We start from the raw sequence: 246,049 nt of genomic DNA, 5'->3' as shown, positions 1-246,049 counted from the left end.
TAGATAAATGACAGATAAGCAGATCGATTAAAATTTATTAAAAAAGAATCACAGTATACATGCTACATTTTCATAAAAAGCATGAAATCTTAAAAAAAGAAAAAGAAACTGAAGTGCACTAAAATAATTGCTGAACTTTAGCTAAATGTTTTTATCACTGTAAAATATGTTCTTTCCTAAAATATCTCTCTAAGGTTTATGGAAAAAAGTCATAAAATGTAAACAGTTTAAATCATTAAATAATGATTAAACTTGAATGTTTAGTATAGACATTATCAATTGACTCCTTCCTAAGCAAGATAAGAAAATCAGCAAGCTTTCACTTCCTCCCACATCCTCATTTTGGTTGGCTATTTTTACGCTTTCTTTCATTTGCTTCATAGCCTTAATTCCCATGGTTGTTAAACCTTAGATCAATAGCTAAACTGATCCAATAATCACTGCTTGTTCTTTTACCATTCCTGAGTTCTATATTTTTATTTATTCTTTGATTATCAGTATTTCATCAAATAGTCCTTTTGTTTTTCACTGAGGCTTCACATGTGCTGTATTCACTGAGTTCTTGAGTGTTTAGTAATAACTTCCATTACCGTTACACATGAATGACAATTTGTCTGGGTATTACATTCTTGGGTTATATTTTCTTCCTATCATTGTCTTCTGACTGAATCTTACTATACATTAAAAATATAGACATATTCTGTATGTATATTCTATATTTCTATATGATATTTACGAATACATTTTACATGCTATTTGTTGGGTTTTCTACTTTAAGGGTTCCAATTATTCTACTGCTATAGCAGCTTTGTCTCTGTCTAATTGTTTCAATGTATTTTTCGTGTTGATTCTATTAAGCCTTTCCTCCGTGTGAATAACTCAGTTTTAAGCCATGTCTAATCTGTTCATTACCCTACCAGATGAATTAGTTCTATATGGTGTTGGTCCTCCTTTCTTAGCTCTGTGGCCTCCTTTTTCATTTCGTTCTGCTATTTAAGAACTTACTATACGTATTTCATATTCTTATTAAATCCTTCTGTGTACAAAACGCTCATGGAGAATTTTTTTCTGTTCCTTTTAATTATATGTTTTCTGGACTAGGTTCCTCCTCAGCCTTTGTTATCCTATATCTCTTACTCACTATTATTTAGTGATCTATTTCCTACGTTACGCTTGCGTAGTTGCCACATTGTCTCTTTTCATGTTAATTAACACCACAAGTTCTGTTCAGATCTTCTGTTTGTGTTAATGTGGGTGAATTCTCTTCAGTACACAAATATCTGTTACAAACCTCTGTTTTCCTCAAACTCCCAACTTCAAACCGCTTCTCATGTTCAGTAGATGACCACTTCTCCTACTTCATGAAGAAAATAAAATCCATTAGATTGGCAATCTTCTCAACTTCCCATCACAAAACTCAAAGCTTCAGAATTCTTCCCTCCTGTTCCTCCTGTGTAAGACTAACCCTTCCTCTGTGTTCTGGATCCCACTCCCTCCAGCCTTCTTAGGAACCTCAACCTTTCACCTATCTCCCATCACTCACGTATCTTCAAACCCTTCTCCCTTTCGTATCAAGAGGAGACCATCCTTTAAAAATAACTAACTTACTTCAGTATCACATTCCTTTTTCTCCTTCAAAGCCAAACTTCTTAAAGATCTGTCTACACACAATCTCCTTTTGCTCAACTCAGACCCACTCCTTAACCACTTCAATTTGTTTCTGACCCTACCAGTCCAGCAAAACTGCTATCAGCAGGTCACTAATGGCTTCTTTATTGCTAAATATGATCAACTTCAGTCTGACTTGTACTCTCAACAGCCTTTGTGGTGGGCATGCTTTCCCTGACTTCTATTAGGACACATCCTTCTGATTTTCCTTCTACCTCTCTGGTTACTTCCTCCCAATATCTTTTGTAGAGTTCTCTTCCTTTGCCTGTCCCTTAAATTTTCTGTTCTACAAAGATCATGCTCGGGCCTTTTCTCACTCCATATACTCCAGCGTATGAATCTATCTGCTCCCATGGCTTCTATTACATCTATAAGCTTCTAAATTTTAGCTCCATTGTCAAATGTCTTTCCTGTGTATCTAATTATTTATTGAACTTCTCAGTTTGGATTTTCTAAACCAACTCAAACTCATCAGGTCCAAAAGTAAACTCAGAGTCTTCCATTCCAAACCTGCTCCTCTTCTTTAGTTCTGAGCTCCACTAAATGTCACAAACATTTTTTTAAGTCAGATACTTGTGAATTGTCTTTAACTCTGTGTATTCCTTCTATCACAGTTACTCACCAGGCCCTGCCATTGCCTATTTCAAGTTACTATTTTCTGTTTCCACTGTTACTACAATAGTCTCCAATTTTCTTTCCAAAGCGGTTTTAGTAAAATTTCAAATCTGATCACACTGCATCCTGTTCTCTCTAAATCTTTCAACAAGCAGCCATTGCCTATGGGATAACCTCCGAATACCTTAACCTGGCATAAATGATCCTTCAGGACTGTGGTCTCTCCAGACTTCTCCAAACTCACTTTGTGCTCCTCACGTTATATACTCTGGTCAAGCTGAACCATTAATAGTTCACTAAAAATGGTCAGATTCCCTTTCAGCTTTGCATATGTTACTCCATCTCTTGTCCCTCCCCTTGGCCTGGCCAATTCTTAATGATCCTTCCACTCTCAATTTAGAAGTCCTTTCTTCCAAGAAACCTTCCTGAATTCCTAGTTTCAAGTTAGATGTCTTCCTCCTAAGTATTCTCACAGCACCCTGACCCTCCTTTAGTGCATTTCATGATAACAGAATCGCCTGTTTACTTCTCTAAGGCTACGCTAAATAAGGACCATAAGAGCAAGTGTGGAGTGTATCTTGTTCACAATTGTATTCTCAACTTCTAAAAAAACCTTTTTGAATGACTGAATATATTTGAATAACTAAACCAAGACCACCGGAGGAGAATTTGGCTTTACAGAGAAAAAAACCAAATAATCATACAAACTTAAAACTCCTCTTTACCTTAGAGAACAGAGGAAAGGATAAAAGAATATGAGTCCTGTTTTTGTTAGTTCTCGATAGAAAATATTTAGTTTAATCATATGGAATAGCCAATATCTAACCATTTTTTTACCTATAAAAACGATAATTTCATACAGTTCAAATTAACACATTCTAGTGGTTTAACATATGTTCACAAACTATCAATCCTGGAGAGACCAGTATCTTGATACTAAAGATCAAAAGCTGGACCCAGACCACTGATCTTCCACCTTCTTCTGTGGCCTTTAATCTGCTAATTTTGAGAAATGAATCAAGTACATATCTCCATGCATAAGATATGACTGAAACAATTGAAGCTGAACCACTTGTAGACAAGACACGCATGCCCGGGTACAGCCCCACCACGTCCTTTTGTCTCATAGATCTGCCCTGTTCATACATTTATGCTACCAGTCTAGCACCTTCAAAGCATTTGAGTTTGGGACTCTCAGTTAGGAACCATACCTGTTTTTTCCTGCCCCAGAAAAAAAAGTAGAGTGAGTTGGTCTAAACTCTAAGACAAGTGTTTCTGGTTTCCCTGTGCACGGCCAGACAGTAAGCCTGACAGTTTCCTCTAACAGTGATTGACAGTGACTGATTAACATACAAAATGTTCACAAAAACCTCATATGGCAATTGGTGTTTAATAATCACTTTCAAAGATATTCACAGTGACACAAATCAAAAGATTTAGTTCCCTTATATGAATAAACAAGTTCAGATTCTGTGGCGTCTTTGTTAAAGCCTGTTATTACCCTACTATATATATTAATAAATTCAAGAAATGAAGAGAGAATTAAGATATGCTTTACTTCATATTTTGCCTGTAAGAAAATCACTAAATTGGATGAGAACTAGAATTGTCATTTACTTCCTAGCAACCAAATAAATTTTATGAAGCTAGGTATTGATCCTAAATTCTCTTCATATCACTTTTAATGTTAACATGGTTGATCCCTTTTCATACAGGTGGGCCGTGTATATTACAAAATAAACTGGAATGCTAAGAAAAAACTAGTAAAATCAGGCAGTAACCAAACTGGATCATTTATGTTCCAAGTCTTCCTTTTCATCCACCAGTGGTTTTTCCACCTAAAATCTCCAGACATAACCTTCCACATAAATGAAGACTCACGCTAAGTTGACACAATCCCAACACTGCTGGTTGGTTTGGACAATTTAGTGGAGTAAAACCCAATTATTTGGGGTTGTTTAATGAAACAACTGATTGAACTGTTCACTTTTCACCTGGCTGTGTTGGTTCAATGTAAATACAACATTGTCGTATCATCGGGTGAAACCTAGGAAGAATTCCTTCCCTGTAAGGAGTAGCTAATTTTCACCCATCGGGAGAGATGATTGTTATAAAAACCTTTCCCCCTACAGTCTACTGACAGGCAATTTGAGCCACTGTGCTAAATTAACATCTCTATATTTTTTTCCTTCTTCTCCCCAAAGCCCCCCAGTACAGAGTTGTATATTTCTGTTGTGGGTCCTTCTAGTTGTGGCACATGGGATGCCACCTCAGCATGGCTCAACGAGCAGCACTAGATCTGCACCCAGGATCTGAACCAGTGAAACCCCAGGCCATGGAAGCAGAGCGCGTGAACTCAACCACTTGGCCAAGGGGCCAGCCCCAACATCTATATTAATATGTAATATTCAGCCCAGGATGGTATCTTGTGAAACAGAGCTCTTTTCTGTCTTGTTCACTATTATTCGTATAGTGCCCAGACTATAAGCATTCAGAAAATATTTGTTGAATGAGTGAATTAATGAGAAAATGATTGTCAGTTGCCTAGCCATCCAGACAAAACATTTTGTCTATAGAAAATCTGACCAGTCCACATTCGATGTCTCAAGATCTCCCAACATAAAGACTCCTAGGTAATTATGGAACCGAAAAAGTACTGTTGGTCACAGTACTGATTTGGGTTCAAGACAGTGGTTTCAAAGTAGCATATATCAGAATTACCTGGAGGACCGATTAACTGCAGGTTGCTGGGTCCCAGCCCTAGAGTCTCTGTTCAGTAGGTCTAAGTGCGGCCTGAGAATCTGCATGTCTAATGAGTATCTAAGTGAAGCTGATGCTGCTGGTCCAGAGACCACATTCTGAGAACCATGAATTAAGAGACTCAGACTACTTAGTAAGAATAGCCTTTTATTTAGTTGACTGATATATTTCCTGCCAAAATCATGTTTATAAATGGTAGATTTCTTACACATGTCACACAATCTTATCAGTTCTCTGGAATTCACATTGTCTCTATTATGCCATATGGTACCCAGCAGAAAAGCTTTCTACTTCAGCACATGCGTGTGGTGATGGATTGTAATTAGTCTTTGGGTGGTGAACATGATGTAATCTACACAGAAATCGAAATATATAACAATGTACACCTGATATTTATATAATGTTATAAACCAATGTTACCACAATAAAAAATAAATTTTAAAAAAATTTTTAAAAAAGCTTTCTACTTCAAATAGAACCTGTCAATTAGGTGACAAGAAGAAATTCTGCAAGCACATCATTCTTCTTGATGCTATAAGACTGTCCAAACATTCCCACTTTTAATTTGCTTTGCTAGGTAATATTTCTTAAACAGGGTTTAATTGCCCTCCACATGATAAGGTGCTATCTAGATAACTTTTGTCAGTAAAAGCATTAACAAACTACAGTTGCTCTTCATCAAACCGAGGTACGGCAGGCGCATTAATAGTAAATACCTGCAAATGGTAACAAGTCACATGGAAAAAAATTGGCACATTGGTAAAAACTACATGTATAGTAATATTGTTAAAGTTTCTAGCTTTATTCTTGGAGCCTAGCCAGTAGGACATACCTATCTTTATTAAGGATTTTGCAGATCCCTCATAAAGGCTAAATAATACTCATCTTTTCGCAAAAGCATAGCCTCTTGCAGGTTTTAGCAGCATGAACCTATGAATGCTTTTTTAACAAAAGAAATGTCAAATAGAGGTAGGATCCTTAGCTGCTCTAGTGGAAAGTGTAACAAGGAATTAAAGGATGATAGTCCAGTGGATTGACAAACCTGCACTTTTCTCTGAAAGATATCACTATCTTCAGAAGCTTTATATATCTCAACGGACAAGTAAAATAGAGCATAGAGCCTTTAATCTGGTTATTCAGCAGAACCTCCAAAATTGTTCATGGGATGGCAGAATGCCTGAAGGAAGGAAATCACTCTGTTTTTCTCCTCAAAATCTTACCCAGAAGGGCCACAGCTCTGTATCAGCTATGCCAGCACCTGCTCATGAGAGTCCTCCCTCCTACCCTGGGGAAGTGCCAAGCAAGAAATGATTTACTTCAAATGCTGCCAAAGCTGAGTTTCTAAAGACTGGTTTGAGTTGCACATCCAGCAAGGAAGCAGGTTTGGGGCAAGTGCAAGCATCTGTGGACAGCACAGGAAGGCTTTCTGACAACCCCTAGTTGGGGATTTTCTGAAAAACATTTGCAAGATGCCAAGTTAATCTTGAGGCTTCTTGCCTCACCTCCTTTTATGTCCCTCCCTGAGCGTTCTTGTATAAACTTGTCCTCAGGATGTCTTTCCGCCTCCCATAAACTCCTACCTCTGGGTAGCCTTGGCACCTCTGCCTTAGCCTGAGGCCCTTGAATTACTTGCCCATTTCCACATTTCTGTGCTTAAACACCTCCCTTGGAAGCAGGAAAGCAAGATACACCACACTCTCCTTTCAGGGTCAGGCAGAGTAAGCAGTCGTTTCCAGGCCAAGCAGCCTTTCAAGCAGGCTGTGTCCCCTTTGTCTCGGAAGACCTTCCTCTCCTCTGGAAATAAAAAAGTGAATTACCTTCACAATTATTTACCTAGCAAGGGCCAAGTGAGAGGCTCAATCTTTTGAAGAACAGTTCCCAGATCATTTTGATTCGGAGCAAAACCCTGAGCTGAATCCAGAGGGGAAAAAGTGACTAGCACGCCACACTGAACCTTGCACCTCTCGAGGAGCTACTGGCTCCCAAAATCTGCCCTAGTCTGCTGGGAATGCTGTACCAAAATACCATAGACCGGGTGGCTAAAGCAACATAAACTTATGTCTCATTTTTTGCAAAATGGATAGCTGAGAATTTTCTAAACCTTCAATTTTGATTCTGGAATTAACCATTCCTTCTTCAATTCATTTCTCTCCTCTCACATTTTACTATAAGCAGCCCCGAGGAACCAAGCCACTCTTTCAACACTTTGCTTAGAAATCTCCTCAGCTAAACATCTAGTTTCATTGCTTACAAGTCCTATCTTCCACAAAACGCTAGACCATGAACACAACTCAGCCAAGCGCCTGGTCACTTTACGACAAGGATAGCCTTTTCTCCAGTTTCCAATAACATGTCACTCATTTCCATGTGACGCATCACCAGAATGGTGTTTAATGTCCTTATTTCTACCAACATTATGTTATTCATGATTATTTATGCATTCTCTTAGAGCTTCTCTCTAGCTCTCCTCCTTGCTTTCTGAGCTCTCACCAGAATTTCCCTTAATGTCCATACTTCTCACATGCACCTCACAACTCTTCCAGTCTCTACCCATTGCCCAGTGCCAAAACTACTTCCACACGTTCAGGTATTTGGTACAGCAGCACTCCACTTCTCCCTCTAAGCACCACCTCTCACCTCCAGCACCACCTCTCCCTCCAAGCAGTCTCATCTGCCAGACTGGGATTTCACGCTTTTCTTTGCTCCTCTTTCCACCGCCCAGAATAACAAAGGTTTCTCATTTACTACATGAACTCACACCTGTCCTTTCCTTATCCAACCTAAATGCTCTTCTGCCCTTATCTTAACTCTTTAGCTTGAAATTTTCCTCATGTTGGCCTCATCGTTTCCCCCCTTTCTTTCTCTCTATTGATTCTTGATCTCCGTTTCAGGATCTTTTTTCTTGCTTGGCTCTTAAATATCTATATTCCCCAGGTGTCTTTCTTTGGCTCTTATGTGTTTTTACTCTGAAGATGAATGATTCTTCCCTTTGGGGAGTTAGGAATAAGAAAAAAGCTATGGAAGCCTCTTGAGAACACACATTTATTAAATATTTTTTAAGAGCCTATTATGTGCCAGGCACTGTTCTAGTTGCCTAGGATACAACAGAGAACAAAATAGACAAGATCCCTGTTCTCGTGTGGAAGACAGACAATAAACAAATAATTTTAAATATATATATGATTTCAAATAGTGATAATTGTCATGAAGAACAACAAAGTAGTTTAGGAGAGTCATGGAGAAGAAAGACCTCTCTGAAATGGATATTTGACCAGATGTTATTTAAAGCCATGACTCTGGGTGAGATCACCTAGGAAGGAAAGCAAATAGAGAAGAGAAAGCTGAGGACTCAGCTCTGGGGTATTTCACCCTTTCAATTTCAGTAAGAATAGAAAGACCCAGTGAAGGAGACTGAGAAGGAAGCAGCTGTGAGATAAGAAAACCAAGAAAATATGAGGTTCTGGAAGCCAACAACAGCAAAAAAGTGTTTGAAGAAAGAGGGAGTCATCAACTGTATCGCAGGCTACTGAGAGGATGAGTAAGATGAAGATTAAGAACTGTTTATTGAATTTGGCAAGAAAGAGATCTTTGCCAGGCATAAGATTGGTTTTAGTGGAATCAGAGGACAAGAGCCCGACTGGAGTGTGTTCCAGAGATAACGGGAGGTGAGAGTTTGATGACAGACAACTCTTCCCAAGAGTACTGCTATGAAGGAGAGCAGAGAAACGGGGGGTGGGGGTAGTGGGATGGGAATGTGGAGTCTCGAGAGAGCTTTTTCAGATGGGACGTATTACAGCATGCAGATGGGTGTGATGAGTAAAGAGGAGAAAACCAATGAAGCAAAAGAGAAAAGGGATGATTGCAGGAGCGAAGTCCTTGAGCAGAAGGGAGGGAAGGAGATCCAGTGCATACCTGGAGTTAGACAGGAGCTTGAGCAGTTTGCCTGTTGCAACAGGAATAAAAGCAGAGCATGTGGGTACAGACACAGAGTAACTGGGAGATTGGATGGTGAGAAGGCGAAGTAGTTCTTCTGTGATTGTTCCTGTTTCCTCAGTTAATTAAGTGCAAAGTCATCAGCTGAGTGTGAGGAGTGAAGAGGGTTGTTGGAGATTTGAGAAAGAAGATTGCTGTGCTGCCACGGAAGGCTCACTTAAATGTGTGGTCATAGATTTACAGTGGGACGAATCAGCACAGCTGGACATTTTCCTCCAGCCACGTGCAGCTGAACTTCGGATTAAGAACTTCTGCTCTACACCCTTTCTCTGATGGACTTCATCCAAATCCATCACTTAGCCAACACCTATGTATCATGATTCCCAGATCTGTATCTCCCACCCAAACCATTTTCTGGAACTCCAAACTCACTAAATTTCTCAACTTAAAATCTTCCACATATCCCTTAAATTCAACATATCCAAAACTAAAATAGAATTTTAAAAACTACTCCTATAGTCCTTAGCTCTGCTAATGACCCACCAACCATCTGATACCTAAAAGAAGTGAAAGTCCTGCTACCTTTCTTCCTTGCTCATTCCACACCTTGACCTCCAAACAGAGAATCCGATAGATCCTATCTTCTTTACATCTTGCATATCTTTTCCCTCCAATTTCAGTGACACATCTAAATTCAGTCCTTTGTCACTTTTCTCTTGGGTTTCTGCAAGACTCTCCTGTCTCTTTGATGCCGGTCTACCCCCACTTTAATCCATCTTCCATACTGCTTCCAGGCTTCTCTTTGGAAAATGCAAATCTCATCACTTTACTCCATTACTGAAAATATCTCAAAAGTTCTCTTTAGCTCAAAAAGTAAAATTCACTTCAAGGTACAATGCTGACTATCCTTTAGCTTAATATCCTACCAATCTGCCTCGTGGCCTTTCCTTTCAGCCATTCCAAATTACATACAGTTTGCCAAATCTCGTGTTGTACCACACTGGCATATCTTCAAACATACCCCTCATTTGAAAAATGTTCTCCTCATCTGCTATTACTGATGGCTCCTGGACATTCCTCTAAGCTCCATCCTTACATCTACTGCAGGTAAATTTTTATGTAGTCCCAAAGGACCCCGAGCACACTATACTTATACTCACATCACACTGACCTCGTTTGACCCCACATCCCTTCTAGCCACCTCCTCATTTCTCTGCTTTCCTTTGCAGCAAAGAGCCATCAAGAAATTGTCGATACTCACTGTCACTCATTCCTCTTCTCCCTTTATCTCTGGAATACATTTAAATTGGCCTTTTCATCTTGACTATTCTAGCAAAACAACTCTTGACAAAGTCACAAATGTCTTTGACATGGCATAAAAAATGGTGAATTCTTAGTCCTCATCTTACTGGTCTATCACAGTTGCAGCATTTGATACAATTAATCATTCCTTCCTTCTTGGAAGACTTTCTTCTCTTGGCTTCTAGGCAGCACTTTTTCTTGGTTCTCCTCCTATCTCACTGGCAGCTCTTATTCCATCCCCTTTGCTGCTTCTCCTGATCAGCCTGAGGCCTAAAACCTGGAGTGCTCTTTCCTAAGCTCTGTCTATTCACTTTCTAGGTGATATCATCACTTTCATAGCTTTAAATACCACCTATAGGGATAACCATGCCCAAATATGTATCCTAGCCCAAACCTCTACCCTGTCTAGACTAGAACACCCAACTACCAACTTAACACACGCACTTGAATGTCTAATAGGCAGCTTAGCAAACTCCTTTAGCAATTTTTCCCTTTTCAATAAATGGCAATTTTATTCTTCCAGTTGCTAAAGCCAAAAACCTTAGAATCATCCTTGACTCTTCTCTTTCTCTCTCACTTCACAATCAATCCATCAGTGAATCTTGTGAGCTCTGCCTTCAAAATACATCCACAATCCAGCCACTTCCTCCTCATCACACTGGGTCAGCCCCATTCTCTCACACCTGGATTATGTAACAGCCCCCCAACTGGTCTCCCAGCTTCCTTCCCTGTCTCTTTTCATGCAACAGACAGAGTGATTCTTTGAAAACAAGTTGTATCATGTCTCTTCTCTGCTCAGAATCCCCAAATTACTCCCATATCAGAGGCATTACAATGGTTTAGAAGACCCTACATAATCTAGACCCCTCTATCTCCTTAAACTCATTTGCAACACTCTCCCCAACACTCTGCTCCAACTACACTGGCCAAACATGGTCCTGCTTCAGGCACCTTATACCTGATGCTTCCTCTGCCTAGAATGTTTTTCCCTGGGGATATCCACACGGTCTCTCCCTCATTTCTTTCACATCTCTGCCACCCTCTCAGAGAGGTCTTGTCTGACTATTTTCAATTGTAGTTATCACTATCTCCTAAGTTGTTTGCTTATTGGTTTATCTTCTGTCTTATTCCACCATAATGTAAGCTCTATCAGGACAAATACTTTATTTTATTCACTACTGTATCCCCAGCACTAGAATAGTGCCAAGCATTTGATAATTGTTCAAGAATAAATCAAATGAATTTAAATACTGGTTTATTTATGTGTCTCCCCCACTAAAATCCATGCTCTTTTAAAATAAGGACCAACTTTAAATCCCCTTTATCTAGCCAATGCCTAGCATGTGTTCCATCTATTCATGAATAAATGAGTGAATGAGCATACAAATTAACTGCAAGCATGAGGATATCTACCAGCCCTCAGAAAGGATGGTTAACAAAAAGTTGACACTGTCAGTGAAATGAAAAGAAAAAGTGTATTCCTGAGAGGATCTGGGCTCCAGAGGTGGCAGGAGACTCAGGCCAACTAATTGGAGCTTCACATTCCCTCGGCCACAGGAATGGTTTCAGACATGGATCTCCACCATAACCATGGCTTCCAGGACAAAGACAAATGCTCTGTCTACTAGAACGCAGCTGAGAGGATGCAAGGTCTGGAGCTGCTGCCACCATCTTGCTACCCCATGAAATTTGAGACTAAAGAAAACACCACAGAAGACGAAACCAGGAAATAGAGACCAAATCCTGAAGACATCGTTTGAGCTCTGAATTCAGTACTGTCTGAATATCTACTCCCTAGACTTTTAAATTATATAAGTCAATACATTTCTTTTTTTCTTAAACTGGTTTGAATTCAGTTTTTTGTCACTTGCTACAGAAAAATTTGTGTTTGATTCAAGATCCTTAAAAAGTTAGATTTCTGTGCCCAAATGCCAGATATTCTGATTGATTGTGTCTAGGCCATGGAATTGTATTTTAACAAGATCCCCAAAAGTATCTGTCAGGCTTTGAGTTGTAAGCAGCAAACCAAAGTTTAGCAGAACCAAAGTGAAAAGAATCTATTAAAAGGACATTAGGCAGCTTACAATATAAATGTGAAGGGTGGAAAGCCAGGCTTGGAGCTAATAGCAAGGAACAAAGCCTAAAATCATGCTGCTAAACTCATCCAGTGAGGCAGTCACTAATGCTGCCAAAGAACACTGAACACTGTGGCTTGCACAACTGTCCCCAGGAACTCAATCTTGGGGCAACCACCATCACCTCTAGCGTTGCTACCACTGCTACCCTGTAAATTCAGTCTTGTTGCAACGACTTGCAAATGGTCCACTGTCACTGCCAAGCCAGAAACTTGATTTGGCTGCTACTGCTAATGCTACTAGAAAGTCAGAAAGATTTTTCTATGATCCCCTCTCCTTTGCATCACTAGCTCCTCTGCAACCCACTGGGATTTTCAAATTCTAGAGAAGAAAACAGGTTCTCCCTTACAATAATACTCATTAAATTGGGGAAGCCTCCATCATACATTCCATTCAACTCTGGTCTAAGAATAGAATTTAGAAACAACCCACCACAAAGTAGGATCAACCAAAAGAAGTCTGTTATTCTGCCAACGAGCAAGCCAGGAAAAGGTCCATTCTTTGCTTGGAGTCCAGAGTTTAATTTATGCAATTGGCATTGTTTCTCTCTTTCTCATATCAAAAGATATTGTAAATATTTCTGCTCAGACATACCAAGTATACCATTTTGATCAAACTGTTAGAATAATTCAGGCTTACAAATCATTTTACTAATTTTTTTCACCAAGTTCCTCAGGGAATTTATAGTCCGTACAACCTACTAATCCAATGCCCACATGCTAAAGATTAGAACCACCTGAAAGAAAATTATTTTAGTCACAAGTTCCAGGAATCTGACATAATATGTGACATAAATACCAAAAAGCTGGTAAGGAGAATTTTCTGTAATCCTGCAGTAGAATTAAACATCAAAAATCTTTCTCTATAACCCTGTCTATCTTTAGCATGAGATTGGGAGATTTTCCTCTTCATTCACATGGACTTTTGTCCTCAGCTGTTCAAATTATTCCAGCCAAACACTTGGTCCCATCTCTAAGGATGCATTGCTTTGCTCTGCTATCCATCTGTGTTCCCTCATGTTCTCTGACAGAACTCTGGGAAAATGTTTGACCTCTTCATTCAACTCAATATGAAGTGTGGCTGGCACGCTCCCTACTTCTTTCAACATGCATCCTACTACCCACTATCAGATTTAAGCCAGAAACATGGTGAAAATTTTCAGGTGATGGGTCAGATCAAGAATGAAGACTTTTCTGGCCCTCTTGCCACAACAAAATCTCTTTCTCACTGTGGCACCTGGACAGCTGACAAAGTGCCAGCAGAGGAGCTGTCTTTCCCCACCCGCTTCCAGGCATGCAGACCCACTTGCTGGCTAGTAACCTGCAGGTACTTCCTTGATCGTTGACAATACCTTTGACTAAGTCTTCTGCCTCCACCTATAGCTCATTTGTGTACTGCCACAGTGCCATTTGTGGAAGCTGTTGCAATCCACCTTTCCCCTTTGATAGTTTATTTCAGTGGCTCCCACACACAGTCAAGGCTCTGAGTCATTGTCTGTCTGTTTTTCCATTGCATAACCACAGGGAAGGGCTTTGCAAGTGTTTGATGATGGGCTTTTGCCCACACCTTGGTTGGGTCCCCTCGGAACACTGCTAGAAGGTATCTCTCCTGAGGACTGAGCCTGTGCCAGCCCTTTGTCTCTCTTCCCATCTTTGCTCTGACTCCTGGGCCTTCCCCCAGTAGCCTGTTTTGTTCTGTTTAGGTTATATTACCTCATCAGCAATTGATTTGTACAGTTCTTTTCTGGTAGCAAAAGCAGAGGGTAGATGCCTTTTATCCAAAGACCTGATCCTCCTTGAAAATCTATAGGAATCTCTGGATCATAAGCCTTGACTTTACTCTGCAATGAGCACATTTCATATTCTCCTTTAATCAAGCTGTAAGATACATTAGATTTATCAAATTTCAGAGATAGAGAAATCTAAGAGAATTGCTAGTTATTTTCCCTTGTAAGAAAACAAGAATTCAGAGAGGTAAATCATTTTTGAAAGTAAACAAACAGATCTTGGACTAGAACCCAAGTTCAGGATCCTTTCTTCTCCACTATTGTGCCTTTTGTTCTAAATTTTTTGTCCATGTGTAACCTTTCTGTTAGAGATAATCTTTGCATATAGTTGTTTACTGAATGATTTAAACAGAGGGAAGGAAGGAGGGAAACATACAACAATGCTTTATACAGTGGGGTGTAGGCTAAATAATAGTCCCCCAAAGACGTCCATATCCTAATCCATAGAACCTATGAATATGTTACCCTGCATTGTAAAGGGGACTTTACAGATGTGATTGAGTGAAGGATCTTGAGATGGTGTGATTATTCTGGATTACCTGAGTGGACCAAATATAATTACAAGAGTCCTTTTTATAGAAAATGATGGAGGCAAAAGAGTCAGAATCAGAGGAGATGTGATGACAGAAACAAGTTTGGAGTGATGTGATGTGAGAATTCAATCCACCATTGCTGGTTTGAAGATGAGAGGGGAACAGGAGTTAAGAAATGCGGGCAGCCTCTACAAGATAGAAAAGGCAAGGAAATGGGTTTGGGTTGTCCCCTAGAGCCTGCAGAGGGAATGCAATCCTATGATGAATGCAATCTTAACAACACATATATTTTAGCCCAGTGAAACCCATTTTGGACTTCTGACCTCCAGAACTGTAATATTATAAAAATGTGTTGTTTTAAGCCACTAAGTTTGTCACAACAATTTGTTACAGCAACAATGGGAAACTAGCATAAATTTTGTTACCATAACTACTCTAACAAATACCTAAAAATGTGGAAGTGGTTTTGGAACTGGGCAATGGCTAGAGGCCAGAATAATCTTGCAGCACATGATAGAAAATGTCTAGATTGCCTTGAACAGACTGTTAGTGGAAATACGGATGTTAAAGACTCTGCTAGTGAGGGCTCAAATAGAAATGATGCACATCTTATTGGAAACTGGAGGAAAGAGGATTCTTGCTATATAGCGGGAGAAAGCTTAGATGAACTTTGTCCTGCAGATATGTGGAAAGCTAAACTTATAAATTACAAACTTGAATATTTAGCTGAGGAGATTTCCAAGCAGAGTTTAGAAGGGGCAGCCTGATTTCTTCTTGCTGCTACAAATAAATTTCAGGGAACAGAGACAGATTGAGGGAAGAACTGTTAAATATAAAGGAACCAGGACTTGATGATTTGGGAAATTCTCAGTGTATCTGGATTGCAAAAGATGCTAAAATTAGGAGCTTCATTGTTGGGAAAGTCCTCTGGAGAGAAATCCCAGGGTGTGGCTGGACATCTTTTGGCTAGTGTCTTAGATGAATCAAAATATCAGAGAGTTCAGTCACATAGAGGGCACATTAAAGACACATTAAAGAGATTAGGCATGTGATTTATGAATCTCCTCAGTTGTCTTAGCAAAAGCCAGGAATAGAAATGGGGTTATCCAGAAAAAAATCTGGAGAGGAGCCTCGTGTATAATGGTGTAAATCCTATGACATATATGGGAAACCCACAACTTTCTTGAGAATGACATACCTACAGGAATGCTGCCAGCTTGGACTAAAAGGAAAGAGAGAATGTGAAATGAAAGAAGACTCTCATGCTGATAAAGTTAGCCAGCTGCAAATATGTGCTACCTTTCATGAAAAAAGAAGGATGGCTCCAAGGGCAGCAATGTCAGACCAGAGGACATAACCATGAGCCCAGAGGCAGAGTTGTGAACCACAGAGGATTATTCCTAGGCCTTAAAACCTGATATCTGCCTGACTGGACTTTGAAACTGTTTGGGACCTGTAACTCCCTTTTCCTTTCCATTTTCTCCCTTTTTTAAAGGGAATGTCTATATTCCTGAATATCAGTTATCTATGCCTGTCCCAATTTTGGAAGCAGATAAATTGTCTACTAGTTTCACACAAACACAAATGGAGAGAGATTTTTCCCCAGGATGGATCATACCCATCCATACCTGACTTAGCAGATTTAGATAATGAAATTTGGGACTTTAGAGGTGATGAGATTTTAGACTTGAGTTAAACCTATAAAGAGTTGACACCTTTAGGGACCTAGGGATTGGGTGAATGTATTTTACAAATTGGATAAACATGCGTCTTTAAAGACCACTAGTAAGACTATGGTAGGCAAAATCATGGCCCCCAAAGATGTTCACATTCTAATCCCCAGAACTATGATTATGCCATTTCCATGGCAAAAGGAACTTTGCAGATGTGATTAAGTTAAAAGTCTTGAGATGGGCAGAATATCTCGGATTATCTGTGTGGGCACAAAATAACAACAAGAGTCTTATATGTGAAGGAGGGGTGCAGGAAAGTCAGAGTCAGAGAAGGAGATGTGAAGAAAGAAATAATGTTGGGGAGATACAACATGCAGACTCAATCTCCCATTACTGGCTTTGAAGATGGAAGGCAGACATGAGGCAAGGAATGTGGGCAGACTTTGTAAACTGCAAAAGGCAAGGAAATGGATTGTCTCCTAGAGCATTCAGAAGAACACAATCCTGACCGTATCTTTATTTTAGCCCAGTGAAACCCGTTTCAGAGTTCTGACCCCCAGAACTGTAGGATAATAAATCTGTGTTGTTTTAAGCCATTAAATTTGCAGCAAATTGTCCCAGCAGCAAGAGAAAACTAATATAAATGGCTTTAGAATTAAATTTGACATAATACAACAATAATAATGTTTTGAGCATTTTATATGTGGCAATCATTGTACTAAGCTCATGATATCTATTACCAGATTAAATCTTTGGAACAATTCTGGGGTGAAGGATATTACTATTCCTATGTGACAACTGAGGAAAGTGAAGCTCAGAGTTTTCTCACTTGCCCAAAGTCACTTGCCTAGTAAGTAAGTCTGCCAGACTTCCAAGTACACACTCTTAACCATCATGCTATTACTTCTCCTTGTAAATATTATTTGACCGATCTTAGAGAGAAAAGAGTATCCAAGAGTCCAACAGTTGACTTTTACTTCAGGATATGATGAAGTAACTGAGATCAGACTTACCCTACCACAATCTAAACAAAATATATTAAATGAATGTTTTCAGTTATTAGACATCAGACAATGCAAGACTATGATCTGCAAGAAAAGGGAAACAAATAAGGACAGCCCTAAAATCATCTTGATTTCTATCTGGAAATAATTTGTGGTATGGAGAGTAAGACCCCAAGCAGAACATAGCAGTCTTTCTGAATTGAGACAGAATCAGAATTCAGGGAATCTGAGGGACAGAGTACCGGGAAGGAATCTGTGTACAGAAAGATCTGCAGAAATATGCATGGGAGGGCCCATGCGTGAGTATGTTTCTGAATACCAAGTCACATATGCCTAAAGTTTAATTCCATGAAGCAAGGCAAAGAGTAACCAGAGAACAATAAGGTAAAAAACTATCAGGACTCATAAATAGCTAGGAGAAATCTGTGTTCTGACCGTCAGATGGAAAGTCCTTGTTAAACACCTAAGGATTCAGTAGACGTGCCAGAAAGATCATGTACTGATGGCAGAACTAAACGAGGCTTAGAATAAAGCCTATTCTAAACTCACTCTAACAAAATTTATAAAAAATCCTCAAAAAGGATCCAAGTCCAAGTATGATACGCAAGTAACTTAAGGGTTGGCTGAACAAAGCCCAACAGTCTTTAAAGAACATAACAAAATACAGCACACCACAATGTAAAATTACAAGGTCCAACATCCACTCAAAAATTACTAGACCTGCCAAGAAGTAGGAAAATGTGACCCATAACCAGAAGAAAAGAAAACCAGATCAATTAAAATAGACTTAGAAATGATAGAATTAGCAGATAATGAATTTCAAATAGCTGTTGTAAATATGTGAAAATATTTAAAGGAAAGTAGAAACCTAATGAGGAGAGAAAATTAATAAATTAAAAACAAATGAAAACTTCTAAAGAATAAAAATACAGACTTTAAAATGAAAAACTCACTGGGTGAAATTTAGAGCAGAATAGACACCATAGAAGAAAAGATCAATAAGAAGAAAACTTAAAGATACAGCAATAGAAACTATCCAAACTGAAGTATAGAACAAAAAAGACTGGAAAAGATGAACAGAGCTTCATTGACCTTTGTGACAATATTGAATGATCTAACATATGTGTAATTGAAGTCCAGAAGGATAAATGTTCAAGGATATAGAAACAAATATTTAAAGAAATTATAACCAAAATTTGATTAAAACTCTAAGCTTACAGATTCAAGAGGTTCAATGAATACCAAACAAAATTAACACAAAGAAAACTACTCCAAGGCACATTGTAATCAAATTGCTAAAAATAAGTAATTTAGAGAAAATCTTAAAATCCTTCAGAGAAAAAAGAACACATTACATACAGATGAATAAAAATAAGAATGGAAGCAGATGTCTTGAAAGAAACTACGAAAATCTGAAGATAACAACATGAAATGCCACCTTTAAACTTTAAACTGATGAAAGAACAAAACTGTCAACCATACATTCTATTTCCAGCAAGAATGTCCATCAAAAATGCAAGCAAAACAAAGAGTTCTTCTGACAAACAAAAGCTGAGACAGTTTATGGTCAGAAGATCTAGACTATAAGAAACAGTAAAACTGAAGGAAAGCAATATTTGATGAAAGCTTGGATCTACACAAAATAATGAAAAATGTCAAAAATGGTAACTAAAAAAGGTATTTTCTCCTTTATTAATTTCTCTATAAGAGAACTGAACTAAAGCAAAAAGTGATAACCATGTATTTGTGGTATATAACATATGTAAAAATAAAATGTATAACAATAGCAAAATGAGATAAAACAGAATTTTTTTAAATATTCAATTAATTCAAAAGAAGGAAGGGGAAAAGAAGAACAAAGAACATATGGAACAAATAGAAAACAGATAGTAATACAGAGAAATACACAACTTCAGAAACCTTTGAGACACCATCAAGCCTGCCAACATATGCATAATGTGAGTTCGAGAAGGAAAGGAGAGTGAGAAAGGAGCAGAAAGAATATTTGAAGAAACAATGGCTGAAAACTTCCCAAATTTGATGAAAGATATGAATCTTCACATCTAAGAAGCTCAACAAACTCTAAGTATGATAAACTTCACATGTAGGATAAGATCTACATTGAGACACATAATCAAACTATTGAAAGCCAAAGACACGGAAAGAATCTTAACAGTAGCAAGAGAGAAGTAACTTCTTATATCCAAGGGATCCTTAAAAATATTAACAGCTAATTTCTCATGAGAAACCATGGAGGCCAGAAGGCATTGGGATGGCTTATTTAAAGGGCTGGGAAAAGAAAAAAAAACTGCCAACCAAGAATTCTATATCTGGCAAAACAATCTTTCAAAAATGAAGTAGAAATTAAGACATTCCCAGATAAACAAAAGCTGAAGGAGTTCATCACTAGCAGACCTGCCCTACAAAAAAAGTGCTAAAGGGACTCCTTCAGACTAAAATGAAAGCACACTAGACAGTAACTCAAAGCCATATGAAGAAATAACAAACTCCAGTAAAATTACCTACATAGGTAAATGTGAACAGCAGTATTATTTTATTTTTGGTTTGCAAATCCTCTTTTTGTTTCATATATTATTTAAAAACCAAATACATAAAAAATAATTATAATTCTACATTAATGGGTACACAATGTATAAAGATATAATTTGTGACAATAATATAAAGGAAAAGAAGCTGTATAGGAGACAGGTTTTTATACGGTATTGAAGCTAAGCTGATATCAATTCAAACTAGATTGATATAAATACAGGATAATTTATTATAATTCCCATGGTAACCACTATGAAAATAACTAAAAGTCTATACAGGAGAGGAAATGAAGAGAGAATCATATGATATGGTAGAAAAAAATCGAACACAAATGAAGGTAATATTAGAGAAATTGAGAAACAAAAAAGATATGACGTATAGAAAACAGAAAAATGGCAGAAGTAAGTTCTTTATCATTAGTCACTTTAAAGATAAATGGATTAAACTTGCCAATTAAAAGACAGAGACTGCCAGAATGGATTAAAAGAAAAGAAAAAATATATATATGCTGTATATGTATATATACAAGTATACGCTGCCTGTGAGACCATAACAGACTCACTTTAGATCCAAAGGTAAAGTTCTTGTTCTGAATCAGAAGCAAATAGTTGTCATTAATTAAAATGGGAAAGACCATACCTGGGCATGTGGAGCATGGAAAGGATAGAGATCAGGAGTTCAGTGTTGGAAACCTTAGGTATGAGATGTCTATTAGACACTCCAGCAAAGACATTGAGGAGGTTGGATATATGAAGTTTAGGGGAAAGGTCCAAGCTGGAGATAAATATTTATAGTTATTATCATAGATTTGTTATTTAAAGTTCTGAGAAGAAAGGAGATATACAGAGAGAGTGTGTGTAGATAACAGATCTAAAAATTGAGTTCTGGGTCTTTTCAACATTAATAGCTTGGGAAGAAGAGTAGGAATCAGTATAGGAAACAGAAATAGTGGTTGATGAGGCAGGAAAATTGGGAAAGCCAAGTGATGAACGTGGTTTTTTTTTTTTTTTTTTAAAGATTTTATTTTTTCCTTTTTCTTCCCAAAGCCCCCCGGTACATAGTTGTGTATTCTTCGTTGTGGGTTCTTCTAGTTGTGGCATGTGGGACGCTGCCTCAGCGTGGTCTGATGAGCAGTGCCATGTCCGCGCCCAGGATTCGAACTAACAAAACACTGCACCGCCTGCAGCAGAGCGCGCAAACTTAACCACTCGGCCACTGGGCCAGCCCGTGATGAACGTGTTTCAAAGAGAAAGCATCAACTTCGTCAAAGACTGTTCTGTCTTTTCTTCCCGGGTCTCGTTGAGGACATTCTCTCACCTCATCTCATAATTGATGTTTCTCCTCAGGAAGCAGTTTATTATTAAATCCAAAGGCTTGTCCATAAGAAGCAATCACATGGGTTACACATAGTTCTAATGCTCTGTGTGTGTGTGTGTGTGTGTGTGTGTGTGTGTGTGTGGCATTATAGTCTAATATTAAGAAGTAGAATGGGAAAATCATGGTCTTTGGAGCCAGTCCTAGCTCCACCACTTCCATACTAATTGTGTGGCCTTGTGCAAATTACCTAACTTCTCTCAGCCCCAGTTTCCTTGTGTGTGCAATAGGCTAATAGTAGTGCACCTATGTCACAATCTACTGTAAGAATTAAATGACTTTCTGCTTGTAATGACACTGTAAGAGCTCGAGAAAGGTTCGTTCCAAAAAAGCCCCTTCATGACATATGGGAGTATGCCCATGTCTCGATGTGCCTGCAGCTGCTGAAATTGAAAATCTTCTCCTGCTGACTGGCCTTCCTTCCTCTGGGTTAGAATGGTTTCATAAAGAAAAGCTTATTCCAAATGCTGACATTTAGAAGGTAATGATTTGACTTGATCTATGAGGCCTCCTTTAGGAAAAAGAAAATTTCCTTAAACAAAGTTGCTTTGATGATAAATGGGTGGGAGGGAGAAAAGGAAAGAGAAAAAGAAAAAGTTATAAATAGGTCCATCTGGAGCGATGGAAATCAAAATAACTCTCTGAATATCAAGCTAATGTCGCTACTAAATCAAAGCTCCTTCCCCAACAGCATCACGGCTCTTACCATCTTCTCTCAACTCCTGACTGAAAGACCTCTTTCCACATCTATCAGCCCTGTGAACACCTCTTCCCTTTTACACAAAAGATCTTACAAGTGCTCTTTCCATTCCAAAAGCATGAAGCCTCCACATGGAATTTATTTGCTTTTTATGTTATTGTGATTTGTTTTCTGGTTGTATTAAATCATATTTGGGGCAGGGAAGGGAGGAGCAGAAAGGAATTGTAGGACAGACCAGTTCATAAGATGAAACCATCCAAGAGCCAGAACCCTCCAGGAGGACTAAGATGGTTAAGGCCGTCTTCTCAACTTCTTTTTCACTTGGTTTCATCAGTATGCCTCCTTGCTTATGTCATTTGGGTTGAGTAATCAAGAAAAAGCAGTAATGAAGAAAGTGCATTAAAAATGTTTTATGATACACTGTCAGATCACAGAAAAGGCAGGAAAGTCTGTTATGTCACAAAAGATAAATAAGCTTCAAAAACTTCACATAGTCTATAGCCCTATCTATTACAGTTTGAGAACTGAAACTTAACGGTGCCTGTCAGCTTACCTGCTTTTCCCAGCTGCTGACTCTAGCACATATCTTCTGTTTTGACCCTAAGATCAAATAGATGTTTATTCATTTAGACTCAAGGCACTCCTACAGTCCTGAACAGGGGTCACTGAAGTTGTAATCTCTTTCTTATCTGACTTATCTCCATTATAAATGCAAGGTATCTTTGGACATGGATAGGTACCAAGTTATCTAACCTAGCTTGGTCATACAGCATCTGGGGAATTTCCCCTGATAATACAATAAGAACAAAGGAGTCCCACGAGTACAATGGACATGTGCAAGGGTATGCTCCACCATTTTTTTTAACCCAACATTTATCACTACTCCAAAAATACCAAAGGAGAGACAACACAGAGATACCAACAGAGGGAATGAACTTGGAGAGACATTAGAAACATAATGATTTATCAAGATAACAGAGAAAAAGCACTTACTCCAGCGGTATAAGAAGTTACGTACCAGAATGCTGGCTGAAGATACCCAACATGAGCTAAATGGCAAATAACATCCTTATTATCAATGTCATTGGTAACTATCAAATTTTTTCATTAGGTCTCTGGAATCTAATAATACCACCGAGGAAGATCAAGAGAGAAAGAAAACACAGGCAAGAGAAAAAACAGGGCAAGTATCTACTTAGAGGATAAAAATACTTATATGATTCAGGAGTCAGAAGCACTCTGCCTGAAGCAATTGCTCTGCACTACAGACAAGGGGGCAGGATCTTGCCTCTGATACTCCTCTCAGTAGGTTCAAAACTCCACAGTGATATTAGTAGTGTGACCATGTGGATGAACTGAAACGTTCCGATTTACCACAGCACCACCTGTCTGCAAAACGACACCACATACATCAGGTCCAACAAGCCACAGTGCAACCAGAAAGAATGGAAGTTTTTGGTCTGAATTACCTAACGTGGGCTACGTTTGTTACTCTACTTAACTATGATGTAAACTGTTTAGCTACATTTATTTAGTGTCCCTTCTTCTTTGAAGTTAAAAATGGAAAGTGGTCATCTGAATGATGTTAAAGTAACTAGCCCAGAAGTACCTACTTAGCCTATTTCCTCTCAGCTGTTTTCGACAGTAAAACACAAATATGTCTGAACCCAGTGAAGACTAGCAATCATTGGCAGCTGGGTTGCCCTGCATCAGTCATGAAAATGCTCCTCTTAGACCTCCTGTTGTAGGAGCATAATTGACTGACAGCTCAGATCCTGACCCTCTGGATCCACCATAGCATTAGACCCAAGGCCACACTTCCCATGGACTGCTCCCAGCCAATGACAGAGCATGGGAGAGATACTAAGGGAGGCCCATTCCAGCAACATGCAGGACTCCTCGGCGACTGTGATTCCAGAACTCCCCATTAACCTGGCCAAATCTTTCTTAGCACTGCACTCAATCTGAGACCTCACCCACTCAATCCTCCATCTTTCCCTCTTCCCTTCTACACTGACATTCTGAAGATTCTTCTCACCTCCTCCTGCTCCCTCCTCCAATAAATCTTTCATGTCTAATCCCACCTTGGCATTTGCCTTGGGCGGATTCATACTAACACAGATGGTACAGAGAGCGGTCTGAGAAAACAGGCAGGAAGATCAGGATTTGGGACTGGCTTACTCCTCCAACAGTAGATTAAGAGGGTGCCATCCTGTGTGGTAGGTATGGCACAGAGAGTCCCCGACACAAGGCGGGGGTCCAAATGCTAAAGATTTTACCAGCGATGACCTGGGGAAGTGTCCCAGTGGAAGGGAATATGGGTACAGGTCCAATCATTCAGTCATTTGAAAGACAACAAAGCGACTACAAAGACAACAAAGTTGACTGGGTTATTGCTCAGTTGTATCAATGCCCTGCCAGGGGTAATGAGAAACTGAGGGTTATTGACAAGCAATTAAAGGGGCCTCTTTTGTTACATTTACAAAGAGGCTCTTATCTCTTGCATTGGAAAAGAAGTGGGAGTAGCAGGCTACAGATCTGATAGTTAAAATTGAAATGCTCCAAGGAGGTCTGAATATCAGCCAAGGCAGGTCTGTTACGCTAGGGTGAGGGTACTCAGGGAAGACTGGGACCCAGAAAAATAAGATGGGAACATCTGGACAGGTGCTTCCTGAATATGTTGGCTGTGCAGATCCTCCTGAATCTTCTGAGCTTGCAGAGATGGCTTACCCACCCCTAGTCGGAGGAAGCACCTCCACTGGGCTGGAAAATGCTGCAGAGGCCTGTCCCCAACAAGGAGACAGATGCCCCACTCAGGAGCTGCCTCCTCCTCCATTCTTGGCTCCCCGGCTTAGGACCTGCTTGGCCTGGTCCTAAAAGAAAGAAGAAAGAGACTCTACAACAAAGAAGTTGCAAGAATTGGCTAGCACCCACGTACCAGCAGGAGCCAGGGAAGTAACCCGGGGATTGGATTTTAAGGGTGCTTGATGAAAGGGGCCAGAACATAAGACTGGGTTGGGTAAGCAAGAATTCATTGATTTGAAGGCATTTTTCTTAAGACACAGGATTTTAAACCTGGCAAGGACCCCAGAATATGGGGAAAATTCACTGCTATGATGGCTCTGAGAAGTGTGATAACCAACATTCAGCAAAGTGGAAATGCCTAAGTTGCTCTGACAGATGCTGGAGGAAAAACTAAAGAGGCTAAGGAAAGTGGACAAGACCAAGATGAGGGCGAGGCAAGAGAGGGGCATGAGGGCAAAATTTAAGGAGTCACTCATTCTCAGGGTCTCTTGCCTCACCCTGGTCCTGAACCTGGAAACGGGTATGCTGGAATGCACATATTATGTAAGGCCAGAAGACCTGTCGGAGGATTTGTTCCACAAGAGGGCCCAGAAGACACATGTTCCCCTACAGCCATCAGGAATGTGCTGAGAGGGGCAGAAGCGTCACTGAGAAATTTGATGGTGACTCCTCCATAGGCCAGGGAGGATGGTATGAGGAGCCATCACAGAGCTGGGTCTATTAATATTCATGAAGATGATAGAGTCCCCAAAGTATAGAGGCCAGGTGACAGTGCTTAACTGCCAGGGTGTCAGGAGGTTGCAATTACCGTAATGACCTGCAAGATCAGAGCAGCCAAGAGGTTTGACCCACAGGGAGTTGTGGAGATGGTTGATAGAGCATGGTTTCCCTAGGAACAAAATAGAAGGGCAGCCAGCAAGTGTGCTACTTAACTTCATTTTAAAAAAAAGATGGAGGGCCAGCCCCGTGGCGTAGCAGTTAAGTTGTACACTCTGCTTCAGCAGCCCAGGGTTCCCTGGTTCGGATCCCAGGCGTGGACCTATGGACTGCTTATCAAGCCATGCTGTGGCAGGCGTCCCACATATAAAATAGAGGAAGATGGGCACAGATGTTAGCTCAGGGCCAATCTTCCTCAGCAAAAAGAGGAGGATTGGCAGCGGACATTAGCTCTGGGCTAATCTTCCTCAAAAAAAATAATTAATTAATTAGCAATAAATAAATAAAAAGGGTGCGTTGGGGGTGCTAGCCCAGTGGCATAGTGATTAGGTTCACAAGCTCCACTTTGGCAGCCCAGGGTTTGCCAGTTTGGGTCCTGAGTGCAGACCTACACACCGCTCATCAAGCCATGCCGTAGTGGTGTCCCCCATATAAAGTAGAGGAAGATTGGTATTAGCTCAGGGACAATCTTCTTCGAGAGAAAAAAGATTGGCAACAGATGTTAGCTCAGGGGCAATCTTCCTCACCAAAAAAAAAAAAAGACAGGAATTGGAGAGCAAGAGGCTGGCAGGTACAGCTATAAAAAGTCATGCTCCTTTGCTCAGTTCTCAGATCTGATCAAATTTTTAGATCCAGAACCTTTTGACTGAATACCACAGAAAGTATATACTGTAATGATTCCTATGAGACCCACCGCAGCAACTCAGCAGTTGGAGTAACGCCCACATTGGGCCCTTGGCCTGTGGGGTAAGAGCTATCATAGTGGGGAAAGCCAAGTGGAACTCTCTGAAAGTGTCCTTTCTCACAGCCAACACAGTAAGTCAGAAACAATAATGCACCCTGGAGATAATGGAGAGATTAGTGCTGCCATTAAAGATCTAAAGGAGGCAAAGATGGTGGCTACCATCATATCGTCACTTAATTCACTAATCTAGCCCTTGCAAAAGCCATCTTGGAGAATGATTATTGACCAAGCTCAACCAAGTAGCACTCCGATCATGGCTATTGTGCCAGACATGGTACCACTACCCCTCCTCTAATTTCCCCTCAGAAAGAGGAGCCCAAGGTGAGTTGCTCCCCAGACCAACATGAAATAAATTTGTATAGCACAAGGGTTACACTGCAGCAATCACATCAATGCTCCTCTCAGAACTCTTGTTGTGGGCACATAATTGACTGACAGCTCAGATCCTGTCTCTCTGGATCCACCACTGGGTTTTCCCCGAGGCCACACTTCCCCTGGACTGCTCCCAGCCAGTGACGGGGCACAGCAGAGGGACAGGGCAGGCCGGCTCCGGCAACATGCAGAACTCCTCAGTGACTGATTCCAGGACTTCCCATCAACCTGGCCAAACCTTTCTCAGCACTGCACTCAATCTGAGATGCTTTCTGCCCAATCCTCTGTGCTTCCCTCTCTTCTTCACGATCTGAAGACCCTCCCCCACCTTCTCCTTCTTGCTCCCCAATACATCTATTTCTATTGTATTTATTTATTTATTTTTGAGGAAGATCAGCCCTGAGCTAACATCTGCTGCCAATCCTCCTCTTTTTTTGCTGAGGAAGACTGGCCCTGAGCTAACATCTGTGCCCATCTTCCTCTACTTTATATGTGGGACGCCTGCCACAGCATGACTTGCCAAGCGGTGCCATGTCCACACCCGGGATCCGAACTGGTGGACCCCAGGTTGCCGAAGCAGAACGTGCACATTTAACCGCTGCGCCACTGGGCCAGCCGCTAAATCTACTTCTTAGTGGACCTGAACTAACACATCTTTGAAAGCTTATAAGACTACAGGAGAAAGGATCTGCCTTTCCACAAGCAATCAGAATGTTTTAAAATTATACAAGGGGATCAGAGATTTACTTTATTTCTTTATGTTTACTACCGTGAAGGTAGCCTGTTAAAAGAAGCAAAGTTAAAGATAATTAAGAAAATAAACCTGGAACAAAAATGGCTTTGTATCTTAAAATTTGCATAAAACATAGCCAGAGCACAAAGGGGCAGATGAAGCCTCAGTGCCAAGGTAAAAGGGCACTGTACCGTTGGTGCCAGTCACAAATGGGATCTGCCCAGAGCTGGTCTTACTCGTATTCCTAACTTGTCTGAAAATGTTTAGAGATTGTCATTCCTGACAATCAGCACTTTCAGTTTGAGTCTTGGTGCCAACAACACCTTTAATTTTGTGGTTTCCATTCATCTGCTATTGGCTTGGCTGTTGATCCTTGCAATCTCACCCACAGAATAATAAATAGTTCCCAGTTCTGGTGGAGTAAACCTAGATTAGAAGCCATAGTTTTGTGGACTCCGCTCAGACGAGTCAGATTCTGCCAGGTTTGTGGTTGACTTAACCTAAAATAAAGTGCAATGATCTATTCACTTTCCAGATATGTCCAGGATTCTAGGAGTGGTCCAGAGTTAATCTGGATCCATGAAAGGTGTGGTTTTTTGGGAATCACCCGGAACTAAAGGATCCTATAGTTATTCTTATTTTTAGTGACTAATGAAGAAACCATTTAATGTCTCTGTGCCTTCATTTCCTAATGGGTGTAATAATCCTTCCTTTTGAGAAGGTTGCGATATTTTACATATCTGTATGGAATGCCTTGGAATTCTTAATTGGGATAAGGAAAAAAAGTTCTCATATGCACCTTTTTTAATCTAAGGACAAAGAATTTGATCAAACCTTGGGGATTAGTTCATTAAGCTTTCTCAACTTAATTGATCTTATCTATGCTGACGTCTCTTGAATAACCATTTTATTGGCACATTTTCTTTTATTTCTCAAGGGTGTGGACTGTACCTAGTATATCTTTGGCAGCAATACCTAGCACCATGATGGATAGCTAATAAATGCACATCAGCTTGTAGGAAGCAATGTCGGAAAGAGAGGAAGTCATTGACTGAGCATCATAAAACCAGGGTTTAAGTTCCAGCTCTACTTCTAATGCACTACAGAATCTTCCACGAATCACTTGGCTTTAATTTCCTATTCTGAGAATGAGAACATTGGTATTAATCATCCCTTAAGTAACATTCAGGTTTAAAAAAAAAAAAAGACTATCACAATTTGTTACTCTTTTATATTATTCTAACGATGAGCCACTTTTCAAAAAGAAGTATGGAGACATTTATAAATAAATATTTTTGTATTTTTATTTTTCTCAAAATCTGTACTGCTCTCTAAAAGACATTGTGGTGTAATTCAAAGAGTGCTAGACCTGTGTCCTAAAAATGGATTTGCTACTAACAGCTTGTGGGATTTGGGTAACATTTCACGTTGGTAGGACTCAGTTTTCTTATCTGTCAAATTAGGGTGTTAGATTAGTTCTAAAGATTATTCCTATTCAATTTAAGATCTATTCCAGTCCTGAATAGTCTATAATTCTTCCAGGTGGCATTTTTAAATATCTGCATTTTTTTTTCTGATTATAGTGGTAATACCTGTTCATTTAAAAATGTTCAAACAGTACAAAAATATACTAAGTAAAAATTTAAGAGTCCATCATAATGCTATTCCATAGAGATTAGTGTTAACAGGTTGATATATAATCTTTCAAATTTTCTCTGATATACTTATGTAGATGTATTATTACTATTTCTATTATTTACAAAAATTAGATGATGTCATACATACTTTTATGATTTTTTCATTTAATAATACATAATGAACATCTTTCAATTGCATATATATAGCTCTATCTCGTTCTTTTTCATGATTCTTTTCCAGTGAATGGATGTATCCAGCTTATTTATCTCTTATTGATGGACATTTAAATTGTTTTAAAATTTTTACAATAGACATTCTGGATGTCTATTGTTCATCTGTTTTTGTACAACTTTGGAAGTTCTTCTTTAAGGTAAATTTCTGAAAATGGAATTTCTGGATGAAGTGGTACAATTTCATATGTACAGCCAAACTGCTCTCCAAAGTGTTAACAATCTACATTCCCAAAACAACGTGTGAGATAAGAACACTAGATGATGCTAAGCATGCTAATTCAGGTGTGCCATGTGGCAAGAATTGGAGAGGCTTAGTATCTAGTTTGACCCTTGCCTCAAAATAAATCTAGACTAGTCCTAACACAAAGGATGCGCCCTTAATTCAGGTCTGGTTGGTCTGCCATCAGGCATATCACACGTGGTCCCAGAAAGCAGAACTAGTGCCAATGTATGGAAATAACAGTCAGGTAAGTTCTGGCTCAATAGAAGGACAAAACTTTCTAGCATCAGAACTTTCCCATAGAGGGCCGGCCCGGTGGCACAGCGGTTAAGTTGGCACATTCCACTTTGGCAGCCCGGGGTTCGCTGGTGTGGACATGGCACCACTTGGCAACCCATGCTGTGGTAGGCGTCCCATGTATAAAATAGAGGAAGATGGGCATGGATGTTAGCTCAGGGCCAGTTTTCCTCAGAAAAAAAAAAAAAAAGAGGAGGATTGGCAGTAGTTAGCTCAGGGCTAATCTTCCTCAAAAAAGAAAAAAAAGAATTTTCCTATTAAAAAAAGCATTGCTTCTTAACTAGTGAGTAGCCAGTCACTACATTATAAATGGTGATCCATCGAAAGTTGGATGACGATGACCTTTTGTCAAATAAGTAATTAGATCTCATAACCTCTAAAGTTTCCTTCAGATTCTAAGGCTCAAGGACACCCAGATTTGAAGGATAAGAATTGGGGTTAAATTCTCCCACAGGCACTTCACTCCCTAGACTTGATTTCATGTCAGAATAACAATTTCTATGTCTTCTCTATCCTCCATGATTGAATATTTCACTAGGTTAATTTTTAATTTTTGCAAGTTTAGATAACTTCCTCTTTCAGAGCTCAAGATTAATATTTCTATTTCCATTCAATTATTCAACGAATATTTATTGAGTCTTTACTACATGCCAGGCAGAGTACTAGATGGGGATCTGACAATGAACAAAACATACAATTCCTGCTCTCAAGAATTTACAGATTGTGCGTGTAAACATAGGCTATATTTGCAGGCAGCCATAAAACTTTTAAATTAATTAATTTAATTTAATTTAACTATAAAATTAATCGAATAGGCTGTCTGGTAAATCTGAATATGTTCATTAAGAAAATCAGAAACACGTGATTAATATTTTTAAACCATTTCTCGCTGTTGATATTTTTCAGTAGACATAAAGCAAAATAGAAAGCAGAAATAATTACCTGAACTTTTGGGGTAAAGGTATGAGCCAAAGTAATTATCTAGTGCAAAAGTAAAACAAACAAACATACATTTACTCTGATTGTCTAGAAAATTGCATCTGTGTTCCCTTTTCATCTGTGGGTCTTCACAGGCCCAAAATCTGAGATTGGAAATGTAGGAATCCTCTAAGAAGAGGATGTCTCTTCTGGCCCCAAGCCTAATGTCACATTTCCGCTGATAGAAAGGCTACAGAAACAAGAGCAAACAAGGAGAGAAAGCCCCACAGGATGGCTTGGGGTGAACTGTACATGTTTATAAAGAAAAGTGCCAACTAGACCACGTGTATCAAGGGGAAAAACACCATAAGGAGATTTCCCAAAGAAATCCCTGAGCCGAAACTCTTTCTTATGTAAAAATATCCTTATATCAGGGCACATTCCTCTCCTGTCATGCATGCATGAGCAGAATGCTTCCTGTTGAAAGCTCATTCTGAAAATGAAATGCAGTCCCATGGTAAGCCTCTCTTCGTGTGAAGGCAGGACAGACTAAACAAAATAATCCTCACTTTCAGTTACACTTCCTTATTTTAGGTAAGATCTAGAACATTCAGGGATAGGAGTCCTTTGAGAATTCTGGCCCTTTAAAATATAGCCACACGAGTTAAACTTGGCCAAATGTTTTTAAATCTCATTTTTTAAAAACTCAGCAAGGAAATTTTTATAGCTCAGGAGCTTAAAAAAAAATCAGTCAATTATTTCATTATAAGGCTCCCAGCCTAACATTCAGTGCAAAACATTACCTCTTACCCCATGATCTTAATGTGTCTTTAACTGGTAAAGCCTGAGAGGCAGACACAATTCCTCTCCCATAACTTGGAGGCTAACCCATTTGACGTTGCATTTTCACTTTAGTCATTAATTCCTTTCTTCTTATTACTCTCAAGAAGAGTTTAATATCCTGATATGGAATGTACACTTTGATTTTTTTTAGGTTACAAAAAATAAAATTGCCAATTCTGGACCACTTTTGACTTATTAAAACAGAAATTTCACGTGGTTCAACTCAAGCAAGGTTTCATCTTTCAGACTTCAGTCTCTTCATCTGTAACTTGAGGATGTTCAATAAGATGAGCTCAAAGATACCAGGTCTAACATTCTGTGATTCTAAGAGTTACAGGATCAAGTTCATACACGGGGCAACATATGCATAGGTGCCATTTACTATTGTAATTTTGCTCCAGAAGGAAAAATTAATTCATTTAATGGGTATTTATCGAACATCTATTTTGGCCAGGTCCTATTAGATGGGTACTTTTATGATAGGCAAATGCTACAGCTTATTGGGCTATCTATGGAAAGAGAATTCTAAAATATTTTGGGGGCTTGAATTCCTTGAGCTTTAAACCATATATAACTTTGAGTATGTCAAATGCTTCATCATGCTTAGGAATTCTAAGAGGAATGCTTAATAATTACAGTCATAATTTTCTTCCAATGCCCTCTGGAGCTCTGGGCTGAGTTTATGAATGAGAAGGAACAAACTGCACCACAAGAGTTGCACAACTTCTTTTGAGCACGCACTTCATTATAAAGGATAACTTATGAAATTATAAATGTGCCAGATTCTTCCAGGGTAGGTGCTCACTCTTATGAATAAACAATAAACTATGAAAAGTGCATTAACTGTTTTGGGCAATCAATCATTCATTCTGCAAACACTGCCTAGATGTTTATTATGTCAGGCACTGGGCTAAGATTTGAGATACAGAGATAAACGTCCCTCTCTTCAAGGAGCTCACATTCTATTGGACAAAACAGGTAAGTAAACAAGTTCTTGCACTACCTTGTGACAAGTACGTGCAAAGTACTATAATGACATAACATGGTAGGAGAGGGGCATTGGAGCACTTAATTCACAAAGAAGGTGACATCTGAATCAGAATTTGAAGATATAAAGAGTTCATCATACAGGAGGGGTGCGGGGGAGTGGGGTGGGTAATGGATACTACAGGCTAATTCAACAGAATGTGCAAAATATGAAGACCTGGAAGAAGGTTCTATATTCAGAGAAAGGTAGGAACACCTGTACGGTATGGAGTGTGAGGCAAAGATGCTAAAGGAAATAAGACTGGTAAGATAGATTGGGACTAGCTTTTGAAGTCCTAAAGGCCAGCTGGAGAATGTGAACTGTTTTGTATGTAATAGGAAACCACTGAGGGGTCCTTAAGCAGGAGACTAGCATGATCAAATTAGAAAAATTTGAAAGATTGTCAAATAACAGTTTGGATGATAGTTTGAAATGAAGTCATTAAGATCAGCTAAAAGGCCCTTCTAACAGTATGAAAAAGAGATGAGGAAGGACTAAATTTAAGTAAATTTAACTAAATTTAAGTAAAACACTCTAAACTACCACTGACTAGCACCCAGAAACTTAAAATCATTCATGTGTATCACTCAGTCCTGAGTTCCATCTATTCACAAATTGATCAATCTGAAACCAGATAATGCCAAAACAACTGGTTTAACTGATTTCTATTGTCAACTAGTTGGCCAGTTTTTATGGTACTGCATAGAAACAATTATGTGTTCATTAATTACCATAAAGTTATTCAGCCTGGAGAGATCAAAAGCAACTTTTTGGCTTCTGGAAGGGTTCTTATGACAAAGTGGATATCCAAAGAGTATTTGTTCTACATGAGAAAAAATTCAGACAATGTTATAGTTTTTGCTTTTGACTGTCAAATATATTTTAAAGAACTTAAAAGAAGAAAAACTATCTATTATATTTGTGCAGATATTTGCCATTTATATTTTTCTTCTTTCATTCTTGATGCTCCAAATATTCTTCTGTTATCATTACCTTTCTGCCTTAAGAACTTCAATTAGTAATTCTTTGAAAGTAGGTCTGTTGGTGATAAATTCTATTAGTTTTCCTCATCAGAGAATGTCTTTATTTCACCTTCATTCTGAAGGATATTTTGACTAAATATACAAATCTGGGTTGACCATTTTTTCTTTTAGCACTTTAGAAATATTCTATTTTCTTTTTGCCTTTACAGTTTCTAGTGGAAAAACTGGTCATTTGAATGACATCATTTCTCTCTTGCTGCTTTCAAAATACTTTCTTTGTCTTCAGTTTTCAGCAGTTTAGTTGTGATGTGTCTAGGCATAGATTCTTTGGGTTTGTCCTGGTTAAGATTCACTGAACTTTTTGAATCTGTAGGTTTCTGTCTTTCACCAAAATTTAGAAGTTTTTGGCCAATAGTTATTGAAATATGTTTCTTCCTTATGCTCCTTTCCTCTCCTTCTGAGACTCTAATTACATGAATGTTAGAGCTTTTAGTATTAACCCATAGATGTTGAGCTCTTTTCATTTTTTTTTTCATTTTTTTCTGTCTTTTTCAGATTGGCTAATTTGTATTGATCGATCTTCATATTCGCTGACACTTCCCTCTGTCATCTCCGTTCTGCTAATAAACTCATTCAGTAAATTTTTTAGTTTAGTTACTATATTCTTCAGTTCTAACTTTTCCATTTTATTCTTCTTTATATTATCTATTACTTTTTTAGGAATTTCTATGTTTCTTTGTTTATTGAGGTAAAAATTGTATATAAAATTATGTAAGTTTTAGGTGTACAACATCATAATTCAATATTTGTGCAGTACAAAGTGATCACCACCATAAGACTAGTTACCATTCATCACCATACAATGTAAATAGATTAAATTCTCCAATCAAAAGACACAGAGTGGCAGGATGGATTAAAGTACAAGACCCAACAATATGCTGCCTCCAAGAAACACATCTCAGCTCTAAAGACAAACATAGGCTCAGAGTGAAGGAATGGAAGACGATACTCCAAGCTAATGGCAAACAAAACAAAGTAGGTGTTGCCATACTTATATCACACAAAGTAGACTTCAAGATGAAATGGCAAAGAGACAAAGAGGGGCAGTATATAATAATGAAAGGGACACTCCACCAAGAGGACATAACACTTATAAATATACATGCACCTAACACAGGAGGACCAAAGTACCTAAAGCAACTATTAACAGACCTAAAAGGAGAAATTAACAGCAACACAATAATAGTAGGGGACCTCAACACCTCCCTTATATCAATGGATAGATGATCCAGACAGAAAGTCAACAAGGAAATAGTGGAATTAAATAAAAAACTAGACCAGATATCTCGTCAAGATGGTGGCATAAGCAGACTTTGAACTCATCTCCTTCTATGAACACAACCAGGTTACAACTATTTTTGGAAAAATTATGCTGGAGAGAAAACTGAAAACTGGATAAAAAGAACCCCCACAACAAGGGACAGTCCTGACTAAGGCAGAGGGGGCAGAAATTCCTGCTGGAGAGAAAAAAGTCACCTTTGGGAGCAGTGGAGTTTCTCAGCTGGCCAGGCAGGAGCCACCCTAAGATACACAGCCCTCCCTGGAGGATTGAGCTCCAGAGCAGGGGCCAAAACTGCTATAAGCATCCTTCAGACTGAGCCCAACTGAGATGAGAGTCTTACTATCTGGCTTTGCTGACTATTAAGTGCAGTGGGGAATACCCCTATAAAAGCTATCGGACGAAAGCCGAAAAGACCCAGGTCTTAAAGGGCTCATGCACAAACTCATCCATCTCAGCAACCTAAAATCACCAGAGAGAAGGCTCACAATACTTTGGTGAAAAGAGACTCACCTGGTGGGCTCTGGGGGCAACTCGGTGAGAGAAGGGACCTCTCCAGAAACAGACATTTGTGGGGGCCATTGTTGTGATGAGGTCCAGGCATGCTGACAGAGATCCCAGCAGACACCATTGAGGTTCTTCCCCTGGCCTGTTAGCCCAGGGGGCTGCCAAACCCACTAGAGTACAGATTTAATCCAGTTCAGCCAAGGCAGGCAGAAAGCCCTAGGGACCAGGTCCACCCAACAGCAAGCCCTCAGGCTACTTGTCAGCCTGCATTGACTGGGTGCCTTGATCCTCCGCAGGCAGGCAAGTGTGTCCGCTTCTGTGGGGCAGGGCCTGTGTGAGGACCAAGTGAACTGTGGGGGACATTGGTGGAGAGGTGGGGGCCTCTGCAGTGGGGCATTGGGGTTTACTCCAGGGGGTTGGGAAGTGTGCATGGACCAGGACTGTGTTGACAGCGTGAGTGGTCCTGTGGGGTGTGAGGCTTATCAGCAGCAGAAGACTTGTGCTTCACAAATAGCCATAAAAAGGATCAGCCCTACCTTCCAAAGCCTAAAATAATTGAGTGCTCCCTGCCTAGGACCAGCCCCACTCGGCTGCACTCCTAAGAGAACAGACAGCAGATTTGTAGGCCTGAGACTTATAGCAACTGTAAGCCCCTGAGCCTAGCAACCAGTTACACTGGGTACCTACCCAATTAAGAGGAAAACTGCAACAGGAGTGTGCTGTTAGACTTTGTAGCCAATGGTGCTGAGGCTTCCCAAACTGGATTTACAAACAGCTGGCCAGGGAAGGAAAGCCTAGACTCCCTGGGTACCTGCATGAAGAGCAAGCCTGCCACAGCAGAAGGACACAAGTAGCCCACAAAAGGCTCACTCCTGGATCTTTTGGACTGGTGATGAGAGGGAAGCACACTGCTGGGCCTCAAAAGGCATCTTTTACATAAGGCCACTACTCCAAGATCAGAGACATAGCTGACTCACCTAATACATAGAAATAAGCATGAGAAAGAGGCCTAATGAGGAGACAAAGGAATATATTCCAAGCAAGGGAAGAGGCCAAAACCCCAGAAAAAGGCCTAAGTGAAACAGAAATAAGCAATCCACCCGACAAAGCGTTCAAACAAAATCTCATAAGGATACTCACAGATATTAGGAGAAGACTAGATGAACACAGTGAGCTCATCAACAAAGAACTGGAAAATATAAAAAAGAACCAATCAGAAATGAAGACTACAATACTGGAAATGAAAAATTCTCTAGAGGGACTCAATAGCAGAGTAGAGGACACAGAAGAATGGATCAGTGAACTAGACAAAAGACTAGAGGAAATCACCAAAGCAGAACAGAAAAAAGAAAAAATAATTAGATAGAATGAGAATAGTCTAAGGGAACTCTGGGACAATATCAAGTGCAATAACAGTCATATTATAGGTGTCCCAGGAGAATAGAGAGACGAAGGGGCAGAAAATTTATTTGAAGAAATAATAGATGAAAATTTCCCTAATCTAAGGAAGGAAGCAGACATTCAAGTACAGGAAGTACAGAGAGCTCCAAACAAGATAAGCCCAAAGAGGCCCACACCAAGACATGTTATAATTAAAATTTACAAAATTAAAGATAAAGAGAGAATCCTAAAAGTGGCAAGAGAAAGGCCACAAGTGACATACAAAGGAAAGCCCATAAGGCTATCACCAGACTTCTCAGTCGAAACTCTACAGGCAAGAAGAGAATGGCATGATGTATGTAAAGTGCTAAAAGGAAAAAACCTACAGCCAAGAGTACTCTATCCATCAAGGTTGTCATTCAGAATGGAAGGAGAGATAAAGAACTTCCAGACAAGCAAAAATTAAAGGAGTTTATCACTAAGAAACCAGTTCTACAAGAAATGCTGAAGGGACTTATTTAAGTGGGAAAGCTATGACCACAAATAGGGATAAAAAGATTATCAACCCCCACCCCCCCAAAAAAACAAGGCAATAAAATCACTGGTAAAGGTGAAAATATAGTAAAGGCAGCAGATCAAACACCTGTGAAGATAAGATGAAGGTTAAAAGACAAAAGTACTATAGTTACCTATTTCAATGATAAGAGGGTAGACACATACAAAACAAGAGATTATATATGATTTCAAAAACATAAAATGTGGGAGGAGAGGAGTGAAAAAGTAGAGCTTTTAGAAGAAGTTAAGCTAAAGAGTCTATCAACTCAATATAGACTGTTATATACATAGAATAATGGTATGAAACTAGAAATCAACCACAAGAAAAAAGCTGGAAATGTGACAAATATTTGGAGACTAAACAACAAGCTACTGAATAACCAATGGATCAATGAAAAAATTAAAGGAGAAATCAAAAAATCTCTGAAGACAAATGGAAATGAAAAGCCAGCATACCAATTCATATGGGATGCAGCACAAGCAGTCCTAAGAAGGAAATTCATAGCAATACAGGCCCACGTCAACAAACAAGAAAAATCTCAAATAAGTAATCTTAAACTACACCTAGCAGAATTAGAAAAAGAGGAACAAATGAAGTCTAAAGGCAGCAGAAGGAGGTAAATAATAAAAATTAGAGCAGAAATAAATGAATCAGAAGCCAAAAAAGCAGTAGAAAGGATCAGTGAAGCTAAGAGCTGGTTCTTTGAGAAGATAAACAAAACTGACAAACCCTTACCAAACTCACTAGGGAAATAAAAGAGAAGTCTGAAATAAATAAAATTAGAAATGAAAGAGGAGAAATTACAGTGGATACCACAGAAATAAAAAGGAGTATAAGAGAATACTATGAAAAACTAACGCCACAACTAGAAGGACCCACAACAAAGAATATACAACTGTGTACTGGGGGGCTTTGGGAAGAAAAAGGAAAAAATAAAATCTTTAAAAAAAAAAAGAAAAACTATATGCCAATAAATCAGACAATCTAGAAGAAATGGATAAATTCTTACATTCATACAACCTCCCAAAACTGAATCAAGAAAAAATAGAGAATCTGAAAAGAATAATCACAAGTAAAGTGAATGAAATGATATTCAGAAACCTCCCAAAAAATAAAAGTCCAAGACCAGATGCCTTCTCTGGAGAATTCTACCCAAACATTCAAAGAAGATTTAATACCTATCCTTCTCAAACTATTGTAAAAGATTGAAGAAAACAGAATACTTCCTAACTCATCCTATGAGGCCAACATCATCCTGACGCCAAAGCCAGACAAGGACAACACAAAGAAGGAAAATTACGGGCCAATGTCACTGATGAACATAGATGCAAAAATCCTCAACAAAATATTGGCAACCCTAATACAGCAATACATTAAAAGGATCATACACCATGATCAAATGGGATTTATACCAGGGATGCAGGGATGGTTCAACATCTGCAAATCAATCAATATGATCCACCACATTAACAAAATGAGGAATAAAACCCACATGAGCATATCAATAGATGCAGAGAAAGCATTTGACAAGATCCAACATCAATTTATGATTAAAAACTCTCAATAAAATGGGTATAGAAGGAAAGTACCTCACATAACAAAGGCCATAAATGACAAACCCACAGCCAACATTGTACTCAACAGGGAAAAACTGAAAGCCATCCCTCTGAGAACTGGAACAAGACAAGGGTGCCCACTCTTGCCACTCTTATTCAACATAGTACTGGAGGTTTTGGCCAGAGAAATTAGGCAAGAAAAAGAAATAAATGGTATCCAAATTCACAAGGAAGTGAAACTCTCACTGTTTCCAGGTGACATGATTCTATATATAAAAAACCATAAAGAATTGGTTGGAAAACTATTAGAAATAATCAACAACTACAGGAAAATTGCAGAATACAAAATCAACTTACAAAAATCAGTGGCATTTCTATACTCTAAGAATGAAACAACAGAAACAGAACTCAAGAATACAATCCCATTTACAATCACAACAAAAAGAATAAAATATGTAGGAATAAATTTAACCAAGGAGGTCAAAGACATATACAATGAAAACAATAAGACATTATTGAAAGAAATTGATAATGACATAAAGAAATGGAATGATATTCCATGCATATGGATTGGGAGAATAAACATAGTTAAAATATCCTTCTACCTAAAGCAATCTATAGATTCAACACAATCCTGATCAGAATCCCAGTGACATTCTTCATGGAAATACAACAAAGAATCCTAAAATTCATATGGCGCAACAAAAGACACCAAATAACTAAAGCAATCCTGAGAAAAAAGAACAAAACTGGAGGCATCACAATCCCTGACTTCAAAATATACTACAAAGCTATAGTAATCAAAACAGCATGGTACTGTTACAAAAACAGACACACAGATCAATGGAACAGAATTGAAAGTCCAGAAATAAAACCACACATCTACGGACAGCTAATCTTCAGTAAAGGAGCCAAGGACATGCAATGGAGAAAGGAAAGTCTCTTCAAAAAATGGTTTTGGAAAAACTGGACAGCCACATTCAAAAGAATGAAAGTAGGGGCTGGCCCGGTGGCACAGTGGTTAAGTTCACACGTTCTGCTTCTCGATGGCCCGGGGTTCGCTGGTTTGGATCCTAGGTGCAGACACGGCACCGCTTGGCAAAAGCCATGCTGTGGTAGGGGTCCCACATATAAAACAGAGGAAGATGGGCACGGATGTTAGCTCAGGGCCAGTCTTCCTCAGCGAAAAGAGGAGGATTGGCAGTAGTTAGCTCAAGGCTAATCTTCCTCAAAAAAAAAAAAAAAGGATAAAAGTAGACCATTATCTTACACTATACACAAAAATTAACTCAAAATGGATTAAAGACTGGAAGGTAAGACATGAAATCATAAAAGTTCTAGAAGAAAATATAAGCAGTACAATTTTTTTTCAATTTTTTAAATTGAGGTCATAATAGTTTATAACAAGGTGAAATTTCAGTTGTACATTATTTATCAGTCACTATATAAGTGTGCCCCTTCATCCCTTGTGCCTACTCCCTAACCCCCTTTCCCCCTGGTAACCATTAATCTGTTCTCTTTGTCTGTGTGTTTGTTTATCTTCCACATATGAGTGAAGTCATATGGTGTTTGTCTTTCTCTGTCTGGCTTATTTCACTTAATGTAATATCCTCAAGGTCCATCCATGTGGTTGCGAATGGGACAATTTTGTCTTTTGCTATGGCTGAGTAGTATTCCATTGTATATATACACCACGTCTTCTTTATCCAGTCATCAGTCAATGGGCACTTGGGTTGCTTCCACATCTTGGCTATTGTCAACAATGCTGCAATTAACATAGGGGTGCATAAGTGTCTTTGAATTGTTGATTTCAAGTTCTTTGAATAAATACCCAGTAGTGGGATAGCGGGGTCTTATGGTGATTCTTTTTTAATTTTTTGAGAAATCTCCATACTGTTTTCCATAGTGGCTGCACCAGTTTGCATTCCCACCAGCAGTATATGAGGGTACCCTTTTCTCCACATCCTCTCCAACATTTGTTCTTTATTGTCTTGGTGATTATAGCCATTCTAACGGGTGTAAGGTGATATCTTAGTGTAGTCTTGACTTGTGTTTCCCTGATGATTAGTGATGTTGAACATCTTTTCATGCGCCTATTGGCCATCTGTATATCTTCCTTGGAAAAATGTCTGTTCAGATCCTCTGCCCATTTTTTGATTGGGTTGTTTGTGTTTCTCTTGTTGAGATGTATGAGTTCTTCATATATTTTGGAGATTAACCCCTTCTTGGATATATGATCTGCAAATATTTTCTCCCAGTTGGTGTCTTTTCGCTTTGTTCCTAGTTTCCTTTGCCTTTCAGAAACCCTTTAGTCTGAAGTCCCACTCGTTTATTTTTTCTTTTGATTCCCTTTCCCAAGTAGACGTGGTATTCAAAAAGATGCTTCTAAGACTGATGTCAAAGAGTGTACCGCTTCTAAGACTGATGTGAAAGAGTGTACTCGAATTGAAAGCAGGAATTCAAATGGATATTTGTACACCATGTTCATAGCAGCATTATTCACATTAGCCAAAAGGAGGAAGCAACCCAAGTGTCCAACAGATAAATGGATAAACTAAATGTGGTCCATCCATACAATGGATTGTTATTCAACCTTAAAAGGGAAGGAAATTCTGACATAGGCTACGACATGAGTGAATCTTGAGGACATTATGCTCAGTGAAAGCCAGTCATAAAAGGACAAATACCGTGTGATTCCACTCTTAGGAGGTCCCTAGAGGAATCACATCCACAGAGACAGAAAGTAGAACAGTGGGTGCCAAAGGTTAGGGGAAGGGGATGGAGAGATAGTGTTTAATGGAGACAGAGTTTCAGTTTGGTAAGATGAGAAAATTCTGGAGATAGATGGTGGGAATGGTTGCACAACAATGTGAATGTATTTAGTGCCACTAAACTGTACACTTAAAAATGGTTAAAATGGTCAATTTAAAAAATCTCAATGGCATTTTTTACAAAAATAGAAAAAATAATTCTGCAATTCCTATGGAACTTCAAAAGACCCTAAATAGCTGGAATCAATCCTGAAAAAGAAGAACAAAGCTAGAGACCTCAGACTTTCTGATTTTAAATATATTACAATGCTACAGTAATTGAAACAGTATGCTACTGGCATAAAGAAAGACATATAGACCAATGGAACACAATAGAGAGCCCAGAAATAAATCCACGCATATATGGTCAACCAATCTTTAACAAAGTTGCCAAGAATCCCCAATAGGGAAAGAATAGCCTGTTCAATAAATTGTGTTAGGAAAACCGGATATCCATATGCAAAAGAATGAAATTGATCCCTTATCTTATAGCATACACAAAAATCAACTCAAAATGGATTAGAGATTTTTTTTTTAAAGATTGGCACCTGAGCTAACATTTGTTGCCAATCTTCTTTTTTTTCTTCTTCTCCTCCCCAAAGCCCCCCAGTACATAGTTGTATATTCTAGTCGTGAATGCCTCTGGTTGTGCTATGTGGGATGCCACCTCAGCATGGCCTCACTCATGGTGCCACGTCCACGTCCAAGATCCAAACTGGTGAAACCCTGGGCCACTGAAGTGGAGTGCGCAAACTTCACCACTTGGCCATGGGGCTGGTCCCTGGATTAAAGATTTAAGTGGAAGACCTGAAACTATAAAACATCCTGGAAGAAGGGGAAAGCTTCATTACATTGGTATTGGCAATGATTTCATGGATATGACACCAAAAGCATAGGCAACAAAAACAAGTGGGACTGTTTCAAACTAAACAGCTTCTGCACAGCAAAGGAAACAACCAATAGAGTAAAAAGGCAAGCTACATCATGGGGGAAAATATTTGCAAACTATATATGTGCTAAGGAGTTAATGTCCAAAACACATAAGAAACTCCTACAACTCAATAGCAAAAAAAAAAAAAAACCCCTAATAACCCAATTTTAAAATAGGCTAAGGAATTGGATAGACATTTCTCCAAAGAAAACATTCAAATGGCCAACAGGTATACGAAAAAATGCTCACCATCACTAATCATCAGGGAAATGCAAATCAAAACCACAATGAGATATCACCTCAGATGGTCAAGATGGCTATTATCAAAAAAACAAGAAAACAAGTATTGGTGAGGATGCGGAGAAATTGGAACGCTTATACCCTGTTGGTAGGAATGCAAAATGGTGTAGCCACCATGAAAAACAGTATGGAGATTCCTTAAGAAATTAAACATAGAACTACTATATGATCCAGCAATCTCACTTCTGGGTATTTATCCCAAAAAAGTGAAATCAGGATCTCAAAGAGATGTTAGCCCTCCCATGTTTGTTGCTGCATTTTTTCACAATAGCCAAGTTGTGGAAAGAACCTAAATGTCTGTCGACACATGAATGGATAAAGAAAATGTAGTATACACACACAATGGAATACTATTCAATCTTTAAAGAGAAGGAAATTCTGCAACATGCAACAATATGGATGACCCTTGAGGACATTATGCTAAGCGAAATAAGCCAGTCATAGAAGTACAAATACTGCATGGTTCCACTCATTTGAATTCATAGAAATTCATAGTCAAATTCACAGAATCAAAGAAGGAGATGGCAGTTTCCAAGGACTAGGCACAGGGGAAATGGGGAGTTGCTAATCAATAGGCATAAAGAATCAGTTAAGCAAGATAAATAAGCTCCTGAAATCTGCTGTACAACATTGTACTTATAGTCAACAATAATGTATTGTACACTTTGAAAATTTCTTAAGAGGTTAGATCTCATGTTGTGTTCTTACCACTATAAAATAATTTTTTAAAAAAGGAGTTCATGCTCTTGCTTCTTTGAGCATATTTTGTCAGATAATTCCAGCAGCTGTGATACATTAGCATCTGTCAATTCTTACACAAGTTGAGATTTTCCTGGTGTTCAGTGCTGTTCCGTGTGTGTGCCACTCAGTGACCAGTCTGAGCCTTGGGCTGTGGTCTCCCCCTTTGTTCAGTTCTCAAAGCTTTGATATGCTGTTTAGGGTCAGCTCTATACACGCACAGCTCAAGGATGAGCCCAGGAGTTAATAGACAGCTCTGGGTTTTCTTCCTCCGCTCCCACTTTCTCTAGGGTCTCCCTGGTATTTCTGGTGTCCTGGGGCTCCCTTTTCAATTTTCTGATCAGGAAGCTGAACTTCTTTCCATGCTTCCTGAGACCCCTCTGTTGGTCCAAGCAGCAAGATAACAGAGAGAGAGAGAGAAAAGCAACAGGAATTCACCTCACCTTTTTGGAACAGCTCCTCCCATGGAGAAATACTCCCTCCAGTTTTAGGTGCTAAAGGTCCCAGCTGCTGCTGTTCTTGCCACCACTGCCACTACCGCAGCATAATTGCATAAGGACTGGGGCACAAGAGAGTGGAAAAGAGATTCAAAAGAGAAAGAGGAGGAAATGGAGGAGCAAGACTTCACCCTTTATCTCTGAGTGTTAACTCATCCCTTTCCTGTTCCTCCAGCCAGAAGCGGAGGTTTTCTCCTGGAGCTCTCTCTGTCCATGCCTATGCCTGCTTCTTGATTTGGGGCTACCTTAAGTTCAGGCAGGGGGTTACCAGAGGACAAGAAATGGTAAACTCATCCTATTTGGTGATATTTTGAATTATTTTCTTCTACTATTTGCCTACTACTATTTACTTTTCAGAGTCCTTAAATATCTGCTCTATGTATTCTGTCCAGGTTTTATAGCTGTAGTCAGTGAGAAAGACAAGGTGGAATGTGCTTTCCCAACCTTACCTGGAACCAGAAACTTAATAGACATTTGTAAAGATTGTGCCTGCACTTTCAAAGGATTAAAGTTGCAGTATTGCTTCCAGTAGGCTGAAATTTGTTTTCTCCATTTGCCTAACTATAATTAACCTAGTCCAACTATGTATGAAATTTGTTATCAATTGATCCACCAGAGGTACTGTTTTATTTTCAGAAATCAAAAGCATTCAGGGCCAGCCGGTGGCACAGCGGTTAAGTTCACACGTTCCACTTCTTGGCGGCCTGGGGTTCGCCGGTTCAGTTCCTTGGTGCAGACATGGCACCGCTTGGCAGCCCATGCTGTAGTAGGCGTCCCACATATAAAGTAGAGGAAGACGGACACGGATGTTAGCTCAGGGCCACGCTTCCTCAGCAAAAAGAGGAGGACTGGCAGTAGTTAGCTAAGGGCTAATCTTCCTCAAAAAAAAAGCATTCTTATTGATAATTTGCAAAAACATTTGGTCAATGTTGTCTCTGTTTCCTTCTACTGTTTTCTACCTTACTACGTTAAAAGACTACAATACTGTCAATTAGATGAAGACAAAATTTGTATTTAGGAGAAGAAAATAATAGAACATTGTGTTGCTTGACTTGATGGTAATTTGAATCCCTGCATGGCTGGACCATTTAATTATGCCATTTAAAGCAACTAACAACAACATTAAATCTCGACATACCAAAGACTGCCAATTGAATGGCGAGTGACACAAGGAACTATTTTTAAAAGAAGTTTGTGTTGCCACCTATCTTTTGAATCACTCCAAAATGCTGACTCATTTAAAGAGATTTTCCTCTTTATGTGCCTAGTTTTTCAATGCTACTTACACTTATTAAATCCTAAGACTTCCATGGTCTTTCATAAAACAAAAATTTCGTGAGAGAAGTATAGGCAGGAGCTGCTTATCCCAAAGGGCATATATCTTGAATACCCAAATAGAGTGATAACTCTTTGAGAGCAGAAATCACATATTTGTTGATATATTCTATAGGGCTAATATAATGCCTGGCAAATGGAACTGCCAAGGACAGAAAAGAATACAGATTACAAGCCTGGACATTATAGAAGACACATAAAAGAGAGACCATACACAAAGAGCTGATGGGAGTCGACTTTGCATATTTCAAGGCACAATGGAATCGGCTGGAAGTGGGGAGGAAGAGTTGAATGAAATTTACCTACTTTCTTAAGGATATGTGGTAGGAGGAGAGTGGCTACAAATGAATATAACTGGCTTTTCAGGTAATAAAGAAAACGCAATTTACGATTCTCTCTTAGCATATTAACCTGACGATAATAGTTCAATAAAACCTCTGTTCATAGACTTTTAGAAGTTAGAAATACAGCACATTTGTATTATGTAAAAAAATTCCTTATCCAATAAAACCTTGAGGGATAGCACAGATTTTTTAAAGAATTTGCACAAACTTTTTCCAAGGCTCCCTTTCACTCCACAGGTGAAAGATAAATATGGCTTGAAATGAAGACACCAATTATATACTATTTATCCCAGTAAATACTTACAGAACTATAATCTTAAAAAATGCTGAAGGGGGAAAGATGGGCTTCCAAACTTGAAGGTAGAAAAGTGATCACAGCAAGAATATATATATATCTATATCAAGAGTCCACAAATAACTATGAAGGTCGAGATCACAACTTACTAATTTAGGGTTTTCAGAATGAGCTAGTTACCTAATAAACAGATAGGAAGCTAAGGCTTAGTAAAGGGGCCATCTGTTGATAAACAGAGTCTTTCCCAGAAGAAAATACGCAAGATTCCTCTTTGCAAAGCTGATGAAGACATCTGCTCCCACACCAACCTAGTTATTAGAGTCCAACCATTTTATTTTTAGGATTTCCTCAGTACCTAGAATGGTGTTTCGCACATTGTAAATTCTCAATATAAAACAAATAAGTTCATTACTCTGTAGTCATATTATGTACAGGCGGCCCTCAGTATCTGCGGGTTCCGCATCTGGGAACTCAACCGAACAGAACCCCGGGATGTGGAGGGCCAACTAAGGCGCTTGCGCATCCGAGGATTTTGGCATCCTCTGGGGATCCTGGAACCAATGCCCCCCGGATACTGAGGGACTGTATATCTGTTGATTTGATTCAATTTACAGTACTCAGTGGATTTTCTCCATAATTCCCAAAGAACAGAAAATGAAGTTTATGATTTACAGTCAGTCCTAGATATATTATTCCACTTGCTTTGATCACCAACACAGTGTCTTTGAATATAGTTGGCATTCAATAATTGTCTGAAGGATAAAGATATAAATGAGGGACTTAGCCGGACTATAACCCCTGATGAAGAAAAGGAGTTGGCCCATTCTTTCTTGTGGCTCCCTGCACCAAACTTTCAAAGCCAGTACGCCCACAATGAAAGAACACCATCTGAATGAAGCTTCACAATTGCTCCCTCATTACCACTGGGCTTCTGGCATCCAGCACGTCTTAGAGTCCTAGTGTTAAGGAATGTACTCTGAGCCTCTGCCGGCACAGGCATGTCACAGAGATGCTTCTAAAACAAACCGGAGCTCAGATTTGTTTCAAGTCTTCACTTGCTTTTGATGGAAGGTGCCCTGGCAGCTGTTGTCATCATTTGCCTCGTGGCAATACTTTTTCCCTTAAGTGTCTTATGTCTCATATTAAAGCTTAAAGCTTGTTAAATAGGGAGGAACTTTGGAAGATGTGCCAATGTCAAACAGTAAAGTTTTTATTTTCTCCTGCTGTAACAGCTTTAAAGGTCTGAATCTCCAAATCTCAGTCCCTAACACCACTCAGGATTTTAAGTTATATAATTGGGAGAGACCAGGAGGATCTCAATTCTTTCTCCTTCTTTTATGCTCTTTACCAGAAAACTAATAAATGAAAGATTTAGAGGCTGCTAGGCATTTGGGTGTGGAATTCTATAATTTTGCCATTTATGGGATGAGTGAGCTGTCCATCCATGGTTCTGTAGCCTAGAGAGTCATCGAGATATCTGAATTTATATGAACAACTCAATAGAATCTTCAGTAGCGTTAACATTCTCTAAGAGCTGACCCAAGTGGCACCTTTAGAAATCCACAATTATTAATGTTCATTGAGCACTTACCATGTGCCAGGCAACATCTTAAGTGCTTTACATCATAAAACTTTCACAAAACACTCTGAGGTAGACATTTATCTCCATTTTGCAGATGAGAAAACCTTGAATTAAAGAGGTATAAAACTTCCTCAAGTTTTTATCCACCATAAGGAAGACTTTTTTTTTTTTGAGGAAGATTAGCCCTGAGCTAACATCTGCCACCAATCCTCCTCTTTTTGCTGAGGAAGACTGGTCCTGAGCTAACATCTGTGCCCATCTTCCTCTACTTTATGTGTGGGACGCCTGCCACAGCATGGCTTGCCAAGTGGTGCCATGTCCGTACCCGGAATCCGAACCAGCAAACCCCGGGCCACCGAAGCAGAAGGTGTGCACTTAACCAGTGCACCAGTGGGCCAGGCCCAGGAAGACTTTTTAAAAAGGGTAATTAGCACTGCCCAATATTGTGAAAACATTCACCCGTCTATACTGTATATTCCTTTAAGGCAAGAACTATTATCTGCTTCATCTTTGTATCCCCTACAATACCTAGAACAATGCCTCACACATACAAACTTCTTAATAAAATTTACTGAGCAAATGAAAGGCCCCATAGTTCTGGAATGACTGTATAGTTCTCTCTCTCTCTCTCTCCCTCCCTCCCTCTGGAAGTTTCCAATTTTTTCATATTAGAGGATAGTTTAAGTTCTAGAATCCTCAAAGGCATTCATACTCACATACACATATACTTGTTTACCAAGATTACCAAGATCCCTTCTTCTAATCCCAAAAGGCACAAGTCTCTGGGGCCAAAAGCAGCAGCTGCCTAATGGATGATCTTCAACACAAGCAACAGGTTGGGACAGGTAATTAAGGATACAGAATCCATTTGAAATTGCAGGGGAAATTTTGGGAAGTAGAATGTATTTATCAGAGTTGGAATTTGGCCAGGATTCTAAGGAAAACACCAATTACTCTTTGATAATATAAAGTAGCACATAAACACTGTTTAACTGAATTTCTGTCCAAGGTAAGAATTTCAGAGACCCACAGAAGGGACATGTCACCCTCAGACAAATTCTTCCAGTGAGAAGAGTTTTTCCTACTTTCGTAGTAACCTCTCTGTATAATAAAGAAAACCTCTTGTCAGATTAGTGGCCAAAGTGAATCCTGAAGTGATGGAAATCAAGGAAGTAAGAGGTCTTTCCAGTAGTTCATTTCATCGCGCACCTTAAGTTCACTGTGCTAGCTCCCTTCTGCAAAATATCTCCACAGCCTCAGATATCTCTATGTAGAAGAGACCCCAAGACAGTTGATTTCATCAGAATAGAATGTTCTCAGACAGCACCTCTCTGTCCAAGATAGTTTAGGTGTGATCTTTCCTGACAGGAAAGTGAGGGAGTGGATTAGGATTTCCAAGGTCTCTAACCACCTTCAAGATAGGAAGTCTATTAAAGGATCTAAACCAAAACATAAATAAAAAAGAGGAAGGGGTCTATAGATCTAAGAGCTATATCAATTAAGTACAATGTGTGGACCTTATTTGAAATGCAACTCAAACAAAGAAATGGTTTAAAAAAAAGAAATAAGTGGAGAAACTGAACATCAATTGAATATTTGATAATATTAAGGAATTTCTATTCATTTTTAAGTGTAATAATAAATATATTTCAGAGATACATACTATAGAATTTGGAAATGAAATGATATAATGCCTAGGACTGGCTTCAAAATAATGCAAGGTTGGGAGAAGTTGTCGAGGGTATAATGAAACAAGATTGTCTGAGTGTTAATAATTACTAACGCTCAGTGATGGGTACATGAGGGTTCATTATACTATTTTCCTCCACTTTTGCATATTTGAAATTTTCTATTATGAAAACCAATTTTTAAGTAAATCAATATGACTGTTCACTGTAGGTTTTAGCATAGGTAGGATGAGTTATAACTCAAGCGCAATTTCTGGTAACACAACAATTTTCTCTCCTTTAAAAAAAAAACCCATATAAGAATGTGAATAAATAACAGTGATATTTTTTAGCAATAATCTTGAACTTCCACTAATTCGTAAAATAAGCAAATTTTCTAGAACTTAAAACTTTTAAACATAAACTCTTATTGTTTATTTTGTATATGTTTAAATTTTTTCCAACAAAAAAAGTTTTTAAAAAGTGAATCCTAAATCAAACAAATCACATTATTTTTCTAAACTCCGACTGAGCTGAACCCAATATTCTAAGTTTTATCCACCAATAGACGAAGCCAAAGCTCTTTGAGTGGGATTTTTTTAGCACTCTTGTTTTTAAATGTACAATAAACTCATTCAGTGTATGTTTCTAAGTATTCAAACAAACTTTACTGAATTCCTACATGCTCTCATTAACAAGCTAAAAGATATTGTAAATACCGGTTAAGAAAGAAATGATATCTGCCTTTGAGAGCTTACAGTCAAATTTGAAAGATGAGATTTACATAGGAAGTAATAATTACAGCATAATAAAAGTCTGAATACTCAATAACTTAACATGACTGCTAATCAAATCAATTGCTTTCTTTTAAAAAATGATCTCTAAACAAAACTGAACCCCACAAATTTATCATTCAGTCCAACTTCCTGTATCTTTCTGTTTCCTTAATTATAATTATCTTTATTTATTACTGCTTCATTCTGTTCAAAGCGTCTGTTTGCTGCCTGAAGTCCTTTAGGCTGGTGTGCAGGCAGACTGTGAATTTTCTCCACATGATCCCCTCTCCTGGTGTTCATGCTTTTTCTAATCCCCCCTCCCCTTGAGTGTGGGTTTCTAACCCAGAGAATATGACAAAGATAATGGGATGTCCTGTCACACTTGTGATTACATTATGTTTATACCACTCTACTCTGCCTTGCTAGTAGACTCACTCTAGAGACGCTCCTTACTGGCTTTATGAATTGAACAGCTATGTTCAGAAAGCCCACATCACTAGGAGCTGTGGGAAGCTTTGAGGGCCTACAAGCAGCCACTAGGAGTTGAAAGTGGCCTCCAACTGACAACCTGCAGAAAGCTGGGGCCCTCAGTCCTACAGTCACAAAGAAACTAATCCAGCCAACAAACTGAGTGAGCTTAGAAGCAGATACTTCCCCAGGCAATCCTCAGATAAGAATGCAGCCCAGCCAACACTTTGATTACGACTTGGTGAGACCCTAAGCAGAGGACCCAGCTAAACCATGCCCAGACTCCTGACCACGGAAACTGTGAGATAATAAATGTGTGCTTTTTTAAGCCAATAGATTGGTGGTAACTTTTACAAAGTAATAGAAAACTAATAGCAGGAATTTAAAAATAGTAATATGTAAGAGTTCAATTGAATCCTGCTATGCCTTGTTTTGTTTTTTTAAAAAGAAAATCAAGAAGATTTGCCTGACTAAAGTCAGAATGTCTTTAGAAGGGACTTCTAATCTACCCTGAGAAAAACAATTTTTCAGATTTAGTTGGATTTTTAGAAGGACACAATGATTCCAGAGGAAATAACCTAGGAAAATTATTGTGTGCTACATCTGAGTTAAATAGGAAAATGGACAGTATATCCATGAATCTTCAAATTTTATTTGCACTTTGCACTCCTGGAATACTTGCTCACTTTTTATTATCCTTTTTATGTACTGTTGGATTCAATTTGCTAAAATTTTAAGAATTATTGAATCTATGTCTAAGAGGGATGCTGATTTTTAGTTTTCTTGTAATGTCTGTACGGGGTTTTGGTATCTGAATAATGCTTGTCTCGTAGAATAAATTGGAAAATATTCTCTCCGCTTCAATTTTCAAGTCTTGTATATCCTTACTGATTTTTTTCTACTTGCTCTATCACTATGGAGAGAGTGCTAAAATCTCTGGCTAAAATTATGGACTTGTCTATTTTTCCTTTCAGTTCTGGAAGTTTTTCCTTCACGTGTTTTGAAGTTTGTTCTTAGGCATATGAACATTTAGCATTGTTATGTTCCCTTGGTAACTGACCTCTTTATCATTATGAAATGACCTTCTTTATTCCTGGTAATATTCTTTTCTCTGAGATCTACTTTGATACCACTATAGCCATGATATCTTACTTTTGATTAGTGTTAGTGAGGTGTATCTTTTCCCTTTCTTTCATTTTTAACCTTTTTTGTGTCTTTCTGTCTAAAGTAGGCTTCTTGTAGACCCTTTACACTTAATGTGACTATTAATATGATTATGTTTAATTTTGCCATCTTGTCGTTTTATTTCTATTTGGCCCACCTGCTCTTTGTTCCCTTTTTCTTCTTTTTCTGCCTTTCAATTTTTGGATTGATTTTTACCACTTTATTTTATCTCCTTGATGTCATATTAGTTATAAGTCTGTTCCAATTTGTGTGTATGTGAATGTTTGTGTGTGTGTAGGAAGTTATTTTAGGATTTACTTATCACAGCCTACCGTCAAGTAATATTATACCGCTTCATACATAATATAAGACTGTGAAAACAGTATACTTCCATTTCTCCCCTCCTGGTCCTTGTGCTATTGTTTTCATACATTTTATTTCTGCCTATGTTATAAATCCCACAATATGTTGTTATTATGTTTGCTTTAACAGTTATCTTTTAAAGAGATTTTTTAAAATTGAAAAAAATATCTTCTATATTTACTCGCATACTATTTCTAGTGTTCTTCACTCCTTTCTGGAGATCCAAATTTCCATCTGGTATCATTTTCCTCTTTAACATTTCTTATAATGTGAGGCTATTAGTGATTAATTATTTCAGCTTTTGTGTTCCTGAACTGTATTTTGCCTTCATTTCTGAAAAACATTTTCACTTGGTATAGAATCATAAGTTGACATTTTTTTCCAGCACTGCAAATGCTGCTCCCCTATATTTAGGCTTGCATTTTTTCCAACCAGAAGTCTGTCATCATTTCAACAAGAAGTGTCATTGTCACAAAGATAAAATGTCATTGACATTCTTCATGTCAATAAAGAATACCTTTTTTCTTCTAGACATGTCTCTTTTTTTACTGGATGTTTTTGATATTTTTTCTCTATTACTGGTTTAATATTTTCTCCTTATCATTGTTTTTAAATATTTTCTCTTTATCTCTGTTTTATTATGGTGTGCACTCTTCATAATTTTTGCACCTGGAGTTTGTTGAGCTTCTTGGATCTCTAGGTTTACTGTTTTCAACTATTATTTCTTCAAAGAATTTTTTTAGTCCTCTTTCTTGCTCCTCTCCTTTGGAGAGCCCATGTACGTATATACTAGGCGACTTGAAGTTTCCCACCGTTCACTGATGCACTGTTGATTTTCTTTTTCAGAATTTTTTCTACCTGTGTGTATTAGTTTCCTAGGACTGCCATAAGAAATTACCACAAATTGGGGCTTAAAACAACAGAAATTTATTCTCTCACAGTTCAGGAGGGCAGAAGTCCAAAATCAAGGTGTTGGCATGGTTGGTTCCCTCTAGACACTCTAAGGGAGAAACTGTTCCATGCCTCTCTCCTAGCTTCTGACAGTTGCCAGCTATCCTTGGTGTTTCTTCACTTGTGGATGCATCACTCCAATCACTGCCTCCATCTCCATGTGTCCTTCTTCCCTTCTTAGGGCTTTCTGCATTTGTTTCCTTTCTGTCAGGGATCACTGTGCTTCACTACCTGATGTCCATTGTCTGAAAACTGTCTTTTCATATATTTTGTCATTGTCATTTTAGTTGTTTCAGCCAGGACATTAAAGACAGTCTCTGTTCTCGGGGCTGGCCCCGTGGCCGAGTGGTTAAGTTCGTGCACTCCGCTGCAGGTAGCCCAGTGTTTCGTTGGTTTGAATCCTGGGCATGGACATGGCACTGCTCATCAAACCACGCTGAGGCAGCGTCCCACATGCCACAACTAGAAGGACCCACAGCGAAGAATATACAACTATGTACCGGGGGGCTTTGGGGAGAAAAAGGGAAAAATAAAATCTTTAAAAAAAAAAAAAAAAAGACAGTCTCTGTTCTCTATTTTGTCCAGAGGCAGAAGTCTCCCATTAATCTTAAATAGTACACAATGGGTATAAATACTCTCTCCATACAGTACATCTCACGTAAAATTAAATCACTAAAGAAAAAGCCAGGGTCTTTTATTGCGACAAATAATTTGGACAGTTATAGACTTACTCCTCTTTTGAAGAACTGAATGTTCAAATCATTGAGTTGAACATATGAGAGTTGTTGGAATTCACACCAACAACTTTGTGCTGGGGAAGATATCTTTACCCAGTAAAATCTAATATATGTAACTTTTCAGGCCCTTGAAAAGAAGGAAGAAATTGAGTTCAAACTGTTAAGTGTTTTTTAATCTTTAAACTTTTCCATTTTGGAAAAAAATTCATTAGTAGTTTTGTTAAGTTTCTCAAAGGCCCTTGAGCCAGAACAACATGGAATTTGGATATTAATATAGTCTATAAAGTAGATAGGAATTTCTGCTAAGGCACATTGGTAGCTGCCTCCAGCAAGACCTTTTAAAATCTAGCAAATGTCAAGAAATCTTTTTACGGGATGACTTGAGCCCATTTCATCTCGGTCTCTATGTTCTCAAAGGGCATCACTCAAAGGGTTCACCTTAGTGATTTATGAGGAAGGAATGATATATCATTCATTTACTCTGTTTTTGTTTTCTTCAAAACACTTGGTGGGTCATTTACCCAATGAGAAAATAGATACTAAGTTTGAATGTTATAAATTTCCTGTAGTGGAGTCCAGTCAAGAAGAACAAGGAGAAAAGTTCTAGGTATAAGAAAGCACCAAAAGATAAATCTTTCAGCATTTAATTCTAGATGTTGTAACTGAGCACCAGCATGAGAGGCCTCACAACTCTACCCACACGTTGTAAGCCTCTAAAGTATCTGTCCCTGCAAGCCCAGACATTTCTGTAGCCTACAGCTGCTCTGGGTCTTGAGATTGCTTGACTTGCCATGGCAAGGTTCCGTGTGTTATGAGTATACAGTGGGGAAAATTATTTGAATGGATCCAATTGTACACTATGCCATGTCCCACTAGAACTGGTCAAAGTAAAGACAGTGAGAGAGTCTGCAGTGAAAACCATAACTGAATAGACTGTTTCTTCACCATGTTGGGAAAAGAGTGTCAATTGGCACATGTAGCCTTTTCTAAGATTTGTGCATTGGATGCCAAAAATTGAAATAGTGACATTCTGAGTCACTCTTATGTCAGGTATTAGATATTTATTCCTTCAGGAAATTACTTCTAATTTCATAGCCAAGTCTCAACCCTGTAGAAAAAGCTTCTCCTCAAACCCAAGATATTTCTATTTCCAGCAATAATTGTAGCTTATTCAGGGAAGATGGTCTCTGTCTTTTTGTTTAGATGATATTTACTTATTATTGGGCAACAAAGGATATCTCCTGTTCCTTATTTTGCTTTCAAAGAGAAACTTTCTAAAGAAAAACATTTTTCATTTGTGTCTCTGGCTTTGAGTCAGTCTTCATGATTTGTTTGCTTGATGAAATAGAGCACCACTTCCTGTTAGAGCCTAAAGCTAGCCTCTCAGTGTTTTCAATGTAATCTTGAAGCCTTCGTGTACCGGACCTCATTTGTTTCCTTATGTGTTGCATTAGATTAGAAATAGTGATACAAGTGATGCTATTTTCCAGTCTTTGAGAAGGACATATTTGTCTAATACTGTGAGAGCTGGAATTTAGCATCTTTCATCCAGAAACCAATATGAATAAAGCAATTACCAATGGGTATAATAATACTAACAATCAGACCCTATTTTTGGGGGATGAGGAAGATTAGCCCTGAGCTAACATTTGTGCCAGTCTTCCTCCATTTTGCACTTGGGACACCTCAACAGCATGGTTGATAAGTGGAGTAGGTCTGAACCTGGAATCCAAACCCGCGAACCTAGGCCGCCGAAGCAGAGTGCATGGAACTTTAACCACTCGGCCACAGCCTGGCCCCCAATCAGACCCTATTTTTGATAGTGCTCATACTTACTTGGATATCTCGATCAAATATGAATATGGCAGAGCAAGAACCAGCTTCATAATTTATCAAATCCAGTGCAAAATGAAAATAGGAGGCCATTGTTCAAAAATTCTTGAAAACCTTGCTGCAGAGCATTAAGCCAAGCACAAGGCCATTGGAGTGCAAGGCCCCCGTGACTGCACAGGTCACATAGATATTGTGACAAAAGTCACTGTTAAGATCTACTCATACTCTTGGTAAATTTTTTACCTATTTGGATGATCACACACATCATTTTATGTTGTCTTAATACCAATGCAAAGTTCACAATAACACCATTAAGGTAGAGGAAAAAGAGCTGTTCATGACAAGGAAATTAAAACATTTCTGCATGTTTTATAAGTTAGATAATAATTAAATATTGAGTTAATAGTATTTTGTGTCAGACTATTTAAATTGGGTTTTAATGTTTAACTAATCAGTAATCCCCAAACTGTTCAACTCTTTTTTATTCTGATCATTCCTCTGCTGGAAATCAGTTAATCAATATTGAAATCAACTTTAATACTGGGAAGCCAAGGGGCAGAGGTGGAACAGGTGAGAGAAGACAATGAAGCTGAGGACATTAACATTTTGATGTCTAATGACTATACACAGGAAAGACACTGGAATATTTTCTATCCTAGTCAGTTCGGGTTGCAGTAACAAAATACCACAGTGTGGGTAGCTTGTAAACAACAGAAACTTATTTCTCACAGTCTGGAAGCTGGGAAGTCCAAGATCAAGGTGCTGGCAGATTCAGTGTCTGGTAAGGACTCCCTCCCTGGTTCATAGACGGCTGCTATGTCCTCGCATGGTAGAAGAGTCAAGGGAGCTCTCTGGAGTCACTTTTATAAGGACACTAATCCCATCAGGAGGGCTCCACCATCATGACCTAATCACCTTCCAAAGGCCTCACCTCCAAAAACCCTCACATTGGGGATTAGGTTTCCATATATGGATTTTTCAGGGACACAACATTCAGTCTATAGCAGCCCTACAAATAATAACTACTATGTATTGAATGTCTTTGAGCCAGGCACTGTGATAAGCACATTAACTCATTTAGTCCTCCTAACTGCCCTGTGAAGTAAGGGAAGAGGGGGTATTCACCAAAGTAAACTGACACACTTAAATGAACATCCAAAAACATTGCCATTAGGAAATATATCAGTCACGGTCCAGGCACACTCAAACATTAAAACAGGGTAATTGCAAAGAGTTTATTAAAGGGGTTATTTTCAAAAGTGTGGGCAGATTTTAGAGAGGCTAACATGGGATAATATAGTACCCTGTGAGGCTAGCAACAGCAAGAGCCCCAAGGGGAGGAGAGGTCACTATGACCTGCAAAGGGTAAATGTGGACAGAGGCTTCCTGACAGGAGCTGTGGATTCCTTTAGAGGAACACAGGCAGCTGGTGGTGACCTCACAGGGAGGGAGCTGAGAAAATGTGTCCAGACCTCACTCTCCTTCTTCCCTCTGATTTCCTACTGGTGCTCCCACTGGCCAAATTCAACCAGTGGCCACAAGACAAGGGAGCTTAACATGTAGTCCAGTGGTTCTCAAACCTTAGCATGCATCAGACACACCTGGAGGACTGGCTTGTTAAAACAGATTGCTGGGCCCACCCCAGAGTTCTGATTCAGTAGGTCTGGGTGGAGCCTGAACATCTGCATTTCTACTAAGTCCCCAGGTGATGCCGATGCTGCTGGTCCTGGGGCCACACTTGGAAAACCAGCGATTTCATCTAAACAGGTCAACCTCTTTGGGCAGAAAGCAGGGTAGACGAGGGTGGAGTGTGCAGTTGGAAGACATCCAGCACAGGAACAAGGGAACTTGGTTTGAAGACAGCAGACTTGTTTATTATCAAGAAAACAGCTGCCTCTGATGGCAGTTATTTTTTTTTCTCCGTGAATGGTAAAAGGTTTATTTTCTTGCCTTGGTGCAAGCAAAGAGAAGCTTGAAGTATTTTCAACATACCTCCCAAAGAGCCCCTTTAAAGACCCCAAACTTCAGACAATGTCTAGACTAGACTGCCCCTCACCAACCAGAATTGCTGCCTGCAAGGAGGGCATTGACAGGCAGAGCACTAAAGAGCCTTGATTTTTCCTTATATCACTGTGTTCAAGAGCCTTGGGTGCTGTCTAGAAAGCAAAAATGTAGAAAATTGACAGCTTCATTGCTAAATCTATGACAGGTGCTTATGAATTTCCTGACTGTAAAAAAACATTATTAAGTTTTTGATGAGTGGGATCTTCAATCAAGACTTGTAGTAACTGCACAGAACTAGAACAAAAAAATCCTAAAATTTGTATACAACTACAGAAGAACCCAAATAGCCAAAGCTACCTCGAGGAAGAAAAATAAAGCTGGAGTTATCATACTCCCTGACTTCAAACTATACTACAAAGCTATAGTAATCAAAACAGTACGTTACTGGCACAAAAACAGACACATAGATCAATGGAATAGAATAGAGAGCCCAGAAATAAAGTCATGAATATATGGTCAATTAATCTATGATGAAGAAGGCAAGACAATAAAATGAGGAAAAGACAGTCTCTTCAATAAATTGTGTTGGGAAAATCAGACAGCCACATGCAAAAATGAAACTGAACCACTACCTCACATCGTACACAAAAATAAATTCAAAATGGAATAAAGTCTTGAATGTAAAACCTGAAACCATAAAACTTCTAGAAGAAAACATAGGCAGTCAACTCTTTGAAATCAGTCTTAGCAATATTTTTTTGGATGAGTCTCCTCAGGTAAGGGCAAGAAAAGCAAAAAACAAACAAATGAGATTACATCAAACTAAAATGCTTTTGCACAGTGAAGAAAACCATCAACAAAAATGAAAAGGCAACCTACTGAATGGGAGAAGATATTTGCAAATGATACATCTGATAAGGGGTTAATATCCAAAATATATAAAGAACTTATGCAACTTAATATCAAAAAACTCAATTAAAAAATGGGCAGAGGACTTGATTGACGTTTTTCCCAAGAAGACATACAGATGGCCAACAGGCACATGAAAAGATGCTCAACATCACTAATCATCAGGGAAATGCAAATCAAAACCACAATGAGATATCACCTCTCACCTGTTAGTATGGCTATTATCAAAAAGACAAAATATAACAAGTGTTGATGAGGGTGTAAGGAAAAGGAAATTCTTGTACACTGTTGGTGGGAATGTAGATTGGTACAGCCACTATGGAAGACAGTATGGAAGATCCTCCAAAAATTAAAAATACAACTACCATACAATCTAGCAATTCCACTTGTAGGTATTTAGCTGAAGAAAATGAAAACACTAATTCAAAGAGATTTATGCACCCCTATGTTCACTGCAGCATTATTTACAATAAACAAGATATGGAAGCAACCTAAATGTCCATTAATAGAAGAATAGATAAGAAGATGTGGTGTATACATACACACACAATGGAATATTACTCGGCCATAAAAAAGAATGAAATCTTGCCATTTGCACAATGTGGATGGACCTAGAGGGTATTATGCTAAGTGAAATAAGTCAGACAGAGAAAGATAAATACCATATTATTTCACTTATATTTGGAATCTTAAAAACAAAACAAATGAATAAACAAAACAAAACAGTAACAGACTCATAGATACAGGAAACAAACTGGTGGTTGAGGGGGCAAGTTGGGGGATGGTAGAAATAGGTGATGGGGCTTAAGAGGTACAAACTTTCAGTTATAAAATTAATGCCATGGGGATGTAATGTACAGCATAGGGTATATAGTCAATAATATTGTGATAACTTTACACAGCATCATATGGTAACTAGACTTATCGTGGTGATCATTTCAGGGGAATAAAAACTTCATAGTAAATGAAACATAAGGCTGCAGTGGATGGTCTATCAGTTATAACGCAGAGTTGGCTATTACTGCTTTTATTAAAAGTTAACAATGCAATTGGGCTAAAGACAATAGAATTCTTCCTAGCAAAAAAGAAGTAGAATGTAAAACTAAAAGGTAAAACTTTACCCTGTATTATGTGAACAAAGTAGAGCATGTCAGATTAATGAATGACCTACTTGGGAAAACTTGTAGACAAGGGTTTAATCTGTTTTTGATAGTGAAAAGCTTGTATCCATTTCCGACAGAGATCTCAGAACATCTAATTTATATGAAAAATGAAAAGCTCTCAAGAAACATGCCAAGCCATAATTATCTTATTTATCCCCTCAGGTGCTTAACATTACCTTTTAGTTGCCTACTCAATATACACAGTATTTTTGTAAATTTTTTTGTGGACTTTTTGTTAATTTAAAATTTGGAAGATGTGCACATTTTTTTCCTGCTTTATCAGGGGAAAAGCTGATAAGATGTCAGAAATTGACTAGGTTTAGATTAATTCTTTAAATCAGAATCCTAGTTGGTGCATTACTGGGGAGAAGGGAAGTGGTAATTGTTAACCTGCATATTCTCCATTTTTTTACTTATTTACAGGCAAATTTCTAAGGCTATAATCACCTTAGCATTTTAATTCGAAATACCAATTTAAGAAGCAAACCAAAGAATTATTCCACTCAGAAGGTCATTATGTTCTATCAGCCTTTTTAGTGTTCATAGTGTTCCTCTTTGAAATTGGGCTTAACGCGGTGTTCTTCAAAAGTTGGATTATGATCAAAATGATGCTGTATAAAATGGAAAACAAAATGGATGCACCAATATCCACTAAAGAACACGCCAAGTTGGATTATTTGCCCAAACAGAAACTGTCTGTCCAAAGATGCAGGATTGTAAGCCATTCTGCCACAATTTCATTTGCATATTCCTCTGAAAACAGCTTCTTTGCTCTAATTGCACCGAAATAGCAAAATTCTAGCTATTGTTTGGGCCACCATAACCCCTAGCCACAGGAACCTCCACAGTAGGAAGGAAGCCCAGAGAGAACTAAAGCTAAATGGATCCTGTGAATCTGGTCAACAGTCTACCTCACAGTGTCTGGGGTCAGGGGGCTAAGACTGGGGTGTTATCATTTTCGAAGAGAATAAGTAGTTGAGGCATGAAATGAGAGCAAAACATTTGGAGAAAAATGGCCACCTGTTGGTTGAATAGCAATATCCTTTTTTTTTTTCTTGCTGGGAAGATTCACTCTGAGCTAACATCTTTTGCTAATCTTCCTCTTTTTTTGTTTTTCCCCCTCAAAGCTCCAGTGCATGGTTGTATATTCAAGTTGTAAGTCCTTTTAGTTCTTCTACGTGAGCCACCACCACAGCAGGGCAACTGACAGGTGAGTGGTGTGGTTCCACAACCAGGAACCAAACCCAAGCTGTGCAAGTGTTGAAAGAGCCAAATTTTAACCACTAGGCCATCAGGGCTAGCTCTATCATTTTTAAAAATAAGGTAAAATTAATATTACTTGCCATAAAAATTTCAAACAGTAGTGAAGGGCATAAGGTGAAAAGTAAAAATACCCTTACCTCTGGTGATAGTTAAAATTATATATCAACTTAACTAGGTCACAAGATGCCCAGATATTTGGCTAAACATTACCGATATGTGTCTGAGTATGTTTCCATATGAGATTAGCGTCTGAATCAGAAGACTGAGTAAAGCAGATCAGCCTTCCCCACTGTAGATGGGCATCATTCAATCCATTGAGGGTCTAAATAGAACAGAAAGGTGGAGAAAGGGAGAAATTCCCCCTTGTGCCTGAGAACTTGAGCCGGGGTATCAATCTTCTGCCCTTGGACTGGGACTTACACTGTCAGCTCCCCAGGTTCTCAGGCCTTCAAACTCAGACTGAGTTACACCACTGGGCTTCCTGGATCTCGAGCTTGCAGACAGCATATTGTGGGACTTCTCAGCCTCCATAATCACCTGGGTGAATTCCTTATACCAAATACATATATGTGTATACACACACACACACATATATACACATTTCCTATTGGTTTTGTTTCTCTGGATAACCCTGACTAATATACCCCTCTTCAGCTCCTAATCACATTTCCCAGAATAGTTTTTCTTCTGCAAATTCAAAAACGTAAATATAAATATCCTTTGATTATATACAAATAAGATCATACTCTATACATTGCTCTGTAAATTGTTTTTTCATTTAATGTACCTTAGAGATTTTGCTATATGGTACATATAGACCTACCTCATAGAATGTATTGCCACATAGAACATAATTACCATAATTTAATTAAATAGTTCCCTATTGATGGATATTCAGTTGTTTCTAGCATTTTGCTATTAAAAACAATTTGCAACTGAAATACCGTTTCTCACCTATCACATTGACAACCCAAAAGTTTAAAAGCATACTCTATTGGTAAAACAGTGGGGAAATGCGCATTCTTATATACTGATGATAGGAATGCAAAACAATACAACCTCTGAAGAAGAATCTGGCAATATCTAGCAAAATTACACACATTTTCCCCTTAATCCAGCAATTCCATTTTAAGGAATTTATTCCAAAAATATACTTGCAATAATACTATGTGGATGCTATGGTAGATTACCCATATGCCCTCTTTATGACATACGCTATGGGTGACCCCCATCTTATGAGTGTGGCAACAGATGGCTCTCAGCTGAGATCCTCTCTAAGAATTGCCTTTTGCTGAAGAGAGCTGCCTCCCGATACACATGCAGTGACTGTTCTATTCAGGGGTATAAGGACCCTGCCCCCTTGCCTCAAGAAAGAACAACTTTAAAGAATCATCTAGCCCCAGAGCTCTCCATGCGATTAGCTGAGGCTTTTGGTGCAAATCCATTGCAGTTCAACTCTTCCCAGTGCCCCATCCTGCTTCTTTCACTCCTTCAAAGGTTTTGGTCCCCAAAGTAACCACCAATAACTTCCTGCATGTAAATCTCTGCTCAGAATCTATTTCCCAGGGAGCCCAATTCATTGGTGCCAGAGTGGTCCAAAGAAGCAGGGATTTTAGAACTGGCTCATCAGCCAGCTGCTGATGAGAACCACGCTGCTGGTAGGTGGAGCACCGATAGTGCCTGGCATGCTGTAGCAGTGCAATTATTAAAACTTTTACGCTGGTGAACTGCGATGGGACACAGTTCTAAGGGAATGTACTGACAGTTGCAATGCCTCAGGCTTTTGTGGAAGTACTAATTATAAGGACAATAGAGTACAATCACCGTTGCTGAGTGCCACTGATAAACTGGAAAAAGATAATCAAAGGCTAAAGATAATTATGAAAGGGAAATGCAAAACTCAGAACTTAGAGATCCTCCTTAGTAGCAGATAAAGAGATTCTTATCTCCTTTAGCCAGAGGACAGAAAAATCTGAGGATCAGGCTCCGGATTTAATTATGAGTAGCAGAGTTCCAGAGAAAGGTGAATTCTCAGTTCTGCAAGTCTTTTACGTCAAAGATGGTGCCCTGGTGGGGAAGGATGCTATGGTCAGAGGCCTGTTTGGGTCTGGGGATATCTACATATCTGTTTGGGGATTCCTCTACTTTATATGTGGGATGCCTACCACAGCATGGCTTGCCAAGCAGCGCTGTGTCCGCAACCAGGATCCAAACCAGTGAAACCCAGGCCACCGAAGCGGAACATGTGAACTTAACCGATGCGCCACTGGGCTGGCCCCTGTTATCAGTTTTTTAAGGTACGATCATAGCATTGTGGTTATGTATCTAATGTAGGCCATCTGTTGGAGATGCTTACTGAATTATTTATAGGTGAACTGATACCTGATATTTGCATTAAAATGCATTTAAAAAGGGGGCTGGCCCCGTGGCTGAGTGGTTAAGTTCGCGCGCTCTGCTGCAGGCGGCCCAGTGTTTCATTGGTTCGAATCCTGGGTGCGGACATGGCACTGCTCATCAGACCACGCTGAGGCGGCGTCCCACATGCCACAACTAGAAGGACCCACAATGAAGAAGATACAACTATGTACCGGGGGGCTTTGGGGAGAAAAAGGAAAAAATAAAATCTTTAAAAAAAATAAAAAATAAAAAATAAATTAAAAAAATGCATTTAAAAAGAATAAGGGAAATAAACAAGATAGGCAAAATACTAAAAATTATTGTGTTGACGTATGGTCACATGGGGTTCAGAATACTTTTTCCTCTATGATTTTTATATGTGAAAGGGTCTACATAAAAAGTTTTTTAAAAACCAAAGATAATTTAATAAAGTTTAAAAGAAAAGGAATGGAAACGAAGGAGGAGAAGCTAGGGCTTCAATGAACAATTCTTGTCCATACATCTTTGCAGAGCAGTGTGAATGTATGGTAGGAGGAATTCTTAGACACAGGATTGTATTTAAAATGTTTATAGTAACTGCTTTACACGTATACTAAGTTTGAACAATTAAGTGAACAGATGGTAGATGAGCCAGGCTTCTCACTGTCGGAGATGAAAGTTGCAGATAAACAAGAAGGGAAGGATAGGAGGAACCCTGTGTGCTGAATTAGAGTCAGAGACATCAGTATGAACTCATATCTAGTTTAATTTGCACGCAGATAGACAGATACAGATCAAGCACAGATGTATGTGCATACACAGGTTAGTATAGATATATATTTATATATACATATATTTACCTAGCTGTGTCCCCTGAGAGGGCCTGGAAGCAGTCACACCCCAGCAGCCAAGAGTAAACCCAGCACGCACATCCTGATTTCTAAATACCATTTTCCAATAAAAGAAATCAAGGATCCTTGGGAAAATGGTTGATTCTAGGGTTGGGGAAGAGAAAGAAAATAAAAATAATCCTGGAGTAACTTATAGTATCATAAAGTAAGGAAGTTCACAAAAAACAAAATGGTGGGGCATGTCAAAGGGACACAGGAGCCAACGTGGGAGAGCTCCCAGCGGCCAAAGCTGGGACAATTTGAGCACCAAAATAAATAGCATAGCACTGCATTATAATTCCAAATTAGAAAATACATATACATGCGTCCAGACTGACATCTATAAATGGTTGAACAAATAAAGTAAATGGGGAGAAGAGACAACTCACACTTATTGTACATAAAGTATTCCTCAAAGTTGAAAATGAAAAAATATTTGAATCAACTTACCAGTTGTGCTTATACCTTCAGTAAATTCTTTAAAATTTTGGATGGGGGCCAGCCTGGTGGCGTAGGGGTTAAGTTCGTGCCTTCCACTTTGGAGGCTCAGGGTTCACAGGTTTGGATCCTGGGCATGGACCTACGCACTGTTCATCAAGCCATGCTGTGGCAGCATCCCATATAGAAAACAGAGGAAGACTGGAACAGATGTTAGCTCAGGGACAATCTTCCTCAGGCAAAAAGTGGAAGATTGGCAACAAATGTTAGCTCAGGGCCAATCTTCCTGAGCTTAAAAAAAATAATAAAAAAATTTTGGACAAATTATGTCTGCAAATATTAACTCCAGGATGCTGGAAAAACAGAGTTTTTCCCTTTCTCCAACTCAAGGAGTTTCAGAGTGTTATTTCCCATATATCCAGGGGGTAGACCCTTTGTTAGCTGTCCCGAGGGGATGTGAATTAGGAGTTTTGAAGTCAGCTGGCTCAAGCATAAATAAGGGACCCATGCTCATGCATAACTATAAAAGGAGAAATTATGCTTGAATGTAGTTTCCACATTATGATTATGTTTTGCAAATTCACTTCAGCCATTGATAACAAAATCTCAAAACACTGAAACTTTTTTTTGAAGAAGAAGATTAGCCCTGAGCTAACATCTGCCAATCCTCCTCTTTTTGCTGAGGAAGACTGGCCCTGAGCTAACATCCGTGCCCATCTTCCTCTGCTTTATATGTGGGACACCTACCACAGCATGGCTTTTGCCAAGCAGTGCCATGTCCGCACCCAGGACCTGAACTGGCAAACCCTGGGCCCCGAGAAACAGAATTGCAAACTTAACCACTGCACCACCGGGCCGGCCCCTGAAACATCTTGATTAACACTTTCCTTAAGTCCAGAAGCGTGGCATCTCCTTGTAAGTAAAATCTCCTAATATCTTCACCTAATGCTGACTTCCAGCCGATGGTCCACATGAAGTGTAGCCCACAGTGTCACAGAGAACTGCAAGTATGTAACATGAATATCAAATTCTAGCCTCAAATCTTTTATAGAATTATCAATCCTGAAATAGAAAGTAAAACTGATTTTGAAATTGATCACTAATGCCTACAAAACAGGTTTTTAAAGCAACTGAAGAAATGTGCACTTGTTTTTAAAATGAATTTGCAATATTGTACAGGAACTCTACAGAAATCCAGAACAGAATAATGTTTCACAATTCAGTTCAGATTATTACATTTGGTAAATTGGACAAAAAAGCAATAATACACACTACGAGTGTGTTACATTCTTTTTAATCAACAAAGCATTAAACATAGTGTTAAGCAAATAGAAAAAGTAAAGAAGCTAGATTATTGTGAAGCTAGATAGTTATTATTCAATATCTTTATATAAACCTTCTAACATTTACAATGGAAGATGAATTTTTAAAACTCTTGGCTGTGAAAGCAACAGGGATAATGGAATCCTAAAATATGCACTATATTTTACTGAGGTACACTTCAGTAACAGTAAATTACAGAAAATAGGATTTATACCAAAAAATCTAGCGACATGAATAACAATAATAAATTGCTTGAAACTTCCAGTTCCACAGCTAGAAAACAGAAACTTTGATAAGTAATATCAATGACTATCTTTTACACAGGACAGAGGAAGTCTTTAAGTAATTCTGTTCCTCTTTTTCCTTCTCAGCTATAGCTTGCCCAGTGATCTGCGATTTATATCATCCTCATTTTCTAGGGAATAACATGAAAAGTGATTGTTTGAAAATAAAATGAAGGATTGAAACCTTACACTTCACAAGACAAAATAAGTTACCTGACATTTAATGCTAGTCCTCACTGTGTTAAGAATGTCAGTGTTTCCCATGCCCCACTCAAGAAAAGAGTTGTTTCAATACACGCTTCTGTGGCTTTATTCAGTTTGGTTACACCTGAGGGAGTTTAATTTCATGCAAAGGTTTCAGACAGTGCTTTCCAGTGACAGGAGCAAACCCATATCATAAGGCAGCAATTGGAAGTTCAGGGAAAATGAAAACCACCTGGATGCTGACGCTTGATCAGAGCTATGGCCATGCCCTACAGTGGGCCTTCAAGAACTAAGAAAGAAGCAGAGTGCTGGCCACTCCTGAGATAAAAAATGCAAACATAATGGAATGAAAGACGATCTGGTTGTTTTGGGGTCTTATATTATGGCCCTAAAGAGAAATGGCAATGAGAAGTGGATGTCAGAGCTTTACTAAACTGAACTGATTTCATGAAAGGCTTAAGGATCTGCCTGACTGGGAAAAGAGGTGAAACACCTGCGCTACTAGTCCACACACGAACAATGCATTTATTTTCAAACAAAGAGCAGATAATGCTTAAGCTTTGGAAGGGGAGATCTATTTTTCAGAGAAAGTATGGACACCTGAAAGAAACACAAGGGGCATTGTGTTTAGGAATGAAACATGTGATCTAGGGAAATGCCAGTTTATCCAAGCTTTGGCTGGGTTACTGCTTTGTTAAGAGAAGGGACATATTTTTGAAACGACTGTGATTAACTGAGGTATAATGTGCTTTCTTTTAATTACCTATAATTTTAAAAGATTACATTGTAGCATGTAAGCCTGGTTAAAGAACAAATCAGGTGATGTTTTTTTAAAAATACAGCATCACATGCGTTTTATTGTTTAGAATTTATCCCCAAATACAGAGGAACTCGAAGTTTTGTTATTTACTAAGAGTAATTTTGTTGATTCAATTTGGTTTCTCTCTCCACCTTTGGTGTTTTTAATGTGGTCATATTACCATCAGTTACTTAATATTTCTCGAAGTTTGTGTAATCATGCTAAGTGACTGAAAAATTCATTCTGCACAATTGGTATTTCAAGCATAAACTTTCCCAATTTATCTTTATTGGGCCTTCTTGCTCCGTGTTCTCCTTAATTCAAAGGATAACACCTGAGTGAATTTTTCTTATACATTCTCAAACTCATAGACACAAAAACTGTGTGAGTCACAAGTTAGCTCACAGAATAAACATAGATTGCTAGTATTGCTTTGTGAGTCTCATGCCATCTCTGAACAACGGGGCATTCTCCTGGCTCTAGTCTTTAGCTGCATGACTCCATTCAAGTTTGAAACCCAGCTTCTCCACCCTTCTTTTCTCCATCTGTAAAAATGAGGAGCCCTCTATCTCACAGAATGATTCTTAGCATTACATTTTATAGTTAGTGTTTATAAAGACTTACGAATACATTTCCCAGTCTCTTTGATCCACATTGCTCTTACGCCCCACTCCTTTCTTCTGCATTCCGTTTTCTTCTGACTGAAGTACACCACTTAGTATTCTTTCAGAAAAGATCTGTGAGTTTTGCTCTTGAATTATATTTCAGAGGGTTATTGACTTTTCAGTAAACAATTAATTTACCTCAGCTCTTCGAAGATACCACTTCATTGCAGTATTCTGTTGATGCTGCTGAGAAATATTCCATCAGACTGTCATTCATTTATAAGCAATCCATCTTTCTTCTCTCTAAGATTGGAGGGGGATAATGGAATTAAAGTAATTATCTTGTTTACCTGGAGGATAGATATTTATTAACTTTAGATTTATTAAGAAATTTATACCTTATAAGAAAACCACTGAAATTAAAGAATATACAGCTATCAAACCAGAGGGGGAGAGACTAAACAAAATTACTAAACTATTTGATGGAAAGTGAGGAAGGAAAAAGCAGGAAAAAAAAACCCAGAGTAAATGGAATCACAAAAATAAGATGATAAAAATAATTGTAAATAAGTCAATAATCACTAAGTGGGGTAACTCACAAAATACAAACCAGAGACTCCAAAACTGGCACTTTCTTTCTTTTTTTTTTTTTAAAGATTTTATTCTTTTCCTTTTTCTCCCCAAAGCCCCCCCGTACATAGTTGTATATTCTTCGTTGTGGGTCCTTCTAGTTGTAGCATGTGGGACACTGCCCCACCGTGGCTTGATGAGCAGTGCCATGTCCATGCCCAGGACTCGAACCAATGAAACACTGGGCCGCCTGCAGTGGAGCGCGTGAACCCAACCACTCGGCCATGGGGCCAGCCCATGGCACTTTCTTAAATCCAGCTATATGCTGTTAACAAAAGCCATTTAAAACCTGAAAGAGAAAGCTTGGACATAATATTATAAAAAAAGATATACCTCGGGGCCAGCCCAGTGGTGCAGTGGTTAAGTTCACACGTTCCGCTTCAGCGGCCCAGGGTTCACCGGCTCGGATCCTGGCTGCAGACATGGCACCACTTGGCAAGCCATGCTATGGCAGGCATCCCACATATAAAGTAGAGGAAGATGGACATGGATGTTAGCTCAGGGCCAGTCTTCCTCAGCAAAAAGAGGAGGATTGGCAGTAGTTAGCTCAGGGCTAATCTTCCCCCCAACATAACAAAGATATGCCAGACAAATTTTGGAAGATGGTGGAGTAGGAAGCACCAGGAATCTGGACACCTAGACTCCCCACCTAGACAACAATTGCACTGGCAGAATCTGTCTGATATAGCTATTTGGGAATTGTAGAGTCTGAAGGCTTACAACTTCCAGGGAAATATTTGGATGGCAAATTCCAATTAATTTTGGTCAATCGCAGCTCCTAGCACAGTAGAAGCTACCTATCACCCACCCCTAGTCATGTGGCAGACAGCTGTGCCCATGTTCTTGGAGCAGCTTGCACATAGCTTGTGGGAGCCAGAGTTGGAAAAAAGGACCCTGTCTTCCACATATCAAGGATCTGTGCTCTAGTCATTGATTGCTGCTTCTGAGCAGAGGTGCATACAAACAGCTGGTCAGCAATTCTAGTTGCACCTGCCTTCATTGATGCAAACCTCTTCTCTTCTGGCTGAAGTGACTTCCAGGGGATTTAAAGTTCTGGTGCCCTTCTTCATCCTTTCATTTTTCTCTCTTTCCCCTTTTGGGAGTCAGACATTAAAGACTAGGACATTCAAAAACAACAGCAAACCCAGGGAAGGGGAAGAATCTGATTTCCAGAGTTACTATATTATTACACTCAAATGTCCAGTATTCAACCAAAAAATCATGTCATACAAAGAAAAGGAAAGTATAGCCTATTCAAAGGAAAAATATAAGTCAACAGAAACTGTCCCTGTAAGAGACCTGATGTCAGATATACCAGACAAAACTTAAAAACAATTGTCTTAAAGATGCTCAAAAAACTAGAGGGAGATGTTGTGAAAGTCAAGAAAAAGACTTATGAAAAAAATGGGAATGGCAATAGATAGAAAACCTATAAAAACAAATAAACAAAAGAAATTCTGGAGCTGAAAAGTACAATAACCAAAATGAAAAATTCACTAGAGGAATTCAAAGGCAGATTTGATCAGGCAGAAGAAAGAATCAGAGAACTTGAAGGTAGGAAATGGAAATTATCAAGTCTGCGGAACAGAAACAAAAAAATTGAAGAAAAGTGAGCAGAGCCCAGGGGACCCTATCCCTTGGAACACTATCAAGCAGACCAGCATACACATTTTGGGAATCCCAAAAGGAGAAGAAAGAGAGAACAGGACAGAGAGAATATTATTAAAGACATGAATATAAACATCCAAGAAGTTCAACAAGCTCCAAGTAAGATGAACTCAAAGAGATCCACACTGAGACACATTACAGTCAAACTTTCAAAAGACAAAGACAAAGAGAGAATCATGAAAGCAGCAAGAGAGAAGCAAATCATTACATACAAGGCATCCTTGATCAGACAATCTTCATCAGAAGATTATCAGTGGATTTCTCATCAGAAACTTTAGAGGCCAAGAAACAGTGGGTTAATATATTCAAAGTGCTAAAAGAAAAAAACTCAACCAAGAATTCACTATCTAGCAAAACTGTCCTGCAAAAGTGAGGAAGAAATTAAGAAATTTCTAGATAAACAAAAGATGAAGGAGTCATTACCACTAGACCTGCTCTGCAAGAAATGCTCAAGGGAGTCCTGCAAGGTGAACTGAAAGGACAATAGACTGTAACTCAAAGCCAAATGCAGAAATAAAGATTTCAATAAAGAGAAATATATGGGAAATTATAAAAGCTAGTATTATTGTAACAATGGTCTGTAACTGCACTTTTTGTTTCCTACGTGATTTAAGAGACTGATACATATAAAGGAAAAAAAAAAGGAAGAATTAGCCTAAAATCAGTGTTATTGTAAATTTGATTTGTAGCTCCAAATCTTATTTTCTTCAATTTAAGAGACTAATGCATGTAAAACAATTATTAGTTTATGTTTTGTGGTACACAATGTAAAAAGATGTGATTTTGTAATATCAACAACCTGGAAGGGGTGGGGACAGAGCTGTAACAGAGCAGAGTTTTTGTAAGTTATTGAAGTTAAGCTGGTATAAATTCAATCTACAGTGTTATAACTTAAGGATGTTAAATGTAGTTCCCGTGGTAACCACAAAGAAGATAGCTATAGAATCTACACAAGAGCAAATGAGAAAAGAACTTCAACATTTCACTACAAAAAGTCAACTAAACACAAAAGAATACAGAATTCAGGAAACAGGGGACAGAAAAGCTAGAAGGCACATAGAAAACAAATAGCAAAATGATGGATATAAGTCCCTCCTTGTCAGCAATTACTTTAAATGTAAATGTATTCAACTCTCTAGTCAAAAGACAGAGATTGGCATAAGGGATAAAAGCACGTGATCCAACCATATGCTGTCTACAGGAGACTCACTTGAGACCCAAAGACACAAACAAATTGAAAGTAAAAGGATAGAAAATGATATGCAAATAGTAACCAAAATAAAGCAGGAGTGCCTATACTAGCATCAGGCAAAATAGACTTTAAATCAAAAAAGTTTACAGGAAACCAAATAAGAACATTATATATTAATAAAATGTTCAATATAGCAAGAAGATGTAACAATTATAAACATTTATTCAGCTAATAACAGACCATCAAAATATATGAAGCAAAAACTGACAGAATTAAAGAAAAAATGTATAGTTGTACAATAATAGTTGGAGACTTCAATCTTCTACTCACAGTAATGGCTAGAACAACCAAACAGAAATAAGTGAGGAAATAGAGGACTTAAACAACACAATAAACTAACTAGATCTAATAGACATGTACAGAACACTCTACCCAACACCAAAATACATATTCTTTTTAAGCGTGCATGCAATATTTCCCAGGATAGACTATATGTTAGGCCAAAAATTGTCTCAATAGACTTACAAGGGTAGATATCATAAAGTATCTTCTGTGACCACAATGGGATGAAATTAGAAATCAATAGCAGAAGGAAAACCAGAAAATTCACAAAATTGTGGAAATTAAACACTTTTAAATAACCAATGGATCAAAAAAGAAATCACAAGAGAAATTAGAAAATACTTAGAGACAAATAAAAATGAAAACGCAACATAACAACACTTATGGGATGCAGCAAAGGCAGTGCTGAGGGGGAAATTTACAGCTATAAATGCTTCAACTGAAGAAGTGAAAGATCTGTACACTGAAAATTATAAGACATTAACAAAAGAAATTGAAGAAGACACAAATAAATGAAAAGATATTCTATGCTCATGGATTTGAAGAATTAATATTGTTAAAATGTTCATATTACCCAAAGACATCTACAGATACAATACAATCCCTATTAAAATTCCAATGTCATTTTTCACAGAAAAAGAACAAAGCATCCTAAAATATGTATGGTACCACAAAAGACCCTGAATAGCCAAAGCAATCTTGAGAAAGAAGAAAACTGGAGGCATCAAACTCCCTGCCTTCAAACTATATTACAAAGCTATAGTAATCAAAAACAGTATGATATTGGCATAGAGAGAGACACATAGACCAACAGATCAGAATAGAGAGCCCAGAAATAAACCCACACATATAGGGTCAATTAATTTTTTACATAGGAGCCAAAAAAATACTATAGGTAAAGGACAGTGTCTTCAATAAATAATGCTGGGAAAACCGGACAGCCACATGCAAAAGAATTAAATTGGACCACTATCTTACCCCATACACAAAAATTAACTCAAAATGTATTAAAAACTTGAAGCCATAAAACTCCTAGTTTTATGAAAAACCTGAAACCATACAACTCCTAGAAAAAACATAGCTGGTAAGCTCCTTGACATTGGTCTTGGCAGTGATTTTTTTGGATCTGACACCAAAATCAAAGGTAATAAAAGCAAAAATAAACAAGTGGGACTACATCAAACCAAAAAGCTTCTGCACAGCAAAGGAAACCATCAACAAAATGAAAAGGCAACCTGCTGAGAGAAAATATTTGCAAACCATATATATGATAAGGGGTTAATATCTAAAATACATAAACAACTCGTACAACTCAATAGTTGTTCTTGTTTGTTAAGATATGTCAGTATTGTGATGAATTTTCCTCTTAATACAGGTTGTGCTGTATCCCATATGAGTTGATATGGCATGTTATCATTTTCATTTGTCTCCAGGTATTTTTTTATTTCTTCTTTAATTTCTTCAATGATCCATTGCTTGTTCAATAGCATATTGTCTAGTCTCCACATCCTTGTGCCTTTCTTAGCTTTTTTCTTGTAATTAACTTCTAGCTTTATAGCGTTATGATCAGAGAAGATACTTCTTATTATTTCGATTTTTTTAAATTTGTAGAGGCTTGCCTTGTTTCCCAACATATGGTCTATCCTTGAGAATGTTCCCTGCACACTTGAGAAGAATGTGTATTTTGCTGTTTTGGGATGTAGTGTTCTATATGTGTCTATTAAGTCCAATTGTTTTAGTTTTTTGTTTAGCTCCACTGTTTCCTTGTTGATTTTCTGTCTGGATGATCTGTCTCTTGATGTGAGTGGGGTGTTGAGGTCCCCTACTATTATTGTGTTATTTTTGATATCTTCTTTTAGGTTTGTTAACAGTTGCTTTATGAACTTTGGTGCTCCTGTTTGGGTGCATAGATATTTATAAGCGTTATTTCTTCTTGATGAAGTTTCCCTTTGATCATTATATATTGGCCCTCTATGTCTCTCTTTACCTGCCTTATTTTGAAATCTGTTTTGTCTGATATAAGTATTGCGACACCTGCTTTCTTTTGTTTGCTATTAGCTTGGAGTATTGTCTTCCACCTCTTCACTCTGAGTCTGTGTTTGTCCTTGTGGCTGAGGTGTGTTTCCTGGAGGCAACAAACTGTTGGATCTTGTTCTTTAATCCATTTTACCACTCTGTGTCTCTTTATCGGAGAATTCAATCCATTTACATTGAGGGTGAGTATTGATGCATGAGGGCTTAATGCTGTCATTCTGTCACTCGTGATCCAGTTTTCCTGTGTTTCCTTTGTTTCTCATCCTGTGTGTTTTAGCCTACCCATTGACTTCTGCAATTTCTTAAGCTGGGTTTCTTAGATTTTCCCTTATTTATGTTTTGTGTCTATGTTCTGTTTTTTAGTTTAGTGGCTACCCTGAAGTTTGTATTCAGAATCTTGTGCATAATGTAGTCCATTTTCTGATGGTCTCTTACTTCCTCAGCCTAGACTGATTTAGTCCCTTTCCTCTTCCCCTCCTAGATTATTATTTTCATCTCTTATTCCAACTCATGTTGTGAGTTTGTGGTTAGACTGATAAGATCGTCTTTGCTTTGGTGGTTTCTTTCCCTTTATCCTAATGCTATAGTTGAATATTTGCTATCCTGTTCTGATTCTATTTGTCTCCCTACTCTGTGTTTTGTGACCCCTTTCTCCCTTTTTTTCTTTTTTCAGGTATGAGAGCCCTTTTGAGGATTTCTTGTAGTGGAGGTCTTTTGGCTACAAAGTCCCTTAGCTGTTGTTTGTCTGGAAAAGATTTAATTTCTCCCTCCTATCTGAAGGATATTTTTGCCAGATAGAGTATTCTTGGCTGAAGATTTTTATCCTTTAAAGTTTTGAATACGTCATTCCATTCTCTCCTAGCTTGTAAGGTTTCTGTAGAGAAATCTGCTAAAGTCTGATAGGAGTTCCTTTGTAGGTTACTTTCTTCTGCCTTACTGCCCTAGGTATTCTTTGTCATTCATTTTTGCCATTTTTACTACTATATGCTTTGGCGTAGGTCTTTTTACATTGACAGATCTAGGAGATCTGAAAGCTTCCTCCACACACATTTCTCCCTCGATCCCTAGATTTGGGAAATTTTCTTCTACTATTTCTTTGAGCACACTTTCTGTTCCATTTTCCTTTTGCACGCCCTCAGGGATTCCGATAATTCTTAAATTGGGTTTCCTCATTGAGTCTGCTATTTCTCAGAGATTTTCTTCATTTTTTTTAATTCTTAGTTCTCTTTCTTCCTCTGTGTGGAGCCATTCCACCTGTCTATCTTCGATTATGGTAATTTGCTCCTCTATGGTGTCTACATGGGCATTCAAGGAATCTGTATTCTGTTTTATCTGATCCATTGTATTTTTCATCTCTAGTATGTCTGATCGATTCTTCTTTATAGTTTCAGTCTCTTTTGTGAAGTAACTCCAGAACTCGTTGACTTGTTTCTCTATATTTCCCTTTACCTCATTGAGTTTTTTGATGATAGCTACTCTGAACTCACTTTCTCTTAGTTTACCTATTTCCAACTCCTCAGGCCATAATTCTGTGTTTTTATTGTTTTCCTTCTGGTCTGGAGCTTTTATAAAATGCTGGATGGTAGAAGGGCAGTTTTTGTGCATGATGGTATTATTTGGTTGCAGTTACAGCCTGTTGCCACCAGATGGGGGTTGAAAGCAACAAGTTCTGAGTCCTCCACCTTCAGCCACGATGGCCACGCACAGTGCAGGTTGGGAGAGGAGGGGCACTTTCTCTAGTGCGCAGGCCTGGATTCTGATCAGCTCTCGCTCTCTGGTTTTCCGGGGCCCTGGCTTGATGGGGTCCCCCCATGTGGAAGCTTTCCCCCATTAGAGGGTTTCTGCTGCAGGGGCGGTGGGAGTCCTGGACGATCCCTTGGATGCATGGCCCCTCCCCTGCTGCTTCCCTCACCTGCGGGAGGAATCCCAGTCTGTAGGGGAGGGAGCGAAGTTCTCTCTTACCCCATTCCATCTCCTCTGAGTGCGGCTCCAGCCTCTCTGCCCTCCATCGTCTGGCTGCTGTGGGTCTCTGACAATCTCTGCATTACTAGAATTTTTGGTTGAAATTCAGTTGTTCCTTTGGTTGTAGTTTGGAGGGGAGAGAGTCCTGGGTGAGCTCACTATGCCATGTCGCTGACATCACCTCCCTTCTAAGTTATTTTTGTCATATCTTATTCCATCTTGTGTTGTGAGTTTGTGGTTAAAATAAAGAGATTATTTTTATTTTGTTGTTTTCCTTTTCTTTATCCTTGATGTAAATGTTAACTGTTTACCAACCTGATCTGACAGAGAGGTCCCATTTTCTGATTATTGTCTACATATTCATCTCCTTGCTCAAGGTTTTGTAGCCCCTTCCCTATTTCCTTTTTCTTTTCAGGTATGAGGACCTTCTTGAGCATTTCTCGTGGGGGCAGGTGGGTCTTGCAGTGATGAACTCCCTTAGCTTTTGTTTATCTTGGAAAGTTTTTATTTCTCCATCATATCTGAAGGAGATTTTCACTAGATAGAGTATTCTTGGATGAAAGTTTTTGTCTTTCAGGATTTTGAATATTATCATTCCACTCTCTCCTAGCCTGTCAGGTTTCTGCTGAGAAATCTGCTGAAAGTCTGGTAGGGGTTCCTTTGTAAGTTATTTTCTTCTGCCTTGCTGCCCTTAATAGTTTGTCTTTGTCACTGACTTCTGCCGGCTTTACTACTATATGCCTGGCAGTAGGTCTTTTTACATTGACATAGTTAGGAGATCTGGTAGCTTCTTTCAAGTGGATTTCCATCTCCTTTCCCAAGTTTGGGAAATTCTCCATTATTATTTCTTTGAACAAGCTTTCCACTCTATTCTCCTTTTCTTCCCCCTCTTGAATACCCATAATCCTTATGTTGCATTTCCTAATTGAGTCAGATATTTCTCTGAGAGCTTCCTCATTTTTTTTTAGTCTTAGTTCTCTCTTCTCCTTCCTCTCCTCCCAGTAATATAGAAGCATTTCTGTAGTACTGACCTCTAAATTGCTAATTTGGTCCTCCATATTGTTAGTTCTGTTGTTTAGGGAGTCCAGATTTTTCTTTATCTTGTCCATTGTGTTTTTCATCTCCAAAAATTCTGATTGGTTCTTCTTTATAGTTTCAATCTCTTTTGTGAAGAAGCTCCTGAATTTGTTGATTTGTCTTTCTGTGTTTTCTTGTAGCTCATTGAGTTCTTTTATGAAAGCTCTCTTGAATTCTTTGTCATTTAGGTTATGGATTTCTGTGTCTTTAGGGTTGGTTTTTGGGAACTTGTCATTTTCCTTCTGATCTGGAGATTTAACATACATTCTTATGCCACTTGATGGTGTGGATTTTTGCCTCCACACAGTGTTATCTGGTCACAGCTGCCATAGGCCACCACTGGGCGGGGATCAGGCGCTGTGTATTCTGGGCCCAGCACGATCAGGGGCTCCTCAGCTCTGATCACTGACTGCTTTTCTCTCTGTGCAATGCTCTGACTGATGACAGGTCTGTAATGCCAGGCAGGGGGACAGGTGTTTTCTTTCATCTGAGCTTCCCCGAGCCTCTGCATCTCTCTCTGTGCCAAGCTTTGGGCGATGACAGGATTGGAGTGCCAGGCAGGGGAAGGGGCACTTTTTTACATCTGCGTGCTTCCTCCAATTGCTGTCTCTCTCTCTCCATTGTGCTCTGCACCCTTATGGAGCTCCACCAGCTGCCACCTCTCTCTCTGTACTGGGATCCAGGCAATTATGGGGCTGGGGTGCCAGGCAGGGACAGGGCGCCTCTCTTCACCTGTGCACTTCCCCCAGCTGCTGCTGCCTTGATCGCCACACCATGCTCCAGTCAATCGTGGAGCTGGAGTGCCAGGCAAGGATGGGGCACCTCTTCTCACCTGCACGTTTCCCCAGCTGCAGCCCCTCTCTCTCCACACCATGCTCTGGGAGATTGTGGGGCTAGATTGCTGGTGGGGAAAGGGTGTCTCTCTTCACCTGTGCAACTCCCCCAGCCATGGCCCCTCTCTCTGTGCTCCATGCTCTGGGCGATCGTGGGGCTGGAGTGCCTGGAGAGGACAGGGCCCCTCTCCTCACCTGCGCACCTCCCCCAGCCATGGCCCCTCTCTCTCTGCTCTGTGCTCTGGGAAATTGTGGAGCTGGTGTGCCAGGTGGGGATGCAGCCTCTCTCCTCACCTGTGCACTTCCCCCAGCCCTGGCCCCTCTCTCTCTGCAGAGCTCCTGCTGATCAGCTTCCACTTCCCCTGGAGGATCCAGCCCCACCACCACCTGCAGGCATTGTGTGTGTGTTGTATGTATGTCCTCTGTTGGTGCTTGAATGTCATTTCGACTGTATTTTAGAGGGGAGAGTCCAAGGGAAGAGCTCACTCCACCATGATGCTGACATCACCATCAATTGCCCATATCTTTTTAACTTCCACTCTTTCAGCTCTTCTTCTTTGCAGCCCTACACATCACATCACCTGTCTCTCTTCTTTATTATAAGAAGCCAAGTGTTACTTCCTTAACTTCTGCCAATCTCTTTCAACATCAGTTCAGAAAAAGAAAAGGATTATACTGTGACTGTTCATCCTTTGAATGTTAGGGAAGGATGTAAGTTCTATATAAAATGTGAGGTAACCTGAGGGAGGAGCAAGAGTTTTACAAATCAAAAGAGATCAAAAAAGGGTACCCTAATTTTTCATGGATTTCAATATATAGCAATGCATTTCTGTCTATGTGTGCCCAATTAAGTGCATTTACAGATTACTAACCTAATTCTCACATGATGGCTTTAAAAGGCAAAGTGAAAATAACACTAAGAAAGCAAGCACAACACCAAACAACAAGAAAGCAGCCCAATCTCTTCTTTATCAGCCTATCTTCATTTAAAAACAGTAACAGTACAATCAAATCTGGCAAGAAGCCAGCCAGAATAATTTTAAATTACTTCCTAAATATTTAAAATAATTGCAATTATCATTAACAATAAACTTTATTATGCACTGAGATGTTACTAGTAATAGAGGTACGTGTATATAAATCATAAATACATAAATACAGATCAACAGTCAGAAAGGTTTAGAGATCCCTGGGCTAACGCTTTATAGTGCTCTTCTCTCCACCTCTCTTAGCCTTCCCTACCACCAGGTTAGACTGCTTCTGTGAAGGTCAGGCTGCTGGTTTGAGCTCCTACCCAGATCTCTTGAGTTCCTAAGGTGCCTGGAGGAAGTCAGGCCTTGGGTACCAATTGAATTACTTGAGCCTCTTTTTCTTTGTCTCAATTCTGGATAGATTTCCTGAATTTGCATCTCGCATTCTAGTCCCTCCTCTCAAGCTCCAAAGCTGGGACCAGAGCCAATCTTCTAGGTTGAATATGCTTCACCATTTGGATCTTGATGCCCACCTGGCTGTCCTTTCTTTAGTACCTAGGAAAGAGCCTGGCAGCCTGTGTGGCTAGGACAGAACTAAGAACAGGGCAGAGAAATGCCAACACCTACAGTTCTAATGAGTCACTTACAATAACTTGCTCTGAGAATAAAGTTCTTAAAATCCAAAGTTAAGAATAAACTTTAGGTATTTTAAAAAATAATAATAATGTAGTGCTTAATGGAAATAAGAACCAACTGTCAAGTACCAAGTTCCTTCCCAATATAAAGATACATTTACAGTAATACTTTTTGAGTTTCATACTCTGTTGGTCTATGAATTCCTACAAGACAAGGACTACACCTCATGCATCTTTATTTCCCCAGGCCTAGCACTGAAAATAATTAGCATTGTTTTTAACTATTGCTACTACTTTTTAAACATTTGCTATGTGCCAGGCTATTGCTAAGCACATTGTAAATATTATCCCATTTAATCTTTGTAATAATTTTATTATTCCCCTTTATGGATGAAGAAGCTAAGCTCAGAAGCCCAGTAACTTACCCAAGAACTTATAACTAGTACATGGTTGGACTGGTATTTGAACCTAGGTGTATCTCCTTTTGAAACCCAGACTCCTAACAACTATACTGTAATGCCAAAGAGGAAAGAAAGTGAGGGGTAGGAAGAGGAAAGCTTGCCACTGCCTTCCAGGCCAGAAATAAAGGCATGTTGCTACTTATAAAATGTGACCTAAAGCCATGTTTCTGCTAATTACAACTTCTTTGGCATTAAAGACACTGGTCATGACACTCTCAGACATAGGAAATCTCTTTCTAATGTGTCACAGGAAAAAATAAGTTATAGTGACACGGGTATAAAGAGAAAGAAAGAAATAGGCAATATGAACTTTTGTAAAGGTAGCTGAGGTTGCTTTTCCTTGGTGAGTCTAGTTATTATTGCTGGCATGTAAAACAAAGCTATTTGCAAACTCATATCTCTTAATTTGGCACAAGGTAGCAATTTAAAGGAAAAACTATGGGTGGAAAAGAAAATCACTGCTTACAGCAGCACTCAGAACCAAAGAGTGATGCAATTTTCATTGCATGTCTCCTCAAGTTGGAGAGTTCATTAGCACCTATACAGTACTTAGGTAATTTCAGACAAAGTAAGTTGCAATATTTAACCATAAGTTCATTTTGCTTTGTAGTCCTATGACTTCATATTAGAAGTTTAAGTACACCAATTACTTCAACATTAAATATAGATACAAAATACTTAAGTTCTTTCTTTAAGTCTTGATCAATCATAAGATTTTCTAAGTAATAAATTTCTCAAGAGTCTATTCTGCTATTGAAGTTAGTTTTAGCCATAAAATTGGAAAAGATACCATATTGCTCTTTTCTATTCAATTCTAAATAAATTTTAATTTACACTGGTTTTTTTAGAGGTAGGTAATGCTTAAGGTGATGGACCAGCTCCTAACTGTTCTCACTTCACTGGCAACTGTCTCTGGTCAACAGGGATGGCCTCATCAGCCTGATATGTACCACATAACCTGACTCTGGCCAAAGCTGAGCGAGCAGGGGTAGATACATAATCTAACCTCTGTCATATGGTTTTTCCCTCCTGGGGATTTGGAATTGGAACCCAGTTCTGATCAGCTAAATCTGCTTGCTTACGCTGAGTTGCTGCAGGGAGGATTTTCTTCTGTCTCATAAACACTAAGAAGCAAAAGTAATAAAGGTAAAAATTATATTATCTTAGTGACAAATACCAGTGCTATGGGTTGAATTATGTCCCACCCCCCAAATTAATATGTTGAAATCCTAACTCCTAGTATCCCAGAATGTAAATGTATTTCAAGATATGGTCTTTAAAGAAGTACCTAAATTAAAATGAAGTCATTAGGGTGGGCCCTAACCAATACGACTGGTGTCCTTACAAGACCAGGAAATTTGGATACAGATACATACAGAGGAAAGACACAGGGAGAAGACACCCATCTGTAAGCCAAGGAGAGAGGCCTGGAACAGATTCTTCCCTCCTGGCTATCAGAAGAAACCAACCCTACTAATGCCTTGATTTCAGACTTCTGGCCTGCAGACTGTGAGAAGATAAATTTCTGTTTTTTAAGCCACCTAGTCTGTGGTACTTTGTTAAGGCAGCCCTAGCAAACTAACACAACCACAAAGGGGTGTGTCTTTCTTTGAGTTGCTTAGGTTAGAATATAAAGCCCTAAGGGCATAAGTGTCAGAAGTGACAGAAGCAAAGGAGATGGTAAAACTACTCTGCAAAACACCAGAAAAATTTGTTCCTCTCCTGAGGAGAGAAGAAGAAAGAATTCAGCAGGAAATTTTGAAGTGGAAGGGCTTGTGTGGGTAAAGAACCAAAGGAAATTTCTCAGGAGTGGCTGAAGGTGTCCCCAGTGATCACTGCTGGTTAGATGGCTGTGATATAAATTCCAAACCTTCAACAAAGTCTACTATCCATGGAAACAGAGCACCAGAGCCAGAGGTGAGCAGGAGAACATTAGCCTTGCATTCCCCTTGCCCCTTATCTCACTGACCTTCACTCAGAAATCTGGAGAAATCTCACAGGAGCCTTCAGGGTCCCAATGGGTGTGGAACATAGTTCATGCTGACATTATCTAAATCTAAAGTCCTGGGATATTTTAGCTGACATTTGGATCTTCAAAGAAAGAAAATAGATGCAAAAATGAAAGACCATGTGCCCCAAAGAGAGAAAGAATGAGAATAATGGGTCTTCGTTTTCCTGGTTCTACTTCCTCATTTGGCCAGACTGACTCCCTGCTTTTGAAATACCTACATCCCTATATTCCTCTTAGGTTACTTTTACAGCCTCAAAATAAATCTCTGCCTTTGTTGCCTTAAAGTAGCTCAAGTTAGTTTCATTTGTGACCAAAAGAATTTTAGCTAAGATTTGTATGATATACATACAAAGGAGCATGAAAAATAAGCAGCAAAACTATGTAGGTAATTATGGGAAGTTTTAATCACATCTGCTGCCAGTCCAGGGAGGACATTAGATGCTGCAACAATACAGGGAGTAACGGTGCTGTCTTATTTTGCCAAACTAGTGTCCTACAGAATACTTCACATAGTATTAGGTAGGAGGTTAAGAAGTATGCTCGTATGCTATCAAAAAAAGAATGCTATATTTGAGAAATGCTAACATGGAACAAATGGCTTCTGAGCAGCAGGAGAGAGTTTTTTTTAGAAGGGGTCAAATATAAAACCCCTCCTTCCCACTGAGTGGCAGAAAATAGAAGGCGTGTTATTGAAAGGAACTTTAGAAGAGTTATCTCCTTAACAATAACAGATAAAAATAAAAGTAGCTAAAAATTAGAAACAATATCAATTTGAGGATCAAAATCTAGTTCATCTCTAAGGTAGTACAATGTAATGATTACACACAAGTTCTAGAGCTAGGCTGCCAACATCTCTGTAACTATTTCCTCATCTCTAAATAATACCTACCTTACAATGTTTTGTGAGAGTTAAATGAGTTACTACATAAAAAGCGCTTAGAAGTGGCAAGCACCCTAAAATATTGGTTGTTACTATGATGAAGCTATAGTCCCAACACAATATTGAAGGAGAACAAAGCTGGGGGACTGATCCTACCTGACTTTAAGACTTATTATAAAGCTGCAGTAATCAGGACAGCGTGGTATCGGCCAAAGAATAAACAAATAGATTAATAGAACAGAATAGACCCCAGAAATAGACCCACATAAATACAGTCAAATGATCTTTGACAAAGGAGCAAAGGCAATATAGTGGAGCAAAGACAGTCTCTTCAACAAATAGTGCTGGAACAACTCGGTGTGCAAAAACACGAACCTAGACACAGACCTTACAGCCTTCACAGAAATTAACTCAAAATGGTAGCAGACCTAAATGTAAAATGCAAAACTACAAAACCCCTAGAGGCTAACATAGGAAAACCTAGATGACCTTGGATATCAGTGACTCTTTTTTTCAGCTATATCAAGGCATAACTGGCAGATAAAATTGCAATATATTTAAAGCATACAATGTGATGACTTGCTATATATACAGTGAAAGGATTCCCACTATCAAGTTAATTAACTCATCTATCACCTCATATATTTACCTCTTGGAGGAGGTGGTGAGAACACTTAAATTCTACTTTCTTAGCAAATTTCAATTATACAATACGGTATTATCAACTATAGTCACTATGTTACACCTTATACTCTCAGATTTTATTCATCTTATAACTGAAAGTTTGTACCCTTTTATCAGCCTCTCCTATTTCCCCAATCTTCCAGTCCCTGGCGACTAACATTCTACTCTCTGTGTGTTCGACATTTGTTTAAGAGTCCACATATAAGTGATACTATGCAGTATTTGTCTTTGTCTGGCTTATTTCCCTTAACATACTGCCCTCCAGGTTTACCCATGTTGTCACAAATGGCAGAATTGCCTTCTTTCTCATGGCTGAATAATATTCCATTATATGTATATATACATATATATATTTCAGTATATTTATAATATATATAATATTCCATATACACAAACACATATACGTACATACCTACATATATACGTACAATGGAATATATATACACATACACATTTTCTTTATCCATTCATCCACTGATGGACACTTAGGTTGTTGCCATGTCTTGGCTATTGTGAACATGCTCCATTGAACATGGGAGTACAGATATCTCTTTGAGATATGATTTCTTTTCTTTTGGATGTATACTCAGAAGTGGGATTGCTGGATCGTATAGCAGTTCTAATTCTAGGCTTTTTGGTTTTTGTTTTCTGGTTTTTTTTAAGATTTTATTTTTCCTTTTTCTCCAGAAGCCCCCCAGTACATAGTCATGTATTTTTCAGTTGTGAGTCCTTCCAGTTGTGGCATGTGGGATGCCGCCTCAGCATGGCCTGACCAGCGGTGCCATGTCCACGCCCAGGACTTGAACCAGCGAAACCCTGGGCCGCCACAGCGGAGCACGCAAACTTAACCACTCGGCCACGGGGCCGGCCCCTAATTCTAAGTTTTGAGGAACCTCCATGCTGTTTTCTATTGCAGCTGAAGCAGTTTATATTTCCACCAACAGTGTAAAAGGGTTTTCTTTTCTTCACATCCTCACCAGCTTTTGTTATCTCTTGTCTTTTTGATACTAGCCATCCAACAGTTGTGAGATAATATCTCATTGTGCTTTTGATTTTCATTTCCCTGATGATTAGCGATGTTGAGCACCTTTTCATGTACCTGTTGGCCATTTGTATGTCTTTGGGAAAATGTCTATTCATGTCCTTTGCCCATTTTTTATTTGGGTTGTTTTTTTTTCTATGAGTTGTCTAATTTCTTTGTATATTTTGAATATTAATCACTCAACACATATGTGGTTTGCAAATATTTTCTCCCATTCTGTAGACTTCCTTTTCATTTTGTTGATGGTTTCCTTTGCTGTGCAGAAGCTTTTTAGTTTAGTGTAGTCCCACTTGTTTATTTTTACTTTTGTTGCCTTTGCTTTTGACGTCAAATCCAAAAAACCATTGCCAAGACCAATGTTGGAGCTTGCCCCTTGTGTTTTCTTCTAGTTTTACAGTTTCAGACTTTACATTTAAGTCCTTCATACATTTTGAGTTGATTTTTGTATATGGTGTAGAATAGTGGGCCAGTTTCATTTTTTTGCATGTGGCTGTCCAATTTTCCCAACACCATTTATTGAAAAGACTACCCTTTCCCCATTGTGTATTCTTGCTTCTTGTCAAAAATTAATTGACCATATATGCGTAGGTTTATTTCTGGGCTCCCTGTTCTGTTCCTTTGATCCATGTGCCTGTTTTTATGCCAATACCGTACTGTTTTGATTACTGTCCCTTTGTAATATAGTTTCAAATCGGGAAGCATGATCCCTCTAATTTTGTTCTTCTTTCTCAAGATTGCTTTGGCTGCCTGGGGTAATTTGTGGTTCCATAAAAATTTTAGGATTCTTTGTTCTACTTTGTGAAAAAGGCCGTTGGAATTTTGATAGGGATTGTATCGAATCTGTAGATTGCTTTGAGTGGTATGAACATTTTAACAATATTTATTCTTCCAATCCATGAACGCAGGATATCTTTCCACTTATTTGTGCCTTCTTCAATTTCTTTCATCAATGTTTTACAGTTTTCAGTGTACAGATGTTTAACCTCTTTGGGTAAATTTATTCCTGAATATTTTATCCTTTTTGATGAAATTGTAAATGGAATTGTTTTCTTAATTTTTCTTTCTGTTAGTTTGTTGTTAGTGTATAGAAGTGCAACTTATTTTTGTATATTGATTTTGTATCCTGAAACTTCACTGAATTCATTTATTAGTTCTAACAGTTTTTTGGTGGAGTCTTTAGGATTTTCTATATATAAGATCATGTCATCTGCAAACATATAATTTTACTTCTTCCTTTCTGATTTTGATAACTTTTTTTCCTTTTCTTGCCTAATTTCTCTGGCTAGGACTTCCAGGAATATGTTGAATTAAAGTGGCAAGAGTGGGCATCCTTGTCTTGTTCCTTATCTTAGAAGACATTCTTCCAGCTTTTCATCATTGAGTATGATATCAGCTGTGGGCTTGTCATATACGGCCTTTATATTGTATTGAGGTAAGTTCCTTGTATACCCAATTCAATGAGTGATTTTATCATGAAAGGATGTTGAATTTTGTCAGATATTTTTTCTGCATCTATTGAGATAATCATATGAGTTCTATCCTTCATTTTGTTACTGTGGTGTATCACATTTATTGATTTACATATGTCGAACCATCCTTGCATCCCAGGAATAAATCCCATATGACCATGGTATATGATTCTTTTAATGTACTGTTACATTTGGTTTGTTAATATTTTGTTGAAGACTTTTGAATCTATGTTCATCAGGGGTATTGGCCTGTAATTTTCTTTTCCATAGTGTCTTTTCTGGCATTGGTATCAGGCCATAACGCTGACCTCATAAAATGAATTTGGAAGTATCTCTCCTCTTCAATTTCTAGTAGAGTTGGAGAAGGATTGGCATTAATTCTTTTTTCAATGTAGAATTCACCAGTGAAGCCATCTGGTCCTGGGTTTTTCTTTTTTTTTTTAAGGTTGGCACCTGATTTAACATCTGTTGCCAATCATCTTTTTTTTCCTTCCTCTTCTCCCCAAAGTCCTCCAGTACATAGTTGTATATTTTAGTTGTGAGTGCCTCTGGTTGTGCTCTGTGGGACACTGCCTAAGCATGGCATGATGAGCTGTGCCATGTCCGCACCCAGGATCCAAACCAGCGAAACCTTTGGCCACCAAAGCAGAGCACGTGAACTTAACCACTCGGCCATGGGGCTGGCCCTCCTGGGCTTTTCTTTGTTGACAGGTTTTTCATTACTGATTCAATTTCCTTACTAATAATTGATTTGTCCAGATTTTCTATTTCTTCATGATTCAGTATCAATTGGTTCTATGTTTCCAGGAATTTATCCCTTTCTTCTAGGTTATCTGCTTTGTTGGTATATAAGTGTTCATAGTAGTTCCTTAAGACCTTTAGTATTTCTATATTATCAGTTTTAATGTCTCATCTTTCATTTCTGATTGTATTTATTTGAGTCTTCTCTCTTTTTTTCTTAATCTAGCTAAAGGTTTATCAATTTTTTTAATCTTTTCAGAAAACCAGCTCTTACTTTCATTGATCTTTTCTTTTGTCTTTTTAGTTTCTATTTCATTTATTTCTGATCCAATCCTTGTTATTTTGGACCTAGTTTGTTCTTTTTCTAGCTCCTTGAGATATAAAGTTAGGTTGTTTATTTGAGATCTTTGTTTTTCTTAGTGTAGGCATTTACCATTATAAACTTCCCCCCTAGAACTCCTTTTGCTGCATCCCATAAGTTTTGGTATGCTATGTTTCCATTTTCATTTGTTTCATTTCATTCATTTTTTAATTTCCTTTTAGATTTCTTCTTTGAACAAGTGATTGGTTGTTCAAGAGTGTTATTAAATTTTCACACATTTGTGAATTTTCTAATTTTCCTCCTGTTATTGATATCTAGTTTCAAAACACTGTGGTCAGAAAAGATACTTGGTATGATTTCAATCTTCTTACATTTGCTAAGGTTTGTTTTGTAACCTACATATGATCTATCCTGGAGAATGTTCCATGTGCACTTGAGAAGAATGTGTATTCTGCTTCTGGATGGAATGTCTGTGTATGTCCGTTAGATCTTTCTGGTCTAATGTGGATGGGAATGTTCTGTATATGTCTGTTAGGTCCATCTGGTCAAATGAGTAGTTTAAGTCCAATATTTCCTTTCTGATTTTCTGTGCAGATGACCTATCCATTGTTGAAAGTGGGGTATTGAAGTCCACTAATATATTTTATTTCGTCAGTGAGGAACATTGCTGGGAGTGGGATTCAGGTTTAAGTAAAGTAAACCATAAAATGTCAGACTGAAAAGAACTTTGGAGAGTATCTAGCCCATAGCCCTTATTTTACAGATAGGGAATTTGATGCTTAGAGAAAAGAATAAATTTGCTCAGGTCACGAAGTCAAATAGAGTTTGGTTCAATTCATGCAACATACATTCATTGAATGCTGACTCTATGCCAGGTAGACCCTGTGCTAGGTTCTGGAGGTACAGTAGAGAACAAGCAGATGAGGCCCTCACCTCATTGAGGTTGTTGTTTACTTGAGATATAATTGACAAGATATAACATTTTATTAGTTTCAAGTGTATAACATAATGATTCAATATAAGTATATATTACAAAATGCTCATCACAATAAGTCTAGTTAACATCCATTACCACAAATACTTACAAATTTTTTTGTGATGAGAACTTTTAAGATCTACTCTCTTAGCAACGTTCAAATATACAGTACAGTATATGGCTTTTTAATTTGATATAGTCCCATTTGTTTATTTTTGCTTTTGTTGCCTTTGCGTTTGATGTCAAATCCAAAAGATCATCACCAAGACTGATGACAAGCTATTTACTGCCTATGATTTCTTCAAGGAGTTTCATGGTTCCAGGTCTTACATTTAAATCTTTGATCATCTTGAATTGATTTTTGTAAGCAGTCTAAGACAGTGGTCCAGTTTCATTCATTTGCATGTGGCTGTCCAGTTTTCCCAATATCATTTACTGAAGAGACTGTCCTTTCCTCATTGTATATTCCTGGCTCCTTTGCTGTAAGGTAACTGACCATTTATACCTGAAGTCCCCTATTATTATAGTATTGCTTTCTATTTCTCCCTTCAGATCTGTTAATATTTGCTTTATGTATTTAGGTGCTCCAATGTTGGGTGCATAAATATTTACAGTTGTTATATCCTCTTGATGAATTGACCCCTTTATCATTACATAGTGAAATTCTTTGTCTCTTTTTTTAACTTTGAACTTTTCTTTTTATTGAGTTCATAATAGTTTACATCATTGTGAAATTTCAATTGTACATTAGTTCTTATCTGTCACCACAGAAGTACTCCCTTTCACCCACTGTGCCCACCTCCTACTCCCTTTCCCCTAGTAACCACTGAACTATTTTCTTTGTCAGTATGTTTATTTATATTCCACATATGAGTAAAATCATATGGTGTTTGTCTTTTTCTGTCTGGCTTATTTTGCTTAGCATAATTCCTTCCAGGTCCATCTGTGTTGTTTCAAATGGAATGATTTTGTCTTTTTTTATGGATGAGTAGTATTCCATTGTATATATATACCACGTCTTCCTTATCCAGTTGTTGGTCAATGGGCACTTGGATTGTTTCTATGTCTTGGCTATTGTGAACAGTGCTGCAATGAACATAAGGGTCCATATGTTACTTTGGATTGCTGATTTCAAGTTGTTTGGGTAGATACTGAGTAGAGGGATAGCTGGGTCATATGGTATTTCTATTTTTAGTTTTTTGAGGAATCTCCATACTGTTTTCCATAGTGGCTGCACCAGTTTGCATTCCCACCAGCAGTGTATGAGGGTTTCCTTTTCTCCACAACCTCTCCAACATTTGTCTTTGTGATTATAGCCATTTTAACAGGTGTAAGGTGATATCTTAGGAGGTTTTGATTTGCATTTCCCTGGTGCTTAGTGATGTTGAACTCTTTTCATTTGTTTATTGGCCATCTGTATATCTTCTTTGGAAAAATATCTCTTCATATCCTCTCTCCATTTTTTGATCAGGATTTTTGTTTTTTTGTTGTTCAGTTATGTGAGTTCCTTATATATTATGGAGATTAAGCCCTTGTAGGATATATGATTTGCAAATATTTTCTCCTAGTTGGTGGGTTGTCTTTTTGTTTTGATCCTAATTTCATTTGTCTTGCAGCAGCTCTTTAGTCTGATGAACTCCCACTTGTTTATTTTTTCTTTTGTTTCCATTGTCTGAGAAGACATGGTATTCGAAAAGATCCTTTTAAGTTTGAGGTCAAAGAGAATACTACCTATATTATCTTCCAGGAGTTTTATGGTTTCAGGACTTATCTTCAAGTCTTTGATTCATTTTTAGTTTATTTTTGTGTACGGCATGAGATAATGTTCTACTTTCATTCTTTTGCATGTGGCTGTCCAGTTTTCCCAACACCATTTATTGAAGAGACTGTCTTTTCTTCATTGTACATTCTTGGCACCTTTGTCAAAGATTAGCTGTCCATAGATGTGTGGTTTTATTTCTGGGCTTTCAGTTCTGTTCCACTGATCTGTGTGTCTGTTTCTGTACCAGTACCATGCTGTTTTGATTACTTTAGCTTTGTAGTACATTTTGAAGTCAGGGATTGTGATACCTCCAGCTTTGTTCATTTTTCTCAGTATTGCTCTAGCAATTCTTTGGGTCTTTGGTTGCCCATATTAATTTTACGATTCTTTGTTGTATTTCCTTGAAGAATGTCATTGGGATTCTGATTGGGATTGCATTGCATCTGTAGATTGCTCTGGGTAGACATTTCAACTATGTTTATTCTTCCAATCCATGTGCATGGAATCTCTTTCCATCTCTTTATGTCATCACCTATTTCTTTCAATAATGTCTTATAGTTTTCATTGTATAAGTGCTTCACCACCATGGTTAAATTTACTCATAGATACTTTATTCTTTTTGTTGCAATTGTAAATGGAATTGTATTCTTTTTTTTTTTTTTTGAGGAAGATTAGCCCTGAGCTAAGTGCTGTCAATCCTCCTCTTTTTGCTGAGGAAGACCGGCCCTGAGCTAACATCCATGCCCATCTTCCTCTACTTTATATGTGGGACGCCTACCACAGCCTGGCTTGCCAAGCGGTGCCATGTCCACAACCGGGATCTGAACCGGAGAATCCCGGGCCACTGAAGCAGAACATGTGCACTTAACCGCTGCGCCACCGGGACAGCCCCAACATTTTGGTTTTGATGTCACAATTTACATCATTTTACCTTGTGTATCCATTAACAAATTATTATAGTTACAGTTATCCTTAATACTTTTGTCTTTTAACCTTCTTATTAAATTTATAAGTGATTTACCCGTCACTATTACAACATTAGAGTATTCTGAATTTAACTACATATTCACCTCACAAATTTTAATATGTTGTGTTTTCATTATCATTTATCTCAAAATACTTCCTAATTTCCCTTTATTTCATCATTGATCCATGAGTTATTTAGGACTGTGCTATTTAGTTTACAAATATTTGGGATTTTCCACACATCATTCTTTTATTAACTTCTAATTTAATTCTATTGTGGTCAGAAAACATACTTTGTATGACTTGAATCTGTTTAAATTTGAGACTTGTTTTAGGATCCAGAATATGATCTAACGTGGTAAATGTTCCACGTACACTTGAAGAGAAGGTGCATTCAGTTTTTTTTCAGGCTGAGTGATCTCCAAATGTCAATTACATCAAGTAGGTTGATAGTGTTGTCTTCTATGCTCTTAGTGATTTCCTGTTTACTTATTCTACCAATTATTGAGGAAAGGTTGTTGAAATCTCCAGATACAATTGTTAAATATAACTATAGATTTGTTCTGTTCCCTTTTCAGTTCTATCAGCTTTTGCTTCACGTATTTTTTATTTATATGTTTAGATGCATAAATGTGTAGAATTACTAGGTTTCCTTGATGAATTAAACTCTTTATCATTTTGAAATGACCTTTTTTATCTTTAGTAATATTCTCTGATCTTGACCTACTTTGTGTGATATTAATATAGCCACTCCAGATGTCTTTTGATTAGTGTTAGCATGGTATAGCTTTTTCCATCCTTTTACTTTTAACTTATCTGGGTCTTTATATCTAAAGTGTGTTCACTGGGGGCAGCATATCATTGAGTTTTGCATTTTTACCCAATCTGACAATCTCTGTGAGACTACTCAACTCTACCTGTCTTGTCCCTCTTTTCACCATGGCCTGGAAACTCTCTCCATGCAGTAGGCTGGAGTGACTATAGGGGTCACCTTGTTTATTTACTCTTTCTTAGAGATAACCGTACTTTGTTGACTGATGTACAATGTCTTAAAAAAATTGTTTTATACATTTTGCCCTTGTTATTGTTTTGTCACGTGGCAGGGTAAATCTGATTCCTGTAACTCCATCTTGGCTAGAAGTAGATGGTTACAGCTTCACTCTTAACGTTATAGCACCTGCAACCTTCTTCAAAGGAATTCTCTTCAGTTACTAGAGCCACTTCTCATGGAGAGCTGAAGATGTCTGAAGTTTACAAATCCTTGGAGTAGCCAGTAGCCAGCCACTGGTTCAGGAGTATGAAAGTCTAATTCCTTTGCCTCCAGGTGGGATAAACTCTTTCTTTGTAATTTATGCTCTGGAGCTCCCCTGGACCAGGCTGATGTTGAAATCATACCCTTGCTTTTCTTACTCTCCTTTCTGATCCTGCTTCCCTGCCTCCCTTACTGGTTTCATAGTGGAGCACATTTCTAATAAATCACTTGCACCTGAATCCACATCTCAATGTCAGCTTTTAGAGAACACAACCTAAAATCAGCTCACATTTTAAAACTGCTCTTCTGTAAAATGTCTCCTTGATTGGTTTATTTTGCTTTTCTCCCACATTTTTTTTTAATTGTTCACATGCTCAAAGGAACTTTAGAATAAAAGTGTTGAGCTGAATAGATATTTAGAATATATCCAACCAAACTCCCTCATTTAATAAATGAAGCAACTGAGGCTCAGGATGTTAAATAAATAAATAACCCATGTTTACATACCCTATGAGTAACAGAGGTAAGCTCAAATTCAGGTTTCCTGATTTGGGCTTATTCAGGTAAAACATGCTCTTAATTTCATAGTGATCAGGTTTTACTAGCTATTAGAAAGTATGTTGCAAACCCTTACTTATGAATATTGGCAGATATAAATGTTTGTGCAAACTTTTTCTGCAGGTGCAAGTTTGTACTTGTACCAGTTTGATTGCCTTCCTCATTTTATGATCTTTGAACATTAATCCTTGTTGAAGGGTGAAGTGAACACCTGCATTTAAAAAAATCTTTTAAATTTAAATCTAATATCAAAACCCAATCATATTCACATCTTCTCCTTCTCTTCTCTTCTCTATCTCTCTTTCCTTCCCTCAGTCATAGGCAATGTGAATTTGAAGCAAAAATCAGAGAGTCTTCAATGACTTACTGGTATATGGTCACCCTAAATTGTGCTGTGATCTTGAGACCAGTGGCCATGTTGAACTTTAAGCAAAAAGAAGTGGGATTCTGAATTACATGTTTTCATCTTTCTTAATTTACTCTTATTTTGTAGCACATACTTCAGTAGTTTCTTAATTTTATTTTCTGTGGAACTTTATCTTCCAATTCCTGTTGACTTTATTTCTGATACCATGTTTTTACTTTCTTTTTCTTTTTTTTTTAAAGATTTTATTTTTTTCCTTTTTCTCCCCAAAGCCCCCCCGTACATAGTTGTATATTCTTCGTTGTGGGTCCTTCTAGTTGTGGCATGTGGGATGCTGCCTCAGCGTGGTTTGGTGAGCAGTGCCATGTCCGCACCCAGGATTCGAACCAATGAAACACTGGGCCACCTGCAGCGGAGTGCGCGAACTTAACCACTCGGCCACGGGGCCAGCCCCTCTAATATCTTTTTCATTCTCCAAAAGTTCCATTTTTAGATAGCCTTCTGTTCTTGTTTTATGCAATTAGTATCTTTTCTTATTTCTTTGAAGATATTAATATAATGGGGTTTTTTAAATTATTATTCTGCTCCCTATATTGACTATTTTCTGTAAGTTCTTTTTATCTTTTGGTTTCTTTTTTGTCTCTTTCATGTTAGATCTCTCTATACCTTAGAATAAGACATAAAAATGCTGATATGCAACTCTGCCTTCCTAGGAGGAATTTGTTTATTTATATTAGGATGATGTTGACTGGTATGCTTAACATTAGAGTAGGGTTTCCCATCTTTGGCACTATTGACGTTTAAGATAGGATAATTATTTTGGGGGGCAGGGAGGGGAGTAGGATATGCTGTCCTATGCATTGTAGAATGATCAGTAGCATCCCTGGCCTCTAGCTACTAGAGGCCAGTAGCACACCCTTCCCCTACCTCTCTCAGTTGTTTACAATCGAAAATTTCTCCAGACATTGTCAAATGGTCCCTAGGGCCAAAATCATCCCTGTTACTAACCACTGCACTAGGATGATGAGAGTTTTGAGAGTTTCTTGCAGAGAAACTCTCCAGTTTCCTGCTTTCTGAGTGAAGAGTATGAACCTGGTTACCAGCATTCAGAAGCGAAGCAGAGGAATGGACCTGGGCATCTCTCCATTCAATATAGAGATTTTGTCTTAACCTCTGTGGAATAATGGTCTCTCAAAGATGTCCACATCCTAATCCCAGAAGTCTTCGAATACGTTATGTTACATGGCAGAGGAGAATTAAGGTGGCAGAGGGGAATAAAGTTTGAGATGGAATTAAGGTTGATAATCGGCTGACTTTAAATGGGGAGATTATCCTGGATTGTATAGTTGGATTTAAATATGGAGGAGGAAGGCAGCAGACTCAGTGTCAAAATGATGCAACATGAGAAAGACTTAACTGGCCATTACTGGCTTTGAAGATGGAAAGGGGCCATGAGCCAAGAAATGCAGGCAGCCTCTAGAAGCCGGAAAAGACAAGAAAACAGATTCTCGTCTAGAACCTCCAGAAGGAGTTCAACCCTGCTGAGACCCTGACTTTAACCCAGTGAGGCCCATTTTGGACTACTGATCTCCAGAACTGTAAGATAATAAATTTGTGTCCTTTTAAACCACTAAGTTTGTGGTAATTTGTTACAGCAGCCATAGGAAACTAATATAATCTCATTGCTTTCAGTGTGGAACTTGACCGTTCACCCTCAGTCCTGCCTGGTATTCTCAAGTCCAGAACATCCTGGGACAATCTCTCCCAGCACGAATCAACAAGTCCTGCCTATTGTCTGCCAACATTGCAGAAGGGGCCCGTCTCCAGGTCTCCGGGTTGCGGAATGGATCTAGTGAGCAAACTGCTTTTTAAGCAGATTTTCAACCAATCCTCCCATTTCAAGACTCCCTCCCAACTCCTCAAGTCTATATAGAGGCACCTTGTGCCTTCAATTCCTGAAGTTTTATAGGATTCCGCAGCAGAGATAGACTTGCTTTGATTATTGCAAGTACATTTCCTCTTTCCATGCTCTGCTAAATCAGACACCTCTCATCCTCGTTCCTTCTTCCAAAATTTACAGACATCTCTTGTCTGCTTCCTCTCATTCTTTTTGAGCCTTAAGATTTCATGCTGTTTTGGTTCTTTATTGTCATTTTAGTGGGACTTTAAGAAATAATGGAAATAAATACTCATGTTCAACTACCATGTTTAAATGTTTTATTTTTTAGCTGACATTTTATTGGGCCCTTATTGCGTACTAGATTTTTGGATAAAGCCTCACATGAATTATATTATTTGAATCTTACACTGACTCTAAGGGGTAGGAACTATTACTTTCATCCACATTTTATAAATAAAACAAATGCTTGACTCAGGTGACAAAGCTAATATGGAACAGAAATGGGAAGGAACCCAAGTCTTTCTGACTCCCAAGACTGGTTTCCTAAACAGTTATGCAATTTTGTTAATTTTCACAAGTTTCACTCTAGAGCAGGGGTCAGCAAACTACGGCCCACTGGTTGAATCCAGCCTGTCACCTGTTTTATAAGATTTTATTGGAACATAGCCACACCCATTTATTGACTATTGTTTATATCTGCTTTTGTGCTACGCGTTAGAGTTGAATAGTTGAAACAGAGACAATCTGGCCCATAGACCCTAAAATATTTACTCTCTGAACTTTTGTGGAAAAATTTGTTGACCTCTGCTCTAGGAAACAGCCTTATTACTAAGATTTGATGTTAGAGTACCCTCGGTACTTAAAACTTTCATTACTGTATCAAATCAAAGGCATTCTTTGTATTGTTCCCTCAACCTTTTGTTATCCTGCAGATAGTAATCTTTGGTCATGGCTGAAAAAGAAAAGTCACTAAACTAATCTTCTTTGTGAAGTCTTTCCCACACTCAGTCATATTTGCTCCTTTTTCTGTGCTCTTACCTAAATTATTATAATTACAGTATTTAATGCAGTTTGATTCACATAATAGTTACTAGTTGTGATTTTTGTGATTTCACTAGGATCTAGCAAGTGCTGGAGCTGAGTAGATATTTACTTAATAAGCATTGATTAAATACTTTCTAAGTGTCAGTGTCCTATACATTGGAGATACAAAAGTGAATATGGCAACTTTGGATTAATATGTATTCTATTTAATTACTTACAAAAATAGAAAAGTAGCTGAGCATGGAGGCTGGGCCTAGGCTCCCTGCAACAATTGTAGCAGAATCACCAGAAGCACTTGAGTAACATCCCAGACCTACTGAATCAGAATCTCTGGAGGGGAGGACCAGCAATCTGTGGGGTTTTTTGGTTTTTATGAGGAAGATTGGCCCTGAGCTAACATCTGTGCCCATCTTCCTCTATTTTGTATGTGGAATGCCACCACAGCACGGCTTGATGAGTAGTGCATAAGTCTGTACCTGGAATCTGGGCCTGCAAACCCCAGGGAGTGCGCGAACTTAACCACTATGCCAGCAGGCCAGCCCCCAGTAATCTGTGTTCTTAATCAGCACTTCAGACGATACTTCAGCAGGAACGTTTGAGAATCACTGCATTAGGAGATAGGAAAGACTGTTTCTAAATGTGCAAGTATTATGAGAGAGTAAGAACAAATCTCACATGGTCTCCCTTAATACAAACCAATTTCTGTCAAAATGTGATCTTGTGTCGCTCACTTCTTCCTTCCAAAAGATGACTAGATATGCGTAACTGGGAACTTGGACATGGCTCCCATCTCTTACTAAACTTGTCTTTTTCACCGTTGTAACCCTGTACTTGGCATAGTTGCTGGCACACAGTAGATATCAATAATTTGTGTTCAACAGTTGAATATCCAAAGCAAAACCTCTCCTAGCTGTCCTAGTATATAGAAATAGGAGTTTTTCCAATTTTTGGCTGGAATGGTACGAGGATCATTTGAGTACAAGGAAGGTAACACACACAGGCAAATGTCTGATCAACTTATACCTTGTTTTCCTCCCTCTAGAAATGCTTCCTTCTAGCTCTCAGGGCCACTACCCTTGTGGGGAATATCAAGCTCCTCCACAAGGCTAAGCTAGGCCAAGCAGAGACAAGTGGACTAGGGGAAAAGGGCAGGCATATGGATTCTTCTTTATTGTAGATACTCTCTTTCTAGAGGCTTTAGTCTGCAGAGAGCCTTGGAGTACCTTTTAAAAAGGATTACCTACCTCTGAGGATGATAGATCCTCAAATATATACAATGAGAGGTTTATAACAATGGACTCTTGCTATACCTGACACAGCTCTACCCCTCCCACTAGAACTCTGAATTATTTTGCTGGAGGCTACAACATTCTGAGCAGTTTGTTGGGAGTTGACAGAGGTGGGGATAACTCACCCGGTACAAGCTTAGCAGAGCTGAGCCGCTGCAGCTTGTTGGGCTAGCCTTTGATGCAGACTGGTTGGACGGGTTCTGGATCCACAGAAGAACCGGTTTGACTGGCCTGTTATGCCAACATATTCTGGTTTGATTCCATGTTCCACAGACGGTAGAAACCTGCCCAGCCAGTTAAATGAAAGGCATATTAGGTTATCCATTGCACACTGTATATAGCTCAGATGCCACAGAACTCTTCCACACAGCAGTAGCGTCTAGCAAACTAGCATTGTCCAGAGTGGTGGCTTCCTCTGATTTACCGTTTAAGCGTATAGCTTCAGGGAGTGTCAGCAGTGAAACACTTCTGCTTTTGACCAACAGCAGAGGTTTTCTAAATAAATTGAAGGGTAAGTTAATACATTTTTTTGTATTTCGCAATTTTTTATGCACTTTTGGAAGGTTCAATTAAGAAATGATGTTTAAGAAGTTATCTATTTTTAACATGACATATATTTACATTATGCCTTTTATGTAAAGCTGGTTAGATATTGTTTTATAATACTTGCATATATGTTCATTGATTTGTTTCGATAAAGGTTATTTGGTATATAGTACACTTTTGCTATATTTTATTGTAAGGTGGGCCTGGTTATAGTCATTAAGAAGCTGGGTTGAATAGTTTTGCTAAATATATTTCACCTATTAATGATTCATCTTAAACCATCTACTTTGATAATATACTATCATGTTTTACAGGCTGTTGTTATATAGCAAAAATTTTATATGGTAAATCTAATTGTGGATAAAATAATAATGGCCTTTTTAAGGCATAAAGAAAAGTAGTCTTGGCCTGCTTGGTGATCCTAAGTACATTAGGGGAACAATTCACAGCAAGAATTGAGGAGTGTGAAAAACAAAGATTGTGGAATCTGGTAACTGATTAACTATTGGAGCTCAAAAGTACTTGCTGAGCTGAATAGAAAGGAATGAAGACAGGTTTTGTCATGCCTATTAGGTCTGAAAAACTTTTTAGGTTAAAGAATATTTGGATTTTCTTTTCATTTATATTATATTTTAAAATAATTCTTTTTCTTCTCTCTTTCTTTGATCTAATTAATTTATTTTAGTAGCTTGTGTCATTTAAAATGAAAGTTACCAATCCCTGTAGATTTATTTTGGCATACCAAACTACCCCCTTAGTTATTAACATTAGACTGAAGTAAATGCACACATCTTCTGGGCATTCAGTTTAGCATAACAGCTGATATATGAATTTCCCTAGGAATTAAAATACCTTTTTAAATAGATTTATACTGAATGTTTTCCTGCCCAGAACTACCTGTAGGCCATCTTACTATGACTGCTTTGAACAGCAAGATTGATGCATCCTTTTCCTTGTCCCTAGAGTCCATGCTCAGACCCAAAGTCTATAAGTCTCTTTAGGATGTTGATGAAAAAAAAAATGTTCAGACGAGATTTCATTTTTTGCAGGGAAACCCTTTGGATACCTTTTAGTCCCACTCCAAGGCAATTCTGCATAAAACTTCTGATAATTTAGCTAAATTTCTAAAAAGCTGTGTAATGTTGAATCTGCAAAAGAAATGTGCTGATTCAGCAAATCAAAATTAATTTTATTCAGCATAAACTGTATTCTGACAATTTTGGGGGAATATGGATTGAAATTTTTAGTTGTTTGAATTTTTCTCTTTTCAATTAGTTTTCAGGCAAGATATAGACATGTCAATAGCATATACTTTAGTGTTTCTGATAAATATACTATATACAGTAATCTAGAAAATTTAAACCATACTGTTTAAAATACAGGGCTTACTGTTTAAAGATAAACTTAATTTGGGATTCTAATTTATTTATTGAGCATTTTTTATGTTTATGGTTTTGAGGAAAGCTGTTTAGGAACTAGATACATATTTCATATAAAATCTATGGGTAAAATTTCAAGCCTAACTACATTTTGGAGAGAGATTCTAGAGTTTTCATTTAGTAGGATTTTCAGTTTCAAATATATAGAAGTCTTATTAAATATGACCTTTATGCATTTTCCATAAATTGATTCCTTTATAATATTGATACCTTGTGATGTTTAGATTAAAATTAAGGATATATGAATTTCAATCAAATTAGGAGTCAAGTGTGTTTGTACATGTGAATCTGTGTGTGTGCATATACAGCCCTATATTATCTCAGAGGCCAGGTAAAAAGGTGTTTTCTCATTTAATAATCTTTTTATTCTTTAAGTCTAGTGGGGGATGCATTCCTCTGTCTTTATTCCTAGCCACAGTTTCACACAATGACTCTTTTTGTCAACAATGCTAGCTTTCTTAACAACTGTAACCTCTTTCCTTCCTGAATATCTTCATGTATTTCCTACCAAAAGCACTTAGAATCGTGATATTTAACTAGAATGATTCTTGAATAAAAACTTATGAATCCAACTCCTCATGTTTGAGTTGAATGAAAAGCCCAAAAATGTAGTTATATCACTACTTTACAATCCAATGGTAGAGCTGGAACCAGAACATCCCAGTTGCCTGAATACAAACTCAGGCTAATATTTTTTCAGTACCCTACATCAACTCTCCTGAATACTACATGAAATCTATGTTTTCTAAAGGATTTGTAAAAAGATAAAATTGTGTCGTATAGTTATGTTAAGTTTTTACTGAACTAAGAAATTATTTGCTTTTATATTTTAATCTATACCATTATTGCCCCCAAACTTTTTTGGCAGAGTGGCTGAATTTATGGGTTGCCATTGGTAATGAAGGTGACTACCCCCTCAAACTCTAATCTCATAATGCCATCATGAAATTTTGTATCAAACTGATAAGAGTACTTTGCATTCCTTCATATTTTCCCAGATTTTCTGTGGACTCTGCTGTCATTTTCTGATGTAATATTGCTTTAAACTCACAACTGTTCATTTTCTTAGTATGTATGTATGTATGTATTTTTGTATTGTTTTAGTCACTCATATGGATATAGTTTAAGATTTGCCAGAGAAGTTAGTACTTCTAAAATTTGGTTAGAACTGACAGGAAAATTTCAATAAGGTTATGGAGAACAGAATTTCAGGATTTAAAACCCATCTTAAAGGTGACAGAACCTGTTATTTAAGTGGTGAGCTCTTAATACAATGCTTTGCACACAAGTGTTCAAAAAATGCTTTAAATGTTTTTACCTTCAGGAATTCCAAGGAAGTGGCACTACAGAAAGCTTCAGAACCAAAAGCTTGACTATTTAAATTCAGATTCCTGGAACTAAATGTTAATTCTCCTAATCCCCTTATCTTTTCACAGGTAAAAGCCTACCTGAGGGATGCTTCTAAATTTGGTAAATTTAGTTAAGTCCATGTGGACTCTGGAAAATAATTACTTTCTTATCTTTACAATCAAGAGAAAAGGTAGTATATTGAAAAACATATGGGCTTTTGAGCCAAACTGAGATGGGTTTGAATACTGACTCTGCTACAAACTAGTTTACTTTGGGAATTACTTAATTCTCTGAGTTCTCTTTTCTCCATCTGTAAGTTAAGGAAACTAATATCATTCTCCAAGGGCTGTTGGAAGGATTAAATGACATATTGTGTGTAAAACACCTAGCACAGTTCCTAGAACACAGTAGGTGCAGCAAATGTCAATATACTTCCCACTCCTTTAGAATGTGTAATAAATTTCAACAAATAGCTTGAGTAAGAGAAGTCAAAGCTTAACTTAGAATATACATTTTATTTTTGTCAGAGAGATAAAAATTAAATCAGTAACTTGGAAAGCATTAAGATTTAATATTGGATAATATTTTAACCTTATTAAATTAAAAAGATTAGAAACCCATATAATCAAGTTCAATTAAAGAATCACTTCAAAGGAGGCTTTGTTAAATGTATTTTGAGAGCAATATACCAAGGTGATTAAAATGTTTAAACAGTTTAAAAAAATTCAAATTTCAATCATCTATACCAAAGGAAGGAACTGCGACATAGATAGGCCAAGTTATACCTTACTGTGCCTGATATCTGAGTTTTCAAAGGCATTTTATATCTATTATTTCATATGACATCAGATTAGTTGGCCAATGCTCTAAGGATTGTGCTCTTTCTACTACCAATTGAATTACTTCTTCAGGGCTCTAGAATGTGTTTTTTCCTACAAAATATTCTCTTCCAAATTAAATTTATTGTAGGTCAATATTAAATTATATTGCACTCTCTTGATAGTAAATAATGACAAGGAGAGTAAGTCCAAAATGTGTTGAATGTAAGAAGTAAGATTGAATAGGATTTAGCATTTTCTAAAAATAATATTGAATTAGCTCAGACTGATAAATTGATTAGGAGACAGAGGCAATGAGCAAAGTTCACAAGTGAGATATTTATGAAATGTATGCCATTGGTCAGGAGGTAGTTCAGAATAATGTGACAAAACATTCTAAGAGCTTGCCTAACTAAAGTTGGGTCAGTTGACACATCTTCCAATGTGTGAATTAAGAACAGGAAATAGTTTATAACCTGATATTAGAACCAAAAAATAGATCCACTTATAACACAAACTGATCTTACTGAGCTCTTGCAATCAACTTTAACTTCCTAAAAGATGTTTAACTGCTATCTATACAAATAAGCTTTATGCTGATACTGTAATTTGAAATGTATATTCACAGTAAACGAATTTTGTTTTTCTCAAAGTGAAAAGCTTGTATGTAAATGGCATACCTAAAGACAAAATACCACTTCACCAATTTAGCCTATTAATTATTCTTATTAAAACTATTTTATTAGATACTTAAGCAATTTAGCTTTATGTGACTAGTCATTAAATTAGTATTTAATTTGCATTTATTTTCATACATTTAGAGTAGATATTACAATAAACAACTGAAAAGAAGGCAGAGAGTAACATAAATTTAAAATATATTTTTAAAACATTTCTATATAAATAGATAATTTGGATAATTCAGGACCAACAACCAAACTTGCTATGCTTCAAAAACTAACCGGGAAATAGAAAATGTTATAGCTCATCGTGTTAAAGACATATAACCTTGAAAGTAATCAGAACACTATTATCTTAGAAGTTACATATTACCGACAAAGTGAAAATGTAACTTGCATAACAAATTTTTAGTTTCAAAGTTCTATTTTAAGTTTATTCCCTTAAAGGTTCTTTTTTTTTTTGAGGAAGATTAGCCCTGAGCTAACTACTGCCAATCCTCCTCTTTTTGCTGAGGAAGACTTGCCCTGAGCTAACATCCATGCTCATATTCCTCTACTTTATATGTGGGATGCCTACCGCAGCATGGCTTTTCCCAAGTGGTGCCATGTCCGCACTTGAGGTCTGAACCAGCGAACCCGGGGCTGCCAAGAAGCGGAACGTGGGCACTTAACTGCTGCGCCACCGGGCCAGCCCCTCCCTTAAAGGTTCTTTGCCTATCATTTTTGCAATGATTTGGATTAGGAACGAGAAACACTTCCTTCCAAGAGGAAAATGTTTTATTTATTTATTTTTATTTTGGTGAGGAAGATTGGCCCTGAGCTAACGTCTGTTGCCAATCTTCTTCTTTGTGCTTGAGGAAGACTGTTGCTGAGCTAACATCTGTGCCTTTCTCTATTTTATGTGGATGCTGCCACAGCATGGCTTGACAAGCAGTGCTAGGTCTGCGCCCGGGATGTGAACCTGTGAACCCCAGGGCATGCGCAAACTTAACCACTATGCCACTTGGGCTGGCCCCTAAAACATTTTAAATCTAATGAATTTCTGAATTTATCTTGAAACATTAAGAAATACAGATTGATAACTTTACATAGCTTGCAGTACAATATTTACGGACGTGGAGAAATACTATAGAATTCTGTGTTGAGGTCTTCTATAAAAAAATTACACAACGTATACAGGTCTAAATTTGGAGGGCAGGGGTCTACTAACTGAAAGTAGATGAAATACAGTCTGAGATGGAAGGATCATTCACATTTCTGAAAATATTAATATTGTAATCAATATTCAATAATATAATAAGAACTGAATGGTAAATACCATCTACATAGCATTTTAGTGAGCTGTTAAATGCCACTCTAGTCACTTTCCAAGCTATTGTACAACAAAATTTAAAACAAATACATGTTGCTCAGGAACAAGCATACTGTTTTTTAACTATAATATAGAACTAACCACTGGAACGTGGCTACAGGCCACTGGAACTGGGTTACACTGGAGCCTGGCTATACGCCATTCAGCAAGAAAAGTTGTTCAGTCCATTCCAGCATGACAATACCAGTCTTTTTTCCCACAGTTTTACTTGTTAAGATGTGTTTACTTCTTTGAGATGAATGACATGTTGTTCTAGTTCTACCAGTAAGTATAAATTAAACATGTCTAGCATAAATTAAATTCTTAGCAGTTCCTTGTTACCATTAACAAACCACATGTTAATACTAATGTTAAAGCCAAGTAAGCACTATCAAATCAAATTTCTAGAAAAGAAGAGCACGGTGATGCTGAAATTAAAATTGGGATATCTTTTTAATCTGAATTCCCTGGCTGTGGTTTGTTCACTTAGTTTATTAGAACATGTGATTAATGGTGCCATGATACTAATTCAGTTCCTGTGGAGTCAGTTAGCTTTAATTTATTTTGTAGTCACGGGTTATACCCAGCAGTATTACCACTGTAATAAAGCAGCAATGTTTCTCGAAGTGTGGTCTGTGGACCATCTCATTCACCTGGGGTATGCCTACCAAAAATGCATATTGCTGACCTCCATTCTAGACATACCACGTTAGAATCTCTAGTGGGTAGATACTATGAATCTACATATTTATATATTTTCTAGATTATTCTAATGTCTAATAAAGTTTGAGAAGCAGCAAGAAAAGCTTCTCTTGCTTATAAGAGAACCATTATCACTATCAAAAAATAGCCTCAAATGCACATGGTTCAACCAATCTTGGGTCAGCATTAACATCCTTACAAATTACTGCATACAATTAATTTGACTGTCCCATCCATGAATGCCAACCTTCAAAAGTTAAATTTTCCATTAATAACTTTAAAATAGTGAAATGAAAATCTTACGTTTAACCTTTATCTCTTAAGTTGGGTTCTCTGTGGAAAGTAGAGCCTGTGTCCTCCAGATTATGCGTAAGTTCTTTATTTGGGAATTCATCCTAGGAACAGGAGTGGGGAATTAGGAGAAGAAAATGGAAAGGGAGGGAAAGCCAATACAAGAGTGCATCCTGGAGCTCATCCCCCACTATGGGCAAAGTCGGCTCAATCCCAGTATCTTCTTAGGAGTCAGCAAGCTCCTTCAGAATTGCCTGCGAGATGTGAGAGGAGCACTCATTCACCAGTTCTGCCTTTCGTCATTTACGGGTTGCCTCATAGGTTGTGAATTTCCTCACACTTTCAGGTTGTGCTCCTGTTTCCAAAGGTTGTAGAGAAGCTCCCAGGTCAGAAAGTCAAGTGAGGGGCTGTCAGGTTTCACCTGCATGAATCTGGCTGTCACTGCAAAGGCTGGAGCAAGCGGGGCCCAAGAGGTATCCAGTAGATCACTATTAGAGGACAAACATGGTGAAACTGCTTTTTCCTTAGTTTACCAACATAATTTTAAGTAATATATTATACAACTAAAATGGATTTTCTGAGAAATGAGTACAGCAATTTCAAACAGAAAGTGAGGAACTTTAGCCTATTTTTGTCTGATGTATTTGATCCATTCCCACAAAACCTGAGAGGCACTGACACTTGATCTTCTGTGAGAAAGGTATTTTCTAATAAACTACATTTCATTTCCTGAATTTGGTTGCCAATTTTTAAAGGGCCAAACAGCAGCAAAATGAACAGTTAGTGTGTATTCTGTAAATACTTTTATTTACAGCACTGATCCAAAGACTTTATTGTTCAAGTTTACATTGGTAAAATTATAGTAAAAAGAGACTGAATACTTTGAACCCTCAAGTAACACTTCTCACTATAGTGAAACACAGAATTTTGAATAGTACAAGTTTGTCTTGGACTGTGTCCAAGGGGGTCTAGTTACAAGAACTAATTCATTATAACATATAATGTGATCCTGGAGCAGCTCTGAAGAATATGTTAGATGGAGGCTCTAGTCAAGTAGATTAAAAATAGAATAGCCACTTCTGTGCTTTAATTAAGTAAATATCATATTTGTTTGCATAATGATAGAAACTTAGTTTAGAGAAAACAAGGAAAAAATAGGTACAAATTACAAAATCTGATTAAAAATATATCATCTTTTCATTTAACTTGAATTATATTAGAATAATTATCTGAGTTTAAAAAGCAACTCTTAGAAGGAGGTTAAATTAGCTAATGAATTGATAAGGATGAAATAGGGAAATTGGATTAAAGAGGGCTTAAAAATAAAAAAAAGTGGGGACACACACTGCTGAACAAAGCCCAATAATAATAGATCCTATTTTCAAAAGGAGTTATCAAATATACTCAGATCTTCACTAAACTAGTGCAGATCACAATCAACTTGATACCAACACTCCCTTTCTTGGACTTGAAGCTGAGTAGATCATAAATCTCTGTTAAATAAATTTCTTACAACCACCAATTTCTAAAATAAATGAAAAAATAAGTTTGTTCTTTCTATACAATTCTGTAGTTGGGCTAGAGGATTTGTAAAGCCCCTTGGAATGTTACAGAAATAACAACAATATAATGCTATTACCTGACATTTTAAATTTATGTCAATCAAATAAGATACGTAAAAGAACTTAACAAATTGTAATTTAATCCCTTCTATAATTATAAATCTCAATTCAACAATTAGCAATTCAACAATTTCATTACAATTATTAACTTTAGCAATTGAAGAGATCTCTCTGATTAGCTGTAGCTCTTAAATCTATTTACTATTAACAAGTTTCTTATACTATTTGAATATATATCTAATCATTCAGTCCTATCAACAATCGTGTGAAATACCCAAGGTATATATTATTATCTTCATATCACTGATAAACAACTGAGGCACAAAGAAGTTGAATTACTTACTCAACAGGATTATAATTAAAAATTAGAATTCATTTAACAAATTAGGTAGAGCTGCTACTGATTTCCCACTATCAACCTATACAGATACATTACTATATACCTACGGTGTCCAGAATTCACAGTGATTCCCCCCAGCAGAACCTTTGCACATGCCTGGAAAGGCTTCTACTTTTTTGCTCCCAATAGGCAAGCTGCTTCAAACTTCTATGAAGTCTTCTTCAAAAAATTTCACATATATTATTTCATTCTGACAGCAACCCTGGGCACAGTAAGTATGAGTATTCTCATTTTTCAGTTGGGAAAATAAGACTTGTCTAGGAATCATGCAGATAATCAGAGACAGGGCCAGAGCTTAAACCCTGGCCCTGGCTCCCAGTTTAAGACCTGCGTAGTACCACAGGCTGGGAATATGGCTATATGCCATCAATGATTATATAAGATGGCCACAATCTTTTGGAGCACTACCTTCTCTGGTCCTTTCTGAGATTACAATATAATGCAAGGCCCTTCAATATATTTAGTTTTAAACTTACATTAAGAATCTACCATTCTGAGAAAACAAGTATAACACTTTTGCTAGCTCCATTAGAAGTTAATTTATATTCATCTCTCAAATGTCTACACCTATTGTAAGGCAAGTAAAAGAGCATATGTGCCATAATAACTAAGAAATACAATTATTAATGCAAAAAGGTTGAAAAAATGAACTGAGACTGGTCCATATAATAGGCACTTCACTCCAACGCTGACAGAGGGAGCCCAGTTTATTTTCCTCTTCTCAATTGTGAGACTTAAATCGCTGCCAAATTTAAAAGTCCTTTTAGTAACCTCATATAATGTAAAGCTTTCTGAAGTAAATAGGAAAATGTACTGGGACTACAAATTCGCCTTTAGGTAATAACTTTTTATCAAAATTCAGAAACTTTGGTTATTTTATCAAAAACATTTTTTAAATTAAAAATAAAGCATAGAATAAGTTTTATATAGTCTATTATTCAAAAATAGCATGTTATAAAATAGCATGGTGTACTGAAAAGAGCATAGATATAGGATTTATAACCAGGAGACCAAGTTTGGAGTCTTCGGTCAACTTACCTACTAGTTTGTACATATAATGCGAGTCAGACCACCTAATTTCTTACCCTCTGTGAAAAGATGAAAAGTGTACCTGTTATACCTTCATGACAGTTACTTCTACGTTGAAATAGAGAATACTTACATCCAAAGAAGGAAAAGTACTTTGTATCTTACCATTGCTAATTGTTCTTGAATCCATTTTCTATTAATATTAAATCAGTTCTCGACTCATAGGAATTTTAGAGAACAATTTACCAAAAAATGCAGTTCTTTTATGACTTATCTATACCACAATATTCTTTAAAAATAGTTTAGATAGGGCTGTACATAGCTGAGGAGGAAATATTCCTGAGTACAAAAGGTCATTGAAATCTTCCCTTTTTGGAGCTGGCCCTGTGGCCTAGTGGTTAAGTTTGGCATTCGGCATGTTCCACTTTGGTGGCCCAGGTTTGGTTCCAGGGTGCGGACCTACACCACATCCTTTCTTATTAGTTTACATTTCAAATTCCTTAAAGCCTCTGACTATATGATTTTATCATCCAAATCAGGACATTTTTGAGAGGAAATAGGAGCACTATTAATAATTAAGCCAGAATAATAGATGTTAACCAGAACTGTTGCTGGTAGGCCAGGGCATAGGGTCACTTTATACAAGAAGTGTACTAGATTTGAGAAGAGGAAGTCTATCTGTGTCAGTTTTAGTATCCTAAATAGTTCACAAAAACAAATTGTCACCAATGCTTCAGTTAATAGAATCCAAGCGTCAGTGACTTGTTCCTACAATTAACCCTTCATAATATTTTCCATTTACATTACTGTAAATAAATATTGTTCCCACAGCTTCCATCATGGTGGCACTATACATACGTACATAGGACAATGAAGTATATACTATATTTACTGGATAAAAAGGTAAAGATTAGTTTTTCAAGACTCCCAAAACAAAATCCACTTTTCTACTCTACAGTCTTAGTGATCACTCTTAAATTCTTTTATCATCTCTACAGCAGTTAAGCTGAGAGGTTCTTATAAACGCCAGTAAAAGACAAGGCATAAGGCCCTAACTATCTAGCAAAATTCCTTCATAAACCTATGTGCATAGGTAAGAAATACTGCCTAAGCAGCCAATGTACTATAAATGATTGACCTGGAAGAAAAAGATGCCCCTTTCCATCAATAATAAATCATTTTGCAATAACAGATTATTAACATTCTTGATCAGCCCACCATCATTTAAACCTAGTCAACTAGGCAAGTATATGGTAACTAGATAGGAATCTTTATCAAGCATAAACAGAGAGTTCCTAAATTGGGCAAATTATATATCTAATAAAACTTTGCCCATTACTGACGTGAAATGAAGTAGCTAAGTGAATGATATTTAAACACACAAACAAAAAACTACTTTAATAGTTTATAAAGGGAAATGAAGAAGGTATATGCAGCCATAGTAAAAATTAAAATAAAGCTTCTTTATCTAAATTGGAAGTTGGCCAGACTATACGAGGCTAATTTTTCTAATTGAAAAACAATGCATAATCTTTAATGTCTGTTATAAGCACTTTAATGACCACCTAAGACTGTCAAAATAAAAACTGATATGACACCCTCCATGAATATTAAATATATCTTTTAAAGCAATTATAAAACTGCTCAACATAACTGGAATCTTGGCATCATCAACTCATACCATAAACAAAACATTTTGGCACTTGGGGCAAGATCACTAACTGATGTATATTCCTGCCCCCAAACAACACTTACTAATTACTGTAAACAACTTAAAAAATTAAATCAAGTGTTCAAGTTGACATAAATGTTGACAGTTGACACAATTTTCTTTTGTGTTAAAGTTTCTCCTCCCTCTTATCTCTCAAACAGCCTTTTGTCTTATTCTTAAAATAGTTCTGACTGTAAGTATACAGCTCATGCCAGTTTACTAGTATTGTGTGTTAATATTAGAGGTGCCGGATAATACTGTGTAAATAATCATAATGAGCCTAATCATTTACTTTTAAATTTTTGCCTGGGGATAGAGGCCCTCAGTCTGGTGGGGAGGGCAATGGGTTGATGTGGGGAGTGGGAGAGAGGTGGGAAATGCACAGCACAAAGCAGAAATAGCCTTAGATGAGGAATCAGATTTCCGTGTCCTAGTCCCAGCTCCATCCTGGTTCTTCAGGTAAATCATGTAACCTCATTTGTTCATTCAACACTCATTGTTCATTATATATGCTAGGCCTGTGCTGTCCAATACAGTAGCCACTAGCCACATGTGGCTTTGAGCACCTAAAATGGAGTTAATCCAAATTTTGAGATATGCTGTAAAGGTAAAATACACATCAGATTTTGAAGACTCAGTATGAAGAAAAAGAACAGTAAGAAGTCTCATTAGTAAATTTTTATATTGATTACATGTTGAAATGATAATATTTTATATAAATTGGGTTAAATAAAATGTATTAAATTTATTTCACCTGTTTCTTTTTACTTTTTTTTTTTTAAGATTTTATTTTATTTCCTTTTTTCTCCCCAAAGCCACCAGTACATAGTTGTATATTCTTTGTTGTGGGTCCTTCTAGTTGTGGTATGTGGGACGCTGCCTCAGCGTGGTCTGATGAGCAGTGCCATGTCCGCGCCCAGGATTCGAACCAACGAAACACTGGGTCGCCTGCAGCGGAGCGCGCGAACTTAACCACTCGGCCACGGGGCCAGCCCCTCTTTTTACTTTTTTAATGTGGCTACTAGAAAATTTTAAATTATATATGTGGCTTTATTGGATACTGCTGTGCTAAGACTCTGTAGTAAGAACTTGAAATACTGGGAAGAATAAAGACAGCACAATCTCTGCTTTCAAGGAAGCCCCCACAGCCTAGTTCAGGAAGATAAAAGATATAAAAATAATTACAATATAATGGTGTTAAATGCAGTGATAAAGATACATATAAACGGGTATGGGAGAATGGGGAGTGCTATTTGCGGAAGAGGGTAGGAAGGAGGGGTGAAGAGAGACTGTTAGGTCAGTCTCCTGGAAGCAGCACTACCTCAGCTGAGTCTTAAAGGATAAGCAAAAAGGTGAAATATAAAGGATCTGGGTGGAGGTAATTCCAAGAGAAGAGAACTGAATGAGCCAATACAAAGAAATAGCAAAGGGGAGGAGGGAGGAACAAAATCCTGTTTTAGAGGGAAAGGGTGAGGTGGAGGGTTGAGAGTGTGCAAGGCTAAGAAGGGCTTCAGTGACACTTTAAAGGGACTGAATTTTAACCTTCAGGCAATGGAGAGCCACAGAAGAGTTTTAAGCAAGGGTGTGTCAGGATCAGAAGTAATGGTTTAGAACTCTGGCAGCTGTGCGGCAACTGTATTACAGTGAGCAAGACAGGAAGCAAGGAGGCTGGAGTCTAGGTAAGAAATATCAGGGCTTAAACTAGGGCAATAAGAGGGAGGATGGAAAGAAAAGCTCTGATTCAAAACCTAGCTTAGGAAGTAACATCAGTAGAATACAGTGGCTGACTTGTCCTGACTCCAAGGAAAGGAGTTTGATTTTATTCTATTAGGTGATGGGAAGACCCTGGAACGTTTTGAGCAGGGGAACATCATGTTCTGATTTAGGTTTTAAAGGATCACTTTGGCTGCTTTTGGAGAATACACTGTAAGGGGAAAAGAGCAGAAGTAGAAAGATTATTTTTTAAAAAAACAAAAACGGAGGCTATTGCTGCAGAAGAGATTTGAGATGACGATGGCTTGGCCCAGTATGGATGCACAAGAGGTGGTAAGAAGCAACTGGAGTCGGGTTGCCTTTTTACCTGCAAAATGGTATTGCCTCATTCACAGGGTTGAGAAAGGAAAAGGGAAGTTCAGGAAGATCACACCTGTTGAGCCCAATTGTCTTGTTTAACCAGGAGGCTGGGGTGTCTGCTGAGAGTAAGAATACTATATGGAAGCTTGAGGAAAACAGTGAAGGTTTAGAAGACAGCAAAGGAAACAGAAGGAGCTGAGCAAAGGCTATTTTAAGGATTAATCAATGCCCTACATGAGGTGTGAACTCATGTAATTTTAGTAGTATCAGTCTAACCTGTTATGTGATTATTCTCTTCACAACCCTCAGCTATCTGGCTGTAGAAGTTAAGCAGACTGCAGAATCAACAAAGAGTTTCAGTTGCAAAATGACTTGAGTTAGATGATTTTAAAATCTACATAGTTCCAAAATTCTACAGTTCTAAGAATCATAGAGTTTTTACGGCTACCTCACAATTTTCTTACTGTGGTTAGAAGTCCATAATGTAAAATTTACCACTTTAACCATTTCACCACACAATTTTTAAATTGAGCATCCTAACCAGGGGCCTCCAGCGGGTTATAGGTATGCTGCAACATCCAAATTCCAGCCCTCAAGGTGGCAGCGCTGGGCATGGGGTGGTTGGAGTCAACTTCTGTTGCCTCTGGATGGAAGCAGCCTCATCTTTTTATCACAATATGTAATATGAGTATTCATTTTCTAAGTATTGAACTTTGGGAAGCATTGTTCTAAGCCATAAAATAGGAGAAACCGAGTATTATGAAGAGTTCAAAATAGCTGCTTCTCTTTTCTCACCAATCTTTGGGACACCATAATTCATTCCACCACAAGGGGTTTAAAGCTCCTTAATGTGGGCAAATATCTATGAGTATGCCCATTATTAACACTGTGAAAGTGACCATGATAAAATCTCATAAATAGAATCTAAGAATTTGGAATGGATTCAAAGATTTTCTCCACTTACATAAAAAATAGGAATTCCTCAAGGGATGCCCAATTCATTCATTTATCCACAGAGTACTGACTCTATGGCAGGCACTGGGTTAATTTCTGGAGATAAAAAGTTAAACAAAACATGATTTTGACCTCAAAAAACACAGTCTACTGGGAAGACCAAATTAATTAAATAAATAATCAAAACTGTAATAGTGTAAGACGGGAAGGCATACAGTGCTATAAGAGGATCTGATAGAAGAGTATTAAAACAAGATAAAAAGATCAGTAAACAGCTAGGCAAATAGTGGGGCGTAAGTTTGGTTGAGAGCGCCAGAGGCAACAGCATCTAAAGGCCAAGGAGACACTGATATGCCAGTGAGGCCAGAGGGCAGAAGACCTTTGGAAAGGAACCTGGAAAGGTAGCAGAGGTCGTTCAAAGGGGCTTTCTTCAAACAGTCGGTAAGCCGCTGAAGGGGTTTAAGCGGCATAGCTGTGGGGTGGCTGCATATGGAAAGCAGACCAGGTGAGACAACGGTATCTTGCAATATGGTGGTAGCGATGGGAGAAGGGGATGGATTTGGGAGATATTTGGCAAGTAAAACTGACAGGACTTGGCGATAGACTGGCTGTGGGGGCCAAGGCGGAAGAAGGTGCCAAAGCTGATTCTTTGGATTCTGACTTGCATAAAGGGATCGGACAGCCCAGCCGTTGGCGGAGGCAGAGGAACAGGTTAGGTCATTCTGTTCTGCTAGTTTTCCTTTGCACCGCAGGCACGCTGTTCTTTCAATTTTCTGTTAAATGACAAACTGATTACAGGTTCTTGCCATTTATAACGAAACTCTCCATTTCTATTCTAAACATTTATACAAGCAACTATGCCTCATACGTCGTATTAAAAACGGCATAGTCAATTTTTCACCCATTTTCTTTGAAAAGGTTATGAATTAAATCTCCTCAAATTTGGAAGTGAACGACAGTAGCTACCCCAGGGTAATGGGTCCCGCAGCCCTCTTCTTTCAGGCACCGACGTCCCCGCGGCATGGCCAGAACCCACAGAAACAGCCCGTTCCGTCCAATCACAGGGTAAGCGGCCACTCAGCCCTCAGGATCGGAAACGAGGGGGAAATTACCTTTACATTTTGTATTTACGATTTTCTGAACACTACTTAACTGTTCAAAGTTCATAATCTCATCGTCTGCCTTCCTCTCAGGTCTCATTAGTGTTACAGAAAAGTACTGAACCATGGAACCCACTGCATATATTCTGATTCTAGCCTATTCAGTTTCTTTTCTTCAACTTCATTTGTAGAATTTATAATGCTAAAACGCTTCCTTTGGAAATCAAGATAAACAAGAAAACGTACTAACACTCTGAATGTTAGAAAGAAACAGCCACAGAAAAGGCTGACTTAAAAAATATCACCTAACAGCGTGTTATTGCAACCAGTAATGCTGGCGCTTCTGATCGCTTCTCATTGCAGGTTCGCCAGAAACCTGCCCTTTAACCCCAGCCAAGAGCGCGCCGCCGGGCGTGCGGCCGCCCCTCCCCGCGCCCTCAGGCCGCCGCCTCAGCCGCAGGGAACAGCTCCGAGGCCGGACACCACGTCAGGCCGCCGACGGCCGGCCCCTCAGCGCGTTCGCACTGTCCGCGCGCGGCCGTCCAGGCGCACCGCCCGCCGCCCAGCTGCGGAGTCACACGCGGGGACCTCCCCCCGGCGCCCCGCCCCCGAAGCTCGCACACAGCACCCCCGGCCGCTCTCCGGGGCAGCTCCACAGCCCCGCGCCGGCCGCCCTGCCCGGTGACCACCCCGCGCGGGGGGAAGCCTCGTCCGCCCCGTTCCTCCGCCAGGTCACAGGGGCGCCGTCCGCCCCCGGCGGGAGGAAGGGGCGTGACGTCGCCAGAACTCCCGAGTGACGTCACGCGGGCGCGGGCGGGGCGGGCCGGTAGCCTCCGAGCCCGGCCGGCAGCCCTCGGCCCTGCCCCGCCCGCGGAAAGCGCGGGCTGCCCCGAGGGGCCGGCGTTCCCGCCGGGGGTTTGCAGGCTGCGAGGGCAAGAGGAGGAAAGCGAGCGGCCGTTTCTGCGCAGCCCCAGAGCGCGCCGCCTCTCCCCGGGGCTCTTGGGAATCTCGAGGCAATCCTGGAAGGCGTGAGTAAGGACTCTTCTTCCCCCGACCCTGAGCGCCCGGTCGTGACGGCAGCTTCCGGTCTGGAGCTGCGCGCTGACCGGCAGCGTCGGGCCCCCGGGTGGTGTGGCGTGCGGTTCTGGGGCTGAGTCTGAGGAGGTAGGCTGGGGCCGGGCCAGACGCGGCTGCAGGCGGACGGCAGGGAGGGCGAGCGCGCGCTCCGGGCCGCGCGCTGCTCCTCGTCTCCCGCGCGGGCTGAGGACCTGCCTCCCGCGCCGCGCCCCCCGCGCATGCGCCGCCGTGCTGCTCGCCTTGGGAGCGTGCGGGAGAGTGCGGCCGCCGAGCCCGCGGGTGGCCGAAGGTCCTGAGAGGGGTCTCTGGCCTGCTGCCTTGCTCGTAGCGGGCCTGCTCTAATTCCCTGCACAGTTTAGGGCCCCTGAGTGACTCGAGGCGCGGCTCTTGCCTTCCCTGTATGACAAGGCGCGTGATGTGACAGGAGAGAAGGCTTTTGCGAGCACCTTCAGTGTGATGTTTGCACTGCTACCGGAGGCGCAGAAATGCGTGACACTACTGCAGCACTTTGAGCCCAGAATGCCACCTGGCAGGCAAGGTGCACGCTGAGAAATTAAAGCTCAGTGTCGTGCAGCGAATAACGGTTCTCTGCCAAGACACAAGCCAACAGAAAGTGCCGGGCGTGCAGATAGGTTGGACAGGGATTTATAAGACAGAATTTGCAAGTTTAATGTTAATAAACTGTTTCATGTGGGAAAACACAACTTTTTATGCAATCTCCGAATATAGATACATTTCTTGACGCTTATTTTACACTGTTGGTTTTAAACTGTTTAATACTATGCAATTTTACATTATTTTTTCAAGTAATTAAAAGTTTATTTTAAAGTATTTACTTAATAGAAATAGCTAATTTTGGGGGGAGCTACTTAAAAGTTTTTGTAGTTAGTTGGCATTGCAACTTGAGTTCCAGCAGTGACATAGCCGGTCCTAGCAGTGTTAATCTCTTCAGCCTGTTTCTCCAACTCTAAAATGAAATTAATAATAGTAGCTGTTTTATAGAGTTTTTCTGAAGATTAAGAAAATGATTACAAAAAGCTGATCCCTGGTAGGTAGAGCACACTTAATAAATGGTGGTTTTATTGACAATAATGTAGGCCTGTTGATTAATCTCTTAAAGTTAAATAGTAGGATACAAGCCTCTTTGGAAATAAAGCTGTAGTGATGCAATGTACCTAATCCCACTTTTGAAAATTTTATTAAGGAAATAATAAACATACACAAGAGAGAGACACTAGAATTATGAACTGCTTCATATACCCATCCGTTACCCAGCTTCAATAGTTGTCAAAGTTCAGCCCTTTTTGTTTCATCTCCCCACCCCACATCCATTTTTTGTTTCAGCTGGAGTATTTTAAAGCACATCCCAGAGAACATGTCGGTTTTCCTGTAAACACCTCAATATATATCTCTTTAATAGATAAGGGCCTTTTTTTTTTAAACGTGACCACATCATTATTATACCCAAGAAAATTAAAAATAATTACCTAATATTATCGAAAACCCAGTGCATGTTCAGGTTTCTCTGATTGTTTCAAAAAAAGTGTAATCACAATTTTTGAAAAAGTTAATAAAAATATATTTTTATTTTTGTGGTGCTTTACAGTTTACCAAGTGGCTTCACGTATAATCTTGATTCCTTTAAAAAAGGCGTTGCTATCTTCATCAGAGACCCCAAGAAATGGTTAGCAAGAAACACTGAAATCAGTTCGCACACTTGTTAGCAGCGATAAGGCATTGGCTAAGAGAGAGATGTGAGGTTTAGTAGACTTGTTAATCATTTTACTTTCTTAGTGGTAGCTAGTTAATAATTTCTGTTTAGGAACACGTGCTAAAATACTTATTAATCCACTTGAACTTCTTAGTAGCCTGTTGCTTCCTTCAAGGGCTGCACAAATAATAAACTTACTCACCTTTACTCTGAGAGAGGCACAAGATAGCTTTCCCCTAGTTGCCTTGTTATTAGATATTTCTGTATTCAGAGATCTTTGCTGTGTCTGTAGTTTGCTCACTGATTTCTCCTGTTGTGAGAAAGCTGTTCAGATACTTATGTGTGTTAATATGTCATTCATCTTTCTTTCTCTTTTATAACATGTCTTTGGATGTATATAGATGTGTGTCGATATATGAATGCTTATTAAGTCAAGAATATTTCAGAATGTTATCCAGTTTTTGGTTCAGTGTATTGTTGCACTCCATATCAACTCAAAAGTTAAAAAAGCAATAAATTCTTTTAGAATAGTGAATCAATACTGACTATGAATGATTAGAAACCTCTCTGTATCAGAATCCTTTCAATTTAATGTAATTTAGGTAATTCCCTCTAGGAGGAATAGGAGAAAATTTGCCTGCAAATTTAGCTTAACTGAAGGCCAGATAACTGAAATCAGGACTTTTCTCACCATAATCTTCTTTCCTCAATTCTCACTCCCCCGCCGAATTATCAAAGTGATTGATTATAGGTAAATAAGGAAACTTGAGAACAGCTGGCTGGGCTTGAGGTCATTCTGACTTCAAATTGCATAAAGATAAATGCAGAATTCATTTATGTTGCAATCTGTCGTTTCAGGTATTTCAACTGTCCAAAGACAACTTCATACCTATATAATGTAACAGAAAAGGTCAGAAGATATTAGGCAATTAGAAGTGTGGAGTGTATTAAGCAAGATGAGCGTCTCTGGCAGCAGTTCTGGAAGCCCTAGTTCTGCAGATGTATCTAATGACTTTAAGGATCTTTGGACAAAATTAAAGGAGTATCATGATAAAGAAGTACAAGGTAACATCTTTTCTTAAGTTCTTACAGCAGTGTTCTGCTGAGACTATAATAGTCAAAACTAATTTTGCGTAAAGTTCCCAGAGCTCATCTTTAGGGACTCTTACTATTGTAATTTTTTGTGATTCATTTTTATGGTTGAGTTGTTGCTTTTTAACCACAGACAACTACTACAGGATGCAGTTCTTGCGCAATTTGCGGTTGCTTACTTGTGATAATATGTGTGGTATGGTGGAAGGGGCATAGAAATTGTTCACTGAAGACCTAGATTTGTATTCTTTGTTTTGTGAGGAAGATCAGCCCTGAGCTAACATCTGCTGCCAATCCTCCTCTTTTGGCAGAGGAAGACTGGCCCTCATCTAACATCCATGCCCATCTTCCTCTACTTTATATGTGGGACGCCTGCCACAGCATGGCTTGCCAAGCGGTGCCACATCTGCACCCAGGATCTGAACCAGTGAACCCTGGGCCACTGAGAAGCGGAACGTGCGCACTTAACCACTGCGCCACTGGGCTGGCCCTGCCAATCTTCCTCTTTTTGCTCGAGGAAGGTTGTTGCTGAGCTAACTTCTGTGCCCATCTTCCTCCATTTTATGTGGGATACCGCCACAGTGTGGCTTCACGAGCAGTGCTAGGTCCATTCCCGGGACCCAAACCTGTGAACCCCAGGCCGCCGAGGCAGAAGGTGGATTTGTATTATGATTTCATTTATCTACTTGCTCGGTGATCTCAGCCAAGTTACATAACCTCTAAACTTAATTTTCTTCTGTAAAGTTATTTGCAGGATTGTTTGTAGACATAAAAATAGTACCTCAGTCATTCAACAAACCTTTGGGAATCTGCTACCAAGAGATACAAAAGTGAATGGCAGTTTGCCTTCAAACAGCCTGCAGTCTAAGAGTCATGTAAACAGATAATTATAATATAATGAAACGAGCTAAAAGGTTCATATGAAGTGCACTGAGTATACAGAGGCTTGAGCAGTTGTGGTTGAGATGAGTATATAAATATTATTTGTGATTGTGTTAAAATGTACTCTGTGTAAAGGAATTTTCTATTAAAGCTAACCTCGAGATTTGATATTAAGCTGTTATATACTTATCTAATTCTGTGACTTTAATCTTATACATTTTCCCCACGTGTGGGAAATGCTTCATGTTACATTTGTTTCTTGATTACCAATTGCAGCCATAGGTTTAATACTGCAGTGCTTAATAGTTGTCACATTACACTGAAGTGCCATTAAAACATGATCCACCTGAATCTAAGGTATAGTCTGTAGGTCTGTGTTGGAACTTTCCTATGGTAAATTTAGTTTCTGGCAGAACCTCATGATAATGGACTCCTCATTAATTAATGGATTCTGAAATAAGAACCCCAGAAATATCGTTTCAAACCTCTGTGTACTTGGAGACACTTGTTCAAGAAATATTTTGGGGGGCACTTAACTATGTGCCAGACTTTGTGAATAAGAATGAATCAAATATAGTCCTGGGTTTAAGGGATTTTGTAGTGTACCATGTTATCTGGGAATATAAAAGGGAGTCGGGTGAGAGGGGGTTTCTGTCAGACCAGGCTTTACAATTAAGTCTAGGCAGAGAAGATGGTGGGAGGAGGGAGGGACTATTCTGAGTAAAAAGAATAGCATATGCAAAGTTTGGAGATAACTTGATTTTATTCAAGGAACTGTAGACAGTTGAGTATAACTGTAAGAGAGAATGGGTTGGGACATGGGAGGGATTTTTTTTGCCTTTTCTCCTCAAATCCCCCCAGTACATAGTTGTATATTTTAGTCATGGGTTCTTCTAGTTGTGGCTTGTGGGATGCCGCCTCAACATGGCTTGATGAGTGGTGCCATGTCCGTGCCCAGGATTCGACATGGCGAAGCCCTGGGCTGCCGAAGCGGAACACGAGAACTTAACCACTTGGCCACAGGACTGCCCCGTGCGAGATAGGAGTTTAATGGCAAGGTGGAAAGGAGATGATGTTAGAAAGGTAGATATGTCCAGATTATGTAAAACAGTATGTAGTATGCTGAAAGCATGATTATCATCATGCCTTGTCTTTAGGATTAAGTCTAAAGCTTTCATCTTGAGTGCCTACTTCCATTGATTGAAAGTAGGTGGCAGTAGTGCTGTGCTGAGAAAGAGGCCATGTGATAGAGTGGTTAAGTCCAGGAATTCTGAATCTAGGCTGCCAATATTCAAAAGCCATATCCACCACTTGAATAGAGGTGGTGACCTTTGCAAGTTAACTTTATAGTGCCTCAAATTCTGTGTCTATAAAAAAGATACTGATAATAACTACCTCATTTTGTATTAAATAGCTTAATATATGTAAAGCATTTGGAAGAGTGTCTGGCACATAATGAACAATATATGTTTTAGCTGTTGCTATCATTCTGAAGGAGCAACCATTATGTACTATCAATGCCTGCTATGGACCATCCCAGCTAGAGACAATGGGACACTCAAAAAAGTAGTTAACAGAGGTTTCACATACTGATTACTTTTTAATTATCTCCTTTATGACTTTTGAAACTACTGATTTCTAAGAGGAAGCAGAAAGAGAATGACCAAAATAATAAACATGAGAAAGTTTAAATGGTTAGGAAATCTTAGAAAATTCTTACTTTTCATCTCTTTTTGGCAAGGGGGAGGAACGGGGATACTTACTTTTTATAAAAAATTTCATGAAATATACATAACATAAAATTTATCATCTTAACTTTTTTTTTGGTCGGGAAGACTTGCCCTGAGCAAACATCTGTTGCCGATCTTCTTTTTGCTGGGGGAAGATTGTTGCTGAGCTAACGTCTGTGGCAATCCTCCTCTATTTTGCATGTGGGATGCTGCCACAGCATGGCTTGATGCGCAGTGTGTGGGTCCACGCCTGGGATCCGAACCCACAAACACCAGGCTGCTGAACTGGAGTGCGCGAACTTAACCACTAGGCCACTGGGCTGGCACCATCTTAACTATTTTTAAGTGTACAGTTCAGTGGTATTACATCCATTCATAATATTGTGCAACCATCATCACTGTCCCATCTCCATAACTCTTTTCATCTTGTAAAACTGAGATTTTATACTCATTAACAATAACTCCCCATTCACTCCTCCCTCCCCCTGGCAACCACTATTTTACTTTCTGTCTCTCTGCTTCTGACTACTCCAAGTACCTCATATAAGTGGAATCGTACAGTATTTGTCTTTTTGTGACTGGCTCATTTTACTTAGCACAATGTCCTCAAGGTTCTTCCATATTGTAGTATATTGCAGAATTTCCTTCGTTTTTAAGGCTGAATAATAGTTCATTGTATGTATATACCACATTTTGCTTATTCATTCATCTGTTGATGGACTTTTGGGTTGCTTCCCTCTTTTGGCTATTGTGAATAGTGTTGCTGTGAACATGGGTACACAAATATCTCTTCAAGACCCTACTTTCAGTTTTTTTGGGTATATACCAAGAAATGGAATTGATGAATCATATGGTAATTCTATTTTTAATTTTTTGAGGAACAACATACTGTTTTCTAAAAGGCTGCGCCTTTTACATTCCCACCAACAATGCACAAGGTTCCAATTTCTCTACATTCTCACCAAAACTTATTTTTGGCTTTCTTTTCTTTCTTTCTTTCTTTCTTTTTTTTTTTTTTTTTGAGGAAGATCAGCTCTGAGCTAACTACTGCCAATCCTCCTCTTTTTGCTGAGGAAGACTGGCCCTGAGCTAACATCCATGCCCATCTTCCTCTACATTATATGTGGGATGCCTACCACAGCATGGCTTTTGCCAAGCAGTGCCATGTCCACACCCGGAATCCGAACCAGTGAACCCCGGGCCACTGAGAAGTGGAATGTGCGAACTTAACCACTGCACCACCACACCAGCCCCTCTTTTTTTTTCTTAAATAGCGGTAGCCATCCTAGTGGATGTGAGGTAATATCTCATTGTGGTCTTGATTTGCATTTCCCTAATGATTAGTGATGTTGAGCATCTTTTTCTGTGCTTATTAGCCATTTGTGTATCTTTGGAGAAATGTCTATTCAAGTCCTTTGCCTATTTTCGTACCAGGTTTTTGTTGTTGTAGGAGTTCTTTGTATGTTCTAGATATTAACCTCTTATATGTGATTTGCAAATATTTTCTCCCATTCCGTGGATTGCTTTTTCATTCTGTTAATTGTTTCCTTTGATGCATTTAAGTTTTTAATTTTGATATAGTCAAGTTTATCTATTTTGTTGTTGTTGCCTATACTTTTGGTGGTGTATCCAAGAACTCATTGCTAAATCCAATGTCATTAAGCTTTTGCCTTATGTTTCTTCTAAGAGTTTTATAGTTTTAGCTCTTATGTTTAGGTCTTTGATCCATTTTGAGTTAAATTTTGTATATAGTGTAAGGTAAGGATCCAACTTCATTCTTTTGCACGTGAATATTCAGTACTCCCAGCACCATTTATTGAAAAGACTGTCCTTTCCCCATTGACTGGCACCCTTCTCAAAAACCATTTGCTCGTATATGTGACAGTTTATTTCTGGACTCTATTCTATTCCATTGGTCTGTATATCTGTCTGTATTCCAGTACCACACTGTTTTGATTACTGTAATTTTTTATTAAGTTTTGAAATCTGGAAGTATGTGACCTCCAACTTGTTCTTTTTGAAGATTGTTTTGGCTATTCAGAGTCTCTTGAGATTCCATATGGATTTTAGGACAGATTTTTCTCTTTCTGCACAAAACATCACTGGGATTTTGATAGAGATCGTCTCAGATCTTACATCACTTTGAGTAGTATTGACAGCTTAACAATATTAAGTCTTCCAATCTGTGAACATGAGATGTCTTTCCATTTATTTATGTTTTTAATTTCTTTTAGCAACATCTTGCAGTTTCCATTGTACAAGTCTTTCATCTCTTTGCTTAAGCTTATTCCTAAGTATTTTATTCTTTTGGATGCTATTGTAAATGGAATTGTTTCCTTAATTTCCTTTTTAGATTGTTGATTATTAGTATATAGAAACACCACTGATTTATGTGTGTTGACTTTATATCCTGCAACTTTGCTGAAAGTCTCCACTTCTTAATTGTAGTTTTTGAATTCCTAGGTGAGATAAGCATTAGAAACTTCCTAATTTTTTTTATTGTGAAAGTGGGATTTACTTCTCCTACTTCACCTATATCCTTTACTGCTCTATTATGCTCATTCTTTGATAGATTATTCTGATCCTTGTTTCCATTAAAGCTCTCTTTCAGCATATAGGATTGTTGATGCAATCAGAATGCATTAGTGTTCATTTAGAAATCCAGGTATTGGGGCCAGCCCCACGGCAGAGTTAAGTTCGCATGCTCTGCTTGTGGCCCAGGGTTTACCAGTTTGGATCCTGGGTGTGGATCTACGCACCGCTCATCAAGCCATGCTGTGGAGGTGTCCCACATAGAAGAACTGGAATGGCTTACAACTGTGTACTCTGTACTGGGGCTTTGGCAAGAATAAAAAAAAGAGGAAGATTGACAACAGATGTTAGCTCAGGGCCAATCTTCCTCACCCAAAAAAACAAAATAAAACAAAGCACCAAAAAACCAAAAACAGAAACTGCTGCCCAAATGGGTGGCCTCCCTGACAGAGCTAATCCGGATCTTCTGGCTCTCCATCCAGTCTGCTGGTCACCATGCCTGCTGCCCTTGATAAAGGTGCTGCTTCTGTTAAAAAAAAAAAAGAAAGAAATCCAGGTATCGTTGGAGTTATTACTGTTTTGTCTTTTGGGTTTTTTTTGTTTTTTGTTTTTGTTTTTGTGGGTTTTTTTAAAGATTTTTTTTTTTCCTTTTTCTCCCCAAAGCCCCCCAGTACATAGTTGTATATACTTCATTGTGGGTCCTTCTAGTTGTGGCATGTGGGATGCTGCCTCAGCGTGGTTTGATGAGCGGTGCCATGTCCGCACCCAGGGTTCGAACCAATGAAACGCTGGGCCGTCTGTAGCGGAGCGTGCGAACTTAACCACTCGGCCACGGGGCCAGCCCCTTGTCTTTTGTTTTTAACTTAAGCTTTTCTCTAGAAATATCGAAACACAAAGTAACAGTGAAAAGTTCTCTCTCTCCCCCACTACACAAACAAATAACCATTTTTATTATCTTTTGTGAGTGTGTTCTTTTATGTTCTTTTCTAATTTAAAGTTTAAGATTTTTTAATTAGGAAATACTACATAAATACAAAAGTAAAAAAAAATTGTAAAATGAACTCCTGTTTATATATCACGCAGCTTCAACCATTATTAGAACATGGCCAATCCTATTTTACGTATATTCCATGTACTTCTCTGTCCCTCTTCTACTCACTTATTTTGAAGTCTGAAATAATTTCATCTATAAATATTTCAGTATATTCCAGTAGTCTTTTTTAACAAAATAATGCCATTGTCACACTAACAAAACAAATTCTTTAATATCATCTAATACCTATTAGATGATAGAATTCAAATTTCCTCAGTTATCTAAAGTGTCTTTTTATAGTTGGTTTGTTCAAATCCTGTATCTAAGGGACATCTTCATGTTGTGTTTGATTAACATGTCTATTGAGTTTTTTCAGTGTATTAATTTATATTATGAATAAGATTAAGCGCCTTTGCTTATGTGTAAGGGCAAAGATTTGTATTTCTTTTTAATAAACTGTTTATATACTTTATTGACTATTTTCTCGGGTTGTTGACCTTTTTCTTACCAATTTCTAGGAGCTGTTTATATTCAAGGCACATTAGTTACTCCAAATATTAAAAAATTTAGAAATTCAAATTTGTTCTTAGTGGTTAAGGTCTAATTTTATTTTATTTATTTATTTATTTTTTTGAGGAAGATTAGCCCTCAGCTAACTACTGCCAGTACTCCTCTTTTTGCTGAGGAAGCCTGGCCCTGAGCTAACATCCGTGCCCATCTTCCTCTACTTTATATGTGGGATGCCTACCACAGCATGGCGTGCCAAGCGGTGCCATGTCCGCATCCAGGATCCGAACCAGTGAAACCCGGGCCGCCAAGAAGTGGAACATGTGAACTTAACCACTGCACCACTGGGCCGGCCCCCTAAGATTTTATTTTTCCTTTGTCTCCCCAAAGTCCCCTGGTACATAGTTGCATATTTTTAGTTGTGAGTCCTTCTAGTTGTGGCATGTGGGGTGCCACCTCAGCATTGCCTGATGAGCGGTGCCACGTCTGCGCCCAGGATCCGAACCGGTGAAACCCTGGGCTGCCGAAGCAGAGTCGGCGAACTTAACCACTCGGCCAGGGGGCTGGCCCCAAGGTCTAATTTTAAAGTGGCCTATGCTTGTGGTCATATGTTCAGGGACAAATATGAATATTTTACGTTAATTCTGCTCTTCCCTTGACTGCACTGTTTTCTCCCAGAAAATCTGGTGTGAACAGTTGAGGAAGGTTTCTGAGTTTTAGTACTGACTGGGCACTCATTCAATGAGTAATTATTGAATTATATGCCAGGAATGGTAGCAGTTCCCGAGGATGCAGCAGTAAAGAAGACCCATGGGTTTTTTGGACATTGTATTCATTTTCTTTAGAAAAATATTTAGATAATGTAATTATATAATGAAATGATAGCAAAAAAAAAGCCAGACACAAGGCAATCTGTCTTGGTAACGCTCATAGGAGCAGTGTAATCAGCTACATGCACTTCTTTTAAAATTGGGAAGGAATAAACAGTGTCTCCCAACTTCTGTTGAAGAGCAGCAACATCTTCCTTTTGGTTTATTACTGTAACCGCAGCATTAGGTTTACAAATAAGAATAGCTTCAAGTTTAAACTCTTATGGGAGCTACATATTATAAAAAAGCTTACTCTTTGTGACCTGGAAGTGAAGCAAATACGGTATTTTGAAATAATTTAAATAGGACCAGATGTACTTGAGTTTTTAGTAAACATTTGATAAAGGAGAATTAGCATTCTGCCATCTTCAAGCATAAGATTAAATACTTTATCCTTCAAATAATTACTTTCTGTTTTATAACTGGTTTTAAAAAGATCGTTAAATTTTTATTATGCCAAATCCCTGTCTTACTCATCTTTACATCTCTGTAGGTAAAAGTGCTTGACACATAGTAAAAAATTAGTAAATAAATAGTATCTAAATGGATTGCACAGTTTATGGCTGGATTGATGGAACATTTTCTTTTCTTTTTTTTTTTTTTTTTGAGGAAGATTAGCCCTGAGCGGACTGCTGCCAATCCTCCTATTTTTGCTGAGGAAGACTGGCCCTGAGCTAACATCCGTGCCCATCTTCCTCTGCTTTTATATGTGGGACGCCTACCACAGCATGGCATCCCAAGCGGTGCCATGTCTGCACCCGGGATCCAAACCAGCGAATTCCGGGTGGCCAAGAAGTGGAACATGTACACTTAACCGCTGCACCGCCAGGCCGGCCCCGGAACATTTTCTTGAATGTCAGTTTTTAAATCCCTTAATTTATGAAAATATCAAAATTTTATATCTGCCTAAAACCCTGAAATATTTTACTACCCATTTAAACTTTCTATTTTTAGATAATAGAAAGTTAGAATAGATAGTAGAAAGCTGAGAAAGGAAAAATAAATCACCATTCTATAAGAATGACATTTGTTTATTCTTTCCTAGTTTTAAAAGAAGTGTGAGTAGGTTATTGTATTGTTGTGATCAGAGTACATACTGTTTTACATCTGGCTTATTTTTACTCTTATTTCATTATCTAAACTGTGCTTGTTTTTCATGTTGCTCATGTAATTTTAGAATTTTTGTACATACCCACTTAAAACTGGGCCAGTTTTATTTTTAGCCTCTTACTTTAACAGGGATGAAATATTTGGCAGATTTCTTCCTCATGTTTCTTAGTGTTTCAGGGTCTTCAGGAGATCTATTTTACAATGAAAAAGAAAATAAATAATATACTGTTTGATAAGAACAATATTCCATGTTCATCAGATATGGAACATACAAAACTCAGAAATGTTGCTGTTACATGCCATCGAGTCGGCTCCAACTCCTAGCAACCCTGTGCATGAGTGGTGTCCACAGCGTCCTGTCCTTAGCCCTGCTCAGCCTCTGTGGACTCATGCCTGTGGCTTCCTTTGTGGAGTCAAACCATCTCAGATTTGATCTTCCTCTTTCCCGCTGCCTTCTACTTTCCCTGTGATGATTGTCTTTTCCAAAGAACCCTGCCCACTCGTGAAGTGCCCAAGGTAGGACAGCCTCAGTTTTGTCATTTTTGCCTCCAGCGATAGTTCGGGCTTAATTTGCTCCAGGACCCGCTTGTTCATCTTTCCGACGGTCCAGGGAATGTAGAGCTCTCCTCCACCGTGTTTCAAATGAATCAGTTTTCCTGTCAGCCTTCTTCACTTCACAAATATTGCATAATGCATAATTTTTTTAAATTGTATATTCCTTGTGGCCATACTTTAATAGTCATCATACTCCCAGGAGAGTTAGTTTATATACATTGAAAAACTTGAAGGAAGCAATACAGTAGTTGTTGGTGTATTTGGTTAATATCCGTGTGCTTTATGAATGGTAGGTATTGGATATATATTTGAGCTGATGAGAGAAGATAACCTCTGGTACTTTGTAATATATAGATCAGGCTACATTTTCTAATTTCAGAATCACTTATGGATTCTTAAAGGTATTAAATGAATGAGCACTATTTTAAAAAAAATTAGTATGTTATTTAAAAACATTTTGGTCGGGGCTAGGCAAATTTGCTGAAAGCAGAACTTTTTTAACAGAATTCTTTGTCATTGTGTTCCACATAGTTCCATATAAAATTAGATCCTCAGACTGTGTGATAACATCAAAGAAGTGCCTGAGGGGTACTTAATTTTTTTAAGGTGGGGGATCCACTTGGAGAAACTGGTATAAGAGGCTATTTGAAAGACATCAAACATGGACTTGTCTGGACTTTGCAGGTTTTGAAGTATATATAGGAATCAAAACTGACTCATTACTTTAAACCTTCGTGTCAGTTAAAAAAAAAGAATAGAAAAGAAATGTTGTGAATGGTAGGACTTGAGATACATAATTTTTACTTATATGTCCAAGAAAGTCTACCCATAGAAACTTAGGTCCATCTGAATACCCTGTTATAAGTATCTAGAGCTTTTTTTGCCTCATTTTTGCCTCATAGTATGTTTTTTGACCAAAACATAATAAAGTGATAGCAAAAACATATGTACAAGGCAATACGTACACTGAGCATGAGAATTTAAAAAGCTACATGGGTTTCTTTTAAAACTAGGAAATAAACAAAGTCTCTGAACTTCTGTTGAAGAACAGCAATTTGCAAACCAGAGCATTTTTGTTAAAAAATTCTAGAGATATGTGTGACTGAGCTTTTATATCTTTTATCATTAGGATAATTGTATCCTTTCATGATTGTTATTCTAGTGTCTTATGTTCCTTTTGTGATAAATGCTGCTAAGTGTCAGGGTTAAACACAAATTGTTACTGATGATATACAGTCTTTATGCTTTGAATTCACAATTAACATTTTAATAGAATTTAATAGAAATTTCAGAATTCTTTAAGTTTAAAAGTTTTAATAAAGTGTTCATTTAGGTACAGTTTTTTTCTTTTTGGCTTTTTAAATCTCTTTCAGTATCAGGTTTACTTTTTAAAAGCACAGGTAATAAAATAGAATTTAGAATATTTGTTTTTCAGAATGTCACCATTTTAATGAGTGGTTTCTTGTCCATGCCAGGTTCTGCCAGCAATATCTTGTCTAATAATATTTTCTGTATCTGGTAATTATGGTAATGAGTTTCATAGAAAACCAGGCAGATATTTTGAGACAAAATTGGAACCCCTTTGAAGAAATGGGAAAGTGTGGAGGCTCTAATATGATAGAATAAATATTTCTTGATTTAGTTTTGAATTGCTCCCTTAATTTTCTCAAGTGTTCATCAAAAATTCCAAAAAGATAACATTCGTATTAAGACTACACAAATTAACAATGAAAAGAATTGCATGTAATTTTGGTCTATAACATCAGTGTCCTACTCATTATTAATAATACTGTCAGTAACTCTCACATCTGTTATTTTTCTATTTGCATTAACATCCATAAATTCAATAAAATCCACAAAAATTAATTAAACCATTTTGAGATAATTAAATCTTAAGAGGAAACTAAGCTCACCTTAAGAATGGCTGCATCTCATAAAGACAAGAGTTTTCACTTTGCAGTTGAAATTTATTAGGCAATTATGGAAGTATTAGTAATAGTATTTTTGGTAGAATTTAGATTACTTGAGCTATACATAAAGCCACTATTTGTCAAGAAAGGTGTTATCAGGCTTAGAATTTCTAATTCAAAACCATAAAAAACATGTTTTAAAGTGACAGTGCATTATATATGGTTTGTTCTGGGTAGAGAACTAAAATAAGTAAAAATTAACAGCAGTGATTTTTATTTGGTTTATAATGAATTGAACTCTTGCCTCATTTCTGAGTTCTTAAATTTGTTTCATGTGTTATGACTGCATATCTGGGCCCTTATTTCATTTCCTCTATAATTCGTAGATGGGTGGGTGTAGGGTTAATCGTAGAGTGCTTGGTCTTTTGAGCGCTGTTTCCTCAATAGGTGTCTCAGGTTGCCAGTGTTACAATCCCACATACTTTGTTGAACAGACTACCTGTTCATACAGGAGCTGCATTGTTGTATAGCCTCATTCCTTCCGATGGGTGTGGAGCAGGATTAAAGCACGCTTTATAGGGGTTCTAATTGTAGATGCCTAATTGACTTGATGAATGGCAAATGCTAAAATTTAAACAGATACACATACACACATAAACCTGTTTCAGGGCTGATCTGCGTGACAGAACAAATGCCTCACAGGTGTTGAATGCTTACAAGATAAAAGAGTAGTCTTTCCATATTTCCCAAGAATTTTCTTTTGAAGTTTATATGGATTTTCTATTTCATTGTTTCTTTTCTTAAAGTGGTTCATGGCAAGAATCCATTTCATCTTTGGGTGCACCTTTCACTTCTAAAGGCAGACCCAAGTTTTAGAAGTTGGCCAAAATTAAAAACAAGAAAATCTGTCAACAAGTAAATTTTCACACATTTTGGGAAGGGAAGAAGAGAGTGAAAAACTGCTGACTGTAGTCTTTGGCTTAGAAGGGTCACAAGTTTTTTTCTTAATTCTTCAAGAATGATTTGATGCTTGACTAAGTACTTTCAGGGTCTCATGAGGTTGCCTTCATTACCTGAAAAAGAAGGAAGCTTCTCAGGCAAGGAACTTGACAGATGGAAAAGATTTTTTAAAAATCAAAAGATCACACTGGTTTTTATTCTTAACATTCTTTAAAAATGTTTTCCCTTTATTATTATGTTTAACATTTTAACAGTTTTCCAATTCTCTTAGGGCAAATATTTTTCCATAAATATTTTTTAGCTTTTTATTTTGAGCTTGTTGTAGGTTCACATGTAGTTGTAACAAACAATACAAAGAGGTCTCATATCTTTTACCCCATTTTCCCCAATGGTAGCATCTTGTACAACTATAGTGTAATATCATAACCAAGAAATTGACATTGACACAATCTACCAACCTTACTCGGATTCTGCCAATTTGGCATCCACTCACTTGTGTGTGTGTAACATGCACTTGTGTGTGTCTGTGTGTGAGTGTATTTAGTTCTATGCAACTTAATCACATGTAGATTCCTGTGACTGCCACCAAGGATCCCTCATGCCACTCTTTTAAGTCCCCAACCACCTTCCTCCCACCCCAACCCCTCCAACTTCTGGCCACCCAAAATCTGTTCTTCATCCGTAATTTTGTCATTTCAAGAATGTTATGTGAATGGAATCATATAGCGTGTGCCCTTTGAAATTATCTTCTTTTTTTACTCAGCATAATTCCCTTGCAATTCATCCAAGTTGTTACATGTCAATACTTCATTCCTTTTTATTGCTGAGTAGTGCATATAGTATAAGGATGCACCACAGTTTTTTGTTTGTTTTTTAATAATTCACTCATGGAAGGACATTTGGGTTGTTTCTAGTGTTTGACTGTTATGAATAAAGCCGCTGTGAACATTTGATTAAAGGTATATTCATAACATTCTTTCACTGTTTTATTCATATCATTTTATTTGTCCAAATTATAGGCTGTAAAAATGAAGGTTAAAAAATATCGTATCAGTTGGATATTTCCTAGAAGTGAAATTTGAAATACAGGGCAAAAGTATAACACAAAGAAATTTTCTAGGGCCTTTATTTTTCCATAATATCTGGATTTCCTGGCATTAAATCATTACCACTTGGGGCAATAAGAAGAGGTGACTTCAGCATCAGTACATGTATGACTTTCAACTTCATCCCTAGTCGGCACCATGAAGGGGGAAATGGTGGGAAATATATGTTTGCTTTTAAAATTCTTATTTGTCTATAAGTTATGCTGTTCAAAAGATTGTCCTAAATTAAACAGATAATGAAAAATCCTATTCTTAGAAGTGACAAAAGTTATTAATGTTTCTATAAACATTTTATGGAAAGCTTTCCTAATGTATAATTTATTAGAATCCACAGATAAACTACCAAAGACAAATAGTAAATCTTTGTTTTTTCAGAAGTCAGTCAACCAATAACTATTTATTAGGGACTCACTGCCCCAAATAAAATAAATTCTTAGTAGATACAGAATTTTTAAACTTTCTAGGCATTATTTTAAAAAGCAAATAAAATATCCACACCTGGGAAAATTGTAGTTTAGCAAAAGGATTGATTTAGAAATCAGAAGAATTAAACACAGAAGCTTTTCCCCCCTTTTGATAATCACATTGCAGAAAATAGAGATCATGGGGAAAATAGAGAGAAAACCAGTTTAGTGTTGTTAAATAGACAGTTTTTTTACTTAATGATTTTAATAGCTGTATATTATTCCATCAAGTAGTTATCTTATATTTTACTTGAACATGTCTCTTTTCAAGCGTTTTTATATTGCTATAAATTGTTCAATATTCTTTTTGACTGAGTTTCTATACAGTTTGGATTATATTCTTAGGTTAGAATTCCAAGAAATGAAATACTAATGAAAAAGAGTCCTGTTACATATTGCTAAATTGCTTTCCAAAAGAATTGTACCAATTTATAACATCTCCAGCAAAGCATGAGAATATAGTTTTACAACAGTTTTGTCACACTGGATATTATAACTTTTGTAATTTTCTCAAGTAATTTTTTTAATTTGAATTTATGTTTAGTAGCTGTTGATGGTGGATATATTTTCATGTTTATTTAATGGCTGTTTTTCTCCTTTTAATTATTGTTTCTGAAAATTAGAAATGTCACTCTGTCATGTCCATATTCTTCCCTTGGAGTTTCAGTGCCCATCAGCCTGCTTCCTTCGTGGTTACTACCCAAATTCCATAAGCAGTGATCTTCTCTTAGGTTTTGTGTCAGAGTCAATTAAAATTAAAGATAGATATAGCAGATATCTTGAGATAAAAACACAAGTGCCCTTTGTTAAGTACTTTTCTGTAAGCAATTTTGCTCCTGGTCCAGGACTTCCTGCTACAGTCTGTTTTAATCCCGGAAGATTTGAGCCTCCGTAAGCACTATTGCCATTAGCAAATGCATAGGCTGTGTCAGAACATAGACCTTTATTTATGGTGAACTTCTAATTATATGCTTGTCCCTGCTATTAGATAGGAAGTAACTCACTTCAGATGGAGAACATTTTATTGTACTTCACTGTCATTTAACAGACTAAAAGCAATAATGTTGCAGATAGACTTTTGTGACCTCAGGGTATAAGTAAGGGAAATACGCTGTCTTCAAACTAATGGGACCTGGCTCATTATCAGAGGCCAGACTCAAATGACTTAATAGTGTAGCTTTAGATTTATAAAGAAAATTAGATTAACTGCTTTAGAAGTGATAAAATGTATTAACTAAAATACTATGGGGTTTTTTTCTTTTTCTTTTTCAGGTTTACAAGTAAAAGTAACCAAATTGAAAAAGGAACGAATTTTGTAAGTATCAGTATATAACACTGTCATCTTATTTATAAAGTAATTGATTCTTATGTCCTGTTTGACCTCAGTGTCTTATTTATGAGGAAATTAGCTTTACTTAGTGTGGACCTTGGATAGTTGACAGCACGTTTTTCAAAATTCTGAAGTGAAAAGAATAACTTAGTAATTTTGAGTATAGCGTTAGTTAATATTTGCATATATTTATATTTTAATATAATTTTTATATGTAATCTTTTTCCATAAAGTATTAAGACAGGAACTCATCTGTAAATTCATTCTAATCTGTCAACAGCATTCTTTAGTCAACTGTGATTAACTCCTGGAATTTGACATACTACAAGAGGGCGAGCAGAATAATTCTGGGATTTCTAAACTCGTATAAGAGATGAGAACTAAATGGATATTCTGAGAACTCTTTTAACTAGTTTGAAATTACCAGTGATTCCCCTGAATTGTTTTGCTTATTAAGCCCAGAATCAGATCTGATTTTCTAAGTCAGGAGCAGATTTTTTTTTTTGAGGAAGATTAGCCCTGAGCTAACTGCTGCCAATCCTCCTCTTTTCGCTGAGGAAGCCTGGCCCTGAGCTCACATCCATGCCCATCTTCCTCTACTTTGTATGTGGGACGCCTACCACAATATGGCTTGCCAGGCGGTGCCATGTCCCCATCCGGGATCCAAACCGGCGAACCCGGGACTGCGGAGAAGCAGAACGTGCACACTTAACCGCTCCGCCACCGGGCTGGCCCCAGGAGCAGATTTCACTCATGGTCCTTTAGAGCTTCTACATTCAGGAATCTGAACCAGATGATATAGTAGAATGTTATTACTCATAGCAAAAATTAATACTATTGTGACTATTGCATTTGTGTTATGGTGTATACCACTGGGTCTCAGTTACATCATATTCTTAAAGCTTCCAAGTCTGTAACCAAAAGCTAGAGTTACCAACCACCCATCAAAACCATTATACTCTGAAAATGAAACTTGTGAAGTTCTTCTTGACACCTGGAAAGTCATGTTTGGAAGATGACTTAGATTCAGAAATATAAAGTAATCAATTTTTTTTTTCCCTTTTTCTCCCCAAAGCCTCCCGGTACATAGTTGTATATTCTTAGTTGTGGGTCCTTGTAGTTGTGGCATGTGGGATGCTGCCTCAGCATGGTTTGATGAGCAGTGCCATGTCCGCGCCCAGGATTCGAACCAACGAAACACTGGGCCGCCTGCAGTGGAGCACGCGAACTTAACCACTCGGCCACGGGGCCAGCTCCTAAAGTCATCAATTTTTAAAACAATTTTTTTTGAAGAATAATTTTATGATTCTTGTTAATTAGCAATAGTTTTAAATGCTTTGCATTATTGAAAGTGTAATTGTTCCTCCCTTCATTATGTCATTTTAAACTCCTCGCCCATAGGGTAATCCATTTCTCTTTCTGTGGTAGAGCTGTATTTAGTTCCCACAGTTCAGAGATGTTTCTTTACTTATATAGCAACTTAAGCCTTTTCTGAATAGTAAATTTAGCGTACGTGTCTTAGTAGGTTATTTTCTTACTGTGTGGAAAAAAACACCAGAAGTGACTTTTACAGTAAGGAAAATGTATTCTTTCACATAGAAGGCCCAAAGTAAAGAGATTATAGGACTGGTTATTTAGTAACTCAACAATATCGAAGACTCAAGTTATTTCTATTATTCTGCTCTGCAATCTTTAGTGTTCTGGCTTGCCCTCTTAGTCTCGACTCACTGCAAAATGGCACGATGGCCATCATCATTCTCGTTATCACTTGTAGAACATCCTTGTATCCCTTTTTACTAATTATAAAAGTTTGCCAGAAGCAGCCTCCAGCACACTTCCTCTAACTCATGGATGATAACTATGTGCTTTTTCCTAAACAATAACTGTCAAAGGGAATTGAATTGACAAGATTGTCTGAGACTAATAAAGATTCTGACATTACTTTATGTATATTCTAGGATTGAGCAAATAATTACGTATGTTATTGATAATGAGAGCCTGGTTCCTCACTGTCAGGAGAAGAGAGTTACAAATAAGAAAAAGGAGAAAGCTAGGATGAACCCTATGGTGCTGGGTAGGAATTGGAGTTATCAGTATGAATTCATGGTTTTTAATATATAGATGAATAGATATAGAAATAGATATAGATAAGTATTTATGTGTGTGAGGACATAAATATATTTCCTAGGCTTGGTCCATTGAGAGGGCCTAGAAACAATGATTGCTGGTAGTCATGAGCGTACCTGAAACCCAGATGCTGATTTCTAAAGATTCTTCAGTAAAAGGAATCAGGGTTCTTTGGAGAACTGGCTGATTCCAGGGCTTGAGAGTATGCAAACTACAAGATGTGCTGGAACATCTTGTGGTGCCACAAAATAAGGAAATCCTCAAAAAGTAATAGGGGCATTTAAAAAAATTCCTAATGGCAAAATCTGGGACAACCTGAACATGAAATAATGGTAGTAATGAATTATTCTACCTGCAGAATAAATGGACAGCTCTTCCTTAGGATTTCAGTTACTAAACATAGAAAGAATGTTAGAAATAGAAAATCGCCATTTGGCAAACATCATAGCAATAATGGTTGAAGACAGGAATCATCAGTGTGGGCTAAAATTAGTGAAAGTACAATGAAAAACAACAATTGCAAATTTTGCAAATTACTCAACGTATCTCCCCGTAAGATGCGTATTAATTACAAAGGGAAAAATTACAGTATTACAGCAGAGGAACTAGGCAGACTTCTCTATCAAACGATCAAAGTTAACATCACTAGTAATCAGATATGCCAACCTCGTGTATACTTCCATAGTGGTATGATGCACTAAGAAGAGCACAGTATTACTTCTGTCATTTTCTTACCAAGAATGTACAGCCCAAGTTTTATCATGGGGAACCCTCAGACAAACCCAAGTTGAAGAACAGTTAAAATAACTGGCCAGTGCTTTTCAAAGGTGTCAGGCTAGTCAAAGACCAAGAAAGATGAAGAGACTGTCTCAGATTGGAGGAGACATGACATTAAATGCAACGTAGGATCCTGGACCAGAAAAATTATATTAGAGGGACCACTGGTGAAATCTGAATAAGGTCTGGAGATTAGTTAATAGTATTGTATCAGTATTAATTTCTTGACTTTGATAATTGTATTATGGTTATACAAGATACATTTTGAGAAGCTGGACGATAGGTACGCAGGTACTCTTTGTTCTTTGTTTATAACTTATTTGTAAGTCTAAAATTACTTTTAAGATGAAAAAGTTTAAAAATGAAAAAAATATTTTAAGATTCATCCCGACTTGAGAGAAGATCAACTTCTCTCCAAACAGCTGCTGAATATTGTAGAAAATCAGTATTCTTTTTAACAAGGAATAAGAAGGAAATGGCTGTTGGACAGGCAACCTAAAATGTTGTCACAGTTCAACTAATCCTACTCCTCTGGCTCAGAAGATGGGGCCAATGCACCTCTTGAGGCCTGATTTCCTTTTATGACACATATTTTCTTTTGTTTCTGTGGGCAATAGGGATTTCAAAAACTTTTCAGCCCTTTAATACACTTTAATTAATATTGATGGTATTACCGTATTTATGTGTATTAGAATTATCTGAATAATTACAGAAAACTCTTTATATAAGAATTCTTCCTATAATAAAAATTATTCCAAAAATAAATATAGTGAAATTGTATCATTTGGATGAGGAAATAGGATCATTTTCTTGGTTAATAAGTAAAATTTCTCTTTTTCTCTCCATTTGGAATCAAAAAGGGAAAATATCTTTCTTTTACTCAGGAATAAATAGGCTTTTCTTCAGTGGTGAAAATGTTTGAGAGGTTTGAGATTTAAAATTCTCTTATTCTCTTAGTCTTATTTTCTTATTTTCTTGTTCTCTTGTTTTCATCTTCATTTTGTTCATAGTTCAGCTAGTGATGGATACTACAAGCACTGTTAATCAGGAGATGAGCACTGTCAGTGACTTGGTCTGGTAATTTAATACATACCAAACTAAACAGCTAATTACTGTTTGTTGGAGTTACTCTACGAGTCTCCCCTTTTGTGAATAGTAACTCTGTATAGGAATTCTTGTTCTCTCTGACCTTTTCTAATACCAGAAGCGTAGAGTTTCAGGGTTGATTAGTAGCTAGACAGTGAGCTCTTTACACTATACCTTGGTTCAGTGTTGAAATTAACAATCTTGTAAATGCTGGATTAACCACCATTGATTAGAATGACATCATTTGGAGTCAAAATGTTCGTCACTTTCAAGAAGCAATTCTGAAACCCAGAAAGCATTGTTTGCTATTTGATTATACATTTTAAGCTGTGTTCACTAAATATTTTTGAAGGAATTTAGTTTTATGAAAATGGATCCTTTATGCAGGCCTAGTAGTTTTATTTTCTAAAATATTACTATTTTAAATGATAGATTTATAGATATAAGATAGTATTTCTTCTTAGAATTATTTCCCTGCAGATTGACTGATGAGATATAATTTAAAATGATCTACATTTGCTTCTGACAGATGCACTTTTTATAACTGAGTCTTTTTATATAAAATTTGAGTCTTTCTCCACACCTCAAACCAAACAGCCACAATGAAAAATCTTAAATTTGTAAATGACTGTTGAGTATTGCTTTCTCAAAAATTACCTATAATGTTTCTGAATTTTAAGGAATGGAAACACAGCTGGTTATTCAGTAGCTGATAATAATGCCCTACTTTACCATATAGTTCACAGAGTCATTTGATCCTCTTAGCAGCCTTTTAATATCAATTGTAATTACTCTGTAGCTGTGTACTTCAGGTAGCTTGGGGTTATACATTTTGAAGCACAGGTAAGTAACTAAATTCCCTGAGTAATCAGAGAATTAAAGGGGTGCTCTATTTTTTTAGTGAATTAGGTCTTTGCGTTGTGGGGCTCGGAACTTGGGCTTGCCTATATTGCCCTAAGCCCTCTTTCCCACTGTATTTTACAATAGACAGTCAGGGTGCAGTAACAGTTAGGATGTCTTGTCTCCATATTGTTAGAATAGCTGTATCTGTAAGATATCACAGTCCTTAGGGCTTTCCACCTGGAAGCAGCAGTTAGGAAAGTAATCAGAAACTATGCTGTATTTGTCCCTTACTGAATTGTTTCAGACCTGTGTTTTGATGATAGTTGTTTCTGCACATGGCTAACACTTCTCTTTTACACAAATTCATTTACGAAATTAAATATGTAGAAATGTTGACTGTTAAATATTTGTTGAATGTTCCAAAAAGAGGATCATTGAAAACCTGTTTCTGCTTCCGAACTAAATATATTTTCCAAAAGTATTAGAAAATCTTTTTTTAATGAATGAGAAAGAGCCAAATTAACGAGATTCAACTATCTATTACTGTTTATCATTTCCAAAATTTCTGATGTCTACATATGCTACCAGAACTATATTTGTTGTATAGTAGGAAGCTCTCACTCCTGGAGGTATTGGCTTTTCATTCAATATCAACTATTCAACCAATATTTAAGAAATACCCTCTATCTTGGGTGTCTGACATTTTGGCTTAGTTGTTTTACTCATCTGGTTTGCTGCCAGTAGTATTACATTCTATGTTTTAGCCATTTTGACACAAGCTACTTTTTTGGGTAGTCTTGTTTGTCACCCTTATTTGATTTAATATTTTAGACCCTTGAGGGGGCTGGGGGAAGATGTGTTTGAACCACAGTATTCTATATTTTCAGCTTCAAGATGACACAGAAAATCTCAATTACATTTCTCATGGGTTTTCTTAGAATTAAAATATATGCATACTTTATACAATAATGTGATTTTTAAAAAACATAATGATGAAGGGTAAAATATGACACAACCTTGGAAAGCAACCAGGTGATCTACTAGAAGGAAATTTTAGTTGTCTTTGTTTTTTCCTGACTGTAAAATCCTAATGGTAAGCACTTTAATAGAACTTGCTATGTGCCAGCACTGTTCTGCATATTGTATATACATTAGTACTTATACATTAGTACTTAGTCCTTGCGAATGCTTTATGAGGTATATACTCATGTATCCGCATTTTCTGAGGCACAGAGAGCGTAGGTTATTTGCACCAGGTCGCACAGCTGGTACATCGCAGAGCTGCGATTCAAACCTAGACATTAGAATCTAGGGTTCATGTACTTCCACTCCACCGTAAGTTCACACTTGGAAGTAGTACCAGGTAAAGATTTAAGCAACACAGAAATTAATAAAATAGAAAGTATAAATATCATATAACAGGAATAGAGATAATATGAGTAGAGAGGTCAGTTATTTACATTAACAAATATAGACAAAATAATAAAAAACAGTAAATATACATTTTAATAGCAATTTTTGACAACGTTGAGTCGCTAGTGGCGTCAGAGTCCACTCCTTCATCTGTGTTCCAGCATTGTGTGATGAATAACTGGTACTTAGGATAATACTTCTACACTACGTAAAAATACCATAGAGCAAATTCTACTATAATTTGAACTGTGATTAACAAAATATTCACACCTCACTATTTTAAGTTGTATGTTTTGATAGAACAAATTCATGATATCGTCTAAGTAGTGAGACCATACTTAGGAGTTCTTATGACAGAATTATCCTATTAGAGTAACTTTTCCCTAAAAAAAACACCTTATTTCTTGACTTTTAGAGATGCACAAAGGCTAGAAGAATTCTTCACCAAAAATCAACAGCTGAGAGAGCAACAGAAAGTCCTTCATGAAACCATTAAAGTTTTAGAAGATCGGTGAGTCTGGTTCTTGGGTCTTCTTGAGAAAGAGGTGATTTTCCCTTTAACAGAAAGTGTGCATTGATTTTAATTTGTAATCAGTTCTGAGACTAAAAGTGATCTTTTTCCCAACCTTATGTCGACTTTGGATAAATACTTTACGAAATTAAAGGTATGCTCTTACAGGTTTGTTTTTTCCTTAATTACAGCTATCACATCACTTTACCCTTAAAATGATGTTTCTTTACCTGGTGTTTAATGTAGGATGAGCGTGAGAGTAGCAATGTTCCATTTCATTTGATGCTTTAGTTCCATTTTTACTTCTAAGTAGGTGGAAGCTGCCTCACAATCTATGCCTGTCTTATTCCTGCCGCTCTCTTTTCTTCCCTGCGTATTCTCTACTTCCAGGCAGTCTAGGGATTCTTCTTTCTGAATATTCCCAAGATAATGCCTATCACTTACTTCATCTCCACAGTCAGACTTCTTTCTTTCCCACTCCTGTGAGGTTAACACCCTCCATTAAAAAAATCTTCCAGATTTTGCTATATTCCCTTGTCTGAATCTGCTATTTAGGACCTATAATAAACAATGTTTATTATGTAATAATAATAAACAATGTTTCTTGCTTTTTAGTTAATGTTTTTCCTTTATTATTATTTTTATACATGTTACAGAAGGGCTGATGGTTTGAGTTTGCCACTGTGCCTTTGTGGTAAGATAATCTACTATTCTGCACATATGCAAATTGAAATTGAGTACTCTTTTTCTTCTACAACTTCTCTCAGTGGATGCACATTTATTGTAATAGGCAGCGTATTGTGGAATAAAGCTCCATGTGCTTTGGAATCATAGGTGTGAATTTGAATTTCAACTTCACACTGTATCCTTAATTCAGATTCAACAGTAAATAATTAAGTCCTTAACTGTGTTCTCCGTATTACTCTGGGGACTGGGGATAATACCATCCCTAGTATGTCATGGAGCTGACATTTAATTTTCAAAAGTTGGGAGTGAGTCATACGTTGGGAGTGAGTCATACAAGTAAGAGGATTTCAGATTTTAAATGCTATGAAAAAGATAAAGTTGAATGATGTAATTGAATGACCACAAGCATTGGGAAATGAAGGGATACTGATGGGCATCAGGGATGGCCTTTCTGAGGAGGTGCCATTTGAGCTGAGACCTGAATGATAGAAAAAATAGCCAGTCACTTGAAGAACTGTAGGTAAGAAGAGAACAGACAAATGCAAAAGCCTAAGGTGGAAATAAGCTTTGGAATATTAGAGGAATAGAAGGTCTACTTAGTTCTAATTTAATGAGTAGAGGATGAATGATAGGAGATAAGAGTGGAAAGGTGGGAAATAATTAGATTATGTAGGGACGTAGGTGAAAAGTTTGGATTTTAATTACAGTGGGAAGCCGTTGGAGGGTTTAAGCAGGGGAATGACAAAGGGATATGAGTAGGTACTGATAGCATCTGCTATCTCCAAATGGAGATGTCAAGGAGATTGTTGCGTATATGAGTGTGGAACTAACTGGAGAGATCAGAGCTAGAGAAACAAATTTGAAAGCCCTCATCCACATATAAATGTCATTTAAAAACCTTCGGACTGGATAAGATCTCCTAAGGACATCTTAAAGAGTATAGGAAGAGAATAGAAGAGATCTCAGGGCTGAATCCTTGGGCTTACTAATTAAGGGTTAATGAAGAATAAAGACCCAGCCAGCAAAAAAGATGGAGAAAGAGAAATAATCAGAGTAGGAGAAAAGCCAGGAATATGTGGCATGACATGAATGACACCTTCTTCACAGGGCTATTTTGAAGATAAAGTGCGATAATGCAAGTAAAAGTGCATAACAGCAGTTTAAAAAGGCTTAGAACATCCCTCCTGATTGGTGAATAAGATGCCAACCTCTAGCACTCTAGTCTGTGCTTTACACTGCAGCTAGATGTACTCTCTCTTCAGCTGAGATATCAGGAAGCTAGAACGCCGTCCATCCCTCTCACCCTTCTGCAGCCCAGGATCAAAAAGGAAATCATCACTTCCTCGTCTGTTAGTGTGGTGAGGCCTTTCCTTCTGTTTTCTCCGGATGTGTAGTAGAGGATTTGGGAGGAAAGATGGAGAGCCTGTCTTTCTCAGCCTTTAACTCTCCAAATGTTGAAGTCCTTCCTTCTCTTATTTCATTATACTTTCTCTCTCATCTCTACCACTCCACCACTTTCCACAAGCGACGAGGCTCTTCCTTCTCTATGATAATGGTAATAATGGCGAGAGATTAGGAACTTTTTCTGTTCAGTGATTCCTACATAAAGAAAATTTTGAGGTTGACATTAACTAGATATGTTAGTCTGAATTCTCTGAGAAGCAAACATCAAGATGATATTAGACATTCAAGAAATTTATTGGATGAAACACCTGTAAGGAAAATGAGGAGGGAGCTGGAGGAGGCTGGGAGAGTTATGAGATCTCCATGCATCTAACTCTTGAAAAAGAGAGGAAACAGGAAGGGCTTAGACTGCATGGCAGTTTTAAGAAAGCTTTAGCAAGGCCACTGGGGAGTCCTGGAGCCATAGTGTCCCTGCTCTACTCATTCAGTGATTGAAGGTGAAGGATTTCAGAGCACAACAGCTGGAGCCAGTGACTTTACTTCCCACAGTAGGAGATGCATTTTCGTGCCTGCCACACCCGAGGACTGATTGTACAGTCATGCTCTGCATAATGATGTTTCAGTCAATGATGGACCACACATGTGACACTGGTCCCATTAGATTAGTACCATATAGCCTAGGTGTGTAGTAGGCTATACCATCTAGGTTTGCGTAAGTACACTCCGTGATGTTCACACAACGAAATCTCCTAATGATGCATTTCTCAGAACATATCCCCATCTTTAAGCAGTGCATGACTGTATTTATTTCCAGCACTCTTCCTGTCTAGTTGGTCATTAGCAAGTTGTTTAGGGCCCAAAGTTAATACATTGAAAAAAATCACAAGATAAAGTTTTCATTGTTTTCCTTGAATTGTGTTTAATACAATCAGCTCTCCATTTCATCCCCAAGATACAGTGTTCTTGATCTTAGCCCTCGAAAATACTCCTTTCTAATGTCTTCAGAACATTTCTTCACTTTATGATTTAAAGTTTGAGCTTCCAGTTCTGTTACTCTTGGCATCTTGTGCTTCCCTTCTTAAGTGAGTTTTTCTTTTCCAGGCGCATTCTGAGAAGATATGTCAGTGAATGAGTCACCAACCCTTCCCATTGAAGTATTTTCTAAATTACTCTCTTTTATTCAGTTAATATATTTATTTAAATTAAAATTGTCTTTTTTATTCTACAGTTTCATAAAACTAAATTCTTTTCTGTGTATGATCTGTGGTTGCTAATTTCATGTGGATGTCATGCTTCTCTGATGTTTCTTATCTTCAATGTTCTCTTGCCTTTCGTTCCATTCACCTTTACCTCCTTAGGTAGGTGGGCCGAAAATTCATTACACGGTATTAATTTGGTCGTGGGGAGTGGGGAGTGGGGATGGGGCAAGGAGTGTAGCCTGTTTCGTTGTACACACACTTTTTCTCTTCAAATCTAAAATGTCCTTCTGGGCATACTTTTTTATTCTTGATTTCATGGAGCCTCATTTAATTAAACCAAGAATGACCTAGATCTGAGCTTTTTTTTTTTTTTTAACATAGGAAGTGTATGTGTCGAGAGCTCACTTTGTACCCAGGCGGCTGGCACTTAATCTTCACGTTAACGCTAGAAGGTAGATGATAAATCCATTTTACATATGAGGAAACTGAGCTGGCAAAGAGTTAAGAAACCTTCCCAAGATCACATAGTTAATGGCTAATTAGTATAATTTGACCCTCCACATTCCCTAGCTTCTGCTGTTTCACGATGCCTTGTCTGTATGTTGTCTTACTTTTATAAATGTTGTGTAAATGAATTACACCTCAACTGATTATCTCAAAGTATTTGTGCTTGACCTAAAATTATCAGAACAGATACTCTGAGATGTTAAGTCTTTACTGTTGCCTATTATCTAGTCTGTTTCCTTGGAAGTTTTTTTTGTTTTTTGTTATTTTTTTTTAAATTACTACTAACTAAATACTAGCTTTAAATGTCTAACTAGGTAACATTTGGTAAAGTTCTGCCTTATTTAAAATTTCATTGTAGTTTTAGGTCATTTGTAAGAATGATGTCTAGGGCAAACTTTAAAAATCTCTAGGAAGTTTTCCTGAGACCTTTAAAAAGCAATACGTATTTTGTTAAAATTTCTAAATAGTAATTCTAGAACTGGTTTCCTACTCTTCATAAGGTGAAGTGATTCTTGTTTCTTATGCTAATGTTGTGACAACGTGAGAGGTTTAAATAAAAGGAATTACCCAATAAAAGTAAATTAAATAATAAAAAGTTCTAATTTTATGTGGCTCATTTATGTTTTACTACTATTATTATTACATTTACAAACTTTCCTTCAGTGAACAAAGTATTTCGCTAAATCTAAGAAGCAGTGACTGCTGGAGAAGTAGATAGAATGCATTTAAAAAAAAATTTGATCAAAACAGTTAAACCATAGTTGTCTAGTAGATTTTAATATTTTTAAGAGCATTTTTGGTGGGCATAGGAAACTCATCTTACATTTCACGTGTTGTTAAAAGGGAAAATTGGTACTCATAATCAGAGGATTTGTGGTTCTGCAAGTACTTTTCAAATAGTAGACCAAATGTCCTCTTTTTTTCTTGCTAACTCTTAGGGATTTAAATTTAAACATCATATTCTTCAGGAGACCTTCTATGACTTCCTAAGCTAGGTTAGGTTCTGCTGTGTGCCTTCATATTTCATAGTGCCCTGTATTTCTGTTGACGTCGTATGATTCCTACTTTGTTGTAGTTACTTTTTTATTGTCTTTGTCTAGTAGACGGTAAACTCTGTAAAAGCAGTGACAGTAAATATCCTGGCCAGTTTTGTATTTATAGACCTACACCTGTAATACTCACTGTAGGTGTTCAGTAAAACTTTTTTGAATGAAAATGAATAAATGTGAGGAAATCTTTTTGGAGTATAGCAAGCAACTGTGCCTACTTGTTAATCTGGTAGGTTGTAATTGCAGAATGAAAGCTTTTATTTCTTCGTTTCTATGAACAAACTGGAATAAAATTCAGAACATATATTACTGTCTGCTCTTAAAAGTGGAGTTCCTCTTCTTTTCCTTTTACCTGTGTATAGCTACTGAAACTGCATTCTCCTGTGAAGGGGAGCTCTTCTGTCTTTCTCTGACAGCAGCAGTGGAAGAGAGGCCAGGAGAAAGCAGTGGAACCCTGCTGATGGAAATAGGAGCTGGCATATTTCCTCACAGCCGTTTAAATTTAAACTAGGATCAGTGAGCAATCAGGAGTTCACTCACAGATACTGTCATCAAGAGGGGCAGTTGACTGGAGAAAACTGGAAGTAATAAACCAGCTAGGGAATATTGCTGCATTTCATAACTGTCTGTACCAGTAGCATTTTTACACTTGGGAGCTGAGGATTCTAAGGGATTGTTTTCCATGATACTGTATAACATTTTGATATATCGGGTTTGACTTCTTAGAAACAATAATGTGTTTGGTTTTTAATGACAAATAAACGGAGCAGTGGAATAAAGTTTAAATAATTCATTAAGGTTGTTTAATGCCATTTAACTCCTTCAGTGTTTTTCAGACTTTTCAGTGCATGTGCTCTTAAGCCTCGATAGCTTCATAGTTCTGTGTATAAATTATTTACTACAATCAGGTCAACTATTTGATTGAATATTGCATGGACTCTAAGCTGTTAATTTGAACAAATCATAAAAGGGAAATGTAAATATGAAATTTCAAGTATTTTAAACAAATAGTTAAAATTGAGTTTCTTCTTGTAACCAGTTTAACAATGTCTTGATTTTGGAATAGTTTAGAAGGACTATTCTTATTGCCTTTGGAATTTTAAAGGCATAAATAGACTTTACTATTAGTTTTAGAAATGCTTTAAATCCTGAAAACAGTATTATAGTAGAAAGATGAGCTGTGTATGTCCTTTTTAGTACCTCAATTCTCAAAAAGATTTCATGCAAAGTTTACTAGAACATAATACTATTAAATTAAAATGCTATAACAAAAAGGAGTAATGCACTATTTGGCTTATTTATTTATTTATTTTTAAGATTGGCACCTGAGCTAACGACTGTTGCCAATCTTCTTTTTTTTCCTGCTTTTTTCTCCCCAAATCCCCCCAGCACATAGTTGTGCATTTTTAGTTGTGGGTCCTTCCAGCTGGGGCATGTGGGACGCCGCCTCAACTTGGCCTGACGAGCAGTGCCATGTCCGCGTCAGGATCCAAACCGCCGAAACCCTGGGCCGCCGAAGCAGAGCGCGCGAACTTAACCACTCCACCACAGGACTGGCCCCTATTTGGCTTATTTTATTGCTTTTTCCCCTCCCTTTTGAATTTTTATTTGAGTAATACATGTACGTTATAAAGTTGTACAGTTATAATGAAAACAGTGGTTCCGTGTTCACTCTTTCACCCCTCTGTGTTCCAATTTTTAGTTCTCCAAAGTTCTAAATGATGTATTTTCACTATAATACTTGATTTTTCAACTTGAGACGCTATTTGTTTACTTCTTGCTGTGAAGATGAGGATGCTATTTTTCCCTCCCTCACCTATTTTTGAAGAGTTATTATTTTAGTTGTTTTTCCTTTTAACTTTAATACATATACTTATGCAAACATATGTATCTCCATAAATACATTTTGGAGAGAGACGTCTCCACAGTCTCCCTGACCTCCCCTCTCTGTTTCAGCAGGTCGCGATGCTTACCCTCCCCTGCGTCCCTCTCCCTCTCTTTTTGCCTCCTGCCTTTGTCAGCGGAACCTTTACGTATAAATATTGACAAAGTTAATAATAATTACCTTCTTTTCTGTTACCACATTTCATTCTTTCGTATTTTGTTTATAAATGGATTGTAGAAATTGGAAAATAGTAAACCGTGTTTATTTGTTGACTATGTGAATATTCACTGCAGAGTTAGGATGACATTTCCTTCCTTACAGCTCTGATGTCATGACTTCTGTGCCGCTCAAGGAGAGTGTTTCTAATGTCCGGGTCAAATTTTCGACCCAAATCAGTTGCTCAAATCAGCTCATAATTATATTATGACAAGGACATGTTTATATAAGTTTGCTTTGTTTCTCCTAGAATTTCTAGCTACCTTTTTTCTTATTGAGACAAGAAACATCTTTTCCTCACCATGTCATTAATATTATTTAATGCCTTAGTTATTTTACTTATTGATTATAATCTCTTTTTGTTGTTGTTCTTTTTCTTGAAGACATACTTGGACAAAAAACTTGCTGTCCTAATTTGGACCATTTACTTTCTAGGTTATTCTATAACTGCCATTCTGGGATTTCCCTTCACTGGATCCCAACATTAATTCCATTATTTCTTTCAACTCATGTTAGTCGGCAAATATCTATGGAGCACCTACCTTTAGTGTAGGCACTATTTTAGACTTTGAAGATATACCAGTGAACATGGTTGATAAAATGTGGGCCTCTTTTTCCTTTTTATTGGTTTTTCATGCTCATTTTGTTTTAGCTTATCCTCAAATAACTATTGAAAAGTACACAGGAAGTAAATGAGTCCTTGTGTGTTTGAAAATGTTTTTATTTAATTGTTGCATTTAGATGATATTTTGAATGGATGTAAAATTCTACATTCAAGATAGTTTTCTCTCGAAACTTTGAAGACTTTTTTTTCATTTTCTGTTAGCATCCAATGCTGATAAGAAGACTGGTGTCATTCTAATGTTCATTTCTTTGTAGATAGTAGGATTTTTTCCTGTCTAGATTTTAAGATCTTCTTATGCTTGTTTTGAAACTTCATGATGAAGGGTGTGTCTGTGTGTTTCCTTTATTGTACTGGACACTCATCCTGCTAACCTGAAGACTGGTATCTCTTAAGTTCTGGAAGTTTTTTTCCTATGATTTCCTCTCCATTTTTGTATGTTCTCTCTTTCTGGAGCATTTCTTGGTCATAAACTGATCCCTTATAATTTTTTTTCTTATTTATGTTCTTTGGTTTTTTTCCATGTTCTGGAAGATTTATTTTATTCTCCACCTCTACTACTGAAGTATTTTGATAATCACATTTAGTAACCAAGAACTGGTTTTATTGATCATTGCTTCATATGTGTGTGTGTCTGTTTTTTGTTTTATGGCTATATCACTTCTCATTTTTCTGGGGATACTAGACAGCTCCCTTCCCCCCGCCCCCCCACCAAAAATTATTTTGTGTCCTCTGAATTGGTACTTTCCTCCAGGATCAGTTGTTCTATTTATTTTACTTTCTCTCTTTCATGTTACTGGTTTGCTTCATACGTTAGTGATCTTTGGTTGTCTGTATTTAAGCATGTGAGACTGGGTTGAATTTTCTGCATAGTTGGCATTATGTCCTCTGCTTTTGTGTATTGTTTTTACCCCAGCCCTTCCCCTTTCTCCCTTTCCCGGGAGTTTTCCTATGAATAGGAAGTGGACTGGGGGCTCTCTGTATGGCATGGGAGCTTTACTTTTCATTAAGAAAATGGGGAGCTATCCATCCTTTGGCCTGGAGGGCCCCCCAATGGGGGTAGGATTTTACACTGGGGCACTGGCACTCAGCTATGGGCCTATATTTATAATTACCCTTGTGATTTCTTCTTTAAGTCATTGTTTATTTAGGAGTGCGTTGTTTAAGATTCACATGTTTGTGGATTTTTCATATTTCCTTGTTGTTGATTTCTCATTTAATTCCACTGTGGTGAGAGAACACACTTTGTATAATTTCAGCGCTTTTAAAATTATTGAGACTTGTTTTGTGACCTAGAAAATGGTCTTCCCTGAAGAATGTTTGAAGTGTGCTTGAGAAGAATGCACTCTGCAGTGTTGGCTGGAGTGTTCTGTAGGTGTCGTTGGGTCTGGTGGTTGTTAGTGTGTTCAAGTCTGCTATATCCATGCTGATTTTCTTTCCATTATTGGTAGTGCAAGTCTACACCTATTGTTGAATTTCTGTTTCTTCCTTCAATTCTGTCAATTTTTGCTCTGTGTATTTTGGGGCTCTAGTGTTAGATGCCTATGTGTTGATAATTGTTATATTTTTCTAGTGAACTGTCCCTTTTATTATAAAATTCACTGTCTCTAGTAACACTTTTTTATCTTAAAGTCTTTTTTGTCTGATATTAATTGGCATGGATGCTCCAGCTCTCTTTTGGTTTTTGTTTGTGTGGTATATGTTTTGCCATCCTTTTGCTTTCAGCCTATTTGTTTCTTCAAATCTGAAATGCGTCTATAGTAGACAGCACATAGTTGCATCTTATTTTTTTGTCTGATAATTTCTGCCTTTTGATTGGAGTATTTAATCAGTTCATGTTTAATGTTATTATTGATATGGTTGGATTTATGCAGTCATTTTGCTTTCTATATGTCTTATGTCTTTTGTTCCTCTGTTTCTCCTTTTCTGCCTCCCTCCCCACTGCTCCACGCTTCTGAACTCCTATTACTGAAATGACGGACCTTCTTGGATAATCTTCTAGTTTTCTTAGCTTTTCTCTTTGCATTTTTACACTGCTTTTTGGGGAAATTTTTCTCAACTTTATTTTCTCACCCTCTATTGAGTTTGTTTTTTTTTTTTATGCTGTTATATTTTTAATTTCTAAGATCTTTTTTTGTTCTCAGACTATATATCCTTTTATGGCAATCCTGTTTTCATTTCATAGATTGGTAGTTTTTCTTTCTCTGAGAGTATTCTTTATAGTTTGGTGGTGTTGGTGTTTTATCTTTTTCTTCTCCCTACGTAGCCTATATTTCTTTTCTTTCTTTCTTTCTTTTTTTTTTTTTTTTGAGGAAGATTAGCCCTGAGCTAGAATCTGCTGCCAATCTTCCTCTTTTTGCTAAGGAAGACTGGCCCTGAGCTAACATCCTTGCCCATCTTCCTCTACTTTATATGTGGGACGCCTGCCACAGCGTGGCTTGCCAAGCGGTGCCATGTCCTCACCCGGGATCCTAACTGGCCAACCCCGGGCTGCTGAAGCAGAACGTACACACTTAACCGCTGTGCTCCCGGGCCAGCCCCTTTTTTCTTTTAATATCCTGTTTGCTTTAGTCTCCTTCACTTTATAAGCTTTTCTCAGATGTCTGTTGGTACTTCGTTATCTGTTTATATTTAAGAGAGGGGGATAAAAGTTGATTAGAAGCTCCCAGTGGAGAGAGAGCTTCACTCTGAGCTTCACTGTACTGTCATCTGGTCTGTTTCACTGATGATTCCCTAATGTCAGTTATCTTTAGGTCTTTCCTCTTAGGCTGGTCAGAGTTCCTACAGAAGTGTCCTTACATCTGCTTCCTAGAATGTATATTAGGGCTGGCTACCAACCTTCTGGACGCCAAGTAGACGACGAGGGCCTAGGCTCGGGCTGAGAATTTGGTGTGCATATGCACTCATTTCATTGTTGTACTCCTACCCTCAGCTGTACCTGCTGTCTCCCAGATCAGACACTCTCTGTTTTAGACTCTCTAGAGATGAAGTCACTCCAGTCTTCTGCTGGGAATGGGGTAATCACTTGACTGCTCAGAATATAGGCGAGAATATGTCACTATGATAATTTCTTGAAACATAGTTTAAGTCAGTTATTCCTGCTATCGGTTTTTGAACCTTCTGAGAATTCTAGTGTAAATTGAGTTGGTTCTAGCTCAGTGTTGTCTAATAGAATTTTCTGTGATAATGGAAATGTTTTGTATCTGTCCAGTATGTCCACTATGGTAGTGACTAGACACATATGGCTGTTGGGCACTTGAGTGTGACTTGAGGAGCTTGATTTTTATTTTATTTTCATTTATTTAAATTGAAATAGGCACATGTAGCTGTGGCTACCATATTGGACATCATGATTTTAGATTTTCCCCCACCATTAGCTTAGGAGTCAGCATTCTCAGGTCAGTTTCTGTTTGTCTACTAGCTACCTTGCTTTCTATTTTTTTTGTTTTCTCTCCTATTTTCCCTGTCCTCATGGGCTTTTGTCTTTAAAAATATACATATATCTTTACTGCAGTTTTGTGGGATTTGGGGTGGGAGCAAAAATAGGTGCAAGTGTTCACCTTATCATCTTAGATGTTGTTCATCATACACTGCAGTTCAAAGAGCTTGATCATGCTAATTTCTGTCTTCAGAACGTACTCCAATTAAACCATATGCCCAATTCTTTATTCCTTCATTCTAGAAATTCTAATTCTATTAATGCAACCTATGATCTCTAATCTTTATTTTTTACATCCTTATCAACATGTCGAAATGCATTTTAGTTTCATGTAAAAATTTCTAGGTTCTTTTTGTTTGTTTTAGTTGTACAGTTTTCATGTTTTATCTCCTTAATTTATTTTGAAATTCACGGCATATTACTACCGTGCTGTGACTTCCATAGACACTTAAATACTTAGTATCTTATTGACTTAATTATTGAGTTGAAATTATCTTAGAACATGTATTTCCTAAATTCCTAGTGTAGGGTATGTGTCTCTCTTTTAACCATGTTTTTTCCTAGTTATTTGAAGAACAAAAGAGACATTTTTGAAAAATAATAGAAAAACACTAAGAAGAAAATCTCTTATAATACTGGTACCTAAAATATAACTATTACTAACATTCTGGAGCACACCTTTCTTTCCCTCTTCTCTTCAGCACTCACAAATAATTAGTAAAAGCTATTTTGTAATCTTTTTTTTATTTTTAACTTGGTAGTACAGTATGAATTTTTACTAACATTGGGGGTTTTTTAATGCTGAGAAGTGCAAAATATGAGGTGACTTTATTTTAAAACTTTGTATTCCTTGACCTTTCGTATTTATTCGACTAAAAAAGTTGTTCAATAATCATTTTGTGTTATAATGCTGTGCTGAGCATGCAGATGCAAGCTTGCTTAAGATATAATTCTGCTCCTTGATCTTGGACTAGGATTCGTATTTTGGCTATAATAAATTAAAACAAGGTCAGTTTCTTCAAAAAATAAATTCTCGGGGGCTGGCCCCGTGGCCGAGTGGTTAAGTTCGCGTGCTCCGCTGCAGGCGGCCCAGTGTTTCATTGGTTCGAATCCTGGGCGCGGACATGGCACTGCTCATCAGGCCATGCTGAGGCAGCGTCCCACATGCCACAACTAGAAGGACCCACAACGAATTATATACAACTATGTACCGGGGGGCTTTGGGGAGAAAGAGGAAAAAATAAAATCTAAAAAAATAAATAAATAAATAAAATAAATTCTCTTGGATAGAGTTTTAAATTGATAGATTTTCACAGAATTGCAGTCTGTAGGAAATGATGATGTAGCTTGATTTCAGCATGTTTGAGAATATGTTAAAGGTATAATACATCATTAAACCAGTGAACTTTCTCTATATTTACCAAATCACTTCTTTAGATCTTCATAAAGTATAAAAATATTGGAGTTCAAATATAAGTAAATATCTTTTAGTAGTTGAAAAATATTTTGATATTTTGTTTTTTTTAATCTCAGCCTTATTGAAATATACTTGAAAAAATTGTAAAATAAAGTGTACATCATAGTGATTTGATAGACGTGTGCATTGTGAAAGGATTCCCACCATCTGATTGATTAATACATCCATCACCTAACTTTGTGTCTTTCTTTCTGAGAACATTGAAGTTCTTCTCTAAAAATATTTTATTTTTGTTTTGTAGGTTAAGAGCAGGATTATGTGATCGCTGTGCAGTAACTGAAGAACATATGCGGAAAAAACAGCAGGAGTTTGAAAATATCCGGCAGCAGAATCTTAAACTTATCACAGAGCTTAGTGAGTTTCCTGTCTTCATTTATTAAGTATTCAAAGCATAATGTACTCTTGTTAAAACCTATTAGTAAATTGGTTGCAATCAAATGGATCGTTTACGTATTTTTTTCCTTATTTAGGCAAAAGTTCACGTCATTTTTCCCCCTTTGTATAGATTTAATCTTCTGCTTATTTTAGTAAGAAATAGGGTGCAAAAAGATTGTGCAAATACTGACCACGTTGGCCTTGAAGTCTCACCAGCTATAAGACAAGAAGCAAATTTCCTTTAGATATGGCCATATTAGCCTGTTTGGTTTTATCTTTATTTCATGTAATTTAACTGTTTAGTAAAGTTAAATACAAATCAGACAATTTAGGGTTCTACAAAGGTGTATACTTTTTGGTTTTCATGACATTCTATTTACAGTATACTGTTTTCAGTTGAGTATCCTTATCCATTTAATGTAGAGTTTTCTTAGATTCTTAGCCTTCTCTTAACTTTTTTCTCTTCTAACAACTTTCTTAACCTTCTCTTTTAACTAAATACTCTCTTAGTGACCTTTACCTGGATTTCCCATAAGCAGCTCACAATCAGCATGTCCAAAATCTAATTAATCTTCTTTTCCCAAGTAATTTTATCTTCTGACTGTATTTTTTTCTATTATACTGCTATCCTCTGATTACTCAAGCAAGAATATATGCTCATTATTTTAAAAAGAGATGGAAAGGACATAGTTTTATTTTACTCCCAGAGGTAACTACTATTAACAGTCTGATAAGTGTGTTTCCAAGTCCAGATTTGTCTATCTTTCTGTCTCTGTCCCTCCTTCTCTCTCTCCTCTTTTAAATTTTAATGGGATCATACCATACTTCTTGTTTGAATGTGTGTTATTTCATTTTAGATTATGTATTAAAAGTCTTTAGGGGCCGTCCCCATGGCCAAGTGGTTGAGTTCATGTGCTCTGCTTCGGCAGCCCAGGGTTTTGTGGGTTCGGATCCTGGGCGCAGACATGGCACCACGCATCAAGCCATGCTGCAGCAGTGTCCCACATGCCACAACTAGAAGGACCCACAATTAAAATATACAACTAGGTACTGGGGGGATTTGGGGAGAAAAAGCAGAAAAAAAAAGAAGTCTTTACATGTTAATGTATTTAGTTCTATAGAATTCTATGGTGTATATGTATGAATACATGCATGTGTTTATTTAGGAATTTAAGAATATTACCAATGAATAGAAAACTATTACATCTCAATAAATATAGTTGAATCCATAACTATCATTAGTACTAGAAATAATCTCCAGTAATGTCTACATATCTAATAGTCAGATTTCCATCAGCTTTGTCTGAAAAATAGCCAAAAACTCCAAACAAGCGCAAAACCCAGGTGTTAATGAATAAGGATAATTGTCTTTTTTGTGGCTGCATTGTATTCCATAGTGTAGGTGGTGTTTATTTAGCATTTTTAAGCATTTATTAAGGATTTTTTTCCTTAGTTTTTAATGTTATATAGTTTTAGTGCAATTTCGACTAAGTTTTTTTTTTTTTTTTGAGGTAGATCAGCCCTGAGCTAACATCTGCCAATCCTCCTCTTTTTGCTGAGGAAGACTGGCCCTGAGCTAACGTCTGTGCCCATCTTCCTCCACTTTATTTGTGGGACGCCTGCCACAGCATGGCTTGATGAGTGGTGCCATGTCCACACCCGGGATCCAAACCAGTGGACCCCAGGCCCCCAAAGTGGAACGTGCGCACTTAACCGCTGCGCCACTGGGCCGGCCCCCAACTAAGTTTTTCATATTGATGGATGCTCAATTTTTTGTTTGAGTGTTGAGAATGTCTATTTTCCTACATCCTCTTCAGCTTTGGGCAAAAATGTATTAAATGATACTATCCAATCTGGTAGGCAAAGAATGATACCTTTTTTTTGAGGAAGATTAGCCCTGAGCTAACTGCTGCCAATCCTCCTCTTTTTTTTTTTTTTTTCTTTCTGTGGAAGACTGGCCCTGAGCTAACATCCATGCCCATCTTCCTCTACTTTATATGTGGGACGCCTACCACAGCATGGCTTGCCAAGCGGTGCCATGTCTGCATCCGGGATCTGAACCAGCGGACTCTGGGCTGCCAAAGTGGAATGTGTGCACTTAACCGCTGTGCCACCAGGCTGGAATGATACCTTTTTAAAATTACCATTCTCTTTATTACTGTTCAGTTCAAGTATCTTTACACATGATCTTTAGTTTGCAGTTCTTCTTGGGTGAATGGCTTGATTATCCTTTGCCTAATTTTCAGATAGATAAAATATTTCAAGTTAATGTTGAAAATTCAAATTCAAGACTCAAGAGCTTTTACTAACCTCTTTTCTAGTAACATCTATATCTTCTTCCACACTGAGAGTGCTGGTTCTTGAGGACACAGGGATGATAGAATTAAAATATCCCCTAACTACTTATTTTTTAATCCCAGATTAAGCACAGTAGTCTCAGAATAACACCACTAATAATATCACCAATGTGATTACTGAAAAGTTCAGGAAAACTTGATTTTTCATTAAAATGAACAATAGAGGAATCATCGAAGTCAAATCCCAAACAACATTATTATAAGAATAAAAACACTAAGGACTTCATGGTTATGAATTTTTGGTGTTTGGTTTACGAATTTTTGTTTCTATCTTGTTGCTACTTTTTCCTGCTTGTCCTGCCTTTTTTTCCTTTTTGTTTATACTTTTCCCAGTTGTTGAATTTTGAGAATATTTATTTGTCTTATTTCATTTTTATTTGATCCTTTACAGTTTTTTAAAACTCTTTATTTCTGTTCTTTTTGATCAACCTTGAAATTTTACCATATATTCCTAAAACATAAAGTTAATATCCTAACCTTCTTCTGAATGATATGAGGACTTAAAATCCTTTAACTCTGATCACCTCCTTCTCCACTTACATGCAATTTATGCCTAGTCTAGACTACTTTTTTTGGCTCTATGAGTTAGAAAGTTTTTAAAAATTATTCAGACCATTTTTAAAAGACTTATATACATGTTTATCAGTTTCTTTGCTTTTTATTGCTTTTTTCATCTCACTTTCCTTTTGGGATTATTATCCTTTCTGAGATACATCCTTTAGAAGTTCCTCTAGAGGTTATTTGTGGTTTTACACTCTTATTATTATCCGAAAATGTTGTTATTTTACGTTTACTTTTTTAAGGCTATTTTGCAGGATAACAATTATTTTTCCCTGGCTACTGTTAGGATTTTTTTCCTTAGTTTTTAATGTTAAATAGTTTTAGTACAATTTCAACTAAGTTTTTAAAAATTTTGCTTAGTATACATTACAAAATCTGTGGAATCACATCTTTAATCATATCTGGAAAACCGTCAGCTACTAGTTCTTCAAATATTGTGCCTTTTCCTTTCTCTCTGTTTTGGGATTCTGATGAGACCTTGTCCTTCTATCCTTTGTCCCTCTTAACATCCCTTTCCTATATTTCATCCCCTTTTTTATCTCTGCTGCATTCTGAGTAATTTCTTCAGGTCTCTTGTTCAGTATACAAAGTACTTTAACAGTTCTGTTATGCTGAGTTATTTTATTTCAGTAACCAAATTTTTCGTTTCTATTAAAAGTCTGCTTAGTCATTTTTTTAAATGAAATTTAAAAAAACATACAGAAAGGTAGGGAGAATAGTAAAGAACCCTCATACACCCATCACGTAGATTTAATAGTTGCTCATATTTTGCTATATTTTTTCATTTTCTTCAAACTGAAATATTTTACTGTAAGTTATACACATCAGAACATTTCTTCTGTAAGTACTTAGATAATTCCTACCTAGGCACAATATCGTTACCTTACCTACCAAAGATTACCCATAATTTTCTAATATTCTCTAATAGCCACTTCATATTCATATTTCTACACTTTAAGGTCTTTTGCAGCAGTTTTGTTCAAACCTGCCAATCACAGACCACACATTGCATTTGTCAGCTTTTAATGTGGGATGGCTCCCTTTCCTATTTTTTCCTTTCATGACACTGACTTCTGAAAGAAATAGGGCCATTTTCCTAAAATTATGCCACCTTCTGGATTTCTCCCCAAAGCCCTCTGGTACATAGTTGTATTTTTTTAGTTGTGGGTCCTTCTAGTTGTGGCATGTGGGATGCCCGCCTCAGCATGGCTTGATGAAAGGTACCATGTCTGCACCCAGGATCCAAACCCGCGAAACCCTGGGGAGCCAAAGCGGAGTGCGCAAACTTAACCACTCGGCCACAGGGCTGGCCCCCAAATAGGGATTCTTTTTTTCTTTTTTCTTTCTGCTTTTTCTCCCCAAATCCCCCCTGGATTAAACATTTTTGACAGCAGTACTTCACAGGTAAAACTACTTCATATTGCATCATATCAGGAGACAGCTATTGTCAGGGTATTCCACTCTTGGGGGTTCTAAGATTGATCAGTGACTTAAGATGATGGCCAGATTTCTCCATGATAGAGTTATCTTATCCTCTTGTACCACCAAGTAATTTGAGTGGGAGGATGGATGTGTGATTCCATGAAATCCTGCAAAAATAAAACTCTCCTTCAATCTTTCTTTAATGATTTTAGCATCTATTGGTGATCTTTGCCTGAATCGATTATTTAATTAGAGATTACAAAATGATAACTTTCCATTTCTGTTGTTCTTTCTACCTTTATCAACTGATAGTTACATATCTGTAAACAAGAATTCTTCCCCATCAGTTGAGGCTATTGATTGGGGCGTGGAGTTCGATTCTGACTAGAAAGACATGATACATCTTAATTTTTTCTTTTTAATTACCAGTTTTCAGAGTAAGGTCTTGCATAGTAGTTGCCTACAGCAGTAACACATGAGGTTTTGTATATGTGTGCATTCTGTTTCATTTTGGTTTCGATGAGAGTGGGGCTTTCTCTTTTTTTTCTGGTGAGGAAGATTGTCACTGAGCTGACATCTGTGGCAATCTTACTCTATTTTGCACATGGGACACCACCACAGCGTGGCTTGATGAGTGGTGTGTAGATCTGAGCCCAGGATCTGAACCTGCAAACCCCTGCCACCAAAGCTGAGCATGTGAATTTAACCACTGTACCAGACTGGCCCTGGCTTTCTCTTTTTTGAGTATAATAGACGTATGGGATTTTATATATCCAATGTGTGCCAATCCATTGCCTTCATTATTATTGATGCTCAAATTATCTCAATTTTGCCTACCTTCTTTTTTGTAATAACTTATAATGTGTTTATTTTAGGCATTCCATTTTTAAACCTTTGAACATTTCATTACTATATAAGATAATTCTGTTATCTGAAATACTTGGTAATCCATATATGAGTTATTTTCTACTGACTCTTGTGGTAAGTTAATTAGGATCACTTTGGCTCAGTTTCAGGAATTTGGCTTAAACTGGCAATCTCAGGTTCAGTCCCTCCACCAGAGCTGGTAGCAACATCTGCTTACTTACACTGGTTGAGTTTTAGCTCACAGTTTTGTTTCGTTTTTGTTGATGATTATGGTGGTGGTATGGGAGTCCCTTGGATTTCTCTTCCTGTGAGCTCAGCAGTTTAGTAAAAATTATGTTTTTATGCAAGATCTACTTGTTTTGTGGTAAGACTTTGTTAGAACATCTAATCTACTCTACCACCCTCAACTGTTTGCTTAGCCTGAGGAGGTTTTTTCTGTTACTTCTTTGAGAATTTGTTCCTTTCCATTCTTTCTGTCTCTTCTTCCGGAACTCTTATTAGACAGATGCTGGGTCCCCATGCTGCCTAACTTTTCTTTTATACTGAATTCTGGGAGAATTACTTAGGTGGATATTAATTCTGTCTTCAATCACATTTATTCTACTTCCATCCCATTTATTATGTTTTTAATATTTATGACCTTTGTTTCTTTTTCATGGCAGCCTGTTGCTTTTTTTTAATGGATCCATCAGCCTTTGAAATCGTTCTGAAGATGTTAGATATCTTTTGTTTGCTTTATTAAAACTATTTATCCAGAAGTTAATTCTTATTTTGGACTGGTTTTTAGTTTTTTTTTAAAAATTTAAGTGTTTTAAATTTTATTTTTTAAGTATTTATTGACTCTTAATCATCTGTAGTTGTAGATGTCTCTAAATTGATGGTTTTGTTAAATGCAATCTTACTTCCTTAGCTCAAGGAAGAATACCTGCTTTGCTGATAGTGAACGCAGGTTCTGATTTACAGAAGCCCAACTCCAGTGGCTGAAAGTGGGAGAAGAAGACACTTGACTCTGGAGAGCTTTTCTGTAGGGTATATGGATAGTTTGTCTTCTGGGTATAGGGGTGCCTTCTCTAGTGGTTGCTAGAAGTTGCTTGGGAGCACTGTCTTGGTCTCTGTTTCAGTATTTATTAATGGACTCTCCTACATTAAAAGTTCCAGAGATCTAGCCTCAGGCCTTTAGCCTAGGGGCAACTATTAGCCACCCTTTATTTACCCATTCAGCATTTTCTGGACCTTGCTGCCTCTGATATTGGAATTACTATGAGGTTCTGCTAGAAAACCCACTTGGCTCTTTCTTTGATTTTACCATCAGTCTGAACTTAGCTATTTTTAAATCATTCAGGAATTTTTCATAGTTCTGATCTGCTAGTGGCACCCTTTCTGGTTTTTCAGTATTGCAGTTAACTTATTTTTAGAGGTTTTTTGTCATTTCATTGGGATTTGGAGAGGGAGAGTCAAGTAAAGCATCTTAATCGAAAGCTAAGGTCATCTTTGATTTCTTTCATCCTACAAAGGATGAGTTGCCAAATAACTACCGATTCTGCCTCTGTACCAGCTCTTCTGCCAGTCCTCACTTCTGTTTCTGCACCTCCACCTTAGTCCAGATACTGACTTCTGATTGCCTCGCTTGTCTTGTCAGTGCTTTCTTCTCACTTTGATGTATGCTATACATACTGACAAATCAATCTTCTCATCAGTCATCTTTGAAAAATGATGCCTGATAATCTTTTAAGATAATATTCAGATATCTTAGCCTGCTTTTGAAGGCTTTCTACCATTTATGATACCCAATCTTTCTAACTTTGTTTCATTAATTCTCTGTATAGAATGGTCACCTTACTAGCTCAGTTGTCCTCTCTTTGATGAATCCTTTCCTCATTTTCTCGAGGGCCCAAAGTAACCTTTTTCTCCTTGGAATTTCCTTTGGTACTTTATCTGTACCTCTCTAACGCCCTTGTCACTTTCAGTTGTATAAAACATATTTATGTAACATCTTGTCTGTTATTAGAGGGCACTTTCCTTTAGGTTATTGTCTTTATCTTAAGGTTTTTTAGATCCTCCACAGGAGGTAGTTTATCTCACATATTGTAAATAGTCAAAAAATTTTTGTTTCCTCAATATAAGAAATATGTTTAGATTTGTTAACCACTAAATTATTAACAAATTTTTGGAATATGATTAACTTTCTTTGGTAAAGGTTAATTGTATTTACTATGACTTGATTTCTTGGATATAGTCCTCCGAGTAAAACACATGCTTAACTACTGACATCATACTAAGGATTGATAAGAATTTTGAGCTGGCTGCAGCAGAAATAATAGCCCCAAATTGGTTTTCTGCTTTATAAGTAAAATAACAATGGATAGGAAAATTTAGTCAAGGTAGATTCAGACAAATTTATAGTACTTCAGTGGATATATTTACATTTTACTGAAAATATAATTATTCATGAAACATAGAGTATGACTAAGGAAGAAAATTTGTCTTAAGTAGTGTTTGTTATAAAAGTTACACTGATAGTGTTATGTTTCCTTTATGATCAGATTTATTTCAGGATAACTGACTCTCACTAAAAGGGTATTTGAAATTAGTAGGACTGAGTAACCAGATGGAATGCTTTCTTGTCCTCAATATGAATAATTAGACTATATTCCCCAGTATGTGAAGTACTCTTTTTTGCCCACAAGCATTACATAAAATTATCAGTTAATCAGTTACATGGAACTGGCACAACGTAAGATGTATTAATCAATTAATCGCTACCTAGTAACAAATTAGTTTTGCACAGTAGCATTAACCCTGACTAATATTATGACTTAGAATTAGAAATCCTAATTTCTTCATAATTGTGGAAATCATTGAAAAAGCCTGATATACTTCTTAATATAGCTGTAATATGTGCCTTCTTTTTCACATTATATTTAAGTGAATGAAAAGAATACTCTACAGGAAGAAAATAAAAAGCTTTCTGAACAGCTGCAGCAGAAAATTGAGTAAGTATTTTTCCTAAATTGTAGCAGAAAATTGAGTATTTTCCTCCATTTTTCTTTCTTCATCTTAATTAGCTAACAAACTGTAAAGATATGTTGAGTTACAGATTTCATTTTTAAAAATTATTATGTTCTGAAAAAAAGATACAAAGAAAATGGCTATGTTTTTGTGTTTTGGGAGGATATAAGAAGAGTGTATATGCATCTTTTAGGTTAGTGCGTGAATATATAAAGTATCAGAACATTTTAATTTAAAGCATTTTAATTTTTATAACCTATTATAAATAATAAATTATTAAAATACTTATATTTCAAATAAATATTTGGTTTTTGTCACCTCTCTTCCAGCCCTTTCCCAGAAGCTTCATAAAAGCAAACTGATTAAGTTTTCCTTCTCAGGCCTGGAGAACTTCTTTCTCCATCTGTTCCTCTCTCCTTTCCCCCCATTTCTCTTAAAGAATAAAAATAATAACTTTTATCCTGTGTACTAGTTACTCTTCTTTGTGTTTCATATTTATTATTAATCCTCACTATGATTCTTTTAAGGTAATTTTATTATCTCTACTTTATGGATGAGGAAACCAACGCGCACAAATGTCGAATAACTTGCCGTGGTCTCACAGCTAGTAGGTAGTAAGACATCACTCAGTCTGCTATCTTCTGACGCAGAGGCCTCTGTGCTTTCCATTACGCATCAGTGGAATCTAAAAAAGAATCTGTTTTTCTGGGTATGGCCTGACTGATGCAGAGCAGAGATATGGCCAGCTCTTAGTTCCCATTTATGTAAAGCTTGTGTAATATTTTTTGAGTTAGAATTCAGGATAGTCGTAATGGTTTTGTAGGGTTCTTAAAGATCTTTTGCATTTGAGGGACATGTACAAAAACTTTGGTAAACTAAGCAGGTGTAACATATTATTTTGGCTTAGAATAGTTATTGCCTTATGTATAAACACATCTCACAAGTGGAATTAACATCCTTACAGTATACTTTTAGGTAGTGAATGTCCAATAGGATTTTGATATTCCTCTCATGTGATCAGTCTACTGAATATTGGTAACCAAAGAGAATTTTCAGGGGGATAATAGTCAAATGAGGAAAGAAGTCTATGGGGTCAGACAGAGGTTGCAAAACGTTTATGAAAATGTCAACACTTTCTGATTTTACTCAAGCTCTGTAGTGAAGTGAGGCAAGACACAGATCCACAATCTCTTATATATGATTCAAAACCCAAAAGATTTTTTTGAAATGTTACAACCTAATCTCACCTCAACTGACAAGATGCTGTTTATAGTCCTTATTTGTCTCACTTCGTATGAGCATTGCTAAGTTTTGCTGTTGAAATATCAGCATGCTTGACTAAAGGATGATGCCTTCGGTTTTACTGGAAATAATTATGTAGTAACCTGTATACGCTCTGAATTATCCTTTATTTAAGAAAAAATTTAAATTCTGAATCACATCTGATTCTGAAGATTTCAGATAACTGTTGACATGCATTGAGCTACGTTACGTGAAGTGATTTAGCTTATGGTATTTTGAACATATCAACCTTGATATTTATGAATACCAAAGATAAATAAGATAACGAATGTGTAGAGGTTAATACAGAATTAGGTAGGTGAATGCCTCAAAAACCAAGATCTTTAAAGTGTATTGAAACTAGATAATGTCATTTGCTTGGCAAAAATATGAATTCCAATCAGAATTAGTTTATTTTTAGTATTCTCAAAGTCACAGATTTTTCCTGTTAAAGCTCACTGATATTTTAGAAAAGAAGTAAAAGCTGAAGTTTGAAATTACAATGAAGATTAATCATATAGATGAGCTCAGAACATGTATGTTTTATTTAGGACATGCCTTAGAACAGTGTAAGAGGTCATCTATTGTGTCTTTCGGTTCTCTTCTGAAATATGATAGTTGTTATTCCCATGAGCCAACTTCTTTTATAGTTTGTTCTCTTGAAACAAATTTTCTTTGCTTGGCAGTTAAAAAAAATAGCAAGTATTATCTTGTAAAGGCAACCAGTTTCCTCTGGATACCTATAGTACTGTAACATTATACTATTAGTGCCTGAAATTCCCCTCAACTTTAGAAAAAATATTTGCCTTATACTTCGGCTTGTTAAATGCAGTAATTCTAACTCATCTGAGTTGGATTTGATGTTACAGAAACCTTGTATGGTAGGACAGTTATTTACAGACACTATAGTAAGAAATTATTCAGTAAAAATTTGCCATTATAAAGTGTATATATAGGTTACTTATAACCCCATTTACAGAAAGCACATAATTAAATAAACTAGGTATTGAGGTTATAACCCTTTTTGTTTTGGGAAATGAATGTGTGTGAAAGTCAAAGGCGTGTATACACTTAAGGACTGTAGGATTCATTTCATTCAACATCCTCTTCTAAATTGAATTTCTTGTATAACTTCTTTAACAACCATTGTTTAGACACCTCTAGTACAAATTTGCTGTTTCCCAAGCCTATTTAATTTTAGTGAGATGGAATTATTAGAAAGTTCTAAATTTGTGTAGAAATCACTCTAGGTACAAGTTATATTTGTTGATTCTGATTTTGCCTTCTGTGACCATCTGGAACAAGTATACCCCTCTCATAATTGATGGCCCTTTGTTTACATGAAGACAACTATCAGGGCCCTCCTGAGTCTTATCTTTAGAGTAAATATCCTCTCTTAATTGACTGTTCCTCGTGTCATTACTTTAAGATTCTTCAAAGTACTATTTCTCTTTAATGTTTTAGTTTATCAGTATCTTAAGTAAGAACTCAGTATTCTAGTTATAGTCTGATCAATAGAGCAATACTGCCCGCTCCATTTTTCTGTATCTTTATTTATATTAATGTAGTCAAAAGATACATGTATTACTGGTGGTTCCTTATTGGGTTTGCTGCTAACTAGACCCTTTAAGTCAAAGTCTTCTCTATCCTCTACTTGTAGACTTGTTTTAGATAAAAGTACAGGACGTCAGAGTCATGACTTCATAGTAGGTTGTTTAAGAAACCTTATATCTTTTAGCCTACTCCTTCATTTTAAGATAATAGCACTATTGATTAAATACTATTTTCTGGGTGTTGGATTACATCTTTACATACGTTATCCTTTTCACAACTTCCCTACAAAAAGGAAGTAGGAAAGTACAGTACCATGCCTACTTTATAGGTGGTAACTGAGGTTCAGAAAGGTTAAATAACTCACCCAGTGTGACTAGAAAGTGTTGGACCCAGAATTCGAACCCAAGTTTGCCTGTCTTCGCAGTTTGTATACCCTTTCTTAATTTTATGCTGAAACAGCCTCAGAAGGTTACCTACGTGGTGCCAGAAGAGGATTCTTCCTCTTCTGACTCAGTAAGGCTTATATCTTGCATTTATCTTGTTCTATTTCATTTTGTTAGATTTTCCCATTATTCCAACCTTTGAGGGTCTTTTATGTGTTGTTTTTTTTCCTGCCATGAGTTAGGTTAGCTTTTATTCTCAGCTTTGTGTCTTCCACAAGTTTGACATTCTATCAGTGGCCTGCATCAAAATCGTAAGTAAAATGTTGACTAAAACCTGTCTGAGGATGGAACCCTGAGGCATACTACTACAGATTTCCTTCGTTAATGATAATTTTTTGTGTGATATATCATTCAGTGAGTTAGGAGTCTATCTTTCTCTATTAATACCGAGTTTGGTATTTCTTCTTTTTGTTTACAATAAGAAGATATCAAGAGAATCATTGTCAGATGCCTTCCTGAGAGCGAGGTATACAGTAAAGCAGTCCTCAGAACAACTGGCCTAATAGCCCTATTTTTAAAAATGTCTTATTTGAATTATTCATATAATAAACTTACACTGGTTCCAAGAGATTCAGGACATCAGACTCACTAGTTTGTATTTTAGGGAAACATCTCCTTCCCTTTTTTGAAAATCAGAATGGTTAGTGAACTTGATGGCTATAACTGCCTCATTAAGTTTGAATTGTATTTTAACTGGAAATATAGGTTCTTTCGATCTCTCCTTTAGCAGGAGAAAAGATGAATGTTGAAAACTTTTTCACAGACTCTTTATGTAGGGAAACCCTGGATCTTTATACAAAGTCTTTGGAAAAAAGAAGAACTGAAGTGGTTTTCACTGTAATTTAAGGGGAGGCCTACAAATAAAACAGACACCCAAAAAAAATTTACTCTCAAGCCATTAGAAAGAAAAGTGGAAGGAGATAGATGACTTAGTGTATATAATTAACCAATAGCCATGGTGTGAACTTTTTAAGCTTTTCTCAGAAAATCAGTGAGCCCTAATGCTTTAAAGAAGAAATTTGGTGAACACGTGGAAGTTGGTTTGGGTTATTTTCCCCCTTTTATGACAAAGGACAAAAGAGGACAAAGCTAGCACTTGTTTACGTAGTTTGGACAACTCTAGTTAGAGCTAGCTTCTGTTTTGTTTTGTTTTGGTTTTGTGTTGTTATCCCAGCTACTTCTAGATTAACTCTGGCAGGAAATCAGTTTCTTCTGTCACTCATTCATGCTTCAGGTTGAATTTTTATGACTAAGAGGTAGGTGGGCTGTGACGTGATTAGTTAAAGCTAGGTCAGGTAGATTTCACGCTTAATTAATTTATAAGGCTTTCTCATATGACCTTAGTTTACTTTATTTTTCCAGAATAAGACAGTAGAATTGTATGGAGAGGTTAAAAATTGGATATTAATTCTAAAGATTTTCCTCCGTATTGAATATAGGGTTATAGACCACAAATAATATTGATATTATCCAGGAAATTAAGATACAAATCTATGCTAGGAAAAATTAATCTTTATCTTCTAATTTTTTTTTTAAATCTGTTGGTCATAGTTTATAAAATTCTCATATTATTCTTTGTTTGGAAATAGTATTGAAAGTCGATATGAGTATAATAGAACACACTAGTTCTGTCATGTAAACCGTAAATGCCTGACAGACTGGTGAGAATTGGTTGGCAAATAGGTCAGTAATGATCTGACATGGAGAAGTCAACTGAGTTCATTAACTTTATTTTTGTCAACCGCAATTCAATCCAAATCCAATCTTTAGGTGCCATTAGTCCTGAATTGAGTTGGGCAAGAACGTATGCCCAGATCAGCACAAATCTATTTCTTTTAGTGGAATCTAGGAATCTCTCATATTCATTCATTCAGCAGCTGTTTATTGAGCACTTACCAAGTACCTACTATTGTAGACACTTGTGATGCCTCAGTGAACCAAAGATCCTTATCCTCTTAGAATTTACATTCTGGCAGGTGAGCAATTGACAGATCCCTTATATACTATGTTAGACAGCAGTAGGTGCAATGGATAAAGTAAACAGAGTAGAATAACAAGGAATAGGAGTACTAGCCTGTGGGAAGGGGGTTCAGTTGTAAATAGCATGTTCAAGGTAGGCACTGATGAGAAAAACTCCAGCAAAGACTTGAAGGAGATGAGAGAATTAGCCATGTGATATCCGGGGATAAGCATTTCAAGAAGATGGAAGGACTAGAACAAAGAAGCTAAGGCAGGAGTATGCCTGGTGTATTTGAGGAATCTCGAGGAAGCAAGTGTGGCTGGAGTAGAATATAGAAAGAACAGGGGCCAGAGAGGTGGGAGGGGAGGGGGATGATCAGATCGTGTAGGACCTTGTGAATCATTGAAAGGCCTTTGATTTGTGTTTTCAGTAAAACTGGGAAATGTGGCAGGTTTTAATCAGAGGGGTAACATAATAAGACTTAAGTTTTAATAGGACTGTTCTGGCTGACATGTTGAGAGTAGACTGGAACGGGGGCTGATAGAAGCAGTGGTGGAAAGTCAAAGTTTGAATCCTTGTAGTCAGTCGTTAGTCTCATGGTCTACACTAAGGATAACATGTTGAATGGTTAACAACATTGTCCCAGGAGTCTGGCTGCTGAGATTTAGATCCTGGTTCTGTTAGTTACTATTTTAGTAAGTGACTTAACTTCTGTGTCTTCATTTTCTCATTTGTAAAATGAGAGTAATAATAATACCTCATCAGTTGTGGTAATTAAACTGATAGGTGTAGCACTTTGAACACTGCCCGGCAGTGTAAAGCCACAACAGATGTTGGTAGTTATCAGTGTTAACATTATATATCACCCTATATTTGTTGTTTGCCGAGTTATGTTCATTCTTTTACCACAGTGTTTAGCATTGATCCCTTCCTTTTCATAACTATTTTCAGCATCCTAGTTCGCCCCACAGAAGCTCTTGCATCGACTGTTACACCCGTTGCCTAATTGACTTCCTTGCCTCCTTTCTGTCTGTCCTAGTCGGTCTGCTGCACACTGCGGCTAGATTATCGCATTACCTCCATGCTCTAAAACCTTAATTCCTTTCTTCTTGTTTTCTTATTTATGTGCACACTTAATCAAGGCTCTCCTTCTGTAGTCCTAGCTTGCCATTCTCTAAGACAAGTACACAGTACTGCCTGCCTTGACTCAAACTGTGTGGATCCTCTGCTGATTTTCTCTGCCATTTGAAATCCTTTTAATTTCACCTCAGGTGCCACTGACCACACCTTGTACTTTGCTACTCACAATAATATTCCCCACTTGGTACTCTAATCCTTATATTTAGATTGGAAGCATTAGATGCAAGGAATTCTCTCTCTACAGCTTCATACCTGTGTTCTGCTGTCGCTCCATACTATATGAAGATGTTTTAATAAATATTTGTTGAATTAGTTTTCTTTCAATTGTCATTATTTTCCTCTAGGAATGACCAGCAGCATCAAGTAACTGAGCTTGAATCTGAGGAAAATGCTATTCCAGATTCACCAATAACGGCCTTTTCCTTTTCTGGCATTAACCGGCTACGGAGAAAGGAGAACCTCCATGTCCGATACATAGAACAAACACATACTAAACTGGAACACTCTCTGTGTACAGATGGTAAGGGTTGGAGTTGTACTTCAGTTATCTGGTTTTGTAAAAAGAATGTATTTGTCTGTTGTTGGTTTGGGGGGAGGGTTTTTTTTTTGTTCTTTGGGTTTTTTTGTCAGGAAGATTGGGCCTCAGCTAAGATCTGTTGCCAATCCTCCTCTTTTTGCTTAAGGAAGATTGTCACTGAGCTAACATCTGTGCCAGTCTTCCTGTATTTTATGTGGGACACTGCCACAGCGTGGCTTGATGAGCAGTGCTAGATCTGTGCCTGGGATCTGAACCTGCAAACCCCAGGCCACCGAAGTGGAATGGGTTTAACCATTATGTCACCGGGCTGATCCCTATTGTTAGTTTTTATGTTATTCAAGCTAGTGGAAAGAAGATAGTCATTGTCAGGCTACTTATGTTACAACTGTGAGTTTAACTTCCGTTAGTGAAGTGACTGGGAAGGCATTTTCTGCCTGTGTTATGTATAGACACATATCGCTCATCTGAATATATAAATGCTCAGCATTTTATAATTACAGTGAATAGTCTTGTTTCTTTTCATTTTGAAAATATTCTTATGTGTATATATTGGAGTGGGATAGAAAGAAACAGGAAAGGAACTTAACATTAATTTTCACCTACTCTGCGCCAGGTATTATGCTGAGTGATTTGAGTACATTTTATTGTATTTTAATTTCCATGACAAGCTTGCAAGGTAGCTATTAGCACCTTTGTTTTATAGATGAGGAAAGATATGTTCTTTAGGGTTAAATAACTCACTCAGAGACATGTGTCAAGTAAGTAGATAAAATTCAGGTAAGTCAGTCAAAATTCAGATATGATCTTCTTGGCTCTGAACTTTTGTGCTTTCCAGGTCTTGCCTGCGGTTCCTCCCACCATTGGAGCTGTCTTTGACTGACTATTTTTTTGTTTTTTGATAATTTGTAGCAATTGGTGGTAATCAAGAAATGGCTTTATATTGTATCTGCTTGATGGCTTATCAGTGGCATATTTCTAATTCCAGGCCAATTTACCATTTCTGCTAAATGCTTTGGAACTACCTTTTCATGTAGCCCTGAAATGTATCATGTGACATGATACAATGATTATTCCTTTTAATGTTGATCTAAAGTAAATGGTAAAGACTTTAATTTTTAACCTAAACTGTTTGGGGAGAAGGGGTGTATAGTCCTAGAGACGTTTTTATAATGCAAATAAATTTGGCAGTAGCTATGCCTTTAAAAAAATAAATAGATCTTATTCTTTCCTGCTGGAAAATTGACACAATTTTCCCCCATTTTACATGAGCTTGCATCGCCATCTAGTGGAAAACAGAAGAACTGTTAAAAATCTTACACGTAATTAGGAGCTAAAGTACAATTAAGATCACGAATCTAGAATTGAACACTCATTGGCCTTTTAGTCTGCTGCAGACAGGACATGAATCACCACAGATGAGCAGCTGCATAATTTAGATCATGTTTAAATCCATGTGTAGGAATAGCCAGAAAAACAAATCACAGCAATTTATTAGGAAAGTCTTTTATATCCAGTATAAATGCTTCTGGTTTATTTTTTGATTGAGAATAATGTATAACTATTTAAAAACTTAATTTGTCTGCTTTAGTCTTGTTCTGATCCTTTTTACTTGAAATCTGAAATTTTGGTTTTAAAATATAAAGTAACTTTTGAGCCATGCAAATTATTTTAAAACTGATTTAATGACTATTAGTCCTTTTCTCTTTTCTAACCACCCTTGCTTGTTTATTTTCAAGTGTATAGCGCTTTTTAATACCATTTTCAAGTTATAATTGGTAAAAGTCTATTTCCCTTTGCTGTGTCTTTTGGCTTTCTTTGAATTAAATCCTTAAACACTTGAATGATTTATGATAAAGCATATTTCAGGATTTCCTTCCAGAAAATAGAAACTCTAAAACAAGGATTGTAGAGCTGTATGATGCAGTATTCATTTTAAATTAACCTACTGATGTGCAACAAATACACAAGGAAAAGAAGATACGTTAAAATATTACAATTCTAGGAGACTTAGGTCCGAAGAAACTTGTGTACAAATTCTAGTCCTCTCTCTCCCCTGTAATTTCCAGCTTTGTTTCTTTTTTCAATTTTGTATGTTTCCTTCTTCTCTCCAAAGCCCCCCAGTACATAGTTGTATATTTTAGTTGTGCGTCCTTCTAGTTGTGGCATGTGGGACACCGCCTCAGCATGGCTTGATGAGTGGTGCCAGGTCCACGCCCAGGATCCGAACCAGTGAAACCCTGTGCCAGCAAAGCAGAGCGCGCAAACTTAGCTCAGCCACGGGCCGCCCCCCCGCCCCCCAGCTTTGTTTCTTAATGAAACCAAAGAGATGAACTTTTTATTAGAATATTGAAATTTTATCAATAAAATGGCACTTCTCATGCAAAAAGACAGATTTGTATTAGCTTATCCAAATAATATTTTTCATGATTTTTTATATGTAATATCTCTTGTTTTTTCCCTTAGAATTGAGAAAAGTTCCAAAATCTTCAACTCATCTGCAACAAAAGCCTAATGAAAATGAAACTCTAGTGGCTGACACTTGTGATCAAAGTCAGTCTCCAATGGCTAGTAAGCAAGATATTGAGATTAATTTATAAGTTTAAAATTTGTGGTTATTGGTGGGTTAAGAGGGGCCAACATTCTGAATAAGACAATATGTTAAAATATTTTGCATATAATTTTGTTTGTATTACTAATTGTTTAGCAGTCTTTTTCATATTGGAAAGTAATGTTATACTATTATTAATTCATATTAATGCCCCTACCCATATATATAAATACAAATTGCTAATAATTTTGAGTAAACAAGGCTTTACTGTGCAGGGGAAGGGAGGAAGGAGGGGCAAGAAGAGGGAGAGGGAATGGGGAGAAAAAGAGAACACATTCTCACACTTTCTGTTCTCAGTCATTACATTAGAACTGCTCTGACAAAAGTCATCAGTGACCTCCTGATTGTTACATCTGATGACTGTTTCCCGCTCCTTATCCTACTTGACCTTTCTATGACACCTGACATTATGGAGCACTCTCTTTTTTGAAGTGGTGCCACTCTCCTGGTTCTCTTACTTCTTATTGTACTTTTTTCATCTTCCTTTATTGGCTATTCTTTCTCTTCTTTTAAATGTTATTGTCCCCAGTGTGTATGGTCCTGGGCCTTTTCTTGTCTCACTTTTTATCTCTTTCTGGAGGAAGCTCACCTAGAGTTAGTGTTCTGCTACAACCTATACGATAATAAATCCCAAATCTATATCTCTGTCCAAGACTTTTCTCCTGGATTCCAAACCAGTGGATTTGCCTGCTGTTGAACACGTCTACCTGGATATCCTCCAATTTCAGCATGTTTAAAATTGAAACTGTTGTGTCAAACCTACTTCTCATCCTTTTATTTATAACCTCAGTGAATAACACTACCTCTCTGAGTTACCTAAATTGAAAGACTTTGAGTCACCCCTAGACTCCTCCTTCCTCTCTCTCATATTGAGATAGTCTCCAAGTCTTATTGATTGCTTCTCCTACGTATCTGTCACGCGTATTCTTCTGCACCCCCATTTTCCTAGTTTCGGCCATCAGCGTCTCTCGTCAGACTGTGTTGGTCCTCTTAACTAGTCCTCTTGCCTATTAGTGACTGATTCTTGCTCCATCAGCCTATCATGGCTAGAATTATTTTTTTTAACCCAAATATTGCATCTGTCCTCTATTAAAAACCTTGGAATCTCTTCATTGCCTGCAGAATGAATTTTAACTCTTTAGGATAATCTGATCCCTCACCAACCTATCTGGGCTTCTGTCCTGCTGCTACTGTATCTTTTGCATTTGGTTTCCAGCAGTTGAACCACATGTAGTTCCCTGAACCTGCTGTCTTGTTTCACATGTGTGGACCCTTACACATGCCTAGAATCCTTCTCTGCCCCTAGTCCAGTTGACTGTCAAATTCCCCTTTCTCTTAGACATCACTTGGTCTGGCTTTCCTTGATTTCCCAAGGCAGATTAAGAGTCCTTTCTCTATTTTTAAATTACCCCTTTTTTATATACCTTTATATAATGTTTGTCACATTTTATTGCAATTTTCCTTTTTACCTTTCTGTTTCAACTATGGCCTATAAGCTCCTTGAGGACAAGTACCTTTTCTTTTCACCCAGTGCCTAGCATAATCCCTGGAACATAGTATGTGCTCCATAAATACTTGCTGAGTTATTGAAAGTCTGAATGCATAAAACTTTATAAGATACATGAACACAGGTGATTTCTGTATAATTATGTGTTAGCTTAAAACTTGGAAATTATGCAGTGCTGAAAATCTCTCCCACAAAGTATGTTTTCATGAAAGGTACTATAAATATGGTTTGATATTCATGCTATATATTAGGTCACAATAAACCCATTTATTTTTATGATTTTTTTTCACTAGCAATAAAAAATAATCTACCTCTTGCATTCAGTTCACTTAGAAGAAGTAGAAAACTTAGCTGAGAAAGTTTGGCAAGTGTAGACGCTAGATACCTACTACTTATTGCCATTTATAGTAAATATTTTGGGCTTTTTTGCAAAGAATTTAAAAAATTGTTTAGTGCCATCTTGTAAACTGGTTCTTTGAGCCTTTTATTCCTTTTTGTATTTTTTTATACATCTAGCTTCTACAATTGTGTGATTGTTTTTTTTCTTCTTACTTAGAAACACATGGGACAAGCAGTTATCCCACTGATAAGTCATCTTTTAATTTAGCTACAGTTGTTGCTGAAACACTTGGACTTAGTGTTCAAGAAGAATCTGTAAGTAATTGTTGAATTTGGTGTTAATGTGAAGTAATTGGTGTCCTTTTAGGTCGGTTTTTAGAGAATTGAGCAAGAGAAAAAGTATTTTTTTCCAAAGATCATTGGATAAAGGCCTAGAACAAAATTGACGTGGCCAGGAGGCCCATTTATATTGTCCATCCCAGGCAGTCCCAGAAATCTAGGGTCTTTAGAATTCTTGGGGTATAGGTTATGGGCTGCATCAAAATTTAGAGAACTGATGATGACTTAGATGATTTGGCCACCCTCTTCCCCACCCCCTCTCTCCTCCCTAGCCCTGTCCTGTTTCATCTAAGAGAAGAGTTAAACCTTTGGGTTGATTTCAGGATTTTTTTTCATGAAATGCACATAAAATTAACCATTTTAAAGTGTACTATTCAATGGCATTTAGTATATTCACAATATTATACAACAGCCCCTCCATCTAGTTCCAAAGCATTTTCATCACCCCAGAAGAAAACCCCATCCTTGTTAAACGTTCAGTCCTCATTCCCCCTACTCGCAGTCCCTGAACCACAGGTCTACTTTCTGTCCTATGGATTTACCTATTCTGGATAATTCATATAAATGGAATCATATGTTGTGTGGCTTTTGAGTCTGGCTTCTTTCACTTATCTTGTTTTTGAGGTTCATCTACTTTGTAGCATTTATCAGTATTTCATTCCTTTTTAAGGATGAATCATCTTCCATTGTATTTATGTACTTTATATATTACTGTTGAAGGAACCTCAAGGTCCCGTGAGCCCTCTTGATGATGAGCTCTACCACTGTCTGGAAGGAGATCACAAGAAACAACCTTTTGAGGAATCTGCAAGAAATAGTGAAGATAGTTTAAGGTAATTTGGGGCACTTTGGTAAAAACTTATAAACTGTTGGTGAGATCCCATTCAATTAGTTCCATATAATTAAACTATTTCTCCCACACAGCATATAGTTTGTTATTCTGGTTGTATTAATTTTTATTTTAAAAAATATTTTACCCAGTTTATGACCAATTGAGGGCTTTTTGCATTATTGCAAAGAGATGAATATTATTTTTATATTCTTTCTAGACTTGTATCAAGCAGTACTTAGGAGTTCCCGGCATTGTTACTCTGCCCCTTTAAAGACCCGCTCATCCCTTCTGGGTTTGTATTTCCCAAGACTGGATGTTACATAAAATGCATCTGTAAGCTTGGATGAGCTTCCAAGATTGTGTTGCATCTCATTTTTTACTAATTTCAGAACATCCATTAACTAATAATCCTATGTTTATGTAGCATTTTGCTTTTTAAAAGACCTTTGGTTTTGGATACATATATAACATTTAATTTGTCATCTTGGTAACTCTAATTAAAGTAGGTTTTATTACTTCCATTTTTTACAGTCAACAGAAATGCAGCTCGAATGAGGGTCAGTGTCTTGCTCACAGCCACATAGCTGTTAAGTTCTAGAGTAGGAGCTTGCCCATCCCCTGTCTCCAAACTTAAACCTGATGCTCTTCCACCACTGCAGCCGTCCCTCTGCCACAGGCAGGCTGGTCTTAATTTATGTTCAATCCTGTGATACAGGAATGTCGTTTCTTGGAGTTACTCACGCCAGATTTCGTAACAACAAAGAAAGTTGGGTCCTCATTGGAACTTAGTAAAATATGATTTTCTTATATAATGAAGTTATTTAAATTAAATATTTATGGATAGCAATTTTATGATATTGAGACTGATTTACTGTATCATTTTCCTCTGCTTTTTGTCAGCTAAATGAAGAGAAGCCAGCAACTATACCCTATCTTAAATGTTAATCATCTGCCTCTAATACATGGATAAAAACTTACTATTAATAATTCTGTATTAGCAAAAGCTTTCTCATTACACTTGTCTTTTAATTTTTACTCTATGTCTTTAGAAGGAAAAAAATTTTACCACTCTTTATTTTTTTAGATTTCCAGACTGTAATTCAAAGACTCCTCCTCAAGAAGAGTTGCCCACTCGGGTATCATCTCCTGTATTTGGAGCTACGTCTAATGTGAAAAGCAGTTTAGGTTTGAATACAAGTTTGTCCCCTTCTCTTTTAGAGACTGGGAAAAAAAAACATCTGAAAATGGCACCTTTCAGCAATACTTCTAACTCTAGATCAGAGAAAACTAGATCAAAATCTGAAGATAATGCCCTTTTCACACATCTTTATCTTGGGTCTGAGGTGAACAAGATCATTAGCCAATCATCTTCTAATAAGCAAATGCTTATAAATAAAAATATAAGTGAATCCACAAGTGAACAGGAGAATCTTGATCATATTAAAGATGCTATTACTGATAAAGATAAACATGTGATGTCCCTGAAATCATTGGGAGGCAGAACATCCAAAAGGAAGAAAATTGAGGAAGAAAGTGAAGATGAAGTAAGCTGCCCCCAAGCTTCTTTTGATAAAGAAAATGCTTTTCCTTTTCCACCCGATAGTCATTCTTCCTTGAACGGAGACTGTGTGATGGACAAACCTCTGGATCTGTCTGATCGATTTTCAGCTATTCAGCGTCAAGAGAAAAGCCAAGGAAGTGAGCCCTCTAAAATCAGATTTAGGCAGGCGACTCTCTCTGAGGCTTTGAAGCCCATCCCGAAGAGCTCTTCTTCAAGCCGCGAGGCCTTGAGTGGGAGCTGTACGTTAACCAGAGATTCCCCAGAGGAGCCCTGTTTACAGGATTGCGGCCTCCAGTCTTTGAGTAAATCCTCTCCAGATAATAAAACACCATTACAAATAAAGGAAGAAAATCCTGTCTTTAAAATCCCTCTATGTCCACGTGAAAGTTTGGAGACAGAGAGTCTTTTTGATGACATGAAGGTTTGTGTTCAATGGTCAAGGATTTTGATTAAAATGATTGTTTATGATTTTATCTAGGTGCTAATAATTCTTTCTGTTTTAGGGTGCTGGTTCTCATGAGCCAATAAAAAGAAAACCCAGGTCAATCCATGGAGCATGTGAACTTGCGTCTGTTCTTCAGTTAAATCCGTGTAGAATTTCTAAAGCAAAGTCTTCACAAGACAGCCAAGGTGTGGGCACTCTAAACAGTATTTCTACTCCTTCTTAGTGACTTTAAGTTGAGTATTGTAATATGTTATTTACATTCTTTGAATAGATGAAATTGTTTTGGGAAAAAATACCTTATTTCTTGCTGCCTGTTTCTGTGTTTATGGGATGATTCTCTCATTGGTTTCATTTTACATGTGATTTTCTTGCTCTTATGCATTTGAAAAAATGAATTGAGAGGGACCGTCCCAGTGGCATAGTGGTTAAGTTCGCGTGCTCTGCTTCAGCGGCCTGGGGTTTGAATCCTAGGCATGGACCTAGCACCACTCGTCAAGCCATACTATAAAATAGAGGAAGACTGGCACAGATGTTAGCTCAGCGGCAATCTTCCTCACAATAAAGAAATAAATAAATAAAAATGAGAGGAAAATAGTTCAAAAAAATTTAAACTAGTATTTAAACTAGTTTTTAAAGATTTTATTTTTCCTTTATCTCCCCAAAGCTTCCCGGTACGTAGTTCTGTATTTTTAGTTGTGAGTCCTTCTAGGGGAGGCATATGGGATGCCACCTCAGCATGGCCTGAGGAGCAGTGCCATGTCTGCACCCAGGATCTGAACTGGCGAAACCCTGAGCTGCTGAAGCAAAGCGCAGTAACTTAACCACCCGGCCAAGGGGCCAGCCCCTAAACTAGTTTTTAAAGTAGTATTTTCATCATCCAGACCTTGTTCCTCACCCCATAGGTAGCCTGTCCTTTTTCTTTGTATTTACATGTGTACATATCCATGTTTACATTTATATGGGTTTTTAAACTTCTTGTTTGAAAACATTGTTTGCTCTAATATGTGTCTTAATATTTTCATAATTTTTCTGTGTTTAAAAGGAGTCTTTTCATTTTTTAGCCACAAAATACAGAATATTTCTGCCCTTCATATGCACTGTTTTCCTTTTATCCATTGGAAAGTTGCTCCTTCATTCTGGGTTTATTTTCCTTAAGCACAGTCTTTAGTTTTTCTTCCAGCAAGAGTTTCAGTCTCTGTATGAAAACATGTTTTTCACTCTCATTCTTGACTTTATCTTTTTGTTTTGATTTCTTTTCTTGGTTGCTCTAGGGATTATGGTATACCTGCTTAAGCTTCCACAGTCTGCTTAGGTTTAATATTGTACTACTTGATGTTCTAGAACTGTACTTTATGTAATTATCATGTGTATCTACATACATTGAAAAACCCCTCCAAACAATGTTATAATTTTAACTTAAAAAAATTTTATTGAGGTAAAAATTACCCATTAAAGTGTACAACTCAATGGTTTTGGTAAACTCTGAGAGTTGTGCAACCCTGATTATAGTCTAAGTTTAGGAAAATTTTCTTCACCCCAAGAGGGACAGTGCCTGTTAGTAATCATTGTCCATTCCTCTTCCCTGTTCCCCAGTGCTAAGCAACCACTAATCTACTTTCTGTCTCTATAGATTTGCCTATTCTGGAGTTTTCATATAAATGATATCAAGCAACATATGATCTTTTGTGACTTTTTTCACTATTATGAGTAATGCTGCTATGAATACTTAATGTATAATTTTGTGGATGTATGTTTTTGTCTTTCTCGAGTTATATATAGGAGTAGAATTGCTTGGCCATAGGCTAATTAACTCTGTTTCAAGGAACTATCTAACTGTTTTCCAGAGTAGCTACATCATTTTACGTTCCCACAAGCAGCATATAATGGGTCCAATTTCTCCACATCCTCCCCAGCACTTACTATTATCTGTCATTTTGATTCTAGCCATCCTAATGGGTAGAAAGTGGCTTCTCATTTTGGTTTTGATTTGCCTTTCCCTGGTGGCTCATGATGTTGAACATCTTTTCATGAGCTTTTTGGCCATTTGTGTATCTCCTTTGAAGGACTGTCTATTCAGACCTTTGCTGATTTTTAGTTGGGATATTTGCCTTGTTGTTAATTTGTGAGGGTTCTTTGTATATCCTAGATACAAGTCCTTTACCAGATGTGTTATTTATAAAACTTTTCTCCCATTCTGTGGGTCCCATATGTTTTAAAGTGATGAGAATTTTTAAAATCCATTTTTAATTGGGTATTTTTTTCTCCTTATCTAAGATACGTCCTTTGAAAATACCCAGTGGAGTGTAGATCCAGGAGCAGACCTTTCTCAGTATAAAATGGATATTACTGTAATCAACACAAAGGTAAGTGAGAAAGTAAAACCAAAGCCCATGTGGTTATTCTAGTGAGTTTTAGTCCTTCTTCTCTTCTGACTCACTCTGTGACCTTGAGATGATCACATACCTCTTAAAACCTGCATTTATTTATTCAGAAAACTAAGAAATAAAAATGCTTATTCTTCCAACTTTACAGTATTTTTGAAAAGACGGTATTTTTGAAAAGATAGTGCTTTCTGACTTTAAAGCCCTTTACTGAAAAATGTTATAGTTTTAAAATAATGCAAAAAGTTAGTAACGTATTTTAAATGATTTTATTTTTTATCAAAGTACCCTGTGATATGCCTTGACTAACTTTTAAAATAATGTACCATTAAGAAAAAATTTTCATTTTCCCAGTTGGTTATTTTTTAAAATACTGTATTTTTTTAAAAAAATTAAAATTAGTAGGGGCCGGCCTGGTGGTGCAGCGGTTAAGTTCGCTCACATTCCACTTCAGCGGCCCAGGGTTCACTAGTTCAGATCCCGGATGCAGACATGGCACCGCTTGGCAAGCCATGCTGTGGCAGGCGTCCTACATATAAACTAGAGGAAGAGGGGCATGGATGTTAGCTCAGGGCCAGTCTTCCTCAGCAAAAAGGGGAGGATTGGCAGATGTTAGCTCAAGGCTAATCTTCCTCAAAAGAAAACAAAAAATTAAAATTAGTGGAAATAATTTTTTTGGCTTGTATTTAGGTTCTATATAGCTTGAGAAGTTCTTTTTCACTTGGTAGCATGTTAATCAAGTATTTAACAGTTGCTAGAGTCATATATATTTATCAAGAAATCAAATTTGATTTATGAAATTGTTCTTTGTGTACATCGATGTTCATTCCTGTGAGGTAGATTGGAGAAGAGAGGAAGGAGAAGCTCAAGGGAGTTCAGTGGTATATAACTCCCTTCCTTGTCACTAGTCCTTCTTTTCCTGGACTTGAAGGAAGATGTGTGAATAGTGAAGCTAAAATATTTTACAGGCTTATTGATAAAACCTAAATCTTTCTATACTCCTAAAGGGTAAAAGTAAATTTAACTTAATGCTACTGAAGTGTACATAGAAAAATGATAAAATTTGTGTTATAGTATATTTTACCAAATTTTTTTTAAGTAAATACAAGGCCATAAAGGGATAATTGTTAAAATTCTGAATTTTTAAATACTCAGGATAGCAGTCAGTCAAGATTAGCAGGAGGAGAGACAGTGGACATGGACTGTACATTGGTTAGTGAAACTGTGCTTTTAAAAATGAAGAAGCAAGAGCAGAAGAGAGAAAAAAGTCCAAGTAAGATTTGATTTATTTTTAATTTTAATAAAAATGTGGAGGGAAGTTTATAGTTGTACCATTGTACTGATGAGCATAAGTCACCTCTTCACCATAAACCAGTTTTTTTGCTGTTCTGATAATATTAGTTTGTTCTTAGTAAAGGTGAGTTTCAGTATTTCAGGAAAAAAATCCTTAACCAAAATAAATTTTATTTCAGAAAGAATTCATATTGTTTCCATGGGTCTGCAAATCACACTGGCTGCCAGTTTTGTAAATAAAGTTTTATTGGAACATAGCCTCACTCACTTGTTTATGTATTGCCTACGGCTGCTTGCACAATACAAAAGCAGAGTTGAGTAGTTGCTGCCGAGACCTTATTGGCCCCACAGGCCTAAAATATTAGTAAATATTTAGTAAATTAGTAAATATCCAACTCTTTAAAAAAAAGTTTGCTGATCCTTGGTTTTGAGAACTTTTTATAAAAGATATAAAAGGGAATCTTGAGAGTCCTGTTTTAGAAATAGGATTTTCCAAAGAAATTTTATTTAAAAAAGAGGGGGGATTCTACTGAGAAGTATTAGTATAGATTTGCAAATTAGCAGTAAACTAAGAATGATAGTGTATATACTGAATTACTTTGCTATATTCTGCTTCTACAGAAAAGGGGATTTGGCCAAATTAGGGATCTACAGCCCTTTGTAGTGAGAAACTGTTAGTTCTTCATCTAAAACCTTAATATTCAATGGAAGGATTTTGGTTGGCAACACCTTAGGAACATTCCTAACTACAGAGGCATATGACATCAGGTCAACTAGACTGTCATTTATCACCCTTACATAGGAAAGGGTTAGGAACTGCCACATGGGGATGCCTTGCTAGAAGCAGAGACATTTTCCAGTGATCATCTGTTAGAAACTAAAGACATTCAGATGTTTGTGCATTCCCCATCTTCTGCTGAATGTTCCTTAGCCTACCTGCTCCGGGCTGAATAATGAAACAGCCAGTCTTATCCTTATTTCTTTTGAAACACGTTACCTCTTGCTGCCCTAAATGTAGTAAGTGAGAAAAAAATTTAATACTTTACCTTAATTCTTTGTTCTTCAGTAATGAACAACTATCCATATGATCAAGTAGTTGGCTGCCAGGGTGGAGAAGACAGAACTTATTAAAAGAAAAACCTTAATGTTGTTATGTTGTCTTTTTATAATACATGGCTATTAACTTTCTTCTTAAGAAGATACTTTGCATTTTTTTAATTGAGGTCATAATAGTTTATAACATTGTGGAATTTCAGTTGTACGTTATTATTTGTCAGTCACCATATATGTGTGCCCCTTACCCCTTATGCCCACCTCCCAACCCCCTTCCCCTCTGGTAACCACTGAACTGTTCTCCTTGTCCATGTGTTAGTTTATCTTACGCATATGAGTGAAATCATACGGTGTTTGTCTTTCTCTGTCTGGCGTATTTCACTTAATGTAATACCCTTCAGGTCCATCCATGTTGTTGCAAATGGGACATTTTTGTCTTTTTTTATGGCTGAGTAGTATTCCATTGTATATAAATACACACTACATCTTCTTTATCCAGTCATCAGTCGTTGGGGATTTGGGTTGCTTCCACTTCTTGGCTATTGTGACTTATGCTACAATGAACATAGGGGTGCATAAGCCTCTGAATTGTTGATTTCAAGTTCTTTGGATAAATACCCAGTAGTGGGATAGCTGGGTCATGTGGTATTTCTATTTTCAATTTTTTGAGAAACCGCCATACTGTTTTCCGTAGTGGCTGCACCATTTTGCACTCCCACTAGCAGTGTATGAAGGTTCCCTTTTCTCCACATCCTCTCCAACATTTGTTATTTTTGTCTTGGTGATTATAGCCATTCTAACGGATGTAAGGTGATATCTAAGTGTAGTTTTGATTTGCATTTCCCTGATGATTAGTGATGTTGAACAACTTTTAATGTGCCTGTTAGCTGTCTGTATGTCTTCTTTGGAAAAATGCCTGTTCAGATCTTCTGCCCATTTTTTGATTGGGTTGTTTGTGTTTTTGTTCTTGAGTTGTATGAGTTCTTTATATATTTTGGAGATTAACCCGCTGTTGGATATGTGATTTGCAAATATTTTCTCTCAGTAGGTGGGTTGTCTTTTTGTTTTGTTCCTGGTTTCCTTTGCCTTGCAGAAGCTCTTTAGTCTGAGGAAGTCCCACTTGTTTAGTTTTCCTTTTGTTTACCTTGCCCAAGCAGACATGGTATTTGAAAAGATCCTTCTAAGACCAATGTCAACGAATGTACTGCCTGTATTTTCTTCTATGAGTTTTATGGTTTCAGGTCTTACCTTCAAGTCTTTGATCCATTTTGAGTTAATTTTTGTGTATGGCAAAAGATAATGGTCTGCTTTCGTTTTTTTGCATGTGGCTATCCAGTTTTCCCAATACCATTTATTGAAGAGACTTTCCTTTCTCCATTATATGTTCTTAGCTCCTTTGTCAAAGATTAGCTGTCCATAGATATGTGTGGATTTATTTGTTTTTTGGGAGGATTTTTTAGTGAGGAAGATTCACCCTGAGCTAATATCTGTTGCCAATCTTCTTCTTTTTTCCTTGAGGAAGATTAGCCCTGAACTAACATCTCTGCCAGTCTTCCTCTATTTTGTATGTGAGATGCCTCCACAGCATGGCTGATGTTTAGAGTAGATCTGTGCCTGGAATCCGAACCCACCAACTCAGACCACTGAAGCAGAGTGCACAGAACCGTAACGACTTGGTCATGGGGCTTGCCCCTCGTAGATGTGTCATTTTATTTCTGGGCTTTCAGTTCTCTTCCATTGATCTGTTTGTCTGTTTTTGTACCAGTACCATGCTGTTTCTATACTATAGCTTTGTATTATATTTTGAAGTCAGGGATTGTGATGCCTCCAGCTTTGTTCTTTTTTCTCAGGATTGCTTTAGCTATTTAGAATCTTTTGTTACCCCAGCTGAATTTTGTTGCCCCATGTGAATTTTAGGATTCCTTGTTCTATTTCCATGAAGAATGTCATTGAGATTCTGGTTGGGTTGCATTGAATCTGTAGATTGCTTTAGGTAGTATGGCTATTTTAAGCATGTTTATTCTTCCAGTCCATGTGCATGGAATATCTTTCCATTTCTTTATGTCATCATCAACTTCTTTCAATAATGTCTTATAGTTTTCATTATATAAATCTTTCACCTCCTTGGTTGAATTTATTCCTAGATATTTTATTCTTTTTGCTGTGATTGTATTCTTGAGTTATCTTTCTGTTAGCTCATTATTAGAATGTAGAAATGCAACAGATTTTTAAGTTGATTTTTGTACCCTGCAACTTTGCTGTAGTTGTTGATTATTTCTAATAGTTTTCTGATGGATTCTTTTTAAGATGTTCTATATGTAAAATCATGTTGTCTGCAAACAGCAAGAGTTTCACTTCTTCGTTGCCTATTTGGATTCCTTTTATTTCTTTTTCTTGCCTAATTACTTTGGCCAAAACCTCCAGTACTATGTTGAATAAGAGTGGCGAGAGTGGATACCCTTATCCTGTTCCTGTTCTCAGAGGGATGGCTTTCAGTTTTTCCCAATTGAGTTTGATGTCGGCTGTGGGTTTGTCATATGTGGTCTTTATTATGTTGAAGTACTTTCCTTCTGTGCCCATTTTATTGAGAGTTTTTATCGTAAATGGATACTGGATCTTGTCAAATACTTTCTCTGCATCTATGGAGATGATCCTGTGGTTTTTGTTCCTCATTTTGTTAATGTCGTGTATCATATTGATTTGTGGATGATAAACCATCCCTAAGTCCCTAGTATAAATTCCACTTGATCATGGTGTATGATCTTGTTAATGTATTGCTGTATTTAGTTTTCCAATATTTTGTTGAGGATTTTTCTATCTATGTTCATCAGTGATATTGGCCTGTAATTTTCCTTTTTTGTGTTGTCCTTGTCTGGCTTTGGCATCAGGGTGTTGTTGGCTCCGTAAAATGTGATAGGAAGTGTTCCATCTTCTTCAGCTTTTTGAAATAGCTTGAGAATGATAGGCATTAAATCTTCATTAAATGTTTGGTAGAATTCTCCAGAGAAGCCATCTGGTCCTGGACTTTTGTTTTTTGGGAGGTTTTTGATTATTGTTCCAATCTCTTTACTTATAATTGGTCTATTCAGATTCTCTATTTCTTCTTGATTCAGTTTTGGGAGGTTGTATCATCTAAGAATTTATCCATTTCTTCTATATTGTCCAGTTTGTTGGCATACAGTTTTTCATAGTATTCTCTTACAATGCTTTGTATTTCTATGGTATCCATCATTTCTCCTCTTTCATTTCTAATTTTATTTATTTGCGCCTTCTCTCTTTTTTCCTTAGTGAGTCTGGCTAAGGGTTTGTGAGTTTTGTATATCTTCTCAAAGAACCAGCTCTTGGTTTCATTGATCCTTTCTATTGTTTGTTTCAATTTCATTTATTTCTGCTCTGATTTTTACTATTTCCCTCCTTCTGCTGACTTTGGGCTTTGTTCTACTTTTTCTAGTTCTGTTAGATGTAATTTAAGGTTGCTTATTTGAGATTTTTCTTGTTTGTTAAGGTAGGCCTGTATTGCTATGAATTTCCTTCTTAGGACTACTTTTGCTGCATCCCATATGAGTTGGTGTGCTGTATGTTCATTTTCATTTGTCTCCAGATATTTTTTGATTTCTCCTTTAATTTCTTCATTCATCCATTTCAGTAGGACATTGTTTAGTCTCCATGTTTGTGACTTTCTCAGCTTTTTTGTTGTGGTTGATTTCTAGTTTCATAGCATTATGTTCGGAAATGATGCTTGATACGATTTCAGTCTTCTTAAATTTATTGAGGCTTGCCTTGTTTCCCAAGATATGGTCTATCCTTGAGAATGTTCCATGTGCACTTGAGAAGAATGTGTATTCTGCTGTTTTTGGATAGAGTGTTCTATATATGTGTGTGTTGTGTGTATTAAGTCCATCTGGTCTAGTTTTTCATTTAAATCCACTTTCCGTCTTGACTTTCTGTCTGAATGATCTATCCATTGATGTAAGTGGGGTGTTAAGATCCCCTACTATTATTGTGCTGTTCTTAATATCTCCTTTTAGGTTTGTTAATGCTTGCTTTATGTACTTTGGTGCTCCTCTGTTGGGTCCATGGATATCTATAAGTGTTATGTCTTCTTGGTGGAGTGTCCCTTTTATCATTATATACTGCCCCTCTTTGTTTCTCATAGCGTGTTTTATCTTGAAGTCTACTTTATCCGATATAAGTATGGCAACACCTGCTTTCCTTTGTTTGCCATTAGCTTAGAGTATTGTGTTCCATCCCTTCACTCTGAGCCTGTGACTGTTTTAGAGCTGAGATGTGCTTCCTGGAGGCAGCATATTGTTGAGTCTTGTTTTTTAATCTGTCTCACTACTCAGTGTCGTTTGATTGGAGAATTCAATCCATTTACATTTAGAGTGATTATTGATATATGAGGGCTTAATGCTGCCATTTTATCTCTCATTTTCTGGTTTTTGTGTGTTTCCCTTGTTTCCCATCCTGTGTTTTTGGACTACCAGTTCAGGTTGGTAGTTTTCTATGATGGTTTTCTCAATTTTCTCTGTATTTGTCATTTGTGTCTCTGTTCTGATTATTTGTTTAGTGGTTACCATGAGGTTTGTATTAAAAAACTCATGGGGGCTGGCTCCATGGCCAAGTGGTTAAGTTCATGCGCTCTGCTGCGGCGGCCCAGGATTCGGATCATGGACATGACACCGCTCATCAGGCCACGGTGAGGCAGCCCACATGCCACAACTAGAAGGACCTGCAACTAAGATATACAACTGTGTATGGGGGGGTTTGGGGAGATAACGCAGAAAAAAAAAAAATCATGGATGAGCTAGTCCATTTTCTGATAGCCTCTTATTTCCCTAGTCTAAGCCGTTTCCATCCCTTCCTTCTTCCCCATCTAAGTTATTATTGTCACAGCTTATTCCATCTTGTGTTGTGAGTTAGTGGTTAAAATGACAAGATTATATTTATTTTCGATGTTTTCCTTCCCTTTATCTTTGTTATAATTGTTTGCTAACCTGTCCTGATAGAGAGCTGCAATTTTCTGATTTTGTCTGCCTATTTATCTTCTTGCTCAAGGCTTTGTGAACCCTTTCTTTTTTTTTTTTTCCAGGTATGAGGGCCTTCTTGATCATTTCTTGTAGTGGGAGTCTTGTGGCAAAGAACTCTCTTAGCTTTTGTTTATCTGGGAAAGTTTTTATTTCTCCATCATATCTGAAGGATATTTTTGCTGGATAAAGTATTCTTGGCTGAAAGTTTTTGTCTTTCAGAGTTTTGAATATATCATTCCACTCTCTCCTAGACTGTAAGGTTCTGGTGAGAAAGCCACTGAAAGCCTGGTAGGGATTCCTTTGTGGGTTATTTTCTTCTGCCTTGCTGCCCTTAACATTTTTTCCTTGTGCTTGACTTTTGCCAGTTTTATTACTATATGCCTTGGAGAAGATGTTTTTACATTGATATAGTCCATAGTTCTATTAGCTCCTTCCCCAGGTTTGGGCAGTTCTCAGCTCTTGGTTCTTTGAACAAGCTTTCTGCTCCATTCTCCCTCGCTTATCTCTCTGGAGTACCTGTAATCCTTAGGATGCATTTCCTAATTGAGTTGGATATTTTTGGAGAATTGCTTCATTTCTTTTTAGTCTTAGTTCTCTCTCCTCCATCTGAAGCATTTCTGTATTTTCTTCCTTCCAGACTGCTAATTCTGTCCTCCATAATATCAGCTCTGTTATTCAGGGAGTCCAGATTTTTCTTTATCTCACCCATTGTGTTTTTCATCTCCAACATTTCTGATTTGTTTTTCTGTGGTTTCAGTCTCTTGTGAAGAATTCCTTCTCTTCATTAATTTTGTTCCTGATTTCATTGAACTGTCTATCCTATTGTCTTGGAACTCAAATTTCTTTATGCTAGTTATTTTGAATTCTCTGTTATTTAGATTATAAATTTCTCTGCCTTCTGGTGTGGAGTATTAATATATTTCTTCATATTGTTTGATGGTGTGGATTTTTGCCTTCACATAGTGATAGTATCTCATCTCAGATTCCATCTTCCACCACTGGGGGTCAGTCAGGAGCTCTGTATTCTGAGCCTGCCATGATCCCTGGCATCTGTGCCTGTCCTTAGAATCTATGCTGACAGGGCCCATCTGTGACTGCCAGTTGGCTGGTTCACCGCTGCTGCTTTTCTAACATACGTGCAGGTGCTCTGGCCAAGTGGCTTAGCTGGAGCACTGTTGGGGGGGGGGGGTGCGTTGCTTTCTTTCACATGCACGCTCCCAGGGGTATTCTTGCTCTGCTCTCACTATCTGCTTTCCTGGGGTGCTGGCTTGATTAAGACACCCCCACAATAGCTTAGCTAACTCTGTGTGGGGCTTTCCCAAAGTCTGTGGGGGATCTTGGAGAAAGAAAGCATTCCCATGGAGAGCTACCTCTCCTCCCTCTTTTCTCAGAGCTGCACGTGGGCCCACGCCCTGGGTTGCTGCCAGGGAGGGAGAGGAGCTCGCCTTTCCTCCTTCTACTTCCTCCTGAGGGGTCCAGCAGCTCCATCTTCAGACGTGTGGCTGGATGGGTCTCTCTGATGTCTTTTGTGTTGTGTGAATGTCCTCTTTTGATTTATGAATGTCCTTCTCATTATATCTTAGCAGAGAAAGTCTAAGGGAAAAGCTCACTCTGCCATGATTCTGATGTAACCTCTCAAGATACTTTGCTTTTAAGATTATTTTGTGCCTGGTATCAGCTCCTGATAATGTTTTCCTGATAAGGTTTTCCTTGTGTTTATAGAAAAGGAGAAAACTCAAGTATGACTACTTTGGCTTCAAATTTATCTAGTTGATTCAAAGAAGGTGATAGTTTCCCAAATATACTTAAAATATTTGCTTTTAAATAAAGAGAGATTAGAACTTGAATGAATGAATGGAAATAATTTTGGTTAAATGTGTTATTAGTACTATTGATGCATAATGAATCACTCCAGTAACTTAGAAGATTAAAATGACAACAATCATTTTCTTATCTTTCGTAGTTTCTATGGCTCAGGAATTCAGGAAGGACTTGGCTAGATGGTTCTGTGTCTGGGTCTCTCACGTAGTTGTAGATGGATGGTAGCTAGAGCTGGAATAGCAGAGGGCTAGACAGATGGGGGTGACTTGGCATCTCTGTCCTTGTTCAGTCTCAGGGCTTCTCCATATGGTCTTTGCACATGGGCTGGTTTGAGCTTCCTCATCACATGAAGACTAGGTTCTCAGAGTGAGCACCCCAAAAGAGCAAGGTAGAGGTGCATGGCATTTTTATGATCTGGCCTCAGAAGTTTCACAGTGTCACAAAGAGCTGCCCAGGTTCAAAGCAAGAGAACATAGCCTTCACCTCTCAGTGGGAGGAGTACCAAGATCATATTTTGAGAATAGCACATGAGATAGGAGATATTGTTGAGGCCTTCTTTGGAAAAAAACAGTCTGCCCATTTTACCCGTAACATAAACCTTTTTAATACTTAGAATTAGTTAAGAATGAAACATACCAATAAAAACTGAATTATTGCTAGTATTTTGATTCAAAAAATGTTTTTATATCCCTGCTCTGTGTTAGACTTACTAGATATTATGATAGAAAGATCAATGTGGACATAGTCTTTGTCCTCAAGTATTTCACAATCAGAAGTTAGACCAACAAAAAAATAAATCAATTATTTACAAATTTGACCCTCAACATGAAAAATGAACAAATGTTTAATCATTTAATAAATATCAAGCCACGGTTCTATACTAGGAAGTGTTCCAGGAACTAGAAATAATGAGTAAACAGAACAAAAGTACCTACTTCAACTTACATTCTCATAGTGGAGACACAAGCAGATGTTTGGTGTGATAGATGATGGTAAGTTCTGGAGAAAGATAATAGGATGAGGGTACTGGAGCACCATGGGTTCATGGGGAGGTAGTTTATACAGAGCCATCTCGGCAGGATCTGTCACGTTTGTTAGCCAACTGGGTCTGTTTCTGTTTTTTTTTGTAAACTCTGGTGTTTTTTAAAATGTGACTATGTAATGAAAAATGTAGCTGGTACTCTGAAGATGAATTTAGCACTTTGTATGTCAGATATGGAATTGAATTCATCATTTTGATCAACACTAAACTACCAAGTGTTAATGATAATGCAATAAAATACTTTTTTTGCTATCACTATAGAAAAATAAGTAGGTAAGCAAAATTCTATAGAGATTTTAATGTCAGCTATTTATACACATTTTATTTAAACTTAATATTTTTCATCGTTCATTATGATGTATATTCTATTCCTCACTATTTCTTTGGTGCAACTCCTTTTGGTTTAGTATGAATTATGCATGAACTGATATGGAGAAAAAGATTTTTAATGTTTGTAATGACAATAACAAAAACTAGCATTCTTTTCACACAAGTAAAGGACATTTAAAGCCATAACATAAAGCCTTTGTGAATGTACAGTAACTACCCAGACTTGGGGATTTATTCTTGTCTTGTGCACAAGTGAATTGTTTAGTGGCAGTTACCACAAGTTTCAAATTGGTCAAATAGAAATCAAAAAGCTTGTTTGTTGCCCTGAGCCAATGCTCTTTTATGTAGATGGAGAAAGAAAAATGAATGATAGCTTGGAAGATATGTTTGATCGGACAACACATGAAGAATATGAATCCTGTTTGGCAGATAGCTTCCCCCAAGTAGCAGATGAAGAGGAGGAATTGTCAGCTGCCACAAAGAAACCAAACAGTAAGCCTATTGTCTTTCTGATTATGGCTTCTCAGTTACCTGAGTTCAGTAAATTGTCATCCTGCTAATTAATGGAGGCTTGATGAGGTATATTAACAATGAAAGTTTCAAGTTTCTTGTATAAATTTCTTTTTCACAGATTTTTTTGAGATAATTTTAGACTAATAGAAGAGTTAGAAGAAATAGTTTAGAGGGTTCCCCTGTGCCTTTCACTCAGCTTTGCCCTTACATTGACATCTTATGTAACTATAAAATATTCATTAAAACTTAGACAGTAATCTTGATTCGATACGTTTTTCTATGACATATGCATAAAGTTTATAAAAGTTTTGAGAAACTTTTTTTAAAGTAATACGTTAATCATTGTAATAGAGTGAAAAGAGAAAGTTTTGCAGAAAACAGACCCATTTTCTGCTTGAATGCTTTACCTTCCAAGACAACATATCTAATGTAAATGTATATATGTCAGTCTTCTTAAGATCCGTTTCATTAGAAACAGTAATTTATAATGTAGGGTAGCAATTAAAAGAAGAATACTCTAAGTGAAACTCTTAGATAGTCTGAATTGAAAATTAGAATTTTTGCTAAATATCTCATTTTCTTACTGTAAGTAAAAAAGTCAGAGTTTTTTAATCTAGTGCAAAGGTCATTTTATGCTGATTTAAATGAGCACCCCTCCTGCTGTGGTACAGTCTACCTTGATTATGTTTTCCTCTGGCTTCCGTCAGGTTTTTTAAATGACAGGCCTTAGCTCAGGGTGAATGAACCCTAACCAAAGATACGGAACAGCATGCTTTCACTTGCTCAGTCCATGGCAAAAATTTGATCCAGCAAATTTTGTAATAAAAATTTACAAATGTTCGATTCACTTTTTACCCCAAGAAGAGCCTTTTACATATTGGTTTCACTTCAAAAAAGGATATTTTTTTATAAGACAAAATTATTAATTTCTATCTCTTTTTTTGGTTACATTTCACGCTGACCATCTCAAAATTTTCTCACTCTGCTTTTGTGGCGATGCAGCACTGTTGGTTTTGTTTGGGTTTTTTTTGGTGAGGAAGATCATCCCTGAGCTAACGTCTCTTGCCAGTCTCTGTTTTTGCTTGGGGAAGGTTGTCCCTGAGCTAGAATCTGGCTGCGCTATTCTTTTAATCTCTGACAACTTCTGTTTTCTAGCATATCCCCAAGACTCTTTTTCTCCCTCACATTCATTTTTTCTCATGCTTTTATTAACCACCTCTGAAAATGTGATTCCAAATCTGCAACTCTACTTTGACTTCTCTGATGGATCTCAGTCCTGCGTTTCTTAGTATCGCTACTTCTGTGTCTCTTCAACAGCTTAAACGTCACATTTCTAAGCCAAGTTCCATTTATTTCTTACCAAGTGAGCTTTCAGACATTTTTATTTTTCCCAGTCACCCAGGCATGTAATTTAAGACTTCTTGTCCATTTATTTCATTTTCTTGACCCTCATATCACAGAGTCTACCTAGTCTTCCCTCACAGGAAGGAGCAAGTTTCAGGGAGGACATCAAAAGCTCAGTTCTGGATGTATTAATACTTACTAGATTTTCAGATGGAGCTGTTGAGTAGACTGTTGATATGTGTCGAGTTTGGACAAGAAACTCAGAATAAAAAAATGATTTGGGGGGCAGGAGGTCAACAGCAAGGAGATGGTTATTAAAGACATGAAACTGAGTGAGATCACCAAAGTACTGAATATAAATAGAAAAAAGAAGCATTGCAAGTTCTGACTTCTGGTGTATGGCAACTTTAAAAGGTGGGAGAAACAAAGAACCAGCAAAGGAAATTGAAAAGGAGCTGCAGCCTGTGAAGTAGGAGGGAAACAAGCGTATATGCTGTTGTGGAAGCCAAGTGAAAAAGATGTTTCTGTATATTCATCACTCGCAGGCTCATCCTCTCTCTTCTGCACCTCACACTTGAGTCCAACTACCTATTTGACATATTATGAGCTCCTTGAACTTAATATATTCAAATTAGAAATATTTATTTTTCTACCCAAATTTGATCTTCCCCTGCCTTTCTGAGTGTCATTAAACCTCAGTAACTGTCCTCCCAGTTACTTAAGATAGAAACGTAGGAGTCATATGTGACTTCTTTCACCTCTCCTTTATGTCCAGTCTAATACCCTGGCAGTGCTATCTCCAGAAGATATGTCATAACACTTCACTTTTCTCCCTCTCTGTAGCTACTGCCCTAGTCTAAACCACTCTAACTCTACCTGTTTTGTTGTAGGCCTTCTAACTGGTCTTTTTATATCAGTCATTTCTCCTCTCTAGTCCAGTCTTTACAGAGACTCAAAAGTGATTTTTTTTTTAATTAGATTATATTATCTTCTTGTCTAAAACCCTTTAGGGGAAAGAAGATATTTGGGTGGCCAATAAGTATATGAAAATATGCTCAATATTATTGGATATCAGGGACAGAGATGCCACTTCACACCCACTAGAATGGTTAAGAAGACTGATAATATCTAGTATTAGCAAGGGTGAGAACTGGAATGTTCAAACAGTGCTAGTGGGAGTATGAAACTGTACTTTGGAAACAATTCAGCAGGGTTTTTAAAACAGCTTTATGGAGGTTGATCAGTTTTTTGTAAAGTTACACATACATCTATCCTCAGCAATTCCAGTGATCCAGCAGTTCCACTCCTAGGTATACACCCAAGAAAAATGAAAACATGTTCACAGAAAGATGTGTTCAAGAATTTTCGTAGCAGTGCTATTTGTAATGGCTCAGAACTGGAAACAACCCAAATGTCCATCAATAGGTGAAGAAATGTAAACTGTGGTGTGTTCATATAATGGAATATTACTTCTCAACAAAAAGGAGAGAACTACTAGACTCAACAGCGTGGATGAATCTCCAGAACTTGTTGAGCTAGAAAAATGCGAAAGATGAAAAAGAATATATACCATATACTCCCAGTAATCTGAAGTTCTAAAACAGGCATAACTAAGCTATGGTGATAATCAAATCAGTGATTGTAGGGGAAGGAAGGGACGTGAGAGAATATTTTTGTGCATGAGAAACAGCAGAATAGGAGAAAACTTCCAGGGGTGATGGAAATGTTCTCTGTCTTGATTTGGGTGGCAGTTATAGTGGAATATGCACGTGTCAAGATTCCTCATAGTACACTTAAAATCAGTGTATATTGTATGTAAATTATGCCTCAACAAAGTAAATTTGAGTCTTCAGTGGCTTCCTGTTGCACTTAGAATAAAATTCAAACTCCTTTCCTTTGGGCCTTCAAGGCCCATTGTGATCTGATACCTGCCCACCTCTCCCTCAACACTTTCTTCACTAAATCTCAACCCCTCTGGCCTGCTCTTAGTTCTTAGGGCATACCGCACGTTTTCCTCTCTCAAAACCTTTCCTGTTCTAACTCTTCTCACGGCTGACTTCTTTTTATTCATCAGTTACCACCTTACGTGTTCTTCCTCAGATAAGCCTTACGTGTCTGCTTGCTTAATGTCTGTTTCCCTCACTGCAATGTAAACCCCATGAGGAGAGGAGATCTGGTCTCTCACGTTCTACATTCTTTGTCCAGAACTTTGTACAAAGCTTAGTAAAGGTCCATTATTTGAATAGATGATGGCAATGGGCTGTTTGAGTCTAGACAACTTGGGATTGAGGTCCATGAGCTCTAGTTCTTATTTTGTCACCAGTTTTCTGATAAAATTCTTTAATCTCTTTATTTCCTAGTTATAACCCACCTTAAAGACACATTATAAAAAATCAACAAGACTAGTAAGTGAAACATTAAAAGCTATCTTGTTATTTGGTGCCAAATGATAACGAGTGTATGAGTAGTTCTTCTAAAGCTTAAAATACTTTCATTTATAGTCAATATGTGTGTACTTTTATATCTAGTTTTTAAGTCTAAAATACTTTTATAGATATGATTTTTATCTCTTTAGTAACTCTGAGGTAAGCAAGATAATCTGTGCTCTCCTCATTGTGAAGATGAAAAAGAAAGGAAAAACGAGTTGCCCAGGGACCTAGAGTGTGAAACCAAATAAAAATGGAAGTTTGGCACATGCCCTTTTTTATTTCAAAAAAAAAAGCTAATTGTTTCTCAGTAAGGTCTACATTCACTTTGTGGTATGCTTGTTTACAGCTCATGGTGATAAACAAGATAAAGTCAAACAGAAAGCATTTGTGGAGCCGTATTTTAAAGATAATGAAAGGTAAGTAGGTTTTGATTAATACCAGCAATGGGATTGGATGTACAACAGAGCTATCTTTGTCAGAGTATCTTTGAGCTGTTCACATTGCTACTTTGATTAAAATAGAATGCATATCGTTTACTTTATGACCATAACAAAGATAGAACTCAAGCATAAAAATGACAAATTTTTAAATTAAAAAAACTTCACCACCACTACCCTTTTTCTGACAGTGGTGATAGTTATTTTCTCTGCTTTATTACAACACTTTACTCCTAGTCTACTTTTTTGTGAACTTTATTTGGGAATTTTTTAAATTGTATACTGTAACTTTTATATAGTTTGAGACTTTAGGTGGCAAGCCTTAGATTATGCTTTAGAATTATTTTATGAGAATTTTTAAACCTTAAAAAAAAAACTTTAAACATGACTTTGAACTATAATGCTACTTTCTGCCTTTTATGCAAAGATTGCAAATTCTGTAATTTTTAGTCATATACTCTTGATTCCAGAAGTGAACTAAGGCACAGTAATTCATTCAAGAAAAATCTTTTGCTTTTTTTTCTTTAAGTTATGCTGTTGGCAAATTGAGTCACTTAGTAAGCAAAGTTATTCCTTCTATTTTTATATCTATCAAGAATTTAAAAAATCTGACAGGCCAAATTTTTATTGATGCCTATAAGACTAATGGATATGAGCTGTCATTTTATTGCTAAATGATTCTTTTCTTTTATTTACCAGTTTTTCAAAGAAATAGTACCCTAGCATCTCAAGTGTGACCAGAGAGTTTGTTGTTTAAGTATCATTATGAATTCATGGATTTAAGTATATTTGATATGTCTCAACTCATTGCAGTTATTAATCCTTATTGATACTCAAATTGTCCCATCTTTGCCCAGTAGAAGCCTCTTTGAATGGATACTACCTTAGTCGTCTTTCATACATTCGTTACTTCTTGTATAATAAGATGTTCTAGACTGTCTTGTACACTTTCTGCCATAGGCCTGGAATCTGCCATTTCTCCAGGACCCTCAGTTTCTTTTAGTGAGAAATGATATTTAGGCCACAGTCTGGCTGCTGGGGTTGCTCATTGCTGTGATTAGTCATTGTTTCTAGATCTTTTAGGTGGACAGAGTTAGAAATAAGGTTTTATTTCATTTTGTTTTATTCAGTTAAACTACACTTGTTCATACTCATAGCTCCAATTCAAGTTCAGGACTACAGGATTTTTACGTAACCCTCTGTCCCATCTCTACTTTCCTGCCTACTGAAAATCCCACTTCTCAGTGCCACCAGCATCGTTCCTGATTTAACTTTATTCCACAATACACAAAGAGAACAGTCTCAGAATAGTACAGACTACTATTTTATGATATTTTATGAAAATGGTTTCAGACTTTTTTGTATCTTTTTGTCCTTAAGATATATCCTGTCAGAAATGTACAGTCATATCACTATGTTGTAAAGTCACTTAGGATAATTATTTTCTGTGTAGTTATGCCACCAACCTAGTACCCAGGTTTGTTTTGTTTTGATTCTGATTTTTTAGGAGTTACTTTCTCTTTAATTCGTTTTTAAACTTAGGTAAATTGTATACATGGTACCAGAGGCTACAAAACAAGATGTATTCAGATAAGTCTAGCTTCTGTCCTTGTTCCCTTCACCCTGTTAGCTCTCCATCCCCATGGGTAACCATTTGAAATTTGTGGTTTTCCATTTATTTTAAAAAATAAAACCAAATTTCTCTCCACGTATATCTATATCAACATAGGTGCAGTTAGTCGCACTCTCTCCCCTTAGACAAATGGTAGAATGCCGTATACGCTTTTATCTACTTTGTTTTTTTCATTTAACTATATGTCCTGGAAATCACTCATAATAGTATATAGTCCTCCCTCATTTCTTTTTTTTGGTTTCATAGTACTTCATTGTTTGACTGTACCGTAGTTTATTGCCTAGCCGTGGGCACTTGGGTTGTTTACAGTTATGCTGGCATGCACAGTGCCACAGTGAATACCCTTGTGCATTCTCTTTTCAAATTTTTGCCTGTGCATCTTTGGGATAGATTCCTAGAAGTAAGATTGCAGAGTAAGGGCTGCCATTTCAAAAGGTTCATGTTAGAGGTTCACTAACTTTTAAAAAAAATAGATGAGTAGTTTTAGTTATTCTGAAACCGTTAGAAAGCTGGAGATGCAGGAGATGGATAAAGATGTAGGGGTGGTAAAAGTCTCAGAGTTAGGGTGGTTCCTTTCCCCATGGAGAATACGGCAAACCCTGGGAAGACGGGTCGTGTTGTGTCAGGGACAAGAAGCTGAGGAACCTTGGGTGGCGCTTTGAGGTCTACTCCAGATGCCAGTCTTCTAGTAGGTTCCCTGCTGCATTATGGTACACTACAGAGACAGAATAGATAGTATTCAGAGGAAAGGATGTGACCAAATTATATCCTACATAAGCTTAAGATTCATAAACTATTTGAAAGAAAATATAGTTATGGCAATATTTTTTATCTGTCCTTTCTTAGTCTCCCTTTTTTAATTTAAAGATTGCTCCAGAGTTGAGACTTCCTGAGTTTAAGCACAAAAAGGACCTGTAACCTCATATACTTTGAAATAGAGCAAGTAAAGCTCTCTGTTGAAGGAAAGTGCTTGCCACCTAGAGGGTCATGTGACCAAAATACATCAAAGGAGTAGATGTGTTACCAACAAGTCATTCTAAAAATCACTTTTTGTTAATCAGACTGTTTAAGCTTTTTGGGGATGTTTCTATTATTAAAAATATGCCATCATGTAATTCTACCTATCTTGTGAGTTTGGATTTTTCTATATTAGGCTTTTTAAAGCAGGATACAAATATATTAATTTAAAAAATGTCCTGTGTTTCCTGATGGATTTTCTTCCCAAGGTACTCCGTACCTCATTAACCCATGCCTCGGTGGCTTTGACCCTTCCTAGGCTTTCAGTGAACAGGAGCTGATCCATTTAAGGACAAGCAAAAATGATAATTGTGCCTAATATTTTGAAGAAGTCAGGGTAGATGGAAGCAGCAAAAGAAATTTTGAGAAAATAAGTGTGTTCTTTGGGGAATAGTAGGTTATCCCTGAAACATGGATTTGTAGTACTAGAAACTGAGTTAACAGAGGCAGTGTTCTCTTTCTTGGTTATGTTATGGAATACCAGTTCCTGAGTTTATTAATACACTATTCCCTCTTAATTAAAGGTTATTTTATACTGTGCCTCCTAACCTAATTATTATTTTCAGCCAGTCAGAGGCAAAAATAGGAAGTAATAGTTATCTTTCTTCAGTTGGAGAAAAATATCCGTAAAAATACTTCACATATAGTAGGCACAATAGATGTTTAATGAAAATGAATGAAGAAATACTTGTTTTCCTAACATACTGAATAAGCATTTCAAATAAAATGAATGAATGTTTTGGGGTTATTTCTCTTCTGGGCTCTCATCTTTGTTAATTTAAAGCCTAACCCAAAGATCTTTGTAGTAATAAATAGATTGATTTTAAATTTAATTCATTTTTCCCCTAGAGAGACTAGCTTACAAAATTTTCCTCATATTGAGGTGGTTCGGAAAAAAGAAGAGAGAAGAAAATTGCTTGGACACACATGTAAGGAATGTGAAATTGTAAGTACTAATATAAATACTGTCCAGTTTGGTTTTTTTTAAGTATGGCTTTATGGATCATAAATGCATGATTTAAAAATCATAGGTACAAACCATATTTGTGTCTAGAAACCTAGTTTGAGCCAGGAATAAGAGGATGCATAAGTAGAGCATACTGACTGGGACCTGAGAGATATAAATAGGTGAAAGTGAAAGCCCTCCATTTCTCTTAGATTTTCATTAAGTGAATCTGGAGCCTAAGCCCTGGTTTTTATTACCAGCCTAAGACATTTGTGCCATTTTTCTCTTCTATATTTATTTGTATTTCTTTTAATTTTTTCCCCTTGTGTTATATTACAGCAAAGGCTCATAGACAGATAGATAGATATACACTCTTTGGGAAAAATTTTCATATTTCAACAGGAAACGTTAATATAACATTTATTACTCATACCAGTACTCTTGGGAAATGATGTACTCATAAATATTTTTTCTAAATAACTGGTATAACCATAAACTCTTATTTTTTTCCCCATTTTCCTTCCCAGACAAAATGTGATGAATAGATTCTACTTCATTCTTAGAACACAACTGTGTTTTCCTTTTGTACATTGGCTGTCTTGGACTGTTGAAGTAGATGGTACTAATTGTCCTATTACTAAGTATTCCCAGGCAGGTTCTCTATTTTCTTGAAACTTGCTGTTTTTATTTCTTCTGTCGCTATCCATTAGCTATCAGATGCTTGCTTTTAGCAATTTGCTTCCCCTTTTAAATTTCCTATTTAACAACTATGGGCTAAAAAATCTGATAACCAAGCACATTAAGGTTATATGTGAATAGATTGCAGTGTAGGTAAGCATTTGGTGAGAAATATGCGCTCATACACTAACAGTGGAAGTCTAAATTAGGATCACTATTTTGGAAAGCAGTTTGGCAATACAAGTAAAACCTCCTGTATGATGAGTTTCATAGCACAATTTGAATATTTCATGATTTCTTAACTAAGGAACACAGTCCACACTAAGTAAACCTCCAGTCTTTAGTTACAATCTGGAATTAATATTACCAGTTAGAAAAAAGTTATTTTGCTAGAAACACTGTTAATTTGCTTTCCTTCTCTCAGGAATCATTTTCTGAGTTGTTATCCAATCTCTGAAAACCATTGTTTCATACATTTTATTCCATTTTTTTGGTTGTTTAAGGTACAAGGGTAAATCTGTTCTCTCTTAATTCCTCATAACCAGGAGTGAAAGTGCCAGTCCCATGTATTTAAATATTATCTGTATGCTTACAGTTCCTAAATGCATCCGTTTGCCTAATCCACATGTAGAGGATGTAATACACAGGTGGATGTATAATAGTCATCTCAAATTTTGCATGTCTAAAAGCAAACTTAGATTTTCTACTTCCAAATCCCAAACCTCACCTGTGAGTCTCTTGCATGTCCATTCTTCTAGTTGTTTAAACTAAAAGTCTTGTAGTTATCCTCTACTCTTTTCTTACATATTTCCGTTTCCAGCCGCTTATTATCTCCACCACTAACCCCTTGGACCGAGGCACCATTTCATCTTGTCTGGACTATTGAGATAGCTTCTAAGTTGCCCTCCTTGTGTGTATTCATTTGTTTTAGTAATAAACTATTTTTTAGAGCAGTTTTAGGTTCAGAGCAAAATTGAACAGAAAGTACAGAGAGTTCTCATATACTCCTGTCCCCATTCTTTTCTTTTCGTTCTTGTCTCTTCAAATGTATTTTCAAAGCAGCAATGAATAGTCTTTTTTTATAATGATTTTTTTAGAATAAAAGTTAAATCATGTCACTCCTCTACCAAAAACCCTTAAAAGTCTTCTCATCTCACTAAGAAATAGAATCCAAAGTCCTTATCAAAGACAACAAACTCTGACACCCCACTTCCTCTCTGGCGTTGTGTCCTACTGCTGTCCCACTTGCTTGCTGTGTTACAGCTACACTAACCTGCTGTTTTGTAAACATGTTGTAATGTGGTGGCATTGTTTCTCTAACATTGATTGATAACCATGATTCTCTAAGGCCATCCCATCCCAGTTCCTAGGCTAAGGTAACAAAGGCTTAGTATACTCATGGCAATGAGAATAATGAAAAAGATACCCCCAAAAAAGTTGTTTCAGAGATACTCTAAAGCCTTTAATTAATCTATGTAAAATAAAAATATATTAAAAACCTTTACTTCAGGGCCAGCTCAGTGGCGCAGCAGTTAAGTTCACATGTTCCACTTCACTGCCCGGGGTTCGCCGGGTCGGATCACGGGTGCAGACCTATGCACCACTTGGCAAGCCATGCTGTGGCAGGCGTCCCACATATTAAAAAAAAGTAGAGGAAGATGGGCACAGATGTTAGCTCAGGGCCAGTCTTCCTCAGCAAAAAGAGGAGGATTGGCAGCAGATGTTAGCTCAGGGCTAATCTTCCTCAAAAAAACCCCTTTACTTCAAGCTTAAATTCTACTCCTAAGTCTGCCACTTTCAATAGGTGATATCTTCGGTAAATTTTCGCTTTGATTTTCAATTTCTCAAGTGTAAAATGGAATTGTCTGCATTATGTGATGCTGTCGTCTGTGTTCTATTAAACTGTACACTACTGCTTTGTTTTCTTTAGATCTAGAGCTTGAAGACCTGCACAGGTTTTACATAGGTTTTATCCTTGTTTGCATGAAGTTCAGGTTCTTTATGACTACGGTTACAAAAAATGATAAGCCTTTGATCCTTATTGAAAAATACAGTTTAAGGGGGAAGTCATGAAGTCTAAACTTCAAAGCTAAACTTTTTTTAGAAATTGTAGAGATAGGAAAATAACTTCAAAACACACATTATATCCAAATAACAGTTGAGAAAAGTGCTCTTCACAGTGCAAGCCTCTGCATTTTTGTTACTGGTCTGACAAAGATGAGGAGTTTGCACCAATATATAAATCAACTATGTCCCTAAGCACACTGTCAAGTTTGACTGGCATTTATTTTCATTGTAAGAGTTTATTGATGGAGGAAGCAGGAAGCAGTATATTAATCTACATTGTGATACAAGCTCCTTTTCTCATTTGTGAAGCAAATATTTCACAGACCAGCACTAATTACTGTTAATAAGTAATTAATACTATCTATAAGTATTAATTATTAATATTATCAGGAAGTATTAAGTTTTCTTAGCATGCTTCATAGCTTTCTTAGCTTCTCGTTTATGATCAGTAAACATAGCACTCTATTTAGTATGCCTAAGTGAAAAACTTACCAGTTTTTATTATTAGTATTATGCAGATATTCCAGCAGAAGAAAGAGAAAAGAAGTTGGCTTCCTGCTCGAGACACCGATTCCGCTACATTCCACCCAACACACCAGAGCATTTCTGGGAAGTTGGTTTTCCTTCCACTCAGACTTGTATGGAAAGAGGTGAGAGTATAGATTATAACATTTTGGAATTAATTTATTTTTAATACTGTATATACCCAGGTCTAAACATTAAACTTTTTCTCCATGATTCTCTTTACCTTCTGCTGCAAACTAGGTGCTGGTTTTGTGACATAAAAACAAATTCCTAAAGATAAAACCCTACCTTCAACTTTTCAAGTAATTTCATCATAATCAGAGATTGTTTATAATCACTTTAGTGTGGTTGTGTGTGCATTATCCTGGTTCATCATTCAAATTTCAGAAGCAGTTTCTCTCATCCTGTCATCAAAATGAGTTTTAATAAAATAAGTAATTTTATAACAAATGGCAGCAAAATTATATTGTTAAAAAAGAGCATCTTTTTAGAATGACGACTGATTTTTAGATTTTAAAACCTCACTTATCCAGAATGCTGAGTGTTTATAAACTATAATATGAATTAAAAGGAGCTTTGTTTGTTTAGAAGATTGTTGACATGCACCTAGCTCCTCCAGATGTGGCACTTGTATTTAATATAATTGAGAATGTATGCAGCTTTAAAGCTCCTGATATTTAGTGGCAAGATAGTTTTTCCAAAAGATGCAAAGTGACAGCTGTTACCATCTTTGCCACCTGACCCATTAACAAGTCAGGTTAAGTCCTCTTTACATGATGTCTCTGCCTCATCATCAAACCGGAACAGACAATCTGGATAGAGCCTGTGTTTGCATCCCTAATGTGGCCTAGGGGTATGGCAGAGCAAGTCCTCCCCTGCAAACCAGGTGATTGGAGACACCTTAGGGGAAGTGAATAGTCTGAAGAGTATGGGGGCATATCATCTGATGAAAGGGCTACCACAAAGTCTTTTTTTTTCCTTTTTCTCCCCAAAACCCCTCAGTACATAGCTGTATATTTTTAGTTGTGGGTCCTTCTAGTTGTGGCATGTGGGACGCCGCCTCAGCATGGCTTGATGAGCAGTGCCGTATCCGTGGCCCGGATCCGAACCAGCGAAACCTGGGGCCGCCGAAGCAGAGCGCACAACGCTAACCACTCAGCTACGGGGCTGGCTGCACAAAAAGTCTTTTTGATAAGCACCTAGAATTTATCAAAATAGTAAAGAGTTTGTGTTCAGGCATTGTCCCCATTTGCAACCTGTGGGAAACAGAATAGGAGAGTGCTTGGGAGCTCTAGTTCTGGAGTTAGGTCCTGGGTAAGGTCCCAGCTCTTCTGCTTCCTAGCTTTGGGAACTCGAGCAAGCTACTTAGCTTACCTGGGTCTCTAGTACCTCATCTGTGAAATAGGTACAGTGGAAGCTACTTCAAAGGAATTTGAGCATTATCTGAGGTAATGTATACAACACATTTGATAAATGTTTGCTGCTGTTATTGTTAGTATAAATGAGAAGACTCATGCTAAGTGGTGAAATCATTCGTCAGCGTCACACGGCTAATAATCAGAAGAATCATGTCAACTTAGAAGGCATTAAACAAGACAGATGTTTACTGGATGTATACTGAAAGAAATGTATGTTGTAAATATAGTCTCCTAAATTTGTGATTTGTTTTTAAGGTTACATTAAGGAAGATCTTGATCCTTGTCCTCGTCCAAAAAGACGGCAGCCTTACAATGCAATGTTTTCACCAAAAGGCAAGGAGCAGAAGACATAGGTATTGAAGCAAAAACAGGATAGAGCACAGTTTTTCTTCTTGTTAGTTATTTATAGTTAAAGTTGGTATTAAACATTGATTTTTTTTTGATCTTCTGTAAACTGATTTATAAATCATTTTTCTATTGAAATATTTTTAAATGGCATTTAACCACCATACAAACAACTATTTAAAATGTGGATAAGTGTATGTTGTATGTAGTTGCTTTTGCACCTTTAAAACAATAAGGTGCTTTCATTTTGCACTCTAACTTAAGAGTTGTTTATTTACTGTATTTGGTAATACCTAATTACAATTTGGAAAATATGGTCCTTGTCTGTGATTTGTTGCCTTTCAGACCTCGTCTTTGTACTCCATCCTCCATTGGTGTTTACATGCAGCAGTGACTGCCTGTTAATCGTTACAAATTTTCATTCTCTTAATCAGTTCCTCTTCTGTAAGTCATTCCAATGTCTGACATTTAAATTGTAGGGGAAAAAATGTTATATTTTAAGAGTCCTTTTAACTTTCCAGCTTCTTTGTTTTGTTGACTTGAAATGAGGTACTACTCTGTAGTGAATTCCTTTCTAGCTGACCACAAATGTCAGCTTTTTTTCCTTTCTATGTACCATAAATTGTCATCCTCTGATCTGTTTCTAATATTACAACTCTTCACATGTTTTCATCATATTTTTTTTTTCCGGTGGAGTTTTCAAGCTTAATTTGTTGAGTTCTTCTCTACCCATGTGTTTGAGTTCAGCTGTATTGTTTTTCTGGATTGACTAATGTTTTGAACTTCTAATTTGGTAGATCTCTCTATTTTAAAATAGATTTCTCTATTTAACAACTTTCTATTCCTCTAGTATCTGGTGTCTGTTCATTAAGATGACTGACCACATCTGTGTCACCTTTTCTGGTGTCATTTTATCAGTCTTTTTTGTGTATTCCTTTAATTCGTATCTTGACAGTATTACATAAGCAGGAGTACATGAGACACTGAATGGAATGCCTCACTAAAATCTAAATAACCTTATAGTATAACCTTTACTTCTCAGAGTTCCTAAAAATCTCTTTGCTTAGTCTTGTCTTCCTCATTGATCAAAGTTCTCATGTGAATAAATGACATCAGTTTGTGTTCTCACAAATAGAATTGGAAAAGAAATTACATACATTGAATATCTACTATATGTCACATCCCCTGCGTACATTTTTTGGCTCTGAATGTGATTCTGAATTTTTTACTACCCTATCATAGCTTCTATTCAACAGTTTTCTTCCCTTCCCAAGTTGTTTATCCTATATTTGATTTTTGTTCTCTACTAGCAGTCAACTCATCTCTCCAAAATAATAGCAGCCATTCGTTGGTCACTAACTATATGCCAGGAACTGTGTTGTGCTCTTATAGACTTTTCTCTATTAATCCTCAAAAAATTTGTGAATTTATATATCGGTTTAACATTAGGCTGCAAAAAAAGATCCAAAACACAGATTAAACAACAAATGACTGATTTTATTTTTCTCACATTAAAAAATCTAGAGATGGGGCCGGCCCAGTGGCATAGTGGTTGGGTTCATGCGCTCCACTTCGGTCCCCCAGGGTTCACAGGTTCAGATCCCAGGCACAGAACTAGTACCACTCATCAAGCCACACTGTGGCATCAGCCCACATAAAGTAGGGGGAGATTGGCACAGATGTTAGCTCAGCGACTATCTTCCTCAAGCAAAAAGAGGAAGGTTGGCAACAGATGTTAGCTCAGGGCCAATCTTCCTTAGCCAAAAAAAAGGTCTAGAGGTCAGCAGTCCAAGGCTGGTAATGCAGCTCCATGATGCCTTCATGGACCAAGATTTCTTCTACCTTTCTGCCCTTTCTTGCTTTGTGTGTGGTCTTCATGTGTGTGATCTTCATCCTTGTGACTAAAAAATGGTTATGCCACCTCTGGCATCATGTCCATAGTCTAGACAGGAAGAAGGGAGAAGAAAAAAAGCACGTGTTACTTGTTTTTATCCCTGTTTAAAAAGTTTTCCAGCAGGCCCCACCCAATAACTTTCCATATTTCTCAATAGCCACAATTGTCACTTGGCTACCTCTAATAACTGAGAGGAAATTAGAGCCCAGGATTGCCTAATTCCAGAATCAGAGCTTGTATTTACTGTAGTATAGTGCTTCTGAAGGCCAGGAGTCTGAGAGACACCTAGATGGAACAGGGCACCACAGGATGTGCAGTTAGACCATATACCTCCAATGGATTTTACTTTTCAAAAGGCAGCCTAAGCAGAGACAGCAAAAGATTGTCTACCTGATAGTAGCTTGATAGCCATCCAACCCTTCTGTTCTGCCACAGACCCAGCTGGGTGATCAGTACAGGATAGATTGCCCAGAGACTGGAGAAAAGACCCGGAGATGGCGAATGAGACATATAGGTTTATTGGGGAATTACTTATGGGGAAGGTCCAGTGGCAGTCAGCTGGACAGGCAGTGTGCATCCGCAGCTGCCCCCTGAGAGAAGGTTGCTTAAGTAGACAGAGGAACAAAGGCTGCGTGCTTGCCAAGGGGGTTGTCCCTGTATGACCTACATTCCAAGGGCCAGAGCCCCCCTGGAGGGCCTCCATGTTCCCTCAGACTGCGGTGGTCTCTGTGCTAACTCTCCCACGAGAAAACAGCTGGGTTAAGCAAGCCCAGGACTGTCAGCATGAGGAGTGCTGGGGTGTAGCCCAGACAAGGAGCCTCCAGGACACATGGTTTTAAAGGGGGCATGCTGGCAAGTGCCCCTACACCTTTATAATTAGCATTCTTCATTTTATCCTCAGCCACCTGAGTGAGTAAACTGAGGTCTCTCTCCCTTTTTGTCTGCTATTGACCAGCTATGCCTTTAAATGAAGTGATGAAATAGACAAGCTAAGAGGTTTAAAAACACTTGAGTTAGAAGGATGTGTTTAAATGCAGAACTGCAGTGTATGACACATAGTGCACTCAAACTTAACTTTAGGAAGATGATGTATATAAAAGGGCTTTATTCATTTGTAAAACATTATGCATGTAAGACAATATTTTCATACAAATATATATCAATCACTGTCTATATGTAGTTATGTATAGTTCCAGGTTGCCTGTGAGCTTCTTAAAGTTGAAGACCTCTGATTTAAGCTTTGAGAGCATACAGAAACTGTACGTCCCCACTCAGCATTTGAGTAACGCCTTTCCTGCCTTCAACAAGCAGGCATTTTGCTTAAACTATTTGAAACCTAAGGTTGTCAAAGGCAAGCAGTTTGAATGAATCAATCATGGATACCCAAATGTGTGTAGAAGACATAGTGTGCTACCTTAGGAAAAGAACAAAATGAGGCTGAGGAATATCTCCTTATCCCTTTCCTGTTGTGAAAAATTTTCCCAAAGTCCAACTGGAAAGGCTGCTCTTGGTAGGCTCAGTGCGTCGGTAATTCAATTTAAACTGCGTCTGGCAGATGTATGTAAAAATTCATAGAGGACATTCCTAGGCCATCTGAAAGAAAGAACTGCAAAAGAGTGCAAAGATTCCTCCCCGGACTGAGTGAATTCATAATTCAGTTACAAAAAAGGAATAGTGTTACGTAAACTAAAAGATACTAATACATTTATTTAACAGACATTTATCAAGCTCTTTATCTTTACCAGGCACAATACTAAGTACAGTATCAAAGTCAGGCAAAATTTGACAAATTTTCTCCAAAAGAACCAGCTTTTAAAGAAACACATAGCTAAGACTTAGTCCATTATCCATGACATCTTAGGATAACAAACATGAATTTAATTTTGAAAAATGCCACTTCAGAAATAAACATTTGAGGGGCCAGCCCAGTGGCACAGCGGTTAAGTGTGCACGTTCCGCTTCGGTGGCCGGGGTTGGATCCTGGGTTTGGACATGGCACAGCTTGACAAGCCATGCTGTGGTAGGCGTCCCACATATAAAGTAGAGGAAGATGGGCACGGATGTTAGCTCAGGGCCAGTCTTCCTCAGCAAAAAGAGGAGGATTAGCAGCAGATGTTAACTCAGGGCTAATCTTCCTCAAAAAAAAAAGAAAAACATTTGAAATATATCTCAAATTTTACCATCAAGGTGTCTATTCTCAACAAGCCTAGCAGTTTGAGACATCTCAGAATCTTTCTTTTTGCTGAGTTGAGGCAGTTAGAATAGTTCCTTAGAAAACTGGAGTGTCCTTACACTTGAGTCCTTTAGCGTGCACGTAAGCAAAGAATTAATATCACGCCAGCAGAGGCCAGAAGAGAGCTATTTTTGGAGAATATTTTGGAGCTATCAGTGGAAATGAGGGACTGAATAGGACTATCATAAAAGAAAATTTCTAGGATTAATAGGATATGAGTTGGGAACCTTTGGTACAGTAATGAAAGCTCATTGGGCAAAAGTGAGCTTTCAACATAGCTATCGTTGGAATAAAACAAACAGCAGAGGCAATAATTCATGGTCCTGAGAAAAAAATAGACAAACATTGTGTACTTACCATAGGCCAGGCGATGAGGAATACAAAGAGATATGTGAGATCCTGTTATTACCCAGTGGGAGACCAGACACAAACATAGAAAGATGCCGAAGACGTCAAAGAAGCTTAGACTGAGTGCCGAAGAAATGTTAAGGATAATTAGAACTTGAACTGTGCCTCAGGATGAGTTAACCCAGAGGAGCAGAGAAGAAGAGACAGTGCAGTCTAAGCTGGGAAACTAAGCTGAATGTGGAAATGCTGAAATACTGAGTCAGAAGGAACCTTCGAGATAGTTTGGTTCTAGCCCCTCACTTTAGATGAGGAAACAGAAGCACAAAGTGATTTAGTGACTCACCGACATCCCAAAGAGCTGGGACTAGAATGTGGTCTGAGGCCTCAGCCTGGGGCTCTCTGCCCATCCTAGGTGCTAGGAAGCACACTTCCTAGATATTTATTAGAGCTAGAGAGGAGAGCTGTGGGCTGTTAGTAAGAGAGGCAGTAAACTTGTGTCTTAACAGCAAGACTAAAGAGTTTAGACTTGAGTCTGTAGGCCTGTGGTTTTCAAACCGTTAGTAGCAGATCCCTTTATTCGAATTAAATCTCACACAGAACTTCAACAAACACTGATATTTTAAGGGCATAAGTTTTGAGCATTCAAATTTATCACCTTTAGTTATAAATCTAATCAGTGAGACGAGATAAATACATAGTTGTGAAATGAGTTATGGATGGCAGGTTACCTCAGTCTCAGCATCCTGATATCCCGGTCAAATGCTTGCTGCACCTCAGACCAATTAAATCAGAATATCTGGGGTAAGGTCTGGGTATCAGCATTTTTTTAAAAGCTCCTCAGGTGATTCTAGTATAATGCAGCCAAGTTTGAGAACCGCTGCCCTAAGTCATTGTTACAGGCTAGTTCAGTGTTATTCAAACTTTAATGTGTACATCAAAATCACCTGGAAGGCTTATTAAGTCACAGATTGCTGGGTCCCACCCCAAAGTGGATAGGGGGCCCAATTTACATTTTTCACATGTTCCCAGGTGATCCTACTGCTGTTGGTACAAGGACCTATTCATAAAAGTCACCCAGATGCTTGATAAAGAGATTAGATTGCTCCCCTGGGGATTTTAATTCAGGTGTAGCCCGAGCATTTATATTTTTATCAAGTTCCCAATCGTTAGTATGAGGCAAATCTAGGAAGTATTGCTTAAGACAACAGGGAAAACTAAACAGCAAAATGTTAGGCTTCAATCATCTCCTGACTGAAAATATTTTGAGCTGGGTAGTAATGCATTTATTTAGATAGAATCATCAGGCATAAAGTGTTTTTGGTTTGTTCTTTTTTTGGCAGGGGGTAGTCAGGTATAGAGTCAGGTGTGCAAGAAAAAAAATTAGTAACCTGTTAAAATATTCCAAGCAAGAAGAGCACCTGGGCCAGGATGGTGCCAGTAGGGATGGGAAGGAAAGAATTCAAGCAACCACTTAATGATTGTCAGTTATGGTCAGATCTGTGGCCGCTGAGGGTGCAGAGATGAATGTGATATAGTTTCTCCTCAGTGAGCCTATAGCCAACTCAACGGTAATGAGAAACATTAGAAGTAAGAATCAATCAGACGAGGCTTCTCGTTGGAAATGGGGACAGACCCTTGATCTACATGTCATTTATAATTATAAAACTTACAAAAATAGGAATGGGTTCATCCATAATTCTAAAGCGAACTTTTTTGTTTTTTACATACTAAAGGATTCAGCAACAATTACTTAGTGGGTATTTGGCTGGCAAAAGCAATTTACTAAATCCTAGGCAAGATTGACTTATAGGCCAGCAGTAGTTGGCCTAGAGCATCCTTTCTAATGCATTTCCCTAACATATATTGCTCTCCACTCAAATTCAAGGGTGACCATTATCCAGTTGGAGATTTGTCCAAGAGATTTGCTTTTTTTTCTTTTCTGTTTATTCATTTACTCACTCAGATAATCTCTTCTTTCATGCTGACTGACTCTGGGACCTTTCAGTGTGCATTACCATTTCCACCAAAGGCTGCCGGGGCTAATAAAAGGTAAAACTCAGACCAGCCTTAGATTATTGGTCTGTTTTGATGAGATATTTAGGAGAAAAAGTGGACTCAGAATTTGAAGGATGATGGATTTCCTGTGAGCCAGGCATTGGCCTAACAACCTAAGTCAATAATTCTTGGGAAAATAGAGATACAGGCAAGTTAGGGGAAGCCTCTAAATTTAAATTAGAGAAGGGTATTCAGGTTTCTAGGTAGCATGAATTAGACAAAAAATCGTCTCTTTGAATGCACTAGAGAGCTGCTGAAACAACAATGGCTAGAGATACTAAAATCATAGAGCAAGGGGAAGCCTCCAAGAAGTGAACTAAATTCTGCTAATGGTGTTTCTCTGGGGCAGGAGGCTGGGAAGTCCAGGCTTCACCAACAAGAGGGGAAGCATACAGAGAGCCCAGCAGACCCGCTACAATCTCTCAAGGCTGGAGTGGCAAAATTAGAGACTTCAGGAGCCTCACTCACAATTTCCCTCAAGATGTTGGTCAAATGTTGAGGCTGTACAGCATGGGAGGCTAAAAAGTTATGCTAAAAACCTCTGTTTAAGAAAGTGAAAACAATCAATTTTGTGTGTATTTTACCACAGTTAAAAAAAATTTTTTTTGAACAGTTTTCAACAGAATCACTATGCTAACTGGGACAACAATAAAGTTCAGAAACTACCACAGGAAGGTGCCCTGGTGAACACCCGAGACTCTTAGTTGAAAGACCTGGAGGACTATGATGTAGGAATGGGCTAAACAGAGGCAGGCTTTGCCGTACCAGCTCTGCAACCCAGCCTCCACCTCAGCTCAGCCTCTGATTGGTTTGAGGTCATCCCTGCCTGGCAGAGGACGATATGTGTCCTCTCTGCAGGAATAAAATCTCATATGTGGAGCCTCACAATGTTCAGCATTCAGTGAAAAATTGCTGGGGCCAGTCTGGTTAAGTTTGCACACTCTGCTTTGGTGGCCTGGGGTTCGCAGGTTCAGATCCCCTGCACAGACCTATACACTGCTCATCAAGCCACACTGGTGGCATCCCACATACAAAATAGAGGAAGATTGGTACAGATATTAGCTCAGGGACAATCTTCCTCAAGCAAAAACGGGAAGATTGGCAATGGATGTTAGCTCAGGGACAATCTTCTTTACAAAAAACAAATTGCCAGACAAGCCAAAAGACTGGACCTTATGATCAAAAATCAAGGAGGGATAAACAGACCCACCAGTGATCCAGATACTGGAGTTAGTAGACAAGGACTTTAGTATGCTCAACAAGATAGAGGAAAATTTGAAAAAGTATGTAAAATGATGGAAGATTTCACCAGAAAATTTATATCTGTTTTAAAAACTAAAGGAAATTCTAGAACTGAAACATACAGTATCTGAAATTAAGAACTCAATTGATGACTTTAACTAGTGATTAGACGCAACAGAAGACAAAACGTATCCAAACTGAAAGCAGATTAAAAAACAAAGTTACAAAAAAGAACATAAGGGACATGTTGGAAAGTTCAAACATATGTGTAATTGGAGTCTCGGGAGAGAGAGAATGCATGGAAGCAATTCTGATAGCTCTGTTGAGACTTTTTCAAAACTAACAAAAGACCAACCTGTAAATTCAAGAAGCTCTTCAAAGCCCAAGAAGCAGAAATGGCAACGCAAACCATATCTAGACACATAATAGTAAGACGCTGAAAATCATGGGAAAATCTTAAAAGCAGGCAGAGGAGGGAAAAATATATTAACTTCAAATAAGTAACTAGATGGCTGATTTCTTAAACTGAAATCTAGGCAACAATGGAATGACATCTTCAAATTGCTGAAAGAAAGAAAATAATTGACAACCTGGAATTCTATACTCAAAGTATCTTTCAAAAGAGAAAGAAAAATAAGGACATTTTCAAAGAAAGGCTGAGAGAATTCATCACCAAACTTCCACTAAAATACTATCCCAAGTCCTTGAGCTCGAAGAAAAATGGGGAAGAGCTTTCCAAACAGCACGGTAAAGAAAGGCTTTGAGGTAGGAGTGTGTTAGCATGTTGAGTCTTCGTTATCTGGAGCAGAGCGAGTAGGGGAAGACGGTGGGAGATGTGGTCAGAGAGGCAAGGGCAAGATGACATGGTGCTGTGTGCCCAGAAGGGGCTGGGTTTGTCTCAGCGAGGTGAACATTGGTTCTACTGGACCTGTTTTAAAAGGCTATTCGAGCTGGTGTAGGAGAGGGTGAGATAATAGGGGGCAGAATGGGATCCGGGGATCTTAGATTATTGCAGCTGCCCTGTAAAAGACCGTGGTTTAAGAGGGTAGCAGTGGAGGAGGCTATTTAAAGGTTGAGCATCATTGAGAGCTGTCGTGGTTACTGTCAGTATTGCAGAGATGGTGGTGATGAATCAGAAAGAAAGCCTCTTGGAGAAGTCAGAATTTGAGCTGGGCCTTGACGACTAGGTAAGATTTAGAGATGCAGGGGGAGGAAGCGGGGAGAGGGGGTCTATAAAGAGAAAGCATCCTGTGAACAAAGGCCTGGAGGCAGTAGAACAGGAGGGGTGGTGCAGGCTGTGGAGGGGGCTGCAAGGAGAAGACAAAGCTGGGTAGGAGAGTCCGGTAGGGAAGTCAGCCCATAGGACACGTAGGTGCTTAAGTCAAGACCTCCTAAGTAAAATGGCACAAAGCGGGCTCCATGACACCAGTACTCTAAAAGCCCTGGATCCTACCTCCCTTCTAAATGTTCAGATTCAGAGGAGGGATACAGAGTCATTTCAAATGCTGTCATTTTTTTTTTAAAGATTTTTATTTTTTTCCTTTTTCTCCCCAAAGCCCCCCGGTACATAGTTGTATATTCTTAGTTGTGGGTCCTTCTAGTTGTGGCATGTGGGATGCTGCCTCAGCATGGCTCGATGAACGGTGCCATGTCCGCGCCCAGGATTCGAACCGACGAAACACTGGGCCCTGCAGCAGAGTGCGCGAACTTAACCACTCGGCCACGGGGCCAGCCCCTCAAATGCTGTCATTTTTGAAGAGTGAATTTAATTCCATAAATCTTAACTGACCACTCCTTATTTGCTCATAATGAAGTCAGCAGAGACTAGAGGTAGAAGTGAAAAGTCTTCCCAGCACCAGATGAAACCGAAAGACCAAACTAGCACTTTTAGAAGAACACAAGGGATTTTCCAAAACGTGCGCAACCTTGTTTCATAATTCAGAGCTTGAAAGAGAAGCCAGTGTGACTGCCTGCAGCTGGAGCCCGCAGAAGGCTGAGCTCAGCTGGTGGGTGTATTTCAGGCAGAAGGTGTCGGCTGGGCAGTGCTCCCCTCCCCCAGACTTACCTTCTGGGCACCCCATTCGTTCCACACAGGAGGGGTAGCCAGGTTACCCTGATACAGCTGCTGAATTATCCAAAGATGTCCCCTGCCACACCCCGCCCTCTCTCTCTGTCTAGAAAATGGGAGAAAGCCTCCTTAGTTGGGAAAACAGTACAGTGGGGAGGCAGGGGGAGGAGACTTGCCCCCCAAAATATTAAAACATGACCTACGTAAGTCATGCCCAAAGATCAAGGGGGAACAAGGTGGAAATGTTGGAAACGTGATCATCCGTGAAATCAGCTATGTAAACTGAGACCTCCATTGTGGTTCTGTTTGTCCTTTGACAATGAAAACGTGGCATATTTTTCATTCATTAGAAACTGAAATTAAAAATTATAGCCTTCATCTCACGAGGTGATAAACCCCTGCTGTGTGATTTTTGTCTCCCTCCTTGAAACATTTAATCATCTAATTCCTCTGACTTTGTCTCAGGTGAGTAGACCCTTGCTGTAACTTCAGGGGCTCCAGAACCGCCCCATTTGCCTGTGGACCTAACCTGAAATGCTCCTCATCAAGAATTGTTCCTTTATGTGAAGGCACTCTACAGAACTCCAGGAGTGTCCTGGTAGAGTGTGAACACGCCACTCACCACACTGAACACTGTCACGGTCATTCTTACCTGGGCAGTGATTCTGTCTCAGGTAAACAGCTGCCGTGTTGGGAAAGGAGAACAGGGTCTTGAGGAAGGGCTTTCTGGAAAGTGAAATGTTAAAGAAAGGAAAGAAGATTCCAAAGCACAGAGTACTCCCCGTGGAACAGAGAGACCAGGCTCTGCCCAGGAAAGGCAGCAGTGCGGAGTCTGTCGGGCTCCCCAGAGTTTGTTCCTTTGGGTTCCCAGAGTTTTATGTGCCATAGTGAGCACAGCAGTAATGGTGGCAGGCTTGCTCCTCTGCACCTGTTCTTTAAAGCTATGCTGCACAACACGGGCCTCTCTTGAGTGGCCCTGGGCAGCAGGAAGCACAGAGCACCTGGGATGCTGGGAAGAAGACACTGAAGAGAAGGTCCCTAGGAAGAGGCAGGATGGTGCCACAGTGGTGCCTGTCTGCTCCTGGTTTGGGTATTTCATCTGGGTGGAAATGGTGCTCATCTCTGGAGAGCTTGGTATAGACAGGCCCCGGCTGTCAGTGTTGCTGCACCAACCCTGGCAGGTTTGATGCTAAAAGACAAAATCTGAGTTTGCGTGGGATGATCCACAGCCCCAAGGGGGTCCCTTGACATCATTTTCATAATAATGCTAAGACGTCCTTTGCCTTTTCCTTTGTGTTGACAGTCTCACTGATAGCACAAAGCAACTGTAGGTAAAACTGGTGCCTTAACACAGTGAAGGCTGTGTTCGTCACTGTCACAGTGTCACAGTGTGACACTGACACTGTCACCGTCACATTGTATTCTTCACTGTCATGCCCTGGCAAGGAAAAAAGGCATTTACGGTAAAGAATGTCTTTGCTGAAGCAGTAACAAAAAATGTTAATTTTATTAAATTGCAACATCTTTTTCATATTCTGCATAGGGATGGTTGTCTTGAGAGAAAGCATTTGCACAATTGAGTTGCAGTCTGAACCACCCACTCTTTGCATGGAACGCGAAAGGAGGGTTAATGTAAATATTATCATTATTCAGACTTGATAATTTGGTGGACATTTTCTCAGAAATGAATGAAGTAAGCCTGTCACTTCAAGGAAACATTTGTCTGTATTTGTTGCCAATGATAAAATTTGAGTTTTCCAGTAAAAGTTAGAATTTTGGAAAACTTATATCTGCAACTTAAAGACTTTTCTGATAAAATTGCTGGTACTAATTAATGTGATTTTTTATCATATCCTGAAATGTGTCAACATCCAGGAGATCTGCATACCTCAGTTGAATCAATATTTTTCCTTTTTTTCTTTTTTTTTGCTGAGGAATGTTCACCCTGAGCTAACATCTGTGCCAATCTTCCTCTGTTTTTTAGTATGAGGGCTGCCAGCACAACATGGCTGCTAACAGAGCTGTGTGGGTCTGTACGTGGGGACCAAACCCAGGCTGCCGAAGCGGAGTGCGCTGTACTTAACCAGGGCTGGCACAATATTTTTCAAATGACCGATGATTTGTTACAAATCATGCATGGGTAAAAGATCCAAATTGCAAGATAGACCTATGGATTTTAATGCAACAGGGTACAAAAAAAGTTTGTTGATATGGTTTCATATTCTACATTGCAACTGACCTTTAAGAAACTGTAGAGCCGGCCCTGATGGCCTAGAGGTTAAAGTTCAGCACTCACTGCTTCGGCAGCCCAGGTTCACCTCCCGGTCGCAGAACCACACCACCCATCTATCAGTTGCCATGCTGTGGTGGTGGCTGACATAGAAGAACTAGAAGGGTTTACAACTAGAATATACAACTAGGTACTAGGGCTTTGAGGAGGAAAAAATAAAGAAGAAAGAAACTACCACTTACAGAGTACTGATAGAGCATAAAAGGCTAATAGCCAAAATTATCTGAAAGATCCATTAAAAGACAGCGTGAAGCCTGGTTTTCTTCCTATACCTCAACCAAAACAACATATCACAAACAAATTGTATACAAAAGCGACGTGAGAATCCAACTATCCTCTGTAAAGCCAGACATTAAAGAGATTTGAAACATCTCACTAAGTTTATTGTTTGGAGATATGTAGTTATTTTTTGTAAAAATGTTATAGTTTATGTCAAAATGTAATGGATTTATTTTTGTTATTTGTAGAGGAACTGAATGTTTAAAATGTCTCACTTTTAATTTCTAAATATGATTTAGAAATATGATTTCTAAATAATTATGATTTCTAAATAAAAATTTCTAAATATCAGTCAATATAATTCACATTAACCAAAGCTCTTTAAGTTCCTCAATAATTTTTTAATTGAAAGGGGTCCTGACACCAGAAAGTTTGAGGACTACACATATGGTGGAAAGACAATGCACTTTGGGTCAAATCAGCTCAGGCCCCATCCTGACTTCTGCTTATTAGGGGTGTGACCATGAGCAAGTGGCTGGTCCTTCATGTTTTAAATACTCAAGATAACAAAACCAATCTTCCCTCATAAGCTTGTTAAGAACATGAAACAAAGCAAAGTAATATGTCTGTGTCTGGCACATAGTAGGAACTAAAAAAAAAAGTAAGAGAATTTAGTCTCTTTGCTATAGAAAAGAAAGATTTTGTTTCGAGGATATGACTTTTCTATCAGTAGGTCTAAAGCCATAAGCTTTTCAATGCTATGCAGATCATCTGTTAGACAGTTTCACGTCCTCGTGAAAAGAAATTCCTTCATAGGAGATTTTAGGAGCTAGAGGGCAGTTAAGGGCTAATAAGGGTCACATAAGCCACAGATTAATTCATCAACTTGCAAAGTGCCTGATGTCTACTCTATAGATTACTATGAGGGGAAAAGAGGGAGGACTGAGAAGAAAAAAAATCTGTTTTAGGGAAAAAAATATGCAAGTGAGTATATCTGAGCAGATGTTTACGGAAGAGGGTGAGCTGAGTAACATGAAGTTCTGAGAAAGACATGTGGCATCCCATAATAGAACTGAAAGTTTTGCCTGGAGTTTTCCTGGACTGATGCTTTTTAAAGAAAATGTTGTGCTTATGATTCATGTTTTTTTAATGAAAATATTAATGAGATAATTGTAGATTCATGTGCAATTGTGAGAATACAGACATCTCATGGACCCTTCGCCCCATTTCCCCCAGTGGTAACATCTTGTCTAAGTAAAGCACAATATCACAATGAGGCCATTGCCTTTGATACCATCCACCCATCTTATTCAGATTTCCCCAGTTTTATTTCTACATATTTGTGTGTGTATGGAACTACATATTTAGTTCTATACAATTTTATCACATGTTCAGGTATCTACCACAGTCACCTGACAACCAATAAGCTGTTTTCCATTTCTAAAATTTTATTTCTGAAGTGTTAGATAAGTAGAATCATAAGTGTGTAACCTTTTGGGATTGACTTTTTTCTCTCAGCATGATTCATCCATATTGTTACATGTGTCAATACGTCGTTCCTTTTTATTGCTGACTGGTGTTGCATGGGTGGATGCAGCACAGTTGCTTTAACCTGTTTAAGGATGTATGGGCTGTTTCCAGCTTTGGGCTATTACAAGTAAAACTTCCATGAACATTCATGTACTGCTTTTTGTGTGAACACAAATTTTTGTTTCTCTGGGAAAAAGTCCAAGAGTGTCATTACTGGATTGTATGGTAATAATAGTGTGTTAAGTTTTATAAGAAACTGTCAATCTATTTTCCATAGTGGCTGTACCATTTTACATTCTCAGCAGCAATGTCTAAGTGATCCGTGTCTCTACATCCTTGCCAGCATTTGGTGTTGTCACTATTTTTTGTTGTAGCCACTCTGATAGGCATGTAGTGATATCTCACTGTGGTTTTAATTCACATTTCCCTGACGGCTAATGCTTCTGAACATCTTTTCATGTGCTTATTTGCCATCTGTATATCCTCTTCATTGCAATGTCTCTTCATATCTTTTGCCCATTTTCTAATTGGATTGTTTATATTTTTTTTAACAGTTGAAAATGGTTTATATTGAAGTGGAAATCTGCTTACTTTTGTCAGTAGGAGTCCCATTCTGCAAAATTTATTGAAGTGGAGTCAGCTTTACCCCATAGCAACTTCAGAGGTCCTAAGGGTTGTTTATGGCCATCTGGTGAGTGCTAGTTTTGAAGACAGGGTCAGAAGAAAATAAAGCAGGTTGACTCCCTACATCTTTAGGATTCCGCCGCTTCTGGGGCTAATGCTTCACACACAAGCACGCACACACACACACACACACACACACACACACACTACTCCCACAGCTCTGCTGATTTGTACATTTCTTTGCGCAAAAGGGTGTCAAGCCCAGGAGGAGCTCCCTCAGGTGAAGACGTGGACCGAAGTGGCTTGTGTCAGTCCAGAGCATCTGCCCCTGTTGCACAGTGATGGTCTTGAGGGTCACCTGGCCGCAACTAAGAGGGTTGCTCAGAGTTGATTACTGGTTCACCGTGTCGAAACTGGGCCCAGAACATGCAAAGCTTCCAGAGAGTCACACAGCCAGGAGTGTGGGCAAGAGTTCTGTAGAGGCCTGCAAATGCGTCTACACTAGGGGTTGTGGGGGTGGAGATTAGGGAGCAGAGTGTTGAGGAAGGTGGCCGCTGTGCAAGTGCTGTTCGAGCTGAGTCAGCGATCCCCACGTTTCAATCCTCTGCCCTAGCCGCCTGTCAAGGCTCTTGACATATCAGCGCAGGCCAGCACGCCACAGCTCCGAAGGCTTTCCTAAGCCTGAGAAAAGATTTTAAAAACACGTATCTGAAAGCACTCTCCATTTCAAGCTTTGATTCCACTGTCTGCACATCCTTTGATGTCACGCTGACCTCGCCCTACTGAGCACAGCTCTACCATTTGCTCAGAGGAACTGGAGATACCTGTTTTCTCCTTCAGAAAAAAAGAAAACTGTTCCTATTTCATTTTATTTTCAGTTCCTTTTAGAAGATAAGCTAACGTTGAAACACACTGATTGGTCATGTTATTTTTAAATGAATTTTTAATAGCCAATAATGTGTTCCATCTGGGGAAAGGCTGATGGCATTTTCAGCGGCCAGGCACAAACTAGGATGGATTATTTCCAGCATTTGAAAAAAAGCTTATTTGGATCCACATCATGCTGGTTGCTCAGTGTCAGTGGCATTTCCTGACCCTGAAGAAGGGCTAAGCCCTTGGCCGCTTCTCTCCTCCCTTGAGGCCACTCGCCTCTCGCAATATCAAGAAACTTTTGCCCACCACACCCCCACCGCTCCGTGGTGTCTGTCAGTCAGTGTCAGGGCAGGGAGGGGCGACTACTGTGGTTCACACTGAACATAACCCCAGCCATCGGCAAAGGAATCAGGTGGTCTCTACATCAGCAGCTGGACGTGGCTTCTCTGGGTGCTGTTTCCATAGCATGCAGCCTCATTTGAGACGAGGGAGCAGAAACAGGCTTGAGCATTTAGGGAGAGCAAGGGATGAGATAGTCCTAGGTCCCCATATGGATGCAGCCGGCTCTCGTATGCCCTCTGGGAGCTCCAGAATTAAAGGCATTCGTTAAAAAAAGAAGGAAAGAACAGGGGCCGGCCAGTGTGCTAGTGGTTAAGTTCACGGCAGACTGGGGTTCACAGGTTTGGATCCCAGGCACAGACCTATGCACTGCTCATCAAGCCCTGCTCTGGCAGCATCCCACATACAAAATATAGAAAGACTGACACATGTTAGCTCAGGGACAATCTTCCTCACAAAAAAAGAAGGAAAGAACAGATATTGGTACACCCATGTTCATAGCAGCATTATACACAATAGCCAAAAGGTGGAAACAACCCAAATGTCCATGGGTGATCGAATGGATAAACACAATGTGGTGTATACATACAGTGGAATATTATTCAGCCCTAAAAAGGAAGGAAATTCTGAGACATGCTACAACATGGATGAACCTTGAAGACATCATGCTAAGAGAAATAAACCAGACACAAAAGGACAAATATGGTATGATTCCAATTATATAAGGTACCTAGAATAGTTAAATTCACAGAGACAGAAAGTAGAGGTTACCTGGGGCTGAGGGAAGGGGAGATTAGGGAATTAATGGGGACAGAGTTTCAGTTTGTGATGATGAAAGTTCTAGAAATGGATGGTAGTGATAGTTGCACAACAGTGCGAATGTACTTAACACTGCTGAACCGTACACTTAACAATGGTTAAAATGGTAAATTTTATGTTATGCATATTTTACCAAAATTTTAAAAAATAAAGGAAAGAGTGTTTGTGCTTTTCACTGCCCCTGGGTCCTCTTCTAAAGGAAGGCTTCTGGGTGTCATCATTGCCACGTGAGGCAGTGGTTAGTGACCAAACCACCCAGGGGTGTGCTGATAAATGATTAACAACTGGCTCTCCAACAAGTACAAAAGATTCTGTATGTGAATATTTTATGTAAGTTTATTAAACTTTACTGATACAAAGGATGTGAGTCACGGAATTTACAAATAATAAATATATGACACTTTTTATTTTAAATTCCACATAGGTTATTGATTTTTATAGAATGATTTCAACTGACTTGTGCAAACTCTTATATCCGCAGCCAGTAACAGTTGCAATTGATGAACAAGTATAGTTCTGAGATGAATGTTGGTTGATATTTTCATGACTAAGACAAAAATGAAATAACAAAGACATGCTGGAACATCACTCATTCGTCAATGATGTAAGCCGTTTTTTTGATGAATTGGATAATAGTTTTTGAATATTGGAAGACTATTTCCTCAATTTCTTGGGTTACACACAATGTAACAGCTACGGACACAATACACTTTTAAGTTTAATCTACAGTATTATTTTCTCCACCATGTTGTTACATCTAGACAATCAATAAAACAATATGTTAAGCCTCAATTTGTAGTAATTGCTGATCTCTATGGTGTAGATACTCCCACTGTGGCTGATTTCAATCCTCCAATATGAAGTCACTTGAAGGCAGTGTTACGAAAGGATATGTAGTAACACACCGTTGCATAATATTTCCACACGATAGATGCAGATACATCGATAGTAAAATATTCCAAAATAATTAGAACCTGATGAGTTTTTAGTATCTATTATGTGTTTTTAATATAATTTATTTAATTTTAAGCTTATATAGTGTTATTATTTTTTTTAAAATAACCAGTTTAACAGCTAGCTCACGGAATTCCTGAAAATTTAACAACTAGCTCTCACAGTCCAGTACACACTAGGTTTGGGAAACTTTGAAATGCCTTGTTTCTCGAGGGGAATTATGGAGCCATGGAATAGCTCCCTACCTCTAACACAATCCCAGGAAGCATAGAAATCGGGGGCTCCTGTTACATGGGACCATATAACCTCTATCTTTCTTCTTTATTTTCTTCCTGCCTCCACGGATCTTGCTAATTTCTGGTGTAGCATTCTCTGTGCAGTATTTCTCCCTTATCTGTTTTCTTCTCAATGTTTCCTCTGTCGCTCTCTTAGGCATTGTTGTCGTGTGTTTCTATTTCCCCGTTTCTTTTATTCTCATTGCAGTCTTGACTCTCCTCCACTTGTTGCCCTTTCCTTTTTTCCATCGATCAGCACACAACTTTTCAGTCGCCATTTTCTATGGTTTTTGCCAATCTTCCATCTCTTCCTACATAAGCAGAGACTTGTGTTTGAAAGGGGGCCACGGTAACCCATGTCTATCTGACAGCTATGGGGAAATCTACAGCAGGCTCAGCCTTCCTAGTTTTCTGATGCTCAATGCAGCATTTTAATGAACTCAACAACAGAAAAAAAGGAGGAACTACAGGATGAATCTTAAGTGGGATCCTTGGGGTGGCTGCCCATTAAATGAGATTTCATCAGTGAGAAAAGCATAGCACAGGAAGAACTGGTGGGAAAAGTTAATAAACCCTCTGATAAAACAAAGCAATAAAAATAGTGCAAATTTCTAGAGGACTTACTATGAAAACTTCTTTAAAAAAACCCTCAATGACATCTGGTCGCCAAATATTGTATAATTCATGGACCCTTTTAAAGAGGAAAAAAATTGTTATAGATCCATTTTAAAGGAAAAATAATTCTCAGGGACCCTCAATATTGCCTTAAATGATTTTTATTATGTTATTTAAAGACTACATATATAAACTAGGCATAAAGCCCATATGCTTATAACACTCACACAATTGTAAAAACAAATGTACTAAAAAAATACAAACAAAATCACAAAAATCGATAACATTTTAATGAGCAACATTAATTTAATGTGATGAATGATGTTCTTGAAACATCATTCCCCTGTTGCCCCTGTTGGATTTTAATATTTGGTCTGTTGAAAAAATTAATCAATAAGTGAAAAAATCTTCACTTGGTTCATTGGTGGCAGTAGATGGAACATTATGGCATCACTGTTCTACCCAACCCCTACCAACTCTTCACTGCCACATAAACATTATAGAGTGAAAAGCACTAACTCTCATATAAAGAAAGATTACTTCTCTCTTATATTCTCCCACATTTGTTACTATTAATAAACAAAAGAAGAAAAAACAAGGAAAGCACTTTCACCAGATAGCTCATAAATGTATTGGCATTTAATTTTACAGTCTTTAAAAGTTGGCTGGAGAAAATATTTAACTCTTTATTTTCCTGTAACTGATCTTATCTCTTGAGGCCCCATTTCTGCCCAGCAATGGGAAATGTCATCTTACCAACCCAGTCGTTCCTGGGGACAATAATCACTTCTTGACTCTCTTCCTCACACTTCTCTTGGAAAGTGACCTAAGTCACCGGGGGCCTTGGTCTTGTCGGAGAGGAATCCTGGTCAATGCTCGCTGGCTTCCAGCATGTTGGTTTCTGAACTGTGCCATCCTCAGTGGTCTTGACAGCAGCCAAGGCAAGGTCAGTGACCCACTGGCCCACGTACTCCCAGTCTCTGAGCTGATCTCCACTCCCATCCTGGTGTCGGACAGGAAATCTCTATGGGTTCCTTGGCCTCAAAGGAGTTGAGGGAGGCATGGCAGGTGGGGGAGCAGCAGGGAGGCTAGCTCTCACAGGCCATTTCTACACCTGCTGCCATTTCTGCCCATTTTCACTCACAGCAGTCTGTGTAGCTCCTAACTGCTCACAGAGTTGCAGATGGGAAGTGGGACACAGTCTGCTGGGCCTCCTATCTCCAGCCCTATCTGGATATTTTTCTGCGTGCCCTACACCAACCTCCTTGGCTTCAGCCTAGAAGGGTTTACTGGGTGGTTCACCTGTGCTTTTTTCTCTTAATCCCCTCTCCTTCCACAATCTGTGGGATCTCTATCTAGATAGAGGTGGGAAACTGTTTCTACATCATCATTTGCACTGTCCAATCAATTGTTAATGGAATAAAGCAGTGATATGTTGGTGAATGTTTAACAACTGATTTTTTAGGGGGAAAAAAAACCCTGGTTTGTAGTATTTGCCAATTTTCATGGTGTACACACTTCCACCATGGTTGATTTCAAGCTACTGAACATGGAGTTGAGAAAAGATGTCCACAATCTGCTCTCCTGAGCTGGTGCAGGCCAGCTCTGACACACCCCTGGATGCTGAAGCCACTGGATATTGATGTCAAAGCCAAATTTTTCAGAATTTAAAACCCTTCTCTCTCTTAAAAACCTAGCTCTTAGAATGAAATAGAAAGACTGTCTATTTGTCAGCTCTCTCCTGAGGGTAGTGCATTCAGGATCATATCCCAGTGCCCCAGTGGTGGGAGAAGGCTAATGTGTATAAGAAAGCCTGGAGAGGGGCTGGCCCTGTGGCCGAGTGGTTAAGTTCGAGCGCTCCACTTCTGCGGCCCAGGGTTTCGCCTGTTCAGATCCTGGGCACGGACATGGCACCACTCGTCAAGCCATGCTGAGGCGGCGTCCCACATGCCACAACTAGAAGGACCCACAACTAAAAGCACACAACTATGTACTTTAAAAAAAAAAAAAAGGCCTGGAGAAAAAATTCAATTATTTTCTCAAATATTATCCTCCACCCACTTACAACTTTTTTTAAAAATGGTTTGAAATGCCAAGTGTACTGCCAATAGAGGCTATACCAAGAAATCTCTATCAAACTTGGTATGAAATTAAAGGAAAAGTCAGCTACTAGGGCCTCTGTGACAGAGAGAAAGAGAGAGAGAAAAAAGGGAAATGGAGGGAGGGAGGGAGGGGGAAGTAGAGGGACAGTGGAAGGAGGAAAATTCCTAAAGCAGAGTTACTAAAAATGTGATATATTTTGTTCACATTTAACAAGTCAACTGTTTCAGCACATGCACTTGCTAAATACGACTATATGCCCAACCTCACTAGAAGCTGCCATAAGACTAAATCGGAGATCTTGAAGAAGGTGAGGCCCAGTCATGTGACCCCCGGACACCTCTACCACGAGCTCTGCAGCTACCGGCCACTGCAGGGATGGGAAAGGGAGGAGCCGGTGTCTAGTCAAAGCTCAGCTCTTGTCCCCAGCCCCTCCTCTCCACTCTGCCTCTTCTGAAACTCTGAGGGCAGTTTTGTACCCTACCCCAGCTTCCAATGTGGTGGGAGACCTCAGCAGTGGGAGAGTTGGGCTGCAGATGCTCTGATCCTTTGACACCTGGACTTGAGGTGCCTAAGACCCCAAAACGAAAAATGAAAGGTAAGAGAATCTTAAATATCAGGACTATCTTTTGATCACTTGCAAATTGTCTCCTTTCCCCTCCCTCTCACTCTGACAGACAGTAGACTAAGGTAACTCGAAGTGTCTTCCACTTTAAACAGTGAGGAATAATTAAAGTGAGAAGTGACAAAGACATCAGATTCCAATTAACCTAACCCCTGATGGCTTTTGGAGCCTGGGGAAAGTGTGGTGTCAAGTCCAGGGACTTCTCTATTTACTAGCTGTGTGACTTTACAAAAGTTGCTTAGCATCTCTCCGCGGCAGTTTCCTCATGTGTAAATGGAAATGATACCTGCACTATAAGGGTGTTACCACACAAAATTGGGCTCTCTTGCCCAGTGTGCACAAATAGCCAATTAATTATGAGATCAGCTTTTGGGGAAGAAATCACCTTTATTCTGTGAGATCAATCTGCAGGGAGATGGGGGCGTGTGCCCTCAGAGCTGTCTTGCAGAATAAAGCTGATTTCTCCCCTAAAAGTTGATGCTATAATTAATTGGCTGTTTGTGCACATTGGGTAAAAGAACCCCAATTTTGTGTGGTAACAATTGGTGACCAGATAGGACAAGGTCCTGTGACTGCCCATCCAAGGCTTTGGAACCCCTGGTGGACTGTGGGGTCTTTTCATCAATCCTAAGCAGCTGCCTAGACAATTTTGTCTAGAGGCTCAACTGACCAGATTCTTGTTTCCTCTGCTGCAGTGCTCCCAGCCCCAAGGAGGTTTTTTTTGCAGGGGGTGAAGATGCAGCTTCTGGGTCAAGATGTCTCTGGGCTCTCGGTGAGTAACTTTAAGAAAGCGTCTGTCCCTTACCTCGTCTCTCTAGTTTGATTTCCTGGAAATACAAGTTTGGCTTGTATTCTGGGGAATCCTGGTGGCCTGAGACCCGAAGCTTGGGCCTGAACCACCCAAGGTAATTAGAGGCAGGATGAAAGCTTCACTCATGAAGTTGCTTCTGGATCTGGGCAACTGCTGGCACAGATTGTGTGCTGCCCTGGCAATCTGGTTTTGAGTAGCTCCTGGCACTGGTTCTGAGCTACTCCTGAAAACCAGCTAGTATTCTGGTCTGTGTTATATGTAGAATTGTTGCGTGTTAACGTTTGTCTAAATTGAATTGGCTGTTTTGAGGACTGAGTTTCTCAGTAACCGTAACAAACTCTCTTTAGAAATTACCTTGTTTGTTGTGGCCACCTTGGGAAAAGCCTCCTAAAATGGGGATAACTGTAAACAAGTGGCAAGATAACCCAGGATAATTTAAAACTACAGTGGCCACTTTGAGGCTCCTTTTTAAGACCCAGGTAACAAAGAAATTTTTTAAAGGTCAAGCTCGCCACCTTCCCGTATAATTGTTCAAAACCTAAAGTTTCCAGAAGTTGTAAATGTTTACAAAGAACTGCACAATCCTATTAAGCTTGTTTAGTGTCCTGAGGGCTTGGCTTAATAATCATCAGGTTGGAGGTCCCAAAATACAATTGGGCAAAAATGCGGTTGCACTCCATTTTGTGGTAAGAAACAGCAGAGAAGAAATGCAGGGCGCACTCCGGTTTGTGGCTAGGGGTCCTACCAAACTGCCATCAGCCTCAAGGGAATGGCATTGGCCATTACAAGGAAGCCTTGGTTTGGCCTTCATTGTGAGGGTCTTGGTTTGGGGGATGCCCAAAATTTTAGAGATCTAGTTCTAGCTGCAACATAAATATACTTTTGACTGGCCACGTCTAAATTCTGAAACAATGGGAAATGCTATTTCAATCCCCACCTGTAGTCCCTCAGGCTACATTCTCTCAAACTGGGCAATTTTAGGCTACAAGCCCATGAAACAGAAAAAGCTTAATATTCTTTTATAAAACCACATGGCCACGATAGTCTTTAAAATCCAGAGAAAATGGCCAGATGGTGGATCATTCAGCAACTCTGAGAAATTGGTTTGAGTACTCATTGGTTTACTGATCCTTCTCCTCCCAGAGATGGTTACTATTTTTTCTTGTCTCTGTCTTTTGTGTCACTTGTCATAAAAAGGAAAAAAACCATAGGGCAAGACACAGGCATCTCCACAAGCCTGTTGTCTGGGCGGGCCCTCAGTCCATGTTTTGAGACCTTAGCTTTGTGACCTCTTTGGTCTCTGCCATCCAGAGGATGCATGTACCAGCGTGCATCTTTGGCCAGTCAAGTAGACTGGGGTTCCCAGGCGTACTCTCTCTGTCCAGCTGTATCAGATCTCAGGGATGTTTGTCATGAGGGGCCCCAGTCCATCAGGGGCCCTTTGTTGTCTCATCCTTCATTGCCTGTTAGTACACTACCACCTGTGCAACGAAGGCCTTTGCTTTCTTAGATTATTTTGGGGAGTGAACTTTCTACTTCTTTTGCACTCTCTTTTGGGGACACCTCTTGCATCCATAATTAAGCCCTAAAAGGCTTATTGGTTAAGAATTGCTGTTAAGACCTTACTTGTCAATGGCCAGAGACAGAGCCTTAAATTGGAAAAACTTCTAAATTGGAAAAAAATTTGGAGAGCTCTGGTAATGACTAGTCTTAAGAACCTAATCAAATTTGGGGTCTCAGCTTCCTCTCATGGTCTTACAGGTGCTAATGAAAGCACCCCACCCCCAGCATAAATTGGTCTAGATTTGAATTGTGCACTTGGAAAGAGGGCCTTCCACTTTGTGCAGACTTTTTAAAGGTGTGATACATTGTCCTGAAGTTTTAGAACATAAAAATCTTTTGATTCACTTCTTAAGTTAAAAATCTCCCTGATATAAGGAAGCAATTGGAAAAGTGTAGCTGAAAGGGTGGGTCAACCTATTTTATCATTCAGACCGTAGTCCATTTCTTTGGGGAACTGGAAACAACCATCTTTGTCTTGCAAATCCTTTTGTTTTGCAAATCCCTGTATGGTTCTAGAAGATGGCTCAAAGTTCACTTGTCCTTTTACCAATCCCCAAACCTCCCCTGTTCCTCTCAAAATGCTCACAGAGGGGCCAGCCCCATGGCCAAGTGGTTAAGTTCATGTGCTCCACTTTGGCAGCCCAGGGTTTCACTGGTTTGGATCCTGGGCGCGGACATGGCACCGCTCATCAGACCACACTGAGGTGGCATCCCACATGCCACAACTAGAAGGACCCACAACTAAAATATACAACTCTGTACTGAGAGGACTTGGGGAGAAAAAGCAGAGAAAAAAAAAGATTGGCAACAGTTATTAGCTCAGGTGCCAATATTTAAAAAAAAAAAAATGCTCATAGATATTGGGACATTAGAAACTGATAAGGCAAATATGCCCCAGAAACTCCATCTTGGAGAAAACTTGAATCATTTCTTTGTGCCTTTTTGATATAGTTGGACAGGTAGGTCAACTTATAATGTCATTTAAGTTACAACCCAATTTCTAAGGAATTAAGAGCAACTGTCATTAAAAAAAAATCCTTGCAAGAGTGGGAATGCAGCTCTAGAGGCAGTTCAGATTCCACCCATTTTCCTTATCTCAAAGAGCTTGCAAACTCTCTGGGAAATATCTAAGCCCATCACCAATTCCTAAGACTGAAGAAAAAAAAGGGAAAAAGGAAAGAAAAACAGCCATAACAGCACCCTTGCCAAAAATCTAGCATCTTGAGGGCTGGCCCTGTGGCCAAGTGATTAAGTTCACGCCCTCCGCTGCAGGCGGCCCAGTGTTTCGTTGGTTCGAATCCTGGGCGCGGACATGGCACTGCTCATCAGACCACGCTGAGGCAGTGTCCCACATGCCACAACTAGAAGGACCCACAACAAAGAATATACAACTATGTACTCGCGGACTTTGGGGAGAAAAAGGAAAAAATGAAATCATAAAATAAATAAATAAATAAATAAATATTTTTAAAAAAATCTAGCATCTTGAGTGTCTTTTCCACAAATATTAGTAAAAAGACTTAAAACAAAATTTGAATTCATAATTAGCGAGCCTTGTATTACTTACCTGACTCATGGCAGTAATTTTAAAATAGTAGCTGCAGAGTCTCTGTGTATGTGTGTGTGTGTGTGTGTGTGTGTGTGTGTATAATCTTACCTGTGGATGGTATAATTTCTAAAGAGCTCTAGTCAACTGGCTTAATGTAAATGCTTATATAATTTCTAAATGTAATAGCAAGTAACCCAAACGTCTATTACGTTAACATGATATAAATTAATCTTTGGTAACTGAAAGTTTATTTAAGGTTGTTGGTTTGATTAAATTGGATACACCTGTAGACTTATCAGTGTTGGATATGATGCAGACATGCAGCCTTTATTCTATATTTATTGGTCAAAGCTGATGTTGTCTCTATTATCTTTATTATCCTACCTTCTACCTCCAGAATTTGGAAACTCTTAGTGAGTGAGTATTGTTTTCACATCAGTACAGTTATTTGCATAAGTTCAATAAGAATCTGTTCTCCTTATAACAGGACACGATTGGAAACATTGGTTATATTACCAAAACTTTGACAAAATGTCATATTTGAGAGAAACATGCAGTCTCAGAAATGACAAGACAGATCTGAGGAACAAAGATTGGACTTTATGGAATAAAGCCACTTGGAAATATTGGCCTGGTACCTTGCTTACAGGGTTCCCAGCAACCTTACTAGGTGAGTAAAGAAGGTCACTTCCCTGGCAGATGCAAGGAACCTCAAGAGAAGAGATGAATCCACCAAAATCTATAGGTATTGGAACATAGTCTGATGACAAGTCCTTGGCTTTCCTGGCTGTGAGAGGCCTTTAAAGTTCAATCTGAGATTCTCTATGAAAAGTTCCAGCAAAGCAGATTTAAAAGAGCCTATATGATCAATTGCTATTCTTGCTGTACTTATGTAAACAATTGGGCCAAGTTTATTGAAACTAGACTTATTTTTCAAACCAATGAGTCTTAACTTGGCTGTCTTTGGTGAAAATGAGGATGATTTTAGAGAGAAAAAATATTTCAATAGAAAATATAGTACACATTCCTGGGTATTAGATTCTAGTTCTGTTAATTGTCTTTGAAGTTTTTGCTTTCTATATGTAAACTGGACTGGATCCTGAATTCTTCTAGTCTCATGAAATATCTGACTACAAATCTCCAAACTAATGTTTTCAATTGTTTCCATCATTTTCACTTGGAATCATTGAGACCTGAAACCACCCTTTTTTCCTAAAGCCCTACAAACTAAAGCTAGACAACTTGATATAAACTTAAGAGAGATTCATGTCTCTTGCTGTATAGGCCACTCAGAAAGATACCTGAACACCCATGACATCAGCAGAGACATTTCAAACTGCAAAAGATGCTACAACCCTGACAGCTAGAGATATTTTTGACCGGCTGCCCCCTGAGCTCAGAAACTGGTTTATAATTTGCTCTAACTATTAACCTTGTTTTTCTAGAAATTCTTCTTATTAAATACGTGGTTACTTGTTTACACAACATATGCCTAACTTTGGGAGCCCACCAACATCACCATCTTACTAAGAGACTGATTTAATGAGATGGAACAACTTACACCCCTTATCAGCAGGAGGAAGCTAGAGCAGTTATCACCCTATGTCCCTCAAGATTGCAGAATGAAGAACAAAAAGGGAGGATTTGTAACCATGGGTCTTCTAGGACCAGTTCAACTGACCCCATCTCTTATCAAAAGAGTGATTAAGAATTGCCTTCCAGAAAATTCAAAGTCACGTAGCCAGAGCATGCACAGAAGAAGAAATCTTGACCTGAAGTGACCGCAGAACCAAAGATTCTCATCCCCATGGGACTCAGAGACCAAGACATGACCAGAACTTAAACATCAGACTCTTACCAGAAGCCAGGGGTGCCTCATTCAGAAAGAACCGGTGTCAAAATTCCTTCCCCACCTCATCATAAATGTTTAGAACCCTATCATAAAAGTTTAGAACTTCATCATAAATGTTCAGAACACTGTCATAAATGTTTAGAACTTTACCATAAATGCTTGAAGCCTACCAATGAAAACCTATCCCACCAGTGTTTCCATGTGACAGCCTATTCTCCCTAACCTCTTAAATTTCACCCCAAATCCTGAATCAGGGAGACATATCTGAGGCCACATGGCCCCTGTCTCCCTGCAGATCAATCCCACAGAATAAAGCTGATTTCTCTCCTAAAAGCTGATGCCATAATTAATTGTCTGTTTATGGACAATGGGCAAGAGAACCGCAATTTTGTGTGGTAATAAGGGCAATGTAAGGAGTAAGTGAAATTTTATGTAAAAGAGTGATTTGCAAAGTAGGAGTTCTATACAGATGTTTGCTATTGTTATTCAACATTGATTTCCTCAAAAGTAGAGACACATTTTGTTTATCTTTGAAATCACAGCATCCAGCAGCGAGCCTAGCCCAGGTCTGCCCTCCATGAATGTTAATGGAGTGAATTACTGAGAGAGCCACTTGTGTCAGTCAGAAATAACACTAGCTATTTTAAGAGATTTCTAAAATAGAATTGGTAAAACAGGTTTTGGAGCTCAAAAAGGGGAGGTGAGAACATAGAGATGACAGTCACTGTAGGAAGCAGCTATCACCCGAGCCAGAGAAGCCCAGATAGTGCTGGTGTCTTTGAGGGGGAGCCAGGTTGGGAAACCTGAAAACTACCACTTCTGGCTCCTGGAATGAACTGTGGCTGCCAAGATGAAGACTCATTGCTGCGGTGACAAGCAGTGCAGAAAAGGGCAGGTGCCTGCTCCTCCTCTAACCCTCCAGCTGCCTTCTAGTGCCCATCATTGGCAGGGCCAAGTACCGGTAGGGGGCTGAAAGATCATGATAACTGGCACATCTCTCTCTAATAAAGACAGGGGACTTGCCTATGGGTGGTGATGCCCAGGGCTATGCTTTAATGACTTCCTCCCTCTCTTTACATTACCTGAGAGTGATCAGAGGAAATGGGAGTGTGGAATAGGAGAGTCAAGGGTCTGAGGCACTGGGAGCCCTGCCTGGCCAAGGCCACCCCCACTGAGCTCAGCCTGGCCCCTCTGCGACCTTGTCCTTGGGAGGCGTTCCTGCCTCCACCAGCAGGGATTCATGTGCACATCCAGCAGGGATTCATGTGCACATCCACCGGGAAAGCTGCTCTCACTCCTGGGCAGGTCCATGAGGAATCAGGAGAGCACACTGGCTGTGGCTCAGGCCACACACCTGGGATGCTGGGGAGAAGATGCAGGGAGGTCCCCTATCGTAGCAGGAGCACCAGGCACATTCCTAATGGTAATTTGACCTGGGTCTCTGGTCATCTGCAGAAGCAAATGCCCAGACTGGCCTCGGTGGATTTAATGACAAGGAGAAACAGAGCCCTGTAGGTGATTTCCTTCACCCCTCCCCACCACTTCTCAAAGAAACACTGATCATGCTGAGGCTCTGAGAAGACTTCCCTGTTAGTAAGACTATTAACTCCCTGGCTCAAACCTGCATAGATTTGTTTGTGTTTTCCTTTTTAAGTCAGAATCTCAATGAAACTGTTATTTCTTGCGTGTCTCTTGAGTCGATGTTGAAGAGTTGCGGCCTATCACATTGCTGCAGACAGGTAGATGACAGATTGCTGTGCGGCTCAGGAGAGGAGGATGAATTCCTACCACTCCATGAAGATTAACCGTTTGTGGACACCCAGCTCTGATTCCCCACAAGGCAGGCAAGAATAGACAGAGTAGAGGTTATGTTAACTTCTCATCTTAGTTGTCACGCTCTTCCAAATGCTTTGCAACTCTCTCATCCCACGACAGGTAGCATCGTCATAAACAGAATCCACCCTGGGGCCCTATAGCAAAGGAGGACAGTGCTGACTTCAGCTCCCACTCCACTTTCTACCTCTTTTCCACAGGCCTGTTTCCCCTCAGACCACTTGGGAGTGTGATGGGCTTTCCTGCTGGCCCCTGGCTGCCAGGCACCCTGACCCCTGCCCTAGCCCCACCTTGCTGTCAGGCCTTCTCAGCCCGGCTGACCTTTGTGCTCTAGACTGTTTCCTCACTCCGTACTCCCGCTAAACCCTAACCAGTTTCAGATCTTGGTCCTTTAGGGCTCTGTCTTCTGTTTCCCAAGAGCTTCGTTGATTACCTCGAAAGGCGGGGGCTGGGACGGGGCACCGCAATTCAAGGCACAACAGAAATCGGGAGTGGAGCATTTCTTCGGACCATGCGCATAACTTTGTGTTAAGTGTTGGCACTACAACGAATTTCACCGAACTCTGCGGACCGCCCTAACAACCCAGCACATCGACTACTCCCTGAGCGCAGACGGTGCGCGCTTCCTTGGTGGGCATGGCGCTTCTGCCACCGCAGCCTGCAGACGTAGCCAGGAACCTCCCACCTACAGGCACTATTAATCACAGTGGAAACGAACAGGAATCAACGCATAATGGATAAGATTAGCCGTCCGCGGAAGCACAGCACTTCAAACCGAGTGGTAAACACCGGCCAGCAGCTCTGCCAGATATAATCAGAGACAAGAGCACTTCTGCCACCAATCCAGAGACGAGAGTGCCCTGGAGTGTGGGCCTGGTGCATCCTTAGGACCGGAACCTTTTTCGAAAGTGACCTTTTTAATCATGTTGTAACTGAGTGCCTGATAGAAGGATGGTGCTCTGTATGGATTCTAGAATCTAGGGGAAGGAGCCAAAGAGTAAATATTTGTGGGTGTTTATCCTGTGCTGCAAATACTGTTTGATAGGTCACTGGATAACATAAAAGCCAGCATTTACAGAACACTTACTATCTGTGCCAGGCCAGGGGTGAGTAAGCTTTACATCCAGTCTCTCCGTTAATCCTGACAAGCACATAATGAGGTGGGCTTATCCATCAGCCTTTTGGGAGTTTGATTACTGGCAATCAGTCTCCCAAAGACTGATTTGTTCTAGGGGATCTGATGAGACAGTAGCTGAACTTGCAATGCTAAGAGTTTGGAATATGATGACCTCACCAACATACAGAGTGCCAGGCTGAAACAGATGGCCAGACTCTCTTAAATCATCTTGATTGCAAAAGAGATCATCTGTTCCAGTCCTTGGTTGACCTAGGCAGCTTATCAAAGTCATGTTTTCATTGCAAGATGTGATACTCCAAATATGCAAAACCCAGATTGGAACCGAGACATGACATGGAGTTCAAATGGGCCAGTCTCTGCAGAAACTCGAACAGTTTCTATCATACATGCTTTACTTTCAAGGGCTCATAAATAGAAACAAGAATGCATTCCACTAAAGACAGGTGATGTGTCTCAAACAGCTTGTAGGGGAAAAAAGCGAGCATGGCGGGGGGGAATTTTGTTGGCAAAAATTCTAACTGCCCAGGAAAGGAGAGGAACCCCACTCCCAAAGAAGGCATCTGTATGGAATATTTGAAACTTGAACCATTGACATTATAATCTTACCACATAGTGTAAATATCTAAAAGGGGAGAATTATAATTATTCTAACATGATACAGCTTTCAGCCTAATTTCAGTCTGAGGTATGACTCCAAGACAACAGATTGCCCTGTGGTTTGTGGAACACCCATCTGCTGCCGTCACATACTCTAACCCGGCAGGGCCAGGAGGGGCTGGCTGCTCCCATCGCACCAAGATGAAAGTGGCTGGCTCAGTGGCTCTGGTTTGGTAATTAGACCCTTCATTACAGCTCTCAAAAGTCAAGCCAGGCCCAGCAACTTTCTTTGATAGTAAAGTATTCTACCTTTTTCCAGACACTGACACTAACCTAAGGTGTAACGTTTATAGTAACACAAGTATAAAATACGGGCACTGAAGATCAGAGAAAATTTGTAAAATAGTACATACCTATGATCTGAAAGACAGTGAGACAGCCTCCAAATATATACACATGGATGAATGAATGGACCCCAGGGTACCACGTCATCATCGACATGAAGGAGACATGGATAAGAAGGAAGAGTGTTTAAAATATATATTATATATAAAGTACATGTAAATAAAATATAAATGTGGAATATATATTAAGTATATTTTTAAACACTCCTTTTCCTTTCTATCCAGGTCTCCTTGAAGTCCATGTGGATGCAGAATCCTACGGTCCCCCCATTCATCCATCCCCCCTTTCTCCTGTCCTTCCACAATCAAATAGGGAAGAAAAGATCATAAACAGAGAGCACAGCATTTGTGGCATTTTAGTTTAAGGATGTGGGCAGTGGTACAAAAGGGTAACTATTTCTAAGACTGCATCTCCACACACAGGGGCAGAACAGTTCCAACAACGATCCCAGCTGTCTCTTTCAATCAAACCAAGCGTGGTGATCGGTCCGTACCCCAGTGGGATTGGAACATCTAATCCTTCCCGCTCTCCAGGGCTGTGTAGAGAGAAACCATCGATCTGTCTGACCAAAAGCTACAGCCAGAGTAATTCTTGGAATTTTCCTATCGCAATTCTCTTAAGAAGCAGTTTCAAAAGGGTGGCAATGGCAAATTGAATGAAAGTTTGGACGGGTCTCTGGGCCAGTGAAAGTAACTTATAGTCAGAAAACGTTTTCTTTAATTTCACATTTTTTTAGATTTTTTTTTTTTTACTGATTATTAAAGTAATCCAGCTCATTCAGAAAGTACAGCAAAGCACAAAGAAAAAAGAATCACCAACAGCCCTCCTCTCACCCCCACTGTGAACAACTTTTCAACCTAAGAGGCGGAGCTAAATGAACCTTCCACAACTACAAACGTCCTAAAGCCTTCTGGTGTCTGCCATTCATCCCGAGAGTTTCTCATCCATGGTCCCAAAGCCAGTGTTGACACTTCCGACGCCAGCCTTAGACTTGGGCAGAATTGGGAACCCCTGTAAAGTGAAAGTTCAGGGTCCTTAAGGAGGCTTCTGCCCAGAAATGCTCTTTTCCAATCTGCTCCCCAGAACCAGAACTCAGGAAACAGTACTTGTTATTTCACAGTTAAATTTGGCTAAATGTAAACACCCATTGCCTTAAACTCATTCACCCTAAAACGTAAGGAAGGACTGTTTGATGTCTCCAGAAGGAGAAAGGGAGACACCCCAGAATTCCAGGCATCTGAGTTAGAAACGGTGCCATGAAAGACAGTCCGCACTCAGAATGAGCCACTCTAAGTCACGCGGTCCTTCTTGTTAGTGACTCTTTAAAAGCCTCCATGGGCCCTGTCATAACTTTAAATACAGCTGTTCTTTGAATAAAAGCCACCTAAGGGGTGCTTGTCCTCCAGCAAAATGGCACTATGGCAACTCTGTCACCTGGGAAAGTTGGTGTGGGGGATCAGAATTGGCCACTCCAAAACGCATCTCTTTGGTTAAGGACTAGAGACTGTGAAAGAAACTTTGACCTTCCCCCTAACTGCCTAAAAGAATTTAAGATACAAGCCCTGTCCCCAGGACAGGCCATCACCATAGATAACTCTGGGTATCAGTAGACTGTGAGGCTCCTTGCTAAGCCCACTCTTTTTTTTTTAAAGATTAGCCCTGAGCTGACGTCTGTTGCCAATCTTCTTTCTTTCTTTTTTCTTCTTCTTCTTCTTCTCCCCAAAGCCCCCCCAGTACATAGTTGTATATTCTAGTTGTAAGTCAAGTCTTTCTACTTCTGCCATGTGGGACGCCGCCTCAGCATGGCTTGATGAGTTCTGCCAGGTCCACGCTGTGGATCCAAACCTGTGAAACCCTGGGCCGCCAAAGTGGAGCTAGGGAACTTAACCACTCGGCCACTCTTATCAGAGTTCTCTCTACAAAACGTGTGCTTTTCCCTCTCCACATGAATTGCCTCCCTCCCCTTCTAAGTCCCAAACCACTACCTTCAACACCCTCCTTTGTCTTTAGCTGAAGACGATATTTAAGGTGACAACTTCAGCCATTCTGGCAAGTTACTCAGTTTTCCTGGGTTTCTCCCATGTATACATGTTACTAAACTTTGTTGGTTTTCTCCTGTTATTCTGTCTCATGTCAATTTAATTCTGAGACCAGCCAGAAGGACCCAGAGGGGAGAGGAATTGTCTTTCTCCCCTACACTGGCCTAGCACACAAAAGTCAGATCACAGACATCAATTCTTTTCTACCTTCTTTTCCTTTGAAAACAGGTCTTTCTCTCATGTTTCCTAACTGTTAAAATTCATTTAAAATAGCAGAGAGCCTATCAGGTCAAGCTGTCAGTTTCACATGAGAATGTCTCATCTTTCCACAAGCGTGCAGTCTTCTCACAGTTTGTTTTCGTGTCTGAATTAGACATAGCTTTGGGGTCATTGAACCCCAAATTGATTAAATCTCTTAAACTGTCTTTGAGAAAGAATCACCCTGTGTATTTATTAAATAAAACTATTTCGTATCTCTCAGATTCTTTTACAATGAACTAATTCCCTTGTTTCTTAGGAATTCTTTGATGTTCCAAAAGCTTCTGGCACATTTTACATGAGACTTTTCTAGGTTCTTCTTCCTTAGAAAGAGGAAGTTGACAAAAAGGCTCAAACATTTATTTTAGTTCCCAGAATTGAGATGGGAAATGTCTAATGTGTTCTAAAAATAGTAAAAGCCCTTCAACATTGAATTTGGTCTTTACCAAAAGATTTGATGAATTTAAATTTAGTCTGAAATTTGTCCAAAACCCACCTAGTTGGGTTTGGAGGCATCTTCATGCTCATTAATATTCTTGGCTCGGAAAATATTAAACCTGGAAAATTGCTTTATTTCTGTTCCTTGACAGTATAAATAATTATGATAACAACAAACATCTTTGACAATGAAAGCTCACTATTCATTGAACCACTCTATTCCCTCTTTTATAATAGGAATTGGCATATTATAGTCTATGGGCCATATCCACCTTGTTGCCTGTTTTTTTAAAAATATAATTTATTGAGGTGAAATCTGTATAACATAAAATTAACTGTTTTAAAGTGAACGATTCAGTGGCATTTAGTACATTCACAGTGTTCTGCAATCACTTCTATCTAGTTCCAAAACATTTCCATCATTCCAAAGTCAAACCCTGTAGCCGTTAAGCAATTTCTCCCCATTCCCTCCTCCCCCCAGCCCCTGGCAACTACCCATTTGTGTTCTGTCTCTATGGGTTTATCTATTCTGGATCCTTCATGTAAATGAAATCATACAATATGTAGCCTTTTGTGTCTGGCTTCTTTCACTTAGCGTAATGGTTTGGAGGTTCATCCATGCTGTAGCATATGTCAGTGCTTCTCTCCCTTTTATGACTGAAGAATATTCTATTGGATATGTGTACAGCAAGTTGTTTATCCATTGATGGATATTTGGGCTACTTATGCCTTTTAGCGATCGTGATAGTGCTGCTGTGAACATGTGTGTACATGTACTTAAGCCCCTGTTTTCAGCTCTTTGGGGTGTATGCCTAGAAGTAGCATTGCTGGGTGATGTGGTGGTTCTCTGTTCAACTTTCTGAGGAACTGCCAGACTGCTCTCCACAGCAGCTGCACCATTTTACATTGCTATCAGCAATTGGAAGTATGCAACTTCCACTTTCTCTACATCCTCACCAACGCTTGTTTTCTGTTTCTTTCTCTTTTTGTTACAACCATCCTTGTGTCATCACTTCTTTTTGTGAATAAAGTTTTATTGGAACATAGCCATTCCCATTCATTTACACGTCTGTGATACTTCCGCCACAATGACAGAGACTGTATGGACCATACTTAAAATATTTACTATCTGGCCCTTTAAGAAAAAGTTTGCTGAACTCTGTATTAGAAGATTAGCCCTTCTTTTTTTCTTTGTCACTTTATTTCACAAGTCCCCAAAATAAGACCAAATAACGTTGTCGCAACCTTGTGTGAGTTAGCTTATTTTAGTCTTAAATTTCCTTATCTATAAAAAGAAAGAGTAGAACTAGTTGGTTTCCAAGTTTTCCTTTGGAACTTTATAATAATCTGAAAAACTATGATATTTCCAAAACGGGTAATTAATTTTCAGTTTATACTTTCTTATGTTGTCTGTAAATTGCTTAGCTTTCTTCCGGCTTAAACTAATGGTTTCCTCCATGTGCTCTATTTATCATACAAGCACAGAACAGTAGCTAATTCCTAGCTCATGTTCGTTCTCTGTACACTTGCAATGATTAGGTGGGATTGTCTAGCAAGGTGAGAACAGAAGATCAAGTGGAAATTCCTGGCTCCTCTAATGAGGAGAAAAGGAAACCTGTTAAAACTGAATGGCATCATTGATGGTTTCTAAAATATACAGCTGAAAGGGATTCCTCTTTCTCCAGCTCTTCAATCTGGGGAGGAGATTCCAGGAAGAAAATTAAGAGAGGGAGAGAGGTAGAATAGATCATTTACTGGTACCTCACTAAAGGAATGCTGAAGTTGGACACTCATGTTAATAAGCCATGCTCCCCATTAGGAGGCCACGAGGATGAGCAAGATACTTAGAAGCTACCTCGATCTGAACATGTCTGCCAAGCGTTGGGTGTTGACGAGGCCCTAGGGAATTGTAACCCAGCCCCTCATTTTCATAATGAAGAAACAGAGGTTATGCCTGGTCCATATTTGCCGGGGGAACTAGTTGCAGAACATGGATGAGACCTGGATGTCCTGACTCCAGTCCAGTGAAAGGAGATACCAGGGGTATCAGGAGAGAAAAGCAGATGTTTTGACCCACTTGAGCAGCTGTAACTCATCAAGGTGAAAGTATAGGGCAGCCAGCAGGAAAGACTGGTGCTCTGCTAGTTTGACCATTCTGACACCCAAACAAATATTGCCTGCCGCGGTCAGGAAAGACCCACCTGGTCCACAGGAAACTGTAAAATACACCTGGGCATTTCTTTCCTTGGGCCTCCAAGATGGATTGAATGAAGCCACACCATGAACTGAGCACTGTGTGATGGTTTACTCAGCAAATGGCTGCCGGGGTAATTGGTGAACAAACCACACACACTCTGGAGAGGGCTCAGGCCGGCCGTGTCCATCCCTCCACACTAGGAATGGGGGACAGGGGGTGTGTTCTCGAACAAGTGTGAGGAATCTGACCCAAGTGGAACGACTTCTGTCATCAGCAGGTTCTGCCGGTGTAGCCCCTTGGTCCCATCAGAGTTGGGGGAATTGCTACTTGACATGAGGCTCTTATTATTGCGGAACAACTCTTCTGAAACTGCTCAAAGTTCATCTTTTTTCCAGCTTTATTAAGGTATGATTGATAAATAAAAATTGTATTCATTTACGTTGTATAACATGACTTTTTTTTTTAAGACATACGGTGTTATTTGATATATGTGTCCATTGTGAAATGATACCAAAATCAACTTAATTAACACATGCATCACCTCACATAGTTACCTTTTTTTTTTTTCCAAGTTCAGTTTTAAAATCCACGGTCACCTGCTCCCTATTTCGTGCACCTGAATCTCTTGCCGGTTCCAACTGCTTCCTCCCTACCCTTTTGCTCAGGCTGCTTCCCCAGCTGGAAGGCACAGGTCCTATACTTCGGCCAACTGCTACAAACCTCTCAAGATCCAACTCGGGTACCACTTCCTCCGGGAAGCATTTCCCGACCCCATCCTTTGCCCGTCTCCCTTTACCACAGCATGGCTCGTTCTCTAACACGCGGAGCTGGTCACTGGTCTGTGGACACGCACTGGCTCTTCCACCTCCGCTTCCCTGCAGGTAGTTCCCCGCCGGCTCCCGGCAGGCGCTCAGCTAGGGAAGGGATGGAAGAAGGAACGGACGAGGTGCCTTCCGCAGAGCCGAGCGCCTGGGCACTTACTCGGGGTCTCAGAAGTCCCTTGCCTTCCGTGGGAGGACCGCCTCTGCTCCGAGCGCTCCCCGCGCCCAGCCCGGCTCTCAGGCTTCAGCGCCCTCCCTGCCCAGGGTCCGGGAGGGAAATTCCCTGTGGGTGCTTTTGGCAGAGCAGAGTTTTATCCCCCTTACACTGCGGGAGTGCGAGCCAGAGCTGTCCTCCTCCGGCTTTTCCGCCCTCCCTTAAAGGGTCGCCACCTGCCCAGCCTCTCAACTAGAAACAGGGCCTGATTCTTTCCCTGAGTCTTCACGCTTGCCAGTCACCAAATCCTGACGATGCCACCGCAACACTTTTCAATTCTGCCTCTGTCACCTGCCATAGAGGGGACCCCGGACACGGAGATGAACTGGAGAGACAGCCCCCTGACTGCTCGTCCTCCTTAAATCTATCCGCACACCGCAGCAGCATCTGAACTACTGCCCGAGCGAACGAGCTTCTTACAAACCGGTCGGACCACATCCCTGCCCTCCTTCACGGCTCCCTGGCCCCCGGACCCTGGGACATTGCAGCCCCCGCCGTCCCCCAGCGCTGCGCGGGCCTTCCCCGCGGCCCCACGTCCTCCCGGGCGCCCTGTGCGTGTGCTCCCCTGACCTTCTCACCGCTTTCGCGAGTCTGGGCCTCTGCGTTTGGGGTCGTCCCTATTTCTCCCTTCCTCGCGCCCCTCGAACTCCTCCCCAGCTCGCACACCGCTGCCCCGCGGAGCTCTCCCCAGCGCCCCCGCAGACCCAGCCGCCCTATCCTGCTGCCGCGCTCCGCGCCTCCATCACCGCTCCATCCCCACTGTTCCGCGGGAAGCCCTCGGGGCGGGGCCGCGCCTCAGACCCCTCCGTGTCCCGACGGCCGTACAGCGGTCGGCAAGAGGAACGCCTCTGCCAGGCATGTAGAGGGCAGCGGGGCAGGACTGCTGCAGAGGTGAAGGGAGCACGAGGGACAGACAGGAGCGCAGAGAGAGGGGCAAGCACCGCGTCCTGGCTGAGAGGATAACGCAAACGCTGAATACCTACATTACACCAGCCGAGGGTCAGCCCCATGTCCCGCTGATTTTCGCATGCAACAACCCTGTGTCAAGCTGATCTCGTGGTGTTCGCTGAGAGGGGTGAGGAGAGGGTCGGATGACGCCAGCAGCTGGAAGGGAGGGGGAGGAGGGGCACACAGTTACTGCCCTCCTGGTCCTGCTCTGCTGGGCAGCTATCACCAAGCAGGAGCCCTGTCCCACTCTGGCAGGACACATGAGTGTCCCCTTCCTCTCCAACCCCTTGTAGGAGGCATCATGGTATAATGGGAGAAGCAGGGGCCTCAGAGCCATAGAGACCTGGGTTCAAAACCCAGCTCAGCTGTTGCTAGCTGTGTGATTGCATGCAAGTTACTTAACCCCTCTGATCTTCAGACTACTCTCCTGAAAAATAGGAATTTTAAAAAACCAAAACTTACTCCACAGGATTATTCATTCCTAGAACAAATTTTTTTTGAGTCCTCATTTGTATTATTTCTGATCTAGTCAATGGGAATATAGTAGCTTCATATATAATAAGTACTTAAATATTAGCTTCTTTCTTTTCTGCTATTCATTCCCTAATCGAAAGCACAGAATCCTTAGAGAAATCCCCTCCTTTTTTCCTCTTCTCTAGTGCACATTGTTTTGTCCTCCAAGTAAAGATCACCTAATAACAAGAGTAACACCTAACACCAGGTACTTACTACCTGCTAGGCACTATTTGCAGTACTTACATACTTTACTAATTTAATGCTCACAACAACACAAAGAGATTGATTTTACAAATAAGGAAAAGGAAGCACAGAGAAGCTAAGGGATTTGTCATGGTCACACAGCCAGTAAATTATGGAGCTGGGATTTGCACCAGGGCTCCTGGGTTCGAGTCCACAGCCTGAGCCAATACGTTAGAGATCATATAGTTCAGGCCCTCTGCGTGATAGCGTGTCTTCACAGCTGTCTCTCTTCCCCCATCCCTCCTTGTCTTTTCTCTTCTCCTCTCTTCTGTTCTTTTCCTCTCAGCTGAAGAAACTGAAGGCTACTTTGGACAGGGTTAGGTGACAGGCTCAAAGTTACACAACTCCTGTGGCCTTTATCCTCCATTCCCGGGCCCTTCCTCTGACACTGTGCAACAGTAGACAATCAGTGTGAAGGCAAACAGCTGAAATTAATTACAATTTTGAGTAAATAATTTATATAACTTTATACTCCCCGTTGTGACAACCATTTGAAGGTATCAGATGTAATGGTAAAAAGATTCCCATTAGATACCATTATGCTTCTTTTAGTTTAATTAATCCCAATCTGAAATGCACTCTTTGTTTTTGCTAGCCTTGTTTGAATTTCTGCCCCCACAAATATTTGTGCTGTTGTTTTAGTTTCAATTAGCTTCTGGTGTTTTCCTTGGACTGGTTTTTGTGATGGAATGGGGGTGGAGTGTTTACAGTCTGACCTGTCATCTGTGAAGCTTTGCCTCCCCAAACCACCACAGCCCCAGCTCAGAGACGACAACGAAGTACAGTCAAAACAAGCCCAGGGCGCTGGGGAGCCCGGGAGCACTGGCCCCGCTGCAGACTCACTCTGAAGCCCAAGCCACCCGGAGGCAGTCGTCACACGGAGGAGCATTGCACACAAGGCCTCCACGGAATTTCCAGAACTTTGCCCTTGAACTGACATGAGGTCACCAGAATCTAGAACCTAATTCCAGGAAGAATACTTTCTGGTATCAAGGAGGTACTCAACCCAGAAGAGATAAGAAAGTCAATAGGTGCCATTGACAAATTGGGGCATAAGTTTACAGAGGGTGGTGTAGGTGATAAACGAGACACTGGAGGCAGAACACTATTTGCAGACAGAAGAATTTCCCAGCTCACCTGTATGAGTCAATGAACTCCTCTGAGTTTTGATTTCCTCATCTGTAGAAAAAGGAGATACTAATACTTGGCTTGCTGACCACCCAGGGATCAAATGAGGAAATTAGGCACATGAGATCAATCTGAAAACTGCAAAGTACTCTAGAAATACGATGAATTATATTACTGCTATTCCATAACTCGTATATAAAGAAAGTGGAGTTTCACTGGAATAACATATATAACAGTGATTTCCACTGAAATGCACCAGAAAGAATGATGCAACTCATTGTGAGACTTTTATTGCATTTTTAAACCTGGGAGAGACAGCTTTGCACACATAACAAAACACAGCAAGAAAGCGTCAGACAGGGACTGTGCGCCTGCACCAGCCTGAGTGTTCCAGACACACTGGGAAGGATGAGGCAGGTGAGACGTGCAGCCTGGAAGAGTCAACTCCTCTGTGTGCACAAGGGGGCAGGCACAGCCACTGGGCTGCCGCCCCAGGGTAAGGGGTACTCAAGCCCCAGGCAGATGTTAGAGACTGCTGTGGACTAAATTGCGTCCCCCAAAAGCATGTGTTGAGGCCGTAACCCCCAATGTGACAATGTTTAGAAATAGGGCTTTTAGGAGGTAAAGTGAAATGAGGGCGTAGGGACAGGGCCCTGATCCAATGGGATTGGTGGCATTATACAAAGAAGAAGAGCTCGTCCTGGCCTTCTCCCTCTCTCCCCTCTCTACCTCCCCCTCAGAGGGAAGGCCACGTGAGGACAAAGTAGCCATCTGCAAGCCAGGAAGATGGCTCCCACCATAAGCCAATCCTGCTGGAACCCAGATCTTGGACTTTCCAGCCTTCAGAACTGTGAGAAAATTAATTTCCGTTGTTTATGCCACCAGTCTGTGGTATTTTGTTATGACAGCCAAGAAGACTGAGACATGGACAACGTACTCATTTTTGTTTTACAGCTCAGTTTCATTCCCACAGTGCAGAGGCTAAAAGCTCACGTGTTGGATTTTCACCACCAGAGATCATATCCTGCCTCTCACATTTCTTGGCTATGGAAATCTGAGAAACTTAAAAAATCTCCAACTCCCAGTTTTCTCATCTATAAAATGGGAATAATAATAGTAATAACAGCATCTACCTTGGGCTTGCTGTAAAGAAATGCAGCAGCCAGCATAGTGCTGGCACTTAGTAAGTGCCCAGTTAATGTTAACTGTCACCATCAATCCTAGAAAAAGTCCGGTATTAAGCACAAAATACTCTGCAACCAAGTTAAAGCTAGATCTCCCATTGCTGAGTCAACCCCGCACTCTCCACCCGCCAATTAGCTGTCTATTGATCTGTAAAGCCAGTTGACTGAGTATTTATCAGACAGAGTGAGGGGAGGAAAAGGTATGAGAAGAGAATGACAATACAATTCATTTAAAGAAATCCAATTCAGTAAGTCCTTTCACTCAAGACAGGTGAGGCATTGTGACAGGACACGGAAAGGGATTATTTCTGTAAATGTGCTCAGTGCTTCACCAAGGGAGCCTGGCATCCTTGCTCCTATAGTGTGTGAAGGAGACGTGAATCGAGGCTTGCGCAGGGCAGGCCCTTCCCAGATTGGGGTATGGGTGACCCTGGGCGATGCCAAGGGCATTGAGGCCGCAGGAAAAAATAAGGTCCAGCTTCCCGGAGCACCGATTTTATGAAGCAGAATGCAAACATTTACATCATTTTTTTAAAGATAAAATACGATACTTCAAAGAGCTTTCCGGTGTGCCACATTCTGTTTGCAGCTGCCTCCAGCCTGGCAGGGGCTGTGAGCTCCGCTCTGCCGGGTGCTCTGGGGTGGGGGGAGCCCCGGACCAGGAGGCAGCTGCCACGCCTGCCGCTGCTTCCCCCGCTTCTCCCAGCAGCCGCCAGCAGCCCTGTCCTTTCCTGCACAGGGATCCTTGTAAACCAAAGGGCACAGCCCACCCTCCCCGAGGAAACACCTTCAACACCTCCCTCGGGCCTAAGGAGCGAAGTCCACCTTCCCTTAACTTGGCACAAGGCCGCTCACGGCCTGACTCCGACAGCCTTTTAAGCCTCTGAGGTCTGTGCTCCCACACCCCACTCCCGGGTCACTCCAGTCCCCAGTTCTCCACCTCGATGCCGATGCCGCCCTCCGCCCTCTGCCATCTGCCCCACTCCCCGGGCTGCTCCGCCCCCAAAACCTCGCTCATCCCCGAGGCCACACCCCAAGTCCCTAGAAGCTGCGAGCGCCTCCCCGCCCCCACGGCGCTCGGCCGCCCAGAAGGTGACCGCGCGGGGCACTGTCCGTGTTTAACCACCAGGAGCGACTGGCTTCCCAAGTTAGTATTTAACAGTATGTGCTGACTACAAATTTGTCCTCATTCGCTTTTCTAGTTTGCAGAGAGAGTTTCCTCACGAAATTGAACTGCTCTTTTAAAACGAAATCTCAGCACATTTTCTTATTTCCGAACAGAATTAAAACAGGAAGTGAGAATCTAAAGTGTGCTCCACTGTGACAAAAGTCACATTACGAAACCCGTGTCCTCATCTCTTCAGCGTCTCGGTGTCCTGGGGCCAGAGCGACGGTCCAGGGCTCCCAGTGCGCAGCCCTTGAAATTCACAGGAGGTTCTGGCTGCGTTGATTTCACGCCCGGCGGGACGTCCTCGTGTTTTCAACGCCAAGAAGGCCCTGTGGACTCTCAGTCAGATCGTGGGAAGACAGGGGCTGCAGAGAGCCAGGCTCGGGGCCAGCTGGAGCTTAGAAGACACAAAAGTGTTTCCTTCATTAAAAAAAAAAAGTCTTTTGTGGAGGAAGTCCTGGTCCCCCAGCAAGTTCTAGCTTCACTGAAACAGCTGAGCTAAGCTTGCCAGGCTTCCAGAAAGAGGGAGAAGAGAGCTGCCTGTCTCCTTTGCGCACCAGGCAGAGGGAATCACAATGAATTCTGTTTGTCTTATAAATGACAAACCAAACTACTTGCTTTTACCCCAATTTATCGGTTAATGCAAAATTGCTGTCAGGACATCACGGATTCCCCGACACTGCTGCTGCTTCTGGTTTTGTCTGAGCTTGTTCATTTCTTTATTTTGTTGTTGTTTTGCTCTTCCCACACTGGCAGTGAGCAATGATCAATACTAAGGAACAGAGAAAAGGAAGTCAACAAACCATCCTGGGAACACAGGAGTGTGCCAAAGCAGGCAGAGAAAGGCTTTGAGACCAGAGCTGTTTTCTCCCGTTCTTATAAATATGCTAATACTTTGTCCTGTCCCGAGCTCTATAATGGCTCATTCATTTTGTTGTTGTTTTTGGTTCGTCCATTCATCTAACGGTTATTGAGCTGTTGCTGTATTGAAAATCATCCATTAACACAGCCTTAGTGGTTCTTAAACTTGAGCGTATCACAGTCGCCCCAGGACTCGCTAAAATACAGATTGCTGGGCCAGGACCCCTGACTTTCCCAAGGTGTAGCGATGGGGTGAGGCCCTGGAATTTGCGTTTCTTAAAAATTCCCGGGTGGTGCAGATCTTACCAGCCCTAGGCGCACGCTCTGAGAAGCACCGCCTGAAGATATCTAGCACCAAATCCTTCAAATGCCCAGAATTTAGAAGCAGCTCAATATTTATTCATTAAACTGAATTGATGCCACTTGGAGAAAATCCTGGACTCTGAGATAACAGATCAGCTTCTTCAAATATTTACGTTTTCCCAGCTGCGACAGAAACACAAGTGTGCAAGAACAACATTATAGAGCAGGCGCTTTCATTTATAGATCAAATATCGGGCTGAGAACAGAGTATTTTGCAGCTGACTTATTGGTGGCCTGACGTGGACGTGGACATGTTGGGGATTATTAAGAAAAATAGGAAAACCATTGTATCCTCTTTACCACGTGCCCCTGCAATCCGTCCTTCTTTTCCTCCTTCCCTCATCCTCCTCTTCCCCCCTCCCTGACTTCCTCCTTCCCCTCCGTCTCTACAAGGTTACCAGTTAGTATTTGTACAAATACTTTGAGTTCTTTGGAAGAGAGAGACTGTATCATTGCCAAACGAAATAAATAATTTCTCTTTGTTCTTGAAGAAGGTAAGACAGGGCAATACTATCAACCAAAAAAATGTTGTCTTCTTTATAACATCCTGCTTATCAAACTTTAGGGTAAACAAAAAGCCTTATTTTTTTGTATGACCTCGAAGTCCAAAGTCTAAGGTGATTTGTGGAGTGGGTTTGCTGGTTGGCTGTTTTAAATCACACTTTAAATTTCTAACAGTGCTTTTTTTCCTATAGATAGCATCATATCAATGGCCTCTTGTGCTCTTGGGATCTCTCACTGTTGTCAAGTTATTTTATTGCTGTTCACCAAGTGGCAAACCTGGAGAGACATCAGGTCTGTGGGCTTGTAATTTAGTTTTTGTCCCTTCTTAGTTATCTTGCAGCAAGAAAAGTAACTTTATAATTCCTACAACTTTATATGGATGAGCCATTAACTTGTTTGTCTTTAATATTACCATTCCAGGTAAGAATTTACTGCACCTTTTCAGGTACTGTGTCTCTCATACGTCAGTCTGGTTCTTTTTTTAGTGTTTTGGTGACTTTTTAAAAGCTTTCTTTTTATTAATCTTTAGAAGATAAACAACCTGTATAAGCATCCTGGGGGAAAAAGCAATAAAAGCACCTGATGAAATGTCTAGTAGCAGATCTTTTTAATCTACCTGGGGGGCTGGAATTTGCCACTCCAAGATATGTGTCTTTGGCATGAGGATTATTTTGGGCTTGTTACCTTTTTTTTTTTAAAGATTGGCGGCTGAGCTAACAACTGTTGCCAATCTTCTTCTTTTTTTTAAAGATTTTATTTTTTCCTTTTTCTCCCCAAAGCCCCCCAGTACATAGTTGTATATTCTTCGTTGTGGGTCCTTCTAGTTGTGGCATGTGGGACGCCGCCCCAGCGTGGCCTGATGAGCAGTGCCATGTCTGCACCCAGGATTCGAACCAACGAAACACTGGGCCGCTTGCAGCGGAGTGCGCGAACCTAACCACTCGGCCACGGGGCCAGCCCCCAATCTTCTTCTTTTTTTTTCCTGCTTTCTCTCCCCAAATACCCCCAGAACATAGCTGTATCTTTTAGTTGTGGGTCCTTCTAGTTGTAGCATATGGGATGCCACCTCAACATGGCCAGACAAGTGGTGCCATGTCCATGGCCAGGATCCGAACCAGTGAAACCCTGGGCCACTGAAGTAGAGCGTGTGAACTTAACCACTCGGCCACAGGGCCAGCCCCTGGGCTGGTTACTTTTAGAAACTGCGGACAGGAAAGAAACTCTGAAAAGTAGAATTTACTTACCCTTTGTTAAGTGACATTTACATTGTAAAGGAAATCTCCATCTGTAAAGGTGTCTCCTTCTCTGTACCAGGAAGAAGGAGGGATGACCTTATCTCTAGAAATTCTTATCAATGTGGAAGGCAAGGAGTTAAATCTGTATAATAACCTTATTCTTGTTTACTCTGCTTTTCTGGTAATCTCCCATAACTGACTTCCCCCACCCCCAACATCCTCCTTTGTTT

The 246,049-nt window shown here is 38.5% G+C and overlaps 1 protein-coding gene and 3 long non-coding RNA genes across 21 annotated transcripts; 2 read left to right on the top strand and 2 right to left on the bottom strand.

Annotated features, from left to right (window-relative positions):
• Positions 1-97,394: 97,394 nt before the first annotated feature.
• Positions 97,395-104,890, bottom strand: LOC111774703 (uncharacterized). The gene is made up of 3 exons (XR_011420943.1): positions 104,751-104,890; positions 104,425-104,516; positions 97,395-97,519 (listed from the first exon to the last, which is right to left on the bottom strand). It is a non-coding gene; the product is annotated as an uncharacterized lncRNA (long non-coding RNA).
• Positions 97,507-201,167, top strand: RBBP8 (RB binding protein 8, endonuclease). 18 transcript variants are annotated; one of them, XM_070220731.1, is made up of 20 exons: positions 97,526-97,746; positions 116,948-117,154; positions 125,348-125,589; positions 132,112-132,154; positions 138,831-138,926; positions 151,653-151,765; positions 159,920-159,986; positions 166,725-166,900; positions 169,382-169,486; positions 171,590-171,687; positions 172,432-172,544; positions 173,628-174,525; positions 174,608-174,734; positions 176,824-176,912; positions 178,086-178,203; positions 187,848-187,991; positions 192,132-192,201; positions 195,722-195,818; positions 199,072-199,213; positions 200,762-201,167. In XM_070220731.1, the coding sequence occupies exons 3-20, from the start codon at positions 125,442-125,444 to the stop codon at positions 200,857-200,859; spliced, it is 2,742 nt and encodes a 913-aa protein (XP_070076832.1). In that variant the 5' UTR covers positions 97,526-97,746; positions 116,948-117,154; positions 125,348-125,441; the 3' UTR covers positions 200,860-201,167. The 18 variants fall into 18 exon arrangements, with proteins under 18 accessions (XP_070076840.1, XP_001915117.5, XP_070076844.1 ...); XM_070220736.1 differs by having other exon boundaries at positions 97,600-97,746; positions 169,382-169,468; XM_070220730.1 differs by lacking the exon at positions 97,526-97,746 and adding an exon at positions 114,191-114,329 and having other exon boundaries at positions 169,382-169,468.
• A 1,160-nt stretch (positions 201,168-202,327) lies between these two features.
• LOC111774702 (uncharacterized) lies at positions 202,328-238,898 on the bottom strand. The gene is made up of 3 exons (XR_002809847.2): positions 238,653-238,898; positions 204,160-204,351; positions 202,328-202,793 (listed from the first exon to the last, which is right to left on the bottom strand). It is a non-coding gene; the product is annotated as an uncharacterized lncRNA (long non-coding RNA).
• LOC138915255 (uncharacterized) lies at positions 221,776-228,062 on the top strand. Its single transcript, XR_011420942.1, has 4 exons — positions 221,776-221,927; positions 222,650-222,726; positions 226,365-226,547; positions 227,323-228,062. It is a non-coding gene; the product is annotated as an uncharacterized lncRNA (long non-coding RNA).
• Positions 238,899-246,049: the final 7,151 nt, after the last annotated feature.

This window comes from Equus caballus, chromosome 8 (assembly GCF_041296265.1).
Source record: "Equus caballus isolate H_3958 breed thoroughbred chromosome 8, TB-T2T, whole genome shotgun sequence".
Lineage (NCBI taxonomy): Eukaryota > Metazoa > Chordata > Mammalia > Perissodactyla > Equidae > Equus > Equus caballus.
Note: the sequence above shows the minus strand (reverse complement) of the source record. Positions and strands in the feature narration are given on the sequence as shown.

Bases quoted from the DNA above. Each gene is read 5' to 3' on its own strand.
- RBBP8 (XM_070220731.1), top strand. From the start codon at position 125,442: ATGTGGGACGCCTACCACAGCATGGCATCCCAAGCGGTGCCATGTCTG. The intron at 125,590-132,111 runs GTCAGTTTTTAA...TTTCTTTTTCAG, and splicing joins CCCGGAACATTTTCTTGAAT to GTTTACAAGTAAAAGTAACC. The intron at 132,155-138,830 runs GTAAGTATCAGT...CTTGACTTTTAG, and splicing joins TTGAAAAAGGAACGAATTTT to AGATGCACAAAGGCTAGAAG.